Source organism: Monodelphis domestica, chromosome 8 (assembly GCF_027887165.1).
Source record: "Monodelphis domestica isolate mMonDom1 chromosome 8, mMonDom1.pri, whole genome shotgun sequence".
Taxonomy (NCBI): domain Eukaryota; kingdom Metazoa; phylum Chordata; class Mammalia; order Didelphimorphia; family Didelphidae; genus Monodelphis; species Monodelphis domestica.
Window position 1 is genome coordinate 70,314,553 of NC_077234.1, and position 287,699 is coordinate 70,602,251.

The following is a 287,699-nucleotide window of genomic DNA, read 5'->3' on the forward strand; positions in this document are numbered from 1 at the left end:
GCAATAAGTAATTTTCCTTGATTGTAAGCTTAAAATTTCTCACAGGGTAATGAGAAAATTAAGCCACCTGTGACAAAAATCATTTATCTTGTATGCTGTCTGTAATCACAATACAAAAATATAGAATGTTAATCAAGTGATTTGTTAAAAGTTAATGTATCACTTTTCCAATTATCTCTCTTTGAACACGCACTGTGTGCCAAGAAAATGGGTATAAAAATAAACACTGGCCTGGGAATGGGAGAACAACTATCAGATACAAAGCAATCTCATGGCTGTTATGATTAAGCTATCTTCCACTTGTCATTTTTGTTGACTGATCATTGACTGACCTGTCAGGAAACCCTGGAGTCACGAGCAAGGGTTGACTTTGCCCATGGCAATATGTGGCATACAGCTCTGTGTCAAGGCCTATTGTTGCACTGAACCCCTTTTTCCCTTGTTCAAAGAGTGATTTTGACTATTTCATAGTTCTGTGTGTTCGACCTGGTTCTGATTTCCCAAATTAGGAGGCACACCAGATAATGTAAAAGCAAGAGGTACTGCTTTATTGCAAGCTCCAGCTTGAGTCCCACTACCTCCAAGGCAGATGGAACCCTGAAGGAAGAGGAGAGGAGGATTTATATAGGGTAGGTTTGAGTTGCAAAACAGGATGACAGGATATCTTGAGTTGCAAAACAGGATGTCAGAATATCTTATCGGAATACTGGGTAGGGTTAGGTCATGGATCAAGAGTCTTGGGGGGGGATAAGTCCTTCAGTTGTTCAGGCCTTACATGTGTTTTTTTCCAATCAACACATTGTAAATTTCAAAGAAGAGGATCCTTTATAGAGGCTGGCCTTGAACCTGAAGAATTAATGCCACTCTGTGAAGGGTCAGGAGATGTGGACCTTGACAACTTTCCATGACATTGCTATGAACTGTCCCTGTGGACAGGTCCAAGGTATATAGGAATTATTTGTCCAACAGTCCCAAAAAGTGCATACCTTCTTAGAAAGGAGACATCTACTCAATCTGATGGGTATTGGATGGAGTTTTTTTTGCATTTGTTCATGGGCACCTATGAGTCCTTTGTATTTTGTGTGTTTTCTTTGATGATTAAATGAAGGCTTTTCATCTCTTATATAAACATTGTGCTCATGCTGTATCCATCCAGGAGCAGGAGAGTCTTTTACCTACTTCTGGAGAAATCCAGATGTTGTTGGGTGCAGAAGTGAACTCCTGGGGTTCGTGAAGGGTACCTTTTTCAAAGAATGCAAGACTTCTAAACTTAGCTTAAAAATAAAGCGAGAAATTTATTAATTTATAAGGTAATATTGAATCTAGCCAGGAGGGCAGCATAGGTGGAAGTCTGCCTCCTAGGTGGAACAACATGGATGGAAAGCTGTCCCCCCAGAGGCCATCAATTCTGGGGATTTTATACTCTTTACAACAGTAAATACTTGACTCTGGAGCAAAGGGTTGGGGGGGAGGTTTGCCCGAAGGCATGGGATTCTCCAGATCTGAAGGACAGAAGGATGATGTATGTCTCTTTGTCCATCTCAAATCCAAGGGACAATCAAAGGAGGGTAAATCCTCCAGGTCAGATGTTTTGGGTTGGGAGTCCTGAGGACCTAAGGGAGCAAAGGAATTTCTCTGATAATAGTTTGCCCAAGTTTCTGGGGGTACAATGCCCATGCCATCTCCCCCTCTTTTCAAATATCTAAGGGGGAAAAGGGTGATGGTCTTAGTCTTCTGTAGCTTCTTCAGAGCTGAGAATGTTGTAGAGCTGTCCCTGCCTATTGTCAGGAGAGAGGTACTGGCTGTAGGCAATGTTCAGGGGTTCAGGCTGGGACGGTCACAGGAGTCGTAATGGCCTCTTGGTGACTCCAATGAGAGCTTTCACCCTAGAAGCAACTAGAGAAGTAGTGTTACAAATGCAACGTCCACATATCCCATAGGGGAGTAGTCAAAACTGGGGTGGATGTGAATCTCCTTGAAGCCTCAGAGGCACTAAGACCAAGGGTTAAAGGGGCATTGTGAAGAAACATACTGATATCATAGAAACTTGCCCTCCAGACAATACCCTATATAGGGTCCCTTGTCCCAAGAACTAAAATTACCATGTCCTTATTTATGTACTGCCATATGTTATCTCAAGTCTTCAGGTTTCACTGACCTGACCTAGGTCACTGACCAACCAATGTTAAAAAGGAAACATCTGGGACTAAGATTGATGTGTCTTCACTTTTGGTGCCTGGTTCTCAAGAGGACCCCCCACTCCTAACCCCACTATATAAACCAGACCGATGCAATGCTCGGGGTCTTCTGCTTCTTGTGGAGGCCCAAGCTATAGCTTGAATAAAGTACCTCTCGTGTATCCATGTGGGTCTCTTCCTTGGAATCTGAACCAGAACTGGACCAAGCAATTGTATTCCTAGAAACTCAGGCACCACTACCAGTAAAATTTATACATTTTGGAGCTTCAAGACAGGAAACAATGAGATTAGAAAAAGCCTTTGTGCCTAGGAATACTAATGGAATCACCTATAGACTAGGCCTAAATTAAAGGATAAATGAGCCCTCATTGCCAATGAATAAATACTCAGGAAAATGAAATGTGTGCCCAAAACTAATTTAGTTAAGGCCAGAACTGTCAAATCAGGAGAATTGTTTTAACAAAAAAATTTATCTACAGACTTTACATTAACAGACTCAGTTGCAACATTTTTTTTCATACTAAGTTAAAAGAAATAAAAAGTCTAAGTTGTTTAAGTGCACGGTTATGGTTGTTAAGTAGTTCAAGGTGATTCAAAATCCCTAGCATCTCAACCTCCCCAAAGGGGTGTGTGTGAGGTGTGTGAGAGGTTTTAAAATTAAAAGCTTTTTTAATCTTGAGAATTTTTGGAGTTCATTTCAATATTGAAACTCAAATTTGATTTTTAAAATTATTTTGAATGATTTGTTAGTTAGAATTTTACTTACTAGAATTTGTTAGTTAGAATTTTACTTAGTACTAGACAGTATTTTATTTAATTTTTTAATTATATAAATTTAATTATATAATATTATATATAATATAATATAATAAATTTAATTATATAAAATATAAAATTATTTAATTTCGGTCACGAGTCAGGAGGAAAGGCCATTTTCAGATTTACAAAGTCCTGAATAACTTGTGATGTGGATTTTGTTGCCTTTATACTTCTGTAGTTTGTAGGGATGCTCTTTAGATGATTATTTTGGCCGAGTAGGTAATCTTTCTGATTAAGCTTGTAGCTTACATAATTTTATAATTGGCACAGAAAAGACATTAATAGAATTATTAATATGGGATGGCAGATTTAAGATTAGCAGCATGGATAATCTTTGTAGTGAGTAAGTATACTGGGAGTTGATCAAGTCCCGTTAAAGGATGTGTTTATGGATTTCGCTTGTTTTTGTACAAAAGGAGGAGTCTGCAGGAGGACAGAAGTGTGCCGGAGAGGAGGCTGAAGGCATCCTATCAGGACCCACCAGATTTGAAAGACCTTAAAGTCTTTGGGGAAATGGGAAAGTGTTTTGATGGTTAGATTTGCCAAAGGCAGACTGTCTGCCTTTCTGGCGCAATTGTCAATGTGCTGGAGGCATTGGGGAATGCCCCCAAATGCCAATTGCCTGAAACTGTACCCCTAGGCTTTCCCATCGTTAGTGATGGAGTCCAACCCTATATAGCGTTACCCATTTGTTCATATATTTGGTCATTGTCGTTCAGTCCTGACCAAAAGGGGAGGGGGGTCTGGTGAAGTGGGACCTTCCCTCAGGGGGAAAACTCTCCAGTGACAAGGTCAAAACGGGGGGCTTCTACCTCCCAACTAAACAAACTGGGGACTTCGAGATTTCCACGTTGACGATAGTTCTCTCAGTAACTCTTACTAAAAGAAATACTTAACAAAAATAAGCAGAATCACAAAATAAATTCATATGTAGCATCCCCTCAGGGCTTACTCACCCAATTTACAACCCTCCTGGCTTGGTGAGGACTAGTACTAATCCCAGAGTTCACGAGAAGAGCAGTCTACCCTCCTAGACATTAGCTAATGAATGAATCCCTGCTTGTCGCATTCCCCTTAACAGTCTGCCAGTAGGCTGTTCTTTAGCAAAGATGCTGTCTCAAGTAGCAGAGCAAAAACAGCAGCAGATCAAAGCATTTTCGCCAACCCCAAGGCAAGGTACACACTCAGCCAGAGTCCAGGAGGATGGAAGAGTGGCGCAACCTTAAAATGCAATGCTCCTAGTTGCTCAGATGGTCAGCTGGATTTACTCTTCCTAGCGTGTGGTGTCAGGATGGTGTGTCGGGCAGGTTTGAGCAAGCTGTGGCGGCAGTGTTGGTCCCTCAGCCCCCAGATTGTTACTTAGCTGCTGGGCTCTTCTCAGAGTTATAGCATCTCTGCTGGAGATCAGGTTGATCCACTGATCTTTTGGGATTTCCCTTCAAAGGAACTTCTCTCCCTAATATGACAAACATTCTTAATAAACAAATATTTGATAAAAATCTCCAGTAACTATCAGTAGAATGTAAGTTGCTTGAGAGAAAGGGCTTTTTTATTTCCCCCTTTTGATCCTGCCAGTCTTTATAGACTTAATAAATGTATGTTGTTTTTTGAAAGTCATACCCCCAGGCAAGATGGGTTTAGAAGAGAAACACCCCAATGCTAATATTTTCCATTACATAACACAACAAAGCACACACAATAAAAAAAAAAATTTAAGAGGAGAGGAGAAAAAAAAAATTTAAGCATATAAAATCTTAATAGCATACACCTTTAAGCTATATTTCTATGCCTAATTGCCATCTTTGATTTGGTCCTTGGAAATTGGCTTTGGCCCAAGTCCAAGGATGTTGACATCAACAAGTACCAGCTTCTCTTCTTCCTGACTAAGCATCTTCATAGAAGCATTCTTGGCTAAAATAAAAACCTGGATTTCCTATATCTTGGAATATGGAGGTAATCTCTGCCGATTAAGAAATAAATCGTCAACGTCACTTGGCACCACTTCTATTCAGTTTTTAAGGATACAATCATAAATTTCCCTGGCCTGGAAATTTATTGGACCTCCATTGGATCTTAAAAAGTCTCTTTCTTCTATATGATGACGACATGGTCCTATCAGTCTTTTGCTCACATGGGTCTGTAAATCAGGGGTTCTTAGACCTCTTTTGTGTCATGGATCCCTTTGGGAATTTGGTAAAGCCTATGGACTCTGAATAATGTGTTTTAAATTTCTTTTCCTCAATTACATGTAAAATTTTTCAAAAAAGATTTGTTTTGAAAAATTTTGAGTTCCAAATTTTCTCCTTCCTCTTCACCCTGGGAAGGCAATAAATCTGATAAAGTTTATATATGTGAAGCCAGGCAAAACATAATTCTCTATTAGTTTGTTGCAAAAGACACCCCTCCCAAAAAAAAAGAAAGTTAAAAAGTATGCTTTGATCTGTATTCAGACTCCATGAGTTCTTTCATTGGAGATGGATAACATTCTTCATTCTAAGTCCTTCAGAATCATCTTGGGCTATGTATTGCTCAGAATAGCTAATTCATTCACGGTGGATCATTATATGATATTGCTATTACCGTGTACAATATTCTGTTGGTTGTACTCACTCCACTTCGCATCAGTTCATATGTCTTCTTGTTTTTGTAAATGCATCTTGTTTGTCATTCCTGATAGCACAATCGTATTCCATCACCATCATAGATCACAATTTGTTCAGACTTTCCCCAATTGATGGATATCCCCTCAATTTCCAATTCTTTGCCACTACAAAAAGAGCAGCTATAAATGTTTTCGTACAAATAGGTCCTTTCCCCTTTTCTTGGATCTCTTTGAGATGCAGGTCTACAGGTGGTATTGCTGGATGAAAGGGTATATATATATGCACAGTTTTATAGCCTTTTGGGAGTAGTTCCAAATTTTTGACCAGATGTAATAAAATTTTTAGGGGAAATATGACTTCTCTTGAGAGCCACTTGCCATAATTTTTCTGGGCCCACTTATAGAACTGTAAAGTATTTAGTTTAGAAATACCAGGCTATCAGAGCAAATAGACATTCCAGTGATCATAGATATATTTGTGTCAGAAAATATCTTACTTTTTCTGTCATTGTTCTAGAATTAATGCTACTTAATATTATTTCCTATGAAGTTTCCAGGGGCAGCTAGATGGTGCAGTGGATAGAGTACCAGGCCTATGGTCAGGAAGACTTATCTTCTTGAGTTCAAATCTGGCCTTAGACATTTACTAGCTGTGTGACCCTGGGCAAATCACTTAACCCCATTTGCCTCAGTTTCCTCATCTATAAAATGAGCTGGAGAAGGAAATGGCCAACCATTCTAGTATCTTTGCCAAGGAAACTCCAAATAAGTTCACAACTGAAAAAAATGACTAAACAACAAAACAAAGCTTCTCAAGTGGATGGTCTACTTTAATTTTCCCCCAGTTCAGAAAAGTATTTACAATAGTCTGCTTCTAAATCAGGTTAGGCTGCACTTACTCAGAAGCTGTTTCTGAATTTTGAAATGGAGAACTTTCCACTTTACCTTCTAATTGTTATCTGTGCCTGTAAGGCTCTTGAAAGTAATTTTAACTACCATCTATTTGCTCTGACAATAAATTTGCTCTGACATAAATTAACTAAAACTACCTAAACACTATAATTAAATCAACACGGACATACTTGGGCTATTTCCTTTTAGGATAACTAAATTATTGTGTTATTATATTCAAATTTGCTACATTTTAGGACACCTTTGGTTCATTAAAAATACATTTTTATTGATATTTTCTGATTCTTATATCACCATAGTGTGAATCTTAAAACTGCTCAGACTTTATTTCAGAAGATTTGATTAAGCTATTCTCCATTTTTAACAATGGAGGTACTTGGTCAGGAATGTATTGAGAACTTTAAAATTACTCCACCCTGCTCAGACAGTGCCTTAGGGGAAGATAAAGTTGCAAATTCCTGATTGAACAATGAAAAGTCCCCAACTCATAGTGAAGCAAAAACCCTAAGCTAGGTGGTCTATTTTTAGATCTAATACTAAAGGGTGCTAAGTACCTATAAAGGTTAAATTAATCACTAAAAGGTCAAGCAACTTACAAAGGGCAAGCTTAGCAAGGAGATGTGAAATACTCAGAAGATATAATCTAATCAGAGAAGGTGATAACAAAAGAAGATGTGAACTAAGAATGGACAGTCCTGGGGGAAAGTGTCTACTGTGATTGGTAGATGTGAAAATTTAGGGGAGGTGACATAAGAGAAAATTCTCTTTAAAAGGAGGTCAGGAGTTCAGAGGAGGCTCTCTGAACTTAGTTGGAGTTTGGAGTTAGTTTGGAGGAGCTGGGTCTCTGAACTGAGTTCAGGAGTTGAGGATTTCAGTGAAGGACTGGAGTTTTCCTTTAGGACGATCTTGTGGTGAGTGATAAAAGACTGACTAGTCTCTCTTAAGGCTCAGGCCTAGGCCCTTCCTACTATTTTCTCTTTCTCTCTCTCTCCCTTCCCTTAAATTCCTTCATTTGTATTCATTAAAATCTCCATAAAACCCAGCTGACTTGGGTATTTTCATATTTGGGAGTTTTTCCCATGGCGACCACTTACTTTTGATTTAAATCAAGACACTAAAAATTATCTTTACAGTTTGGCTGAAACCTTTACAGTTTTGGCAATTCAGTCTTGGAAACCCACATTTTCATGGTTACAGTATACAGACCAAGTATTGGTATCATAGTATCAAAGGATGTGTACAATTTTATAGTCCTTTAAGCATAGTTCCAAATTGCCCTCCAGAATAGTTGAATCAATTCACATCTCCACCAAGAATGCATTAGTGTCCCAATTTTGCCACATCCTCCAACATTTATCACTTTCCTTTACTATCATATTGGCCAATCTGATAGGTATGAGGGGGTGCCTTAGAGTTGTTTTAATTTGCATTTCTCTAATCAAGAGTGATTTAGAACTTTTTTCATATTGTTGTGTAAAGGAGAGGATTTACAAGCCAAGCCAAGCATGCAACACAAAGTAAAGGACCTCAGCTATCAATCAAAAAAGAACATTCCAAACAGAATGTTCCCAGGAAAGATAGTTGGAGTCAAGTCAGGCTGAATGGGAAGAAGCTCTGAACAGGACCCCTGTTAGCTTCTGTCCTAGGCTGTGGGACTGGTGTGGCTTTGGAGGTGAGGGAGAAAATTTGTGAACTAATTTTTGGCTGGTGGCTGAGTATGATGAAGAAGATATTGGTGTCTCTGAGACTTGAGTTTGTAGGAAGAAGAACAAGATTAAACAGCTGTCCTCCCATCTCCCTGACAAATTTTTGTGTCACAGTTGTGACAGGACTGGCATTTCCCAAAATCCTCCTAACCCTCATTATAGACGAAGGATAACCCCATCCCTCTCACCTCCATCTTTCATCCTTGTCCCATCTTTCCCAATAAACCCCCTTACTTGAGAAAAGAAGAGTAAAGAGTATTTCTCTGAAATCTCATTGTTCCCCTGAGTTACTTAGAAGGTGACTGACTAAAACCGGGAGAGGGGAAAGGTAGGCAGGAGGGAGAGGGTAGAAAATGGGTGGCATTTGAGGGAGTTAGAATAGGCAAAATATTGATCCATTAGCCATCTAGTAGTGATCAATAGAAACCACCTAGTATCTCTCTGTTACAAATAGACAATACCAATATAATTCTGTTACAATTGGCACCCCAGATGGTTAGATGCCAAAGGGTATGACTGGACTTGGTTTAGAGGGAATTCAGAGGGATTTGGGGAAAGGATAGGAAGTTGTGGGCAAGGGACACGAACATAAGCCAGAAAACTGACAGACTCCAGCGAGGGCTTTGGGAGCCACTCCTCCAGTACCAAAATGCCCTGACCACTGCCTCCTGAGGCTGCTCTGCTTTCAGGAGGTGGGTTGCCTTGCCATGTCAGGAGAAGACATTTTATTGCCAAATGCCATCCCAATGGAGAATCTGACATGACTTAGCAAAATAAAATTCTCCATTTTGAAAAAAAAAGGGAAGAATTGTAAAGGAGAGGATTTACAAGACACGGCAAGCATGCAACACAAAGTAAAGGACCTCAGCTGTCAATCAAAAAAGAACATTCCAAATAGAATGTTCCCAGGAAAGACAGTTGGATTCAATCCAGGCTGAATGGGGGAGAAGCTCTCAACAGGACCCCTGTTAGCTTCTGCCCTAGGCTGAGGGACTGGTATGGCTGTGGAGCTGAGGGTGGTGAAGAAGATATTGGTGTCTTTGAGACTTGAGTTTGAAGGAAGAAGAAAGAAGATTAAACAGTTGTCCTCCCATCTTTCTGACAGACTTTTGTGTCACAGTTGTGACAGGACTGACATTTTCCCAAATCCTCCTAACGCTCCTTATAGACTAGGGATAACCCCATCCCTCTCATCTCATCTTTCATCCTCATCCTGTCTTTCCCAATAAACTCCTTTACTTGAGAAAGAGAGAAAGAGTATTTTCTCTAAACCTCATACATAGTCCACTCTGGGAAGGAGGGGTGGGGGTGAAGCTAAAAGCTTCAGAAGTGGGAGGTGAAGGGAGGTATTGAGGGAGGAAGAGGGTAGGAAAAATATTAATCAATTAGTCATCTAGGGAATTGATAGACACCCTCAAGTATTCCCCAGTATCTATCTCTCTATTACAACTAGGCATCTTGAGGTTTCCCCTAGTATTTTTCTAGTCACTCCAAAGTATCTAGTTATTACAACAGGCAAGCACCAGTATCTATTTATTACACTACCCAGATGCCTGCCCGGCCAACAGCCCATCATGACATTTTTTGGGGGCCAGCACATGTCCACTTGAGTGTGCAGCTTGGTGGGCCAGAGATATTCACTTTCAAATGTTCTATGTAGATCTTTTGGGCTTCCTTCCCAGGTTCCCTTTGCCACTCACATTTTATAAAACTGTTTGATGAAAGAAAACACAACCTCAGCTCTGACATATGATTGCTTGAGGAATCCATTAGTAAATTAAGTAACTCTCTACCTCTCTCCCACCTTTCCCTCTCTTTACTACTACTACTTTGACTTAATAAAGTTATAATGCTACTAGAAGCCTCAATTTTAATTACTACAAAATGATTAATAGCTTTGATTTATTTATCTGAAAATTGCTTGTTCATATCCTTTGACCATTTTTTAATTGATGAATGGATTATGTTCTTATAAACTTGACATAGTTATCTATAAATTTAAGAAACTGGACCTTTATCAGAGAAATTTGCTATAAAATTCCACCCTCCCTGTTCACCATTTCCCTTTTAATCTTAGTTACATTGGTTTTGTTTGTATAAAAGTCTTTTAATATTAATCAAAATTATTAATCTTAGATCTCATAATGCTGTCTCTTATTTGGTCATAAATTCTTCCCTTCTCCATAGATCTGCCAGGTAAACTATTCTGTTCCCCTAATTTACTTAATAGCATCACTCTTTATATTTAGATCATATATACCCATTTTGACCTTATCTTAGTATAGGGCCATTATGGTGAACTTATGACACATGTGCCAAAAAGGGCATGCAGAGCCTTCTCTATGGGCACATGAGCCATTGCCCATCAGAGTTCATCACTAGAAAGGCAGAAGGACTCAGTGGAGTTGCTCACTTCCCTCTCTTTCTCCACTGTACTGAGGACATTTTTTCACATCATCTGTCCCCTCTGCCTGGCAGCTCAATGGGAGTACTTCCTTCCCCTCTAGGGCAGATATGTGACACACATATCTGGTGGGGTGGGGCACAGCACATGGCCTTTAAAAGGTTCACCATCACTGGTAGAAGGTGTGAGATATTATTCTACACTTAGTTTCTGCCACAATATTTTCCAATTTTTCTCAGCAGTTTTAGTTTGTAAATTTGTTCCCCAAAATCTGGGGTTTATCAGACACAAGGTTCTAATTTTTATGCTAAGATTTTTAATATCAAAGATTGAATTAATTTTTAATATTAAAGATTGATGATCCATTTAGAATGTGTTGTGGAATATGGTATAAGATGTAAGCTCAATTTCTGCCAAACTGCCTTCCAGTTTTCATCAAATAAGTTGTTTTTTTTTTTTGGCCCTAGGTTATTTGTTCTCCACTTTATCAATTTCTGGATTATTATGTTCTGTAGTTTCTGAATGTCCCTTGTCTTCTCTCTAGATCTTAGAGACTAGGTTGCATCTATCCATTCATCTTTCACTGCTCTTTATTCAAAAAGAGCAAAATTCTTCACAGACATACATGAACTAAACATTTCTTTCCTAGGCTTTCTAGTTCTGGACCCTGGAGTGAGTCCACTTTCTGTCCCATATTGTATCTCTTAAATATCTGAGACCTTACCAGGTGTTCCCTGAATTTTGCCTTCTCTATTTCTTGGCAAATGTTCCTCACAGGGTATCATTTTCAGACATTGTCATCCTCATCTCTTTATAAGTTTGTTAATGTTCCTTTTAAAGTGTGGCACTCAGAACTGAACAAAAGAGCCAAGATGTTAGGACCAGCAGAGAAGACAGAATCATTGCCTTCCTTGATCTCTACCTCAATTAATGCAGCTCAAGGTTACATAAGTGTTTTTAGCATTCACATCACATTATTGGCTCATGTTATACTTGTAGTCTTTTTCACTTTAACAAGGTTAATAAATCCTGTCTATCCTGAATGTAAGCAGTTGATTTTTTTGACCCTTTGGTTTTCACATATCCACTAAATTATTTCTGAATTAAGAGTCTTTTTTCAACTTGTCAAATGGTCAATTATGTCCACTCATTTATGGCTAAGGAAGTAGCCACTTCTGGACCAGGCTGAACATTAATACAACAGATGGCATTTATTTCAAGTGATTTAACAGTACAGATCATTTTCCTTATGTTAACAGATGAGCAAACAGGTGAGATGGCTTTCTCAAGCTCACCCATAGACATCAGAACTAGAACATATAACTTTCAAGTCCAAGCTGAAAATGACTATAGCACTATGGTCTCAAGAATCCTAGAAGCTAAGATCTGGATTTAATTTTAGTTCCCAAACCCATTTTAAGCAATACTTTATTATAGTGGCTTCATTGTAGGATGCTTTGGGGAAAGCACTGATCCAGTTTCCCTTCATGTCTGATTTCATCTTGAGTGTTATGTGAGCTAGTGATTTCTTTCCCTTAACTAAATGCTTCTATTCATTAGATGGCATGCCATGTCTATCTTATCAAACTGAAAAAGGCTTACATATATCCAGATACCTAAAACAAAAAGAAAGGTAAATCTTCTAAACAGCTATGTGGAGTGTAAGACAAGGATTAACAAATTAATACAAGCTGGAGGACACAAGCTGCTGCTGGTCTACTTGATTCTGAGGCTACCTTCAGTACTATTCAACATCCAAGTGGAAAGAATGCTTGGAACAGAGAACTAGAGCTACATCTGAATGGTAGCACCAAGTTCAAGTTCCCATTGTTCACATCCTGAAAAGTCTTCAAACCAACTCCCATTCATGTTCTTCCATCTCTTGTAGGCATTGTCCTGTCCACAGGAGAATGCTTATCAGGATCATCCTTCTTGAGTTCCATAGGGATCCAACACTTTCAGTTAACTTGTGGATGGGTGGGAGCTTGGTGTAAAGATTTGGTTTCAGGGTCACTAAGCAAACTGGTAAAAACCAGTTACCAGACTGCTTTGGCCTAGGATAATAATCCAAGACACACACCTCTCATGGAGTAGTTGACATTGTCTTGGAGAGGCAAGTATGTAGAGAAGCTGAGCAGTTGGAAGACAGGACTGTGTTTTGGCTCTATCACTACTGGTGTGGACTTGAGCAAATAAAAAACCCTGAGGTTTCCCATGCATAGGATGAGAAACATACTTGTACTTAGTGGTGTTTGAAAAGATAGGATAATGAAAGTGAGAAACTGCAAATTACACAAAACTAGACAAAGCAAGCCATAATTTAATTATGGATAGCCAAGTGAATCTGTTTTTCTTCAGGTAATGTTTTTTTCGCCCTGGGGGGCCAAGGTTAAGGGCAATGGGGGAGGGGGAAAGAAGGGAAAACATGAAAAGACCAAATAAATATCAAGGAGGCCTATAAAGTAGCCCACAAGAGGGCAGGAAGGCAGCAGCAAATCCAGCCAACCAACACATTTTATTATTCTAGTTGATGCCTGCACAGGTGTTACAGTCCACATCCAATACTCAGTCAAGGACACCCACCCTTAGGTCTTTAGAATACCTAAGGTCCAGGCACCTAGGTCCCTCTTTCTGCCCCTCCCTCCCTCCTACCAGTAACCACCCCCACCCCCACCCCCAGTCAGCTTCAAGCCAGGCTTTGTGCTCATCCAACCCCAGTGCTGGTGTATGTGCTGTGAATTCCCTGACCCCCCCACCCCCCATCTCCAAACAGGAACCTCCCCACAGTTCAGTGAGTGCCTGCGATGGGGAGAGAGCTGGGACAGAGCAGCCTAGTTGGGAGATCAAGACAACAGGGAAATGAGAGCACGGAGGGGAGCAGGCTAAGAGAGGAAATAGGTAAAGTGCCTTAACTAAACAACTCAGCAGGACACTGGGGCAGAGCAGCACAGGTCCCTGAGGCTGGAAAGGAAGGGTTAGGATCCCACTGGGGTGAGGGAGAATAAAGAATGGGAAGGAGGGAGGCAAGTGATAGTCTGCAGGAAAGGCTTCCCTAGTCCTGCACATATCCACCAACCCCAATTTAAAGTTATTTACAAACTTAAAACCAACTTTAGGCCCAGCTGCAGGCAGGATGGAGGGTGGAATGACCACCAGCTTCACTGCTCCACTTCCTGCCTAATGCAGTAGGGCCAGGAGGAAAAACAGTTGTATCCTCAGCTAGCCAGCCAACGTGTGCCTGCCTCCTCCACTCCCAGCTGGCTCAGGGTTCCACAGTAGCCCCAGCCTTTTGGTCTGGCAGTGCAGGAAGAGGAGCACCAGGAGGTTCTGGGGGTGTGCTTGGCCCCAATCCCAGCTCCACCTCCAGCTGCTCCAACTCCCTTTGATCCAGTAACTCAAAGTCCTCAGAGGTCAGTGTTTCCTCCTCCTCCTCAGGGGCAAGGGCAGGCAGGGGAAAGTCCTGGGAAATAGGCGGGAGGACTGAGGAGGAGGAGACTTTGCTGCTTTCAGCATGGCAAAGTGGGGTTGACAGGGTACTGGGCACAGTGTTAAGGGAATCACTCTCTAGCTCAGGGCTAAGTGACTCCACTGGTCCCCCAAGGGGAGCCCTGATCCCAGCCCTGGGAGATCCTGCCCCATTGAAGTGCGTGTTCACAAAGTGCAGTGGGGAAGTGAGTTGAAGCAAGGTCCCCTTGGCCACCACCTCCTCTTCCTCCTCAGAGTCCAGTGCCTGTTTTGAAAGGGCATGTTCATGGTCCAGCAGCTCCTCGGGAGGGGCTAATTCTGCTTCTTCCCCTTCTCCAAGATCCCTGCTTAATGCTTCCTCTGGCTCACTTGGCAAGCTCTGCTGGTCCAAATCTGCAGGAATGGGAAGCAGGGTCAGCCCTGTGTTTTTGATTATCAGAGCTTGGGGAGTGGGGGGTGGGGAGGTGGAGGGGGCACACTCAGAGACTAAGTTCTCCAGGAGTTTGGGGATCCTAAAGAAGTCTTATATGGGCAATCCAGAATGGGGCCTGAGAACTCAGACAAGATACTCTGATGTAGCACAGGCGGCCTGGAATGGTCAGGGGTCCATGCTAGGGAGAGATAAAGATTTCCCCATACCCTCAGAGACATCTGTCAGTTGTGGAGTAGTGGCACGGGATACGGAAAAGCCACCACTCTCCAAAATAGAGGCCTCTTCATCTGACAGTTCTGAGTCGGTAATAGCCAAGGCAAGTGCTGTTTTCTTCACATCTACCTGTAGTAGGAGAATGAAGAATAGTAACTGACATTTGTGAAGTTCTTTAGCTTTAAAAAGTCTGATATACATTTGCTCATCTGAATGTAAGCAAAGAAGAAGCCATTCAGTCCTTCAGAAATCCCTGTCCAGCTGTCTCTCTCCTAGCTCTAATATGGAAATATTTTCAAACCATAGCTCCTACAGCACAAGAATTCCACAGGAGAGACCACAACTCCCTCAGAAAGACTTCCCCCACATGACAGAGGAGAGACTCTAAATGAACACTCTAATGCAAATATTATCAACATAGCAATGGGTTCAAATCAAGAAAACATGTAATGCCCAGTGGATTTACGCGTCGGCTATGGGGGGTGGGGGGGAGGAAAAGAAAATGATCTATGTCTTTAACGAATAATGCTTGGAAATGATCAAATAAAATATAAAAAAAAAAAAAGAAAAGAAAGACTTCCCCCAGCCTTCTATCCCTTTCCCCAAGATCTTACCACTGGGGAGAAGCCAGCCAACTCAGCCTCACTTTCGCTCTCAGTTTCTGCCATTGGCTCATCACCACCTGGGGGCATGCTCCTCATTTGCCGCTCTGGGAGAGAAGATAGAATAGGCTAGAGAAGACTGACAAAATTGACAGTGGCAGGGGCAATCATGGTCCCCAGAGGTAGAATGCTCTAACCCAAGTCTCCCATCCAGATTCCCAGGTATCTCCCAAGGCTTGGGGATCTCCCTTACTCCTCTTGTCATGTTTGTGATGTAGGGCCTCAGCCTCGGCTTTCATGCTGTAATCCAGCTGCATGAGCAGGGGCTCCAGACGTGTGTACATCCTCTGGATGAGCTCGTGGTAAACCACCAGGGGCCACAGCAGGATGCTCAGCACTAGGAGTCAGAAAGTCTACTCAGTTCTCCCTGTCCACCCTCCTAACCCTTAGGCCCCTCAGTCAGTTGGTCTCCTGACAGAGGCCAATCCTGTTCCCTATTTATTCTAAATGTTCCCCGTTCCAGAAACTAACATTACAGCCCCTTCAGAGCCCTCCATAAACAAACAATTGGAAAGAAGGGGCAGGGGAAGGGAAGTATTTCTATGGCCCCCTACTATGGCCAGTACTATTCTAAGCTGTTTACAAATATTATGTCATTTGATCCTCACAACAGCCCTTGGAAGTAGGTGCTGTTATTACCTCTATTATACAGTTGAAGGAACTAAACCAAATAGAGGTTGAGTGACTTCTCCAGGGTTACAAAGCTGGTAAGTGTCTGAAGTCAAATTTAAACCCAGATTCTCCTGACCACCAGGGCCAGGATTCTAACCATTGAGTCTCTTAGCTGCTAGGGAGGGAATGATTTCATTGGCTAGGTACAGAGAAGGAAGACCAAAAAGTGGGGGCTCAGGAAAGGGAAATTAGTTCGTCTACTTACAGACAATGTAGGAAATCATAATCCCTGGAACATAATGTCCCAGCATGGCCAGCACTGCACAACCAGAGCAGACACGAGCACAGAACTGCAGAGAGGAGCATGGGTATGAGAAGAGTAGGGTTTCCACACAAAGATTCTCAGTTGGCTAAGAGAGATATACTTTTCTTTCTGTCTCATTTAATAATTCTGTATCAGTGAAATCAATGTACCCAATATTATAAACCTAAGATAATTTGTTATTAGCATACATGAACTAGAGTAATCTTTACAGTTACAACTATTTTGCCCTAATTGTAAACAGCTTGAGGATACAGGTGAGCAACCTCTAGAGAAGATATCCATGGAAGTTTGTTATAAAGGGTATTCACACCTCCCACGAAGGTCTGACAATGGATAAATATGGTTTCAAGAGGTAGTCAAGAGCTCTATGCAGAGCCTACAAATAGCAGACAGACCTTATTCCTCTCTCTTGGTACAGAGTAGGGCATGGGAAAGTGGCTTAGGAGGTTTACCTGGGCTGGGTTCTGCCTCTTGTACTGCAGCAACTCTTGAAGATGAATCTGGAAGGTGAGCCAGCTCTCAGCCAGGTATCGGCACAATTCAGGTACACTCAGCAGGTGAGGCCGGGCACCTGGCCCTGCACTCTCACTGGGAAGACATGACATGATGCCTGGAAGTCTCAGGCACCAGCTGCCTAGGCACTCTAGCCCTGACTTCCTTTTAAGACAAAAGTTCTTAACCTAGGGTCTGTAAACTTTAAAAAAAAGATATTTTGATAACCATATTTAAGGTTTCCATTACAATTTATTTTGTGTGCTTAAAAACAATATTCTGTGAAGAGTTCCATAGCTTTCCCCATTTTGGGTCCACAGAGTAAAAAAAAGGCTGAACACTCTTGTTTCTAAGGATTCCAATGAAGTCTTCTTTCTAAAATAATGAAGAAGTCCACTTCCTTTATGTGAATGTCCTGTTATTTTGGCACAAAGCCCATAGCATCCAATTCTTTACACTTAAGTCTGTGACTTTCTGCTAAATACCACTGTTAACTCTATAGGGGCATCCACCAAGTCCAGGAAACTTCAACATATCTTTCCTACATCTTGAACAACACCCCAACCTCCCAAGCCTTTGAACCATAAAGAGAAGTTTAGTATTTCTCTGGGCTGGATACAAACGTGGTAATTTGTACTTACCTGTCAGAGTGTGTCTCTTCTGGGGATGAAGCTATAAAGAGAGGAGGGGCAGGGATCAGTGAGCAGGGAGATGGAGACTGTCCCTCTACCCCTTCCATCATGATTTCGGGTGGCAAGTTAGGTCAGGGCTAAAGATACTGGAGGCAGGGAAAGCAGGTTTTCAGATATCTGTGTGCACATTCCCTCTCGTCCATTATCGCTCACCTGAAAAGTCAGCCAAAAAGTGGGGCTGCCAGAGATCTAGCAGCAGGTAGCCCAAAAGCGAGACGCTGAGTAGAAAGAATGGTCGAAGAGATGAGGAGGACAGCAACCTTGGGGAAAAGACAGCCAACTCACCTCGAGGTAAGGGGAGGGGCAAACAGCTGCACTCCCGGTCTTCTACACACTGGGTTGTCCGGTTCCCTCCCCTTCTTTCTTACTGTATTACCCCAAACCCGCCGCCACAGCCTCGACCCCCAGTCAAGCATCAAGGCCCGCCCCGGCCCCGCCCCTCCCGCGCGCCGGCCCCGCCCCTTCCCGGCCCTCCGCTCCTGGCGGCAGTGGCGGCTGCGGCCGTTACCAGAAGAGGCCGTTGATCGCGGCGGCAGAGACGAGGCTGTGTAGCGGTCTTTCCCACACCAGCAGCCGCTGCGCCGCCGCCAGCACCGCCTCCCAGCCCCGGAGCCGCAGCCATAGCGCCGTGGCCAGGCGTCCCACCGCTTCGGCCGCCGCCTTCTCCTCCGCCTCGGCCGTCGCCTCGCCCATAGCTAGGCTAAGCCCTAACCCCACGCCCAGCCCCAGGCCCGGGCCCAGGCCCCCGCCGCCGACGCCGCCGCCGCTCGCCATGGCCCAGCAGCCGCTGCCGCCCGGAGCGAGCCCGAGCTGCGCGGCCGCCGCCGGGGGCGCGTCAGACGGAAGGGGGCGCACGCCGCAGAGACCGCCCTGGGGGCCGAGGGCACCACGTGATGGGGGCGGCCGTCGAGCGCGAGTTCCACACGTGACGGGGGACTAACCGCCCCGGGGGCGGGGCAGGGCTCGGGGCGCGTGCGCAGTCAGTCGACCCTACTCCCAGAAACTGACGCTGTCTGGAAATCCCGGAAAGGATCGAGTGTTTGTGACTCGGGCACTATCGGCTTGCGGGAGATAGTCCCGGCATTGCCTTTGTGGAGGGGTACTAGTGTTGTGGAAAGGAGCGCTTGAGCACTGCCAGGACTACAGGTTACCTCCCGGGTGACCCAACCTAGCGTCAGGAGCCAGGACTTATGGGAAGTTACTTCCCTAGAGCCCTTGGAATTGTTCGTTCCCCGGGGTGCTCAGGGGACAGGAATTGGTTCTAGTGGGGTTTGCATCTTGCATGCTCAGCCCCGCCCCGTCACCTACACGTACTAAGGACCCGCCCCCGGGGGTGAAAACAAACAACAGCTAGTGACCCACTTAGACACCGGGTGTGGGAGTTTAGGCGGATGTAGGCTACGCCCTGGTCTTTGCCCTCCCGTGTTGTCACACCACCGGAGTGACGCTTGCGTCGCCTTAGGTCAATCAACTATTAGGAGAAACTGGAACACCTTGTGATGACATAGCTGAATTGCGAAAACAATTTTACTACTGCAACCTAATCTTCCTAAGCACAAACATGCTGTTTTTTGTTTTTGTTCACGCCCAAACTTTTCATGCCTTGGTTACACACCAGCAAGCCTATATTAAATGCATACGACTAATTTACCAAGCATTTATTAAGTGCGTACTGTGTAACAAGCCATGCGACAAGCACTGGGATTAAAAAAAAAAGCACTTCTTGCCCTCTAGGAGCTTACAGTCTAAGGGGAGACAGTGCGTACATAAATAGAAACCAGCTACATACATACTAGTTAGAAGGTAGCCCTAGCAGGGGGACCTGGGGAAGGAAGGACCTGGGGAAGCCTGAGCTAAGAATGGATGGCAGTCGGCCAGCCAGGGATTCTAAGAAGCTGAGGTGAGAGGAAGAGACCATTCCCCATTTTTCTCCTGGGACACTAAACCAGATAGATCCTACAAACTCTTAGTAGCTCCGGGTCAGGGAACCCAGCCTGGGTCGACTTTCACGTCTCGGTTACGGTCCAGAGTAGCGCGGGAGCTGAACCTCTTCATGCAACAAGAGGCTTTCCAGTGGCGTGCTAACTCCTCCCCTTCCCCAGCCCCCCCTCCCTCCCCGCGAGATAGCTGAAGCCCCCAGAGCACCTCTTCTTGGCTCCGCCTCACCCCAGGAAGAAGGCCGAGGATTGGAGGAGACCAAGCTGAGGCCCCGCCCACCTCGGACGGAAGCGGAAGCACGGGCCGCGGAAGCTGCGCGAGGGCCGGCACCGCCCCACTGTTGGTGCTGGAATCTGACCGGTCATTGAGGAGGGCATCCGGGTCCACTTTTCTCCTATCTCCCTCTTCCCCAGGTGGCTGCGGGATGGACCTGTCGGGGCTCCTGCTGGACGAAGAGGGCGCCTTCTCTCTTGCGGGCTTCCAGGAATTCACGGTGGGTCCGGCGGATCCTGCTGTCTGGGCCGGGACCCAGGCCGCCCCTGACCCATCTCCTCGGCTGCTGCGTGCTTTGTCCCTGCGCTCAAAGCCCCGATGAAGCTGCGCACTCCCGTGGCAAGCTACTGCCGCCACCAGGGGCCTCATCAGGGCCGAGTTGGGTGTACGCGAGGCCGAGACATTGTAGGCCTCTCTCGGGGTTTATTAGCTGGGTCTCGGAACCTCTTCTCGCAGTTGGGGATATCTGAGGCAGCCTGGTGCCAGTGGAAGAGGGAGCCCTGGAGCTGGACTTGACTCCTACCTGCGTGATCTTGGACCAGCCCCCCTAACCTCCCAGCGCTTCAGTTAACTTCTCAAAAGTACTAGGAGAGGGCTGGACTGGGATTTGAATTTCTCTTTTAACTCCAAGCCTCTGAATTTTATCTCCTCTATATCAGAGCCCAGGAGGCCTGAGCTGATGGGGGCAGATTGTCTGTCTCTAAGGGAGAGGCAGCATGGCAAGTAGAGAATGGATTTTATTGAGGATGAGCTGGGTTCGGATCCTGCCACAGAGAACTTGCTAGCTGTGTAAGCCTGAGCAAGTCACTAACTCTCTAAATCTCATTTTCTTCATTTGTCATAATGTGGATAGGAATGCTTCCAAACCTAGGATTGTGAAATTCAAATGAAGTAATGTTTTTTTACTTTGAGCACTTTAAAATACTGCAAAAACATCATATGTCATTAGTGTTAAGAGTCAAGAGTACTTAATCTTTTGTTTCTGACCAGCATGATGTTTCTTTCCCCCCATTTTGCCTGTTTCAGTTTCTTCCTGGACACCAGAAACTAAGTGAGCGAGTCAGGAAGAGACTTTACTATGGCTGGGATCCTGACTATGGCCTAGAAGAGCTATCTAGCCCTGTGGCAGGTCAGACAGTGTGTGTGTGAGCCAATGAGAGGCAACAGGATAGAAGGAAATTAGTAAATGCACATTAACCTATGTCTATAACATTGTTTTGTCTATGTGTGATACAAGTTTTGGATCTGTCTGTGTGAGTGATATATTCAGAGGGATCTGTAATGAAAATTAGATTGTCAGGAGTTGGTTTTCAGCAAAATGACCCCATTCTTTCCCCTTTTCACCCCTCCCCCATTTAGGAGGTGATTTTTCAATGTTTTGACAGCTTTGTATAAAAACTGGTTTTCCTCAGTATTCTTAATACTCTGCTTACCTGTGTGCACGTTTTCTTCTGAGAATATAATCAGTATGGAAAATCCTAATGTTTAGGACATAGGAATTGATTAATTTTTAAAGCCAAACACATAAAAACCATTGTCATTTGTTATGAAGTATATGTGAGACAGACTTGTCAACACAAAAGTTTCTTTATCATAAGGTTTAAATTTTCAAAATATGACTGACTTAGGAGAATGAAAGTGAAGGGGAGTTTGGGAGAGAAGAATGCTTTCTAACTCTGGACCCCATTCTCTCTAGACATTGCTGTGGAGTTGCTCCAGAAGGCAGCCCCCAGTCCTATTCGACGGCTCCAGAAGAAATATGTATCTCATGTGTCCCGGTGAGCCCAGAATTAAGGGTACTGTGTGTTTTGTGGGGTTGGGGCTGACAGGACTAAGACAGACTCATAAAGAGGACATTAGATAGGTCTTAAGTGAAGAATTGGAGGCTGGAATGGATGAAGTGAATAGAAGGAAAGAGGACTATAGATATTGTCCTTGGCACTAATGTTTTTTTCTTTCCCAACCCCTAGGGAAGCATGTATTTCTCCATGTGCCATGATGTTGGCCTTAGTCTATATTGAACGGCTCCGACACAGAAACCCTGACTATTTACAACATGTGTCATCTTCTGACCTATTCCTTATCTCTATGGTGAGAATCCCTCTTCTCTTCAGCCCCTTCCAATACCATGCCTTTCTGGGGCCCTTATCTTAGGACTCCTTGTGCCCCCCCCCCTTTTTTTATCTCTATAGATAAAGGTATCATATAGGGTACTTTAGTGATAGTATCTCTGTTGCCCTTGCAGATGGTGGCCAGCAAGTACCTGTATGATGAAGGGGAAGAGGAGGAGGTCTTCAATGATGAGTGGGGGGCTGCAGGAGGTGTGGCGGTGCCTACCCTTAATGCTCTGGAGAGAGGCTTCCTGAATGCCATGGTGAGAATTTTGTTTCTTTTCTTGGCTTATTTCTACTTGTACCATGATAAATATTGATAGCTCAGCTCCTCAAACCTGACTACTTACATTTTCGGCTACACAAGTCATCTTATAGTAGAAACTTTCTCAGGTTCACTGCCTAATCTCTCTTTACCCTCCTTTCTTTATTTTTGTTTACTATGTCTCATGCTCTTACCTTTTTCATATAAGAATTAGCTTGATCCTCATTCCTCTTAAATAATGGTCAAAGCTTTTGATGACTAGGAGTATTATATTCATTTAAGAAAGTTCTGTTCTATATCCTGTTTACTCCATCTGGCTCAATTCATCATTCCTTTCTATTTTTAATTTGTAGGACTGGAGCCTCTATACTGACCCTCGGGAGATCTTTGAGGTTCTGAGTTGGCTGGAGGGCTGGTAAGTCCTGGAGTACTAGAGAGAGGAAGGACTGATATGAGGAGAGGGAGGAAGTAGAGGTACAGGGGATTAAAAGCCAGTGAGGGGTGGCTGAGTTGTGCTCAGGAGGCACATGGGGCTTGAAGATAAAATGTCATGTTTCTAGTGCCTTCTGGTTCTTATAACCTTTCTTCCTTTTTTAAGTGTGAGAGAAGGAAGGGCTTTCATGGCAGATTTATTTTAATTGTTCTTATTACTGAAAATATTGGCCTTAGTTTTTTAAATTGTTTTTAAGTAGCTGTAGGGCCTATAGATTTGATAGGCCCCATGAGAACTACTTTAGAATGTTGCCTTTGCTACAGTGGGAGATGTTGGTTGGGGCAATAAATTCTATCTTGCTTAGACTTTTCATGACACATTTCATCTTCTACCAGTGTGGCTGAGCAGCAGGGTCGTCGCCGTGGCTGGTATACCTACACAGACTTATGTGTGCTGTTGGAGCAACGGACCTGGCAGTTGGCTTTGGGCTCATTGTGTCAGCGTTTGGCCAAGGTGAATATAGTCGCAGGAATGGAAGTTGAGTTGAAGATAAATAGAGGAGTGAAGGAGATTCAAGTAGGGAGTGGCTCTAGGGTGGAATTAAGTAATTTTGGAGTATAGTGAATACAGTGAGAACTAGAAGAACTATAGCAATAACATGGGAGGACTTTGGGGGTGAGGCAGAGATTGGGTTGGAGGGATATATTGGCTTAGGAGAGGGTAGTAATCTTTATCTCTGACAAAACAGGGCTGGGGAGGGTATAAAAGGGAGAGTATTTGGGCTTTGACATTTATTTTTTCCTCCCCAACAGCTGGCCTGCCTGCTAGCCTTGGCTTATGTAAGCAGTGTGACTGTGGCTGTGGCCTCTGTGACCATCCTGCACCAGACATTGGGGCTGCGTGGCACTCCCCCACCTGGACCCCCTGATCTTGGTTGTTTTGCCCCCAAATGCCCACTGGAACCTTGTTCTCTCTCTTCAGCTTCTGGTCCACAACTCCTAAACTCATCTGCTAACACCTCCCAAAATCTAGTGGGGGAAATAGGGCTGCATTCATTGTGGGGAAGCCTTTTGGCTACACTGACTCCTCCACCACTTTTACCAGGCACCCCACCTTCTCAACCCTGCCCCCTTTGTCGGCAGCTCCAGATAGACTCCCCAGCGCACCATGCCTGCCAGAATACCAACTATTCAACCACAACAAGGCCTCTTAATCCCTGGTATCCTCCACCTGGTCAAGTCCCACCCTGGTCCTGGAGCCCCATGGCCCCAGTCCTTCCCCAGCCACAACAGTGCTCCTTGTTTGGTGCTATGGAGCTGGCCCGCCTCAAATCTTTTATCTTTCCGGGATAGATAGAGATTCTGGAAATGTATCAAGGGGAATTAGGTTGCCCTGGGGGACTTAACAGGACAAAGCTTTATCCATTGGGAAAGAAGAATTTAAAAATGTGTGATTTAGACTGTCTCTTTCTTTCTGGATCTTTGTTCGATTTTCTCTAAGGGGAAAGGTAATTGGGGTTGTTGTGGCAGCTGGGTGAAGAGTATGTTGTCTGTCTTTGTGGCCTTTGCCTCTGACTCCATGGCTGGTTGCCACAATTGGTTTCGTGATGTCACTTGGGAAGGCTTCATCCTGGTGACCTGTGTGATGTCACATATAGAAGGCCAAGGGGGAGGACTGTCCCACCTTGGGCTTTGCTAGAGTTGATAATGAGTTTTTGCTCTTGTTTCTTAAGATGAGGGGGGAAGTATGAGAGTAGGGGGACAAATTGAAGCTGGTCTACATGAAGTCCCTAGGACTTGAGTGCTACGGGATGATAGGGCCAGAGAGATCGGAGGCTGCTCTGGAATGACAACAGGAAAGGACACTGAGAAAGAGCCTGCCTTTTAGAATAAAAATATAGGGGGTTCTTAGCCTTTGTCCTCTATTTTCCAGCCATCATTCCTCCGTGCCCCCTGCCTATATACTCCACCTTTTGTTGGTACCTCTTCCCCATGTCTTTCCTCAGGTCTCCAGCCCCTTGGTTTGTACTTGGTTGGTTTTTTCCCCATGCTTTTATAGAAGAATTTGAGGTTTCAATAAACAGTTTTAAGTTGCATGGCCTGGACTCTGTTTCCTGCACCAGCCCCTGACCACATCCAAGGCTTCCAGAACTTGTAATTAACATGTCTCAGTTCCTTCATTCCTCAAACCCTTTTCTCTTTGCCTCTCTCCTGAGCCTCCAATCATTTTCATAGATTTTGGTCTCAGTTTAAAGATTACTCCATGCTCCTTTGTCCCAGTGACCCTTGTTCTTTATTCACTATTCCCAGCCCCACCATCTCTGCCTTCTCTTATGCAGTGAGTCCTGGAATGCCCTTTGACTGTCATCTAGTTTTGGGTTTGTCACTTGTTCTAAGTGTTTTAAGAGCTTGACCTATTTTTTCAATATTAGCTCTGAGAAGTAGTTGGAGATTTGTTTTAACCTAGTATGATCTCAAGGTTGAAGCCTACAAGGGAGCATAATTACTGGCTATTTAGGAAAGCTGGAACAAGTGGGTACTTTTGGCCTCTGATTTTTGTGTGTATGTGGTATGGTGTATCATCTACATTTTCCTGCTTCCTCAATGGTCTGGGTTTTCAGGGAGGAGAATGCCATGACATTAGGATCAGGGGGTAGGGAGGGACTTGGGGACTCAGCAGAACAAGGCCTCCCAGTTAATAGGTGATGGAGTTTGCCACAGAACCGGGCAAAGGTGAATGCATTCCACTGTCCTGCAGATCTCTCATCTCTCCGTTTTGCTTCACTGCCACTCTGGCCCCTCTCTAAACTAGGCAGTTGACACTACTGAATTCTAACTTCTTACACTGGACGAAGAGCAGCAAGGATAGGCCTGAATCGTGGCAGCATGAACAAGCAGACTCACCAGCCTGACCCACTCCCCTGTTTGGATTCCCAGGCCTCTGTGGCTCTGCGGCCGGCTCCCCAAAGCCCCTCACCCCAGTCCTTGGATTTTCTGTGTGCTGCTCCTTCCTGGGGTCTCAGCTGGCTCTTGGCTGTACAGGTAGAAGGAAGGATAGTCAGAGATTTGTATGTCTAAAGAGTCGTCTGGGAGGTGGATAACAGAATTTCTTGGAGGGAACAGTATTTGAGAGCCCTTTTCCTCTTCCCCCCTTCTGCAGCACATTCTGGTCCTGGCCTCTTTGCTCTGTGTCTCCCACCTGCTACTGCTTCGTAGTCTTTCCCCGGGAGGACTTTCCTATGCCCCTGCCCAGCTTTTAGCATCCAGTCTCTTCTCATGTGGTTTGTCTACTGCCATGCAAACTTGGATGGGCAGCAGGTGAGGGGGCACCAGAGGAGAAATTGAAAAGATCTGATTGTATGGATGCAGTGCCTTTAGGGAGGGAGTCCCCTTCCCCCTCTCTGCCCAGGTAAGTCAAGCAAGCATGCTCTCTCCTTTTCTGCCTGCTGGTATCTACAGGCTGCCTCTGGTCCAGGCCCCATCCTTTGAGTTTCTCATTCCTGCTCTGGTATTGACCAGCCAAAAACCATCCCACACTACCTGGGCACCTGGAAACAGTGAGCATTGGGCAAGGGCAAGGGGAGGTGTTACTCAGGAACTGCAAAAGTGGGAAAATTATATATTCATGTTTGTCATGTGGGCATTGGGTTGAGGCTACAGAGGATGGACAATCTGGCTCCGGTACTATTAGTTGGTACTTTCAGTCAGCAGTAGTTGGTTTTCATCTATTCAAATTTCCAAGTCCTTATGTTCTTCCTCCACCCCTACCCCTCTATTCTTACCCAGATTCCCAAACACCAGGGCCATGTGTGGGAACAGCTTGCTTTACCCTGGGAAGCTGGGATGAATCTCTGAGAGAGGTGGGTGTTCTCCCCTAGACAGGTAGGGGTGAAAGTGGCATATGTGAGGTCAGGGGAGGGACAGAGATGGGTTTTTTTCTTGTTCTTTTTACTAAGGTTCCTGGCACTGAAATTGTCTTTGGAGGAAAGGGCTAGGGGAGGGAAGTACTAAGGTCTTTGGGACCTACCCCTTGGGCTACCTCCCCAAGATTCAAAGTGCAGCTTGTCTTCTCTCTCCCCAACCTTATTTCTTTTCACCCCTATTCAGGTGTCAGGTGCTGTGCTGATGTCTGGGCTACTTCAGGGGACACTAGGGTTGTTGGGCGGGCCTGGTCGATTGTTCCTCCACTGTGGGCCCCTGGTCCTTGCTCCCAGCCTGGCTGTGGTAGGGCTTTCTGCTCACAAGGAAGTTGCCCTGTTCTGTTCTGCAAACTGGGGCCTGGCATTGCTGTACGTGAGTCTCAGCGGAAGTGTGGACAAACCTGAGCTGCCTTGCTTCAGTAGAGATCTGGAGGAGGGCAAAACAAGGAATTTTGAGTCCAAAACTTTTTGCTCAAGCTTTCCATTTTAACCCCCACCACCAATGGCATTTATTGTTACTGCATTATTACTTCTTTCCCCTATACCCCACTCCCCCATTCCTCTTCAAGATTTCTCAGCTTCCCTGTAGGGCCCCCATGATAGTATCCTCTCTCACTTTTCCTACCCTGCCTCCAACCTCCCCACCCTCCCCCGTACCCAATTCTCATAGTACACAACCTCAAATTACCCCTCTTCCCCTGCTATGCCATGTGCTTTTCTGTCCTGTCTTCCATGATGCTAAAGAATCTCTCTGCTTTTAGGCCTATCCTACTTATGGTTGTATGTTCTCAGCATCTGGGATCCTGTCTGCTGCCCTTGTGCCCACTTCGAACTCCTGTCCCCCCAACTCACACCCTCGTCCCTGTCTTCCGCCTCTTCTCGGTATGTGGAGGCCAGCAATGATCATAATGCTTTCCAGGAGTGTCCTCTGCCATCCTATGTCAGTTTCACCTAGCTGGGGTTGGGGATTCCATCCTGTCTCAGTCTTGTCTCATACAGGTACTGCTTCCTGTGGTCTGTGTTTGGATCCTCTCTGCTTTACTGGGCCTTAGTTTCACTCCGCAGGAGCTGTCTGCCCCTAACATCCCCCCATGGCTGTGGCTGCCTCACCCAGGTAGGACCCCCAGGTCACATTTTTCTCCTCTGTTCTGTTCCCTATCCAAGCACCTAGGCAGACATAAATGTTTTCAGAGTCAGCATCAATTAGCATTTATTAAGCATCAGACACGGTGCCATGGACTGGGGATAGAAAGAATAAATGACTCAAGATAGGTCTTATCTTCAAGGAGCTCACCCTCTAAGGAGGGAGGTTAGCTAACGAGGAGGTATGATAAAGGCCTATTTGGGATGGGAATTGATCTGAGGAGGGATGAGCTTCCAAGCTGATTTCATCTTGCAGAATAATGAATTTCTAGAGATGATGAAGTTCAGAAAAGTGGTAGTTATTCTTTGAAGTCATTGTTTAATAGATTTTATTTCTGGCTTAAGGCCTGTGTGTCCCCCAAGCTTATGGTGCCATTGTTTAAGACTGTACTGGTGGGAGAAATGATTTTATCACATGGAGAAAAGAGAGTTCTGGAAACTGGAGTCCTTGCTTATTTTGGAACAAGTGGATTTCCTAGCCTGTAGGCAGGGAGAAATTGGGAGCAGGTTGGGTATTTCAGATTTGTTATCTGTTAACATCTGAGATGCCAAATGACTCCCAACTCTTTCCAGGTGGATGGGGTTGGCCCAAGTTGACCCTCCGAGGCCTGGCTGCAGGCACTACCATGGCTTTAGCATCTTCTACCAGCTCCTTGTGTTGTTATGCATTGTGTGGCCGTCTGCTTCAGTTGACTCCTCCTCCCTCCTATGCCTGCAGTCGAGGCATGGGCTTTGAGGGTCTTGGTAGCCTGCTGGCTGGACTGTTGGGGAGCCCTTTGGGGACTGCCTCTAGCTTCCCCAATGTGGCCACCACCAGCCTCACCCAGGTATTGACATTGGAGCCAGAAGACGAAGGGAGGTTTCCTGAGGAGGGCAGGGGATATAGGGTAGTGGATATAATAGTCTTGCCTGTGCAACTTACCCTCTATCCTCATGCTTAGGCTGGGTCTCAGAGAGTGGCAAGGCTTGCCAGCCTCCTGTGTATAGGGTTGGGTCTCTCTCCACGGCTGACACAGGCCCTCACCACCATTCCACTGCCAGTTCATGGTGAGTACAAGTCCTTGCTGTGAGTTTTCTTGTGTACTTGGTCTCTTTTAAAACTATTTTTCCTCAAAGGTTCCTAGTTGAATCCTGACATAGTGATGGGATTTAATTTTCATCATTCTACTTTTTCTGGGATTTTTCCTTGCTATAGGGACTCAAGTTTTCCCTGCAGGTGGCACATAGTGTGTCAGGATACAGAACCTTGTGTACCACTTTCCCAACATCTTTGGCCAAATCCATTGCTTTTTCTCCCCCCAGTTCTCTTGCTGTTGAGCCTCTCTGAAGCATTTCTTACTGAAATCTTGCTTAATATTCTCTTCCTTTGGTTTCTATGACATTGCACTTATAGTTCTTCTACTACCTCACTGTTCCTCATTGATCTCTTGTTGACTTTTCTTCCTTCTTTCACCTCTTACACATGGTTGCTCCCCAGTGATTTGTTTTTGGTCCTTCCTTCTTTGTACTCTTCCCCTTGGTGATCTCAGTTTCATAGCTTTAATTATTACCTTTCTGTGGTTGACTTCTAAGTCTTTCATCTCCAGCCCTGACCTCTAGCCCATATTTTCAACAGCCTGCTGAATATATCCTTCTGGATATCTAACAACCAGCATTTATTACAGCTCTAGCATTTACTGGACTCTTTGCTAGGCCCTGGGGATATGATGAAAATAAAAACATCTTTGTCCTCAGAGAACTTATATTCTATCAAAGGAGACAATATATGCACATTAAAAAATATATACAAATTATAAATAAAATGAAAAGTTGCTTTTTTTTTCTTCAGGGGAGGCATTAGCAGCTAGGAAAGGCCTTTTGGAGTAGGTTGCCCTTGAGTTGGGTTTTAGAGGAAAGGAGAAATTCTAAGACTTGGAGATGAAAAGGGAATCCAAAGGCATGGAGATGGAATTTTGTGAGACACATTAAGAAAACCTCCATAGTTCAAACATAGCATATCTCAAATTGAACTCATAATTTTCTCTCAAAACTTAGACTTCTCTTTAACGCTACCTGTATTTCACTATTCTCTAAGGCTCAAAAATGGCTCAAAACTTGGAGTCATCTTTGACTCTTCTTTAGTTGATTTTGCTTTTTCATAACCTCTCACATCCGTCCTCTGGGTCCCATTGAAATCATCCTGGTTCAGGTCCTGATTGCCTCTTGGGGAGGTGATTGTAAAAATTCACTAACTGGTTTTTCTGCCTTTGTTCCCCTCCCCTACCCCCAATCATTCTGGTCCTAGTGATATTTTGGCCTTCAAATGTCTCTTTTCCTAGCAGGATAGTCCTCCACAATCTGGCTTCAGCTTTTCCTCCTTAGCTTCCTTCCCTTTTGTGCCACTTTGCTCCAGATATCTCATTCCAGATAGAAAGACTTAGGAGATCTCATGCTTCTATAGTGTAGCATTGTAGAAAGAGTGATAGACTCAAGTCAGAATCTCATTCCTGGCACTGCCATTTAACTGTGTGATTCTCCCAGGCAAAGCATTTTGCTGTCCAGAAATTTTTAGTTTCAGTTAAATTTCCTCCTTAGGTTGTTTCTTTACTGTCTACTTCAGAGGCTTGTTGTGAGGAAAGGGCTTCGTGAACCTGAAATGCTAGTTAAATGTATTTGATGCTGATAATATTTTTCTCAAAGAATTGTCCCCTATTCCTGGAACTGAACTTTCCTTCATCTCCAACTGTTGAGATTATTCTCCTCCTGAAGGGCTGATACCCTCAAGTCTTAGGTGATCAATTTCTTCATGAAGCCTTCCTTGACAACCAAGCTGGAAACGAAGTTTCTCCCAGCTTTCTCATCACTCTTTGTTTAGATCATTCCTTTCCAATTTTTACATTTTGTATTTTATTATGGTTATTTGTATATGTTTTTATGCCCCAATGTTATATTGTAACCTCAATGAAGAAAGAATGTATTTTAATTTCATCTTTGTTTCCCTAGTCCTTGGTACAATGTTGGAATAATTCCCCATCTAGGTGCTGTGCTGGGGGTGAATCAGGCAGTCATTTTATCTATGGGTTTTTCCTACTTCTACTCTACGGATATTGACTCAGGACGCAATGTTTTCATTGTTGGTTTTGCTATCTTCATGGCACTGCTGCTACCCCGATGGCTTCAGGATGCTCCCATTCTCAACACAGGTGAGGATGCTAGGAAGGGGAAGAGGAGGAGCTGTCAAATAGAGATGGCTGGAGGGCTCCTAAGTGTAGCCAGTCTCTAGATGTCTCCTCTAGGCTTCAGTCCATGCCAAACCAAGTCTTTCGTAGGAGAGGAACTTGGGGGAATTTGGAGCCAAGAGAATCCAGTGGCCTGGAGTTTGTTTGCCTTTTGGGGTCCTGGGAGCCCAGAAGCAGAAAATGTTGAGGAGAGATCCAAGTGCTGGATGGTAGGAAGTAATGGGATTGGTGAATGGAAGAAAAGGAAGGGGAGGATGAATGCTTGCAAGCTCCAGAAAGTTGGATTGTTTAGTAATAACTGATCTTTGGCAAATTGACTTCAATTCAACTCCCTCATCTGTAAAATGAGGGGACTAGACTATATAACCCCTATTTATACAGCACTTTACCTTTTACAAAACACTTGCTTCCTAGCCATCTTATGAAGGGAGGCGATGTGAATATTATTCCCCACTTGACAGATGAAGAAGCAGGTACAGAGGTACTCAAGGTTATACAAAGAATAGAATGGAATCAGCCCTTTGTCCCATTTACCATGTAATCATGCCCTTCCCTGAGACATTGTGGTCTCCAAGGTCCCTCCTGCCTCTGACAGTTGGTGATTCCAAGCCTCAGAGCAGGCTGGGCACTATGGAGTTAACGTTTGTTACTCTCCACTCCGTTCCATAGGTTTAAGTCCTGTGGATGTGCTGCTTTGCTCTTTTTTGGCGGAGCCTGTGCTTCTGGCGGGCCTCTTGAGCTTCCTCCTGGAGAACACCATCCCGGGTGAGCTGAATGCTGGGGATTGTGGGACAGTGGAGGTGGGAGGGTTTTCTTGTGGAGAGAAGTGACTGACCGACTTTTTTTTCTTGAATGACTTTTCAGGAACTCGATTAGAGCGAGGTCTACTGTCTCAAACCTCTCCGAAGCCCATAAAGAATGCTTTGGAATATGAGCTGCCTGCCCCCTTTCAAAAGCTATTCTCCTTTCTCCCCCAAAGCCTACAATGCCTCTGTCCCCGGCCCGAGGACACAGGGGATGAAGAGCAAGGGCGTTTGGAGCCCAGAGAGACCACAGACTTGTTGCCCAGCCCTGGGGATCTAAGCCTCAGTCCTATTATGACCAGGGCTGATTGATGACCCCTTCTCAACTGGCCCTTTTAATTCCTCTTTAGGAAGGGGGAACCATTCCCAGTCTTCTCTTTGCTGTATCTCCCAAACTTCCCAGGAGCGAACTAGAACGTGTTGAGGGAAGGGAGTTTCATTATCCCCTCTACCCCACATAAATTTCACCTAAACCTCGAGAGCCGGTTTGGAGACTCATCAATTTGGCCAAAGGCAGACCCTCTCCGCCTCTTTTCTGATCTCCAGCATTTCAGTACCAGGTTGGGGGCGGGGTTACAATGAGAGGGCCCACTCCCACATGGGAGGGGCTCCTCAGGCACCGCCTCCCATTTCCGCGGGTGCTCGAGGCCTTAGACCTGGGTGCGCGCGCAAGGCTGGGAGGGCCGGCGGCTATGACGTCACGGTAGGAAAGGAAGGGCCGGAGTGGGATTAGAGGAAAGCTGTAGTGCTTGGACTGGGGGCTCGTGATGCGGGGTTAAGAGTTGCATGTGGCTGGGGTTGTAGAGGCGTCGAGACAAAACTTTTGTCCCGGGCAAGAGTGAAAGGGAACATGATCCTGGAGGTGCCGGGTCGGGGCAGGGCTGGGCTACGCGAGGCCTCTAAGGGGCGGAGCTAGAGCGCTTGCGCAAATCTCATTGGGAGTGGTGGTGGGTGGGGCTGGAGTTGGAGCTGGAGGAGCGGGAGCGAGGTGGGAGCGCCCCCATGAGGTCCTGCTTTCTAGCCCTCCGCTCCTTTGACAGATGAGGAAACGGGATGTGTGCGGAGGGGTGGGGGGGAGTGGAGTTGGAAGCGAATTGCCCGAGGTCCCTCAGGAAGAAAGTGGCCTTGAAGGCCTCGGGGGTATCTCCACTCTGGAGACCCCGCTGCAGCCGGGCTGCCCTCTGATTGTGGCCCAAGGGCCTCGTTCACGTGGGCTCCGGGGATATTGCGGGCTGAGCCCACCTGCCCCGGCGCCGGCTGCTCCAGCTGAAGTGCGGCCACCAGCAAGTCCACCTAGCATCTTAGAAGATCCGAGTCAGGGGATTATTGATGGAAGATCCTGCTTGAGCTCCTAGGAGGTCTTTTAGGGCTATTTGAGCTGTTCCCTCTCTCCTCCGGGGTGCCTCTTTCCAGCCGTGGAGCTGGTTAGTCCTGTAAGCTTTGGTTCTCCTCTGGCAGATGAAATTGGGTCCCAGGGAGAATAACTTGCCCAGTTATACAGCTACCACGTGCCAATGAGGCTTACAAACAAAATCTTCACTTTCCCCCCACCATACCTGGCTCCATTTAAGTAGGACTTCGTTCCTTCACCATGGACTTGAGGCTTCAGCAATGTTGAGTCCTTTAGATCTGGTCACTGTTCTGGCTGGAGAAAACAGAAATAAGAATAGAAATTGCTTCCCTCCTTTCATGGGTACAGGCTTGTGTAAAAAGACATGTTTATAGAAAGCACATAGCTTTTGCAAATAAGCACAATAAATATGGTGCTAGGGGTGATTTCACTTTGCCCATGATTGTTCTACCAATTGAGGAATGATAGTAATAATTAACATTCACATAGTGCTTTAAGATTCAGACTAATTTTGAGTTCTGGAAACATTTGTGGTATACTAGTTGGATGTAGTTTTGCATTTGATGTCGAGTGTGGCTGTCAAGAAAAGGGATAGAGTGGTTTGAGTTCTTTAGGATATCAAGAATGAACAATTCATTTCATTTTCACACACTTAAGCCAGGCTCTGTGCTAAGTGCTAGGGATACAAAATAAAAAAATGAAAGGGGTTCCTGTCCCCAAGATTCTCATGTTCTACTGAGGGGAGCTAGGGAGTAAATTTTCCTTGAGGTGAGTGATTCAGTACCTCTAACCAGTATTGTACATCTAGTTATATCTCTAATGAAATGGAACTCTGAGCTTTCTTAATATTAAATCTGTTTAATATAAGTGATAACTAAATGGAGAATAGATTCCTTGCCTATTTTTAAATTGGAGAAGTTTGAACAAGATATTAGCATGGATAGAAATACTTGCTTATTGCTCTTCCCAGTACAAGGTTGGGTGAATGGATATTCTCTTACAGATGGAAGAACTGGAGCATGGTCTGCTGATCCAGCCATGGGCATGGCTACAGCTTTCAGGAGAATCACTCTTGGCCAAGGTCTATATCACTACACAGAAGGGGTATGCCCTTCTTCTCTCTGACCTCCAATATGTGTGGCATGAGCAAGTTGACACAAATGTGGTCAGCCAACGGGCCAAGGTAAAATGTGAGTGGAAGGAATTGGAGAATATAGTTCATTCTACCCAGCAAAGCCCCAGGGGTATATCCACTGGATTGCTAAGGAGAACTGATGTGTTAATGGAATATAGAAAGAACCCTGCACTTGAAACCAAGACATTTCAGATTTGGTCCCTGCCCTGCTGTTAACTAGCTAAGTCACTTTGGACAAATTATTTAACCTCTCTGTTTTCTCATCTATAAAATGGAAGAATTGGATTACCCGAGTGCTAAGGTCTCTTCTGACACTGAAATTCTATGGTTCAGATTTTTTTTTTTGGTCATAATTTAGCATTGAAATTTTTCTGCCTGGCATTAAAGGCTCTGTACAACCTGATGCTACCCTGCCTTTGCAAGTCATATCTCATACTTCTTACCTTCCTATGTGCTACATACCTGCCACATTGGGCTTTAGGATTCAAGTTTCAATCCTAACTGTGATTGTGGGCAAGTCATACTCTCTGGGCTTCAATTTCCTCATCTTTCAAATGTGGATTTGAGTTATACTGTCTATAACAGCATTGGTGAAGTATTGGCACACATTCTGCCCTGACATGGGGGAGCTGCTCCATTCCCCCTCTTCCCAGCCCTTGAGGACATTTTTTTGCATGCCCCACCCCTCTATCCAGCTTCTCAAAGCAAGCACTTCCTTCCCTCTCTAGAGTAAAGTGGAGGACTCACCGACAGATTGAAGTTGCCCTCTGGGCACGGGAACTTGAAAACCTTCACAACTGGTCAATAAGATCCCTTCCAACTCTGAATCATGTTATGATTCTGTGACCTCCCTGAACTTTTCTACCTCCTTGGGTTTGCTAACAATGTTCTTGCCAGAAATGTCCATTCTTCCTCTTTTTCTGTGTCAATTGCCTACCCATCCATTAAAGCCCAGATGAGATGCTATCTCCATGAAGTTTTCCCTGTTCTCCCCAATCAGTGATGATATTTTTAGTTAAAAAATATTAAGTTACTACGAAATTCAGGGCACTGTGCTACAATAGCACAGAAGAATAGAAAGAAGAAACAAAGCCATTCTTTTTTTTTTTAACTTTTATCTTCTGTCTGAGAATCAATACTAAGTGTTAGTTCAAGAGATGGGGACTAGGCAATTTGAGTTAAGTGACTTACCAAGGTCATGCAACTAGGGAGTATTTGAGGCCAGAATTGACCTCCCATCTTCAGGCCTTGCTTTTGGTTCACTGATCTGCCTAGCTGACCCCTAACCACTTATTCTTAATGACCTTACATTCCTATAGAAGATAGAATATGTATATTTAACTGTTCTTACTTTGTTTCTCCCATCCTTCAATAGAATTTGAGGAAGTAGAATAATCTAACTACTGGGGAGATGAGGGACAGTTTTCTGGTGTGGTCCGACTTCTGCTATGTCTTAAAGGATGATAAAGATTCTGAAAAGAAGGAAGAACATTCTGCCTTTTGAGGTTACCTTGTATATTGTCAACTAGAAAAAACGCAGAACTATTAAATAGTCAAAATCACTCTTTAATCAAGGGAAAAGGGGTTAGCGCTACTAATGCGACAACAGAGCTGTTTCCCATGACTGCACAGTCAAGACTCCCTGGTCACCAACCCCTGGGAGTGCCACCGACTCAGGATGGACTCCGAGGAACAAAAGAACTTGGGGAGCCTATATACCACTCTAGATGGCCTAGGGGCTTTAGGGTGAGAGGGATAGTTGATTGACTTTACAATGGTGAGAAAGGAAAATGAGGAGTTCCAGACAGGAATAACAGTGAGGGGCTGGTGCCCTACAATAGACACAAAAGGGAAAGACTCAGCCCAGGGCTGGGTCACCTTGGTAATGGACCTTAGCCTAGGGGGAGAAACCATTGGGACAAAAGGGATGCTTAATATTGGATGGGATTATCTGTTCTCACCCAAACTACCAGGAAGTTCACTGTCTGTTGAAGAGGGACCTTCCCTTGGGGAAACCTCTCCTGTGACAAGGTCAAAACCTGGGGTTTCTATACTCAAACTAAATAAACAAACTAAATAAATATTTCCATGTTGACAACATGGAGGTGAGATATGGTACACAGAGATCCAGAAATCGTTTTAATAGTCCAATTTGGCTGAAACATGAAGTGTATGAAGGATTTAAATGTAAAATAAAGTCCAAACTTAAATTTGGAACCTATCTAGGATTATGAAGGGTTTTAAAAGTCAGGCTGAGTAGTTTAGTTTGTATTTTATTGCACAGGCCATAATACAAAGGCACTGAAGATTTTGGAGTAGGGGAGTGAGGGTTGAAACTATGCCTTAGGAATATTTATTATTTAAAATGGGGGTTAAATGACATGCTCAGGGTCACACAGCTAGGAAGTATCTGAGGTCAAATTTGAACCCAAGATCTCCCATCTCTAGGCTTGGCTTTCCATCCACTGATAGCACTAGCTGCTCCCTGAGAATGGGGTCTTAAATTCCAGGGATATGACTCTAAGAATATAATTTCAAGTATCTGTGACAGGAAGATTTGGGTGATGTTTTGGGCAAAGAGCTTTTTCCAGCACTTCTCAGATTATGTCATGCCTTTGCATGGTGCTTTACTGCTTGCTAAGTATTTTCACATATTACCTTATTGGATGTTTTTAACACTCGTGGATGGTAGGAAGGAGCCAGTAAAAATGACCACCTACCACTGCTATAAGGCCAGTCACATAAGAATTGAAAGAGTAACCATCTTATTATGTTTGGAGCATTGTCTTGGGCCACTCTGCTCTTGAAGAACAGTCCACAATTTCTACATCTCTTCTGCTCTTTTTATAGGAACTGAACAAACGACTGAGTGCAACTCCTTCTGCCTTCCTCTCTCACTTAAAAGACCTCATGTGTACCTTGTTGGAAGGTTCGACTGATACCAAAGGAGCCACTTTCTCTTGTGAGCATATGCCAGATGGACTGACACTGCATGTTCGGAGTGATCTCTCCGGTCTACCCTTTCATTGGAACTTCCAATGTGCCTTGGCTAGCCCTTCCATGGTGAGTGCAAAATAGGAACTAGGTCTTCTTTAATTTATGGAATTCTCTTATTGGAGGAAAGGACTTTTTATAGTGAAAAAACACCAGAAATATTGTTCCTTCACCTCTCTAAAACTTTTTTTCCTTAGAAGGCTATGTGAGAGGCAGACTCAATTCCTTTTTTTTTTTTGAGATAACTACATTTTATTTTTTTCTGATCCAAATTTTTAGATTAATTTAAAAAATTTTAATAACAAATTTCCACATGAATTTTCTGAAGTTATATAATCCAAATTGTCTCCTTCTCTCCCTTTCCACACCAGCTGGCAAGCAATTCAACCTGGTTTATATGTGTATTATCACACAAAACATGTTTTCATATTATATCATGTTTTTAAGTGACTAATCTTTTTAATTTTTATTTAGTCAATTTAGAACATTATTCCTTGGTTACAAGCATCTGATTGTATCCCTCCCGCCCCTACCCCCACCCTTCCAGTAGCCCATGCTCAATTTCATTGGGTATTACTTGTGTCCTTGATCAGAACCTATTTCCATGCTGTTGGTGTTTGCATTAGGATGTTCATTTAGAGTCTACATCCCCAACCATATCCCCTCAAACCCATGTAATTAAGCATTTGTTTTTCTTCTGTGTTTCTACTCTCACAGTTTTTCCTCTGAATGTGGATAGTGTTTTTTCTCATAGTTCTCTCCAAGTTGTTCAGGAACACTGCATTGCCTGTAAGTAACTAATCTTAAAAAACCAAAACCCTAAAACAAATACTCAAATAAACAAGTGGTAAATCATATTCTTCCACCTGCATTCTTACTCCAATTGTTCTTTCTCTGGAGGTGGATAGCATTCTTTTTTTTAAGTCCCTTAGAATTGTTCTGGACCATTGCATTGCTGTCAGTAGCAAAGTATCACATTTGATTGTTCCACAATATTGCTGTTACTGTGTATGATGTTTTCCTGGTTCTACTTATTTCACTTTGCATCAGTTCATGTGGGTTTTTCCAGCTCTTTCTGAACTCATCCTGTTCATCATTCATTATAGCACAATAATATTCCATCACCACCATATACCACAATTTGTTCAGCTATTTCCCAATTAAGAGACAGCCCTTTAGTTTCCAATTCTTTGCCACCACAAAGAGAGTAGCTATAAATATTTTTGTACAAACATGTCCTTATTTTTTTTTTAATCTCTTTGGGATATTGACCTAATAGTGGTATTACTGGATCAAAAGGTACGCAATGCATTCTTTTATAGACTTCTGGGAATACTTCTAAATTGCTCTCCGGAATGGTTGGATCAGTTCACAACTTCACCAGCAATGCATTATTGTCCCAATATTGCCACATCCCCTTCAACATTTATCATTTTCCTTTACTGTCATATTGGCCAGTCTGGCTCACACATAGGTGTGAGGTGGAACCTCAGAATTGTGTTGATTTGCATTTCTCTAATTGAGAGGGCTTTAGAACATTTTTTCTTATGATTATTGATAGCTTTGATTTCTGCATCTGAAAACTGCCTATTCATATTCTTTGACCATTTATCAATTGCAAATGACTTGGATTCTTATAAATTTGACTTAGTTCTTTATATATGTGAGAGAAATAAGACCTTTGTCAGAGAAATTTGTTAAAAATTTTTTTCCTAGTTTGTTGTTTCCCTTCTAATCTTAGTTACATTGGTTTTATTTGTGCAAACCCTTTTTAATTTAATATAATCAAAATCATTCATTTTAAGGGACAGCTGGGTAGCTCAGTGGATTGAGAGCCAGGCCTAGAGACAGGAGTTCTTGGGTTCAAATGTGACCTCAGACACTTCCTAGCTTTGTGACCCTAGACAAATAACTTAACTCCCATTGCCTAGCTCTTACCACTCTATCTGCCTTGGAACCAATACATGGTATTGATTCTAAGGCAGAAGGGAAGGGTTTTTAAAAAAATATTAATCTTTTTACGTCTTGTAATGTTCTCTATCTCTTGTTTGGTGATAAATTCTTCCCTTCTCCATAGATCTTAAAGGTAAATTATTCTGTGTTCCCCTAATTTACTTATAATATCACTCTTTATGTTTAAATCATATCTCCATTTTTACTTTATCTTGTATAGGATGTGAGATAATGATCTAAATCTAATTTTTGCCATACTGTTTTCCAGTTTTCCCAGCAGTTTTTGTCAAATAGTGAGTTCTTATCTAAAGTATCTTATCTAAAAATCTGGGATCTTTGGATCAAACACTAGATTGCAAAGGTCATTTACCCCTAATCTATTCTATTGATCTACCATTCTATTTCTTACCAGACTGCTTTGATGACCACTGCTTTATAGTATATTTTGAAATCTGGTACTGCTAGGCCATCATCCTTCACATTTTTTTCATTAGTTCCCTTGATATTTTGATCTTTTGTTCTTCCATATGAGTTTTATTATTTTTTCCTAGTTCGATAAAATAGTTTTTTGGTAGTTTGATTGGGTATGGCACTGATTAAATTAAAATTAATTTAGATAGGATTGTTATTTTTATTATATTAACTTGGCCTACCCATGAATAATTAATCTTTTTCCAGTTTTTTAGATCTAATTTTATTTGTATGAAGGGTTTTGTAATTGTATTCATAAAAATATGGAATGCTTCGTGAATTTGTGTGCCATTCTTGTGCAGCAACCATGTTAATCTTCTCTGTATTGTTCAAATTTTAGTATTTGTGCTGCCAAAGTAAGGACTCCTTTTTTTCTTTTGATGTAACAGTGTCACTTTATTGTAGAAGATAATTAAGTTGCAAATTATTATACATTTGCCCACAAAGATTCAATTTTATGAAAGATTACCTGTACAAATATACAAAAAGTACAAGTTTAAGTGCATGCAGTGATTTTTTTCATGTATATTTTTTTATTATCTTCTGTTTTAAAATTGTTACTAAATATTGGTTCTGTGCAGAAGTGCAATAAGGGCTAGGCAACTGAGGCTAAGTGACTTGCACAGAGTTGAACAGCTCTTAGGAACAACACATCTTACATAAAATTCAACTTTACACCAAGACACCAAATATGAGAACTTTATTTTTGAACTGTGTGGCTATTGCTAAGCTTGACACTCTTGGGACAAAATAGATTTTCTCATTCAGAGCCCCAAAATATAGGCGGACTCTAAAAATATAACGGAAATACTTCCAAACACTTATTTTAGTAATTTGCTTTGTGCAGATATGTTTCCACTACATTCATAAAATTTGCTTTAGAAAGAGACATTTGGTCAACTGTCTAGCTATCTGTAACTTCCCTCTTTTGTTGACTTGGATTTTTAAATTTAAAAATTTTTCCAGATTATATATCGATAAAGTTTCTAATATTTATTTTCTGATGTTTTACAATCCATGCTCTCTCTCTCCCTTTCATCTCTCTCTTCTCCCCAAGAAGGCAGGTAATGTGTTATAGGTTGTACATATGTCATCACATAATACATATTTTCCTGTTCTTCATGTTGTGAAATGACATATTGCTTACACTAGAGAAAAATTAATGGAGGAAATAAAGTGAAAAAATGGTGCGTTTCAATATGCATTTAGATTCCCAACTTCTTTGGAGAGGATTTGTGAAAAGTTTTTGAGGCTGGTTCTGTGATTCTGGATTTTTATGTGTAATGATCACGTCAGTTTTGAATAGAGAATCTCTGGACACATGGGCTGCTCTGAATTCCATTTAATGCACAAACATGATCAAAGGAATCAGTTCTTCTTTTTCATCATGAGTTGTAGGAGGTTCATGATTGTAGTTTTGTCAGGGGGTAGTCTATGAGAGACTTGATTCTTGACCAGAACATAGGGAACTCGGATTGAGGCAGATCGCTAGCATTTCTATAGCACTTCAAGTTTGCAAAGCACATTACATAGGCCCGCTCGTTTGATCCTCCTCATCTAGTCCCATAGCCAGTAGGGTCACATTAGCTAGGAAATTTCTGAGGCCAGATGTCAAGCTGTTGTACCACCTGCTCATATCTCAGTGAGGTTGTGACCTCACTGAAGCCCTTCCACTGGGGCAGAGGATGATCATCCTAAGTAATGGTTTCACAAATTTTCCATAAAGCTGCTGTCCAGCATGCTGGAAACTTTCTTTTAGGTCTTTTTATATCCTGAAGATACCATTTGAGGCAGTTGGGTGAGAAATCTGGGTCAGGAAGAACCTAGTTCAAATCTAGCCTCAGATATCTACTGTGTGACTCTGGAATGTCATTTCAATCCCTGTCTTCCTCAGTTTCCTCAACTTGTAAAATGGAAATAATAACAGGATCTCTCTCACAGGGTTGTCATGTGGATCAAATAGAAGAATAACATATGCAAAGTACTCAGTACAGAGCCTGACTCATAGGAAGTGTTTGATAAAGACTTTGTCTCTCCCTTTCATCAGAGATCTTGAGCTGTCCATTTTTTATCACTTGTTTAGGTCACATCAGTGGCTTCCTACTTTTTTCAGACTTGCATCTCCTCAGTGCTATCCCTTCTGTTTTTTCTTGAGAATAGGTAATTGTTAGAAATAGACTATGTACTATACATATGTATTATATGCAGCATCATGTAGAAATTATACGTGTGTAAACATATACACACATACATGCACACACATATGTTATACGTATGTCCACAAAGCTTTTGACTTCTCAGATTTTTGTGGCCTAAGATTATCGGTGTGTAGCAATGTTTAGAGAATGTTTATGTTGAAAAGATCCCCTTTGCCTTGGAAAGAGCTCTTTGAGATCACTAAAAGCTTTGATGATTTTCTTTGACCTGCTCCCACCATCTTTTTCCTTTTGAACTCTGAACCCCTAAACATACACTGATATAATTCAGTGGCAAATAGCTAGGTGGTACAGTGGATAGAGTGCCAGGCTTGAAGTTGGGATGATGACTCTTCTTGAGCTCACATCTAACCTCAGACACTTATTAGCTATGTGACCCTGGACAAGTTACTTAACCTTGCTTGCCTCAGTTTCTCATCTGTAAAATGAGCTGGAAAAGGAAATTGCAAACCATTCCAGTGTCTCTGCCAAGAAAATCCCACAAGAGGTCACAAAGAGTTGGACAGAACTAAAACAACTGAATAATAAAAAATTAATTGCCTGGGGGGCAGCTAGGTGGCTCAGTGGATAGAGAACCCTGCTGGGAGATGGGAGGTTCTGGGTTTAAATCTGACCTCAGACACTTCCTAGCTGTGTGACCCTGGGCAAGTCATATTTACAGTATTGATTCTAAGACAGAAGGTAAGGGTTCAAAAAAACCCCAAAATGAATTGGACTGGCTGACTATGCATCTGCCATCATCTATGCCATCATCTGGGTGATAGGCATTTTTAGGACATTGAGTTTTTCCTACATGGATTATTAGTCCATTTCTTTTGAATAATCAGCATGGATTTCATTGAGGAGACCTTGTAACACAGTTAGCCCCATGTCATCAGCCAACAGGATTACACGGAGGATCTCTATGTCACCATTGCTCTTCCATTTGGACTTGGTATTGGCCATCCATCATGACAAGGCAGATGCACACAGCTAATCCTATTGAGTCTTTTGAGGAGTCTGGCCTAATCTTAAAATAAGCAAAGGAAGACCTTTGCTTGAGGAGAGTCTTTAAGACCCCAAGTACCATCAGACGACAGCTGGGGGATCCCGTATTCTGCCCCCCTTTCAGGGGCTGCGGGGACTTGTAGAGTCTGATGCAGAAGGTTGGTGGGGAGTTGGCCTGTTCTTACATTCTCATTGGGAATACTCCCAGCACCCATATCCTCATCAGAGTTTATATAGGCAAAAAAGGTCTTTGGATGAACAGTTCTTGATGGTCTCTTGATCATATTTCTTTTATCTGTGATTATTTCTGACTTATCTTTAAAACGTATTGAATAAACAATTAAGTTATAATCAGGAAAATATTTTGACTTGTGCCCTTGATTTCGTATTTTTAAAAACATTGCTCTTTATGACATCTTTCTATAAAAACTGACATAAATATTTATAAATAATCATCCATTATATATATCTACTTCACTCAGCATTTTTTAAATTTAGTTTTTTCCAAAACCCTTTCCTTCTGTCTTAGAATCAATACTGTAAATTGGTTCCAAGGCAGAAGAGTGGTAAAAGCTAGGCAATGGGAGATTTCTGAGGCCACATTTGAACCCAGAACCTCTAGCCTCTGGGCCTGGCTCTCTATCTGCAGTCACCTAGCTGCTCTTATTCAGCAGTCATAAAGCTCCAAGTTTCTGTCGTTCCCCCCAGGGACCACCAGGGGGCACTGTTTGCTCAGGAATTCCCCCACCAGAGGGAAGCCAGTTTCTGTTGCTGGAAGTTGCTAGGTGCAGCGGCAGCTCTTTCATGGAGCTGGTGGTCTGAGAAGAGTGAGGTGGCAGAGGCAGCTAACTCCCTGTAGTGCTGGAGTTATCTTTAAATGCAAGCAGGGGGATTCTTGTGTAAGGAAATCTTCATTATTTAAAAACATTCCCCTCCCCCGTATTTCAATATGTACCAATCCATTGCATTTAATGGTGCTGGGCCAGCTTTCTAGGGAATCCAGGAGTTGCTGATCTATGTTACTGTATAGAAAAATCCTGCTATCATAAGCCAGTTCTGGTAGTTGGGCTTTGAGGTATGAGATTAGAAACGATATTTAGGAATGAATAGGAAAAGAGTAGAGCCACGAGAACATCCTACCCAACTGCAGACGTAGTTCTTGAAGAATAAATTGCGAATATTATCTCCAGAGAATGAACTGAAAAATGGAAACAGGAAAGACTTAACAAATATACATATCTGTCTCCAGAATGATGCCTTCTATGATGTGGGGGAGGCTGAGACACTTTTAAATAAGTTCTTCTTAAAAAAATGAAAGGGAAGGTCAGCTGGGTAGCTCAGTGCATTGAGAACCAGGCCTAGAGACAGGAGGTCCTAGGTTCAAATCTGGCCTCAGACACATCTCAGCTGTGTGACCCTGGGCAAGTCACTTGACCCCCATTGCCTAGCCCTTACCACTCTTCTGCCTTGGAGCCAATACACAGTATTGACTCTAAGACAGAAGGTAAGGGTTTTATTAAAAAAAAAAAAGTGAAAAGGATATATTAAGTAAAGTTCCTTTATATCAAGGATGGGGGAATTTTGGTGAACCCCAAGATGAGTCTGTCCAAGGGATTTCTTGAACTTGAGGAAAGCCGAAAGTGTTGTCTTTTTCTTTCCATTTGTTGAATTTTTATCTCCTTATCTTTTTATTTATTTATATATTTTTTGCAAGGTTTTAAATTTAATAAGCATTTTACAAATACACAAAGTCAACAATGTATGTTGCATATATTTATAATTGCATTAAGGCTTTTGAGGCACTCTATCTCATTTGATGAGAGACAGTAGTGCACACATATACTGATAGGTATACTACACCTATCTTACAAAGAAAATCATATATACATGAATATTTATTTTTCTCAGCTTTCCTTCATTTTGTTTTCACTACTGAATTCTTCTCTCCCTCCCTCCCTCCCTTCCTCCTTTAAGAAAGCAAGAACAAAACCTGTTACAAATATATAGTCTTTTAAAACAAAGTCTAACATTAGCCATGCTCTCAGATCTACCCCCCCCCCCACCTCCCACCCCCAAACCCTGCTTCATTTTGTACTGAGTTCATCAGTTCTTCATGTAGAAGTGGAGTATATTTCATGCTAGCTCTTTGGAGTTGTCACTGTTGATCAATTGTCTTTTCATTTATTCTAGCATTTTTCAAAACAATTCAAATGGCTACTTCCTAAAAGAACCTTTTACTGAGTGTCCTAGATGCTAGAGGGACTCCCTATCTTTTTTTTAAATATATACTTTTGTGTGCGTTCTTTCTAACTGGTAGGTAAGCTCCTTGAGGGCAGGGATCTTTTGATTTTTGTCTATCCCCTATCCTTATCTTTTTTTTTTTTAATTAAAAACCCTTACCTTCCATCTTGGAATCAATACTGTGTATTGGCTTCAAGGCAGAAGAGTGGTAAGGGCTAGGCAATGGGGGTCAAGTGACTTGCCCAGGGTCACACAGCTAGGAAGTGTCTTAGGCCAGATTTGAACCTAGGACCTCCCGTCTCTAGGGCTAGCTCTCAATCCACTGAGCTACCCAGCTGCCCCCTATCCTTATCTTTTTAAAGGAAAACTAAAGTATCACCTTCTCCATAATCCTTATTGATTACCTTGCTAGTAAACCTCTTTCAAATCTCATAATAACATTTCTTTTAAACCCTTACCTTATGTCTTAGAATTGTTACAAGTATTCCAAAGCAGATGAGTGATAAGGGCTAGGTGATTCAGTGTCGTATAGCTAGAAGTATCTGAGGCTTATAATAACATTTTATAACTTTCTAATGAGTGTACTAGGTAGTATGGTGTAGTATAGTTAGTATTTATGTGCCCCCTATCCCGTGTTTGCCAGTGTGACATACATTCATGAGAATGTGACTGTGTCTTAGTCAAATTGGGCATCTTTTCTGTCAGCTAGCATAGCACTCCATACATAATATGCACTTGGGAAGTTTTTGCTGAATAAATTAAGATGGTGGAACTGAGGGTCCCTGACAAGGATGTGACAGCTGCTACTGATGGTGTTCTGGTCTGCTTCTGGATACCATGAGGTCATATTTTCACCACTTAATAATAATAATTAACAACAACAACAATAATACTAGCCTATATTTATATAATGGTTTAAAGTTTACAAATAATTTTTCTGATCAGGACCTTTTGAAATAAAGTAAGTATAAGTATTATTATCCCTTATTTTCATTAGTTGAAAATGGGACTTAGGAGAATCCAAAGAGCTGGAAAGGTCTGGAGCTGGGATTTGAACTTGAGTCTGGCTCTTGGCTTCAGCTATAGTTTTTTTACCAAGTACCAAGTCTATGTACGATTTTTTTTTAGGGTAAATTAGAGAATAAACAAATTTTCATTTTTGAAGGTCAGAAAAAAGGTCTAAAAAGAAGCCTTTGCATGCAATTATTAGAAATCTTATTGTAACCAGCACAATTTCTGGCAGGTCAGGTCCTGGAGTGTCAATGAAAAGAATTAGAGAATGGAAAAATATAGCAATCTTATCTAACCTGAAAAATTCTTCTAATTACTAAGCACATCCCTCCTCTTTGCTGTCCTTTCTCCTTCTATAAGCATTCACTTTTTCATCTTTCTAGTATCTGCCCTTAGCACTACAGTATAGTTTACCATCCCAGAATTGCCTCAAAAACATATAGAGTTCTCAGTGGTTGTATCTCAAAATTTACCTTTTCTTTTTCTTCTTGGCCTTTTCATTGATTTTATAAGTTGTATGTCCTTTAGTAATAGCTGCCATGTATATAGCTAAGCCTGTATATACATTCCTACTGGGTCCTAACATATGAGCTATTATTACTTCATTTTATGGGAAAGGAAACAGAAGTATTAAATGACTTATTTGTGGTCACACTATGAATAAAGAACATTCAGAGGTGAGATTTGAACTCAGACCTTATAGACTCAGGAATCAGGCATTCTTTTCACTATTTTATGCCCCCAGCTAGATTTTGTCTTTTTCCAAATCTTTTCTCATTATGTGGTTATTCCTCATCATTTTGTTTGGACGCCTCATTTTTCGTTCTCTTAATTCTGTGCTTTTGGAGAGTATGAGGTGTTTAGGGAAGACTAGTACATCTGGTGTGAAAGCTTGCCAAGCCATTTCAGGGATTCTTTTCTCCTTTAATTTCTATCTGCTACTTTGCTCCCAGCTGTAGCTTCAAGAATCTGTAGCAGTGATGGAGAAACTTTTAGAGACCTTGTGCTGTGCCCCCCCCCCCCCCTTTTTACCCCAGACTGGGGTGGGGGGGGAAGCTCTCCCACTGAGCTTCTGGGCAGAGGGGTAGGTGAAGTGAGGACATTTGTGGAGAGGGAGGGAGGAGGGGCCAAGCCTTCTGCTCCCCTCCCAGCTCTGCCACATGTGAAACCTTCCCACTGGGTTGCTGGGCAGAGGGGCAGGTGAAGTAAAAAAATGTCCTCAGCACTATGGAGAGGGGAAAGGGAGCAGCTACCTTGAGCCCCTCTGCCTTTCTAGTAATGAACTCTGGTGGGTGACAGCTCACATGCCCACAGAGAGGGCTCTGTGTGCCCTTTTTGGCATGCATGCCATAGGTTCACCATCAAGGATCTATAGCATGAACATTGGCCACATACCAGGAAACTGACTCAGTGAGCAGCAAAACTAGGTTGAGGGTAACCAGTAGGCCTCAAACCCATCTATGAGTTAGGGAGGTGTCTGCCCCAGGCTTGTGAGGATATCCTCCGGAGGAAAGGATGGATGAGAATAATTTGTTCCACTTGCATTGGAACTGGCAGAAGCAGGCACTATATTCACTTATAGCTTGATTAGACTTTGAAGATGCCAAGGTCATCCACTGCATCCTGAGCCATTGCCAGCCATCCAGACTTTTGTCTTGCCCCTGAATTTGGATGACCCTGGCAGAGAGTGAGGCTGACAACTTGGTGCAATTCTTCCTTAAATCCAATTCATGCTCAAGTCAAAAGACATCAGGTGATGTCATTTTAGTCCTCTGAGCAGAAAGGGAACCAACCAACCAACTAACCATTTTATGCTTTTGCATTAAGGTTTTTAAGCTACCATCTTGTTGTTTTAAAAGTCCTATTTCTATGTGAATGATATGCAAGAATCAAAGAATCTTAAGATTAACAGCCATTTAGTTCAATTACCTGAAAAAAATAATACCTTATACAACGTATCTGACAAGTCCTCATCTAGCCTTTGTTTGAAGACCTTATTGAGGAAGAATCTACCTCCTGAGGCAACCCAAATTTTATATGACTGTAATTATTAGGAAGTTTTTCTTGATATCAACCTAGATTTGTCACTTTGCAAATTCTTCCTGTTGCTTATAACTTTTCCCTTGGGGCCAACAGAGTACATCTAACCTCTCTTTCATTTGAAAATCCTTAAGATACTTTATTAGCAGCTAGGTTGCACAATGCATAGAATGCCAGTCCTGGAGTCAGAAGACTCCTTTTCCTGTGTTCAGATCTGGCCTCAGACACTTAATAGCTTTGTGACCCTGGGCAAGTCATTCACGCTGTTGGTCTCAGTTCCTCATCTATAAAATAATCTGGAGAAGGAAATGGCAAACCATTCTAGTATCTTTGCCAAGAAAGCCCCATAAGGGGTCACAAAGAATTGGACACAACTGAGAATGATTGAACCATAACAAAGATTCTTCAAAATAGTTATCATGTTCCCCCTTAGTCTTCTCTAGGCTAAATAGTCCCAGTTCTTTGACTAATCCTCATTTGATGTGGACTTGAGGATATTCTCCATTCTATCTTCCTGTGGACATCCTCCAGCTTTTCAATATTCTTCCTAAAACTTTGTTGCCCAGAACTAAACACAATACTCCAAACATGGCCTTATTAGAGCATAGCATGGTAAAATTTTCACCTTTTGTTCTTGAAAGTATTCCTATCTTAGTTCAGAGAAAGTCACATTAATGTTTTTGACTGAAATACTGAACTCTAGTAATGTAATTTTTCTTCTACTAAGAACCTCATGTCTTTTTTGGGCAAAATACTATCAAAACACATTTCCATATCCTACTTATGAAGTTGGTATTTTTGAATTTGAATGTAAGGTTTTACATTTTTCCGATTAAATTTCTTCTTAAATTCAGCCTAATGTTTTATCTTTTTGGATTCTGATTATGCCATTGCTGTGTTGCTTCCTCCCTCCCCTGACTAGAGTAAGGTGGGGGGTGGATTGTAGCACTCATTCTCTGGTGGGGGGTGTGGCACTTGGTCTCTAAAAGGTTTGCCATCACTGCTCTGTACCCTCTTATCCTGTAGAGCTCTCGTTAAAATTTTCCCATAAATCTATAAAGGGTCTATCCACTGGGTTAAAGGCCTGTCTGAGGCTTTTAAAAAAATCTTGTCTGTGTGCTACTTGTGTTGCTATTTGTTTTGCCTATTTTCAGATCGAACATGCCCTCATTAATATTTTTACTTCTTACATAAGCAAGTGATTTTTTTTTTTTGGTAATGTACCATATTTTGTTTTAGCCTGCTATGTATCATCTTATTGCCTTTGGAGTTGTTTATAATTTTATTTCTAATTTAATTATTGTGTTCCATAACTTGCAACCAATTAGGCGGAAATTGGTTTTAAAAAGATAGGTTTTTGCAGTAGTGAACAATTTGAGATTATTAAAAGTACTACACTAATTGGTTTTTCTGACTCAGTGTTTCTATATAGCTGTGAAAATGATTTTCCTAAAGTGCAGGCATGACCATTTGATTCCTTTATTAACTAAACTTCAGTAAATCTCTTTTCCCTCTCAGATCAAATATAAGCTTCTCTTTTCAGCTAAAAAAAATTATCCTGAACTTAATAAGGGAGCATTTTTACATACAAAATAGAGCAAGTAATGAGTATTATACATGAAAATACAGATTTCTGTTACACAAAGTTGTCCAATGCAGTTTGCTGCCCACAAAACTTCCCAGTGGGGCCCAAACTAGATTAAGATATAATTGGGAAATATTTTGACAGAATAAATAAAAATGCAATATGACAGATAATATTTATAATTTCCTTCTCTAGCTCATTTTACAGATAAGGAAACTGAGGAAGACGAGTAAGTGCCCAAGGTTGCATAGCTGATAAGTATTTGAGGCTAGATTTGAACACAGATGAGTCTTCCTGACTCTAGGCCTGGCTTTCTATCCACTATGCCACCTGTCTACCCCATAGAATACTATTGCTCCTTGAGAAACAGGAAGGAGATGATTTTAGAGAAACCTGGGGAGATTTGTGTGAACTAATGGAGAGTAAAGTTAATACAACTAGGTATTATGTGATAACAACCATAAAAACAAACAACTTTGAAAGCATGAAGAACCTCAGTCAACTCAGAGTCCAGACACAGTTCCAGAGGTTGCCTCATATAACATGCTATTCACCTCCTGACAGAAAGATGATGTGCTAAGGACACCAACTGAGACATACATTTTGGAGACATGGCCAATGAAGGAATTAGTGTTACTTTTACAAAACCTGCATATTATAGTGGTTTGTTTCATTTTGTTTTTCTTTTTTAGTGGTGTGTGGGGGAGAGAAATAGTGCATTTTTGTTCGTTATAAAATGATAAAAGTATGTCTCTGTATCTTGTGTTCATCATTTCTGTAAGGAGGTGAGTAAATTTTTTCTCATGGGTCCTCTGGAGACATAGTTGACTGTTACATTGATAAGAGTTCTTAAGTCTTTTTTTTTTATCTAGACATCTAGTTTATTTCATTCTTAAATCTTATAAAGGTGTTTTTGTTTTTACAATGTTGCTGTCGTATAATTATTTCTTGTTTTATTCACTTCACTGTGAGTTAGTTCATACTGCTCAGGTTTATCGGAAAGATCCTCTCTTTCAGTTCCCACTTTAGGATCAGGAAGTTTGTTTTCCTTATGATTCTTTCCCTTCCCAGTATTATCCTTCTTCTTATGCCTCCCCAACCCCCTTCACTGCTTGTTTCCTCCTGTTAAGTTTGATGTATTTTTACACCAACTTTATATGTATGTTCAACCTTCCTTTATCAGTTTAAATGAAAATGAGGTTCATCTAATATCTATTTCTCCAACTCTTCTGCTGTTTTTCATCCTCTTCTCATGTGCTTAAAAGAAACCAAACTCTTGCCTTCCATCTTAGATACTAAGGTATTGGTTCTGAAGCAGAATAGTGGTAAGAACTAGGCAATGTGTGGGGGGGGAGTGGGGAATGCCTTGCCCAGGGTCACACAGCTAGGAAGTGTCTGAAGACAAAAATACAGTGTTTCACTCCATTCTTCCTCCTTTCTAGGAGACAGGAATAGGGAAAGGAATAACCATTTATATAGAATCTACTATGTGTCATGCACTGTACTAAGTGCTTTTTGTAAATACTATCTCATTTGATCCTTATAACAATCTTGGGAGGTAGGTGCAGTTATTATTCCCATTTTAAAATTGAGAAAACTAAGGAAGATAGAGATTTAAATGACTTTTTCAGGATCTCACAACTAGTAAGTATATGAGGCTCAGTTCTTCCTGACCCTAGCTCTCTATCCACTGCACCACCTATCTCTCTCTAACAGTATTCTTAAAAAGACCTAAAGGAAAACTTCCAGCATGCTGGGCAGCAGCTTTATGGAAAATTTGTGAAACAAGAATAACTTAGGATGATCATACTCTGCCCCAGTGGAAGGGCTTCAATGAGGTCACAACTTCACTGAAATATGACAGGTGGTGCAAAGGCTTGATATCTGGCCTAAGACATTTACTAGCTGATGTGACCTTACTGACTATGAAACCTCTCTCACAAGCATCCCTGCTCAGCCGCAGTCTGATGTTGGATTTGAACACAGATCTTCCAAACTGTAGATCTAGCACTTTGTCATCTAGCTGTACCACACCAGGTACTAGTGTATTGCCATCTTTTTTTTTTCCATTTGAATTAATTTATTTATTCAATTTAGAACATTATTCCTTGGTTCCAATAATCACATTATTTCCCTCCCTCCCCTCCACCCACTCTTCCTGCAACCAATGTGCAATTTCATTGGGTATTACTTGTGTCCTTGATCAGAACCTATTTCCATGTTGTTGTTTACACTAGGATGTTCATTTAGAGTCTACATCCCCAACCATATGCCTTTGACCTATGTATTCAAGCAGTTGTTTTTCTTCGGTGTTTTTACTCCCACTGTGTTTCCTCTGGATGTGGATAGTGGTTTTCCTCATAGGTTCCTCCAAGTTGTTCAGGATCTCTGCATTGCCACTAATGGAGAAGTCCATTACATTTGATTGTACCACAGTATATCAATCTTTGTGTACAGTGTTTTCCTGGTTCTGCTCCTCTCACTCTGCATCAATTCCTGGAGGTTGTTCCAGTCCCCATAGAATTCCTCCACTTTATTATTCCTTTGAGCACAGTAGTATTCCATCACCAACATATACCATAATTTGTTCAGCCATTCCCCAGTCAAAGGACATCCCCTCATTTTCCAATTTTTTGCCACCACAGAGAACTCAGCTATAAATATTTTTGTACAAGTCTTTTCCCTTATTATCTCTTTGGGGCATGAACCCAGCAGTGCTATGGCTGGATCAAAGGGCAGACAGTCTTTTATCGCCCTTTGGGCATAGTTCCAAATTGCCCTCCAGAATAGTTGGATCAATTCACAACTCTACCAGCAATGAATTAATGTCCCGACTTTGCCACATCCCCTCCAGCATTCATTATTTTCCTTTGCTGTCATATTAGCCAATCTTCTAGGTGTGAGGTGATACCTCAGAGTTGTTTTGATTTGCATTTCTCTGAACATAAGAGATTTAGAACACTTTTTCATGTGCTTATTAATAGTTTTTATTTCTTTAATTGAAAATTGCCTATTCATGTCCCTTGCCCATTTATCAATTGGAGAATGGCTTGATTTTTTGTACAATTGGTTTAGCTCTTTATAAATTTGAGTAATTAGACCTTTGTCAGAGGTTTTTGTAATGAAGAATGTTTCCCAATTTGTTGCTTCCCTTCTAATTTTGGATGCATTAGTTTTGTTTGTACACAACCTTTTTAATTTGATGTAATCAAAATTGTTGATTTTACATTTTGTGATTTTTTTCTAGCTCTTGCTTGGTTTTAAAGTCTTTCCCTTCCCAAAGATCTGACAAGTATACTATTCTGTGTTCCTCTAATTTGCTTATAGTTTCCTTCTTTATATTCAGGTCATTCACCCATTCTGAGTTTATCTTGGTGTAGGGTGTGAGATGTTGATCCAAACCTAATCTCTCCCACACTGTCTTCCAATTTTCCCAACAGTTTTTATCAAATAGTGGGTTTTGGTCCCCAAAACTGGGCTCTTTGGGCTTATCATAGACTATCTTGCTGAGGTAATTTATCCTAAGTCTATTCCACTGATCCTCCTTTCTGTCTCTTAACCAGTACCAAATTGTTTTGATGACCACTGCTTTATAGTATAGTTTGAGATCTTGGACTGCAAGTCCTCTTCCTTTCCTTTTTTTTTTTCAGATTTCCCTGGATATCCTTGATATTTTGTTCTTCCAAATGAACTTTGTTATGTTTTTTCCTAATTCAGTAAAAAAGTTTTTTGGTAGTTCAATGGGTATGGCACTAAATAAGTAAATTAATTTGGGCAGGATTGTCATTTTTATTATGTTAGCTCGTCCTACCCATGAGCAATCAATGTTTTTCCAATTGTTTAGATCTAGTTTTAATTGTGTGGAGAGTGTTTTGTAGTTGTGTTCATATAGTTCCTGTGTTTGTCTCAACAGATAGATTCCTAAGTATTTTATATTGCTTAGGGTGGTTTTAAATGAAATTTCTCTTTCTAATTCTTGCTGCTGAAATGGGTTGGAGATGTATAGAAATGCTGATGATTTATGCGGGTTTCTTTTGTATCCTGCAACTTTGCTAAAGTTGTTGATTATTTCGACTAGCTTTTTGGTTGATTCTCTAGGATTCTTTAAGTAGACCATCATATCATCCGCAAAGAGTGATAACTTAGTCTTCTCATTGCCAATTTTAATGCCTTCAATTTCTTTTTCTTCTCTAATTGCTGCTGCTAGTGTTTCTAGTACAATGTTAAATAATAGAGGTGATAATGGGCATCCTTGTTTCACTCCTGATCTTATTGGGAAGGCTTCTAGTTTATCCCCATTCCAGATGATGTTTGCTGATGGTTTTAGATATATAGTGTTTATTATTTTTAGGAAAGGCCCTTCTGTTCCTATGCTTTCTAGTGTTTTCAATAGGAATGGTGTTGTATTTTATCAAAGGCTTTTTCTGTATCTATTGAGATAATCATGTGATTTTTGTCGGTTTGCTTGTTGATATGGTCAATTATGTGGATGGCTTTCCTAATATCGAACCATCTTTACATTCCTGGTATAAATCCTAAGTGATCATAATGAATAATCCTTGTGATCACTTGCTGGAGTCTTTTTGCTAGTATCCTATTTAAGATTTTTGCATCTATGTTCATTAAGGAGATTGGTCTGTAGTTTTCTTATTCTGTTTTTGACCTTCCTGGCTTTGGTATCAGTCCCATATTTGTGTCATAAAAGGAATTTGGTAGAACTCCTTTGTTTACTCTGTCAAATAGTTTGTATAATAATGGGATTAGTTATTCTTTGAATGTTTGATAGAATTCATTTGTGAATCCATCTGGTCCTGGGGATTTTTCCTTAGGGAGTTCTTTGATGGCTTGTTCAAATTTTTTTTTCTGATATGGGGTTATTTAGGCAATCTATTTCTTCCTCTGTTTGTCTAGGCATTTTATATTTTTGTAAGTATGCATCCATATCACCTAGATTGCTATATTTGTTGCCATATAATTGGGAATAATAGTTTTTAATGATTGCCTTAATTTCCTCTTCATTAGAGGTGAGGTCTCCCTTTTCATCTTGAATACTGTCAATTTGGTTTTCTTCTTTCCTTTTTTTAATTAGACTGACCAATGCTTTGTCTATTTTATTTGTTTTTTCAAATTACTAGCTTCTAGTCTTATTTATTAAATCAATAGTTCTTTGACTTTCAAATTTTATTGATTTCTCCTTTGATTTTTAGGATCTCTAATTTAGTCCTCACCTGAGGATTTTTAATTTATTCACTTTCTAGTTTTTTAATTTGCATGCCCAATTCATTGACCTTTGTCCTCCCTAATTTGTTAATATATGAACTCAAGGATATAAATTTCCTTCTGAGTACTGCTTTGGCTGCATCCCATAGGTTTTGAAAGGATGTCTCATCATTGTCATTTTCTTCAATGAAATTATTAGTTATTTCTATGATTTGTTCTTTAACTAACCGGTTTTGGAGAATCGTTTCATTTAATTTCCAATTAATTTTTGATTTACCTCTCCATGTACCCTTGCTAATTGTTATTTTCATTGCATTGTGATCTGAGAAAGTTGCATTTATTATTTCTGCTCTTTTGAAGTTGTTTGCAATGTTTTTATGCCCTAAAACATGGTCAATTTTTATGAATGTACCATGTGCTGCTGGAAAAAAGGTGTATTCCTTTTTGTCCCTATTTATTTTTCTCCACATATCTACTAACTTTAATTTTTCTAAGATTTCATTCAGTTCTCTTACCTCTTTCTTATTTATTTTTTGGTTTGATTCATCTAGTTTGGATAGAGGAAGGTTCAAGTCTCCCACTAGTATAGTTTTTCTATCTATTTCATCCTTAAGCTCCACTAGTTTCTCCTTTAGAAATTTGCATGCTATGCCATTTGGTGCATACATGTTGAGTACAGATATTTCCTTATTGTCTATACTGCCTTTTATCAGGATATAATTACCTTCCCTATCTCTTCTCTTTTAACTAGATTTATTTTTACTTTGGCTTTGTCAGATATGATTGAGACTCTTGTCTTCTTTTTATCAGTTGATGCCCAATAGATTTGGCTCCATCCTCTTACTTTCACCCTATGCGTATCTACCTTCCTCATGTGTGTTTCTTGTAGACAGCATATAGTAGGGTTTTGGATTCTAATCCACTCTGGTATTCACTTGCGTTTTATGGGTGAGTTCATTCCATTCACATTCAGAGTTATGATTACCAGCTGTGTATTTCCCAGCATTTTGATTTCTACTCCTAGTCCTACCTTTTCTTCTTTCACTATTTCCTTCTACCCCAATGTTTGTTTTTAATTAGTCCCCCTAGTTCCCACCCTTATTTTACTTCCCTTTCTATCCCCCTCCCTTCTCATCCCCCTCTTATTTTCTTTGCAATCTTTAAAAAAAACTACCCCCCCCTTGTACTGCTTCCCTCCTCACCAGTCCGTTTGTTACCCTTCTACTCCCCTATAGGGCGCAAATCTAATCTCTGCCCCAATGGATTGGATTGTTTTTCCCTCTTTGGGTCAATTTCAATGCACATAAGAGTTGAGTATTTCCTATTTCCAACCTCTTTACCCTGCCATCTTCCATGTTCTCCCATCTCCCGCCATGAGCTTCTTTATGACATAAATTTACCCCCTTTTGTTTCTTTTTCCATTTCTTTTAGTATTAACCTCTTTTTTTTAGCTCTAGTTGTATATATATATATATACACACACACATACATGGACACGTCATCTGCATGGATCCACAGCGAATACCAAGACAGGTATTCTATGGTGAACTGTCACCTGGACTCAGGAAACAAGGTCGACCAAAGAAAAGATTTAAGGATCAGCTAGTCAAACTTGAAGTGGGCTGGCATTACACCAAAGCAACTAGAACTTGCTGCTTCTGTCAGAAGCAGCTGGTGAACCCACATTAACCATGCCACCACCACTTTTGAAGATGAACGACGTCAACATCTTGCCGCTGTGCGTGAACACCAATACCAGGCCACAACCGCACCTCCCGTAACAACTGGCGTCCCATGCCCCATGTGCCACAAACTTTGCATCTCAGCCTTTGGACTTCAAAGCCATATGAGGGTACACCGTAGATGAAAACGCACAAAGACAATTGTCATTCTCAGTCACCGAGAGACTACTACTACATGTGTATGTATTTATGCATACATATATCTATATGCCTGTTTATGTCTTGTCATTTCATCCTATACAGTTTGTCACTGTTCCCTCTAAGTATAATTTTTCTAGCTGCCCAGGTGATAATAGCAATTTTTAAGAGTTACCAATGACCTCTTTTCTTATAGGGATACATATGATTTTAACTTATTGAGTCTCTTAAAAAAAGTTTTTTTTGTATGTGTTGTTTTTCTTTTTTCCCTCTTTTTTAATTACCTTTTGATGATTCTCTTGAGTTCTTGCTTGGACATCAAATTTTCTATTCAGGTCTGGTCTTTTCTTTACAAATTCTTGGAATTCTTCTATTTTGTTGAATGGTCATACTTTCCCCTGTAAGAATATAGTCATTTTTGCTGGGTAGTTGATTCTTGGTTGTAGACACAGTTCCCTTGCTTTCTGGAATATCATATTCCATGCCTTTCGGCTATTCAGTGTAGATGCAGCCAGATCCTGTGTTATCCTCACTGTGATTCCATGATATCTGAATGACTTCTTCTTGGCAGCTTGTAATATCTTTTCTTTGGTCTGATAGTTCTTGAATTTGGCTATAACATTCCTGGGTGTTGTCAGTTGGGGATTAAGTACAGGAGGTGATCTGTGGATTCTTTCAATCTCCACTTTTCCCTCTTGTTCTAGAATATTGGGGCAGTTTTCTTGGATGATTTCCTGTAGTATTATGTCCAGGCTTTTTCTTTTGTCATGGTCTTCTGGTAGACTAATGATTCTTAAATTATCTCTCCTCAAACAATTTTCTAAATCCTCTGTTTTGTGAATGAGATGTTTCATATTTTCCTCAATTTTTTCATTCTTTTGGTTTTGTTTTATAGTTTCCTGCTGCCTTGTGAGGTCACTTAATTCTAGTTGTTGTATTCTGGTTCTTAAAGACTGAATTTCATTCCTGGCTTTTTGGTCATCCTTCTCCTTCTGGTCTGATTTTCTTTGGAGGTCATCTTTCATTCTCTTTACCTCATCTCTTATCTCCTTTGCCTCATCTTTCATCTTCTTTGCCTCATCTTTCATCTCCTTTGCCTCATTTTCAAGCTGGTTGATTTTGGCTTTCAGGACACTATTTTCTCGTTTTAGTTCAAGTGCCTCTGTTTCCAGATGACTTATCTTAGTTTTAAATTTCTTTTCCCAGTTGCTTTCAGCCTCTCTTAATTGTGTTTTGAATTGCATTTTGAGTTCCTCCAAAGCCTGTATCCAATTCACTGGGATTTCTGATTTATTTTTTGATTATCCGTCCTCCTCTGTTTCATTTGCTCTCTGTTTGTTGCCTGTGTAGAAGCTGTCTATTGTAATTTCTTTCTTCTTTTTCTTTTGTTTGCTCATATTTACCCCTTCTTTGTTTCCCGTATTTGTCTGTGCTCTTATTCCTCTCATTTTTTTTGGTTTTGGGGTTTTCTGTCAGTCTCCCCTCTTGGAGCTTTTTCAGGACAGTGTAGTCTGTGGGGGATGGGTATTGGAGTTCGAGCTTCCCTGTCCTCTGGAGGCTTTTGATTGGATTAAAGCCCAGCAGTTCCTGAGGGAGGGGTGTTGAAGCTCTGGCTTCCCTGATCTCTGAAGACTTTTGATGGGATTAAGTTCAGCTGGGTTGGGCTGTGTGTATCCTCTGAGGCCAAAACCTCCTGGAGGGCTGGAGCAATATGGAGGTTCTCAGCAGCTGTGACCAGTCTGCCAGCTCTGCGCTTCCTCTCCAGCTCCTTCCTCACCACCTGTGTTCAATGATCTGGGCCTGGCACAGCCTTGCCCGCAAGGTACACCCTCCAGACCAGCACCTTTGCCTGCCCGGAGGTTCCTGCTGCCGCTGGAGGCTTAGCACTCTAGGTAGGGGGGGAGGGGTCCTGAGACTTTCCTTCTGCCTTCCCCTTAAACCCAAGTGTTCTCGGATTCTGGCTTTTGGGGGGACATACCTTTTGAATTGAGTCCATCAGGAGGGTTCCTTGGCTCTGTCTTGTTGTTAGGTTTGATTTTCAGTCCCCTAGGAGCATTCAGTTTGTGATCGGTAAGGAAGGGTATTCAGAGGTCTGAACTTCTGCTGCTTTTAGGCCGCCATCCTTACTCCTCCTTCCCTTGTCTTTCTGACTGACCTCTTATGTAGTTCTGAAGTGAAAGAAATCACTGTTTGGCCAGGGGGGATGGGGAATGGACTTCTAATGAAACTGAGGATTTCCAAACATTCCAGATAAAAATATTGAGGAATAGAATCATTAAAATACAAACTCAGTAGACTTCTGATCAAGACAGCTGCTTGAATGAAGGCAGACTGTCTAGCTTCCACATACTAACTTCAGCAAAATGCTGAAATTTGCACCAGATTGAATAATGATCAAGAAATCTAATGTGAAACACCATTAAGGGATTTCTTCCTTTTTAGACTTGTAGAAGAGAAGAGATCACTCAGAAAGACAAGGACAGTGGGGAAGAACTTGCCAATAACACAAACAGTTATCCAATTCAATTCAGCTCAGCTCAGCAGATATTTACTATTATAGACAAAATAATTAGAAAGGGAATTTGAGTGGACTAGAAGGAGGAAGGAACACTTAGGGACCCAATAGTTCCTTGATTTTATTTTCTGGACATCCTCTATACTTTGCTGTATTTCACTTCCTACATCTTCCTAAACTCTCTTTGTCAGAGGCCAAAGTCAAAGAAGCAGACCACTGAAAGAGGCATACCTCTAGGGAAAGGGCAAGTCTTTGTGAGGAAGCTTCATCTACTCTGCCTGAGTCTTCACATTTCTCCACGTCTCTAAACATGATGGGACATGTGTGACCACACCCCACGTATCTTTGGGTATCTATGTCAACTTGGGCCAAGAAATGCCATGATGAATAACAGAAAATGACTTAATTCACTACTTTAATAATCCAGGGTTTCATCAGTATGGTGGTTTTCGCCACCAAGACAAATTATAACCACTCTATGTGTATGACTTAGATGACTTATGAGAGTTGCTGTTGTTTTAAAAAAAATTACCTACAGTCAGCTTGGTGAGGAACCTCTTCCAAGTGATATGAAATACTTGGTATAGAACTAGTACCATACTTGAAGACTTTCCAGTTTGGTGTGGCTTATTAGAACATCCACTGCAGAGGTATCACCTTAGGTAGCCTATGGTTGTTTCTATGTCAAGATGAGACATTCAAATAGGATGTTAGTGGAGATAGAGAAAACATTGCCTTCTTTCTCCTTCTTCCTTCTTTCTTACATCTAGCCAAGAAATCAAAGAGTAATTCAAATGTTATCCAGGTACAAAGATTGTGAAGAACTAGAACTTTCTCTATTCTGATATAATAATGCCTCTCCATCTCTGTATATTAGATATAGGGGGCCCAGAGTTAATGATTCTGAAAGTCATCCTGTTCAGTGTTTGAATTCTTTCTTTCTGGCTTCTTAAAACTTTTTTTTTTTAATATGAAAAGATTTGGGCTATGATGTCTCTGGGAGCTTTCATTTTGGGATTTCTTTCATGAGGTGACTGGTGGATTATTTCTATTTCTGTTTTGTCTTTTGGTTCCAGGAGATCTGGGTAGTTTTCTTTTATGATTTCTTGAAATCTGATGTCTGGGCTCTTTTTTTCTTTTTGGTCATAGATTTTAGCTAGTCCAATGATTTTTTTTTTAAACCCTTGCCTTCCTTCTTAGAATCAATACTGTGTATTGGTTTCAAGGCAGAAGAGTGTAAGGGCTAGGCAATGGAGGTTAAGTGACTTGCCCAGGGTCACACAGCTGGGAAGTGTCTGAGACCAGATTTGAACTTAGGACCTCCCATCTCTAAGGCCTGGCTCTCAATCCACTGAGCGCCTGGGTAGCCTGATTGTTGGTTTAAAAAAATGTATTTTATTTATTTAGTTTTCTTATGAGTTCTAAGCTGTCCCCTTCTTTCCTTCCCAATGTAGCAGTTAAAACTAGTTCCTTTGCTAGAAGTATTATATTTTTTATTAAGAATTAAAGAAAATACAAAATAAGAAAGCATGTGTCTAGGCCCAGAGAACCCATTCACAATCATTCACTCTACATCCTGCCTGGTAGAGCTGCGTGAGCCCAGACGCGGAAGCCAAGAGAGAGAGCCTTTGGAAGAGGAAGCAGGAAGAGCCCCAGTAGGCCATACAGCCAGTTTAAATAGAAATTTTGATCTCGCACTCAGGGAGATTCAGGGAGATTAGAGGGCATCTTGGGAACTAGAGCAAGGACTTCTGGGGATTGAAGTCCAGGGTTCAAATCTCCATTTTTACACCAACCCTGCACTAGAGAAGGCCAATATTTGCCACAGATAAATATTTGAGACCATACAATACATCCATATATCAGTTCTTTCTCTGGAGATGGATAGAATCTTTCTTCAAAAGTCCTTTGAAGTTTATTGAATATCATTGTAACTTGGAATAGCTTAATAATTCACTGTTACTCTCTGAATAGTATTGTTTTCAATGTATATAATGTTCTCTTGGTTCTGTCTGTTTTGCTCTTCATGATTTCATGCAAATTTTCGCATGATTTTCTAAAATCAACCTGCTTATCATTTTTTATAGCTTAGTTTTTTCATCATAATTATATATCACAACTTATTCAGCCATTCCTCAATTGATGGGCATCCCTTAAATCTTCAATTCTTTGTCACCACAAAGAGAGCTCCTATAGATATTTTAGAATATATATAGGTTCTTTTCTTTTTTTTTCCCTGATCACATTGGGAAATAAACCTAATAGTGGTTTGCTGGGTAAGAAGGGCAAAATTCCAGATTGTTCTCAAAAATAGTTGTTTCAGTTCATAGCTCCACCAATAGTATATTAGTGTTCCAATTTTTCTATATCTCCTCTAACATGTTATTTTCACCCATAATCATTTTAGCCAACCTGATGGTATGAAATAGTTTCCTAGAGTTGTTTTAATTTGCATTTCTTTATTCAATAATGATTTAGAGCATTTTTCATACAATTATAAATAGCTTTAATTTTGTTATCCGAGATAAAACTCTCCACCTCTCACCGCCCCCCGCCCCCCCCCCCCCCCCCGCACCATTGGCCAGTTTTCTGGATTTTCCTCCTAATCTTGGCTAATTGGTTTAATTTGTAGAAAACCTTATACATTTAAATCTTACAATACTTTCTATATCTTATTTATTCATAAATTCTTCTCCTTTCTCTAAATTTGATAGGTAACATGTTCCACGTTCTCCTAATTTACTTATGATATCTCCCTTTTTGTCTAGGACATGTATCCATTTGGACCTTATCTTGATTAAGGATGTAAGATACTTGTGTATGGCTAGTTTCTACCAGATTGCTTTGCAGTTTTTCCAACAATTTTTACCTAATACTGAATCCCAAAAGGTTACTATAATAATTTACTACTGTGTATTATATATTCACCTTATTCCACTGATCACCATTTTATTTCTTGGCCAGTGCCAGATAGTTTTGATAAGTACTACCATATAATTATACAGTTTTAGATCTGGTACTGCTAAACTTATTTATTTTCCTTTAAAAAAATAATTTCTTTGATATTATTAACCTTTTGTTCTTCCAAATGAATTTTGTCATGATTTTCCCCCAGTGTAATATAATCATTTTTGATAATTTAATTAGAATGACACTAAGTAGGTTAGATAGAATTATCATTTTTATTATATTGGCTCAGCCAACCCATGAACAATGAATATTATTTTTCCAGTTATTTAAATTTGTCTTTCTTTGTATAAAAAGTGTTTTTACATTTATCTTCACATAGCTCCTGGATTTGTCTTGGCAGGTATACTCCCAGGTATTTTATATTACCTTTGGTTATTTTAAATGGGGTATTTCTTATTATCTTTTTGCAGAACTTTATTGCTGATATATATAGATATGCTGATAATTATGGGTTTATATTATATCTTGTTACTTTGCTAAAATTATTAATTATCTCAACTAGCTAATGATGTTACCAGTTGAGGAGTGGTCAGACTGTTGGGAAAATTGGAAAATGGTATGGCAGAGACTGGGAATAGACCAATTTTTTCACACCATATACCAAGATACACCAAAATAAGGTTAACATCGGTGTGTGACCTAAATATAAAGGGTGTTATCATAGGCCAATTAGGGGAGCATGAAATAGTTTACCTGTTAGATTTTTAGACAAAGGAAGAACTTAGGACAGAACACTTAGTGATTATATTAAATTTGAAAGGTTTTGTACAAAGAAAATGCAAAATTAGAAAGTAAGTTGATTACGGGGAGGGGGGTGGTTTACCTCTGATAAAGGTCCACTTTCTCAAATATGTAGAGAACTAAATCAAATTTATAAAAACAAAAGTAATTTCCCAGTTGATAAAACATCAAAGGATATGAGCAAGAAGTTTTTAGATGAAGTACTCAAAACCATATATAGCCATATGAAAAAATGCTCTAAATCACTCTTGATTGGAGAAATACAAATTAAAACAACTCTGAAGCACCTCTTTAGACCTTTTAGATTGACTAATAGTATAGAAAAGGAAAATGATAAATGTGGGAGGAGATGTGGGAAAATTGGGACACTAATACACTGTTGGTAGAGTTGCAATCTGATCTGTAGGATTTAAATTAATGTCCAATACTTCAAGTATTATAATTTATAAAGTTTATTATCTAACAAAATAGAACCATGTGACTAAGTTTTTCTACCTGCTCAAAAAAGCCCTCTCTACCAAAGCTGTGACAGGAAGACAAGAGAGCAAGAGACAGAACTCCCCAGAATTTATATCCTCTCTATATCAGCACATAATGACAGGAAGAGAATGGGGTGGTGGGAATCATTTTTCTTTTAGGGTAACAGATTTTAATTACATAATTCCCCGTGGGATCCTTTGGGAGACTAGTCTCCCCAATGGATCATGTAAATATAATATTGCAATAATTTGGGGAAAAAGGGAAAGAGAACAATGATTGCTAGATGCATTGACAAAAAGCCAATTGGGGGTGATCCCCTTTGGCATAAAAGCATACATTCAAAACAAATGCATTCAACCCCCCCAGAGTTCAATTTCACTACATCCCAACATTCATTCTGGATCTTTTGGTGCAATGTGAGGTTTCACAGGCATCTCCATGGCACCTTCTCTAAGCAGTTCACTTTCTGGATTCTGGGAGGTAGCAAGTTTCTTATCTTAAACAAGAAAAAATTTCATAAAACTAGAATTTTATGACAATTATACAGTCCCCCTGAGGAGTGTGTTGACAAACACATGGATAAACTCAGGATACATTAATTTTCACTAAGAGAACAGCTCTTTTAAAAACAGTAGTATAGAAGCTAATTCAAGAAAACTTTTTGGGTCTAAAATGTCACCAAGAATCTAGATCATTCTGGTGGAGGGATAGAATAAGCTGAAGAGTTACGAATAGAAAAAACCATCCAGAAGCCACTAGGCGACTACCTGGGTAATGCTCCCTTCTTGAGAGTCATCCAGAGGTGCCATGCTCCCTAGGAAAACCTTCCCACCTCCCAGATGAGACTGTAACCCATCACGGGGTAACCAAACCCCTTGGGAAACCTCCCTCCTCTGGCATGAAACTGTAACAGCCATAAAAGGCATGTCTTTATATATCCTATTCATTGCAATGTGGAGGTGAGGACCACAGTAGTCAAAATCCCTTCTGATATCTCATCATAACATTTTTATAAATGCAGAGGTGGGGAATATAATAGTGCTATAGCACTTCACTTCAGTGACTAAATGGACCCTTACCTCTTGTTACAAACAACTTCAAGGTACTTTTACAATGGTATTTTCTCCAGTCCAGTCATATGGGGAAGTACAAATAAAGACAATGTAACAGCACATATAGCTAATTGTCAGAACACAGTAACTTAAAGTGACATAGTGTAACAGAACATAACAAACAAAATAAAATCTTAAAACAAGGAATCAGCAAATACAACATATGTGGCAGGATACAGGCATTGAATTCAAGAGTCCTTTTTTCCAATTCCAATACAGAGACTTCCATAAAACAATGAAGTCTGAAAAGGTTTAAAAAATTCACCTCCAGACTCTTTAAAGGTCCTTTCCCTCCCCAGTATCATAATCCATCTAGATTCCTTTGGTCACATCTCTGGGATCTCCCATAATAGGGGAGAATTCTACAATGAGCATAGTGTGGAGGAATCCCATATTGGATGTGTTGTAGAAATTGGGCATGCCAGAATGGCAAGGGGGTGAAGGGAGATGAATTTCTCCCTTGAATCTCAGGATTATTCAAGCTAATCTCAAGGACCAGTGCACCCAGGAACAGTAGTAAGAGAAGATAACCCCAAACTTTAAGTTGTTCAAGTTTGTAATGCTTTCCTGGAATGGGAGCTTTTTGAGATAGGCAGAAAACTGAACCATGTTTGCAATTCTACTTCCTGTCTGTAGTTTGGAAGAGCAACCTTCCCCCCCCTTCCCCTGGCTTCTGGGGTAAAAACGCCAGGGAGCAGCTTGCTTCCCCTGCCACATGGACAGGGAATTAAGAGGGTAGAAGCATCTCCTCAGGTAAAAGCCCTTTAGGAGGCTAATTATTGCCCAAGAGAAACACACCCAGGCTTCTAAGGCAAGCACTTAAGTGTTGGAAATTGTAAGGATGATATTAGAAAATAAGTATTGTCTTATTAATTTAGGGATAAAAAGTAGAGTTTTGGTTTGAGAAAAGAACTGGAGTTTGAAACAGTGCTGAGAGAGCGTGTTAATTTCAGATGTGACAGTTATAACTGTTTTCTATGTCAGTTACTCTCCTTGGCAGTTGGGCGTTGGTCTCTGGCAGTTAGCAGTCACATACTGAGGATTAAATAATTAATGGTTAATTCAAACATGTGGGTTAGATACTTAGATTTGATATTTACAAATGACTCCATAGAAAGAGAATGTAACTGAGAAGCTGGACAGGGAGAAGCTGGCTGGACATTCATGGATACATCCATGCAGTCCTTCCAGAGAAATCATGTACTTCAGGTAACCACAAGTAGCTAAGGAACTCCTGGACCTTACCAAATTTCAAGGACCAAGGAGAAGAATTTTAGAACTAAGTTCCCAGAACCTTCTTGGACCTAACAGCTCAGACTTAATGGAGGGATTTTCAGGATACCAAGTTCCTAAACTAAATGTGATGAAAGTAAGGAGGATCAAGCCAAGATGCTGACTTCCATTAGTACTGTGAGTCATGTGGATTGTGCAAGCCTGGGTAAAAGAGATTCCTGTGGAATCCCCCTTTTGGGGGAGAATGAACATGGGAACTTAATGCCAAGGGAGTGCTACAAATCTTGAAAACTAGTATGGGGTGCTCAGGGAGGGGTAGTATCTCTGGTATGGAGGGCTTGTTGTGCCCTCCTAGGGCAGCTCTCCAGCCTCTGACCTTCACCTGACACCCAGCTCTCATTTGTGGCTCCCAGTAGCTGCTAGTATGTGGCAGCGGCCTCGGCTTCGACAGGCCGGCTAAACCTTGTGAGGGTAGCCATCGGGTCGTTGACCCCTGGTGAACCAGGGCTTTGCTCACCCAGCATGTGAAGACTGCTTCGGCGGAACAGGCAGAAGAAACCAACAAGAAGGTTCAACGGCTGAGATGGCGACACAGCAAAGCACTGTGGAGTGCTCAGGGCGTGTTGGAGCACAGAAGACAACACGGCCACCCAATGCAGCTGAGGAAGTCTCCAGGTGTAACAACTTTTCGTACCATTGGACCCAGGCTTCCAACGCCGAGAGAGTGGGACTGTCTCTGTGCACCGACTTTTCCACTTAAATCTCCTTCACGCACAAGTGTCTTTGTGTACACTCATCTATACACCATAGATGAAAATGCACAAAGACAATCGTCATCCTCGGTTACCGAGAGACTACTACTACTACTACTCGGAGACTCTCTCTTAGAGCTGGAGTAGGTAACATCTTTGCCTCTCTCTCTGTCTGGGGGAAAGATCTGAAGGAGCTTAGTGTTTTCTTTTCCCAACTTGGGAAACACTATTGAATATCTATTGTGGTTTTTAGAGATTATTTAACTCTGAGAAGACCAAAGAAAAACCTGGTCTTTGGTTGGGACTCTGACAGACTCAGAGTCCTAACTGGATTCTTGTTGAGACTCAACCAGCTAGCCTTTGCTATTTTATAATTTGAAGGTGAAGTTAAGAAGTATAAGGATAATAATGGTAGTTTTTATTTAAATAGTATAAATTTAGGTTAGTCGGATCAGGGAGGAGTAGTGTAGCTTGTGAAACACAGGAGAAGTGCTTCTTTGTGGAACCTGGGAGTTTATGTGGGTGAATTTAGAATTAGAAATCCTTTATTTATCCTTTCATTTGGTTGTGAATAAATCATTTGTAATTTTTTAAAGAATGGTGTATTTGATATCCTTTCACCCCTTATCATCTGGGGAAAATTAGTCATATATATATGTGTATGTGTATATATATATATATATTTTTTTTTATATAGTATACCTTATCAGAGATATTTGATGCAAATAATTTTTCCCATTTGACCACTTTCTTTTTTATCCTAGGTGAGTTAATTTTGTCTCTGCAGAAGCTTTGCCATTAACAAAAGAGTTCCTAGACATATTTTAGTCTAGATAGGTTCTTTTCCCTTATCTGATTTCTTTGCAATACAAACCCAGTAGTGGTATTACTGTGTCTTAAAAGGGTATGCATAGTTTTGTGGCCTTTGAGCCTTGTTCCATATGGCTCTCCAGAATGATTGTATCATTTCACCATTCTACCAATAGTGTATTAGTCTCCCAATTTTCTCATATGCCCTCCAACATTTTCCTTTTTGGTCATGTTAGCCAAGGTGTGAGATGGTATCTCAGAGTTTTGTTTTGTTTTGTTTTTGTTTTATTCATTTTTTCTCCAAAATTGATAAAATCAAACAAGCATTTTCATATATAAAGAAAAAGAAGATGAAACACAAATGAAATCACAAGTCTGTATTTAGCTTGTTTTTCTTCAATCTACATCACCCCACCCTCCCTACCTCAGAAGATCTCATTAGGGAGATCAACATGTACATACAAATTAAGTCTTTCATGTTTCACCTTTCTGTTCACTTTGTAAGAGGTAACATTCATAGTTTATGTTCAGAATTAATTCTGTGGTTGAGTATATTGCTCTCCTGGTTCTACTCATTTCACTGTTTATTATCTTGTGTAGTTCTTTCCAGTTTTTAAAAAAATCAGTCTGCTTGCCATTTCTTATTGTGCAGTAGTCTTACATTACAATCATATGCCACAATTTGTTTAGCCTTCCCCAACTGATGGGCATCCACTCATTTAACAATTTTTTGCCACCATAAAGAGAGCTGCTATAAATATTTTGGAACATATGGATTCTTTTCCTCTTTCCCTAATCTCCTTGGGAAACAGACCCAGAAATGGTATTTCTCAGGCCAAAGCTATATACACAGGTATGATTCCAAATTGCTTTCCAAAATGTTTGGATCAGTTTACAGATCCACTAACAATGCATAAGTCCCCATTTTTCCACATCCCTTCTAACATTTGACATTTTGTCTTTTTGTTATTGTACCTAATCTTATTTAAGTTGATATCTCAGAGTTACTTTGGTTTGCATTTCTCTAATTAGTAATGATTTAGAGCATTTTTTCATATGCCTATATATGGCTTTGTTTCTTCATCTGAAAATTGTTCATATTTTTTGCCTATTTAACAATTAGGGTATGACTCTTATTCTTATAAATTTGACAAAGTTCTCTGTAGTGTAAAAGAGGAGGAAAATGGAGAGAGAAAATGAAGGGGGATTTCTCTCCTCGCTTACTGATGGAGAGGGGTGAACCAGGTACCGTCTCAACTGGAAGAATATGACTCCAGTGAGATGTTCAAAGGGAGAAATGGGGGCAGAGGATAGATTTGAAGTAGGTTGATTCAGTTAGGGTGGCAATATGTCTCCCTCAGTGGAGTTGAGGACCCCTGAGGCTGAGTCAGCCTCAGAAAGGCAAGATGACTTTTTTTCAATCCCACTTCCCCAAAGACACTCTAGCTGTCAGCCTTTTCTGGATATTGTAATGGCAAAACCTGTAAAGGAAAGATGTTAGTGTTCCTTTGCCAGTAGTACTGAGCCAAGGGGTTCAAAATCAAACCCCTTCTCTGTGGAGAGTTATGACAGAACCAGGTCTGGTTTGTCACAGACAAGGACAGGATTTTAGCTTTGAAATCCTGTCTTTAGTCTAATTCTTATCCTTTTATTATATTATAAAGATAGGCTGTCTTATACTAATACTACCCAGATCTGTCTTATACTAATATAATTTATTTGATGTCAAGGAGAAGGTATTGGCGGAGGAATGAGGGAAAAGGGTAAGTCGGAGAAGGATGGCCCTAGGGTCTACCCCTCTTGCAATTGGATTTCAAAATCTGAAAGCCAGAGGCTTCTGGGCCTTGGTCTCCTTTCCAACCAACTGCTTCTTATCTCTACTCTTAATAAATTAACTAAATTATAGAGTTTAGTCTAAGGGACAGGTAAAGCATAGAGACCCAAGGGAAAAGATCAGGTTGGCTCAAGCAAGAGAGTCCAATAAAATCCCTCTTGAGAATCAGGTAGCTGTTGACAAATCACAGAAGAGTTATCGAGGATCTCTGGATGGAGACAGGTCCCCAACAGGTAGAGAGCATTCTCCTGAGCCTCAGGACATGCTCCTTCCCTTCTCCTTCCCAAGCTGGAAGTCCCAGGCAGTTGCTTCAGAGTTTTACTCAGTTTTCAGAACTGCCAGGATTCTCTTGCCCCTCCTCCACTGCTCCTCAGGCTGATCTCAGTCTGACTTCTCACTCCAACAGCAGGGTCTCTCTTCCTTACATTACATTAGTACAGAAACCTTTCAACTTAAAGTACTCAAAATCATTCATTTTACATTCACAATGCTCTCCATTTCTTGTTGACGTATAAATTCCTTTCCTATCCAAAAATCTGATAGGTACTATGTTCCCTGTTCTTCTAATTTATGTATGCTATCTCCCTTTATGTCTAGATCATGTATCCCTTTTGATCTTCTCTTAGTGAATGGTGTAAATAGTATTCTATATCTAGTTTCTACCAAAGTAGCTTCCAGTTGTCTTTGCAATTTTTACCAAATAGACATTTCTTATCCCCAAGACCTGAACATATGATTTTGTCAAATACAATATTACTATAATCTTTTACTACTTGTTTGTCTGTTCTGTTCCATTGATCTACCTTTCTGTTTCTTAACCAGTACTAGATAGTTTTGATAATTACTGCTTTATAATACAATTTAAACAGCTCCAGAAGGGTGGTGGGAAAAAACATGAAACATGTAACCATGGAAAAATATTCTAAATTAATTAATTAAATAAAAATGAAAAATATAATACAATTTAAAATCTGGTACTGTTAGAACTCCTTCCTTTATGCTTTTTAAATGAATTCTTCTTGATATTCTTGATCTTTTACTCTTCCAAATGAATTTTCTTATTATTTTCTAACTCAATACAATAATTTTTTGTTAATTTAATTGGATTGACATTGAATAAGTAGATTAGGTCACTTTAGTTATAATGCCCATCTGGGACATTAATGCATTGCTGGTGGAGCTGTGAATTGATCTAACCATTCTGGAGGACAATTTGGAACTATGCCCAAAGGGTGCTAAAAGACTGTCTGCCCTTTGATCCAGCCATAGCACTGCAGGTTTGTACCCCAAAGAGATAATAAGGAAAAAGACTTGTCCAAGAATATTCATAGCTGCACTCTTTGTGGTGGTAAAAATTTGGAAAATGAGGGGATGCCCTCCAGTTGGGGAATGGCTGAACACATTGTGGTATATGTTGGTGATGGAATACTATTGTGCTCAAAGGAATAATGAACTGGAGGAATTCCTTGTGAACTGGAAGGACCCCAGGAATTGATGCAGAGTGAGAGGAACAGATCCAGGAGAACATTATACACAGAGACTGATACACTGGTACAATTGAATGTAATGGACTTCTCTGTTAGTAGCAATGCCGTGATCCTGAACAATTCAGAGGGATTAACGAGAAAGAACACTATCCACATTCAGAGGAAAAACTTTGGGAGCAGAAACACAAGAAAAACAACTGCTTGGTTACATGGGTCGAGGGGGATATGATTGGGGATGTAGATTCCAAGTGATTATCCTAGTGCAAACATCAACATGAAAATAGATTTTGATCAAGGACACATGTAAAATCCAGTGGAATTGCACGCCAGCTATGGGAAAGGGTGAGAGGAGGGGAGGGAAAGAATATGATCTTGTAACCAAGGAATAATGTTCTAAATTGACTAATTAAATAAAATTAAAATTAAAAAAAAATAAAACATTTAAAAATGGCTTTGCCCATCCATGAACAATTAATATTTCTCCAATTATTTACATCTGACTATATTTGTGTAAAAAGTATTTTATAATTATGTTCATGTAGTTCTTGGATTTATTTTGGCAGTTATCTTCCCAGGTATTTTATTCTACTTATGGTTATTTTAAATGAAATATCTTTTTCTAACTCTTCTTACAGGACTTTGTCAGTGATATATAAAAATGCTGATGATTTATGTGGGTTTATTTTATATCCTGCCACTTTGCTAAAGTTATTTATAGCTCCAATGAACTTTTAAATTGAATTTCTAGGATTTCCCATACATATCATCATGTTGTCTGCAAATAGAGATATTTTTTGCTCATTTGGCTTCCTTCAATTTCTTTTTCTTTTCTTATTGCTAACACATTTCTAATACTATATTAAATAATATTAATGATAACTGGCATCTTTGTATCATAAAACCAATTCCTATATTAATTTATTAATTCAATGGTTTTCTTATATTCAATTTTATTGGACTCAACTTTAATTTTTAGGATTGCTAATTTGGGGTTTAGTTGGGGATTTGTAATTTGTTCTTTTTCTAGTTTTTAAAAATGCATTCCCAATTCATTGATCTTTTCTTTCTCTTTCATTAATATAAGTATTTAGACATATAAACTTAACTCTACTGTTTGTGCTGTATCCCACAGGTTTTTGGTATGTTGACTCATTTTTTTCTTTAATGAAATTATTTACTGATTCAATAATATGTTTTTTAACTAATTCATTTTAAAAGATTAAGTTATTTGATCTCCAATTAGTTCTTACTTTTTGTTTCCATGGCCCCTTATTATATACAATTTTTATTGCATTAAGGTCTGAGAAAGATGCATTTAATATTTTTGATTTTTGACATTTAACTAATATTTTTGTGTCCTCATATATGGTCAGTTTTTGTAAAGGTGCCATGCACTGCTGGGAGAAAAGTCTTCTCCTCTTTTCCCATTCATTTATCTCCAGATGTTTATATCATATTTAACTTATCTAAGATTCTGTTCATCTCCTTGTCTTCTTATTTTTTGGTTAGATTTATCTAGTTGTGAGAAGGGGAGATTAAAATTTCTCACTATTATTGTTTTGTTATCAATTTCTATCTGTAATTCATTTAGTTTTTCCTTTAAAAGTTTGGATGCTACAACATTAGGTGCATATAGATTTAATATTGATAATGATTCATTGTCTATGGTAGCTTTTAACACAATAGTTTTCCCGTTTATCTCTTTTGATTTTATGTCTTTTAGCTTTGTCAGAGATCATGATTGCTACCCCTGCTTTCTTTTAATCAGCTGAGATGTGATATATTCTGCTCTAGTTCTTTATTTTTACTCTTTTTGTGTGTCTCATTTTAAAATTTATTTCTTGTAAATGATATGGTTTTTTTTTTATCTAGTCTGCTATCCATTTTCATTTTATAGGTGAATTCATCCCATTCACATTCAATGGCATAATTACTAGTTGGGGTTTTCCCTCCATTCTATTTTTGTCCTTCATTCCTTTCTTTTTGCTGTATCCCTCCTCAGATATCCAATTTCCTCTGTCTACTACCTCTCCAATTTGTACCCCTTTTTAGAAATCTTCCCTTATCCCATAATGAAATGCTATGAAATTTAGCAGTGATGCTCCTGTGTATTTTTACCTTTGAGTTGCTTTGAGTTGGTCTTCAGGGGATTCTTTCAATTTCTATTTCCCATCCTGATTCTAGCATTTCTGGGTAGTTTTCCTTGATATTTTTTTGGTGCATGGTTTTGAAACTTTTTTTTTTGTCATGACGTTCCAGAAGTTCAACTATTACTATATTGTGTTTCTTTTATCTGTTTTCCAGGTCAGTTCTTTTTGTGATATTTCATATTCTTTTCTATTATTTCATTCTTTTTATTTTATTATTTATTATCTTAGGAAATTGTTAGCTTCCCCTTGTCCAGTTCTCATTCTTAATAAATAAATAATAAATAAAAATAAAATAAATAAATTTTATGAATTTCTAGATCTCTTTGGGTGATCTTTCTTTCATAGTTTTCTTGATTTTCTTTCATTGCTCTTATTTTTTTCCCCTAATTTTTCTTCAACCTCTCTCATTTGATTTTTGAAGTCTCTTTTAAACCCTTCCAAAATCTCTTTTTTAGCTTGTGGCTAGTTATTATTTTCTTTGCTATTATTGATGTAGGTGATTTTATTTCATTTTTCCTGAATTGAATTGAGATCTTTTCTGTTCCTATGGTAGCTATCAATAGTTGAGTTCTTTCTCTTTTGGCTGTTTTTTTTTTAATTATAAAATTTTAGCAGCCATGCCAGTAGACTTAATTATTGGCTTTTTGCTTGAGTGTCTTAGGATGGTGGAGTATGTTACCTCAGACTTTAGGATTTTTTTGTTTTGTTTTTTCTTGGGACCTATTTAGTTATTACAGTTTTTGTAGTACAGGGTCTAATGTAATCTTTTGACTCAAGTCCAAATCCATGACTGACCTCGGGTGTTCCAATAAGATTCCATGGGCAGTTCTGCCCCTGCATTTGTAAGCTGACAGCCCACCTCCCTGTGGCAGCATCCAAGGACTCCATTCTCCTGAGAGTGACCATAGCTGACAGGACCCCAGTCCGTCAGTAGCCATATTCACTGGTTCATGTTTCTTCCTCATTCCTTCTCTCCCACTGTTGTAGCCAGGACAGAGTAGGTGTCTAGTCTGATTTACATGGACCCCCAAAGTCTCTCTTTTGTTAGCAGTGAGACTTAAGGTCCTGCCCACTGGGCCTGGCTTCTTTTAGCCCCCACAGTAGGCCAGCAGGGTCTCTAGACCTGAGGCTACATCTGACAGAGCTGCTCCCAGGACCTGCCGCTTGCCGATTCTAGTGGGATTCTCATGAATGCAAGCTCTCATGCTCAGCAGACAAAGAGAGGTTGCTGGTCCTTGTCCTGGTGCTTGTCCTTGTTGCTTGGTCAGTCCATGGTAGGACTGAGGCCAGCAAATCAGAAACCTTCCTCCCTCATTGTCCCTGGCTGTTCAACTTCACTCCTGATTCTTGCCACTTTTAGCTTTGATTCTGTGGAGTGTTTTTGTATGTTTTGGGGGATATTCTTCCCATTGTGCATCTCTCAATGAGTCTCAGAGTTTGAACGGACATTTCTCTAATCAATAGTGATTTGGAGCATTTTTTCACATGACTTCAGATAGTTTTAATTTTTTTCTCTGAGAACTGTCTGTTCATATTCTTTAACTATTTTTCAATAGGGGAATACTTTTGTATTTTTATAAATTTGACTCTATATGTTTGAAAAATGAAGCCTTTGTCAGAGACATTTGCTATAAAATTTCCCCCCAAATTTGATGTTTCCCTTCAAATCTTAGTTGCATTGATTTTGTTTGTTCAAAACCTTTTTAGTTTAATGTACTCAAAACTATCCATTTTATTTTTTAATGTTCTCTATGTCTTGTTGGGTTATGAATTCTTTCCTTATTCATGTCTGACAGTTAAACTTTCCATGTTCCCCTGATTTGTTTGTGGTCTCACCCTTAAATTCTTTTTTTTTTTAAACCTTACCTTTTGTCTTAGTATAAATATTGCATTGGTTCTAGGACAGAAGAGTACTAAGGGATAGACAATGGGGATTAAGTGACTTGTCCAGGGTCATATAGCTAAGAAGTGTCTGAAGCCAAATTTGAACTCAGGACCTTCCAGCTCTGAACCTGTCTTTATATAATTGAGCCAGCTAATCACCCCCTCACTCTTTTTTTCTATATCAAGTATCCATTTTCACTTTGTTTTGGTGTATGGAGTGAGATATTCATCTATGTCTAGTTTCTGCTGTACTATTTTCTAGTTTTGCCAACAGTTTTTGTGAGATAGTGAGTTCTTTCCCCAAGAGCTTGGATTGTTGGGTTTATCAAACACTAAGTTACTATGGACATTAGCTACCAGGTGTTGATTACCTAATCTATTCCATTGTTCCACTATATTTTTTAGCCAATTCCAGGTTGTTTTGATTATTACAACTTTATAGTATAATTTGATATCTGGTATGGCTAGAACTCCTTAGTATTTTTTTCATTGATCCCCTTGATATTCTTGGCCTTTTTTTCTTATAGATGAATTTTTTGGTTATTTTTATCTAGCTCTGTGCAATAATTTTTGGGTTTTTTGGTTGGTATGGCATGGAATAGGTAAATTAATTTGGATAGGATTATTATTTTCATTATATTGACTCAGTCTGTCCATGAGCAATTGATGTTTTTACAATTGATTTGTGTGAATAGTATTTTGTAATTGTCTTCATATAGTTGATTGGTATGTTTTAGTAAGAATATTCCCAGATATTTTATATTTTTTAGAGGTATTTGAATGGAATTTCCTTTTAGATCTCTTGCTGTTGGACTAAATTGGTGGTAAATAGACATGCTGATGATTTCTGGGGGATTATTTTATATCCTGAAAATTTGCTAAAGTTGTTAATTATTTATATTAGTTTTTTTGGTTGATTCTCTAGAATTTTCTAGGTATATATCATCATATTATATGCAAAGAGTGATAACTTTGTTTCCTCATTCTGTTCTCATAGTTTTCATTCCTCTTTCGAAGTACTCATGAACAATGGGTTGAGTTTCCATGTTCTTCCCATAGTCCATAGGGTCCTTCATCTCAACTATTGGATCAGTTAGCTCTTTTTTTTTTTTTAAATGGCATTTATTCATAGATGCCTGAACTCATTTGCCCGGTCTGGGGATAATTTTCTTTTTTGTTGTTAATGTTTCTCCTATTGATTTATCTGCTTAAATTCAGAGTCTTTGAGGTTGTTGTTTTTTTCTTCCTGAGAGCTTTGGTAATTTCAGGATTGGTTTTTTTTTCTTTCACTTTCTAACTGTCCCCTCTGATGATGGTGCTGTATTCAGCACATTTTGGCCTTCTCACACATTGGATAATTCATGCTTCACCAGTCTAGATCCTTGTCCAAGGAGACTTTTAGGGGACAGGACTTTCAAGTGGCAGCTAAGCTTTTTCTCTAAGGCTTAATGGATTGCTGCATTGTACCCCATTACCAATACACTCAGTATCCTGCCCCTTCCCTGTGTCCCTCAGTTTTCTGGCCCACCACTAGCAATTCAGAACTTTTGATCACTAGTGCAATGGGGGCTGTGATCCCCCAGCAGGCTTTTGCTCTGAAGGGCTATTGCAGTGTCTGTCAAAGGCCCAAGCAAACTTCTGCAGCCTAGAGCTCCATAATACTGGAAAAAAGAAGTAAGGGAGTCTGAGTGTGGGGTTGTGATTTGTTGTAAGCCTATGTTGGATTCTTGAGTTTTGTTAGATTTAAAATGGTGAAGCCCATAAACTGTAGTGAATTAAAATGGTGGAAGATATAAATTGTGTTAGATATAAGAGAGGGTGAGTAAATTTTGACCACAGAAAATATGTTTCACTACAGTGTCTTGGTTTTTAAATCAAATATAAGGTGGTCGCCAGGGAAATATTCCCAATTATTCAAATACCCAAGTCAACTGGGTTTTATAGAGATTTTTAATTAATAATATAATGAGGAATTAGAGAAAGAGAGAAAGAGTAGGAAAGGAATAATTATGAAGGGCCTCAAGCCAATATGGCCTAGACCTGAGTCTTAAGAGAGAGAGTCAGTCAGTCAGTCTTTTAACACTCACCACAAGGTCTGCCTAAACAAGGATTCTAGTGACACCAGGCCAGCTCCATCTCAGCTGACTTTACCAGAGAGAGCTCCAGCGAGACCTCCTTAGAGATTGTCCTCCAAGAGCTTCCCTTCTCCAGAGCCTCTCTCAAGAGATTCTTCCCAAGCGATCCTCATCAGAGATCCTCCAAAAGGATTTCTCCAAAAGGATATCTCCAAAAGGATATCTGCTTTTTCTTATATAGGGGTTTTTCTCCCATGTCACCTCCCCTAAGTCCCTACATCTACCAATCACTGTAGACGCTTTCCAAAGGATTGCCCATCTAAATTCCTGCTAAGTCGACCAATCTCCTCAGTAAGTCTGAATCAGAAAAAATGCTGCTATGTCAACCAAATCTCCTCAGTAAGTCTGAACTAGAGAAAACACAGCTGAGTCAACTAATCTCATCAAGAGAAAACTTGCCGGACCCTTTTAGGTACCTAGCATCCCATTGTATCAATTCTAAAAACAGGCCTGGCTCAAAGAACTTCTTGCCCCACCATAAGCATGGATCCAAGTACTTTCTTTGTTTAGCAAGGAGTTTTTTTCCCCTAAAGCAATCTTAAGTACTGTTGGAGTAGAGGTCCTCCCATTTCTGATCCTGGCGAGTTCTCACATCAAAATGGGGAATGTTTCTCAGTAGAGAATTTGAGGATTCCTCAATGTGGAGTAAAATTTTTAACATTCATAAGTCTGTGAAATTTTAAGGTTTATAGTTTACCAGTGCAATTTCACTGCTGTAGTGTGGGAGAGGGGGACAGTGAATGATCTCAGGGTCAGCGAGTGTCAGTTCAATTAGGAAAAAAACTCTTGGATTCTGAGTTTTCTAGACTATGAAGACAACTGAAGTATTTTGAGAGCTCTTGGGGCATCAGAGAAAATGTCTAGTCCTCCTGTCATTCTTGTGACTTGGAAATACTTACAAATTTGAATGACTTCCTTATAAGGTTGATGTTTAAAAAGACATAGTAAAATAAGGAAAATTTGTCAAAGACCAGAGCTTAGTGGTTGAGGTTTATAGAGTATGGGTTTTTGATCCTAACTTAAATTTGTCCATAAAACAGATTGGACAGCACAGTTTTAAGGCATCCCAGTCTCTGATTCCTTTCATCTTAACTTTCCCCATAAGCCTTCATTTTCTGATCTTGGATTTTCCCCATCTCCTATCCCTTTCCCTCAGGGGACTAGCTGGGAAAAGCCAGGCAAGATAATAGAGTATTGATTGACTAATGGGAAATTCCTACTGGAGAAAGAAAAAATTATATTTGGCAATAGGACATTTTCATATTAAACTCTAAAGATTAGAGAAACAGCTTAGCAATATTTTGACATCTCTAGGCCTGAGAAATTCCCCCCCTCCTCTCCATGGTAAAGAGCTTTTGATCCCTTGATGGCAAGCTGGTTATTTTAACATAGGATTTAACTATTGGCCACCATTCTCTAGGCTTTGAAGCCTTTATGTGAACAGAGTGAAAAAACTAGGATATTGACCTTAATATCAAAGGACCTTGGAGGTGCTGTCCTAGTTAACACTATCCATTTTAGCTAGGATGACTTAATTTTGGTTCCTCTAATTCAGTTCTTTCACTCTTGCATCTGAGTCTTTGTTTAATCTGTTGCAAATTCTTGATTCATTTTCTCTCTTCCTCTTTATTATATGAAATCCTTCTCTTTAAGTCACAACTAATTGCCATCAGTTCTAGGAAACTTTTCCTTAGTATTTCTATCTCTTTTATGGGGGTAAAAACAGAAAACAGAAAAACTCCTAACCTTACCCCAGTAACTTTTATAATGTAATTGTATTACATTGTTTTCTCTCATTTGTCTCTCATATAAGATGGTAAACTTCTATGTATTCCTAAACTATCTGAGGCTGAACATGGCACTCCCTAGCTCAGAAAGCCCACTTGATTTCTCATTGCTTCTAGGATAAAATGTGAAGTTCTCTCTTTAACATCTTTGCAACCCATCTGCATACTTCCTTTCTAGATTCATTCCATGATACCCTCTTTATACACACTCTCAGTTTCCTCCTCAATGACTTCCTCACTATAACTTGCTTAGTGTTTCATCTCCTCTCTCCATCACTACCTCAGTTGTTCCAGTCTTGGCATGGACTCTTCATTTACTTCTACTGAAGACCCTTCCTTTTGGCTTTTGGCTAGTGCCCCCTCCCCTGAATGATAACAGAGATGTGTCCTTGTATATCCCCAACCTTGGACACATACTGGCCATAATCTTTAGTAGGTCATTTAACCCCTTAGCTGTGGGCAATTCCTGAAGATTTTAAATTGCAGAGGTGGTGCTGACTTCCATTGGTAGCTAGAGTTTCTCCTGGGAGTTCCCTATACTAATGAAATTTGTCCTTTATATACGTTTTTTGTTTTCCCCTAGAATGTAAGCTCCTTGAAAGAAGATACTTCATTTTCATTTCCACATCTCAAGAACTTCCACTCCCTGGCACAGAGCAGGCCTTTTAAATAAGTGCTGAATGTGGGTTCGAATCAAGAACACATGTGATACCCAGTGGAATCATGCGTCGGCCATGGGAGAGGTGGTGATGGGGGGGGGGAGGAAAAGAAAATGATCTTTGTTTCCAATGAATAATGTTTGGAAATGACCAAATGAAACAATGTTTTTAAAAAAATAAGTGCTGAATGAATGAATAAGTGGAGGGCATGTCTACTCTTTTGGCCAGTTGCCTAAGTGATTATTACAGTATCAGAGGATATTTTGTAAACAGTTTTTAATGATAGACTCCTCCTTTTTCAAAGGTTTCCCAGCATCTCATACGTCCCTTGATGGGCATGAGTCTGGCACTACAGCATCAGGTGAAAGAGTTGGCCTCTTTGCTTCGAATGAAGGATGCAGAAATCCAAGACTACCAGGAGAATGGAGCCACACTGAGTCGAGGTTAGAGGGGATTAGTTGGGGTGGGTATGCAGTTTTGGGAGGGAGAGAAAGTTGTAATAAAGAAAGGGAAAGAAACATTTGGAGTTAAGAAGGGGCACTAGCCTGACCACAAAGGGTTGTCTTTACAGAGGAAAGGGAACTGGGTAATGAATAGGAATTGGAAATTTGGTACTGGACCAGAAAGATCTTTTTTTGGCTCTGAGCACTTGGCCGAGGTCCAAGTGGCTGGCAGGGGCAAGAGCTGAATCCAGCCATCCTTAAATAGTGACATGAAAAGGCTTTGGAAAGTGGCCAATGACCATACAACTCCAGTCTAGGATATTACAAAATTTGGATGTTAGGAAGTTTACAGTCTCTTAAGTCTCTCCCCCTAGGAGAAAAAGTGGTACTACAACAGATACTTTCTTAGATGTCATTCAGAGAAATGAATGACCAATTCTTTTTTCCAGGACATGCCTTTCCTCTTTTCCTATGGCCACCACATTCATGTAGATTCATATTCTCACTTTCCAAGATTATTTCATTAGTTTTCTAAAAGTGTTTCTACTTCAACTCTTATCTTTCCAATTAATCTACTCCAGTTGATACTACTGCCAGAGGTTTTTGTTATGATTTGTTCTGCTAAAACATCTTCAGTTATTACCAATTATCTAGGAAGCAGAGTCCAAAGTTCTTTGTGTAACATTCGGGACCTTGCACAATGTTACCACCTTTCCAGACATACTTCATAGTCTTCCTCCTTGCATGTCAAACCATTCTTTGCCTGTACATTTTCTGTACTTTTCTTAGTTTCCCTTCACTTTGCCCCAAAATGTTATTAAGTGATACTGTGTGTCAGGCATTATATGCTAGGTTCTGAGAAATAGAAATACAACAAATGAAACAATCTGTACTTACTGTAAGCTTGCATTCTAATGAGGGAGACAAGAAGTCCATATAGTCCATATAAACTGTATACAACATAAATATAAAGTTAATATACATGCATATATTTACATAGACCTATGTAAAATAATTTGAGAGAGGTGGTTGAGGGGAATGAGTAAAATCATTCAAACAGAAGATGGTATTTGAGATGTCTTAGAGAGAAGAGAAGGATTGTCAGGGTTGAGGTAAGGAAGGAGTACATTCCAAGCCTGGGAATTGACTAATACAAAGTTATGGAAGTAGGCAATGGAGTATCATGAATGAGAAACACTCCATAGAGATTATCATAATTGAAACCATGGGAGCTGATGAAATCATCAAATTAAAGTAGTAAAGTAAAGTAGAGGAAGAAGGGAAGAAGACCCAGATACAACCTTGGTGTGGAACTTCTGGCTAGTGGGTATTCTATGGATGAAGATCCAGGAAAAGAGACAGAAAGGAGAACCAAGAGATAACAGTATCACAAAAAACCTGTAGAGAATAGTATATTGAGATGAGTGATTAACAGTGTTAAAAGCTATAGAGACCATGAAGAAAAAATGTTTGAAGAAATGACTATTAGATTTGCCAATTAAGAGATCATTAGTGACTGGAGAGAGCAATTTTGGTTGAATGGTGAGGTCAGAAGCCAAACTTCAAGAAGTTTAGGAGTAAGAGGAAAGGAGTGGAGACCCCTATTATAGATGGCTTTCTCAAGGACTTTAACCACAAAGAATGGAGAGACTTAGGAAGATTAGCTATGGGGATGGATGGACAAAGTGAAGGTTCTTTGAAGATGAAGGAGGCAAGGGCATGGGCAAATAGAGAGGTAACTAGTAAATGGAGGGGCTGAAGACTAGGAAGAGAGTGGGGATGATAAATGGGGCAGTCTTCTGGAGAAGGCAGTGTGGAATGGGATCACTTCTGCTTGTAGAGAGTTTTGCCTCTGCAAGGAGGAGGAGAAAGGCCCACATCTTCATATGAAATGGGTGAAGGAGGAGAGAGTAGCAGAAAGCATTGGACTGGTGTAAGATGTGGAACAGGAGAGAAGACAAATGAATTGACAAATGAATTACATTTTTTTCAGTGAAATTATAAGACAAGGTTTTTGTGAGAAGTTTGGAAAGGAAGAGCTGGGGGAGTTTCAACGAGGGATGGAAAACTAGTGAGTTGATTAGGCAGGTACCAGAGGACTGATTTCCTACCTAAAGTGAGGGCCCAGTTGAGATTATGGAACATAAATTCATAGTGCAGCCATCAGCATGTTTTTGTGATGTTCTCTAGTCTTGTTGAGCATCATAGTAGGAACGCAGAGGCTGGTAGAAATAATCTGAGGGACCAAAGGCACCAGGCACTTGAAAGAAGAATGCTGCATAGTGTTGGCCTGGCTTCCCAAGGGGTCAGGATGGGGAAGGAAACGATGGCAGCCAGTGTAGAGGTGAGGGCCTGGGAAAAAACTAGGGTTAGGGTGTTGATACTGAGGTGAGTTCACTCACTTCATCTACTGTACTACCTTGCTGCTACAGAACTACAGTTGAAATGACTGCTTACATGTTGGATCAAGATTGGAAAGGGAGGAAAATAAAATCAGAGTAAGAGTACCTAAGAAAGTATTAAGGAGTACAGGGAGTAGAAATCTTAAGAAATAAATATATTTTATTTCCCCCATTGCATGTAAGAACAATTTTTAGCATTCATTAAAAAAAATGTTTGAGTTTCAAATTCTCTCCCTCCTTCCAATTCTCCTTCTCTTCTTCATTCTGTTTTTCCCCCACCCCCATCCTGAATCAGTAAGCAAAAGAGTGGAAATCTTGAAGAACAAGTATAAGGTGGGTGATGCTTATGGGAGAACTGGAATGATAGGTGATTTTACTGTCAGAGCTTCTTAAGAGCTCTCTCTCTTGCCTAAACTCTATATTTTTCTAATACTTTCTAGAATAGGGCTCTACATAAGCCAGATATTTTATTTGAAAATTTGTTATGTATTTTTAACGTTCTTTAAAAAAATTTTATTTGGTTACAAATTTTCTTCCTCTCTTCCTCACTCATTGAGAAGGCAAGCTATTTGGTATATTTATATGTGTGAAATCATGCAAACATATTTCCATATTATCCATGCTGCAAAAAATACAGGAAAAAAAGTTGAAATATACTTCATTTTGCACTCAGAGTTCCTCACTTCTCTCTCTGAAGATGGATATATTTTTCATCATGAGTCCTTCAGAACTGTCTTGGATCATTGTCTTGATCAGAGTAGCTGCTATGTCTTAACAGTTGATCATGATTATAATGGTATTGCTGTATACCAAAAACTAAGTATTTTTAAAAGATTAGTTTTAGTGAGCTCCTAACAGATTAGATTATTGATTGAATGAATGAACAAATAATCCTAGACAGTCCTGAATCAGCTCTTTGCTCTACAGTTTTGGATCGTTAAACTCATTTCTTTTTTCCTTTTTCCTTTCTGGTTATAGATCGATTGAAGACAGAGCTATTTGATGAGAATGTTTTCCTGGAGCAGTTTGTAACAGAGGTGGGAGTTTTGTTCTTTCCTTATTCTCCAACTAGCTTCCCTTTCCTATCTCTTCCTGTGTCACTGATAAGCGGCTATGGTTTTCTTGATACTTTTATGCTTAAAAGCCTGTAAGAGTCAAAGAACCTTTTTTTGGGAAAGTTGCTCACAAAGAAGCTGGTTTGGCTTGGCAATTATAGTTGTTAAGAAATGACATGTCTTTAGTTTTTTAATATCAAAAGTAACAAGAAGGGGTGGCTAGATGGCTCAGTGGATTGAAAGCCAGGCCTGGAGGTGTGAGTTCCGGGGTTCAAATCTGGCCTTAGATACTGTGTGATCTGGACAAGTTGTTTAACCCCAACTACCTAGTCCTTGTCACTCTTTTGTGTTGAAACTGATACTTAGAAATGTTTTTTTTTTTTAAACCCTTACCTTCCATCTTGGAGTCAATACTGTGTATTGGCTCCAAGGCAGAAGAGTGGTAAGGGCTAGGCAATGGGGGTCAAGTGACTTGCCCAGGGTCACACAGCTGGGAAGTGTCTGAGGTCAGATCTTAGAAATGGTTTTGAAACAGAAAGTAAGGGTTTAAGAAAAGTAGTAAGCAAACTAATGTTTGAATTCCAAAAAAATCATTTATCAGGGGTTCAGAAAATTATAGCAACACTAAAAAAAATGACAGCCACTTGGCAATGAAAAGCCATTTACCTCTCATACAATGATTTAAAACTTTAGCTTTAGCATTGTGATACGGATACTGTTTGTCTGGTATTATAAGGTGGATGTTCTTGTGCTTAAGCTGACAGCCACTAGGAATGTCCTCAGCTGGGATTTCTATGTGGTGGCCACAATGTTCTAATCTACCCACCTTTGGATGAGTCAAGGTTCAAAGCCAGGTGATTCACAGGTCAGCAACCTCTCATTGAATGGTTTTACTGGGCCAGTGTGGAACTAAGTGTTTATGATCTTCATAGGAATGCTGGCAACATCCATCTGGTCCTTTCAGACTTTGTACTTTACCTCTTTGCTGGCACAGTTTGTGTCATGCATGTGGGAAATTTTTATTAGGCCAGTGCCAGTGTCGCCTAATAATTCAGCTGTGTGAATTCCAAACTTTTTTCATCTAAGAAGAATTTATTAAATGCTTTCAATATGCAGGGCATTATGCTGGGTACTGGGAAAATAAGGACAAAACAACAGCCCCTGCCCTCAAGGAGCTTCATTCTTTTTTTTTTTTAAACCCTTACCTTCTGTCTTGGAGTCAATTCTGTGTATTGCTCCAAGGCAGAAGAGTGGTAAGGGCTAGGCAATGGGGGTCAAGTGACTTGCCCAGGGTCACACAGCTGGGAAGTGTCTGAGGCCACATTTGAACCCAGGACCTCCCATCTCTAGGCCTGACTCTCAATCCACAGAGCCACCCAGCTGCCCCCTAGGAGCTTCATTCTTCTGTGGATGATACACTGTATAGGCACATGATAATTTGAGGAGGAAGTCAAGTTCTATAACAGCTTTTACCCTGGACTCACTGGACTATTCAAACTAAGGAGGCAGATACCAAGTAGGAGGTGGAACTCAGGTGAACTCTTAGAATATTCCAGGTAACAGGCAAGAAGAACCTATTCAGGTCCAGGGCTAGCCTTGAGCTAACAAAGGGGGACAATGCCCAGGTGAGGTTCCCCACTTCCTAGACTGAATATTAATGCGTTACAAGCATAATACAGCATTATATGTTGGGAAAGTATTAGGTGTTCCAGGCCAGGTTAGTCATCTTTTCCCTGTTACAAGGAGATGTCTGTGGCTGGGTCTGGACAGCCTATAAGCCCCAGACAGTGTACTAGTAGGTAAGGTTTGCAGAATGTTTCTCATCAGGCATTCAGGGAACTCTGTGTGGTTTTCTCTAGACCTCTAGGAAGCTCTGTTCTCCTATAACTAGTCTTTGGCTCATTCAATATGACAGGGAGAGGGTAGAGCCTGAGGTGACTATTGTGACCTGAAGGCAATTTCTGGATTGGGACATTGAGGAAGCAATTTAGTCTAGCACCAGCCGTCTACATCCCTTCAACTCCTATTAATGCACGAGGGAGTGGGGGGAGGAAGCCTTTATTTTCATTCAATAAATATCATGTTTTAGTCAGCAGACTGACTAAACACTGGGAACAAGGGAGTTTATATAGGAGAGAATAGATAATATGAGCCTCTCAGGGGTTTTTGCTCAGATCTCCATGTATAGACCTACCTTTTGCTGAGAAAGAAAAACTATGAAATGGGAAATAATAATAAGGATAATTTTTAAAAATCTTTTTAACTGGGAATGACATTTTTAAAAAATTTATTTATTTATTTAGAATATTTTTCTATGGTTACATGATTCATGATTTTTCCCATCCCTTTTCCCTCCCCCCTCCTGGAGCTGACAAGCAAATCATGATTACATGTATCATTGTTCAAAACCTATTTCTGTATTATTCATATTTGCAATAGAATGATCTTTTAAAGCCCCAAACCCCAATCATATCCCTAACAAACCACATGATCAATCATATGTTAAAAAAATATTTTCTGCTATTGTCAACACATACTGATTTCTTTCTTCTTTTTTTTAAAACCCTAATCTTCTGTCTTAGAATTAATACTGTATATTGGTTCCAAGGCAGAAGAGTGGTAAGAGCAAGGTAATGGGGGTCAAGTGACTTCCCCAGGGTCAACAACTGGGAAGTGTCTGACCTCAGATTTGAACTGACGACTTCCTGTCTCTGGACCTGGCTCTCAATCCACTGAGGCACCTCGTGTGTGTATTTCTTATCTTACCAGCTCAATTATAAACTCCTCATGTTCATGTGCTGTGCTTATACTTTATATCACATAATTCCCAGTGTGGCACAAGGAACATGGCAGGTAATTTTAAATACCTCCTGATACACTTGGAATCTTCCATTCTGCTAGAGTACTCTCTCTTCCTTCCAATTTCTCTTTTTTTTTTGGAGTCATTATAAATTGACTAAGTGATAGCCACAGGTTTCCTGCTCCTACTGTCTAGAACAGAGCTTCATCCTCATTGGAGGATGCCATATGGTCACAGACATAGTGTTGGACTTGGAGTTAGGAGATCCGGATGTGAATCAGGGCTCTAGCATGTAGAAGTCCTCTTATAGGCAGAGTTCTTGCATTGGAAATGGAAAGTCTCCGTAGAAATGTGCCTAGAGAGAAGAAGGGATCATTCAAACCAAACTTGCCTTGCTTTGGCCCCAGGGCCAAGTACTTTCCAAGTTATTTTGGCCACAAGTGTTAAGGTGTGAAGGAGGGATATGGTAACAAGCAGTGGAGGTCTGCTTGGTTTCTTATCTGGTACATCCTCTCTGTGTTTCTGCCTAGGTATGACTTGTCATGAGCTATCTTCCCACCTAAGTCCCAGTTGAATGGCGCAGGAAATATTCTGGTGTTTAAATTGGCAGCTTGGGGCACAGAGAGTTTTTTTGAAGGGGTAACTGCGTGGCCTGTGGGGAGAGAGTGACATTGAGCCTTTGAACTGTGTTTGGAACCTTTGAAGTCTCTTCTTCTAGACTCTCGATGTCTCTCCTATGAGATTTGAAGCATGATGTGTATCGCTATCCTGTTGGGTAAAGGGCATATAGGCATAGAGAGAAAAAGTCCATGTAGAATCCATGGAGAAGGGGATATTACCCTTTTAAGGTCTTTATACAACATAGGTATTTCAAATTCAAAGTCTTTTAGAATTCAGAGGGGCCATATATCATTTAGTCTAGCCTTTCTCATTTTATAAATAGGAAGCTTAGACCCAGAGAGGTTATTTGATTGTGTGACAGTATCCCACAGTTCCTCAGTGTCATCTAAACTTAACACCCCTATTTCCTAACTCATAATATAGTGCTCTCTGCATTATGCCACCTTGCTTTACCTGATTATTGATCATTATTGGAGGATCTATGGAAGGGATAGAATCAAGGCCAGGGTAGAATCTCTATGGCCTCTCAGAATACCCTGCTGTACCAAATGTGGCATATATAGCTACTTGAACTGGAAGGTTTTTCTGAGCAATTATGGTCCTATCATGACCACCAAATATTCTTCTTGCAGTTCCTACAAACAGGACACAGTGAGGTCAGGGGGTCACTCAGGGCTGAGCTGGGAGGATGTACCATTAAAATAAGCAACATTGAATAGGAAGATAAACAAACTGTGGCCAGAGAGCTCTAAATGAAGGATGGGGGGAGGGGGGGGCAAGGCTGACGTCAGAGGGCCAGGGGTCAGTAACTGGGGTCTGTGTTTCCTGAAAGAAAGAGTTGGGCAGGAGGCCAGAGAGATGATGTTCAAGGGGCAATAGAGTAGGTAGGCTTTGGATAAAAGTGGAGGCTAAGACAAGGGAAAAAACTTGAAGGTTGAATAGGGCTAAATTGGGAACATAATACATCTTAGATTTTAAACCATTTTATCATTTACAAATGACAAATCTTTCTCCTTCCTTGTTTGGGCTTCACTTTGTCATGGCCCTTTCCACTCTTTCCTGGCATCCTTTATTCTCATTCTTGGGGGCCCCAGGGAAATCAGCATATAAGGGACCTGATCAGAGGGAGGCTGGCAGCCCAGATTCAGGAGGAAAACAAAAGAGGAAGGAGTTGGAGAGAGTGGCAGTTGGCATCATTCCATGCCGGGCACTTTGTAGGACCAGGGAGTAATAGATAGCTCTGAGATTGGGAATAGGATTAAAAAGTTAGGAATGATTAGTGTCTGCCTAAGGGAACTGGGCTAGAAGAATACAGAATAACTAGGCCTCCAGAGCTCACCCTCAGTCCATTCCACTTGCGGCAGTTCCCGCCCCTTGGCCCTCTCTATCCAGTCGTCCTCATCTGGTTGCCATCAGGCTGTGTGGCTGCTGGCGGGCTCTTTATTTATTTATCCCAGCATAATGGGGTAAGGAGGGAGCTGGCCCAGGCTTGGCATTCCGGGGCCGTGCCACAGAGCCACAGGCGGTTTGCATGGGTGTGTGAGTCACTAGGGCCGCATGCTGCTCAAACCAGACGTGGCCAGGCTCAAAATAGAGCTCCGCCCTCTGCAGCTGGCTGCCCCTGGCCAGGGACCAGCCCTCAGCACTGGCACTTGGGCAGCTTCGTGAAGAAGGTTCCTCCAGGGTGGGGGTCCTGGCAGAAGTACTAATGTTAAAAGCCTCGCCTTCCATATCCCTGCGCCAGGGGTTTTCAGTGTCCTTGTCAGTTCCTCGTTACAACTGATTCACCTTCTCATGTAATACCCCAGTCTAGAATGTGTTGGCTCTGAGTGAAATTCACAGGATTTATTTGCTAAAAAAGAAACTCGGCTTCCTTTATTGCCTCCTTGTACTTTGCCTTCTGGTAGCATTACTCTAGGGCCCGTTTCACAAAGCCTGGCAGATGATGTTTATTATGTATTACATATTTTTTGTTTCCTCTTCGTCTTCCTGAGTAATCACTGCTATCTTGCTTTGGTGTTGGGTGTAGAATTAGCCCTACTTTTTTGGAATTGTTTAGGGTTAGCCTCTTCAAGGTAAGAATCAGGTGTTAAAAAGATCAGGTAATGCCTTTCCTTTCATTTTTTGAGTAGCTGACAAAGAACAGTTTATTGAGTGCTGGCAATACTGAGGGTGCTATAGGAGGGGTGGGTATATTAAGCCAGACGGCTGGTACCTGGGAGCCTTTGATTTTTGTTTTTCCTTATGGCTATATGGGCACTGCTGTCCCCTTAAGCTTGGCCATTGGGATGTCTTTAGTTTTCAGTTGAGGTGCTTTTATAAACAGATTTATAATTTCTTACAATTTCTTTTCTACTGATGCATAGGTATTTCCTGACAAACACATTAATCCCTTTACAAAATACATTCCTTGAAAACAGTTTATCTGTCATTAACAGAAAGAAGCAGGGACATGCCTTTAAGCTTTTGGAATATGGTACTAGCATTGACCATTGTGTTTGACTAAGATTGGGTTGCTTCTATTTGTTGACTTAATTTACATTGTTACAATTGTATATATTGTTTTTCAGGTTCATTCTTCGCTACATCACTTTGTACAATTAAGTCTTCTCATGTTTCTCTGAATTTGTTATACCTTACAGCACTCTAATATTTCATTGCATGAACATTGTATGATTTTGTTCATTGATTCCCCTGTAGTTGGGCACACGTTTTATTTCTAGCCTTTTATTATCATGTCATTTTTCCATAAAATAAAAAAAAGTACTCATGAAAGCACTGGCTAATATTTCAAGGTTTTCTTTGAGATTAGTCAGGGAGTTTGTATTAGTCCACTCAAGTCAGTTACTACTCAGGCATCTATAGCTGACCTCCAGCAAGAGTTGTATTTTCCATGGGAAACATTAAGTATGGTCTAGTGAATAAAATAATGGAAATTGTAATATGAACTGGGAGTCACAACTATTTTACATTCCTAAAAGACTCTGTGTCATCTTTGGTAAAATTCCTGACCTTTTTAGTACTCTCAGGCTCTCCTTTGTAAGATGGGTGAGTAAATGAGCCTCCTGGCATTCTTCAGTTTCCCACTCTTATTATCAGTGACAATTTCTTTTTCCTTGGAATAAAGACATATCAATCTGTAAAAGCAACAGATGATCTAACTTTTTATATCCTCCTAGCCTCTCATCCTGGGCCCTCTTCTCTTTCTACACCATCCCAGGGATTTCATTAACTTCTGTGGATTCAGTTATCATTTCTATGCAAATGACTCCATAGTCTACTTCCCTGATCTTCTTTTTTTTCTTTCCTGATCTTCCGGTCACCTGTCTTCATCTGGACAGCCCATACATATCTTGATATCTTGAATTTAATACATTCAAAAGAAAATTCATTCGGTGCCTCTCCTGAGTCTGTCTCCTCCTCCCAGATTTCCCTCTTTTCTATTGAGGTTCACAACCCTCAGAGTCATTTTCAGCTCTTCCTTCTGTTTTTTTCCCTTTCCTCTCCATAATACCTCATATTCCAACCAAATTGCCGAGCCTTGTTAGTTCTGTTCCTAAAACAGCTGGGCCTCTTGTTCCCTTTCTTTTTAGTTAGAAGGCCACTGCCTACATTTAGGCCTTCTCTTGAGGGAATTATTGCGCTGGCTTCCTAATTGCTTTCTCTGCATCTGCTTTTTCCTCTCTACAAGCCAAACCTTCACACAGCTACTAAAACAACTTTCTGAAAACTTAATGATCTGCAGCAACACTTTATCTTCTCCAGGATAATGTCAGATTTCCTCAGCCAAACTGACTTTTTGCTCTCCCTAACTGATAGTGTTCTTCCCTCCTAGTTATCTTGTATTAGGCTGCCTTACATTTATTTTATGTTTATAACATATATATTTTATTCGTCATATACTTGCACAACCTTCCTTGATAGAAGGTAAGTTCCTTGATAGTGATGATGGTTTCCTTTTTTCTTTGTATCTTTTGTATCTGTGTGTGTAATAAAGATGTAAATACCTTGCTATGTGCTAAGCATTTTTTTACAAACACATAGTAGGTTGGTTCAAATCCTGGCTCTGAAACTTCTTATCAGTGTAACCATATGAACAGAAGTCATTAATCTCACAGATATTATATTTCCTGTAACACCTACCAACAGAATTATGAGTATTAACTGAGATGGTGTATGTAGAATCCTCCTGATTCCATTCCTCAATCTCCAGAAATTTCCCACTTCTTAACCAAAAGCTTTCTTATTCTGGTGATGCTTTTACCCTGAAGTTCTTTATTCTGATCAGTTTCTGACATAAACTATTATTTTGTGAGGTGCCCAGGACATGCTCCTTTCCATCTTGATTCTTCTTAATCTCTGGAATTTTCTATCTGTTCTCCAGTCTCTTTCTTCCTCCCTGAGTACCCTTCTCATTCTTTTTTTTCCGTTCCTTGCATTTTCCAAGTTGACTTCTTCCTTTTAGAATATCAGCATCTTGAGGATAGGGACTTGAATTTGTATCCACAGTACCTGGCACATAGTAAGTACTTAAATATACTTTTATCTGTCTGTCTTCATAAATCTAAACGTGCTTTATGAATGTTATCTATTATTACTTTGTTGGTCTATATACAGACATTTTTGTTCACAAAGATTAAATTGGTTGATGGGAGAACCATTGCCAGTAATACCAGGTTATTTTTATTGAGTACCTTTGATAAGTAGTAAATACAGTGGGGTTATACAGTCATCCCTTGACATTTGAGTGTTTGACATTTGTGGTTTTGGTTATTTGAGGGCTGGTCATCAATAGTTAAATGGGAATTATTGGCCATTTGCAACATTCTATGGAAAAATACAGACAACTTGTGTATGTGAAAAAAATTTAAAAAATTTAGTAAGTCATACAAGCATAAATACCATATCTTATTAATCTTTTATAATTTACTACTATAAGTATACATTCATAAATTTATTATAAACAGTTAAAGTTTGATGAAAGTTTCAGTGTGCTAAAGAACTAGGAGCTATATACACTCTCTTTGGGAACACCACCTCTTTGTCCCTCTAACATTCAGACTCAGTCGAATGATTTCCTTCTTCAGCAGTCACTGTATCTTATGCTTTTCATAGGAGAAAGAAATACTTGAATGGTTGTGAAGACTCTACATGGTATGTGAGATACTACTCTTTCTAGCATAGAAACTGCAGCTTTTTTTAATTGATTCAATGTGTTATTTTACTTGTTTTGTGTGTTGTATATGATTAGAATTATTAAAAATAAAGTTTTGGCATGACGCCTAGAGTTATTTGTGGTTTTTTGTGGTTTTGTGCCCCTAACCCTTGTGAATGTAGAGGGACAACTGTATTTTTAAAAATTAAATATGCTTCTTGTTCTCAGGAAGTTTTTAGTCTGGCAAGAAAAACAAGCCAAATGAACACTGATACCATACATTTATGTATGTCAAATGAGTCAATAATTGTAAAGTGCTTAGCACAGTGCCTAGCACATAGTAAGCACTCTATAAATAAATATTAGCAATCATTATTATATAACACATTTACAAGTAACCCTATATACCTTGAGAAAAACTAGGAGATTGCTTGTGATGGACTCAAGGTTTATTCTAGGTTATTTGGGGGATGGCATCCTTATGCTGGAGAGGTACAGATTCTGTTGATCTCCTGGGTGGTCTCACAGCCTTTTTTTTTAAAAGGGGAAGGTACTCTAGTGTGGCTGCTCATTGGAAAGTAATGATTGTATAAAAAGCAAAATGTATCAGTATGATTTTTTTTAAAAGAAAGGCTTTCTAGAAGAGATAAGTCATGAGCTGAGATTCAAATAAAGCTATGCTTTTTCAAAAATGATAGGAGAGATGAAACTGAATATTTGAATAATATAGAGGGATATGTCTTCTTGGATATAGCCAATTGAAGTCATCTCTCTTAGTTGTTGTTTTGAAGCCTACACTGAACAAGTACTATAGAGTACCTTTCCAGTGTCTCTTACCTCTCAGATTCTCTTATAAATAATGTGGGTGTATGTGGAGTAGAGAAGACTTAAAAAAATTTTTTTAAACCCATACTTTTTTCTGCCTTGGAATCAATTGATTGACGGGGGAACCATTGCCAGTAATACCAGATTATTTTTATTGAGTACCTTTGATAAGTAGTAAATACAGTGGGGTTATACAGTCATCCCTTGACATTTGAGTGTTAAGAGCTAGGCAATGGGGGGTAAGAGACTTGCCCAGGGTCACACAACTAGGAATTGTCTGAGGCCACATTTGAACCTACGACCTCCCATCTCTAGGCCTGGCTCTCAATCCACTGAGCCACCCAAATGCCCCCTAAAGAGGACATTTTATTGTATTTTATTAATTTGGAAATTTATATTTAATTAATTAATTTAAAATATTTTTCCATGGTTACAAGATTTATGTTCTTTCCCTCCCCTCCTTCAGCCCCCTTCCGTAGCTGATGCACAATTCCACTGGGTTTTACATGTCATTGATTAAGACCTATTTCCATATTATTGATAATTGCACTAGGGTGATCATCAACCTATGTGATCAAGCAGTTGTTTTTCTTCTGTGTTTCTATTCCCACAGTTAAAGAGGACATTTAAAAAGGGAGTTCCTTATACTACTTGGCTTGAAGGAGAAACTAGTCCTCTTAGCATTCAGGCCCTAATAGTTGACCAAGATGGAAGAAGGACCAAGCTGATTGCTTAGTAGCATTTTCAGTTTCACAGTGAATAAAAGGTGTTGGCAGAACTGAAGCCTTCATCTTCTAATTAATTACTTCATAATCTTTGGATTTATCAGTAATTCTAATAAAGATAAGGACTTAGCTGAAGGCATCATATGGTCTCCAAATGCAGGGGCATCCTGATTATCATGGGTAAATATTTGTTGAATACACAGAGCTGTTAACTAGATTTAGTAGTATTCTATTTCTATCCAAAACAAAAATCACTATTAGAAGCCCTCCAACAAATCTTGGGGATAGGCATAGTTTGTCAAGAAATTTCAGTAGTGGAGAGGAAGAGTAAAGGTTTTTAGCTGAGAGACCTTGTATGTGGCTATCTGAAGGAATCTCAATAACTGCTTTGATTCTTCTCCCTCATTATCAGTTGTTGGAGGGAAGCAACATAAGTATTTATCTTTGTCTTCATCTTAGGTTTTTTCCCGTCATATTGGTCCAAAATCTTGGAAGCATGTGAGTTTCTCAAATTTTCTGCTCATTACTCTAGTGTTCTGGTAATGCTTTAGAAATTCAGGGCTAGTTCCTATTGTGCCTGCCCTTGTTGGAGCTGTCCAGGTTTGACCAATAGCTATTGACAGATTGAGAGCCTCTGATCCATGGAGCTGCTCCTGAGGTCTCTGGCTTCAATCAAGTGGCCCTTGTTATGGCCCCATATAGAGTTCAGAATGTCATTTTTCAGCTAGTCCACATGTATAAATATATGTTTCTCTAGATATAAAAATTGAGGGAGTCTGAGTTTCTTTTTTTTTCTATACCCCTTTTCATGGGGCAGGCTAATGAGGTGCATGTCATTAAAGGGCTGATGTTTTGTGGAATGGGAGCCTTTTAAACTGGATGTGCCTGGCTTAGTCATGGCAAATATTTACCAAAAAAAAAAAAAAATAGGGACATACCATATAAAATTAGAGTTCTGAAAATAGTACTGAGAGAGGGAGAACCAAAAAAACCCAGGACAGAAAATACAGCCTAGTCTGTTCAGGAGAGAAGGAAAAAGAGATAAAACGAGAGAAACCTCGGCAGTAAAAACAGCATCTTGGTAAACAGACTATAAAAAAAAATTGTGACCTGCTTTCTGGCAGCCCTGGCGGCTGTTGAGCAGGCGAAGGTGGCAGAGCCGGCGTCTGTGTGGACATGCGGTGCCCCGGGCGCACGGCTCCCCCGGCTGCGTAGGGCGTTAAATTTAGCCACATAATGATGGGCCTGAAGAGCAGCCTCTTGTTGACCACATAGTAATTACTGCCTCGCTTTATGAATTTTATTTTGCTTATTCTGTTTCCTTCTCCTTTGGCACAGAGGCATCCTGGGGAGGGGGCAGTCCCACTCCCATAACCCTCCCTCATATGCAAACCACAGTCTTTGAGGGGGCTTGGGGCCTTGGACCATGAGGAGGAGAGTTGGGTTTTCTGGTTGATCAGGGAAAGGAAAAAGGCTTACTGGTGCCCAAGAGCCTCCGTTTGTCATTGGGAAAGGCTCATGTGGGACTTGCAGCACCTCCTACTCAGAGCTCCTGGAGAAAGTGACTGTCCTCAAGACTTTTGGTCTGGGATAGTTCTTTCATTTGGCATATGACTCTGAGAAGCTGGGCCTTCTCAACTTGTATCCAAAGAGCTAGCTTCTAGATGTTGTTTGCTATTCATGCTTTAGTCTTAAGTAACTCAGTTCTTTAAAGTTCTCAGATTGATCATCATCTTTCTACCACGGAGATATTTATTATACTATATAGAACATCCACAATTATAATAGCCAGCATTTTTATAGCATTTTAGAGTTTACAAAGCACAGTATGAATGTTATCTTATGAGTGTAGTATTGATCTCATTTTTTAACTAATGAGCCCTAGTACAAATGATCATATGATAATGGAAATAACTTGTTGAAATGTTAAGTCCTGCTCTGGATCACTGAAACCTTTCTGGACTGGGCCCTACACTATTGCTTGGTTTGGGGAACATGATAATATCCCAGTTGTCTCCCTTCGCCTTGAGATGCATTATTATTTTGAGAACTGGCTATATCCCCTATCGTGAGGAAAGAGTAGGAAACCCTCAGCCCAGGCCAAAGCCATCTGGTTGGTGTGGGAAATGAGAGAGTTAAAGGGAGTATTGGAAAAATTGTGTGGATTAAGCAGTTGGGTCACCAGGGGCGAAGTTCTCAAATGGTGACCTAGGCTGTTACCTGTGCCCCCACTGTGGCTCTTGAACCAAGGAAACAGTGGAAAAGGAAAAGCAAACAGGAGCTGTAGTTGGGGCATTTGGTCTGTCCCTCCTTTACCAAGACTGTCTTGTTTGTGTCTGGGGGGTGGGATGACTCCCAAGGCCAAGTGGGAACGTGTTGGGGAGAGGCCTCTTGCTGCCCTTATTTTCCCAAAACAAAGGAAGCTCCTTGCATTGCTGGAAGTCGCGTGCTTGAATGCTGAGTTTGTTATTGCCTGATAACCCGGCCACCAGCCCCTGCCCTTCTCTTCACCCCATACAGCCTCTGGTGCAGTGTGAGCGGCTTCCGGCCCCTCATCTCAGGCAGTAGATTCACTTTCCACCCAGGTCTGGAAAAGGAGCTTTTGGTGGTCTTAAAATCTATTGTGCTTGAGCAACATGTTCCCAGGTAGATTCAGGGAGCAGACCTCAATCCTGCACAGGAGTGATAGGCAAGGGAGTTATTGAGGAAACTGGGGAATCCCGGGGAGGGGTGGGGGGAGTAGTTAATCAGCTTTTTTTGGTGTGGGGTTGGCATTCAGGTCTGAGGTTATAGTAGATGGCCTCTAGGCATTTCTAATTTTAAGATACAGTTACTCTAAGTTAGAGCCCTGAGACAGGCCAAGAAGAAGGCTTCCTGTCACTGGAAAAAAATCTAGGCTTAGAGTCACGGGACCTGGGTTTCGTTGTTGGCTCTGCTATTACCACACTGTGGGAACTTGTGTAAGACACCTAACTTTTGTGGACCTAGATTTCCCAGTCTGCAAAGTGAAGGAGCTGGACTCAGTGACCTCCGTGGATATGTCCCTTCTAGCTTTAGATCCATGAGTCTATGTCTGACTGCATTTTAAAAAAATAAATTTTTATTGATATCTTTTATTTTTCCATCACGGTCATTTCATACTATATCCTGGAACTGCTTTCTTGATATGGTATTGCTTACAAACCCTGAGCTTGAGATTTAGGGTGTTTAGGAATATGCTTTAGAGAATGGTAGTGAGGAAAAGAAAGATCTTTCTTATTTAATCTGTCCTTTGCTTTGTGAAACCCATCCTGTGCTTTAGTGAGAAGTCACCATCTTGATCTTGATCTGCAATCATTATGTGAATAGAAGAAAACCATAGTCATAGATCAATGTAAGATCAATTTGGGATTCAGAGAACAGATAGGAGAGATGGCTCAGGTCAGAAATGTGGATTCTGCTTTACAGAGTTCTATAGAGGGATTCAAGCAGAGACATCAAGGGAACAAGAATCTGCAAAAGAGCTGGTGGAAAACTGGGTGTGGGAGGCTTACTATATAGAGTTAAAAAGGATTCTTGTTTCCCTGCTAGGGATTGCTGCATAAAAGAGTAAAGCCAAACACTACCTGGTAAAGAAACCAAGAATTTAGATGGCTTGGTGTCTTCATGGGACTGAAATTAAGAATTTTCTAGATTCTGCCCTGAGGGTAGAGACTGACAAAAAGAAATGGGCAGTCCCAGTTTTACATTTGACTGAAGCATTCTCTCTTTTTGGAATTACTAGAGATATGTTCTCATGAAGAGGAATCAGTGTGATTGGAACCTTTGACCGAAGCTATATGTTAGGTAGCCTGAGAAGTCTTGGACTGGTCTATTTGAGAATATGTTTCAAGATGGTAGCAAAGAGTAGTGCAACAGACTAGACTCTATTAGAAAAGACTAAAGGAAAGGGTTAGAATTGGAGAGATTGAAATAGTTCAAGTAATAATAATTGCCATTTAGAGAATGTTTTATGGTTACAGAACACTTCACATACATTATCTCATTGGAATGAATGAAAGAATTGGAGACTGTTCTCTACTTTTTTGGTGAAAGTTGTGAAGAAATTTCATGCATTCTTTATCATCGTTGGGACTGCTTAAGGAACAGAAAATCATAGAAAATCTTGGTGAAATGAGAATAGATCAGAGTGCTGCTTTCTTATCTTTTTGCAGCTCCTCCAGATTCAACTACCAAACAGTTGAGTTGTAGGAGCCAGAGTCCAATTAAGATGCTAATGTTCTTTGGCCCTATGGGGCCTTCCAGCCATATCTTAACTTATCCTTCAGGTCTTGTTTCCTGATTAAATGAAATACCATTCCCTTAGTCAGTGGAAACCTGACCTATAGGTATGGCCAATCAGAAGGTCAGCTTCAGAGTCATTTCTTTGGGTGAGCTTGGGTGGAAGAGGAGCATGTCCCTGTCCCTGTCACCAGCAGGGAGCAGTAAACTCTGGCTCTACAGAACCCAGACACTCTTTGTCCGACTGTGTTTTCCCAGTGTCTCCTGGGGAGTGATTCAGGGCCAAGGTGACCGTGGGTTTGGAGCCCAGATGAAAGGATGCTGGGGACCACAAGACAAGGTCCCTTGTGTGGCAGCTGGCTGGAGAGATGAGTGAGTGAGTGTGTGGAGGTCAGTGACGCAATTCCTGCCCTGTTAAGGGTAGGAGGAGGAGAAGGTTCGCGGTGTGTCTCCTTATAAAGAAGCCCTCACCACATGAAGTAATTGGTGAAGGTGATCCCACCGTGAGTCACCCAGGAAGGGACGCCGTGTGCCGGAGCCCAGGAGGGAGGGATTGTGGATTTCCCTCTTGCTCCTTCTATGTTTTATGCATAATGTGGGTCGTCTTAGTCACCCAAGTTTCCTTGTCTAAGGCCCATCCCCTGCCCCACAGTCTCTGGTATTTTTTGTTTGTTTTGTTTTGTTTCTCATCTATCATTTTGTTTTTGATTTTCAGCCTTTTATCTCAGGTTTACACTCTTGCTTTCGGAAGACCCAAACCACACTTGCTGTGTTTGTCATTTGAGGAGGTAGCCTTGTGGCTCTTACCCCAACTTGGTTTTTCCTAGACTTTTGGTTTGTTTTCCCCTTCCCAGGTGGGCAGCATAGACTGGTACTGGAATTCCAAGGAGCCCTATGGGGCCCCTGAGCCTGGGGTGTCCATCAGTTGAAGGCAGTTCTAGTCTGGCCTTTATTGAGGTCTGGGGCTGCCTAAAGCTCTGGGGAGTGTCCCTGTAATCAGCCAGCCACCAACCCCATACTGCCTTGTAATAAGGCTGCTCTATATTTGTGCTGTTTATATTCTCCTCTGTAATAATGCCATAGCCCTCATTTCATTCTCCCTTTTGGGGAGATTTTTCTGGGTAATAGAAAAATTTGAAATGGTAAGCCTGTGAAGTCCAAGGAGAGTTTGCTCCAGATTGTGTGTGTGTGTGTGTGTGTGTGTGTGTGTGTGTGTGTGTGTGTGTGAGTGACACAGAGACAGACAGACAAAGAAATGGAGATAGGCATTATGGTATGCAGGATTATGTGTGAGGAGGGGGTCACAGATGGGTGTGTGCTGTGTGGTTGTAGTAGATGTGGAATGAATTTCTGCAGGGGCAGGAACAAGTAGGGAATGTGGTTGGAGTGGCTACGTGTGGGAGATGTAGGAAGGTGGATGGTTCAGTGATGGAAAGCCCCTTTGAGGCAAATTTCCAATGGATGACTTTAATGTTGAAAGTTGAATATTTGCTCCTGGAATAGAAGACTCTTTAAAGCTTAAATTAATTTCTTCATTCAGAGTCCCAGTTAATCTTATTCCCAGCTTCTTCTGGAATGATTGCCACAATGCGACACAATTTCATTGACAAGTTGTTTCCTTTGCTTCCTCAGATCAGCAGAGGAGAAAGTAAGAGAAAGGGGCAGCTTAATGGATGTGTTTCCACCCCCTCACCTGAAAGAACTGGATGGGGCTTGGAAATGGACTGTCCCTTCTCCTGGTGTCCGAGCTGGGCTGTCGAGCTCACTGACCTGACCTGGGATGTTGTGGGAGCTGTTGTTGCTGGAACTGGAGCTTAGTACCTTCCCTCCCCCTACTTCTCCCCCTCCCCCAACTGATTCTATAAATACTTTATTATATGGCACCAGTAAAACTTCAAGTATTTCTTTTTATTAGTGCTACATAATATGGTAATTGTGTGACAGTGTAGGGCTCCTGTGAACAGCCTCCACCCTTTTCCTAGGTGTGGCTTCTCACCACCAAAGCTTGGGCTGGGCCCACAGGCCCCTCTGTTCCTCTTCAGAGATGCTGCTAAGGCGGAGGAGGGGGCTGGGTTGCCTCCTGGGGCAGGGCCTGGGGGGTCAGGGCCCTGGAGGGGAGCCCCCTGTGTTCAGTCAGATACTTTCCTAGACTCTTCTGGGGAGCTGTCTTCTGCTTCCTGGAACAGCAGCCAGGATCTTGTCAGATTATTACTAATCACCACCTGGGGACACATAAGCTGCCCTTTCCTTTGAGTGTGGCCCTCATGTGGCAGAGGAATTGGTTTGGAACTTAGACCCAGACAGCGATTCGAGGATTCCTTAGGTCTGCCCTGGCATGAGGAAGTACCTAGTTTGTTGTCCTTGTCTACTTTTCTTGATAAAAAAACATCTTTCTTTCTAATTTTTTTCCAAGACTCACATTCTATAACAATAACAGGCCCTATTTGTATCTGTCTTCTTTCTCATCCTAGAAGAGCCTCCTGGTTAAAACCGTGTCTTTGGCTCCTCCATTAACTCCAACTTCTACGAAGTGTAAGGCTGGCATTTGAGCCTCTTCTGGTCTTAATTTTCTAAGCTAATTTCAGTGTGGAGGGGAGGAAAACAGATCACATGAGGTGCTAGGGCAGCATAAGTAGAGAGTTAAGGCAGGAGATTGCAGGAAGAAGAGCAGCTCCTTTTTCCTGGCAGGAGGAGGGGTTACTAGGAGGCTAAGTGGCTTTGGAGGAGAGGATCAGTCCACTGAGAACCCTTAGGGCACAGTCCTCTGGCACTTACTTCAGTTGGCCTTCTCTCACCTCTCATCAGCTCCTAGGGATTTTTAATCATCATCTCCATGAAGATGACTCCCAGATCTGAGTTATCCAGCCCTAGTTATAACCCGCAGCTCTAGTCCTCATTTCAGATCAGATATTTGACAGACACCTCATACTCACCATGTCCAAAACAGAATTCATTATCTTTCTTTTAAAATCCATTCACTCCCCTTCTGAGCTTCTAATTTCTGCTGAGGACACTACTGTCTTTCCAGACTCCCAAGTTTGTGACCTAGGCATTATCTCCACCCCACAATATCCATTTAGTCATGAAATCTTATAGTTGCTACCCCCATCACAACACTTAGATCCATTCTTTTTTCTCCACTTCAGTGACTTCTCTCTCCTGGATTATTGCATTAGTTTCCTAGTAGGCCCACAAATATCACCCTTCCCTGATGCATCCATCACATAGCTGCCAAAGTGATTTTCCCATTTCAGGTATGACTCTGCCTTTCTCTTACTTATTAAACTCTAATGGCTCCCTATTGCCTCTAGAATCAAATGCAGACCTTGTTTCTTCATAGCCCCATCCCCAGTTCACTCTCAGTCTTATTATATATTACTCCCCCTCCCACACCATAATCTTGGATTCAGTCAAGCTGTTCTTCCTTGCATGTCAGCTAAATTAGTCTTTTTTATTGTTCCTCAAGTATCATACTCTGTTGCTCATCTCTCTGCATTTGCGCAGGCTCTTTCCCATGGCATGGAATATGGACTTCCTTGTCTTTATCTCTTAGAAGCTCTTGTTTCTCATTCAAAACTCTCCTCTGGTACCACTTCATAGATGAAGCCTTTCCTGATTTTCCCAACTGCTACTTCCTCACCATCTAAATGACCTTATAGTTACTTTTTATATATGTATGTGTATGTATGTATATGTATTTGTGTGTGTATGCATGTATGTATATACATATAGAGGTAGCTAGGTGGTAAAGTGGATAAAGTACTGGATCTGTTGTTAGGAAAACTTGAGTTCAAAGCCAACCTCATCTTATAGCTTTGGGTGAGTCACTGCACCTCTACCTTTCCTCTACTGTAAAATGGAGAAACAAATAATACTTAACTCCCAGAATTGATGAGATACTATTTTAAAGCATTTTACAAACCTTAAAGTGCTATATAAAAGCTAGCTATTATTAGTTGTTGTTATATTGTCTCCCCTAAAAGAATGTAAGCTCCTTGAGGGAGTTCCAGTGATCAGCATGGGTGAATGCTTGTTGATTGATTGATTTTATACTTTTCCTTTGGAAGTATATTTTGTCTTCCCCTTACTACATCCATAGCTGTTTCTGGTTCTTAGTTACAAGAGTGATTGGTCTCTTGCTGTTTACTTATTGATATGCTGAAGATCTTGCACTGAATCATACTAGTTTCAGTAGCTGCTCTCAGAACCAAGTGTGATTTACTTTTTAGACCTTGAATACCAATAGGGAAGAGAACTGGGGACCACTGTCTAAATAACGCTTGACAGAAAACTACCCACCCCCAAGGACTTGGTAACAAAGTGATGTAGCCCTTTTGTAGCTGCCCTTATACCCAGCAGTCTAGTTTCTGCATGTGTGCCAGCTCCAAACTGGACCCTGCTGTCCACTCTTCAGTCCTTCTATGGATGCTTGGGCATCTCATCTTCCCACCCGCTGGACTCAGCCAAGGTTAATATTAGACCTAGCTGGGCTGATGTTCCTGAAAGCCACAGGGTGTTGTTAATATTTATGTGGCCACAGAGGCTCATCAATATTCATGAGACCTCTGCATCCTTCCTTCAGGCCCCTAGCCTGGAGACAACAGTTATGACTAAAACTTCTGGGGCTGATATAATGACTACATGTTAACCTGGATACAGTGAAATAGGGCTTTTGGATACTATGAAATGGTGAGGATGTCTCTTCTACATGAGTATGTTGAAGTTAATCACCAAAGACTTCTTAGAAAAAATAAGATTTTAAACTAAATTCATATTAGAGGAGAGGGAAACTAACCATATCAGTATTAGCTTAAGTAGATAATTCAAGGCAGGAGATGGAGGGTCTTACAAGAAGAATAACAGATAAATTTTCCTGACTGAGGGTGGGGTGGGAGGTGGCTAGGACAAAGGACAGAATTCCTAGGTGGCTTTTGGTGAGAGGATCAATCTAAGAAAATAAGGTGGCATCACTTTCAATTTCCTTTATATCTCTAATGGTGAAAGCTCTAACTGAGAGCTCTCCCAGATCTTCCAACTTTCCTTTGTTTGGTAGAAGCCCTTTCCTATGACCTCTCTCTTTGTTCCCCCTTTGGGAATTTATCTTGTTCCTTAAAGGATCAGTACATAGAACAGTGATTTTTGCATGAATCAAAGGCTTGATTTTTAAGGAAGGCACAATTGTGACTTGGTCTATAGTTTGGGTTTTTTTTTTCTTTTTAATGAAACATGAATAGGGGAGGGGGGAGTAAGGCATATAGGAACTTGGAACTGAAAATAAAATTGAATTTTAAAAAACTTAATATGAAAGCATTTTTGAAATATTCCTAGTTTGCTCAATACCACAGTTGCCTTAGCATTTTAGTCCCCATGTCTTAAGAAAATGTGAATATATGTCCCTTGAAACATAACCTTTTTAGGTACTCCCAGCTGGAAACCTTCTTTTTTTCTCCCCAGAGCTTATTATTCTGACTTTCTTCCCTTCTTTTTTAGAGGGACAGGGGATATGCAGGAACTTCCTTCACTGAGAGCATCTGAGAATAGACTAAGAACTGGAAGTTTGACTAGTGCAACCTCCTCTTTTTATAGACAAGGAAGTGGAGGCCTAGTCAGGGTGGTTTGTCCGGGCTCACACAGGTAGCAAGTGGCAGAATTCATTGCCAATCCAGTATACATTCCATGGTACCGTGAAATTCTCAGTCTGAGAGAATTGCTTTCAAGTTTGTATGACTTCCTTAGACCATGTAGCTAGCTAGTCTGTATGGACTTCCTGGCTTTTGTATCCTCCACTTTTTGTTTCTTCTTTTTCTCCTCTCATTTGCAGTATTCTTGTCTATGTATCTGATAGACCCTATTAGATTTTGTACTGCTTGAGGGCTATTACCTTGTTACTTTATTAGCACAGTTGTATAGTAGATGGTTCAATGAATGTAAAATCTTGGTTTTTTTCAGAAGACAGCAATGGGTATGGAATAGAAGATAGCAATAATGGGAAGAAACTGAAGGAAATGGTATTATTTAACTCAACAACAAATAAACATTTATTAAACCCTGTGTATAAGGTACTTGATGGAAGAAAGTCCAGAAGGGTATAAATTTGAAGAGCATTACAATAAATCTTCATGTATAAATAATTAAACTAAATAGCCATCAGTTTTCCATTTTAAGGCAATGCCTCAAGAAATGAAAGGAATAGCTTGGTAAATCATGGGGCAGAGCCAAGATGGTGGCATATTGGCCAGGACCCATCTGAACTCTCCCAACATTCTTCTCTAAACAACTTTAAAATACTGCCTCAAATCAAATTTTGAAACTCTAGAACTAACACAAGGTCAGAGAGAGACATTTTTTCCTGCCTAAAACAATTTAGGAGGTCTAAAGGAGAGGTCTGCAAACCAGAGAGGGCACAGGCCTAATACATGGCAATAACATTAGCAGTGAATCTTAAAGGTGTAGCAGTGCTTGGAGCTCCCAACCCAGAGATGGTAAGGGTTCAGCCAGCTGGTAAGAAAGAGATTACAGGGGACTTTTTGCTGGCACTGGCTGCAGCTGGTGCTGATTGGAAACTTACCAATAAGCTATTTTGGGTCAAAGTTCCAGGGCAGAGAAGAGTGTTTGTGAGAAGTCACAAGGGAGCAGGAGCCCTGGTCACAGTTTTGGGGCCAAGAAGACTGTTAGCACTTGGAGCTGCTAGAGAGCAGGGGATCTGTCTGGTCATAGTTCCAGGACCAAGAGGAGCACTAGTACTTGTGGCTACAGGGTAACAGGGATTTTTCCTAGTTTCCAGAGTGCAGACCAGGAGAGCAGTGACCATACCTCCCCTTGAACAGCAATACCCTGGAAGTACCAAAAACTACAGACCCCAGAACTAGCTCTGAAAATAAGAGCATAAAAAAGCTGCTTGGCACAGTGCCTCACTGCCTGTAGTTGAGTAGAGTTCAACTTTAATACAAAGTCAAGAAATAGGTTGGGGAAAATAAAGACAAGACAAGAAAAGAATTTGACCATAAAAAGCTACTATAGTGGCAGGGAAAACTAAGACATAAACTTAGAAGAAGATAAAAATATGAAAACAGGTATAAGAAGAACATCCAAAAAAATGCAAATTGGACCCAAAGTCATAAAGAATTCCTGGAAGAGTTAAAGGGATGAATGGTAGAGGAAAATTTGGAAAAAAGAAATGAGAGTGATGTAAGAAAATGATGAAAAGAGAATGAACACATTGGTAAAAGAGGTAATCAAAAATATTGAAGAAAATAACACTTTCAAAACAAAATTGGCCTAATGTTAAAAGAGGCATAGAAATTCCTCAAAGAAAACAAATTCTTTGAAAGCAAAATAGCCCAGATGGAAGAGGAAGTATAAAAAATTACTGAAGAAAAGAAATTCTGAAAAATCAAAATTGTCCAAATGATATAAAAGTTCACTGAAGAAAATAATTCCTTAAAAATTAGAATTGGGCAAGTGGAAGCTAATGACTCCATGAGATTTCAAGAACAATGAAACAGTCAAAAGAATAAAAAAAAGGCATCATAGACAATGAATAAAAATTTTTATAATTTCTCTGATTTTTTAGATTTTACAGTTTCTGTGTTAAAGGCCTCATTTCTCAAATATATAAGGAACTAGTCAAATTTATAAAAATTGAGCTGTTCTCCAATTGATAAAGGGTCAAAGGATATGAACAGGCAGTTTTCAGAAGAAAAAAATCAGAAGCTATCTATAGTCAAATTAAAAAATCTCTAAATTCCTATTGATTAGAGAAAGGTGAATTAAAACAATTTTGAGGCACCACTTTATACCTCTCAGAAATTACAAGTTCTAGAGGGGATGAAGGAAAATAGATACATTAATGAACTATTGATGAAGCAGTGAACTGATCTAATGGTTCTGTAACCTGGAACTGTTCCCAAAGGGCTATAAAATTATCCATATCCTTTGATTTAGTAATATCACTATTAGGCCTATACCCCAGAGAGATCAAAGAAAAAGGGGAAAGGTCCAAAATATTTGTAGCAACTTTTTGTTGTGTCAAAGAATTGGAAATTGAGGGGAAGTTCATCAATTAGGGAATGACTGAACAAGTTGTTGTATATGATTATGATAGAGTACTGTTGCACTATAAGAAATGATGAGAGGAATGGTTTCAGAAAAAAAATCACAGCAATATGACCTGTTGTGAAAAGAACTGGGAGATCATTGTACACAATAATAGTTGTAATGATGATACCCATCAAAGAGTTGGCTACTCTGATCAGTAGTGATCCAAGACAATTCCAAAGGACCCATGAAAACATTCAGATGTGGGGAGATAAGCCCACATATACTTACATTGGGCTTACATATACACAGCATAAATACAAAGTGAATGAATACAGTACCTTTAGGGTAGTTTGAGCGGCAGGGCACTAGCACTGGCTATTGTGAAACGTTTCATGGAGAAGGTAGTACTTGAGATGATTTTTAAAGGAAGAGAAGGGGATTCTTTAAGGTTGAAGAAGTGCATTTCAGGCATTCAGGAAGGATCATGCAAAGGCATGAGTATGGAGGTGGAGTGTTGGGTAGGAGTCCCAGAGAAAAGGACAGCTATGTTGGATCTTAGAGTGGGAGTATAATGTGTGCCATGGTTGGAAAGGCAGCTTGGAGCCTTGGAGTGAAAGACTATAAGGACTAAACAGAGGTCTTTATATTTTGTGTTAGAGAGAATGGGGAGCCCCTGAAGTTTATGGATGGCTAACAGCACTCACTTTGTACTGGGCACTGTGCCAAATGCTTTACAATTATTGTCTGATCTGATCTTCACAACAACCCTGGGAAATAAGTGCTGTCATTAACCCCATTTCACAGTTGAGGAAACTGGACCAGAGGTGAACTGACTTGAGTGTCTGAGGCTGGATTTGAACTCATCCCTTCTCAACCCCAGGCTCAGAGCTCTGTCCACTGTGCCCCCATGGGCCCTGAGATCACCAAATGACTCTGAGGAGTCACTTTGGCAGGAGGAGGATGGCCTAAAATAAAAGATGGAAAGATTTGAGGTTGAAAGACCAGTGAAGAGGTTGTTGAAAGGTGATGAGGGCCTGAACTAAGGCAGTGACTCTGAGTAGAGAGAAGGGGAAGATAGAAAGATATAGCAAGATTTGGTGTCTAATTGGATATGTAGAGGGAGGAGTAGAAGGTAATATCAAGGCTAGGAACCTAGGAGATTGGAAGAACAGTAGTATTTGTTTCAAGAGAAATAGTAAAGTTTAGAAAAGAGGTGGGTTTAGGAAGAGAAGAAAGAGTTCTGTTTTGGACATGCTGAGTTTGAAATGTCTTTAGGGCACCTAATTGGAAATGTCCATGTAGTCACTCAGCAAGCATTTATTAAGCACCTACTGGATGTCAGGCACTTTGGAGGCAAGTTCAAAGAAGGAAACAAACCCTGTTCACATGGGGGACACAAGTGCATATAAAAAGGTTGATAGACTAAATACAAATACAGACAAAGTGGTGAAATGGAAGGTGGTTTGGGAGAGAGAGCACTAGCAGTTGATGGATCAGGAAAGGCTTCCTTTAGAAAATTGTGCATGAGCTACAGAGAAAGGATCCTATAAGGCAGAGATGTAATGCATTCCAGGCAATCAGTGCAAAGGCATGGAGATAGGAGATGGAGTGTTATGAGTGAGAAGTAGAGAAGGCATGTCTGTCTGAGGCACAAGTGTTTTAAGGGAGTAATGTCCAGTAATTCTGGAAAGATACTTTGGGCACAGGTTGCATAGGACTTTACATGCTAACCAGTGGCATTTTTATTTGATTCTAGGGATAATATGAAGGAGGGAAGTCACGTGGTCAGATTTGTATTTAATGAAAATTACTTTAGCCACAGTCTGTAAGATGGAATTGGAATGGTGGGATCCTTAAGGCAGGGAGAGGCTAAGGCTGGCTGCAGTAACTGAGGTGAGGCGATGAGAGCCATAACTAAAGTGGTAGCTGGCCAAATGTCAAGGAGTAAACTGTGAGTTGTGTGAAAGATACTATGAAGGGAAAAATGGCAAGATTTGGATACTGAATGAGAAAGAATAATTGGAATAGATAATGAGATTGTGCCAAGGTTAGGAATCTGGGAGACTGTAAGGAATGGTGGCTTTGATAGAAGTAGAGAAGATTTTTATTTTTGGTTGTAGTCACTGTTATTGTGTGTTTTGTTTTATGGAAAGATTTCTGAGTTCAATTTTGGATATATTGTGTTTAAGATTTCTCTGGGACATTCTGCCTGAGTGACTTATAGGCAATTAGTGATGTAGGACAGATGCTCAGGGAGAATCCCAGGTATGGATACATAGATCTGGGAATCTCTACTTACAGATGATAGCTAACCCTATGGACAATGCTTCTGAACCATTAAAGCTGTCAGTTCCAGGCATGAGAACAGTCACATTCCCAGCTTCCTGTTAAGGGGCTCCACATCACAAATGTGCAGGTGCTGTACGTATTTGATCTGATTTGTGATTCCCAAAGTTGGATCCAGGGATAAGTTTAGTGATGAAAATCCATCAATTTTTCTTTAGATGAACCATCTTTTTAGTCTTTGCCTCTAATTCTTCTGTTCTAGTTGTCCTCTCTAAATCTTTCATCTATTACAAAACATGCTATGGTCTTGTCCTACTGTCTAAATGAGTACTGGTTGTTTATTAAGATAGGTGAGAAATTTTCAGATAATACTAATAGAGCAGGGTAATGCTATTCATGTAACTGACTGCCAGTGATGGACTCGCTGTCAGAGCTTCTCACTCCCAAAGTGAGGAGTAGAATTTAAGGCATCCTTTCTTCCTTTGTAGCATGATCATAGAGTGGTGTGAGACTTATTTCTATATCCTAAGTAGGTAGTTTGGCTTTTATTTCCAGTGCGTCAGGCCATCTGTGTATAAAAACAGAATTTCTACTTAACATCAAGAAAAATACATTCATTCAATTCAGAAATACTTTTAAAAGTTTGCAGATTACTTTAAGTAAACTTTTTTTTGGATATTTCAGAGATGCATTTTATTCCCCTTAAGTCAAGAATCTAGAAATCAAAAAAGCAAAATCTGTTGACTGGTTTTGGTTGAGGAACAGAGGGTTTCTGGGATACCCAGCTCATACAGTGCAGTGGGATTTTCCCAGTGTGTCCTTTAGTATAGAAACCACCTTCCCCCTTTTTTAGCTTCATCCCTTTGAGGACAGGTAATAAACAAACGGGAGTATTATAAGGAAGAGAGGGTTAGAGCAACTTTACAGGGGTATGAGACTAGCAGGATAGGGAATTCAAGGTATCAGCCACCAAGGAAAAGCAGCCTCTCTCCCTGTTAGTCTCATGCCCCTGCAAAGTTGCTCCAACTCTCTTTCCTTATAACAGGAGGCGAACCTCAGATTTGCTATTTCCTACCATTATGACCTTTGGAAAACCTGTTAACCTTGTTAGATTTCCATGTCCTCATCTGTTGAATAAGGGAGTGGATCGATATAAATCTGTTTTCAACTTGGTTTTCTGTCCCTGTGGGACAGTCAGTCCTAGGACAGGACAGCAGGTGGTGCTAGAACATTACTAACCCCACAATGACGCCTTAGGTGCTGGGCTAGGAGAAAGGCTGTCCCACCACATCCCCATTGTGTGTCCCCAGCTTCTCAGAAGCAGTGTCCTGCTTGGGACCTGCCTTCGGTCATCTCTTAATGCCTTAGTGCCCTGTGGCTCCACTGGCTAGCCACATATTCCTGCCTTTTGGGGGTTCACCCCTCTTGCACTTCCTTAGGCTTCATTATGACATGGACCTGATATGTACAGATGCCCAGTCCTTGTCCAGTCTTCTCTTTGAAGATGGGATTAAAGAGTTTTTGTTTTTCTCTGGGCCAAAACAGAGAGATTAATCTGGATTTTAAGTGGGAAGTTGGAAGAGCTAGGGAAGACAATTCCAAGGTCCTTTAGTGGCTGAGGAGCAAAGGAGGCTTTTCAGTGGTGGTGGTTTAGAAAGTACTTTCCTTAAATTAACCCTGGCTCTGCTCTTTATTACCTGAGTAGTTTTAGGTAAGTCACTTAAATGCTCAGTGCCTCAGTTTACTTATATATAAAATGAGGGAGTTGGCATGATGACCTTTAAGTCTTCCGATCCTCTGATTCTCATGAAGTAGTTTGCCTGATATCTCCATTTTACAGGTGAATAAAGTGAGGTTCATTCAAGTTAAATGACTCACCCGTCACACAGCTGATAAGTGACAGAGCCCAGGACATAAAATAAAAGCACACTCCTGACTCTCAGCAAGTGCTCCTTCCACTCCAACATACCACTTCTAGAGCAACCTCACCGGAGGATGATGGGGAGGACACGGGGATGTGATCCAAAGGTCTCCCCTGCCTGTATGGCTGGGAGTGTCAGGAGACCTTCTCACACCTCCGTCTGCCCCCCCCCCCCTCACCTTGTCTCCTAGCATTGTCCCTACCCCCCCTTACCTCCCCACCCCCTCAGTAAACCCGACGGGCTGTCTCCAGGCCTCATTCCTCTGGCTGGTTCCCTGGCCTCCCCCTGTCCCTGGGGCAGGTTTACAGGGCTGGGCGGGGCTGTCCGGCTAAATCCCCTGCGGCCCCTTCAGTTCCTGGTTCTATATATATCCCTGTCCTTCTCTGCACGGGGTTTGATATGGGCTTTATGGGCATTTCCATCCGCTTTACAGACATAGCCATCACAGAGGCGTGTTTCACCCGAGAAACCTCAGAGGAGCCGGGCCTGTAGCGGCCCCGTCTGGACTCTTGAATCAAGGCTCTCTTCTCTCCTTGCCCTTCATGGCTCCCTCCCCCACTGAGCAGCAGAGCCCTGGGGAGCCCTCAGCCTGACTGGCTGAGGATGTTGGACCCCCAGGGGTGAGGGGAGCAGTTTTCAGAGCTCTTTACACTTTCAGATCAATTTGAAGAAATGTTCCCTCTTCTCTTCCCATTCTATCTTTGCACCCCATTGGGACATTTGGGCTCTTGTGGAAAAAAATATGTGACCCTTTGGATACCAGAAGGTTTTGCCCAAAGCGAATGAAAAGAAAACAGAGAAGTTAAGGAAGACTTGAACTGAGGTTGCAGGAATAAATCGGAGCTATGGGTGTAGGTCATCAGTGAGGAAGGGAGCACTACCATATCGCTCAGAGCAAGGAAGAAAGGCCACTGTAGGTCTAGGAGGTCAAAAACTTTGAGATAAATCGGAAGAGGGAAAGTTTGGTTGGAATATAAGAGAAGTCTTTATAGCCTTGCTGGATTACAAAAGTGGAGCAAGTCCATTTTCCTTTTTAGGCTTCGGTTTCCTCATTTGTAAATGAAAGGCTCAGCTAGAGGATCTTCTCATTTCTAAACCCTGTGAGCCTCGGATAAGCCTTTTTAGATCTTTGCTGCCTCTTATCTGGTTTCTTGCGTTTCTCCTGTGAGTTCTCATGATCCTTTCCAGATTCAAAGTGACCTGACAGACCCTTCGAACTTGGGAATTTTCAAGCTGCAGGATGCTTGGTGATACCCAGTGATGAGGCTGGCATTCGTGTCCCTGAATCCTTTTACTACTCTTGGGTTTGGGACCAATTTGCACCCCAGTGCTGTTTTAAGCCTTTGTCCTGTGCTGTGTCCTGGGCAGGTCCTGGAGCCATCAAACTATCTGTGACTGGGCTGCCTGGAGTGGCCTCGCTAGGTGTTTTCTTTCCCTTGTGATGTTTACTGTTCTTTCGTGGGATTGCAGGTTTCCGTGATGGCGGAAGGCTTATAAAATGAGGGAGGTGGGGGCTATGGCAAGAGACGGGAGTTGGGACAGGCCAGGCCAACAGCACAGACACAGCTTTTATAATGGTGCTCAGGACTGGGAGGCTCGTAAAGGCGACGCAGGCAGATAGGGGGATAAATCATGCAAGCAGTGGGCAGGGTGGTGAAGCCGAGGTTAGGAATTAACTTTGTGTTGGATGAGTCCCAGGTTGTGTGGTGGGAAGAGAGGCCTCTCCTCTCCTTTGCTCTCAGTTCTGCTCCTTGACTCTCCTCCCTGCTTGGCTGTATCCACTGCAGGCTAGGACATGTTTGCCCTGGCTCTTCCTGCCCCTCCCCCAAGTTGTCTGGACTAAATCAACACAGGAGAGAGGACCCCAAAGCCAGGGGAGGAGATCATGAGATGGCTGTCAGTATCAAACTGTACTATCTTAATTTGGTTTAGAAATAGGACTTTATACTCTCTTTTTCCCTATAGTCATTTACTTCAGGACCATTTTGCATGGCCTTCGACACTATGTCTCCTCAGCAGGGAAATCTAGGAAAAAGGATCCTGCAGCCATGAAGACTGTGGTAAATCTGCGAGACTTTCTTTTACAGGCTTTTATTGACTTTATGTATCTTCTCAGTCTAATTGACCAGTCAAGGCCCTGAAAAATAACACATGTCTGTCTGGCTTCTTTGGAAGACTGAGATTTCCAAGTGACTTCTCACCTAAGAGGATGATGGCTTCACCTGGCTACCGTGGTGTTTTTGTGGGGGCATATGTGGAAACGAAAGGGAATTAAAGGAGAGGCCATGGGTGAATGATGGAAATAGAAATGGGCATACTGAATCTATGGAGAGCAAGTCAAGGATCGCTTTTCTCTCAGGCAGTAGAGACTACAGTGAGGTTGATATTTGTTAGCTTCTTCAGGGCAAAGAACATGTTGACTTTGTTTACTTTCCCTTTCTACACAATAACATGTATGGCCTTCCACATAGCACATGCTTGGGTTTCTGGTAGACATGATCAGCCCCTCTCCTCCTGTTCGGCCCCTCCAGTTGCCTCTAATCTTCACAGCTTTCAAGTAGATGGCGAAGCCCAAACAAAAGTCATCGACTGTTCTTCCTTGCTGGCTTTAATAGCATTGCTACTTTTCTTTCTAATTAGGTCCTAATTGAAAACTGGTTGCATTAGATTTTTCTTCTTCTGCTCTGCTTTTTAGTTCCAGTGGCGGAAAACGATTAAGCTGAGGTTTGGTTTTTTTTTTTTTAATATGGCAGAATTCTTTTGGAAAGCTGTCCCCTGCCTGTTGGAGCCCAGCTCACAAACACCAGCCTTCTCCTGGAAGACGGGGCCTTTTCAAGTGGTTTGCCCAGAACACGTCGGAGGCCCCCAATGCCTGTGACAGTTTCTGTTAATTATAGAGGCTCTTTCCCCCTCTCACATTAGTCAAAGGAGTTTTGTGTGTTTTAACAGCATTTTCCCTTGGCCTGAATAAGTCTCTGTTCAGACATTTCCCAGGGCTAGTGAGTCGGCAGCACTCCCTAGTACCCGGTAGCAGTGTTTCCTTGTTTGCTTCTCTGGGGGCTTCCAAGATTAAGTTGGAGAGATGCTTCCTAGTAGTACATTCAGGACTCAGTTGTTTCTTGTACATAACAGGTTCTTGCACATTCAAAAACTTCTGTAATCGAACACAAGAGAGTATTTGTATATAGATACCATCTAGGTCCACTTATCTTTTTGGAGGAACTTCCACTCTGTCGAAAACTCTAGTATAAGAGTTCTCGTTAGCTACTCTGTGAGGGAATTTTTCATCTTTGGCTTCCGTATTCCACTTTAAAAGTTGCCCTACTATAATTACTCTTCCTTGTTGACTTTTAGGGGTGCTTGTCTATAATTTCTCATCTTTATTGTTAAGGCTTTTTTGCCATCTGCCAGTCCTTTTATGAAAAACATAGGCCTACATTGGATCCTGCTTAGGATAGGACATTCTGAAGAGGCACTGACCCTGAAGTGGGCTGTATCTGGGGACTTCCCTGGAAAATCAATTCTGATCATTTTGGCTTGGGAGAGCAGGACGTCACTGAAAAAAAGAATCACTGCCTGGAAATCTTACCTTTTATTGCAACAGGCAATCTGAATTCAGCCGTCAGCAGGATGTTTCAGACCAGATTTCAGGCTAGGATTCAGAAGCCCAAGGAATTCAGCCTCACACTGTTATTAACGGGCACAGTGACCTTGTACAAATCGTTTCCTATCTAGGGTGATCATCTTGTTGTGGAGAGGATTTTCAGAGACGAGCTTAGCTTTTTTAGAGTTCCTCATGTGGGATCATGTTTTGCAAGAAATTGGAATTTCAAGTTGTTTGTTCTTGGATCTTCCCCCCCCCCCCCCCCCATGCATAGAAACTTTTCTGTTTGAAAATTTTATTTTCTTTGGTCCCTGGTGAGACATTGTAATAGTTAAGTTTCTCATGTGAAGTCCTTGTAAAGACTCATGGAATGCCCTTGGTTCTGTTTAGTTGTTACTGTGGACAGTAGCAGTTTTGTAATGAGACCATCAGAAACTTTAATTCAGCAAACTTTATTAAACATAGACTGTGCAAAGCACGGTTGGTGAAGAGTAAGATACAGAGTTTAGATAAGACATATATAGTCACCGACCTCATGACGTTTATAGTCTAGTATGGGGATAAAACAACACAGTTTAATATAATGCCCAATAAATGCATTAGAAAGTCCAAAACAAAGTGGAAGGTCTGAGGGAGATCAGTGGAGGTTTTACGCATTTTAATTGGGCTTTAAATAAGTACTTAACAGACAGAGAGGGAGGAGGTCATTCCTGGCCTGGGGTACAACATAAGCAAAATATCAATAAAAAATGGAATTATACAGGACATTTTGGGGGATAGAGTAAGTTTGGCTGGAATACAGAGTGTTTGGAGTGGCATAATAGTGCAATGAAGCTAGGCAGGTAGGATGACACTTAATTTGGAAGGCTTTGAATGATAGGCAGAGGGGTTTGAATTTTACTTGGTAAATTGTAGGGGTTCACTAAAGATTTTTTGACTGTAGACCAGTCAAACCAGATTTAGGAATAAGAAAAATTAGTCTGAAAATAGTAAGAATTGGAGGAGGAATCTTGGAAATAGGAAGCCCTGTTAGGATATTACTAATATAGACCAGGATGGTAGTAGTGAAAGCCTCAGAATTAGGGTGAGGGTGAGTAGGGTGAGTAGAAATATCAGGCAGTGTATATAGATTTAAGTGGTGGTAGGAGGAGAATTCAGCAAGACTGGGTAATCATTGCATATGAGTGATTGAGGAGAAAGGTGTATGAAAGGGGTCATATATTCTTTTTTCTTTGGGAGAAGAGATATGGGAGTACATGATGTTTTTCCCCTAAATTATGTGATAGACCTTGTGGGTAAGCAATTAGACTTGTTCAGGTTGGTCTCTGTGACAGCACTAGAAATAACGTATGGGAGTTTCAGAGAGATGAATTTTTGTCTTTATGTGAAGAAACAATTAGTAATGACTATTCAGAACCAGAACAGTCTACTTGGAGGTAGTAGGCTCTTCCCTACTAAAAGTTTACAATGGAGAGTGGATATACAGGATTTGAAGATCCTTGCCAACTCATTGAAAAGTGCTATTGATCTTTTCCATTAAAGAATTCTTGTTTTTGTCCAGCTAATTCTTTCAGAAATATGAAGCCTAGCTTTGTAGAGCATCAAGTCAGTGAATTGTTTTAGCCATTATGACCATTCTGGGGAAAGCCAAAAAAACTTTCTAATGTCATCTTCCTTTTTATAGAAACTTGGGGCACCCTAGTAAAACTCGTGAGTCCTCATTTTTAGTTTGTTATGTTTGGTGTAGGACCTAAAGGACCATCCAGGAAAAGGTATAATTCACCCAACTTAGGTCATAGAAAGTAGAACTGAAACCCACAAAGGGGAAGTCATTCTGTCATGGTAACATAAAGAAACACTGATGGGAAAAGAAAAAACATTTTTCACTTGAGAAAAGTGAAAGTTTTAGTGCTTATAACTCCATCTTGCCTGAAATGGCAAAAAAACCTAGTTAGCTTAAGTAGACACCTAAGAAAGAGAAAAGATTATGGAAGTTAATGAAGTTCAGGTATAAAACAAGTTCTGTAAGTAAATAAAGCTAGGAAAGTAGGTATATTTTCTTCTCCTTCCCTATTTATTTTTGGTTCATTGTTCAATATTTCTTGGGGGTACCCAATGCAAAATCTCTTATTCCTGCCATGTGATCATGCGGACAGTAGAGTTGGCAATTCTTCCTAAATTGATGACAGGGTCATGTTGTAGATTGCGTATTTTTAATGATCTATTTAACCAAGTAAATGGTTATATTGTTATATTAAGGTAAAACATCAAATAAATCAGTTATGAGTCAAAAATTCTGGTTACATATCTTTGGTTAACAGTGAAGTTGTCTAGAAAGGGTCTTCCCTTGCTCCAAATCTTTCTTTTTGCCATTGGTGATGTTGTTTGTTGCACTATGATCATGAAGTGTGTAGTATTAAAATTGTGGCTTATGAGAAGTCACTGCTACTTGGTTCTTCTGATTTCTTCAATGACTTAGGGCACATTTGTTTTCTTGCTCAGACTTCCAGCTTTTATAAAATTGGACAGCTGATCTGGACAGTATCTTTGTATGTTAAATATAATATTAAATGCTTTATATGTTAACTGCTTAAATGAGAGAGGATCTGAAAAACAACCCATCTATGGCAAAGTTAAAAAAAGGAATTCAGCTACCTCTGTAGGTTTTATAGACATGGGAAGATATATCCTGCATTATTTTTAATGATTGAATTTGGAGGAGTGCCAGAAAGTAATGGTATCAGGAATTAGAGACCAAATGGAGCTGTCCAGTCTTTGCCATAGAGCCACAGCCAGCTTGAGCTTTTGTCACAGATTGCTTGTCCCTTAACCTGTCAGAGGACCATGCTCAAGGAATATTGTAGGCAATTCTTCCCACCTACTTTAGCATCTGGACATCATAGACACTCCAGATCTAACTGCCTGGGCCTGTAAAGGATTATTTAGTTGTTTTGCACAAGGAAAGTTTTCCGTGTGTGCCATTGAGTAGTTCTGGAGAGAACTGAGAAATCTAGGTAGAGCTGAAGCTCTGCATCCTGGTCTGTCACCTAACTCTTTGGAAAACTATAGCCTTTTGGTGAGTTTTGGGGTGGGGGGGAAAGCTTGCTTTAGGAACTGTACAGTTAGGAGAAACAAGACTAAACCATCTCTAGTTGAGAGGGAAGATTCCAGCTGCTTTCTTCAGATTGCTTACTAGGTCTTCCACTTGAGTAGCTCACGGCCTGACCAAGGGCCAGAGTTCAAAAGGATAAGTTTCCTAGTGCTCTTGTTTTCATTCATTTTCAATCTTTTGCCATCCAGCTGGCTCCTTTTCCTTCCATCTTTTTCTTTCTAGCACTTAACTTCTTAATTCTCTCTCTCTCTCTCTCTCTCTCTCTCTCTCTCTCTCTCTCTCTCTCTCTCTCTCTCTCTCTCTCTCTCTCTCTCTCTCTTGCCTCCCTCCCTCCCTCCGTCCCCATCTCTCCATCTCTCTGCTCTCTTTCTACTTGAAGAATATATACTCTCTTCACTTTCATGGAAGTGCCTCCTTAGGAAGCCAGAGGAGCTCCCACCTTCCAGAAGAGTCCCTGCATTTAGGAGACTGTTAAAAAAGTCTCCTCCCCCCTCCTCCAAACTGCGGCCTCTTCCCATCCTGCCGTCCGGCTGGCTGAGCGCGTGGGGCAGCTGTGGTCAGTCCCATTTATAAAGCTGGTAAATATGGGACCGGTTTCTGTCCCCTCCAAAGGTCAATATTTGTGCAGAGTTTAATTTTAACTTAACAAGCAGTTGTTTTCTGCAGCTGCCCTGGTGTGTTGTGTTGTGTGTGCTTTGCTTCCCCCTTCTCTCTGACTAACTGTATGTTTGTATATATGTGTGTGTGTGTGTATGTATTTTCTTTTCTCTCTGTTCTAAACAAGTTTTTATTTAATATCAGTATATATGCATAATTTCCCTCCATGTCCTTACCCCTCTTTTCCCAGAGAGCCATCTCATATAACAAACAGTATTTTTTAAACAAAAAAAAAAAGAAAAGAAAAGAAAAAGAGAAGGAAAAAATCTAGCATAACTGATCAACACAATGAAAAAGTCTTAAGACAATGTGCTGCAATGTATCACACTCATGGGTTTCCCACCTTTGCAAAGAGATGGGGTGAGAGGGGCTTCCCATAGCTCTTCTTTTCAGTCATGGTAGTTCTTTACAACTTTGCAATTTTTTTTGATGTTTTGTCTGTGTGATGTTCTTTCTGTTTGCATTGTTGTAGTTGTATATATTATTTTCTTGGCTCTGCTTACTTCACTCTGTATCCATTTATGTAGATCATTCCATGCTTCACTAAATTCATCATCTTCATAATTTCTTATAACTCAGTAATATTCCATTATATCCACATACCGTAATTTGTTTAGCTATTCCCAGTTAATAGACATTTACTTTGTATACAATTTTTTTGTTATCATAAAAGGTAAGGTGTTGATATAAAGATTTTTGGTGGATATAGGGACTTTCCTCTTATCCATGGACTCCTTGATGTACAAGCTTAGTAATGGAACCTCTGGACATAAGAGTATGGATATTTTAGCTATTTTATTTGTATAATTCCAACTATTTTCCAAAATGGTTGTACTAGTTTATAGTTTTACCAGTAGTGCACTAGTGTGCTTCTCTTCCACAATTCTTCCAACATTGGCTCTTTCCATCTTGTGTCATTTTTGCCAGTTTTTGGGATGTGATGTGACACCTCATGATTATTTTAAATTGTATTTCTTTGATTATTAGTGATTTGGAATATTCTTTCATATGGCTGTTGATAGTTTGTAATTTTCTTTTGTGAATTGTTTGTTCATATTCTTTGACCACTTAGAAACTGGAGGAATGGGATTTTGGTTTATATATATGTGGAGAGAGAGACAGAGAGACAGAGAGACAGAGAGAGAGAGAGAGAGAAAACATGTTAATTGTTTATATATTTTGTATTCTAAATTCTTATCGAATAAATTTTTATACAATATGTATGTATTTTCAAACTGCAGTACTGGCCCTAGTAGTTCATAAGACTCACACTCCTCTGGCCTGCCCAAACTCTAGTTTATGGATGACATTCAGGGGTAAAAAGACCCTAGCAGCTTCTGGCAAGCTGGCAGGACCTTTACTTAGGACATCCAACTCTTTCTTTGTTTTGTTTCTTTCAACTCTCATACCTAGACCATGTTCACTCTCTCATAAGAAGTTTTCCAGGAAGTCATAATGTTCAACATTAATTATTCTCCTCTTTTGAAACTTGTTGCTTTTACCACTTCTCCCCCTTTTTTCCAATTCTTTTAGGTTCTAAGCTGGAAGCCAATGTTGTGTTTCCTGCATTGAGTTCATCTAGATCAGGAGTTCTTAACCTTTTTTGTGTGTGTTATGGACTCCTTTGGCAGTCTGGTGAAGTCTAAGTTCACCTACCCTTTGAATTTATGGACTGCTGATTAACCCCTTATTTAAACCAATGCCCTAAAGACATTGGATTAGAGGACTTGATTTCAAATCTTGAATCTGCTCTTTACTGTATTTGGACCTTGGGCAATTTCATTTTCCCTATCTGTTCCTGTTTCCATATCTGAAAAATGAGATTGAATTATATGCACTCAATAAAGTGCTTTCTTTCTCTAAATTATATGAGATCTATGAAATGGGGTGATGTAGAAAGTATCATACTAAAAGTTACAAGACTTGGATTTTCATTTTGACTCTACAGTTAGACTCTGTGACTGTGAGCAAGTCAGTTACTTATCTTTTGGGCCCAGTTTCCTCATTTGTAAAATAACCAGATGATTTCTTTTCTTTTCTTCTTTAGAAAACAAAACAAAACAACAACCCTTACCATCTGTCTCAGATTCAAAACCAAGTATTAATTCCAATGCAGAAGAGTTGTAAGGGCCAGGTAATTGGAGTTAAGTGACATGTTGAGGGTCACACAGCTAGGAAGTGTCAGAGGTCACATTTGAACCCAGGACTTCTCATCTCCAGGCCCGACTCTCTATCCATTGAGTCATCTAGCTGCCTCCTAGATAATTTCTATTATCTTCCAGCTCAAAAATTGTATCTTTTTGTGAAAAAGCACAGGACTGGGTATCAATACCCCCGAGTTACATCCCACACCCAGCTTTACCAGAGACCTTTTGCCATGATTGGGTTCCTTCCTTATGTGGGCCTTAATTTCTCATTGTTTCAATTAAGGCTCATGACTACCTATCTCTAATCTTATAAATTTGAATGAGATCTTTTTTCTTCTCTCCTTTTAAAAATCCTATTAACCAGTGGTTTATCTATTTTGTTATTTTTTTTTTTATAAAAACAACTCCTAGTTTTATTTATTAATTCAATGATTTCTTGCATTCAGCTGTTGATCTAGCCTTTGCTTTTTAGGCTTTCCAGTTTGGTGAGATCCTTTTTGAAAGAACTTTGAGCTACTGTCAGAGAAAGTATCAGATGAATACCTTGAAGTTAGTTTATTCTCACCTTCCTCTTTTGAGAGCATTTAAAATGTATAGTTAGTAGGCTGGAAGGTTGGCTCTCAAGAACTCCAGGCCAACTCCTTTACGAAAGCTATGTTTTGAGGATCCATCATCTCTCCTCATTTGGGCCTGAAATTCATGGTGGAAGTACTCTGACTTGAGCACTGGGTAAGGGGTCAAGGAAGGAGCTACTCCTTGATCAGCCAAAAAAGAGTTTGTACTCTCCTGGCCTTCTTTGCAAGAAACCATTGTGACTAAGGTGAAGGATTGGTGGTGCTGTTCTTCCTTCTTCCACTTCTCCTTGCCCCCTGCCTCACAATCCCCATTTACCTATCCCTTCCCTCTCCTTTTCCCTCTTTCCTTCCAGGCATAGCTGGATCCTAGTGAGAGCACGCTGCCTGTATTGTGAGTTGCTGCAGTCCAGAGACAGAGAGCCCTTGACAGCAGCAAGCGCTTCTTGTGACATCATCTCTGTGGCTTTGGGGGGAAGGCTGTGGCTCTGGGTTCTCAAGGGAGGGGGCTGTTTTTCTCTACTTGATCATTCACGTTGGTGCCCGTCTGACTTATAAACTTTAATGGCCAGTTTTAAAGGTTACTGCCATGGGGCACCTTTGTTGCCAGTTTTAGTTTTTTAATTTGGAAACTTTTTTTTTCTCCTTGTGGTCTTGGGAGGAAAGATTTGGGGCCATTTGGGGCCAGGAACTGGCATTTGTGGGTGAGGATGAGACAGCCCAGCAGCATTCTGGTTCTGGTCCCAACAATGAGAAACCCCAGCACATTACCTGACTACCCATAGGAACCCCCAAATCAGTATGATGGCAGGAGGGAAGGTCTGAGAGTGTGGAATAGACAGATAGGGAGAACAACCTGGAGGGGAAGAGTAGAAGAAAGGTTGGGACTCACTGAGGGTGTTGAAGGGGAATGGTAAGGAATAGTGTTAGGATAGTCTACCAACTTTGGAGGGAAGGAACCATTCACCTTCACTTGAAGTAGTTTATCCCCACTTCTCATTATCCATGCCTTATGCTTTGAAATAGGACTTAACTGAGGAGGGCTGAACTAAATCAGAAGGTGAAGAGAGCTTCATTCAGGAACCAGAGATAGAACTGATAGACCAAGATAGGGGGAGAGGAGGCTATTAGCAATTGCACTTTGAGCTAAGTTCATGCATAACTGATAGATGAACTTCATGGGGCCAAAAGTGACTAGAGTTGTGGTAACTCTAGTGGCCCAAATCAACCCCAACTTATGGAGTTCTATATAAGAACCCAACCCTTTACTTTCAGTGAGGCACAAGATATACCCTTTCTCACTTACAGAAACTCCATAAATCTCTCCCTTAGAGCCAGCTGTATTTCCAGAGAAGTCATTGAGACCCCAAATTCCTTGGTGCCCCAAAAATTCCTTTTAGCAAACTATCTGAAAACTCTGTGGGTTTGAAATGAATGTGGCATATTTTGGAAAAGGAACCCTCTAACAGGTAAAGAGTCTTTATGGAGTCCTCGTGGTTAAATATTACGTGCATGTTTTTCATGGCATGGAAAAAGGATGGAGTGGGAAAATAAGTAGGCAGATGAGTAGACACACTCATGAGCAGACATATTGACATGTGGATACACAGACATTTGTAAGAGATAGATACACTGATCAACCCACTGAATGCCATCCTTTGGAACCACAGTGCCCTTTTTCTCCTTAAATTAGCTGGCTAAATAAGTTACAGAGTTATGTAGAGGATTGCTTCTTAGAGCACCCCAGGGATTTGGGGAAGCATTTGGTACCATAAAGGAGCAGCCCAAATACCATAAATAGAGGGACCAAGGACAGACTCTATTAAGTGATTCTGTCTCCTTCTGCAGAATATTTGGTCTTAGGTTCAAATCTTACCCCCAGCTATTTTTCTTGGGCTATTCAGAGCTGGACTTACTTCTTGTTCCCTGAGCTACAGGGCGGAGGAGGAGGTGTGGGGGTTGGCACGGGGCTGGGCCACAATTAGTGACCTGGAAGCCAGGCTGGGCACCCAGAAGCTATAAATAGCAGGCATGAAACTTTCACTGAGCTCTGTCACAACCCAGCCAGACTAGCCGCGTTTCAAGTGGTCTGGGTGGGATTTTTTTCCCCTGTTAACCATTTGTACATCTGGTTTCTTCCACTTTGGTGGGGAGAAGAAGGAGGGAGGGCCAAGAAGGGAAGCAGAATGCTTTCATACAGGGAGTAACTTCTTGGACACTCTCCTTGCATGAATACTCAGGGACCCCTGGGGGCCCGAGTCCCTGCAGGATCTGAGGGGTAAAGAGTAGGCTTTTTGGCTTCATTAGAGGAAGATCAGGCCTTAAGAGAAAGCATGCAATTTGTGAATTAGAAATATCCTATAGGGTTTTAGATCTTAGTTCCTTGGTTCATGGGTGGGTGTTCTTGAGAAGGGGAAAAATTACATGGTGCTACTAAGAGTCTTTGAGAGGAGTTTGGGGATTCCCATATTGCTATTCTCAAATATGGCAAAACCAATATGTTTACCTTTTTTTTGCTTTCCTCTTGAAACTCACTAATTCTTGCTTTTATAACTTTGCTTGTACATTCTGTTCTAGTGGAATACCCTTGCTACTCATCTCTGATGCATTGTATGCTATATTATTCAGTTAAACTCAACAAAATATTCATTAAAGCCTATTGGTGAATGACCTTCCTGCACAAGCTGTGGATTCAAAGATGGCAGTCTTTGCCCTCAAGGAACTTAGAGCTTGGGGCAGGGATGAGAAATACATTCGAATGTTGTGATCTAAATTACAGTATAATTAAATACATAGAAGAGGAAAGCAATATTATGAGAAATTTGAAGAGGAAGGATGATATCACTTTTAGCTGGGAGTAATCATAAAAGGTTTCATAAAAGAGGTATTGCAAGTACTTAGTCTTCAGAGGAGGGATATAGTGTGGTACCTTGGAAAAGAAGCATTTGTCTGGGAATCAGAAAGGTCAGAGTTTAATGCAAACTTTCTACTTACTGGCTGTATGACCAGGGCCAAATCATTAAACTCCCCAGTCACCCTTTCTTTTTATGCAAAGTGAAAGGGACAAGACAATCTCTTAAATTCCTTTTCAGTTCCGAGGTTTGATTAGCCCTATGATTTCAAGGATTTTCATATGAGGGGAGGATAGGAAAGTGTTTTTCAGGCATGGGGTACAATATATTAAAATATTCTAAGGTGGAAGAGAACATGCTGAAACTAGAAAATCATTTTTAAAATTTCAGTTTGGCAAAAGTATAGACTTCATGAAGAGATCATAAACCTCAGATCATAAACTTCCTAGCTGTGTGACTCTGGGCAAGTTACTTAATCTCATTTGCCTATCCCTTACCCTCTTCTGCTTTGGAACTGGTACTTGGTATCGATTCTAAGACAGAAGGTTAAGGATTTAAAAAGAGAGATCAGAGTTATAGATTTAAGAGTTGAAAGGGACCTTCAAAGCCATCTAGTTAAAACTCTCTCATTTTTAAAATTGAATTTTATTATTTTAAAATGAATGTCCTTTTTTCTCCTGACCATTCCCCCCCCCCTCCCCCTTCGACCAGTGAAACAAAGTAAATCCTTCCAACAAATATGCAAAGTCAAGGAAAACAAAAGCCTATGCTGGCCATGTTCAAGAAGGTTTGTCTCTTTCTGAATATTTAGTCAGTCACTGTTTTTGTTAGGAGGCAGGTAAGAGACATCACTTGGCTTCTGGAATTGTGGTTGATCAGAGTTCTTAAGTCTTTCACAATTGGTTATTTTTATAATACTGTTGTTATAGCATAAATTGTTCTCCAAGTTCTACTTACTTTACTCTGTATCAATTCATGCAAGTCTCCCCAGGTTTCTCTCACACTTTCCTCTTGTCTTTGTTTTTTTTTTTGTAGTACAATGGTATTTCATTATATTCAGCCATTTACCAGTTGATGGTCACCCCATAGTATCTAGTTTTTTGCCACTATAAAAAGAGCTGCTATAAACATTTTTGTACAATAGAAACTTTTCTCTTTTTTTTTTTTATCTCTTTGGAGTATAGGCCTAATAGTGGCAGATCCATCTTTTTACAACTAAGGAAACTGAGGCTCTGAGAGGCTTGCTTATATCTTGCTTATACCTTATTATACTGCTAGTAAAAGTAAGAGTCAGAATTTGAAACTAGATATCTCTGATTCTGAACTTAGCACTCTGTCTACTATGCCATGCTATGGTGGATAGAGCAGTATGAAATAATATTACAATATAGGTTATAGTAAGGCTATGGGAAACTTGGATTCCAGTCCCAGGAGTTTGTACTTTATTCACTTGAGGATGAGGAGTCACTAAAAGCTCCGAGTAGAGGATCAATGTGACCAGATTGTGTATTTGAAAGATTCCTTTGACAAGTTTAAAGACAGATTAGAGAAGGAAAGAAACTGGAGTTAGGTATGCCATTTAAGGAGTTATAATGCAGTTGTGGGGAACCTAAGTTCAGATCTGGTCTCATACACGTTCTTGCTATGTGACCCTAATCAAATCACTTAACCCCATTTGCCTAGCCTTTGCTCTTCTGTCTTAGAATTGTTACTAAGATAGAAAGTAAGGGTTTTTAGAAAAAAAAGATTTGTGCTTCAGGTGAGAAGGTTATAAAGACATATTGTAATGGGAAAGGGAGAGAAGGTTCTGAGTAGTAATTTACAGGTAGAATGGATAAGATTTGGATAGGGTCCTTAGGGAAAGGCAGAACTCAAAGATGATGCTTGGGCTTTAAGCTTAGGAGAAAAGTGATGCAATTAGTGGAAATAGGAAAGTTAAAAGGAGGGGAGATTTGAAGTAACATTTGGAAAGTAGTTGGAAATTCAAGACTTGGAACTCAAGGATGGGTCAAGGCAAGATAATGCAGATTTGGGAGTCATCTGCTTAGGGGTTATAACAAGCCAAGGGAGACAATGTAGACATAAGAGGAAAGGGCTGGATGTGAAGTCTTGGAGAAGGGGACATCCCCACATTTAAGAAGCAGCAGGAGGAATCAGGAAAAAAGACCAAGAAAATGCCATAAAAAATAAGAGAACATATAGGAAAGTGAAGCATAAACGAGGAGGGGATGTAATGAATAATACCAATGCTGCAGAAAGAGCAAGAAAGATGAGAAGGAATCTGAGAAGATTATTTTTGTGTCATCTAGTTATTTCATGTTTGTGTATTTTATCTCATACTAGACTTATATTTGACAAACATAGAGCCCTGATCCTTGATCAGACCCCTGAATGCCATAAACATTAAAATCTAATATGTGCAAGGCACTCTGATAGACGGGAGCATGTAAAGAGAAAACAAAAAGGTTTTTGAGGCACTCGCATTCCTTGTCCTTCACTTCTGTAGTTTATTACATTTATTTGCCAAAATATTTTCAACAATTTCCCAATTAATGGGCACTCTCTTAGTTTTTAGAAGAAGCATAAGGATTGAGAAAAGACCCTCAGATATAACCATAAAAAGATTATTAGAAATTTTAGAGAGAATAGCTTCAATTTAGTGATGAATTCAGAAGTCCAGTTACAAAGGGATGAGAAACAAGAGAAGAGTAGAAACAGCTTTTTCTAGGAGTTTTGATTATGAAAATGAGAAGAGCTGTCATTCACTTGGGCCTATTTGTAGGCAGTACAAAAGAAACCAATAAGTGGGGAAAGACTGAATATTGGAGGGGGGGATGATCCTGGGACAATTTGATGGAGGAAGTATGAAGGAACAGGATGAGGGGATGTGCATTGGCTTTTGTGAGAAGAGACCCTTCTTTGTCAAACACTAGACAAGTAAGAGACAATGGGGTGTAATATCAAAGTGTTTTGAGATGTGGGGAGGGAGGAAAAAGGGAGCTTGCATAAATGGCCTGTCTTCTCAATAAAATGTGTGGCAAGATCTTCAGCTAAGAAAGATGTGGAGTAGGGAGGCTTAAGGAAAGAAAGGACATTTTTAAAGAGTCTGTGTGGGAAGTAGCAAAGAGAGACAATTAGGGAGGAGTAAAAGATTGCCTTGCTGTAGCAGGCAAGGTTCTGGTACTAAAAATCATCCTTTTGGGAGGAGACCTAGAGTCAGAACACTTGTTGATTATGGAAAAGATTGGTCTCTTATTACTTGTCTCAGATGGTTCAGTAAAGCAATGTGGCAGAGGTAGTGTCTGCACATGTAGAAGCAGGTTCTCTGGAAAAGAGGCTTCCACATTGTGTCCTTGAGAACAGGATTGGGGTCTAGTCTCACATTTGGAGTCTCTCCTGTGTCCATTGATAGAGAAATGCAGCTTCTAGAACAGGAGTTTTAGTGTCAGAAGAAGCTCCTTCCTGTCGTGGGGCTTTACAGTGATTGAAATCTCTGTGGTAGTCCAGGGCAGAGTAGATGAGCCTTCTACTCATGACAGTGGTCTTCTGCCCAAAAAAACTCGTAAGCCGAGCCCATGAGAGGGGTCACACATACTCAAAGATTATAATTGACAAGCCCAAAGCTGTTGGGATTAGTGGAAAACTCAGAAACAATCGAATGGAATCTGGTTACAGGACAGGGGGCAAACAAGGCATTCTGGGATGCACCATAAATGGCAGAAGGACCTTTTTTCATATGGGAGTCAACCCTAAAATAATGGGGGTGCTACTCTTTAGAGTGTGGTTTGGTTCCCTCAGTCCCACCTCTGGCCCCAACTGTCATATTACAGCATAGCCCAAGCTTTATCCAGTGAGATGAGCAGATTTCTCTCCCCTTGACTCCTGCTGTCCATCTCTTCCTGGTTGAGAAGTGGTCATGGTGCCACACTGTTCATAAGACATAGCAGCAGTCTTATAGGACCAGTAGGAACTTAGCACATGTTTGGTGAATGATGAGAATAGCTTATATCTTTTTGTTATTTTTTAAAATAGTTTTTTTTTTGTTATAAACTTGCCAGTCGTCAACTCATATGAATGTGTCCAAAGAGGGACAGAAAAAAGAGGAGTGAACATGCAACCATAAATGTGCCATATTTAGTTTGGTTTTGAAGTTACATCTAATTTTACATTAATATTGTGAGTGGTTTTTTTTGTGAGTGTTTTCTTCTAATCTATTCTCTTCTCTCTTTCCTGCCTTCTCTTGTTTTTTTCTCACCATCACTATATCACTCCCACTCCCTTGGGAGAGTAAACCTTTTACTGTGTTGTTGGGTTAAAAGGCATGCCCAATTTAGTGACTTTCTGGGTATAGTTCCATGGACTGCTTCACAGATTTGTACTGTATCAGTGTACCTATCCTCCCATAGGTTCCCCAACAATTGTCGGTTCCTTTTTTTTTTGTCATCATTACTGATCTAATGGGTTTGAAATGGAACCTTAGAGTTGCTTTGATTTGTATCTCTCTTATTGGTCATTTAGAGCATATTTTTCATGTTTATTGATACCAATTGCTTGTGCTTTCATATACATTATTTCATTTATTAATAAATGAAGTAAGGGTTCTGAGTGTCAGATGACACTCCCCTCCAGAAAGCATTAAGCCCATTGTATCCTTGTACCTCTGTCGCTTAACCATTGATAAATAAGCTATAGGGTTAGGGTTACCCTAGCAAGGTTTTTTTGTTTTTTTTTAAACTGGGTGCTGGAATTCCAGGGCTGCTGCTTTGCTGATTTTGTTGTCCTTGTTTTTCTTTTGCTTTTCTCATCCAGGTTCTCTTAGGTTGTAGGTCCATTCTGTTCTTTGACATTCCATTGTACATTGAATATCACCATAGTTGTATTTTAAGTGGAAAAGGGGCTCTTAGCCCTTTTCATTATTATCTTATCTTTGTCAATTCAATTGTAGCTGATTCCAATTATACATTTTGATTAAAGAGTATTCCTTTAATACCTAATTGTGGTATAGATAAGAAATAGGAATCATCTATTTGTAGACAAGACATACAGAACAAGATATAGGGTCTTCCCCTTCATTTCAAGAGGTACTATTGATGGAAATTGATCGTCATCCTTGTTCTTTCTTTGAACTTCTATGTATATATATATATATATAGATATAAATATCTGTCGAGTTTTGCTTTATTCCAACAGTTTCTTCAGAGAGGCCTTCCCATTGGACTTTGATCTTTCTTCCCTTTGTTTTATCCTTTCTTCCTACTTTTAGCCCCTTGAACTAGGCTAAACAATTCCTCCCCTCTTGCATGTTTACACTCTCCCAGTCTTAACAGAAAGTTTTGTCTAGCCTCAGACGTCACTTAACTTAACTGTCCAGCTCAAGCGCTAATCTTCCGTCCCTTCCTTGTGGCTATGATCATCCCTTTCCTCTGATCAGTTTTGTTTTTCTTCTTGAAATTCCCTTCAATTTATCTTTATAGTGTTGGTGCCAAAATGCTTAATACTAACCACAAGGTTCAGGTATGATCTCCTTAGAGAGAAAGATACCCATTTTTTGGTATCCCAAGGCATAATGCCTCCCAGATCTGGGATTTTGAACAACTTAGTCATCCTGTCTTTACCTTTCATTCTGCTCTAGCATTGTCAGCAAGTTCACTTATTACACTTTTCCCCCCTGCTTATTCTGTGATTTTTTGACTTTGTCACAGTTCTTTCCTCTCTGGCCTTTACCTTGCCCCCTAGGGCCTCCATTTCAATTCCATAAGTTTACATTGCCTTCTTATTCCTAGGCACTGTGTTAGTTTTGTTGATACAGAGTAATTTCTCTCACTGAGCTCACATTCTTTATTTTATTTTATTTTTTAACTCTTACCTTCTGTCGTAGAATTCACATTAAATATCAGTTCCAAAGCAGAAGAGTGGTAAGGGATAGGAAATGGGGGTTAAGTGACTTGCCCAGGGTCACACAGCTAGGACGTGTCTGAGGCTGGAGTTGAACCCAGGATCTCCTCTCTCTAGGCCTGGTTCTTTATCCATTGAGTCACCTAGCTGTCCTAGGGAGCTCACATTCTATTGGCTAAGGGCAGAAAAGGAAAAGCCTTCCTAGCACTAACAGATGTTTGATAGAGCAAGGAGTTTAGCCCACTTTGATGCTCCTAACGTTGAGTTACTGCACAATCCTGAAGAGCCTTTTCAGTAATCAAATAAAAATCAATTTGTAGTTTGTATTTTAATATGTTTCTTTTTGTTGAAAACTGATAATCTTTGTTTGGTATAAATGACAACTCTAATGCTTCAAGTATTATTGATTATTTTATGAATATGGGTATTCCTTTTACTGCTACAGATCACATTTCTCTAGAACTCTTAAAAGTTTCTGTGGCTGAAAAATTAATCCTCCTCTATTTGACCTGGTGATAAACCATTCTGAACATAGTCATTTTCTCAAATCAGACATCATTTGACTCATTAAAAAAATTTTTATTGGTTTTTATATCACCAAAATTTCCTTCATTGTCTTTCACTGTCTTAGGGAGCCATCCCCCATGACAAATATTTTATAAAAAAATAAGAAAAATGAGGAAAAAAATCAACAAAATTAATCAACATATCCCAGAAGTCTGAAAATATGTCCAAAGTGTCATATCCATAAATCTCCCACCTTGGAAAGGAGTAGGATAGAGATATTTTACATATTTATTCTTTGTAATTTTGAATGTTCACTTTAAAAAATATTTTATTTTCCTCAATTAAATGTAAAAATAATTTTCAACACTCATTTTATTTTATTTATTATTATTTTTTAAAACCCTTACTTTCCATCTTGGAATCAATATTATATATTGGTTCCAAGGCAGAAGAGTGGTAAGGGCTAGGCAATGGGGGTTAAGTGACTTGCCCAGGGTCACACAGCTGGGAAGTGTCTGAGGTCAGATTTGAATCTAGGACCTCCCATCTCTAGACCTGGCTCTCAATCCACTGAGCTACCCAGCTGCCCCCTTAACACTCATTTTAAAAAGTGTTTGATTGCCAAATTCTCTACCTCCTTCTCACCCCCCCCTTCTTCATTCCCTCCCACTCCTTCCCCTGCCCTGAGATGGTAAACAATCTGATATAGATTTTACAGCACATCCACTTTTGATATTTTTTGTAGTTCTTTCCATTTACAGTGTTGCCATTATGTGTACTGTTTTCTTGGCTCTGTTTATTTCACTCTGCATCAATTCCTGTCATGACTATATTAATTTATTTTGTAATTTCTTATAGCACAGTAATATTCCATTATATTTAGTTACTACCTAATCAAAGGAAATTTTTGTATCCAATTATTTGCTATCTCAAAAAGTGTTGCTATAAATATGTTGGTGTATATGGGGACCTGGCCCATTTTTCTTTTGTTTTGTTTTTTAATTCTTACCCTCTTATCAATTCTAAGACAGAACAGTGGCAAGGGCTAGGCATTTGGGGTTAAGTGACTTGCTCAGAGTCACACAGCTAGGAAGTATCTAAGGTCGAATTTGAGCTCAGGTCCTCCTGACTTCAGGCCCTACCAGCCCCGACCAGGCACATTAAAATGTTTTGTTTTTTAATTTAAAGATATTTTGTTTTCCTAATTACACATAATAATAATTTTCAGCATATGTTTTCCAAAATTATAAGGTCTAAACCACCTCCTTTCCCTCCCCCTACTTGAAGATGGAAAGCAATTTTATGAGCTATACATGTATTATTATGCAAAACACACTTCCATATTGGTCATTGTTGTAAGAGCACACTCATAGAAAACCTATTGTGTACAGTGTTCTCCTGGTTCTGCTCATTTTACTCTGTATCAGGTCATGTAGCTCTTTCCAGCTTTTTGCTGAAATCAGACTGCATATCATTTCTAGTACTTCCCACATTCTAAGCCTGTCTAGCTTTGTGTATGCTTGATGTGCTTCATTTCCATTGGCAAAGCCTTTGAGAACCTAGGATAGCTTTTCCATTACAATGAAGCTTGGGAAGAGTACTCTCCAACCATAATAGCCGATTCCCAGCCTTGCTAGGTAAGTTATTTACTTAGTTTAAATGAATTTTTCAGTTTCCTTCCTCATTCCCTGCTCTTCAACCTCCTCCCCTCCTCCCTAGAGCATTGTGTAGTTCCATGGCTATTGTGGTTGGCTTCTGATACCTGTGGCCTATCTTTTGCCTCTTTCCTAGCTGATATTTGGGCTTCTCTTTCATTTCTCCTTATGACTTTGGGTTGTTTCATCTGCTGAATTATGCATATCTTTTTGAGATTTCAGTTGCTTTTACATCACTTCTAGGAGAGGCTAACCTGAGGAATGTGTCCAGGATTCCATTCATTTCCGAGTTACCACAACTGGGTTTCCTCTCAGCATCATTTTCTCCTGGGAACATTTCCAAGGCTATCCTTACTCTCTAGGATACTTTTCATGGTTGAAGAGGAGACAATTTATTCCATTTATTTTCCTGCTGACTTTTCTTGCGTAGCATCTGATTGCTATCTTGCCCGTTGCAGTATTTTTTGTTTACTTCTCTTAAACTTAGAAAACTATATTCTTTTTGAGATTCCCATAGATATGACTGCCATATTACTCTTTTTTCTTCCTTTTAAAAATAACTTCTGATTCTTCAGACTGTAGTCAGGGGGCAATTTCCCTCAGGGCTTATTTCACCTTTCTTGGACCTTATTCCCTAGAGAACTCCTATATATGTTCCATATATAAGTCTGATCTTTACTTGGTTCTGATGACTTGTTTTAGTGTCTAAAATTGATGGATTCATTGCTTGTTGAATTTTTTTTTATTTTGGGCAACATTTTATAGTGGAAAGAGTACTGGACTTGTAGTCAGTAAAGACCTCAGTACAAATACTGCTCCTGACAATAGTTGGGTGACCATAGAGAAGTCATTTAACTCCTTTGGAGTATATAGCTTTATCTAAAAAAATGGGCATAATAATTGAAATCTTTGCCTTATAAGATTTGTTTTGAGGTTCAAATGAGATGATGGATTTTGCAAACATTCAAATGCTTTATAAAAAGCAAGTTAACTTTTATCATTCCTTTCCAGCAACAGAGTCTTTAGCTTTCTACTGAATGTAGAATTTGTCCCTCAGCTGTAGAAGCTGGGCCTCTCACAATTCAGCTTTGACTATGTCTTTGTTGTCATTATACTCCTTGGGACCCTATTTCAGTTCCCAAACCAAAGAGATTTAGATTTATTCTGTTGGTAATACTATTAAAGGACCATTTTTAATTATAATTTCAGATAATTATTTTTTCCTTTTAAAATTGATTTTTTTTGCTACTTTAGGTTTTACATCATGTACATTTCCCCCTTTTCTCAAAGAGCTATCACTAACAAATAATTTTTTAAAGGAGAAAAAAATTCAGCAAAACCAATCAGTGCATTGAAAAATCTGACATCATACACAGTGTTCTATACCTGTAAACCCTTAAATCTGCAAAGCAGCAGGAGAATTGTCATTTTTAAAAACTCTTCTGTCTTAGAATGAATGCTAAGTATTGGTTCAAAGGTAGAATAGCAGTAAGGACCAGGCAATTGGGGTCAAGTGATCGACCCAGGATCACATAGCTAAGAAGTGTCTGAGTGCAGATTTGAACCTAGGATCTTCCCTCTCCAGGACTGGCTCTCTATCCTCTGAGATGCCCCAAGAAATGTCATCTTATTTCATATAGAATGACCATTTTGTGCAGGGCATTGTATTTTATCACTTATGTCTTTTAAAAAAAACAACCTACTACCTTTTGTCTTAGTATTGTTTCTAAGACAGAATAACAGTAAGGGCTAGGCAATTAGGGTTAAGTGACTTATTCAGGGTTATACAGCTAGGAAATATTTGAGGCCAGATTTGAATCTCAGTACTCAAACTCTAGACCTGGCACTCTATCCACTGTGTTACCTAGCTGTTCCAAACTTATTGTCTTTTAGTACCAATGGCAGGCATCTATTGTCATCCCATGTATCCAGCTTCTTGAAGGGAGTTTAAGAAGATAATCATGAATGACTGGCATTTGTTGTGAACTTGTAGTAAAAGCCTTGGATCTTGACTACCAGCCTAGAACTCTACATATTGTCCCACTGATACCTGTCATCTTTAATGGGAGTGCTCTACCTGGCCCCCACTCCACACATTTTATCCAAAGTTAGGTGGTTTATTTACTAGTAGTAAATAAGAGAGGAGGAAGGCTAACTGCTTGATAGACTCCTTCCATTTCTAGAGTTCCCTCAAGTCATCTTTCTTGAAAGGGACACATTCAGCCTCTATTTGTTGGCTCAGCTTTCATTAGTCCTCTGTTCAGATGCTTTTCTGCTAGTGCTATAGATTTTTGGGGGGTTTGCTGTTCTCTGAATTGGGTATGAGAGAAATAAAATTCCTCTCCCGCCCTTTTTCTCTGCTTTGATGGGTAGAGGGCTAAGACCTTGACAAAAGTGTTTTATTGTCAACAGGTGTTCAGGATCCCCTGTAACCAGAGCCTGGACTTGGTTCTTTACACATCCCCTCACCTGAAGATGAACCCTGGGGCGGTTACTCTGCTGCCCAGGGTCAGCCTGGAGTCAGGACTATCTACTTCTTCCTCCAGACTGAACAGGTTCCCTGTGAACCTAAGGATAGTGGTTAGTCAAACCAACAAGGCAATGACTTCCAACAGGGAGAATATTTCAATAGCAAATTCTACATTAATGACTAGTACATGGGTTCCTTCATGAAACCTGGAGCAAAAAAGGCATGTGATGTTCACTATCCAAAGATGATTTAAACATTTGAATTAGCACAGATCAAGTAGGTCACATCAACGAAGGAAAAGCATTTAATTAAGAAACCTAAGAACTAATGAATAATTTCTGACTCTCAAACAAGCGCTTATCCATAAGGAAAAGAGAGAAGCACAACTCCCTTAAGAATATTTTTTCCTCCAAGAAGTTCTGCTCTTTGGCTTCTTAATTGGTAATCAAATTTCCCTTTGTGCCTCTTTTATATCCTAGTTACAATCATCTACTTGTCGTAGGTCTAGATTAGACCAGAACTAAAGCACATATCCTAGACCCTACACTTTATTCTTTCAGTTTTTTCCTTGAAGCTCCTTAGTCCTCTAGTTAGGCCTGCTCAACTTTGACTAACTTCCCGGGGCTCTGGAATGTAGGGCAGCCATTGGCATGAATCCAGCCCAAACACTCTGCCCAGTGGGCTGGGCAGAACCTGATAAGAATGAACACTTTGAAAATATACAATCTGGCTCAGGCAGCAGGTAACTCCTGCCTAGCCACTGCAACCTTCTAGTTCTTTGACCTCCTTATCCCCTGACTACCTAGCTCATCTCATCTTCTTACTAATTTTAAATTTATTTCTTACCATATTCTCTGACTTTACAAAAACTTCTTTGCCCATTTCTTGGGATGGTGGGATCAAATGGGGTGTTAAGGTCTCTATTTGCAGCTGCGTTGCTCTTGCTCAGAGCATCAGTGTGGAAATGTATCCGTGTGGCAGGCTTTCTAGACTGGTCTCTGCAGCAGCTACAGATTTTAGTCACAACCTCAAGGAAGTTTTTCATTTTTTGGATTGTTTATTTGACTTTTTTGTGAAGAGGAAAGGTTGAATTATAAAAGGAACATTCCAGAAACCCTAACCTCCTAACACCCCTCCCCCCCAATACATTTTAGCCTCTCTGCCTTCTAATAATCTAATTAGAAGACAAGCCAGACAAACCTCAGGATGGGCAAAGTGGAGTTTGAGAAGTAGGTATCCCATGTAGCATCAAGGCTATTCATTGCTTCTCCCCATTTGCTTTTTAACCTGATTCAAGGCAATTTCATAACTGAGCTTTGAACAAGTTTGACTTTCTTTCCTGGCCAGTTGAGCTTCTCTTCTTTTCCTAACTTCTCTAGACTTAAGCATATAATGGTTTTGATAAAATTGTGATATCTGCATTGATGGTTCATCTTATGTCATTTTGTTATTGTGCCTAATATTTAACATTTGTAGCTATCTTTCAGATTTGACTTTATTAGGCAGATGAATATAGAGTAGTCCCTACTTGCTCAGAAAGTTTAACATCATCATCATCACCATTGTTGTCATTATCATCACACTTACTATTGCACATATTCTCATAGCTTCAGGAATTAAGAGCTGTGGAATTTGCAGAATTCAGATTAGCCAGAGCCTAAGACTTTAAGAAGTTTACAATTGAGTAGGAAAATAATATTCACAGGTACACAAAAATATGCTATAAATGCTTGGGTTGGTTATTTATAAAGTGAATGAAATTAATGAACCAAAAATCATTGGCCTCTTTCTCAAACATACTTGGTGACCTTGCTGTTCATACAGCATCATGACCATAGAGTCTTGTCCAGCTCTTTAACTAATGCGTCCTATTAATTATCAAAGAGACAAGGCAAGAGAGTATGAATGGACTACTCCTCCTATGAGTAGGATTCATTCAAGATATTAATTCAACTGATAATGAATTCAATTCAAACATTTTTTAAGCTTCTACTATTTGCAAAGCTCTGAGTATATAGTAACAAAAGTGAAAATTCTCTTCACATAGAATATAATACATAAAAGAGACTATATACAAGCTATGAATACTGTATTAATAATATGTACACACAGAAGGAGAATAATTTATGGTCATATTCGGTGGTATGGGTTAGTAATTACCTACAGAAAAATCTGGCTTAAGCAAGGAACATTTCTTGGATTGTGAATCACACTCTAAAAGATGGGAGGTACCTCGATTACTGCAAGTCTCTTTTTTCTCTAATCTATCCTTCACAAAGCTGTCAAATTGATTTTCTCAAATTACAAATCTGATCATGTCATTCCCAAAGTCAGCTTACCCCTTCAATGGCTTCCTGTTAATTCTAGTTTCAAACATAAGCTACTATATTTGGGATTTAAAGATTTCACAATTAAAATACAAAATATCCAAACTAATGGAAGACCGAATAAATATCTTAAATAATCAAATCTCAGACAAATAAATGGGATGAAATGTAATTGAACTACCAAAGAAAAAAATCCTAATTATGACAGACTTTAAGGAGAATTTTAGAATTACAGAATAATTATTACAAATTCTATACAAATTATTCTCAAAAATGAAAGCAACTACTTTTAGAAGACAAATGTACTATACTTTTATAAGACAAATGTAGTACCAATATCTAAACCAGGAAAGGATAAAATGAAGAAATATTGACCAATACAATTAATTAATATTGGTTCAAAATTTTTAAAAAATCTATCAGGCTATAATAATTAGTTAAGAAATCATTTATTATGATCAAGTTGGACTTATACTAGAGATGCAAGGATGGTTCAACATTAGGAAAGCAATCAACATAAGTACATTAAAAATAAAACATTTAAAGTCACATACTTATCTCAGTAGATGCAAAAAAGTCTTTTGACTTTAGATCACTCATGTGATCTAAAAACCTTATAAATGCGAGGTTTATAGGGACCTTTTTAATATAAAAAATATCTGAAAGCAAACATCATATGCAGTGGGGATGCATTAGAAGCTTTTCCCATAAATCAAGGAAGAAAGCAAAGATGCCCATTCTTTCCACTTTTATTTGGTATAGTTCTAGAAATGCTAGCAATAAATAACAGTAAGACCAGGAGAAAAAATTTAAAGGCATGAAGCTAAAGAAGAGATAGAAGTATCTCTCTATGCTGATGACATGATGATTTATTTAGAAAATCCTGGGATATCATCAAAGATACTAATTGTGACAATAGGTTTAGCAAAATTAGAGGCTACAAAATAAAAAAAAAACTTTTAAAATAACTGCAAAATGCATAAAATATTAAGAAATCAATCTATCAAAGCAATGAAATCCTTATATAGATTGAACTACATAGCACTATTTTATTTATTTATTTTTAAATTTTATTTAATTAGTAAATTTAGAACATTATTCCTTGGTTACAAGAATCATATTTTTTCCTCCCCTTCCCCTACCTCTTCCCATAGCAGATACGCAATTCCACTGGGTATTACATGTGTCCTTGATCAGAACCTACTTCCATGTTTTTGATGTTTGCACTAGGATGAGCATTTAGAGCAGCAGTTTGCAACCTCTCAATTTGTAGCAATTAGAATACATAATGCATATCAGGTATTTACATTCCGAATCATAACTGTAGCAAAATTACAGTTTTGAAGTAGCCACCAAAATAATTTTTTGGTTTGGGATCACTGCAACATGAGGAACTGTATTGCAGGGTCACAGCATTAGAAAGGTTGAGAACCACTGATTTAGAGTCTACATCCCCTATACTATCCCCTTTGACCCATGTAATCAAGCAGTGGTTTTTATTCTGTGTTTCTACTCCCACAGTTTTTCCTCTGAATGTGGATAGTGTTCTTTCTCGTAAATCCCTCTGAGATGTTCAGGATCACTGCATTACCACTAATGGAGAAGTCCATTACATTTGATTGTACCACAGTGTATCAGTCTCGGTGTATAATGTTCTCTTGGTCACTCTGCATCAATTCCTGGAAGTCATTCCAGTTCACATGGAATTCTTCTAGTTCATCATTCCTTTGAGCACAATAGTATTCCATCACTAATAGATACCACAATTTGTTCAGCAATTCCCCAATTGGAGGGTATCCCCTCATTTTCTAATTTTTGGCCATCACAAAGAGTGGCACTATGAATATTCTTGTATAGGTCTTTTTCCTTATTATCTCATTGGATTATAAACCCAGCAGTTTGTCTGCCGACAGTCTTTTGGCTCCCTTTGGGCATAGTTCCAAATTGCCCTCCAGAATGATTGGATCAATTCACAACTCCACCAGCAATGCATTAATATCCCAACTTTGCCACATCCCCTCCAGCATTCATTACTTTCCTTTGCTGTCATGTTAGCCAATCTACTAGGTGTGAGGATACCTCAGAGTTATTTTGATTTGTATCTCTCTGATTATAAGAGATTTAGAGCACTTTTTCATGTGCAAAATTGCCTATTCATGTCCCTTGCCCATTTATCAATTGGAGAATGGCTTGATTTTGATTTAGCTCTTTATAAATTTGAGTAATTAGACTTTTGTCAGAGGTTTTTGTTATGAAGATTTCCCCTCAATTTGTTGCTTCCCTTCTGATTTTGGTTGCATTAGTTTTGTTTGTACAAAAAAATTTTTATTTAATGTAATCAAAATTATTTATTTTACATTTTCTGATTTTTTCAAACTCTTGCTTGGTCTTAAAATCTTTCCTTTCCCAAAGATCTGACAAGTATACTATTCTGTGTTCACGTAATTTACTTATAGTTTTCTTCTTTATATTCAAGTCATTTACCCATTCTGGGTTTATCTTGGTGTAGAGATGTTGATCCAAACCCAATCTCTCCCATACTGTCTTCTAATTTTCCCAGCTGTTTTTTTTTTTTATCAAATAGTGGATTTTTGTACCAAAAGCTGGGATCTTTGGGCTTATCATAGACTGTCTTTCTGAGGTCATTTACCCTAAGTCTATTCCACTGATCCTCTTTTCTGTCTCTTAGCCGGTATTATATTGTTTTGATGACCACTGCTTTATAGTATAGTTTGAGATCTGGTACTGTAAGGCCACCTTCCTTCACTTTTTTTTTTCATTATTTTCCTGGATATCTTTTATCTTTTGTTCTTCCAAATGAACTTTGCTACGTTTTTTTCTAATTCAGTAAAAAAAAAGTTTTTTGGTAGTTCGATGGATATGGCACTAAATAAGTAAATTATTTTGGGTAGGATTGCCATTTTTATTATTTTAGCTTGACCTACCCATGAGCAATCAATGTTTTTCCAATTGTTTAGTTCTAGTTTTAATTGTGTTGAGTTGTGTTCATATAGTTCCTGTGTTTGTTTCGGGAGATAGATTCCTATCCTATTCCTATTTTATATTGTCTAAGGTGATTTTGAATGGGATTTCTCTTTCTAATTCCTGCTGCTGAGATGTGTTGGAGATATATAGAAATGCTGATGACTTATGCGGGTTTATTTTGTATCCTGCTACTTTGCTAAAGTTGTTGATTATTTCCACAAGCTTTGTTTAAGTAGAGCATCATATCATCTTCAAAGAGTGATAGTTTGGTCTCCTCATTGCCAATTTTAATACCTTCAATTTATTTTTCTTCTCTAATTGCTACTGCTAGTGTTTCTAGTACAATGTTAAATAATAGAGGTGATAATGGGCATCCTTGTTTCACTCCTGATCTTATTGGGAAGTTTATCCCCATTCCAGATGATGTTTGCTGATGGTTTTAGATAGATACAGTTCATTATTTTTAGGAAAGACCCTTCTATTCCTATGCTTTCTAGTTTTCTCAATAGGAATGAGTGTTGTATTTTGTGAAAGGCTTTTTTCTGCATCTATTGAAATAATCATGTGATTTTTGTTGGTTTGCTTGTTGATATAGTCAATTATGTGGATGGTTTTCCTAATATTGAACCAGCCCTACATCCCTGGTATAAATCCCACCTGATCATAATGAATAACCCTTGTGATCACTTGCTGGAGTCTTTTTGCTAGTATTCTTTTAAGATTTTTGCATCTATGTTCATTAAGGAGATTGGTCTGTAGTTTTCTTTCTCTGTTTTTGACCTTCCTGGCTTTGGAATCAGTCCCATATTTGTGTCATAAAAGGAATTTTTGTAAATATTCATATCACCTAGATTGCCATATTTGTTGCCATATAATTGGGCATAATAGTTTTTAATGATTGCCTTAATTTCCTTTGCTTTAGAGATTAGGTCTCCCTTTTCATCTTTGATACTGTTAATTTGGTTTTCTTCTTTGCTTTTTCAAATTAGATTGACCAGTACTTTGTCTATTTTATTTGTTTTTTTTCAAATTACCAGCTTCTAGTCTTATTTATTAAATTAATAGTTCTTTGACTTTCAATTTTACTAATTTCTCCTTTGATTTTTAGGATCTCTAATTTAGTTTTCATCTGAGGATTTTTAATTTGTTCACTTTCTAGTTTTTTAATTTGTATGCCTAATTCATTGACCTCTGCCCTCCCTAATTTATTAATATATGAACTCCATATTTACAACTCAAGGATATAAATTTCCCATAAGTACTGCTTTGGCTACATCCCATAGATTTTGAAAGGATGTCTCATCTTTGTCATTTTCTTCATTGAAATTATTAATTGTTCTTTAACCAATTTGGGGGAATCATATTTAATTTCCAATTAATATTTGATTTGCCTCTCCATGTACCCTTACTAATTATTATTTTCATTGCATTGTGATCTGAAAAGGTTGCATTTACTATTTCTGCTCTTTTGCACTTGTTTGCAATGTTTTTATGCCCTAGTGTAGGGTCAATCTTTGTGAATGTACCATGTCCTGCTGAAAAGAAGGTGTATTCCTTTTTGTAGCTATTTATTTTTCTCCATATATCTACTAACTCTCATTTTTCTAAGATATCATTCACTTCTCTTACCTTGTTCTTATTTATTTTTTGGTTTGATTTATTTAGTTCAGATAGAGGAAGGTTCAGGTCTCCCACAAGCATAGTTTTTCTATCTATTTCATCCTTGGGCTCCACTTAGTTTCTCCTTTAGAAATTTGGATGCTGAAATAATCAACAACTTTAGCAAAGTTGCAGGATACAAAATAAACCCACATAAGTCATCAGCATTTCTATATAATTCCAACACAGCTCAGCAGCAAGAACTAGAAAGAGAAATCCCATTCAAAATTACCCAAGACAAAATAAAATACTTAGGAATCTATCTCCCGAGACAAACACAGGATCTATATGAACACAACTACAAAACACTTTCCACACAACTAAAACTAGACTTGAACAATTGGAAGAACATTAACTGCTCATGGGTAGGACGAGCCAATATAATAAAAATGACCATCCTACCCAAACTCATCTATCTATTTAGTGCCATACCCATGGAACTTCCAAAAATTTTTTTTACTGATTTAGAAAAAAACATAACAAAGTTCATTTGGAAGAACAAAAGATCAAGGATATCCAGGGAATTAATGAAAAAAAACACAAAGGAAGGGGGTCTTGCAGTCCCAGATCTCAGACTATATTATAAAGCAGCGGTCATCAAAACAATTTGGTACTGGCTAAGAGACAGAAAGGAGGATCAGTGGAATAGACTGGGGGCAAGCAACCTCAGCAAGACAGTATATGACAAACCCAAAGATCCCAGCTTTTGGGACAAAAATCCACTATTTCATAAAAACTGTTGGGAAAATTGGAGGACAGTGTGGGAAAGATTAGGCTTAGATCAACACCTCACACCCTACACCAAGATAAATTCAAAATGGATGAATGACTTGAACATAAAGAAGGAAACTATAAGAAAATTAGGCGAACACAGAATAGTATACATGTCAGACCTTTGGGAAGGGAAATACTTCAAAACCAAGCAAGAATTAGAAAGAGTTACAAAATGCAAAATAAATAATCTGGATTACATCAAATTAAAAAGTTTTTGTACAAACAAAACCAATGTAACCAAAATCAGAAGGGTAGCAACAAATTGGGAAACAATCTTCATAAAAACCTCCGACAAGGGTTTAATTACTAAAATTTATAAAGAACTAAATCAATTGTACAAAAAATCAAGCCATTCTCCAATTGACAAATGGGCAAGGGACATGAACAGGCAATTCTCAGCCAAAGAAATCAAAACTATTAATAAGCACATGAAAAAGTGCTCTACATCTCTTATAATCAGAGAGATGCAAATCAAAACAACTCTGAGGTATCATCTCACACCTAGCAGATTGGCTAACATGACAGCTATGCAAAGTAATGAATGCTGGAGGGGATGTGGCAAAGTGGGGACATTGATTCATTGCTGGTGGAGTTGTGAATTGATCCAACCATTCTGGAGGGCAATTTGGAACTATGTCCAAAGGGCGATAAAAGACTGTCTGCCCTTTGATCCAGCCATAGCACTGCTGGGCTTGTACCCCAAAGAGATAATGGACAAAAAGACTTGTACAAAAATATTCATAGCTGCGCTCTTTGTGGTGGCCAAAAATTGGAAAATGAGGGGATGCCCTTCAATTGGGGAATGGCTGAACAAATTGTGGTATATGTTGGTGATGGAATACTATTGTGCTAAAAGGAATAATAAAGTGGAGAAGTTCCATGGAGACTGGAACAACCTCCAGGAAGTAATGCAGAGCGAGAGGAGCAGAACCAGGAAAACACTGTACACAGAGACTGATACATTGTGGTACAATCGAAGGTGATGGACTTCTCCATTAGTATCAATGCAATCCCTGAACAATCTGCAGGGAACTAAAAAAAAAATACTACCCACAAGCAGAGGATAAACTGTGGGAGTAAAAACACCGCTGAAAAGCAACTGCTTGACTACAGGGTTGGAGGAGATAAGACTGAGGAGAGACTCTAAATGAACACTATAATGCAAACTCAAACAACAGGGAAATGGGTTCGAGTCAAGAACACATGTGACAACCAGTGGAATCATGCGTCGGCTATGGGAGAGGGAAAGGCGGGGGGGGGGCGGGGAGGGGAGGGGAGGAAAAGAAAACAATCTTTGTTTCCAGTGAATAATGTATGAAAACGACCAAATAAAATAATATTTAAAAAAAAAAAAAGAAATTTGGATGCTATGACATTTGGTACATACATGTTGAGTACTGATATTTCTTCATTGTCTATATTGCCTTTTATCAGGATGTAATTACTTTCCCTTACTCTTTTAACTAGATCTAAGTTTTACTTTGGCTTTGTCAGATATCATGATTGCAACTCCTGCCTTCTTTTTCTCAGTTGATTCCCAATAGTTTTGGCTCCATCCGCTTACTTTTACCCTATGTGTGTCTACCTTCCTCATATGTGTTTCTTGTAGACAACATATGGTAGGATTTTGGTTTCTAATCCATTCTGCTCTTTGCTTTAGTTTTATGGGTGAGTTCATTCCATTCACATTCAGAGTTAGGATTACCAGCTGTGTATTTCCCAACATTTTGATTTCCACTCCTAGTCCTGCCCTTTCTTCTTTCACTGTTTCCTTCTACACCAGTGTTTTGTTTTTTAATCAGTCCCCCTAATTCCCACCCTTATTTTACTTCCCTTTCTACCCCCCTCCCTTCTTATTCCCCTCTTATTTTCTTTACAGTCTTTTTAAACTACCCTCCCATCATCTTCCTCCCTTGTATTGCTTCCCTCCCCACCAATCCATTTGTTACCCTTCTACTTCTCTATAGGGCACAAATCAATTCTCTGCCCCAATGGATTTGATTGTTCTTCCCTCTTTGAGTCAATTTCAATGCAAGTAAGAATTGAATATTTCCTATCTCCAACCTCTTTACTCTTCTAGTGTATTGGTGTTCTCCCCTCCTCCCGCCATGTATTTCTTTATGACATAATTTTACCCCCATTTTGTTTCTTTCCCATTTCTCCTGGTATTAAGCTCTTTTTTTACCTCTAGTTTTATATATATATATATACACACACACACACACACACACACACACACACACACATATTTATGTCTTGGCATTTCATCCTATACAGTTTGTCACTGTTCCCTCGAAATATAATTCTTCTAGCTACCCAGGTGATAATAAGAATTTTTAAGAGTTACCAGTATCCTCTTTTCTTGTAGGGATACATATCATTTTAACTTATTGGGTCCCTTAAAAAAAAGTTCTTTGTTTGTTTGTTTGTTTCCCCCCCTTTCTTAATTACCTTTTGATGATTCTTTTGAGTTCTTTGTTTGGGCATCAAATTTTCTGTTCAGGTCTGGTCTTTTCTTTACGAATGCTTAGCAGTCTTCTATTTTGTTGAATGGCCAAACTTTCCCCTGTAAGAATATAGTCAGTTTTGCTGGGTAGTTGATTCTTGGTTGTAGATCTAGTTTCCTTGCTTTTCGGAATATCATATTCCATGCCTTTTGGTCATTCCATGTAGATGCAGCCAGATCCTGTGTTATCCTCACTGTGGTTCCATGGTATCTGAATGACTTCTTCTTGGCAGCTTGTAATATTTTTTCTTTGGTCTGATAGTTCTTGAATTTGGCTATAACATTCCTGGGTGTTGTCAGTTAGGGATTAAGTACAGGAGGTGACCTGTGGATTCTTTCAATCTCTAGTTTTCCCTCTTTCTCTAGAATTTCTGGGCAGTTTTCTTGGATAATTTCCTGTAGTATGATGTTCAGACTTTTTCTTTTGTCATGATCTTCTGGTAGACCAATGATTCTTAAATTGTCTCTCCTGGATTTGTTTTCTAAATCTTCTGTTTTGTGGATACTGTGTTTCGTATTTTCCTCAATTTTTTCATTCTTTTGATTGTGTTTTATAGTTTCATGCTGCCTTGTGTAGTCATTTGCTCCTAGTTGTTGTATTCTAGTTTTTAAAAACTGAATTTCATCCCTAGCTTTTTTGATCATCCTCCTTCTGGTCTGATCTTCTTTGGAGGTCATCTTTCATCTCCTTTGCCTCATTTTCAAGCTGATTAATTTTGGTTTTCAAGACATTATTTTCTTATTTTAGTTCAAGTGCCTCTGTTTTCCAGATGATTTATCTTGTTTTTTAAGTTCTTTTCCCATTTGTCTTCAGCCTCTCTTAATTGTTTTTTGAATTGTATTTTGAGTTCTTCTAAAGCCTCTGCTCAATTCCCTGGAGTTTCTGTGTTTGTGCTTGGTGTTCCTTGATCTTCCTCTGTTTCATTTGCTCTTTGTTCATTGCCTGGATAGAAGCTGTCAATTATAATTCCTTTTTCTTTTTCTGTTGTTTGCTCATATTTACCCCTTCTTTTCCCCCTGTAGTTGCCTGTAGTCTTGCTCCTCTCATTATGTGCTGGATCTGTGAGTTTGGGCCATTCTGTCCTGAAGGGGCTTCTTCTCTGCTTTGCTGATTGGCCAGGGTGAGTCCTGCTGCCAGATCTTCCCCAGCTGTCTTCCCACCTTGTTATTAAGGTGTTCTGTAGTAATTGCAGCCTTCACCCTGGAGTTTAGTCAGCAGGTTCTCAGTGGAGTCAGTGGGGAAAGGATGTTGGAGCTTAAGCTTCCCTGTCCTCTGAAGGCTTCTTATCTGCCCTATTGATAAGATTAAGCCAGGGCCAAGTTGATCTTGCCAAGCTGGATGTGCCCTGGGGTCAAAACCTTGGGAAGGGGGTGGCAATATGGAGTATTTGTGATTGGGCTACCTTCTCTGAGCTTCTTCTCCAGGTGCCTCTCCACAGCCTGTGTTCAGAGTCCTGAGCCAGGCACAGCTATGCCTCCCTCTGGACTATTGCCCTTGTTGGCCCAGAGATTCCAGCCACCACTGGAGGCTCAGTTCAGTAGGTGGGTGAGGGGTCCTGGGACCTTCCTTTTTCCTTCCCCTTAAACCCGAGTGTTCTAGAATTCAGGCTTTTTTTGGGGGGGGTATACCTTTTTAGTTGAGTCCAGCAGGAGGGTTCCTTAGCTCTGTCCTATTGTTAGATTTGGTTTTCCGTCCCCTAGAAGCATTTTGTTTTTAAATGGTAAGGAAGGGTTTTCAGAGGTCTGAACTTTTGCCGCCTCTACACACCATCTTGACTCCGCCTTTCTACACAGCACTCTTTAAAGAAATGAAGAGTTACTTAAATAGCTGGAGGAGTATTCAGTGTCTATGAACAGTGGGCCATACTAATGTAATAATAATATCAAAGTTACTTTATAGTTTTAATGTATTATCAATTAAATTATCTTAGGGATACTTTATAAAACTTGATAAAATAACATCCAAAGTTATTAGGAAAAATAAAAAGCTAGAATATCAAGAAAAATAATAAAGGAGATAGAGATGGAGGATTAGTACTTCCAGACCTCAAACTATATTATAAAACAGCAGTCATTAAAGCCATCTGGTGTTGGTTAAAAAATAGAGAGGTGGATCAATCAAACAGTTCAGACAAGAGAGAATCAGAAACAATATGACTTCATAATTCAGTGTTTGGTAAATTAGAAAACATAAATTACTTAGGAAAGAATTCTCTATTTGATAAAAAACCACTGGGAAAATTGGAGAGCAATCTGGTAGAAATTAGGCTTAGATCAATACTTTAGATTTGTTTTTGAAGAACAAGGGGGTGATGGTGAATGCCAAATCCTTGAGATTACTTGCAGTACTCTGAAGTAAGAGGTTCTAGATTTCACCACCATTAGAAGTCAGCTTCTACTGATTGTGATTTCATTATACTAATCAAGGAAAAGTCCCTACCCAAGTGGGCAGATTCACATGACATCACTTACTTAGATATACACAGTTAATGTGTGTTTATGCTCCTTCTAATTTATGCCCTGAATTAAGGAGTTCCATGTAGATAAACTCAAAGAACAATTCTCAGAGAAAACTGATTTTCTATTTCAATGCAAGAAGATTAATTCATGTAGAGCGAAAGAATCTGAAACACTCATACTGCTCATCTCCCTGATTCTTTTACCATTTCTTTAAGCCTCACATCATCTAACAAGTACTTTCAGTTAGTAAAGATAGAAGTAAAGTAGAAAGAGTTGTGGAAAGACAGGCATAGTAATGCATTGTTGGTAGAGCTGTGAATCAGTACAACCATTGAGGAAAGCAAGTTGGAATTTGCAACTAAAAAGGCTAAAATGCTCTCAGAGGCTACATTTTTGACCCAGAGATTCTGCTACTAGACATTTACCCAAAGGAGGTCATTGATAAGAAGAAAGCCCCTACATATATCAAAATATTCATAGTAGCACTTTTTGCAGCAGCAAAAAACTAGAAACAAAGTAGATGCCCATCAATGGCTCAACAAATTGTGGTACATGAATATGATGGCTTATTTATTATTTTGCCACAAGAAATGAATATGATAAAATAAAGAGAAGCATGGAAAGATTGATATGAAAGGATGTAGAGCAAAGTAAACAGAACCAAGAAAATATACACAATGATTGCAACAATATTAGCAGAAAGAACAATAGTCATAAAATAAAAAATTAAATTAATGTCTCAGAATTGCAAAGAGCAAGTATGGCTCAAAAGAAGATATGAAAAACATTTCCTTTAAGCAGAAGTAGGTTTTTGTGGGGTGGAATATTGTATATATTGTCATTTTTTCCCTAAGGATTGATTAATTTCACTATTCAAAAAAAATAATCCTTACCTTCCATTGGTTCCAAGGCAGAAGAGCAATAAAAGCTAGGCAAATGTGACTTTCCCAGGGTCACACATCTAGGAAATGTCTGAGGTTGTATTTAAATTCAGAACCTCTCATCTCTAAGGCCTGGCTCTCAATCCACTCAGCCACCTAACTGCCCCAGGCAAATTCTTTGAAAAATTCTTTGAAAAAAACATTTTATTATAAAAAATGGTTCACTGGAAAGGAGGAAGAGAGAGGTACTATAGAGAAATATAGATGATTTTAAAAATAAAATTTTTTCTTTTAAAAATATTTATTCATTTGTTTAAGTATTTTTCCATGGTTACATGATTCTTTTTTTCTCCCTCCCCTTTTCCCTCCCACCTCCTGAAGCTGACAAGCAATTCCACTGGGTTATACATATATTATCACTCAATACCTATTTCCATATTATTTATTTTTGTAATAGTTTTTGTAATTTTGGTTTTGTAATCTTTCAAAACCAAAACTCCAAATCATATACCCATATAAACAAGTAATAAATCATATGTTTTTCTTCTTTGTTTCTGCTCTCACAGTTCTTTCTCTAGATGTAGATAACATTCTTTCTCATAAGTCCCTTGAGATTTTCCTGGATCACTGCATTACTTTTAGTAGCAAAGTCCAATACATTTGATCATCAAAACCAAAAAATATTAATAAAAATTTGTTTTAAAAAACTATCTTCAAGATTGTCAACTGACTAAACTGTCTTATACTTAGAATTATACTTCATTTTTCTTTTTAATTTTCTCGCTCAGGTTGGGCAAGTAGAGACTACTATAGAACCCAATATACCTGTTCTTAGGGAGCAGTTTTATAGATGAAATCTAAAGGCTGAGGAAAGGCTTAAATAAATCTAATGCTTAGCCATGCAGTCTCCCACAGAAGCTCTTGAGTTCAGTTCATATCATTTTTGGCTCTCTAACCAGCTGCTCCAACTCTCTAAGGCGACACTTCCCAGAGGGAAACGTTTCTCCTTCCAAACACCTGCTACCTATTCTAAGATCTTGCCATTGATGCTTCAAGTTTGAGTCAGCGATGTTTTGGGCCACTGGGACAGTGGTGCTTGAGTCAGAAGTTGGTTTTCCTCATCTCTCCTAATCTAATATGTTGTCTGGAGTCTGTGGAAATGCATTCACTTCTCCCAAGGTCCAATCTCCTTATCTTTACTTGGGCCTTGTTTACTTCTGAGATGGGTCTCAGTAACTGTGCAAGTACAGCTTTAAAGTTGGATTGAGTGGTCAGTTGTGGCACCAGACAAAGGTGAAATGTCTCACCCCGTCTGTGGCTTGAGATATTCAGGAGGTATTCAGAATTTGTTTAGCTATTTCTACTGCTTCCCAGTCTTGGAAAAGAATATTTCTTGGCCCAAGGGGCATACAGCAGAATATATTTTGCTACACTCTAGCGAAGCACAATATCCCTAGACCCCATCAGATTGGTCCTAGCAGAAGACTGGGTTTGAGATGAAGTCAGGCACTGCTATAATGTAATTCAGGCTGCTACAAACAACTACTCCAGTAGAAGTCTAAAGCATGGAACTTGGAAGGCATAGAAAGTTCAGAACTGCCAGACTTGGTTTATTTCTTCATTGTGGGGACCACAGGGAAGACCTAAAACTCTCTTCAGCACCACTGGGGTTACTTGAGGAAGGAAGGTGGTAGAAGAGGTAGCACCTTAACCCCTCCCCTCCCACGGGTCCCCCTCCCCCCACACACACTTTGCCACCAGATTTCAATGAATTTGAGTAGAAAAAGACTTACAGAAATGACTTTGAGGGTGGGCTTAGGTTAAACAGGGTTGACTTGTTCTTTCAGCTCATGACTATCAGTAAGCATTAGGTTGATGCGGTGCTGGAGGAAAAAGTTCTCACCCCAACTTCTCTCTTGTATTTTATATCTTGTAAGGAAATTGCCTGTGTTCTGCTTTTATCTGACAGACCCCTTAGTACGAGCATAAAGGAGGACTTAGCCCCTATCCCACATGACTGTGAGGAATTAGACAGTGCCCTTACATCCCCCTCATCTACTTAGTGGCTGAGCTGAGGATGAGACTCAGAAGTCCTAAAATTGTTTCTGCTTACTTAACCTCACTACCCAAAGGCTGCATGGTGAGAAATGCTTCTTACAGATCCCTGGGAAATCTATTTCATTAGTTCCATATATGCTCAGGTTTTGTTTTTTTTTGGTGTCAGGCCTGCTTGCTTTCTTCCCTCTCTCTTTCTCTGCCTTCCTTCCCTTTTCTTTATATCTCTTTTCTTTTGTTTCCACTCAGGTTTATCCATTTTTAAAAATCCTTATCTTCTGTCATAGAAATGATGTTAAATATTGGTTCCAAGGAAGAAGAGTGGCAAGGGGTAGACAATGGAGGTTAAGTGAGTTGCCCAGGATCACACAGGTAGGAAGTGTCTGAGGCTGTATTGAACCTAGGACCTGCTGCTTCCAAGTCTGGCTCTGAATCCACTTAGCTATGTAGCCACCCCAGTTTTCTTTATTATTAGTTATTTCCTCTGGGTCCTAGCTTTAACATTTTGTTATATGAATGGGCAGAAATGAAAGATGTCATTCTATGATTGGGCATGAGGTATGGGGTGCTGGGGATGTTCTTTTTCCTAATGACATCAGGTGGCAAATATGATAACTCCACTTGAGCCTCTCCACATTCAATCAATCATCTGTAAATGACAGCTTGGTCCATGGCAGAGTCTGGACTTCTTTCCAGAGTTAGGAATATGTACAGTAGAATCTCTTTCTTTCTGTCTTCATGCACCCACTAGCCACATCTGTTGCTGGGAGAATTGCAAGGTGTTTTCACCCTTTAAAATAGAATAGGATTTCTCAGGGCGGGGAAGGTTAGGGTGTTGCACCTGGTGGTAGAGAAACTGCCATAGACTGTGTTCCCAGCTGTCGGGCGTGTAATATGGAGCGAAAGAGAATCCTCTCATGGTGGAGATGCTCTGAGCACCTCCTCAGCTCGCTTCAATCACCCCTGCAAGCCACAGGGTCAGCTGACTGTGCCTCCCTCCTCCATACAACTGGAAAACAAGTCCAGCTTGCAGCTGGTGGCACTGCCTTTGCCTGATACTTTCTTTGTCATTGAAGTTTTCCTTCAGATTGGCCTTCCACTTGGAAATGGCATGCAGAGTGTTAGTTCATAGTGAGAGATTTCAGACTTCTCACCTCCTCAGGAAGTAGCAGGAACTTAACAAAGAATTGGGGTAGGGTAGGGTAACTTCCTGTTCTTGGGGAAAGTACTCAGGAGACCTGAAGAGTCTCCCCCACCTCCCCACTTGCTTTGCCATCACTCACACAGAAACCTACTTTTCTCCATTCCCTTTCATCTTGCTTTAGTCCTTCCCCAGTCTAAAAAGCTAGGATTTGTGCTAGGATAGGGTGGGGCAGAGACTTTGGTCCTCCCTGGGGGTGTGCACACATGGGTAGGGGAAAGTGGGGGGAGTTGTCAGACATTTGGAGGGTTCACAGCTCTGATTTGTTACCTTGAGAAATTTTACTTTCTCTGGTAAAGCTTCCCTTTACTGGCAGCTACTACAAAGGGTTCTTATACAAGTAAGGACAGCTTTCCCCACCCCCACTACCTTTGCTGTTATTTTTCTTTTGGGTAGAGCCTAGGGGTCTCTCTGTTATGACTGAGGAACTCCACTTGGTTGAAGAGGAATTGACTTGTCTAGAACTTCTTCCTGTCCCTTTGGTGTGAGGTACTTCAGTCATTAATTTTTCTGATTTTCTGTATCCCCTAGGAGGGTACCAAGGGATAAGGTGCCAGGCTTATCCTCTCTAGCATGTATTTCTGCTTTTATTTTAAGGATCACTCAGTGGCATCAGGAAGGAAAACTTAGCTTCCATTCTAGATTACCATGAGAAAGGTACAGGATGCTTCTTCCCATCTCAAACTTGGGCTCCTTGTAGGCTTGAGAAGAAAGGAGAGATCAGGGGCTTAGAAAAGAAGTCAATTCCAACTATGCCTAAGGGAGGATGTAGCTCTGCTGAGTAGTAGCATGGTACAATGGGGAAAATACCTATTGGACTAGGAAGCAAGATCTGAGTCCCAGTCCTGACCCTGTCACGAATACCCTAATGAGCTGTGTAAATCCCTTAACCTTTCAAGGCCTCAATTTCATTTTTGTTAAATGGAAAAGGAATAGAAACTATATGAGCTTCTTAATTCCTTTTCAAAAATGTCATGATTCTAATTCTAATCCTGTGGCTACCCAAGCCTTTAGTTTGAATGAGAGATCCTTTTCTTTTGCTCATTTCTCCCTAATTCTACCTCAGTGATCTTTGACTTCAAAACCTGGGTGATTAGGCTTCAGTTGATTCATATGTCAGAGTAAAACCTGTAGGGCTTGGGCTTTCTCTCATAATTTCTTAAGCTATGCATTTATTATTTCTATTACATTTTCTTTACAGTTCCTGTGAAAGAATTATAGAAGATGACAGAACATTCCTATTTTGTAGGAAATTAGCCTAAAACCCAGAGATTCAGTGACTTGGCTAAAGTCTCTTTACAAAGTGGATCTTCTCAGTCTGTTTAGATCCTAAATCATGAGACTAGGTCTAATATCAGTTCAGTCTTTGCAGTAAGGAAAGCCCAGAGCTCAGAGATGCTCAGGAACTAGAAATATAATGTGATGATTCCAAATCACCATCAAGTAACATGGTGATGGCAAGCAACATCAGAGCCAATTAAGCCAAGACAGTCCTTGTAGGCTCTGAAACTGTGTTAGACAGATCCAAACAACTGAAGCCAGATCAAACACAGAGGCACTGTCTGTCTGTCTTGTCTATTGTGTGTAATTTGTCAAGGGCGGGCTATCCTGTATACATTGAGCATGACACACAGATCATTGAGGTCTCTAATCATTGAAAGAAATGGACAGCAAAAATTCAGGAAGTAATTCCTAGGAAGGCTGAATGGATTGGAACCCCTAGGGTAAGATCTCATATCTGTGAGACTCATCAAGTGTCCTGTTGAGGAAGTTGCTCTTGAAGAGAAGAAAGGAAGAGGAGGACAGGTTGAGACTCAGAAAAATCCTCTGAGGACATGAAAATAATCTACCTCCTCCTTTTTCTCTCTTCCCATAAGTTCTAACCATGAGAACCAGAATTTAGAATTCAGTTCAGTGAGATAGAATCAATAAGTGCCTCCTATTATGAGCCAGGCATTGTGCAGAGAGGCTGGAAAGTGCTGAAGAGAAACACAAAGACACAAAGGAGGGACAGCTAAGTGGTCAGGTGGATAGAGTGTCAGAATTGGACTGGGGAGGCCCTGGGTTCAAATTTGGCCTCAGATACCTTCTAGGTACGTGACCCTGGGCAAGTCACTTAATCCTAATTCTTTAGCCTTTGCCACTCTTAGATAGAAGGCAAGTGTCTAAAGAGGAAAAAAAGACACAAATGAAACAAACATTCATTAAGCACCTACTATCTCTCTCTCTCTCTCTCTCTCTCTCTCTCTCTCTCTCTCTCTCTATATATATATATATATATATATATATATATATATATATATATATATATATCCCAATGCTAAGATCCAGGGAAACAGAGACAAAAAATGAAACAATCTTTGTCCTGAGGAAGCTTGTCACCAGAAGGCTGTTTACTAAGAAGATGTCCTGACATTGTGAGGACCATCTGCTACAGATTAAAGCATGTAGTAGCCACTGGGCCCTTGAAACTGCTCCACAGTCTCTCTTATTTATTGACACTGTCTCATTCTTCATAGCAACTTACAGGCCTTCCTTCTTTCCCTTTGCCCTTGATTATATACCCCAACAATTGGAGTTGATGAGCTTTCTGGGAAGAATATGACTGTGTATTCAGAGAAGTGAATGGACCAGGCTTTCAGGTGGGGGATGTACTAATATGTGGTGATGGTTAGAAGTAAATAGTTAGGGGGAAGCTGGGTAGCTCAGTGAATTGAGAGCCAGGCCTGGAGACAGGTAGTCCTAGGTTCAAATATGGCCTCAGACACTTCCTGGCTCAGTAACCCAGGGCAAATCATGTAACCCCCATTGACTAGCCCATATCATTCTTCTGCCTTGGAACCAATACACAGTATTGATTCTAAGTCAGAAGATAAAGGTTTTTAAAAAAGTAGGTAGTTACCTTCACAGACTACTGTCAACGCGAAATATGGTTTCAAGACTATGAATTGCCAAAACTGTAAAGATAATTTTTAGTGTCTTGATTTAAATAAAAAATAAGTGGTCGCCATGGGAAAAATTCCCAAATATGAAAATACCCAAGTCAGCTAGGTTTTTATGGAGATTTTAATTTATACAAATAAAGGAATTAAGGGAAGAGAGACAGAGTAAGAGGAAATAGTAGGAAGAGGCTAGGGCCTAGGCCTTTCGCTTTAAGAGAGAAAACTAAGTCAGTCTTTTTATCCACTCACCACAAGATTTTGTACCGAGCATAACTCCAGTTCTTCACTGAAATCCTCAACTCCTGAACTGAGTTCAGAGAGCAAGCTCTGACTCCTGACCTCCAATTCAGCTTCCAAAGCTGAACTCCCCAATTACACCTCGAACTCCTTCCTTTTAAAGAAAATTTTCTCTTGTGTCACCTCCCCTAAATTTTCACATCTACCAATCACAGTAGACACTTTTCCTAGGACTGCCCATTCTTAGTTCACAGCATTCTTTAATAAACACCTTCTCTGGGTGGACTAAAATGTCACACCTCTTTTGTTAAGCTTGCCTTTTGTAAGTTGCTTGACCTTTTAGTGATTAATTTAACCTTTATAAGTACTTAGCACCCTTTTGTATTAGATCTAAAAATAGACCTAGCTTAAGATTCTAGCTTTACTATAAGGTATGAATTAAGTACCTTCATTGTTCAATCAGGAGTTTACAACTTTATCTTCCCCTAAAGTATGCCTAAGTATGGGTGGAGTAATGTTAGAGTTCCCAATACATTCCTGACTAAATACCTTCATTGTTTAAAATGGGGAATAGCCTTAACCAAATGTTCCAAAGTAGAGTCTGAGAATTTTTAAGATTCCCACTACCCAGTGTTGTTTCTGTAACATCTGCCTCTTTTGAGACTCTTTTCTCAGACCTTAGCTAGACCCTGTTTTAACATCCTGTCTTCCCCCTTTCCTCCTAGACTGTTAGTAGAGGAGATAATTGGGCCATTGGATATATTGGATATTGATGTGTTCGTGCTAGTGCAGGGTTAAGCCTGTGCTAATATTCCTCAGACTGATTAGCACTGGGATAAAGCCAAACATGTAAGAGGATTTGTCCCAGTCTCCCTTTTCCTGTGAAAGATATTATTCTTTGGATTTATCTATGAATCAAAGAATTTGGGGTCCTTTCTTTGAGGGAATACTTTTGAACATTCCCAAATAGTCTTGTAAGAGGGAAAGGACACTTTTTTTTTAGATTTGAGTTTTATTTAAATTTAAATTTTATTTTTATTGTCATGCAAAACACACTTCTATATTGGTCATTGTTGTAGGAGCACACTCATGCATAACCAAAACCCCAAAATAAAATTATAAATACAGTGATGTGAAAGATGACTTCAACAGTTCTTCCTCTGGAAGTGGATAAGCATTTCCCTTCACAAGTCTTTCAGGATTGTCCCAGATCATTGAATTGCTGACAGTAGCCAAGTTTTCACAGATAACCATTGTCAATATTGCTGTTATTGGGTACAATGTTCTCCCAGTTCTGCTTATTTCACTCTGCATCAGTTCCTGCAGATATTTCCAGTTGTTTCTGAAATCGTCTTGCTTATCATTTCATATAACACAATAGTATTCCATCACCACCATGTACCACATTTTGTTTAGCTTGTTCCTAAATGATGGACATCCCGTCAATTTCCAATTCTTTGCCACTACAAAAAGAGCTGCTATAAATATTTTTATATAAGTAGGTCCTTCCCCCCTTTTTATTATCTCTTTGGAATACAGACCTAGTAGTGGCATTACCAGATCAATGGGTGTGCACTGTTTTATAGTCCTTTGGGCATAGTTCCAAAGTGCCCTCCAGAATGGTTGGATCAGTTCACAACTCCAACAATGCATTAGTGTTCTGATTTTGCCACGTCCCCTCCAACGTTTACCACTTTCCTTTACTGCCATTTTGGCCAATCTGATAAGTGTGAAGTGATACCTCAGAGTTGTTCTAATTTGCATTTCTTTAATCAAGAGGGATTTAGAACAGTTTTTTCTTTTCTTTTTTTTTTGACTTTTTAAACATTATTTTATTTGGTTATTTACAAACAGTATTCATTGGAAACAATGATCATTATCTTTTCCTCCCCCCATCCCCCTCCCACCACTTCTCCCATAGCCAGCCCACAATTCCACTGGGTTTCACATGTGTTCTTGGTTCGAACCCATTTCCATGTTGTTGGCATTTGCACTAGAGTGTTCATTTAGAGTCTCTCCTCAGTCATTTCCTCTCAGCCCCTGTAGTCAAGCAGTTGCTTTTCATCAGTGTTTTTACTCCCACAGTTTATCCTCTGCTTGTGGATAGTGTTTTTTAGATCCCTGCAGATTGTTCAGAGACATTGCATTGTCCCTAGTGGAGGTGTCCATTACCTTCGATTGTACCACAGTGTATCAGTCTCTGTGTACGATGTTTTCCTGGTTCTGTTCCTTTTGCTCTGCATCACTTCCTGGAGGTTGTTCCAGTCTGCATGGAATTCCTCCACTTTATTATTCTTTTTAGCACAATAGTATTCCATCACCAACATATACCACAATTTGTTCAGCCATTCCCCAATTGAAGGGCATCCCCTCATTTTCCAATTTTTGGCCACCACAAAGAACACAGCTATGAATATTCTTGTACAAGTCTTTTTCCTTATTATCTCTTTGGGGTACAAACCCAGCAGTACTATGTCTGGATCAAAGGGCAGATAGTCTTTTATCGCCCTTTGGGCATAGTTCCAAATTGCCCTCCAGAATGGTTGGATCAGTTCACAACTCCACCAGCAATGAATTAATGTCCCTACTTTGCCGCATCCCCTCCAGCATTCATTACTTTCCATAGCTGTCATGTTAGCCAACCTGCTAGGTGTGAGGTAATACCTCAGAGAAGAACAGTTTTTTCATATGATCATTGATGCTTTGATTTCTTCAACTGAAAATTGCTTGTTCATATCCTTTGACCATTTGTCAATTGGGGAATGACTTGTATTCTTATAAAAATTTGACTTAGTTCTCTATAAATTTGAGAATTGATACCATTATCAGAGAAATTTGTTATGAAATTTTCCCCCCAGTTTGTTGTTTCCTGACTAATCTTGGTTGTACTAGTTTTGTTTGTACAAAAGCTTTTTAATTTAATATAATCACAATTATTCATTTTATATCTTATAATACTCTCCATCTCTTGTTTGGTCATAAATTCTTCCCTTCTCCAAATATTTGTCAAGTAAACTATTCTGTGTTCTGTGTTATGGTATCACTCTTTATATCTAAATCACATATTCATTTTTACTTTCTTGATATAGGGTATGAGATATTTCTTTAGTGAGATTTTTCATTAGTTCCCTTGATATTCTTGACCTTTTTTTCTTCTAGATAAATCTTGTTATTATTTTTTCTAGGTCTATGAAATAATTATTTAGTAGTTTGATTGGCATGGCACTGGATTAATAAATTAATTTAGGGAGAATAGTCATTTTTATTATGTTAGCTCAGACTACCCATGAACAATTAATATTTTTTCAATTGTTTAGACCTGATTTTATTTGCGTGAGAAGTGTTTTTTAATTGTATTCATATAATTCCTGTGTTTGCCTTGGCAAGTAGATTCCCAGATATTTTATATTGTTTAGAATGATTTTAAATGGAATTTCTCTTTCTAACTCTTGCTGCTGGACTTTGTTGTTAATATGTAGAAATACTGATGATTTATGTGGATTTATTTTGTATTCCGTAACTTTATTAAAGTTATTAATTATTTCAACTAGTTTTTATTTGATTCTCTAGGATTCTAAGTACACCATAATATCTGCAAAGAATGATAGTTTAGTTTCCTCATTTTGCCTACTTTAATTCCTTCAATTTATTTTACTTTCCTTATTGTTAAAGATAACATTTATAATACAATATTAAATAATAGTGGTGATAATGGGCATCCCTGCTTCACTCTTGATCTTTTTGGGAAAGTTTCTAACTTATCTCTATTGCAGATGCTACTTGCTGAAGGTTTTAGGTAGATACTGCTTATCATTTTAAGGAATGGTCCTTTTATTCCTATGCTTTCTAGTGTTTTTAATAGGAATGGGTGTTATATTTTGTCGAAGGTTTTTTCTGTATCTATTGAGATAATCATGTGATTTCTGTTAGTTTGGTTATTGATATGGTCAATTATGCTGATAGTTTTCCTAATATTAAACTAGCTCTGCATTCTTGATATAACTCCCACTTGTTCACAGTGAATGCTCCTTATAATATAATGCTGAAGTCTCCTTACTAGTATCTTATTTAAAATTTTTGCATCTATATTCATTAATGAAATTGATCTATAATTATCTTTCTATTTTTGCTCCTTCTGGCTTAGGTAACTATCATATTTGTTTCATAAAAAGAATTTGTTAGGATTCCTTCTCTGCCTATTCTCCCAAACAGTTTATGTAATATTGGAGTTGTGTTCTTTAAATGTTTGGTAGAACTCACTTGTGAATCTGTTAGTACCTGGGGATTTTTTTCTTAGGGAGTTCATTGATGGCTTCTTCAATTTCTCTTTCTGAGATGGGATTATTTAAGCATTCTATTTCCTCTTTTGTTAATCTGGGCAATTTGTATTTTTGTAAATAGTCATCCATTTCACTTAGATTATCAGATTTGTTGGCATATAATTAGGCAAAATAGCTCCTAATGATTGCTTTAATTTCCTCTTCATTGCTGGTGAGTTTATCCTTTTTATTTTTGTTACTAATTATTTTATTTTTTTCTTTCCTTTTTTAAATCAAATTAGCCAATGCTCTATTTTATTTGTGTTTTTTTAATGAAGCCAACTCCTAGTCTTATTTATTAATTCAATGGTTCTCTTGCTTTCAATTTTATTAATTTCTCCTTTAATTTTTAGGATTTCCCATTTAGTATTTAAATGAGGATTTTTAATTTGTTCTTTTTCTAGGTTTTTTTTAATTGCATGCCCAATTAATTGATCTGTATTTATTAATGTAAACATTTAGAGATATACATTTTCCCCATAGTACTGCTTTGGCTGTATCCTACAAAATTTGATATGTTGTCTCCTTGTTGTCATTCTCATTAATAAAATAATTATTTCTGTAGTTTTTTTCTTTGACCTACTCCCTTTTTAGCAATAGGTTATTTAGTTTCCAATTAATTTTTTATTTGTTTTTCCATAGAGCTTTATTGATTATAACTTTTATTATGTTATGATTTGAAAAGGATGCATTTATTATTTCTATTTTTCTGCATTTGGTTGTGAACTTATTATGCCCTAAATCATGGTCAGTTTTTGTGTAGGAGACATGTACTGCTGAGAAGAATGCATATTCCTTTATATTCTCATTCAGTTATCTCTAGAGATCTATTAGTTCTAACTTTTCCAAGATTTCATTCACTTCATTTACTTCTTTCTTATTTGGTTTGATTTATCCAGATCTGAAAGGGGGAAGTTGAGGTCCCCCATTAGTAGAGCTTTACTCTCCTGAAGTTTATTTAATTTCTCTTTAAAAAATTTAGAGGACCATTTGATGCATATATGTTTAGTGTTGGTATTACTTCATTGTTTATAATATCTTTTAGCAAGGTATAATTTCCTTCCTTATCTCTTTTCATCAGATCTATTTTTGTTTTAACTTTGTCTGAGATCATGATTGCTTCTCCTGCTTTTCTTCACATGATGCACACTAAATTCTGCTCCAGCCTCACCTTTACTCTGTGTGTCACCCTGCCTCAAATGTGTTTCTTGTCACAGAAGAAAAACAACTGCTTGATCACATGGTTTGATGGGGATATGATTGTGGATGTTGTGACAAGGAAATCACTTTAAAAGACTGATATATATTAATTTAAGGTCGCCAAGGAATTCAGCTATGTAATTCCTTAATGAAAACTCAAGTCAGCAGTCAACCTTTTATGGAGTTTAATTACAAACAGGAGGAAGAAAGGTATGAGAGAGAGAGAGAGAAAGAGAGAGAGAGAGAGAGAGAGAGAGAGAGAGAGAGAGAGAGAGAGAGAGAGAGAGAGAGAGAGAGAGAGAGAGAGAGAGAGAGAGAGAGAGAGAGAGAGAGAGAAGGGAATAGGGCTTAAATACCCCCTCTGTTTAGGCTGGGCCAAAAGGCCCAAGCCCTTAGATAGCTGAGGCAAAGAAAAGAGATCAGTCCCTATCACTCACGTGACCAAAATGGAGAAACAGTCTCGGGGGCCTCCACCTCCAGCTTCCTTCAGAGCAAGCTTCTCAGAGCACAACCTCTCAGAGCAAAACCTCTCCAACCTCTCAGAGCAAAAACTCTCCAATCCCCTCAGTTCTCAGACCCCTCTATCTTTAAGGAAACCATCCAAGTTCCCTCCCCTCAGTTCTCACATCTACCAATCACTGTCCATGTCTTCCCTGTGCCAATGGTATCTCTAGCTTAACCCAGGACCGCCCAGAGGTCTGTGGCTTTGCACATGTCTGTCGAAGGTCATATTCTCAAATAATTAAATCTTGATCCTTTGCTGCAGCCCTTCCTAAATCCTGTTATCCTGAGCAGGGTGGAGATTGGAAGTTCCAAGACCTGGTTCTGTCATTCCAAGTATCTCTATTGTATCAATTCTAAAATCAATCATGACTCAAAGAACTTCCTGTTCTATGCTTAAGCATAGGTCAAAGCCCTTTCCATTGTTCAGCAAAAGGTTTCTGTCCTAAAGTAATCTTAAGTAGGGAGGAGAAGGATCCTCCCATGCCAAGGGGGGGTTCACATTCCAATAGACTATCAGTAGGAAATTTTTCAAGTATGAAATTTCCCAATGGTGAAATTTTCAACATTTATAAGTCTAAGAAATTTTAAGGTTTACAATGTAGACTCTAAACGATCACTCTAGTACAAATATTAATAATATGGAAATACGTCTTGATCAATAGCACATGTAAAACCCAGTGGAATTACTCATTGACTACAGGAGTAGGGTAGGAGGAGGGGAGGGAAAGAACGTGAATCATGTAACCATGGAAAAATATTCTAAATCAATTAAATAAATATACTTTAAAAATGTATTTCTTGTATAAACAACATATGGTAGGATTCTGGTTTTTAATCTACTCTGTTATCTGCTTCCATTTTATGAGTGAATTCATCTCATTCACATTCACAGTTATGATTACAAACTGTATTTTCCCCTCCATCTTATTTTTCCCTTTTGATCCTGCTCTTTTTCACTTTGTCCCTCCTCACTAGTGTTATTACCCCCTACTTCTCCCTCCCTCCTATTACCAGCCCACCCCAACTCCTGCCCTTGCCTTGTTCCCCTCCTACTTTTCTATAAGGTAAGAAAGGATTTCACACCACCTTTAGTATGGCTGTTATTACTTCTCAGCCATTTACGAAGAGGGTAAAGTTTAAGCATCACCAGCCTTATACTCTCTTCCACTGTAATAGTTTTTCATGCCTCTTTAAATGAGATAATTTACCCAACCCATCTTTCCCTTCCCTTTTCTCTCAGTGAAATCTTTTTCACCCCTTGATTTTTTTTAGCATATCATATCATCTTAATGAGCCTACTTCCACCCTCTGTCTATGTATACTCCTTCTAACTATTCTACTACTGATAAAATTTTTAAGAATTACCATATCCTCTTTCCATGTAGGAATATATACAGTTTGACCTTATTGGGTCCCTTAAATTTTCCCTTTTGTATTTACCTAAAAGGCTTCTCTTGGGTCTTGCATTTGGACATCAGATTTTCTGTTTGGGTCTGATCTTTTCATTAGGAGTGTTTGGAAATCTTCTATTTTATTGAATGATCATTTTTTCTTCTTAGAGTATACTCAGTTTTTCTGAAAAGGTGATTCTGGGTTGTAAAACCTAGATCTTTCACCTTCTGGAATATCATATTCCATGCCGTCTAGTCTTTTAGTGTGGAAGCTGCTAAGTCCTATGTAATCCTGACTATAGCTCCGTGATATTTGAATTATTTCTTTTTGACTGTTTGCAGTATTTTTACCTTGGCTTGGGGGCTCTTCAATTTAGCTATTATTTTCCTGGGAGTTGTCATATGAGGATTTCTTTCTGGAGGTGATCTGTGGATTCTTTCAATTCCTATCTTGTTCAAGAATATCAGGGCAGTTTTCTTTCATAATTTCTTATATTATGATGTCTAGGCTTTTTTTCTTATTTTGATCATGGCTTTCAGGTAGTTCAATAATTCTTAAATTCTCCTGGATCAATTTTCCAGGTCAGTTATTTTCTCAATGCAACATTTAATGTTTTCTTCTTTTTTTTTGGTTGTTTTTTTTAATTTTGTTTTATTGTTTCTTAATGTCTCATGAAGTCATTAGCTTCTAATTGCCCAATTCTAATTTTTAAGGAATGATTTTCCTTTCATGACCTTTTGAGCCCCCTTTTTCATTTGGCCCATTTCTTCTTGCATTGCTTTCATTTCTCTTTTCCATTTTTTCCTCTACCTTTTTAAATTGGTTTTTGAAATCTTTTTTGAGCTCTTCCAGAATCTGAATCCAATTCATATTTTTCTTTGAAATTCTGTGTATGTTTGCTTTGCTTTCACTGTCTCCTTCTGTGTATGTGCCTTCTGTTTTTATTACAGCGTGTTTTGGGAGACACTCTCAAGCACGTAGCAATTATGGAACAAAGCATAGATAATTCAGATTGGATGACAATGTGAAGGTGACGCCTTTTGGGCGTGTAGATTTCAACCCAGGCTTTCTCAGAGGAATGGGATTCCAAGCCAAATGTTAATGAGTTTGTCTTAGGCAGCAGCCACATGGCTAAGTCAAGAGACCACCACAAATATCAGTGGTATGACCTTGTGTCTGAATCATTTATATTTCATAGATGTGAATATGCTTGGAATGCTACACTTTGTGTCTCCATAAAAATTGTCTTGTCTATGGTTATGTGGGGTTTTTGTCTGTTTATTTATTTTCCCTGCCTTTTTCTTGACTTTCACTTATATTTTAAAGATAGGTTCTGTTCTCAGGGAAGATATGGTACTCTCTTAAACTTCAGTTCTTCCTTGATGCTATCTATCCTTAGCCTTATTTCTGGGTTTCTGCAAGTTTCTTCAAAGTAATATGATGGCCTATGGGCTGGGAGCTCTGAGAACCACCTCCCATTGCTGATTCAATCACCCTCAGCTTTTGGGCTCAAATTCTAGCCTTAGGCTATGGCCAGGGGCTTTTGGTCTCATTTCAGACTTGATTAGGTCTGGCATACCGAGGAATGCCTTGCCCTGGGGCTCCACCTTCAGCTTTGGTAAGGGTTAGCTAGATCTGAGCTTCCACAGGCCAGCACCCTGGGGACTGTTTTTGCTGGGGATCCAGGGGCTTAGCTCTGGGTTTACATTGTCCCAGAGTACTGCACAGACTTCCTCAAATTGGGATTTAGGTACTCACTACAAGCTCGAGCTGGGGCTCCTGGCCTTGCTCTGGGCTTACACAGAGCAGACCCCTAGTACAGACTGCCTTGGGCTGGTACTCTGGACCTTACTGCAGGTTTACTTGGAACTTTACAGGGTGTGCACTGAGTTTTGCTGCTATTGGCTTAGGTAGGGTCTCAGGGTCTGGATGTTGGCTTGGGTCCAACTTCAGAAACTGGAACAGTATGGGGTAGGGAGGGCTTGCTATTAGTTTGCTTCGTACTCTTTGTTGTAACTTCCTACTGACTATGCTTCCCTCTCGCCCCTATTGACCAATGGGCTCTCTGCCTACCTTTCAAGTTTTTCTTTGCATAAAAATTGCTTCACTCCATCTCTTTGTTGGTTCTTTCACTATAATATATGTTTTGTGGCATTATTTTAAGATTGATTGGAGAGGATTCCCATGATGATTTCGAGCTTTCCCTGCTTCAATTCTGCCATCTTGGCTCTGCCTCCCCATGAAAACAGAGATTTGAATTTTAAATAAAAATGGTCCCTGTCCTTATAGAGCACACAGTTTTAAAGAAAGTTCTCACATATTCAGAATCAGAAAAACTTACTCTGTCTGCCTTGTGAGAAGGATGGAGGCAATAGTGTCAAACCTCCTATACCTCAGGTAGTACTATTTACCTATTTGAGAAGACACTTTTGATACTTTGTCTTGGGTACCTGGACCTACTTTCTTGTATTTCTGTATGTGTTGGGGCAGTATCTGATTTCCCTTAAAATTTACAAATTAGTAATTGCATTGATAATTTATGTGATTGGCATGAGCCTAGGGTAGCATTGATGAGGGCTTGGCATGTGTGCAGAGCCAGCACTTGGGGAGCTGCTCCATCCCCCCTCTTCCTAGTGTTTGAGGACATTTTTTGCATGTCCTCTGTCCTCTGTCCAGCCGCCCAAAGCAAGCACTTCTTCCTTCCACTCTCTGGGGTAATGCAAGGGCTCACAGGCAGCTCGTAGTTGAAATTTGGGCACACAATCTCTAAACTGTTCACCAGCACTGGCCTAGGGTATCTCTAGGATACTTTTGATTGGGGCTCCTGTTAAGCCTATGGATCGTCCCTTTAATAAAGCCTTTAGTACAAAGGGCATTTACTTTGTGTCCTAGAAGGGAAGAAGTTCTTTCTCTCAAAGAAAATCCCCACTTTCATGTTTGTCAGGGTGGATTCCCCACATCTTAGGATTTGGAATTGGAAAATATCTTAGAGTAACAGCAATATTGTACAAGGATTGTCTGTGAAAACTTTGCCACTCTAAGTAATGCAATGATGTGGGACAATCCTGAAAAACTTATGATGGGGAATGCTATCTATCTGCAGAGAAAGAATTGTTGGAGTCATCTTTCACACCAGTGTATTTGTGGTTTTATTTTGGGATTCTAGTTATGTATATGTGTGCTCTTACAACAATGACCAATATGGAAGTGTATTTTGCATAACAATAAGAATAAAATTAAAAAGAAAAAGGAAAAAATCTTAAAGATCAATCAACCTTAGTGTCCAACCCTCTCATTTTTGGCTTGAGTAAACTGAGGCCCAGAGACAGGAAGTAATTTGCCCAAGGTTATAAAGATAATAATAAAGAACTGATTCTACATTTTAGTTCAGTTCATGGAGTCTAAATCCAGTGCTATCCCATGATACCTCTCAGCCATTTTCTTCATTTTCCCTACTTCCTATTTGAAAGTATGGTTTGAGGAAACCACAGAAAACCATAGAAAACATCAGTTGTTTTCTCTTCCCTCAGAGTAATTAGAGGCAGGTGCCATAGTGGAAATTGTCTTCATCCTCAAGCAGGAAACTCCTTAACTCTTTTAGGAAGGAATTGAGGAAGGTTTGCACCCTGAGCTCAGCTCTTATTGAATTTTCTAACCAACCCTATAGGAGAAAAAAGTGGAGAAGGGCATCCCTTGTCCTTGAGGAGGCCACAGGACGGGAGTTCTTCCTTGGATATTGGCTGTGGAATGTTGTGACTGTCTGTATTGGGTCCTTGGGGGTTGTGCCAGGACTAGAGCAGGAGGAGAGATTGCTGGGGAGGAGGGAGAAGCTGCTCAAGGCTGAGACTGAGTTGGGTTTTTCAGCTGGAGAACTCCATTTGTATCTTCTTTTTTTCTTTCTTTGTCTCTCTTGCTTGAAATATTCCTCTCCCCATGATTTTTGTAAATAATATAATAGAGTTCATAACACCATTCTCTGTGCCATATATTATCCAGCATCCTGAAGGCAACCTTTCTTAGGACTCTAAGGAAGCTCCAGGGAGAGTAAATTCTTTGGAAATTTACTAATTGGATTGGAATTAGTAATTAAAAGTGGTTCTGCTAAAGGCAGAAGTCTTTTCAGTGGAACCCCTGGAAATCTTCACTAGCAGGAAAGGAGTCTAGAAACCAGTAGAGACTGGGAAAGACTGTTGAACAGTAATAGAGTTGGGATCCTTGGATAGGGAAGTGGACTTGAATAGAGGACTAGAAGGGGAGGTAAGAGATACTATAAGATATAAGTATCTGATTTTCCTTTAGGCTATTTTACAATAAAGCTAGGTCCAGGGTCCTGGAAGGATTAGAAATGGTGAAACATATTTACTATTGAGCACTCCTAGTGTTCACACTTAAATGGGGATTAAAGGATATGAGGGATCCTAGGTGAATTGAGGAGGTAAGGACTCCTTAGAAAATGCTGAAGGAAATGAATAGGAGAATCTTGGAGAAAAGAGGGGTTGGCACTCTATAACCATATTAACATTAACTGGGAAGTAGGCTGCACTTGGCAGCCGACTGTATTTGTGGGAAGAAGTAGTGTATAAAAATGAGGAGTGGAGTATTCATGAGATGCTGAAGGTAATGCTGTCTGGCTGAGGTAAGGTGCTTTCTCTCCTTTCTTCCCCTCCCCACTTTGGGCAGTGACCCGAATTGTGACTGGTACACTTTGCTCCTTGCTCAGTCATTCTCGAGGCAGGGGGCACTGCTGTTTGCTTTTCTCTGAATCCTGACTCCAGCATTCTCCCTTTGATCCATACCGATTACCTCAGCCAAACTCCACTATTGTCCTGCCTAGAAAGTTAATGTCTCTTTCCTAGGCTAAAACTTCTGCTCTCCCTCTTGCCTAGCTTGTTCTTTAGATGATGTCCGAGGAGTCAGTGATGCTAGGTAGAGGGTCATATAGAAGTTAGGAGTGATGCTTAGAGTCTCCTCCTGGTTACCAGATCTATGTTTTTGTCCCCTGAAGGAGTGCCAGATTGACCGGGCAGCTTGTCTTTTTGGTGGGATTTCTCATTCAGCTAGTCAGTGGTATAGCCAAATGACCGTGGGCATATGCTTCCAGAACAGCATTCGTGTATGTGATGTAGGGTGGTTGGTGGAGGAATATAGGGAATTGGTTAACTTATCAGCTGTCTTTAAGGTATGAATATACTGAGCTCCTGAAATACACCTCTAACATTGTCTCCTCAGGGCCCTCTGGGAATAATCAGAACAAGTAGAAAGAGGGAGAATCCAAAGGGAAAAACCTAAGGCAACAATTGCAGAGCTAAACTAGTAGCCTTAGCAAAGGGGAGGAGGAAGGGCTAGTATGTAGGTTATGGGTTTGGACTCTGGCCCAGGGCAACCCTGGCTTCAGTGGCCTTTCATCTCTGACGTTTGGTTTCGAGGCCAAACACAGGGGCTGGGTAAAGATCATCCTGGGAACCTTTGAGACGGGATTATTGAGGCCCCCAGCAGCTTTATGGATTTGCTTTGCTCTAAGAGGAGGGCAGAGGGAGAGTTGGCTCAAGGGGCTCAACTATTCTTACTAGGTAGGCCTTATCTGTCCTATTTGTTTACTCAGGACAGCCCATGCTAGGGAAACTGTGTGAGAATGACTGAGGCAGAGGTTATACATACTGAAAATTATGGAGAACTATGGAGATAGGAGGAGAGGCCAGCCCTCTGTCTCTTAGATAACAGTACCTTTTTGCTGCAAAAGAGTACCCCTTTGTAGGGAGGTAGAAGGGAGGGGGGCAGAGGCCTTGGCCTAGGGAAGAGGGTGAATTAGGTCTAAAATAGGCATAGCCTAGGAATTCCCCTTCCCCATTTCAGTGCATTTCCCAGGACCCCTAGAGGCAGGTGGCCAAGGGGAAAGGCTCTTAGTGTGAGTCTAGGTCAAAAGCAGGGCTTGGACTCCAGGCTTGTTTCCTAATCTCTAACTCAACCATTTAAAACCACCTCTGCAGTGAAAAGTCCAAACCTGATAGAATCATACTTGGTGGGAGGGACAATTGGCCAGAGTTTGTGTGGGTGGGTGGGGTTGGGGTTGGGGAATGGAGGTGAGAGAGATGCTGTATTTCCTGGTGATATCTCATATGTGGTTCCTCAACTGCCTCTACTCCAGAAGGAAGTTGGATAAATTCCAAGAGATAGAGCGAAGTTTTTGATTCAGGGAGGGTCACTTTGCCTTACTTTGCCCCATTTCCTTTCTATGCCCAGGCTTGGTTCCCAGGATCAATTATCCTTAGCACAGAGAATTTACTCACAATGCTTACTGGTTGGCCAGATCCAGGATCTCTGTCCTGGGTCCCATGTGAGGTGGTAGTTAGTGTGGCTGCCCCAGAGGGCTTTGGCAATTTGGCCAGGAGCCACACTATGTGTGCACAGCTGCAAATGCAATAGCTTAGGGCCTTGCCAAGGATTTGGAGCTACTTGTAATATTGGTAGGTGGGGTTGTATTCCAGAGATAGCTAGGCATTAACAAGAGAGCTATTAGGGACCCTGATTTAATAGGGGAGAATTTTACCAGTCCAGGAAGAAGAGAGGACTTTGTATATGCTTTTTCATCACCTCTATCTCTACTACTAGTCTGTTTTATATAAGAATAATCATTCGCTTACATTTGGATAGTACTTCACAGGTTACTGTTAAAGTTCTTTCTTCACACTTTACCTATAAGATAGGTAATGTAGAGTTTGAGACGTTCAGAAAAGGTGTTGCTTGCATATAGTTACACAACTAGTAACTTGTAGAGCTGGAACTTAAATACAATTCTTTTGTCTCTGGCCAAATGCTGTTTTTCTTTATGTCACAGGCCTCCTTCCCCCATTTCTATCATATCCCTCCCCATATCTATCCCCACAATCCACATTGCTCCTTTCTCCACTGTCCCTACATTGGTTCCTCACTATCTGGCACGGGCTCCTCTCCTTTAGCTTTTACCTTGTCTCTCCATCATGGAGCTTGGTTATGAACTTGAATAAAGTGATCATCTGATTAGTGACAAATTGCAGAATTTGGTCTCCTAAACCAGCCTCTCAGAGATAATCAATTGCCCCAGGCTAGAGGCCCACAGGCTGTGACTGGGGAATATGAAAGTGGACACTCCGAGGAACCTGCCAAAGGAAAAGTTCCAAGTTGGATTCTTTTATCTGGTTGGATCGCAGTAGCATTGGAGCCCCAGATCCCGCACTAGATTAGCATCTTACCTTTCTTCTAGAGAGATGGGTATGTCTCTCCTAGGGTTTGATGGCAGTCCCACAGGTGGAATAGGGGGATTCCGAGTGTCTTCTTTCTGAGGACTCATGCATGTCAATGACAAAAGTTTCATCTCTCCCTTAGAATCTGCTGGAGGCATGCAATGTTAAGGATGGAAAACCTTTTGCAATGAAGCTACAAAATCTCTATGTGACCATCACTAAACAAGAATTCCAGGCAGGACAAAAACGACATGGTTCTGGTGAGCAGTTCTGGGGGATCTGTTCTTATTCTAGGTCTCTAGGGTTGGGGAGGGCACCTGATGAAGCTAATCCAATCCTCCTGGGACATTCTAGGGGATGCCAGAGCCCTTGGCTATGAGGTAGCAAGAAGGCTTTGTTCCTTTTCTTTCTCTACCTGCCTAGCCAGCATCTTTATATACACTAGACTCTGTCTGAATTTTTCAAGGGTCCTTGAGAAGACTGGACATCCCTAGTGAGACTGGGGTCATGGGACTTTTCAAAGCTTGAGAGAACTTAAATTTGTCACCGTTTAGTTGATGCTGAGTCTTGATGCCAAAGGTTCTAACCAACTTTGAAATATTTGAAGGGTCTTTTGTCTGGCATGAGTGAAGACTAGCTTCTGTAGCTTCCCAGTGGCTAGCTCAGTAGATGTGACTCCTGGCAACTGCTATGAGGGTTGTTTGGGATTCAGAGCCAATCGCTCTGACCAGGCCATGATGATGAACCTATTACTGCCCAGTTGGTGGGAGGAAGACTTCTTGACCTTTTGTCCTGTTCAATCTCTCAAATTACAGGAGACTCCCAGGCCTCTGATGGGACTTCTTCCCATGACACTGATGTTAGACTACTGAACCAGCAAGAACAGCAATCTTTCTCTGCTCCAACTCTGTCTGTGACTGAGACATTGAATATGGTAAAAATCAATGGAAGCCTGGAGTTTTCTTGAGAGAAACCCTCAGGATTCAGGAAATTAGTACCTAGAATCCCCCTAGTTCTTGCCCCAATGATGTTTGTACCGTGTTGACTTTCTCTTTTAAATGCTTAGGGATTCCTGCTGTGAGTCTGAAGACTGGATTTCTGGATGGAGAGGGCCATGCAGCTCCAATATCCTGTATTCTTTTCTGACCTGATAACCTAACCAATGATTCTCTTACCCTTCTATTACATCCTTCTATCTCAGCCCAGATCTTATAAAGATCATTTCCCATGAGAAGAGAAGGGAATCTATTTTTTTTTTCCTGTACCTGTATACAGAGAGCATCATACAACATTTTCAGTGTAAAAGAGTTAGTTACTTACTTTAAGATGAGAAAGGAAAAATAAGAAGACCCTGAAAAATAAATGTCATATCTGTGACTCTCTTAGAATGGAAACCTGGGAGGTAGAGAGGAGGGTCTAGATTGTTTCCCCTCTAATTTGAGTTCCATTCTCCTCTAGGATACTTCAGGTCCAATTCAGAGACCTCATCTGTCCAAAGCAAAGAGAAAGAAACCAAAGGGACTCTTCAGCTGAACTGAGTTCATCTGCTAAGGATAACTCTGGAAAGGAAATTCTGTCAACATTATCTTGAAGAGATCTTCTGAGGTGAAAACTCAGACCTTGGACAAAGTCAGACAAGACTGGAGCTATGGATTGGGGTCCCACTGTAAGGTTTGTGTTAGTAGGCCATGGAATGGACACTTTGGCAAAGAGACCTTTTTAGTGAAAATTGATTGAGTATATTGATGATCATTCTAGGTTTCCTGACCTGAGGAAGAGTCTGAACCTAGGGAAATATTGAACCTATTCTCTGTAAAGTCCCTTTTGCCCCCAGGATTCTCCTTTAAACTTTGTATATCTACATTTGTGGTGGATTTACTAGAAACACAACAACAAAAATAAAAACTTCCAAAACTCTTGTGCCATTTTATGGTAGTATTAACCTACTTCTGTATTTACATCAAACTCAATGGCAAGTCCCTACTTCTTCTAGGGGGCCTGTGGTCATTCACTTGGTCTGAGTATATTAAAAACCAAACCAAACCAAACCCTGAAGTTCCCAGATTTTGATCCGTTCATTCATAAATCAAGCAGTACCTCTTTTCTCTTCTCTCCTCTCCACCTTCTTTCTTCCATATACATGCAAGAGATTCCCATTCCATCTTTCATACCTTGAGCCTTCAGCTCAGAGACCTTCAGTTTCTCTTACAGTTTTTCTTCTGTGACCTAAACAAAACCTTCACTTTCATCTGGAGTCATTTCTAGAACTGACCCAAGACATGGCAGATTATAATTATCTTTTCCTCTTACTTTTGCTCATCTTCCTAGCTTGTTTTCAAGGCAAAGATCATAACAAGTTAGGCTGTAGACAGCCCTAACAGGATCCTCCTGTGCCAAACAATGCCCGAAGAGGCTCCAGGGCCGCAGGGATGATTTGGAGCTTAGGCCCCTTCCTTCGTGTCCTCCCTCCCTCCCTGCCTCCCTGCCTCCCTCCCTTCCTTTCTTCCTCCCTTCCTCACTATTCCCCAGGTAAAGTGCCTACTGTGGGACCTAGAGAAAGCAGATGATGGGGAACAGCCCAGTGGCCAGAAGGGTTGCTTGAGATGACCACAGTAACTGGCATCTCCACCAAAAGGGAGTGTGAAGTGACCCAGCTCCTATGGAAAGAACCAGGAGAACAAGTGGGCTTGGCTGGAGCCCCATGAAGGTTCTCCTGGGAACAAAAGCCTAACTATTGGGCATTGGTCTAGGGATGGGAGCCTGAGAGAAGGTGCTGGGGATGGGTGGGTGCTGTGTGACCTTATCGGGCTCCTCCTTGTCTTGGAGCCCCCAGCTGTCCCTCTGCTGGAGGTCCCAAAAAGGGTTTCCCAAAGGAAGACCCAGACTCTTCCCCCTGATGCTGCCATGCTCAGGCCTTGGTCTGCTCCCTGCTCGCACCCGTCTGGGCCTGTGTAAGAACTGTTTGTTCTCACATGTTTTCTGCAGGATTTAGGGAGCTCAGTTGTGAGGAGCATCAGGCCCTGGGCCACATGGGGAAGGGGAAGAATTCCTAGCCAGGTAGGGAGGCCGACCACAGTTGTCTCCAAGGACCCTGCTGGGCCTCTTGGGGAGGCCCTGCCTCCTATTCTCCACTTGGAATGTAATGTCACTGGGCCAGGGGCCCCGGACCCCTGGGCATCCCTAACTGGAGACCTGGGCTCAGCCCAGCCCAGCCTTTCTCCGTTCCTGCCCCTGGATCAGCCCCTCCCCCAGGGCCCCAGCCTGGCCCAGCCTCCACCCCAGCTCTCCAGGCACATAAAAGGGTCGAATTCTCGTGGCTGCTCCATAAATTTTATTCCGTAAATATTAGTTTTCCCTGTGTTTAATAAAGCAGCGGCCCACCTCCCCGCCCACCCGCCCTTTCCCCGGGGCCGGGGCTGAGGCTGGGGCCAGTGGTGGGAGAAGGGACTCTTTCAATTGCTTTGGAGTATTTTTAGAAAAAAAAATAATACAAGGTGGTTTACATGAGCAAGCCAGCAAACCAGGAGCAGGACTGGAGACCTCGAGGAAGTGACTGCCGGCCTGACCTAAAAGTAGGGAAATAGCGCCACCTGCACTGCAGGGTCAGCCGGCGGCTGCCTCCGGCTCCCCTCCCCCAGGGCTAGCGCGGCGGCCTCAGACAGGGAGAATTCCTTCAGGAAAGTGGCTGGGCATCCCCTTCTTTCCGCTGCTTCCAGGAGGGCTTCCCCCTCCGTGCCCAGGGAGGGGCGGACAGCCCATCCTGCTTTAGCCAGCCCAGCCTGGGTGCTCCCTGCTCTCCAGTCCTCAGGATCTCCCCTCAGAGCTTCCCCCAAGGAAGAGGCAGGCCACACAAGAATGGGTGCCCCGTCCTTCGGGGACTCTCCTGCCGGCAAACCCTTGGGGGCTTCCCTTTCTCAGCCATTTCACGGCTGTCCTTCCCCAAATCCCTTCCTCCTTGGCCTTGGTGTGCCTTCAGACTCGGTGTGGGCACACTGATCCCCTTGCGTAGCTGCCCATCTGCCTCAGTTTCTCCAGCCGCCTCTACATTAGTAATATCGATTCCCTAGAGAGCAAGCCAACCCCTCTCCGATCAGAAGCCTCCTGGGATGCCCGAGGCCCACTCCAGCCGGGCTGTGTCCGATCTGGGTTTATAGGGACGTTGTCTCTGCCCCATTACCTCGACAGCACCCAGCCAAGTCTCCTGCTCATACCGGACAATGAATAAGTGCTCGTTAAATCAGAGAGCGAAGCGGCATCTTGTCTTGTGCTTGGAACTCCACTCCTCCGTGCCGCTGCCGCCTAGACTCCAGGGACACAGAGACTCCACACATTCCCAGGAGCTTTCGTGGATGGACAGCCTTCCGATCTAGGGTCCCTGCTAAGATGGAGGCTTTCACACGCTGCCAGCTCTGCCTAGGATTGGGCTCTCCGTCCACTGTATGGATGGGGAAAGCTGAAGGTTCAGTGGGAGCAAGACCCAAGGGCACGTGGCCCTCAAGGAGGCAGGGATCCCAGGCCTTGGTACCATCCTCAGCCACAAGCCTCTTCGGGGGTCCTTGCCTCTGCCGTGCTGAGCCTGGCGTTTGGCCAAAGAGGAGAATCCAAGAAAGAAAGGGGATGAGACGGTGGTCTCTGACGGGTTCTTCCCAGTGTTGAAGCAGCCACTCTAGGACGCTGTTGACTGAGACCTCTAGGATGGGTGAGGAGGCTTAGGAGACCCCAGCTCTGGGATGAAGCATCAGAAGTAAAGAAGGCTCGTGCTTCCCAGAAGAGCTGGAGACGTGCCTTTGCCAATGATACTTTCTCCCTCGTGAAGTCACCCTTCTCTCCAAGCCATGAGGTTCTCCCTTCTAGTGGGCCGGTCCAGGCCGCCTGCTCCATATTTCTGTATTCCTTGGATCTGTGGCTGGCCCGGACGTACCAGAGAGCCCCACTCTGAGCCTTTAGGTCAGCTAACACGGAAGAACCTGCAAGAATTTTGGTGTCTACAGTAGAGAGTACACGAAGCCATGGGCTACTCTTGGAAGACTGTACTCAAATTATTTGTCCTCTCAGGTCAGCAGGTAGAGGAGCACCCTTTATACTCTTCCTCTCCTCACTTGGGGGCCAAAGGCAGCCGTAGGGTCCGAAATGGGGAGCAGGGCTTAGGGGCTGCTGGGGCCTCCCTACTGAAATCTGGGTGTTGTATTTACTTTTTCATATTGGCAGCTGGAAGGGGAAGCCCATCCCAGCTCGGCATTGTTGTCTAACATGGTTAATCAGATCCTATAATCCTGCTGTGGAAATATTGGGCCTCACTCAAAACAATAGAGACCAAGAATATTGTGGTTAAATTTCAACCAGTTGCCTCCCTGGCCTGTTTGCCTAACCCCTACCTCCCTCTCCCAGGCCAGAGTCCTCCTGGCTTTATGGACCCCTGATAGGATCGACAGCCGGTCAGAAATGAGTGAATGGAGAGGGGAAAAAAATGAAAAGCCCATTTGTAACAGAGCACTGACAAGAAAGCTAGAACTGTTACGGACTCAAGGGTTGGAAAACATCTAGCTGGAACTAGAGTAGAGGAATGTAGGTATAACATTGGCAGGACAGAACCCATTGTAACACCACTTCCAGTTGTTTGGTTTGGGGGTTTTGGTCATGTAAAGACCATGGCAAATAAGCAAAAAAGGCTAGAGGTTTTCATTAAAACAGGATTCTGGAAGAACAGCACTGTCAATGGTCACTTAACTCGATTAAAGCTGATTCCAGAGTAGGAGGAAAGAGTGCTGATTTCACTTCTACTACTGAAAATTTTTCAGGAGAAAGGGTGGGACTCAGTCAGTCCCCAAACCAGGCTAGTGATGATTTTCCTATTTCATTGCAATATAATACAACAACAATAATCTGCATAAACATAAGGGTGAAATTATTGTGGCAACCCAAGATGGTTAGGGCATGCACTCGGAAATGTTTGTCTAGTAGTGGTGATGAAGTGGCACTTGCCTGTCCACATTATCCTGATTAGTGTCACAAGGATGGCAAGATCATTTGCATGATTAGTCTATCAAGACAAAAGGTATAGACCGCTTGAGAAAGAGCAATGGAAAAAGGAGTAGATGTTCTTGCCTTTCTACCATAGAATTGAAGATGTGCTTTTAGGATTAAGAAATAAAAAAAGACTTTTGGAATCAAGATTTTCTCTGTCCAGATAGAGTTATAAGAAAACAAGTTCTTTAAACATAGAGTTACATGTAAGCTTGAGCTGCAAATGGATATACTGTAAGAAGGAAAAGAACTGACTGATCTTTGCAATGTCTATTTCAGGCTTTGAGCCAGGAGGAAAAGGCAAAGAAAGTACCTGTGCAGGGCTCTTTTAAGGGACAGAAAATATGTTGTCTGGTGGGACTGACTCTAAGCATTGCCATCACATAAGCAAGAAGCATTGAACATTGAGAGTTGCCATGATACTTTTAGAAATGGCAACCAGGTGACCAATGCAGTGAGAAACCAATACAAGAAAAAAAAAGTTCCCAGCCACAACAGTGTCTGCAGACTAGAACAATGAAAATAAGCCTCCATTTTTAGAATATGAAAGAGTATTAAACTGCCAAATGCAATCAGCATGTACCCATTTTCTACATTATTTACCCAAGACTACTACTTACCTCCAGCATCATTTGCACTATTGGATAATTGTCCAGAGCAATTTTTTGAACACGTCTGATGATAATTAGATCTCTGGTGTCTCCCTTTAAGGAGAAAATTGCTTGTAGAGGGAGCAAATGAGAACCAAAGATATACGAGTGCTTCTGGGTTTGTCATAAACAGTGAGATATTCGTGGAAAGGAGGAAGGTGTATTCTTCAATTAAAATGACTGAAAGATGATATAAATTTGAATTCTGAAATAAGGATCCTGGAAAAGAAGAAAGTTGATTCGCTGGAACCCATTTCCACAGACTTAAAGAGTTGTTGGAAATTCCTCAGTGGGAAAAAAAGGCTCAAATAAAAGGAGCTCAGGAAACACTAAAGTATCCAGGAAGAATTATGACTAAAGTTGGCTAAACCTAGTAGAACTATACATAAATTTGAAACGCAAATAGGACAGTCTTAAGTGGCGGATGACAGGTTTAGTCAATAAAGAGTAATCACAGTAAAATGGCTGAATTTAATTCAACCAACTTTTATTAAATATCGACTATGTTTAGGCACCGGGGTTACAAAGACAAAAAAATTCCAGCCATCTAGAAGCTTATATTCTACTAAGGAGAATACAACATGTATAAGGAAAATTGAGGTGGGAGAAAGTGAACTATCGGGGAAACTGTGAAATGGGGAGCACCTGAGTTGTAGTTTATAAAAATCAGCACTTCTTTTTCCCCGTTGTTTAATTACTAGCCTCCTAGTTTGCCTGTAAGATTGAATCCGATTCCCTAAGCATCTAATATTCCCAGAAAAGAGCCCAGGGAAGATGGGGCCCATTAAATTTTGTTACAATTCACGTGCAGAAATATGCACATTTGCAAACTTGTAGATGGCCAAATGAGTCCTACAAATTTATAGAACCATTTAGAGCTATCTGGAATATTAGGACTTTTCACTCTGACTTGAGATAAACAATAAACTCTACTCAAATGGGAACTGGTTGTGCCTTTCTAAATCATCAGGGCAAAGGTCTTGAAGCTAGATAATTCACAAGTGCTTTCTCATGGGTTCATTGTTACTGTTTTCTGTTTATGGCATGTTAACTGTAACTTCAAATGTGCATTTAGTTACATATACATATATGTATGTGCATATACATACAAATATATAGATTTACACATTTACACATACACATATACATTTAGTCCTCACCAAAATGATTTTGGAAATGATTTTGAGATATTCAAGATCAAATGAAATGTTAAGACATTATGAAAGTTGACTATTCTATTAATTTCCCATACCTTTTATTTTTTCAATTACACATAGCAACAAATTCTTAACAATTGTTTTCTGATTTTTTTGCTATACAAATTCTCTCACTCCTCTCTAGACATTAAACAATCTGATACAGGTTATTCCAGTGTTTTCATGCAATACATATTTCCATATTCCTTATGTCATGAAAGAAGACATTGCACATGTAAGCAAAAACTCATGAAGAAAATAAGGCAAGAAATGGTGTGGTTCAATCTGCTTTCATACTGACAATTTCTTCTTTGGCTGTGGAGAGCACTTTTCATCATCAATTCCTTGGAGCTGTCCTGGATCCTTGCATTGCTAATAACAGTCTAGTCCTTCACAGTTGATAATCGTACAATATTTCTGTTAATGTATATAATGCTCTCCTGGTGCTTTTTACTTCACTTTGCATCAGTTCATGTGAATCTTTCCAAGGTTTTAAAAAATCATCCTGTTTCTTATGGTACAATAGCATTCCATTACAACCACATACCACTGTTTGTTCTGTTATTCCCCATTGATGAACATCCCTTCAGTTTCCAATTTTTTCCCACCACAGAAACAACTGCTATAAATATTTTTGTACAAATACATCCTCTTCCTTTATTTTTTATCTTTTTGGGATACAGACCTAGTAGTGGTATTGCTGGGTCAAGTTTTATGGCTCTTTGGACATGGTTCCAGATTGCCCTCCAGAATGGTTGGATCAGTTCACAGTTCCATCAACAGTGTATTAGTGTCCCAATTTTCCCCCACCTCCTCCAGTGTTTATCATTTTCCATTTTTTATTATATAGCCAATCAGATAAGTGGGAGGTGGCATGTTAGAATTGTTTTAATCTGCATTTCTCTAATAGTAATTTGGAGCATTTTTCACATGACTATAGATGCGTTTGATATCTTTATCTATAAACTGCCTGTTCTTGTCCTTTGACCATTTATCAATTGGGGAGAATGATTTGTGTTATTATAAATTTGTCTCAGTTCTCTATATATTTAAGAAGTGAGGCCTTGGTCAGAGATACTTGCTATAAAAAAATTTCTCCAGTTATTTGTTTCCCTTCTAATCTTGATTGCATTGGTTTAGTTTGTACAAAACCTTTTAAATTTAATGTAATCAAAATTATCCATTTCACTTCTTATAATGTTCTCCATGTCTTGTTTCATCATAAATTCTTCTCTTATTCATAGGCATGACAGGTAAACTATTCTGTATTCCCCTAATTTGTTTATGGAATTATTTTTTTATTTCTAAATTGTGTATCCATTTTGATTGTATCTTGGTATATGGTGTGAATGTTAGTCTATGCCTAGTTTCCGCCATATTGTCTTCCAGTTTCCCTAAGCATTTTTTGTCAAATAGTGATTTTTTCTCAAAAGCTTGGATCTTTGGGTTTACCAAAGACAAGGTTACTGTGGTCATTTTCTACTGCATATCAGTTACCTAATCTATTCTATCAATCCACTATTCCATTTCTTAGCCAATACCAGATTGTTTTGATGATTATTGCTTTAGAGTACGGTTTGAGATGTAGTATGGGTTAGCCTCTGTCCTTCAGATTTTTTCCCATTAGTTCCCTTGATATTCTTGACCTTTTGTTTTTCCAGATGAATTTTATTATTTTTTCTAACTCTATGAAATAATTTTTGGATAGTTTTATTGGCATGGCATGGAATAGATAAATTAATTTAGGCAGAATAGTCATTTTTATTATATTGGCTCAATCTACCTAAGAGCAATTAATATTTTTCTAGTTGTTTAGATCTGACTCTATTTGTGACTACTACACTTTCTATACATATATATGTTGTATATATGCATATATATCTGTGTATTTATAGATTTATATATATCAATTAAAATTGTAAGTCACCTTTCTTAGTGTCTGGCTTGAAAATCTCAAAAAGGTTCTCCAGTTTTGTCCAGGACCAATCTGTCCATTTGCAGATAGGTATTTCTGCATACAGAACACACTAGATAACAATCGGATTAAGAACAGATAGCCTAATGATTTTATTCATTTAGAGAAAGAGATTGACTTGAGCAAGGGTTCAGCATCATAACATACTTTCTAAAGGAGGCTAGCAAATAAAGATATCAGTGGATTTGGTTGGAACCAGAAGGCCTAAGCTCGAATCCCCATTTTGCCACTTATTAGCTCTGTGACCTTAGTTCACTTAATCTCTTTGAGCCTCAGCTTCCTCATCTATAAAATGAGAATAGTGATATCTGCATTGCCTCTCTGAGACCCATGTAAAGTACTTTGTAAACCATTAAAGCACTATGCAAACCTTGGCTCTTATTAGTATAGAGTCACTCACCAGACTGACCTAAATGATCTTTGTGACTCTGCTATTGCTTCATTTTCCTGCAGAAGTGTCTGCCCTGCACATGGAAGTTTTGCTTCTACCTCCATCCCATTAATCACATGTTCCTACTCCCACAAAACCCCATCTTTTTTGCTAGTTAGTGCCCATCATACCCTTCAGATCTCTTCACAAAACTCAGCCCTTAGAAACCTCACTGTTGTCCATTCACTTTTTAAATCCATGTCACCTCAGATCAAATGTGTATACATATATCTGAATGTGTATACAAACTATACATAGGTTATTATAGATATGGTATAGATATAGGATATTATAGATATAGATATAGAAACTCACTCTACTGATGCAAATTAGCAACTTATGGTCTAAGATTCTTACCCACGGTTCTACAGTTACATATGTCAGAGGAAGGATGTGAACAGAGAAAGGTCTTATTTATTCATTCATTCATTCATTCATTTAGAGTTCAAATCACATCTTTTATTTTAATTTTTTTTAGCATTTGGAAAATTTTATTTGATTAGTTAATTTAGAATATTTTTCCATAGTTACAGGATTCATGTTCTTTCCCTCCCCTCTCCCACCCTACTCCCATAGCCAACATGCAATTTCACTGGGTTCTACGTGTGTCATTGATCAAGACCTATTTCCATACTATTGATGTTGGCACTAAGGTGATCATTTAGAGTCTACATCCCTAATCATATCCCCATTGACCCATGTGATCAAACAGTTGTTTTTCTTCTGTGTTTCTACTCCCACAGTTCTTTCTCTGGATGTGGATAGCTTTTTTCTCATAAGTCCCTCAGAATTGTCCTGGATCATTGCATTGCTGCTAGTAGAGAAGTCCATTACATTCGATTGTACCACAGTATATCAGTCTCTGTGAACAATGTTCTCCTGGTTCTGCTCCTTTTGCTCTGCATCAATTCCTGGAGGTCATTCCAGTTCACATGGAATCCCTCCAGTTCATCATTCCTTTGGGCACAATATTATTCTATCACCAACAGATACCACAATTTGTTCATCCATTCCCCAGTCAGAGGGCATCCCCTCCTAGAAAGATCTTTTTAACACCAAGCCCACCCTCCATCCACCATGCAATGCTGTCTTTCATATAAAAGAATGAATACATACAAAGAACAAATGCTGTACCATCTTGCACTTTTTTACGTTTTATCATTGTTCCTTGGACAGTTCATGTTTGGTTCTTGAAACTCAACTGTGAATTCCTCAAAGAGCTTCCCAGCCTGGGATCCTCAGTTTCCAGAGAAAATCAGATCAATTTCAGATCTGTTCCAAGAGAAAACTGTCTTAGGACCCAGACTTTTATCTAATATATCTGTCTCTAGACTTTGTCTATTCTGAAGTTCAGTATCGTGCCACCTTAAGATGTCTATCATATTATGGTCTTTTCTTTTCCTTTTACCCTAAGCCACATAATAAATAGTTTTGGTACTTTTTAATGGGATTTATTCACGTGAGGAAAATAATTTCTAATGTATAAGGGAAAGATAATTGGAAATAGGTAAAAAGAAATCTATTATAACCTTATGACTCCCAACCTAGTGAATCTGCAGAGTTATCTAGTTACTTGTTACTTTCCCAAACTGGACTGGGGTTAATACCCCATTCCTTTTAGGAGAAGCCACTTGCGTCACCTTCCTTCATCCCAAACTCCTGTGAAGAAAGCCCTAATTCTCAGGATTCTTAATGAACCTTTGATTCTACCTAAGCCTTTTGTCGGGACTTAAATTTTGGTGCCAGTCCCTTAGCTAATTAGCAGTCACCTATTCCACTGAGCCTTGATGTGGGCTTATGGACCTCTACCTTCTGGCCACTGTCTGCTTCTCAAATTATTGGGAAGAAAGCATCAACAGGTTTTCTTTTTCATCGACTCAAAACACTTCCCCAAAGTTCATGACCTCTCTCTTCTTTCCAGCTGGAAGTATGTCTGCTCCCTCCTTTGTGAGGCTCCTATGGCATTTCTAGTGCCTATTGTGGTAGTGGGCAGACAGTGGTTTGCACAAGTAGTGGCTTGAGAAATGCTTAAATATTAACACCTTTTGTTCACTGTGCCTCGATGTGCTATGTCTACCTACTGATGGATTGAGTCAATGAATGGCAAGCAACTGGCATCCCGACAGTATATTCTGTCTCTGGTGTCCAAACGTTGTGTCTTGAATGGAAATCCAGCCCACTGCATTCCTGAGGCCAAGCTGGTCCTGACTCAGTATCTCTAGGATCAGGCCAGTAAAGGCTTTGGAGTGGCTTTGGAGACATTTCTGAGAGCATTCACCTCAGAGATTGCCTTCCACTTACTCTATATAGACCTGATACACCCCTACATGAGTAGTATGTTGTATTAGTATGTTGATGTCAATATTTGAATTGTGATCTATTTAAATGTGAATTCTTTGAGATTAGGTGCTTTTTTTTTTTGCCTTTCTTAACCCTAGGGTTGAGCGCATAGAAAACATTTAAGAAATCTTTTTTGACTAATTTAGATTAAATGATATTGGGCAAATCATTTAATGTCTTTTGGCTTCAGTTTCCTCATCTGCAAAAATGAGGGATTTGGAGGAGATAACCACTAGGATTCCTCTTGGAATGATTTCATTATCAAAAGTATCATTGTGCACATTGTCCCTTATCTCTCCTCCCCAAGGTGGCTGAACTCCTTGAGAAAGCTGTTCCCTCTACTCTAGTGCCTCCACTGCCTTTCCTCTTAAACTCTTTGCAGTCCAGCTTCTAACCTCATTAGTCAACCAAAACTGCTTTCTCCATAGAATCTGTTCATTGCCAAATCTAATTAATGACCTTTTCTCAATCCTCCTCCTTCTAAACTTTTCTGCAGCTTTTGGCTTGATACTCTCTTCTCTTTAAGATTTCCCGGATGCCGCTCTCTCCTGGTTCTCCTCCTGCTTGACTGATTGCTCTTTCTCTGTTCCCTTTCCTGGACCTTCATCTATATCACACCCATGAATTATAGGGGTGCCCAAAGTTCTATCCTGGGCCCTCTTCTCCCTCTGTCTTATTTAACTTGGCAATCTCTTCAGTTTCCATGGTTTCAATGATCATCAGAATGACTCTGAGGTCTAGTTTGTACAAATCTATTTGCTTATTGTCCCCCCATTAGATTGTGAGCCCCTCTTAGTATCTCTAGCATTTAGCTCAGTGTTGAATACATAGTAGTTGCTTAACAAATGCTTATTGACTGACTTCTCCAGATCTCTGCTGACCCCAACTGCCTACTGGATGTGTTATAGGAAATTAGCAGGAGCAAGAGATCCTGCAAGGCAGAAGAGAAAGGTTCCAGAACTCTGGAGAAGTGGCAGGGCAGTTTCTTCTTCTGGGAGAGACAGTTGAGCAGCCAGGAGTTGAATTTCTGTCTAGTTCTTCTGAGTTGAACCTAGAGAGCTAGATATTCTCTCTCCTGTGGCTTTCCTTGTGATCAGCCTGTTCCTGTGAATCCTGTTGACGCTGAGAGTGATTTCCAATAGAGCTGGTCAAGACTCCAGAAGACAACTGTCAGTGAGACCACCTTTCCTTTGAACCCTGTTCCTGCTACCTTCAATTCCTTCCCACTTTTATATATTAACTAAGGGGGTTTAATTTAACTAGTTGTAGGAAATAGATTTATAGGTAGAAGTATTAGGAAGTGTAGGTTAACAACTTGATTTTGGTTTTCAATAGATCATCCTAATTCCCTTCCCTTATCTTAAAATCAACTATTATTTTAGTTGTTTATATTTATATATATATTATTTCAGAATAGTTATTTCAGATGTCCCAAACTTGAAGTCCTGTAAATATCTTAAATTGAATGTATCCAAAGTCAAACTCGCTATCCTCTCCCCTTTTCCAGACTTCCCTTTTACTCCTGAGAGTATCTCATGTTCCCCATCACCCAGACTTGCAATCTGGATGTCATTCTTGACTTCTTAGTCTCACTGCCAACATACAATCAATTGTCAAAGCCTACTGATTTTACCTTCACAATTTCTCTTATATATGCCCCCTTCTCTCCTCTGGTACTGCCACGACCCTGATATATCCTCTAATCTTTCACATCTGTACTATTATAATGGTTTATTGGTTGGCATTTCTGCCTCTATCTCTTCCTGTCCTGATCCCTCCTGGACTCAGCTGTTGAAATGATTTTCCTAAAGTGTAGGTCTGACCATATCATTCCACCCCATCCATATACCCACCCCACAAGTCCAATGACTCCCTATCATCACCTCCAGGATCAAATAAAAAATCATCTGTTTGACATTCAAAGCCAATGATTTCCTACCCTCTACCCATTTTACTTTTCCAGTCTCCATACACCTTACTCTCCTCCATGTACTCTGGCCTCCTTGCTATTCTTCAAACATGGTACTCCATCTCCCAATTCCTAGAGTTTTCCCTGGTTGTCCCTGTGCTCGGAATGCTTTCTCTTCTCATCTTGACTTAATGGCTTCCCAAGTTTCCTTCAAGTTCCAGCTAAGGTTTTACCTGCAAGAAGGCTTTTTCTAGTCTTCAATTTTTTTTGCAACTATTCCTAACTTATCCCAAATGTATTTGTATACAATTATTTGTGTGTTGTCTCCCCTATCGGACTGTGAGTTCCTAGGGAATGAGGATTGATTTTTTGCATTTCTTTATATTTATAGCCTTTAGCACAGGACCCTGGCACATTGTAGTTGGTTGCATAGGCTACACATTTTTTTCCACTTTCAGAATCCAAACTGCCTCTTCTGGCTTTCACTTTGGGAAGTTAGAATAACAGAGAACTGGGCTGGATGTTGCTCTTGTTTTATCTTCCATAGACTAAAAAGAATAAAGGAATGGGAAATCCTGGGTTCAAGTGTGACCTCAGACATTTTCTAGCTATGTGACCTTGTGCAAGTCACTTAACCCCCATTGCCTAGCTCTTATATTTCTTCTGCCTTAGAACTAATATGTAGCATTGATTCCAAGACAGAGAAGGTAAGGGTTCAAAAAAACCAAAACAACAGTAGGATGGGGATGGAAAAACAAAAAGCCCCCAAAGCCCCAAACCCTATGTTGGTTGACTTCAACCCTCATTTGAGACTCTAGCCCCTGCTACTCTTTCGTGGGCCAAGTGGTAGGAGTTGTTCCAGGGCTGCTTGTGACTACTGGCAGAGATACAAATGCCCCCATCCCCAATTTCATTACCATTGCCATTGGCAGAGACTTAACTGCATGGAGTGAAATCAGAAAAAAACCAAACCACCCAAGGCCAGGATCCTCAGGTGATTAAACTCATCTGTTAAATTGACCACTGAATCTGTCCTAGAATGTCCTAGAAGAATGTTCCCTTTGCTAGTGGCTCTGGGCGCATGGCCTAGTTCTTAAAAGTCTCTTAGGACCAGGGACTAAGGGGAGCTACCACGAATACCCCGAATAGGCCTGTTTTTGTTCATGAACCTTTGAGGCCACTCTGATCCCACTGAACAGTGATGGAGCCAAATAGTAAACCACAAGCCTGACCTCATTTTTGCCATCCTCTGGACCTGGAAGAACATACTAGTTCAGGACCACTGCTGGCAAATATGGCCATTTGCTTTCTCCCCTCTCGGCTTCCACCGGCCAGAGCTACATCGGTCTTGACCTAAGCTTATCACTCAGCACTCTGAGTCTTCTTCCAGCATAGCTGCTTCTGGTTCCCTACTGGAAGTGCGAATATCTCAACCAACTTCTAAGCTAGATAGAAGCAAAGTATTTAGCCGGGAGAGCAGCTGTCCCCAGGGTACCGTGAAGTTTATAGAAAGAAGCACCAGAGAGTATATGGTAAGACTGGCACCCAAGATAGGGAAAAGAATCTTCCCACTAATAGGAACTCGTCTGTAAGGGATCTGGATCCAGTTAGAGTGCTACAGTTTGATGGGGGAAATCAGAAAGTTCAGAGGAAAGGGCAAGGCTCATCTGGAAGGAAATTGAAAGGTGTTGTTTTAAAATGGGAAAAAAATGTTTTTGAGAGGATTTAACAATTGCCTGAAGACTGATGTCTTGCTCATTCATCTCCTGGCCAAGAGGGAATGACTTAAAAGGCAGAATGAGGCTTCCCTTTTTGTACATAACCAGCATGGGAATTTGTTTTGCTGATACAGATTTGTTATGAAGGTTTTCTCCCCCCTCCCCCCACTCCCAGCCCTTATTCTATTGGGGGAGGGGGAGGAAAGCAGTGGAAGAGAGAGATGATAAACACTCTGAAAGCAAACATATCTTTGAAAGACCAAGACTGCCAAGATGGCCATCATCACTAAGGACTAAGCAGCAAGGATGCTAAAATTGTCTGTCCGGTCCAACTTCCAAAGAGCTGAGTTAATCCTGGAAGAGATGACCAAAGGGGGAGGGTGGCTTTCTCTTTATGGATCTGTCATAAAAGCAGACCGTCCATCCCTGTTCCCCCTCCAGTCTGGGCTGGGGGAGTGCCGGCTTGATCAATCAGTGAACCAGGAAGCATCGATTAGGCACCTTTTATGTTCCAGACCAAATGCAAGGCCTCGAGATACAAAGACTCAGGGAAAAAACAAACCGGCTGGCGAGGTGTAAAGATGCCATTCCTCTGTGGGGGAGGGGGGGCTGGGTATAGTGCAAAGCCACTTCATATAGGAATGATAAGAAAGGAATGACGACTTGGGTACACTATGGAAAGGAGACATTGGACCGCTTCCAGGGAATTTGAGGGAAGGACTAGATCGAGCTGCTTTTGATAGGAAATACAGCCGAGTTTTGGAGGGCTGATATCCGGAGGGGCAACCCCAGAAGGGGCTGACTCGGCCATGCCACCTTGGATGCAAAGAACAGCGAGCTTTCCATGGAAAAAGGCGCAACGAGCTCTCAGAGGTTCTAGGAGGCTCTTGTCTTGGAGTAGTAGGGAAGGGTTTTCTCCCCCATTCCTTGTTCTGGTTAAGCAGCTTTATGTTTGTCCTGGAGCCCCAGGTTACACACAAACGTGCAAAGACAGACACACAAACACACACGGACACAGAGATGCACATACAACACAGACATGCACGGACACAGACAGACAGACAGACAGACAGACACCCTCCCTGCCTCCCTGGCCCTTTCTTCTTCCGTTGCCCGGATCTCCTACGAGTTCTGGGCGTCCTGTTTAACGTGTAGCTCCCAGAAGTGCGCAGTGCCGGGTTCCCTCCAGGGCTCACTATTGCTCAGCCTGCCGAGAGGATTATCTTACAGTTCTTACACGCGATTTGCCCGAAGCAGCGCTCGGTGTCATTTTTACCTCCTCGTTCCTATTCATTTTGTGGTCCACTATGTGCTAAGGCTCTTATTATCCCTTTCACTGATAACCAGTCATTGTGCCACCTCTATTCGTTTCCCTAATTGCACCATCCTGGCTGCACCGCCTCGTACCTTGTACTGGAACTGCATTCTACTTGTTCTGACCACATTTCCAACTTCAAAAGAACTATTAAAATCCTATTGTTCTCCTAGAGGCGGCCAACCCTCATCCCCCCCCCCCCCTCACCCCAGCTGGCGGGACGGACGGGGGACTGACATCTGGGGTGTACACGACAGGGAGCCCGAAATCCGGGGTCACATCCGAGAGGGCTGAGGGGCGAAGCAGTTTGTACGGAGAACAGAAACGCCAGGCTGAGCCTCGTGTAGGACTTGAGGTCCGAGGTGCAGCGCTGGGGTGTCGATGACCTCCCCGAGCCTAACGTTTGTCTCCCCGCAGGGAACACCGTGGGCGGCTATGCGGTCCAGCCACTGTCCCCTGCCCCTCCCGTCCGGCCGCGCCGAGGGCTGCGGTCACCATGGGGTGAGACCTCCTGCCCCAGAGATTTGCGCTTTGGCAGGGTCCCGCCCTAACATACCCCCACCCCCAGCCCCAGCCCCCTGCAGCTTGGCTGAGCCCAGAGGCGAGGCCAGGGCGGGGCGGGGCGGGTCCTGGCGGGCGGGGAGGGCGAGCCCAGGAGGTGCAGGGGGCACAGAGGGCAGCGGGCGGGCGGCCGGGGATCGGGGCAAGGGCTAGTGCCTGGGGCCGCCCGCCCGAGGGGGAGGAGGCTGCGGCTGCCCCTGTCGCAGGTTCGCTGGGGAGCGGGAGGGAGGCTGGGACATGGATAGGGTGCGGTCTGCGCGGGGCCCGAGCCCGGATCTCTTCCATTTCCCCTCTCACTCGGCCCCGGGCCGCGCCGCAGACGGCAGCAGCTCCCGCTCTGCCCGAGTCGCCTGACCGCCGAGCCGGGGTGCAAACCGCGGGGCCCGGCCAGCCCGCCGGTCCGACCAGCCCAGCCCAGCCCAGCCCCACCGGCCCGCAGTCCCGCCGCCCCCCGCCGCCGCCGCGTTGCCAAAACAAACGGGCCGGCCTATTTATTGGCGGCCGGCGGGCTGGGCAGCTCAGAGCCGAGGCGCCGAGGGGGACAGAGTGCCGCCACCAGCCCGGGCCTTGGGCCCCCGTCCCCCACCTCCCTGCAGAGCTCCGTCCCGCCCCCGCCGATGGCGCTCCCGCCCGGAGTCCCTCAGCGCCACCCCAACGCCTGAGCGCCCCGCAGCGCCCCCGCCCGCCCGCCCGGCGCCCTCGGCCGCTCCCCCGGGGCTCCCGGCCATGTCTCCGGCCCGGCTCCGGCCCCGACTCCGGCTCTCGCTGCTACTGCTGCTACTGCTGGCGCCGGCGGCATGGGGCTGCGGGCCGGGCCGGGTGGTGGGAAGCCGCCGCCGGCCGCCGCGAAAGCTGGTGCCCCTAGCCTACAAGCAGTTCAGCCCCAACGTGCCCGAGAAGACTCTGGGCGCCAGCGGGCGCTACGAAGGCAAAATCGCGCGGAGCTCGGAGCGCTTTAAGGAGCTCACCCCGAACTACAATCCAGACATCATCTTCAAGGACGAGGAGAACACGGGCGCCGACCGTCTCATGACCCAGGTGAGTGCGACCTGCCCGCTACTGACACCGCCAGCGCCCGGTGGCCCTGCCGACCCGACCTGGCTGGCACCTTCTTCCAGGCTGCCCGGCCCGCCCCCTTGGCACCTGCCCACACTGGTCCGCCCTGCCCCCTTTGGCCTTAGTCGGGCCAGCTCGTGGCTCCTGACCTCCCTCCCAGCCTCTCTGAGGAACCCCGGGGTTAGCCTGGTGCAGGTGCAGCCCGCCCGGAGTTCCTGGGCCAGGGGTCAAGGTGGAATAGGCTAGACGGAATAGCCCAGGGGTGGGGGTACGATGGGAAAGTGGCCAAAGGAACTTGAGCCCGGGGACACCTCGGAGATCTCACTGTCTCGGGGATCTTCGGGACTTCTCCCAGCTTAGTTCTCCCTTCTGCCCGGGGCTGAGCACTTAACTTCTGAACCCAGCTCTCTCTGGCCCCCGGAGTGACGCGGCTAGGAGCGCGGGGAGAGGGCTTTCTCTACTACGACCTAGCAGTCTTCTGCACCCGCCGCTCCTGGAGTTGAGTCCAAGCCAAATCGGAGACGTGTCTGGGGCTTGAGCGCAGGGACTTGGGGAGACCGAGCGGCAGAAGATGAGTTGCGCGAGTCCTGGATCAGGAAGGGGAGGGAACCCTGTGGGAGCTGTCCTGGGAATCCAGAGGCTGAGCGTGCTGCGGGGGCTTACACTAGATGTGGAGATTCACTGTTTCTGACACAGACTCAAAGCAGAACTGGGCGAAATCTTGGGGCTCGACTAGGGGAATTGAGCAGGAGGGACGGAGCTCTAGAAGTGAGCATGGATGGGAAAGGACAAGGATGCTTGGGGCAGTTAGAAGAGGACTGACACCAGTGACCCGAACCTCCGGAGTCCTCTGGCTGCACAGCGTAGATTCCGAGCAGGACGAGAGTGAGTCCCCGAGCGGGCTGGCGCAAACTTGCCATAAGTCAGGGTGATAAATGGAGAGAACTCCCGTTCACTTCTTCCAGGTTCAGCATTCAGCCAGGAGTTCTCAGACTGCTGTCTCTGTGACTCCTTAGAGGACCATCGTTTCTCCCAACCCCGACCACCCCCACCCCCTCCAGTCTTCCCCCAGTTCTCCCCCTGCATCTGCGCTTTAGCTAAGGATTGTGAGAGACTCACTGGGAATCGTAGAGCCGGGCAGGCCCTAGTTTGTGAGGCCGAAGGTTGGCTGCTGGAAGGCCCGGCTCTGTGGAATGCAGATAAGGATCCCGGCGGCGGGCTCGACAATCATTGACAGCGCCCAGCCGCGGCCCTGGCCCAGGGAGAGAAGGAAGGCGGCCTGTCGGGCCCGAGGAGGTAGCAGAAATAGGTTGGGGAAGAGAGGTCAGAAATGCGGAGGCTTATCCCGGGAGGGGAGAGAAAAGGGGAAATGACACTTTTAAAGGGGAGTAAGCTCCTGAGACGGGGAAGCTGAAGCTGCTCGGAGTCTGCTTGCAAACCCGCATCTAGTTTCTTGCAGAAGCGGCTGCTCTCTCTGCCTTCCTCATCCCACCTCACCCAGTTCTCTTCAGCTCCGTCCCTGCCCCCACCCCGCAAAAGTTTTGCCGCTGTTGACTCCCGAACCGAAGAGTCCAAGGGTCTGTGAGGCTCGGCTTAGCTCTGTTCATTGCCCCCGCCCCATTAAAGGGAAGAATAAGCTCAGCTCTATAACCAAAGATGTTGTGGCCCCCTTCCTGGGTCAGGGAGTCAAGGATATGTTCTCTAATCGTCTATCTTCCTCCTTCCTCCTCACGCCCCTCAGTTATCCCTTTTGCCTTCAGGTCCTGTGTAAGCATCAATATTCTTCGTTTCCATGTTCCCAAGCCCCCGGAATTCCAGATTCCAGGTAGTCAGTAGCGGCAACAACTCATCCCTACAACCACTCCCCTCCAGTCCAGCCTGCCTCCCGGGTTCCAGGGGTTTGGGGAGTGGGGCCAGCTACTGGGTCCCTTCTCTGCGATGCATGGAGGAATCCATTTCTCCTCTCCCCTCTCTATCGACCGGTAGCGCTGGTGACCCCCGCCCCTCACCAAGGTGCTGAAGGCGCGCAGATCTGGATGATGATTCCGTTTAGACTATCAAACTTAATGCTCACTGCGGTCCTGTTCTCCCTCCTTCCCCACCCCACAGCCCCAACAGCCTTAGGCCTCCAAGGCAGTCGTGCTTTTGCCTCCGGACTCAGTGTTTTCCCACTCCGCCCTCTCCAGAGCCGGGCTCAACTTCCCGGGTCCCTGTGTGGGTCCCTGCCCTCAGAACTGCAGGTGGGGATGGGAAAGGATCCAAAATGAGAGATGGTCATATCTCTGTTTGGCCTGAAGGACAGCCCCTGCTGTTCGCGCCATTCCCGGAGCCTAAGAGTTAAGGCAGGAGATCTGGGACACGATCCTGGTGCCAAGATGTTGGGCTGGGTGTATGGATCCTTTGCCCAACCAGAGTGCCCTCTCTACACCTGCCAGGGCCTCGGCAATCCCACCCCTTGCGGGACTTCCAGCCCTGAGGCTGCGGTGACACCTGCTGGGCATAGCGGTCCCTGCACCCCTCTCCTGTCCCGTTCCGCCTAATCCTAGAGACTTAAACCCCCGCTACGTTTGGGCCCCACGGGGTTGGGTGGGGGGAAGGACACGATGCTCCAGAAGCCAAGGTCCGAGGAGGTATAAGAGAGGACAAAGAGACGGAAACATAAATGCAATGCATTGGCTGGCGGGGAGCTTTGGGCACCGAAGCTGCAGCAGAGGAAAATAGGAGCTTCCACTGGAGATAGAGTTAATCCTCCTTGGTTGAGGAATTTAAGGAAGGTCCCCGGGGTTCCTGCTCCGAAGAGCGCTGGGAGACAGGGTTTGGATCTGGGAGCCAGAAGGGGTGCTGCTGATCTTAGGGTTTGTCAGAGAAAGGGTAGCAACCAAGGCCGCCCAGGAGGTCGAATTCTAAGGTTCAGGATTCAGCCTGGTGGAGCATCTGCGTCAGGGATCCAAATGGGTTCTATCATTTGATCTGCTTTCGCAAGAGGGGAGAAAGTTGGGGAGCTCGGGGCTCGTCCTGGTCCGCCGAGTCTGCCTACAGCCCGGAAACACGTGTTCCCCTTTCCCCAGTCTTCCTCCGACTGTCAGTTTAGCTCTCCACCCCCAGAGCCCTGATCTTTGCTTTTTGACGCCCTCTCCACGGCCATCTCGGGTTTACTTTTCACCGAGCCATTAATCTTCCGGCATTGAGCCGCGGGCGCCAGTGGCCAAAGCCGAGGGCTCTAGGGCTCACGTAAGGTTAGACAGGAGAGGACTCCACACTAGGGGGACAGAGCCAAATGAGTACGTTGGCCGCCTCTTCCCCGGAACGCCGGCATCTGGGTTGTCTGGGCCGAGCCTCCAGTCCGTTCTGCCCTACCCCCTACCCCACCGCGCCCCCCAATAAGCGCCAGCGCTTTTGCTGGTCCCGGACCCAAGCTTTATTCAGCTCCTGATCCTCCCGCTTTCCCTCTTCCTCCCCCCTGCAGCGCTGCAAGGACCGTCTGAATTCCTTGGCCATCTCGGTAATGAACCAATGGCCAGGCGTGAAGCTGCGGGTGACGGAAGGTTGGGACGAGGACGGCCACCACTCCGAGGAGTCGCTGCACTACGAGGGTCGCGCCGTGGACATTACCACGTCTGACCGCGACCGGAACAAGTATGGGCTCCTGGCAAGGCTGGCAGTGGAGGCCGGCTTCGACTGGGTCTACTATGAGTCCAAGGCGCATGTACACTGCTCGGTCAAGTCCGGTGAGCCTTCAGGGGACTGGGCTCGGGAGGGGCGGGGCCGAGGACAGAGCAGGGGCCGGTCGGAATGAACCGAGGTATTGAAGAGGGGGTGGGCGGAGGAGAAACGAGGCACGCTGGCCCTCGACAGGACGTCGATACCTCCCTCTTCCTCTGCTTGTGACCACTTGTCCGTCCCTTGCTTGGTAGCCTGATAGCCAGCACTGTAGAGTGCTGGCCTCAGTGCTCCTGGCCGGAGCCACCCTTCTGGATGGGCCCAACACCCCCTCAAGTCGCCGTGAGGAGAGCAAGATCAAAACGAGATGGACGGATGGAGGGAGCCAGGGGCTGGCAGAAACACTCGGGGGCTGGAGAGTGGTGGAGGTGTTGAAACGGGGGTGCAGATTGGGACAATGTTTGCCTGAGGCACCTTGTTTTGGGGAGCTGAGACTCGTGCTGTGTAGAACCGGACCCTAAATCCTTTGGAGCTTCAGAGCTGAGTGGGGATTTCTGTATGCCACCATGCAGGTCAGGGCCCCCCTCCGCCTGTGTAGCTCTCTCGACGCAAGGGGGCGCAGGCGACCCCCAGCCCTGACGCTGGGCGATTTGGGGCCAAGCAAAGAATGAGAGCCAGATGGGCAGCATGGAGTTAATAAAATGGATTTTCCGGAAATGGCTGCCTTGTCGATCAGAATTGGTTAGAATTGGGGTCTTGTAGCACCAATCCCCTACCCGGATTTTGTGACAGCGTGTCCTTTTGGAGAGTCCGCAAATTTTATCACCTACACTCCTGGTCACTTCCTTCCTTCCTTCCTTCCTTCCTTCCTTCCTTCGGACTGACCCCTCACCCGGCCCTGCACAGGAACACTCTATATACTCTGAGCCCACGAACAGGCCACTCCAGGACCCTCACACATGAGCACAGCACATGGTTCTTTGCCAATAACTCTACATTCCAAATCTTGCCAGAAGCCATTGACCTCCACAATCACCTCACACTGATTAGGGTGATGCCATACACTGAGCTTCCCAAGCCACCTCCACCTCAACCGGTATTGCGCATAGTCAGCCTTCAGTCCACTCATTCTCTCCTTCCCGTTAATGCTGCCCATCCTGATCACACAAACGATATCACCCAGTTCTGTTACCCCTGGCCTGCCACTGATTCTGCTCACTGCCCTGGACTCTTCCATGAATTCCACCTGCCACTGCCCCATCACCACTGACCCTGCATGTGGGCTGGACCCCAGTGACCTTAGCCATGGGCACTGACCCTAACATGGCTATGATGTACAAACTTGGAGTCTGGGTTCCCTCTCACACCTAAGAACTGGACCTCTACTCACTCCCCTCCACAGACACACCAAGCACACTGGGGGCAGGACAAGAGCAGGAAAAACCCCAAAGGAAGGCAGTTTTTGTCTTCTGGGGGAGAGAGCAGCATTTGAATCAGGGGTGAGAGAGAAAGAATAGAAACGATACTCTATGCATAGTGGGCATCTAGAGGATCCCAGTCTTCCTTTCCTTCTTTCCCATGAGTCACCAGGCTCCTCTTTCTCCCTCCAGCTTTGCAGAGATACTTACTCTCCATCTCTTTGTAACAGAAAGTGCCCTTGAGCTTAAGGAACACCTTCCTCTTCCATCCCGCTCCAGTTGCCAAGATGAGGATGGGCTTTTCTGGGGCTTCCCTGAATGAATGGAGATGGGATGAGGGAATGAAGGGAGACACAGGGTTGGGTGTAGGATTGGCGCTGAGGAGGAGTCAGGTCTGCATGTGGGATGGAAGAAATGGAACCAGGCTAAGGGTTGAAGTGGGGATCAAAGTGGGGGCTCTAGGAACTAGGTCCCTTCTATCTGAGGGGGTTTCAGTGGTGAGGCTAAGAATCTGAAATCTCTGACAATAACCAAGTATCCCTACCCTGTCCATTCTCCCCACAGAGCACTCAGCTGCAGCCAAGACTGGCGGCTGTTTCCCAGCAGGAGCCAGGGTTCGCCTGGAAAATGGGGCTCGAGTGGCCCTTTCTGCCTTGCAACCAGGGGACCGGGTGCTGGCCATGGGGGAGGATGGGAGTCCAACCTTCAGTGATGTGATCATCTTCCTGGATCGAGAACCAGCCATTCAGAGGGTTTTCTATGTCATAGAGACCCTGGACCCACCCCGGCGCCTGACACTCACCCCAGCACACCTGCTGTTCACTGCAAATAACCACACAGAGCCTGCCACTGGCTTTCGAGCTACCTTTGCCAGTCAGGTGCAGCCTGGCCAGTATGTGCTGGTGGCAGGAGTTCCAGGGCTGCAGCCTGCCAGGGTAGCAGCTGTTTCCACCCAAACGGCCCCAGGGGCCTATGCCCCTCTCACCAAGCACGGGACACTGGTGGTGGAGGATGTGGTGGCCTCCTGCTTCGCAACTGTGGCTGAGCAGCGCCTGGCTCAACTGGCTTTCTGGCCCCTTCGGCTCTACCATAGTCTGTCATGGGGCAGCAGGACCCCAGGAGAGGGTGTCCATTGGTACCCTCAGCTGCTGTACCGCCTGGGGCGCCTCCTGCTGGATGAAGACAGTTTCCATCCCTTGGGAATGGCAGGGATGGGCAGCTGAACCGTGCCCCTTCCCCATTCATCCCCAACCCACCATGCTGGGCATGAAGCCTCTCCCACCTCAAATCCCTCTATTCCCCGAGCCGGGAGGACTCCAATCCTGGTAGATGGGGAAGGAACATGGGGAGGAGAGGACGGGGGAGACCTGCTTGGTCACCAGGGAGCCACCTACAGCCAAATCACTCAAAGTTCTCTGCCAAGTTGGCACGAAGACAGTGGATGTGAGCCGTTAGGTGTCCGATTTCTAGCCACAGAACAAAAAGAGCCACCACGAACCCTCTAGAGACCTCGAAAGTTGGCTCATTGCTCTCATCGCTCCCAGCCAATAAGCAACGCCCCCCCCCCCCCCCCGCCCCTTCCCTGACTCTAAGAGGCCTCCTGTTTCCGGTCCCAGGTCTGAGTTCGCCCTTGGGGTAAGGTGCACCTTCCTTGATGCTGCTAGATTTCTCAAAGGCAGAGTGAAGGAGAAGTTCCTGGGGAAAGGAAAAACTCCGAAAGTCTTCCCTCGGCCACAGGGACTTGAAACTTCTCATGTACACACTCCCAGAGAGGCCCCAAAGACTTTGATTATTGGTGGATAGAGTTCTTGGGAGCGAGCGGAACCCTGTGATCTAGCCAATAGGATGGGGGCCTCCGATCCACTCCCCTTGAGGGAACGAGGGGACCCAAAGAAGAAGAGGAATTCTCGGGAGCCCCAGAGAGTGTATATGTTGGGGTGTGGATCCGTCTTTCAACCCAGCCGGGACCCTTCAGGACTGCGTGGAGGGGGAAGAAGGTTCCCCACAGTATGAGATGGGGCTGGGGAGCACTGGCTTCCGGACTAAGCACAATTCCCTCCCCATCTATATCTCCCCCCACACCCCCCTCCTCCAGTCGTGTCCCCCCCTTCTTATTTATTGGCGCGGAGGGGGAGGTCCGTGGGGGCGGTTTGGAAGCATTTTTGTCTTCTCTTTCTTTTGTAATAAACGTTATTTAAGGTGGTCACAACTGCGGGGCAGGGTCGTTGTAATGAGAGCAATAAATGATTCACCGGCAAGGTGGACAGCTCCTTTGCCCCTAAATCCGCATTCTTCTATATAGAGCGACAGAGGTTTATTTCCGGTGTTTTCCTCATAAGGGGAGGGCAACGTTACCATTCCCAGTTTACAACGCCTTCCCCAAAGCAGCGATCCTGTTATCCTTCGAGGCTCCACCTGGTGTTTAATGAAGTTAGCAATGGCAAAGGAGAAGAGCTACCAGGAGATCTGAGAGTCAGGCAATATTCTCTACTTAATTCATTCCCCCTCTACAACCCGGCCTTCTATGGAACTCTTTCTCCTTCTTAGGGGAGTCCTATTTGGGGCTCGACATTCTTGCTCTAGACTATGGATGGTACTGCAATAAAAGCCCGTTAGAGGACCCCAAATGCTTTCCTGGCAAGGGATCTCTGATCCAGGGAGTAGAAGCAGTATATTTTGTAGGAGTTGTTGAAACTAAGACTCAGAGGAGTAGACCCATGTCCTTTTCTGCACCCTGTCTTAGCGATTCCACGTATCCCAGACAGGAGATGGGCCCAGAGTCCCACCGCCACAACAGAGATACATTACTTCTTCAAGAAGACAATTTCTAGTTCAAGTTTATGGCCCTGTTCTCTCTCCCTTCTCCCCTCCCACCCAATCCTGTTGGGTACCTGCCAAATGAGGATGTTAAATTGGTTGCTCTGGTCTTTTCCAGCGGACATTCTGGAAGTCTATTTAGTCTACATCTAATTGGCTTTGATTTTTGCTTCAGAGTTCTCTGACCATTCCTCTCCCCCGCTACCACCACAAGCGACATTCAGTGGCCTCTTAACTAGTAGTTGTAGATGATCGATGGCAAATACAAAGCTATCTGGACTGCAGGCTGTAGAGAAACTCAGATGACACTCAGAAGAGAAAATCTTGGGAAACAACACTGAGGGATGAGTGACTGGCAGAAGAAAGAAGAGGGAAAGCAGCTTAAATTTAAAAAAATTTCCATGTTTACAGGATTCATTTTTTTCCTTCCCCTCTTCCAGAGCTGACAAGCAATTCCACTGGGTTGTACAAATGTTATCACTTGATACCTATTTCCACATTATTCACTTTGACCATAGAGTCAAAACCCTAAATCATATATTCATATGAACAAGTGATAAGTCACATGTTTTTCTTTTGCATTTCTACTCCCACAATTCTTTTTCTCAAGGTAGATAGCATTCTTTCTCCTAAATCCCTCAGGAATATCCTGGATTATTGTATTGCTACTAGTAGTAAAGTCCATTATACTGGATAGATCCACAATGTTTCACTTTTTGTGTATAACATTTTATTGGTTCTGCTCATTTCACTCTGCATCAGTTCTTGGAGATTCTTCCAATTCCTATAGAAATCCTCCAGTTCATTATTCCTTTGAGCACAATAGTATTCCATCACCATCAGACACCACAATTTGTTTAGCTATTCCCCAATTGAGGGACACTCCTTCATTTTCCTTTTTTTTTGCCACTATAAAGAGCACAGAAGAGCTTACATTCTAATGAAGGTAGATAACATATAAAGAAGGGGTCCAGATGGGCTAGGTAGGTGGCTCAATGGATTGAGAGCTAGGCCTAGAGATGGGATGGTCCAGGGTTCAAATTTGATCTCAGACCCTTCCTAGTCATGTGACCCTAGGCAAGTCACCTAACCCCTATTGCCTAGCCTTTACCACTCTTCTGCCTTGGAACCAATACATAGTACTGGTTCTAAGATGGAAGGTAAGTGTTTGTTTGTTTTTTAAGGGATGGGTGGAGAAGGGATTACTTTGAGAACAAATGTTCACCTTCTGGTCCTAACTAGAGAGGTATTTTAGTGGGAGAACAAAGGCTGATGTTTTAGTGCTTTCAGGTGTACAAAGTGATTTATGTATCAGGATATCATCTAGTTTAATCCTCATATTGCCTCCCCCACCCCCTATGCACTGTGGGTTCTTATCCTCTTGGGCTCTCTCTGTGAAGTGCCAGAGAAGATAGGAAGCACCCTGAGATTTGCAGCTTGACCCCTCTCCTCCCACCTGGGCCCCAAAGAGTCTATGCTGGCAATGAAAAGCAATCCAAATGAGAGTTGAGAGGTTCCAAGGAGTGATGGCAAGAGAGAGAAGCTTTTATTTTCTCTAAATCCGAGATATGGGGGCAGTTTGCCCTGACCCTTAATTAATGAAGCAGAAAGGTAAGAAGGCAGGTTGGTAGCCAGGCAGGCAGGCCAGAAGAAAGGAAGGAAGGAGGAGGGAAAGAAGAAAGAAAGGAACAAGGGCTGGAAGAAAAGAAGGAAGGAAGAAAAAAATCAATGAATAAAAAGGCATTCAACCCTTTTGACATCCTAAGCACAGAGCTAAACAGCTCTTTTGTGGCTTTGCTGGATATGCAGGCAAACAAAGGTTGGGGACATTTGCACTGGGAGTGGAAGTCCAGATAGGTCTGGAGAGTAGGGATACAATGGAGGTGGGATTTTAGGTCAAACTTGAGTCAACATTGTAGCACGAAAGTCAAAAAGTTAACTGGGTCTAGTCTTAATGAAGAGACTCGAGTTCAGAGTGAAGGAGATGAGCAGACAGTTTTTGAAGTATCAGGTTCATTTTGGGGCGCCATATTTTTATGTATATTTTAGGCAGAAGAGGACAATCAATATAGTGAGTGAACTGGACACATTGAGGATAGGTTGAAGAAACTGGAAATTAGCATATAAACAAGGAATGAAACTGGCCCTAAGGGAAGAATAATGAAATAATAGAATAATACAGCATTACAGTAGGAAGGAGTGTTAGCTTAGGAGGCAAAAGACCTAGGTAAGTTACAGCCTCTCTGGGCCTCAGTTTCTCCTTTGGAAAATGAGGGGATTGGATTAAACAGTCTCTAAGATTCCTGCCAGGTTTAATTCTATGATCAATGAGATAGAGGGTAGTTTTAGGGAGGTGTACTTCCTAATATAAGAAAAACCTTCTAACAATTGACTCTCTTCCAAAGTGGAATGGCTTCAAATCTCTCTAGATAGCAGAAAAGTGACTAAATTGTCTGCCTTTTCACCCAGCCATCCCACTGCTGGAATATATCCTCTGGGAAGTCAAAGACAGAAATAAGCGAAAACATTTACAGCATCATTCTTCATGGTTCACTGATATGGAAAGAAAATGAGTGCCCCTGGATTGGGGAACTGCTGAAAACACTGGCATATGAATGCTATGCAATATTAATTTTTGGAAATAAGTGACAAATAGGAGGTTTTCAGGGAAACATGGAAAATTGGCATGAAACTGATCTCCAATGAAATAAGAACAGACAGAAAGTGGAATAATTCCTTTTTACTGGATATTCAATCAGAGACTGTGTGACAAGTTTCATTCATGTTCAGATTCATCAAAGATTAGATGGCTTCTTAAGTCCTTTCTAGTTCTAGGGATCTGAGAAACTACACTTTCTTTCCAGTGGGAATAAATGAGGCAGAAATCTGGGACTTGGTTGCTTCCGTGGGGCCTCTGTTCCAGAGTTCTGTGCTAGGAGCAGTCTATGGACAGTGAACAGTGATTTGTTTAATTGTTTCAGTCATATCTGACTCTTTGGGACCCTATTTTAGATTTTCTTGGCAGAGGTACTGGAGTGGTTTGCCATTTCCTTCTCCAGACTGTTTTACATATAGGGAAACTGAGTCAGAAAAGAGGATTAAGTAACTTGCCCAGAGTCACATAGCTAGTAAGTGTCTGAGCCCAGTTTTGACCTCAGTTCTTTGTGATTCCAAGCCCAGCATTCTATCTTGTATTATCTAGCTACACAGAGGACAATGAATAGTCATTTAAGATGATTTCTAAGACCCAGGTTAGCTCCAAATCCTTTAAAATCTCTGACTGTAGACGACTTGAAGCATGCCTCCCCCCTCTGAAGAGCCAGACTGGAGGTGTGGAATCAGGCAGACTTTGGTCGTTGTGGCCAATGTGTTGATTTATTTTGCTCAACTCTTCTTGGTTACAAGGAGGGGGTTTTAGCTGCTGAGTCATGAGGAAACAACAGCACCATAAAAGTACCAACAAAACATTTAAAACATAATTTTATTTTATTTTAAAATTAATAAACAGTTCTCTCCTTTTCACGTTTCCAGTTGGGAAAGAAGAAAAAAACAAAAGAAAATGCATAGTCAAGCAAGACAAATTCCCACAATGGCCATAAAGCATTAAAAAATATTTAATAAAAGAGTAAAACCCAGGAGGGAACAGGACCAGGTGAAGGAGTGGAAGAGGAGGGAGGAATGAACCAAGACAAGGGGAAAGGAGGGGCAGCTAGGTAGCACAGTGTGTAGAGCCTCAGACCTGGAGTCAGAAGGTCCTGGGTTCAAATCTGTTCTTCTTAGTTAGGTGACCCTGGGCTAGTCACTTAACCCCAATTGCCTAGCCCTTACTGCTTCTGCCTTAAAACTGATACTTAGTTCTAAGTCAGAAGGGAAAGGTTTTAAAGGGGCAGGGAGCTGGTAGGTGGCAAGGGAACACAGGAACTTGTCCCTAAACACTCCCAGACATCAAGAGTACTGTAGGACGTGATGTAGTAAACAGAGAGCCGTCACGTCACCCCTGTCCCTCCACAGCAGATCCCCCTTAGAGCACAGGACCCAAAGGAGGACCCAGCTAGAGAGCAAACACCTATGAGATAGTTCAAAAGCCAGAGACCCAAGTGCAGACGCAGCAGAGTTCGAGATAAGCAGGTTATCACCCTCAGCCTTTTGCCCTCTGCCAACCCTGTGGGCATATGCCACTTTACCCCATTTCCCCCCACCCTAGCCTGGTTCTCAAAGCCTCTTTGTTCACTTTTTGCTACTACTGAGACTCTGCCAGCTCAGATCTGATAAGGCTGCAGTAGGCAGATAGGAACTCTACCAGATCTCCAGTCTCCCTCTAATCTCACACCCTGGCAGCTGGGTGTAATCATTCCCACACCTCAGCACCCAAGAAAGTGAACAGTTTCCAGGAATCACCCCCACACCTAGTACGAGAGAGGAAGTGTTGGAATTCCCTTCACCCAGAATGGTCTCACTCCAGGATTTCTCTTGGCATGAGCAGAGAGGAGCCCTCTAGTTCTCTGGGCCACCCAGGGGTCATACAACTTGTGCCCCTGAAGGGACAGGATGTCTGTCTCCTTTATTTTGACCCATGACTGAGTCTATGCCTAGGCATACAGACTTATTAGTTACGGCATCATGGGACTCAGAGCTTTGAGTGGCCTTTGAGATCATTTTATCTAATCCCCTCATTTTACCACCGAGAAAATTGAAGTCCTCAAAGGAGAAATGATTTGTCCAAGGCGATACAGTTAGCGCATAGCAGAACTGCTATTTGAACCCTATCTAATTCAAATCCAGTGTGCCTTTTCGACAAACCCATAGTTATTACCATTCTGCAGCAGCACTCTATTTTAAAGTTTGTTTTTTTTTAATCAGGTTTTCCTCACTGCAAGTCCAATGCTTAACAACTGAGCCACCACTCAGCCTCAAGAAGCTCAGTGCAACCCCTTCATTTTATCAATAAGGAAACAGAGAGGTTGTGACTCACTCAAGTTCACAAAAGGAGCTGCAATGTGAAGTCAGACTTTTGGACTCCAGATGGAGTGTGATCACCACGGTACTAGGTTTCCTTTATTTATGCAGTTTAAAGAAACAAGGCGTGCTCTTGTTACTGAACTACAGCCCTGACAATAACTCCTTACCTGGCCCTAAAGAGCCTTGCAATCCACAGACTGGCAAGCACTTTCATTTTATGCAGCTTCTTAAACTCCTCATACTTCACGTCTTTGCTGATGATATCTCCGCATCTTGCTGCAGTGTAAGCCTCTTGGCTTACCTCTTGGGAGGTTTACTGTGTTAGAAATGATGACTATGCTATAGATCTGGTCATTTCCAAAAGTGAATTCGGTATAAAAGAATTACTACATAGAAACTAGAGGAAATATCTCTAAGTGGGGCAAGCTGGTATGGTCTATTAAAGACACAGTCAGGGAGCAGTTGGGTCGCTCAGTGGATTGAGAGTCAGACCCAGAGACAGGAGGTCCTGGTTTCAAATCTGGCCTCAGACACATCCTAGCTGTGTGATCCTGGGCAAGTCACTTAACTCTCATTGCCCAGCCCTTAACACTCTTCTGCCTTAGAACCAATACCCAGTATTGATTCTAAGACGGAAGGTAAGGGTTAAAAAAAAAAGAGGCATGCAATGAAAGAACATTTAAAATAATATACTGGTTTCTCTCTCAGAAGAAATCATATCTGACTAATTTATTAGATTTCTTTCAAGAAGAATTAATTCAAATATGAAAGACCAACAGTCAATTCCAGATGGATAATTGGTCAAAGACTATAAATAGATCTGGAAAGGAAAATCACAAATTACTAACAACTATATGTCAGATTGTTCCTAATTGCTAATAATAAGAAAAATGCAAATCAAAACAACTCATTTAACCTCATCCCTAGCAAACTGGCAAAGATGATAAAAGATGGAAATAGTCATTGCTGGAAGGGTTGTAGAAACAAGAGAACACTAACACACTGTTGGTGGAGCTGGAAATCGGTCTAGCAATCATTTTATAATTATGCTAAAAATGTGGTGAAAATATCCCCCACCCTTTTATCCAGAGTTTTCACTACTAGGCATATACAACAAGGAGGTCAAAGAAAAACAATTACACCAAGATAGTCAAAGAAACATTTTTTGGGGGTAGCTGGAAAGAATGGGAAACAAACTGATATTCATCAACTGGAGAATGGTTAAGCAAGCCAAGTGGTACATGATTGTTAAAGAATATTATTGCACCTTATCCAGGAGTAAGGATGGGATCCAATCATCTCAATCCACTTAAAACAACTACCTTAACCAAGTTGAAACAATTAATTGAGGTGTGTATATATATAATATACATATTATATATATAATAGTACTATTATATATATAATATACTATATAATATATAATATATATATAATATACTATAGTATAATAATACTATAATAGTGTAGATACCAAAAAAAAAGTCATTGTAGAAAGAATGAAGAGCATTGGATGAAGTAAAGTGATCCTTCGAGGAGGTAGATTGGGATTGGTCGAGGAGAACTTGGTCACAACTAGATGGGGAGGGGATGGAAACTCTTTTATAAAGTAGCAAGCCAATTCAGAACCTGGGAATTCTGAAATCTGGCAGCTCATTAAAAATGGCAATTCCTTCCAAGCCCAGTCAGTGACTAAGCTAGGTTGGTTCTTCAGAGGATACAAAATCTCTGCTGGATAGGTTGGTCCCTTGTTGGACTGAGCCAAATAAGTGGCTCAGATGCTAGGAATAATGGCTGCTGGTATGAGCTGGGAAGGTCACTCAGCCTCTGGGACTATTCACCAGTAATAACATCACTTCTAGATCCATTGGTCCTCAGTACTCCCTGGGTTTGCTTTTGGATAGGCAGTTTCAGTCTCTATCAACTCCAGGCTCCAACTCAGCTTGGTATTACCAGACTCTTTCCAGCTAAACAGGGTTTCGGTGCTCTTTTTGGCTGGAATGCCATTGAACTCTTCCAACAAAGACAGGAACCCTTAGCCTAGGGTGGGTAGGAACCTCTTCCTTTTATTTTTTGGCCTTGTTTCCCTGGGAGAGGTAAAAGAGCTCTAGCTTCACCTATCTGAGACATTTTTACTGGTTCAGATCAGTTCACTCAGTGAGAGACCTCACCATTCCTTATGTGCATCAGTTATATTTTTCATATTCCCATTGGGGTCTTATGTGAATCAATGCCTGGGGACAAAGGTAAAGAAGTAGTCTGCTTTTCATTCATCTTTGCTAGTTTTTAAAGATACAATTGAGCTACTCAAACTTCAGCATGGGATATTCCAAGAGGATTAGCACCTATGGTATGAGGGCTTGCCCAACCCTTTTCAGGGCTGCTCATCCACCTTTAGTGTACACTTGTCATCCAACTCTCACCTGTGGCTCCAAGAAGCTGTAGCATTCAAAGCACACACACCCCAGTAAATACCCCAGTAAAACCATACCAGATGAGCTAAACTCGATCGAGGCTAACCAACAGGTCTCAAACTGTCTATCCAAGCATGTGAAGACTTCCTTTTTCAAAATGGGCAGATGAGAACTATTTTTTCCAACAGCCTTCTGAAAGCAGCCACGGAATGCTTAGAGCTTGGTCAGACATCCAAAATGCTAAGGTCCTCTACTACATCCCAAGCCATCACCAGCTGTCCTAACTTTTGTCTTACCCTTGGACTTCGATGACTGGAAAAGGGAGTGAGACTGATGAGTGTACAACTGTGCCTTACATAAATTCAATTCACTAATAATTCTAGACATTATCCTTTTTTAATTGAAAATTTTTATTTAATTAATTAATTTAGAATATTTTTCCATGGTTACATGATTCATCTTCTTTCCCTCCCCTCCCCTCCCCATCCCTGTAGCTGACACACAATTCCACTGGGTTTTACATGTATCATTGGTCAAAATCTATTTCCATATTATTGATATTTGCACTGGTAAACATTACCCTTTAATGTCTTTAGTCTTTGAAAATGAAGGACCACCACCAACTTTCCTGGTGTGAAATGATACATTGATATTTCAGTGCTTTCTTTTGATTCTTCCCATCTTTAGCTTTGCTAAAACTTAAAGGACTGCATCCTTACAAGTATACAAAAAAAAATCAAACAGTGGCTGTATGCAAAAATATATGTTTTTTTACATACCCCCTTCACCAAGAAAGGAAAAGCATGCTTCATCATTTGCCTTCTAGTCATTGCATTGATCAAAGTTGTGATATTCTGAAGTCTTTCAAAGCTATTTCTTTCACATTATTGTAGTCATGGTAAATTGTTCTCCTGGTTCTGTTTATGATGCTTTGTGTCACTTCATAGAAGTCTTCACAGGTTTCTCTGAATCCATCGTCTGTCATTTCTTATGGAACAATATCATTCACTACATTTGTTGTGAGTATTCTCTGGTGCTCTTTCCCGGGACCAGGTTGGCTACATTGCCTTAAGGTTTTTGGGTAACCTGAAGGGTTAGAGTGGGGGTCTCTTTCTCTATCACAATCAGCTTGAGCCCCTGCTATTGTGTTGTTCCTATTTTTGGAGGTCCAATGACTGGCACTCAAGTTTCATTTAACCACCACTGTAGTTTTTGCAAAGGGATATCTACCTAAAAGATACATTAAGAATAAACATGCAAGTATTTACCCCAATTCCTCTGGGATATACCACCTCAATATCTGGGAGGATTAGCTCAAAATGTAGCTCAGTTTCTATAAAACACTGGTTTCACCAAGTACATTTTCAAAGGAAGCATTGCTGTTAGATGTGGCCTCATCTCAGCTACATCTAGGCTGGGTTCACAAGGTTACTCTTTGCTCCTCTGGGCATTAATGTTGGTCTGGCTACAGTATCTGGTCTACAACCCACGTTCTAGAATGTTGAGTGCTGGAGTGCTCTCATGATGACTTTCTATCTTCATTCAGTTGTGAGAATCCAATCTTTTTCACCAAGTACAAATGAAAAGATTAGGAAAAGAGCCTTGTTTCTTGGGGACATATGACCTCAGCTCAGGAAAAAGACCTTCCTTGATCCACAAATTTTCACTGGATGCCATAAGATTCACTGGATGCCATGCTCCCCTGCAGGAGTGAAGCAGATTGAGGGATGGCTGAAGCTGACTCAAGTCATTTCGAAGATACCAACAGCTGTCAATTGAAAAGGCTCCTAATCAAGCATGTGGTTAGCTAACCAGAATCAGTGATAAGTTGTTCATGAATGCTCCCAAATCTCTTCAAGTCACTTTCCTTATATATCATTAGAATTCCCCCTGAAGCAAACTTCCCAGGTTCCCCAAATGGAGACATATCAACCAATCAAGCTAATATGGCTTGTACATGTGCTGCTAGACATCCACCAAACATTTAAATGCCATAATTTGTTCAGTCATTTCCCAACTGAACTGGTGGACGTGGTGAGTTTGTTTCTAATTCTTTGAGACAACAAAAAATACTACCATAAATATTTTTGTACATCCCCATCCTTTCCTTCTACCTTTGGCCTCGCTTGGATTATTGCCTAGTAGTGGCATTGCTGGTTCAAAGGGTATGTACTATTTAATGACTTTTGGCCCTAGTTAGGAGTCGTTATCCAGAATGGTTTGAACAATAACTCATAATCCTACTGGATGCCAGTTCTCCTACCACCCTTTCAACAATTGTCATTTTCCTTTTCTGTCACCTTTGCCAATCTAATGGGTGTGGGGTGAAATCTCAGTTGTTGTTCTGTTGTTCTTCAGTTGTCCAACTCTTTGTGATCCTATTTGGAAAAGATTTATCAGCTTTAATCAGAATATTGTGTTAGTGATTTGGAAAAATTTTCAAATAATCGCTGCCCTTTTAGATTTCTCCCCATGAGAACTGCCTGTTCAGATTCTTTGACTATTTTTCAATGGGAAGGAATCTCTATTTCATTCAGTGTAGATAAGCGTGGGGTTGAAAAGCTTTACAAGGAATTAAGAGAAAATGAATTGGAATGAAAATGTTTCAGAAGACATAGAGCTATTGAATTACATACAATGGTTAAAGATGTTCTCTTCATTAGATCCAGCCTCCAGAGTCTTAAATATGATTTTCACCCTGACACCTGGAATTTTCCTTAGTTTAAGATAAGATTGGTTTCCCCCTCTAGGTGAAATATATTTGCTCTTTTTCCCAGCCTCTCAGCCCAACACACTGAGTTTATGTCAAATGATGGTATCATTTTAAAGCTCCAGAAGGATGGGGAAGAACAAATTTCAACTTGTCAGATGTCTCCTGACACTCAAGAGTGCATTTGGGGTTGGGTTTCTTTTTCTGGTGGGTGGGGGTGGAGTGTCCCTAATGACTATTTGTTGTTGCTGTTGTTCAGTCATGTCTAACCCTATCCAACTCTATTATCCTGTTGACTTTGTCTATGGGGTTCTCTTGGCATAGATACTGCAGTGGCTTGCCATTTCTTTCTCCACTGTGTCCCTATTTTATAGATGAGAAACAGGCAAAGAGGAGTTAAGTGATTTGTCCAGGGTCACATGGCTAGTAAGTGTCTGGGGTCAAATTTAAACTCAGATCCTCCTGACTCTAACTGCTGGGCCACTTAGCTGTAATGTGTGTGTGTGTGTGTGTGTGTGTGTGTGTGTGTGTGTGTGTGTATACACACATATATCATATATATGCACATACATTTCTTTTTCCTTCCACCTCCCCCTACAACTGCAATCACAAAATATTCACAGTCAAGCAAAACAAATAATCCATTCAGGTTTTAACTCAGAGTTTAAGAGTGAAGTCAAAGGATAGTTAGATGACTCAATGAATAGAGAGCCAAGCCTAGAGATGGGATGTTCTGGGTTCAAATTTGACCTCGGACCTTTCCTTGCTGTGTGATTCTAGGCAAGTCACTTGAGTCCCATTGCCTAGCCCTTATCACTGTTTTGCCTAAGAACCAGTACTAAATATTGGTTCTACGATGGAAGGTAAGGGTTTAAAAAAAAGAGTGAAATCAAATTTCCAATTTAGGACACCAAATGAGGGTTCCTCATCCATAAAGTGAGGTAATTGGATTATCTGATCTATAAAAGCTATCTTTACTATGATCCCATGATGCCAAATTTAGAATGAATTGCACCTTTTTATGGGATTAGGGAACCTCCCATTTCCCTACAGAGTCTGCTTTCAGCCATGGAGAAAACATTGGACTTTGAGGAAGGAAAACTGGGTCGAATTCCCATCTGCTAATAACATACTGTGTTACCTGAAATTAGTCAAGGATCTCAGTTTCTTCTATTGCAAAATGATGGAACAAGAGTTATTTTAGAACTCCCTACTCTGTCACCTAAATCAACTGTTTCAAGTAAACTGAATTGGTACTTAGTAGGGCTTACTGACAATCTACTCTCTTCAACTGCTTTGAGTACATACCTGAAATGTCTCCGAACTAACTCCATATCTGGGTTATACATAGCTATTAAAGTTGATGTAGACCAGGTCATTCTCCCATCCTTCCATCCAATAGTTAATCGAATAATCTGAAAGGAGAATGATACATTGCTCAGTCCAAAAGGAAGAAGAACAAATTCATGTAACTCTTAAGGGGAGTGGTGTGTGTGTGTGTGTGTGTGTGTGTGTGTGTGTGTGTGTGAGAGAGAGAGAGAGAGAGAGAGAGAGAGAGAGAGAAAGAGAGAGAACCTTTAACCCTTAGACAAATCCAAGGCTAAAACTACTTTGCCAGCCTTCAAGATCTCTACAAGTTCCTTCATTTTAGATGACCATAGTCATTAAGGTCCCATGGAGTATTGTGATTCAGAAATCATTTATTAAGCACCTTTAGTAATAATTATATTATTTAATTATTCATTTAATTATTATAACACAATACATATAAAATAGATAGAAATATATAATATAAACTATACTATATAAAATCTTATATAATATTTGGTATTTAATTAATAATGTTAATAAGTATATTATTAAGCATCTAATATATATGTAGATATGTATATATATGCATAAATATATATATCACAGTGCTAAGGAATAGAGATACAGAGATAAAAAAGAAGTAGTCCCTGCCCCCAAGGAGTCTCTATTATATTATAATTTCCCTCATTTTTCAAGTAAAACTCAATATAGATCCATCTGGATTTCTGGGTCAGCTAGGTGGCTCAGTACAGGTCCTGGGTTCAATCTGGCTCCAGATGCTTCCTAGCTGTGTGTCCCTGGACAAGTCATTTAATCCCCATTGCCTAGCCATCTTTTACTTTGGAACTGATTCTAAGGCAGAAGGTTAGGGATTAAAAAAAAAATTAGGACCCTCTGAGAAGCCCAGTGACTCCTAGAAGGGAGCTTGGTTTAGTGGAACAAACATCGGACTAGAATTTGGGAAACCTGGGACCCAGACATAACATAACTCTCACTAATTTACTGTGCAAACCTGAGTCAGTCATTCCATTTCTGGGGTCTCTGATTTTTTGCTTTTGTTTTTGTTGTCACTGCACAATAAAGGGATCTCTCTAGTATCCCTTCCAATTCTGACACTTTTATTTCCTATACTTCTCTTTTAACATTTTTTTTTCTTTTTGCAGGACGATACCATTTACCAAAGGAAGAGGGAAGAGTTTTTAGGGTCTTGGTATCTATGTCATATCTAGATTTGAAGTCTGTGTTTCTTGGTGGCCAAATTTTTTTTCAAAGTTTTAGTTATAGTCTATTGCCCACAGTCATGGATACTATCCTTATGGTATCTAGCTTTAGCAGGAGCCAGGTCCTCTGATCAAAATATTTTGTCTAAAGAATATTGGTTTAGCATAGTCATCCCAGAATGTCAGTGTCCTCCACAAAGCTCCTCCCCTTTCCGATAGGAGAGTTTTTCACACATTGGCATGCTCAATTTTTCCCTGATCTCTGTTCAGAAAATTTCGCTCTAGAACTGACATGATCCTTTTGTTCCTTTTTCTCTTTAAATATTTTTTAAAGTTAATTAATTATTTTGTTACATTATAATAGCCAGGTAACTCTGTCCTTTCCTTCTTTTCTTTCATCAAAGGAGGCAAGAAGTTATATGTATATATATAGACTATGTCTTACTTATTTCTATTTGTCAGTTATTTATCTGGAGGTGGATATACACAAGTCATTTTCAAACAATATTTCTGGTGCTGTACATAATGTTCTCGTGGCCCTTTACCTTTCTATTTTTAAAAAATCCTTCTCTTATGTCTTAGAATCAATATTAAGTATTGGTTTCAAGGCAGAAGAATGGTAAGGGCTAGGCAATTGGGGTTAATTGGCTTGCCCAGGGCCACACAGCTAATAAGTGTCTAAGGGCAAATTTGAACCCAGGACCTCTCATCTCAAGATCTGTTTCTCTAGCATTTGAACCACCTAACTGCATGGCCCCTTAACTTTTAAGGGGCCAGTTTTAAAGTTTTTCTTAAGAAGTAGTTATGAAATAGCTTCTTGGCATTCAAATCAGACACACACACACACACACACACACACACACACACACACACACACAAGATCTTCCATCTTTCCTTGGGGCAATTACTCTTCTTTTGAAAACATATAGAGATACATTTTGAACAGCAGAAACTTCTCAACCAACACATAAAGTATATTGCCAACAAAACAATTAACCTATTGTTAACAGAAAGGAGGGATGTGTCCTTACTTTGACGTTGTAGCATTCATCCTGACCATTATATTTTGAGACAGTTTGATTGCTCCTCAGCACTGATTCTATTTATACTGTTGCAGTCAGTGTTCTTTTGACCCAGTTTTCTTCATTCTGATCACTTCTTTCAAGTCTTCCTGAATTTCTCTGAATTCCTCATACTCATTATTCCCCATGTTACAGTAATATTCTGTTCCATCCACTTTCCAAATTTGATTATCTATGCCCTAATCACTCACTGGCCACTTTTTTTTTGTTTCTCAAATAATGCTTCTATGAACATTTGGGGGGATATTTATGGATCTTTTTCTTGTTGTCAATTATCTCTTTGGAATATAGTTCCCCTAATGGACTCTCTGGATCAGAGGAGATGAACAATTTAGTGAATCTTCTTGCATAATTCCAAATTGTTTTCTGAACCAATTCCACCTACAGTGAATTAGCATGCCCGTCTTCCAGTAGCCTCTGCAACGATTAATTTTCTTTTTTTTTTTATGGTGAACTTGACAACTATTACAAATATCAACATCACCCTATATGAGGAACAGAAAAAGGAAAAAAGAAAAATAGGATTGTACATTTAATTACAAATTTCTATTATATATAACCTGATTTTTATTTTATTTTAAAATTTTATTGATATATTTTTTAAATGACATCATTGTTCCCCTAGTATCCCTCCCCCTCCTCCTCCCAGATATACATCTCATTTAACAAATAGTATTTATAAGACAAAAAGAAAATAAAGAGGAAAAGAGTGTAACTGATTAATAAATCTAAAAATTCTGAAAATATGTGTAATGTATAACACTTGTGGACCTCTTACCTCTGCAAAGGAGTTGGGTAGGAATATCTTTCTCATATCTCTTAAAAAAAATCCTTACCTTCCATCTTACAATCAATGCTAGGTATTGGTTCTAAGGCAGAAGAGTGGTAAAGGTTAAGCAATGGGGTCTTGCTTAGTGACTTGCCCAGGGTCACACAGCTAGGAAGGGTCTGAATCCAGAGTCCAGAGTCCAGTCCATCTCTGGACTTAACTCTCAAACTACTGAATCACTTAGCTGCCCCCTTATATCTCTTCATTTAAGCCACACTTGTTCTTTATAATTTAGTAACATTCATGTTTGATTTGTGTGTATGATTGTTCTTTGTGTTTATATCATTGTATTTATTATTTGGGGGGTTTGGAGGGCTCTGCCTTCTTCATTATGCATCAACTCATATTTCCATGGTTATCAGTATGTATCAATCATATTCCTCATTTCTTACAGGCAGTAACAATATCATTTCCATGTACTATAATTTATGTAGACATACGCACTATTGATGGGCATCTACTTTGTTTCCAATTCTTTGCTGTCCCAAAAAATTCTGTTCCAAATCTTTAGGCTTATATTGGGATTTTCTGTTTATCAATGACTTCCTTGGGGTTCTAAGCCTAATATTGAAGTCTTTGGGTCAAAGGATATGGTCAGTTTAGTTACTTTATTTGCATAGATCCAGATTACAACTTGATGTTTAATGGTATGTATTAAATTGAACATGATGGCACCCACATGATTCCCTTTATAACACCCCCAAACAAGGATCCCCCCACTGCTAGAAGATCTTCAATGGGTGGAAGGTCTAGAGGACTCTCCCCCATTAGATTCAAAGATCTCTAGAAACTGTTGAAATTGCAATAATGGCCACTCGGTATTGTTATTGCCTCTTCTCTGCTAGAAGTTCTTTAAGTGTGACCTCCTCTACAGCGCCAACTCTCCTGAGTTCATCATCTCAACCAACATGGTCAATTCCCTGCTAACTCCTATACCCAAAGGTCAGTCAGAAGACTAGCCTTCTGTGGTCAGTGTCTACACAGTAAGATTTTGCCATCACTGGTCTACTTTTTTGGCTTCAGGTTGCTCTGTGATACAGCCAGGACAAGAAATCCATTGAGTCTAGCCAAAATGTAAAAACTGAACTGTCTTTTCTGCATTCCCAGTGTGTTACAGAACCTTCATTAAACATGTCTAATGAGACATGACCAAATTAATGTCCAAGAGCCCTGAACAGTGGTACTTTTTCACATCAAGTCCTACTGGGTGTCTATGATTGTGGAACACTGCACATGTCAAACTTTTTCTTTTTGTGGGTTAATTCTGCTCATCTATTTCCCCCTCTTTTTCTGCCTTATTATAAGGAATATCTCTCTCTGAGAGGAGAAAGGTTATATTGGGAAATATAGCTGAAGTGAAAACAAAAGATCAATACAACTTTTTTAAAATATGCTGGTCTTTGCAAGTCTTCTTCCTTCATGGTTCAAGCTATGTTAGTAGCTATTGACCAAGTCAGGGTCCCTGCTTTTCTTTGGGGTGTTAAGGTTACTCCAGTTATTTCATTCATTCACTCACTTATTCATTCATTTGACAAACATTTATTGAGTGACTGTTCTATGCTAGGCAATGAAGGAGATGTAAAATTTAGAAAAGACTTTGTTCATAAAGTTTATAATCCAGTGGGGGGAAGGACACAGGCAAGGATAACTTTTTTTTTTAATTATATTTTATTTGATCATTTCCAAGCATTATTCATTAAAGACATAGATCATTTTCTTTTCCTCCCCCCACCCCCCATAGCCAACGCGTAAATCCACTGGGCATTACATGTTTTCTTGATTTGAACCCATTGCTATGTTGATAGTATTTGCATTAGAGTGTTCATTTAGAGTCTCTCCTCTGTCATGTCCCCATAACCTCTGTATTCAGGCAGTTGCTTTTCCTCGGTGTTTCCACTCCCATAGTTTATCCTTTGCTTATGAATAGTGTTTTTTTCTCCTAGATCCCTGCAAATTGTTCAGGGACATTACACCACCACCAATGGAGAAGTCCATTACATTCGATTATACCACAGTGTATTAGTCTCTGTGTACAATGTTCTCCTGGTTCTGCTCCTCTCGCTCTGCAGCACTTCCTGGAGGTTGTTCCAGTCTCCATGGAATTCCTCCACTTTATTATTCCTTTTAGCACAATAGTATTCCATCACCAACATATGCCACAATTTGTTCAGCCATTCCCCAATTGATGGGCATCCCCTCGTTTTCCAGTTTTTGGCCACCACAAAGAGCGCAGCTATGAATATTTTTGTACAAGTCTTTTTGTCCATTATCTCTTTGGGGTACAGACCCAGCAGTGCTATGGCTGGGTCAAAGGGTAGATATTCTTTTGTCGCCCTTTGGGCATAGTTCCAAATTGCCCTCCAGAATGGTTGGATCAGTTCACAACTCCACCAGCAATGAATTAATGTCCCCACTTTGCCACATCCCCTCCAGCATTCATTACTTTCCTTTGCTGTTATGTTAGCCAATCTGCTAGGTGTGAGGTGATACCTCATAGTTGTTTTTATTTGCATCTCTCTGATTATAAGAGATGTAGAACACTTCTTCATGTGCTTATTAATAGTTTTGATTTCTTTATCTGAGAACTGCCTATCCATGTCACAAGGATAACTTTATCAATATTCTACAGTAAGTATAAGGCAGAATGGTGTAATGGATGAAGCACTAATCTTAGAGTCAGGAAACCTGGGTTCAAATTTCCCTTTAGGCACTATCTAGCTGTGGGACTTGGGCAATTCCCTTAAATCTCTATGCTTCAGTTTCTTCATCTGTACAATGAGGGAGTTGGACTCCCTGACCTCTAAGGCCCTTTTCATTTCCAAATCTATGATTTTAGGTTTCTGTGATGTACATTAGAGAACATATTAGTACAGAAGAAAATGCTGTGTGAGACCCAAAAGGAAGGTCATTCTCCAAAGGGCAAAGAAAGTGGAATTTATGTTGGCCTTTAATAGTTAGGTTAAAATTCATCAGGTGAGGATGGGAAGGATGCACAGTCCATGCAGAGGGCTTAGCAGGGAGAAAGCTTGGGGACATTACATTAGAAAGACAGAAACAGTCTAGTCAAGCCAGAGTGTAGAGTACATGGAGGAAGGCCACAGGAGGTAAGGCTGGAAACAGGGAGATGCCAGATCATGGAGGACTTCGAATGCCAGGTGGAAATAGTTTGGGATTTACTCAGGAGAAACCCAAATCTAAAAGAACACACAGGACCAAATGAATCTATGGTTTATTCCATTGCCCTTTGGTCACCCTTCAATAGGAAGGATCTTTCTTTTCACTCCTTCTATGAGGAGGCCATCCCCCAATCTGACTCTCCTTTCAGACTTGCTGATATCTTGAAAACTGGTTTTCTAACACAATGATCCCAACCTACTGTCATTAGCAGAGACAGATCTCCTTATCTTCATTCTCTGTTCTCAAATCTGCCTTGAACATGAATATAATCTTCTCATAGTTTAAGAACTCTATGGGATTTATGGTGTTCCCCCCACCCCAAGCTATTTCTATTTTCCTTTGAAGTCAATCTACTTGAACCTAATTGTCCTTTGGGTCATTTTGTCCTGGACTTCTAGTGACACTCCCATTTTTCATGGCTTGTACTAGGCAGTCTCAAGTCCACCACTATTGCTAGTTCTGGGATTACTGAATAGTTAATATAGTCCGTCCCCAGTGGACTAAAGGTGGGGTGAGTGGATCAAACTTTAATCAGCAAAGAACAATTATAAGAGCTTACATTTCTATAGTACTTTTTCTCCTTAAAAATTTATTTTTAATAACCTGTGGTTGATCATACTTTGATTTCACAAGTTTCCCCCAACTTCTCTCCCCCTGTTCCTTCTGGAGAGCCATCTCATATAACAAATAGCATTTTTAGAGATAAGAAAAGGGGGGATCAGCAAGACTAATAAATATACAACAACAATAACAACTAGCACTTTGCAAGTATTATGTCATTTCACCCCTCACAATTCTTTTTTTTTCCCATTTTTATTGTCATGCAAAATACACTTCCATATTGGTCATTGTTGTAGGAGCACACTTATACAAAACAAAAATCCCCAAATAAAACCATAAATACACTGACATGAAAGATGACTTCAACAGTTCTTTCTCTGGAGGTAGATAAAACTCCGTCGTAAGTCCTTCAGGATTGTCCCAGATCAGTGCATTGCTGAGAGTAGCCAAGTTTTCACAGATAACCATTGTACAATATTGCTGCTATTAGGTACAATGTCAGTTCCTGCAGATGTTTCCAGCTTTTTCTGAAATCATCTTGCTTATAATTTCTTATAGCACAACAGTATTCCATTACTAATATGTACCACAATTTGCTTGGCCATTCCCCAAGTGAAGGACACCCCTCACTGTCCAATTCTTTGCCACAAAAAAAGCTGCTATAAATATTTTATAACAAATTGCTCCTTTCCCCTTTTAAATGATCTCTTTGGGATATAGACCAGTAGTGATATTATTGGATCAAAGGGTACGCACAGCTTTATAGCTCTTTCTCCCTAACAATTCATTTTTTCTTTCTTTTTCTTTTTTTTCTTTTTTTAACATTTCTCCCTAACAATTCTGAGACATAGATGCTATGATCATCTGGAAACTGAGGTAGACAGAGACTAAGCAACTTGTCCAGGTCACAGAGCTAGTATCCTAGGCAGTTTCTGCCTGACTTCTACTAGACTCCAAGATCAGTACTGTCTGTACTGTGCCATCTAGGTGATATGGAGTCAAGATGGTGGCTTAGAAGCAGCAGAAATTCATACCTCTGAAAACCCTTCCTTACCAATCACAAACTGAATGCTCCTAGGGGGTCTGCAAATCAAACCCAACAACAGGACAGAGCCAAGGAACCCTCTTGCTGGACTCAATCCAAAAGATACACCCCCAAAAGCCAGAATACGAGAACACTCGGGTTTAAGGGGAAGGCAGAAGGAATACCCCCTCCCAGAGCACTAAGCCTCCAGCTGCAGCAGGAACCTCTGGGCAGGCAAAGGCGCTGGTCTGGAGGGAGTACCTTGGGGGCAGAGCTGTGTCAGGCTCAGAGTGTTGAACACAGGTGACGGGGAAAGAGCTGGAGAGGGATCAAAGAGCAGGTAGCCTGGCCACAGTGGCTGAGACCCTCCATATTGCTCCAGCCTTCCAGGAGGTTTTGGCCTCAGGGCACATCCAGCCCAACCAAGCTGAACTTAATATCATCAAAAGTCAGAGGTCAGGGAAGCCCAAACTCCAATACCCCTCCCCCACAGACTGCAGGGAGAGATCTTCTGTCAAAGTTCTAAGAAGGGAGACTGACAGAAACCCCCAAAACAAAAATAAATGAGAGGAGCAAGAGCACAGACAAATATGGGGAGCAAAGAAGGGATAAATATGAGCAAACAACAGAAAAAGAAGAAAGAAATTACAACAGACAGCTTCTGTACAGGCAATGAGCAAAGAGCAAACTGAACAGAGGGGGAGGAATCAGCAAACGATAAATCAGAAATCCCAGAAAATTGGATTTAGGCTTTGGAAGAACTCAAAATGCAATTCAAAACACATTTAAGAGAGGCTGAAGACAATTGGGAAAATAACTTAAAAACTAAGATGTCATCTGGAAACAGAAAATGGTGTCTTGAAAGCCAAAATCAGCTTGAAAATGAGGCAGAGATGAAAGATAAGGCAAAGAAGATGAAAGATGAGGCAAAGGGGATGAGAGATGAGGCAAAGAGGATGAAAGATGACCTACAAAGAAAATCAGACCAGCAGGAGAAGGATGATCAAAAAGCCAGGGGTGAAATCCAGTCTTTAAGAACCAGAATATAACTAGATTTAAGTGACCTCACAAGACAGCAGGACACTATAAAACAAAACCAAAAGAATGAAAAAATTGAGGAAAATGTGAAACATCTCATTCACAAAACAGACAATTTAGAAAATCATTTGAGGAGAGACAATTTAAGAATCATCGATCTACCAGAAGACCATGACAAAAGAAAACACCTGGACATAATACTACAGGAAATTATCTAAGAAAACTGCCCCGATATTCTAGAACAAGAGGGAAAAGTGGAGATTGAAAGAATCCACAGATCACCTCCTGTATTTAATTCCCAACTGACAATACCCAGGAAGGTTATAGCCAAATTCAAGAACTATCAGACCAAAGAAAAAATATTACAAGCTGCCAAGAAGAAGTCATTCAGATACCACAGAACCACAGTGAGGATAACACAGGATCTGGCTGCATCTATACCGAATGACAGAAAGGCATGGAATATGATATTCCAGAAAGCAAGCGAACTAGGTCTACAACCAAGAATCAATTACCCAGCAAAACTGATTATATTCTTACAGGGGAAAGTATGACCATTCAACAAACAAAATAGAAGAATTCCAAGAATTTGTAAAGAAAAGACCAGACCTGAACAGAAAATCTGATGTCCAAGCACAGAACTCAAGAGAATCCTCAAAAGGTAATTTAAAAAGAGGGAAAAAAGAAAAACAAAACAAAACAAAAAAACAAAAAAAACCTTTTTTTAAGAGACTCAATAAGTTAAAATCATATGTATCCCTATAAGAAAGGAGGTCATTGGTAACTCTTAAAAACTGTTATCACCTGGGCAGCTAGAAGAATTACACTTAGAGGGAACAGTGACAAACTGTATAGGATGAAATAATAAGACATAAATAGGTATATAGATATATGTATGCATAAATACATACACATGTGTATATGCAAGTAGAGCTAAAAAAAAGAGGTTACTACTAAAAGAAATGGGAAAAGAAACAAAAGGGTGTAAATTTATATGTCACAAAGAAGCTCATGGCGGGAGTGGGGAAGAACATCAATACACTGGAATGGTAAAGAGGTTGGAGACAGGGAATACTCAACTCTTATGTGCATTGAAATTGATCCAAAGACGGAAGAACAACCCAATCCATTGGGGCAGAGAATATATTTATGCCCTATAGGGGAGTAGAAGGGGAACAAACGTATTGGTGGGGAGGGAAGCAGTGTACTGTGCCATCTAGCTGACATCAAAAACACATGCAATAGCGGCAGCCAGGTAGCTCAGTGATTAGAGCTTCAGACCTGGAGAGGGAAGAAACTAGGTTCAAATCTGGCCTCAGATACCTTTTTTTTCCCTCAGACACTTTCTAGTTGAGTAAACAATATACACAATGACTACAACAATGTAAATGGAAAAATCACTCACATGCAAAAAATGAAAAATGAACTTTCCAAATTATAGAGTAAACATGGCTTGAAGGATGCAATGCAGAGATGGGAGGTCCACAGGTGTGGTGCATTATATACACATACATACATATATATATATATATATATAAAACCCTTATCTACTGTCTTAGAATTGATACTAAGTATAAGAAGTACCAATTCTAAAGCAGAAGAGTGGCATGGACTAGGCAACTGGGCTTAAGTGTCTTGCCTGGGGTCACACAGCTAATAAGTGTCTGAGGCTAGAATTTATTTTCAAGGTGTTGGAAAAACCTGAACAAAATTTTATTATCATAGTATCAGAAAAATCTTATTTTCAAGGTGTCTGACAAGGGGGAGGGTATTTCTGATTGTATAAAAAGATCATAAGTGACATTACTACTTTTTTTTTAAAGCAATACAGAAAATATCAATTATTACTGACCACTATGCTTATTTTGTTATCTCTATAAATTTTTCATGAGAATAATCTACATGTTTATCAAGGGCATCTTTCTTTGATAAAGGAATGAAAAGCTTTTGAAAATGGTATTTGGAGGCAGCTGGGTGGCTCAGTGGATTGAGAGTTATGCCCGGAGATGGGAGATCTTGAGTTCAAATCTGGCCTCAGACACTTCCCAGCTGTGTGACCCTGGGCAAATCACTTGACCCCCATTGCCTAGCCCTTACCACTCTTCTACCTTAGAACCAATACACAGTACTGATTCTAAGATGGAAGGTAAGGGTTTAATAAAAAAATGGTATTCAACAAGAGACCATGTTGTACATAAGATCCATAATACACAAAATCTCCCAAAGCTTGTTGTTTTTGAGCAATAGTGGGTAGACACTAACCATGTGATTTCTCTAGAATAAGCAACTCTGATATATGGAAACTCTCCCTACCAATGTAAGCTGGCACCTTCCTCCGAAATCTAGAGTCTTAGAAAGTTGTCAAAAGCCCTGAAAGACTGGGTGATTTGCCCAGAGAGTCAGCAAGCCAGGATGTATCCCAGGTAGGCTTTGAACCCAGGGCTTCCTGAATCCAGAGGCCAGCTCTCTGTCCACTATACCATTATTAATTTTTTTAAAGAAAGAAATCTCATTATAGCAAAATTCTGGCTTTCCTTCAATGGTGTTAACCATGAACTTGTTAATAATAGCTGGCAATCATTTAGCCCCTTAAGGTCTGATTGGAGTTTTATGTATGTTATCTCATGATCCTAATATTAATCCCAAAGAAAATTTGAAGGTATTATCATTCCTCTTTTACAAACTAGGAAACTAGAGGTGAGATTTAAAGCCAGGACTCTTCTGACTCTAAATCTGACACGTTTCACTACATCACTACTGCCCTCTAGAGCAAGAACCTACAAGATTCCTTGAAAGTTACAACAGAGGTAACTTAGTTCTAGGAATCTCTGATTATAAATTTATAATCAGAGGAGACTTTACTTCCCTGGGAGCCACTTAATAGAATACCAGAAAGCAAGGGGGATGTGGCAGAGGCAACCATATCTTAACACACTAATTGAGGGCAAAGATGTGTCGATAGACCATCATCCCTTTATGAAATGTTAAAGACTTCTCCGATTGACCCAGAAGATCAAAATTACAGATCCCCAAAAGGGAAATGGAGTAACATCATTAATTTTTAAAGCATTTGTTAAGTAGCTACTATGTGCCAAATGGGGTCATGAAGAATTGGACATGAATGAAAAACAAGTGAACAACAACAAATGTGCCAGGCACTTTACAATCATTATTTCATTTGGTCCTCACATAGTGCTTGAAGCTCTTAGAAGCATTGTTTTATTTTTATCCTTATGTTTTTATATAAAGAATTTATATATGCATGTGACAAATTTGTGTTATTTTTTAAACATTTATAAAAGGTAATATATTTAATTTTTAATTATCATTATTTTTTCCTCATTTTGCAGGTGAGGAAATAGAACAGAGAGAGAATAAATGACTTGCCCAGGGTCACATAGCTAGTGTCTGAGGCTGGATCTGAACTCAGGTCTTCTTGACTCCAGGCTAGTGCTCTAACCACTATTCCATCAAGCTGTCACATGATGGGAATAAATGACTGTGACATATTAGCAAGAAATTCACACAATGATAAGCCGTTATGTATCAAGAGTGAGAGATATGAAGGAAGGAAGATCAGAAGAAGGGAGAGGATTGAGAACTCAAAAAATTTTTTAAAGAATATTAAAATTGTTTTTTTCATGTAATAGAGGGGAAAATATTTTTTAAAGCATGAGGAATAGTCAGATAGCCTGAACACTGTGTTGGTACATATATGCTATTGAGTCCTGGCAGAATCATGTTAGCATTTTGAATCTGTATCTCTGTGAATAATTTACCAGAAGACAAGAACATTCTGTCCCCTGTTTCTCTGACTTTTGATTTGATTGGGGGAGAACAATGGGAAAGAGGAAAGAGGGTGAGGCAGCTAAGTAGCACAGTGGATAAAGTACCAGCTCTGGAGTCAGGAGGATCTGGGTTCAAATTTGACCTTAGATAATTACCAACTGTGTGACCCTGGGAAAATCACTTAAACCCTAATTGCTTAACCTTCACCACTCTTCTGCCTTAGAATCAATACAGAAGGTAAGGGCTTAAAAAAAAAGAAGGAAAAAGTTAAATAAAGGATACCGCCACCATCACTTAATGATGTGATTCAAATCTATAAAATAATGAATAGGCATGAATAAGATATCATCAAGTTTGAAAATCCCAGAAACATATATGGCTGAAAGAGTATTGAAATGGGAATCAGAGGTCACTTTGTTCCTTATTAACAGAGTTCACCAGAGTTTGTTACTAGAAAGCCAGAGGGATGCAGAACCAGTCCCGGAGAACATTTCTCACATCACTGGCCCCTCTACAAGGTTCCCCATCATTGATCTAGAGTAACTTGTTTAAACCCTTTGTGTCTCAGTTTGTTTATCAGTAAAATGGAGATAATATAATGCTTTCTTCATTGGATAGTTGTGAAAATCAAATGAATTTGGGTATAGAAAATACACAAATTGTAGCTATAGAATCTTTCCAATGAAGGATCTTTTGGTCTTTCTTATTCTGTCATGATTTAGAGACCCTCTGTGAAATTTCAGCAAGGTAACTCTTAGATAAAATTTTAGACAAATTAAAAAAAAACAAATAACCTAGAGAAATGTACTTAGGAAGGCAGGTAATAAATTTGCCTCCTGATGTGGTACAGGCAGGAAATCTAACCTGCATTCAAAGAGAGCTTGGGAAAAGTTATGGGCAATAGAGACGTAACTACTAAGAAAAGCTTCTGGATTTTAAAGTTGATATAAGGGAAGATACAACTGCCCAACAGATAAGAAAGCCTAAGAGTTCACAGAGAAACAGTACCCCCACCTTAACTCTTAGCCTGCTTCCAACCTGGCTGCACCCCAGTTATTCTCCAGGGGAGCAAACTTGTAGAGAAGGGACCCACCAGCCTCCCCACAACCAACGTTGACCAATTGCCACTAGAGAGAACCTAGATGGGTCCAAGAGTCTGGGAAACATTAATGACTTGCATATGTCCAATCCTGCTGCCATCTTGGCCCTTTTAGTTATTGTCCAAGGGAGCAGCCTTGGTGATGGGACCTGGTAACTGTCTCTGCAAGTGCTGCAACTTTAATTTCTTTTGTAGTCATAGTTAAGAAAAAGAAGTTCTCCTCACTAAACACCTTCAGTAATTCAGCATCAGAAACAGATATGGTTTTATCAACAAACATGACATTAAAGAAGATACATTATCCACCTGCCTTGCTGCTGAACTCTAAGGACCATCGAATCTTTTGTTAGGCTCCACAACTGAAACCATCTATACATGCGCCCCCCCCCCCCCCCGTTAGAATGTGAGCCAGTTATATTTGAGAATAAGGATTGCCTTGTTTTTCTATTTGTATCCCTAGGATTTAGCATGGTATCTTGCACATATTAGTTGCCTAGTAAACATTTTTCATTCATTCATATCTTTGGGGAGAGAAGGAAATCAGAATGTTAAAGTGAGATAATAGGTGGAGTTTGCAATTTATTCATTGTGGCTCAGAGACAAAATACCAGAATTGATATCTGGGGACCCAAATTCTGATTTGATCTCTGCTATTTACTGCTTATAAAATCCTGGGCAAATAATTTAATCTTTCTTAACTTTAGTTTCCTTGATGTAAAATGAATGGATTGTAGTTAATCAGTTGTTCTCAAATTTTTTGGATTGGAGACCTGTTTACTCTTCAAAATTACTGAGACCATCTTTTCACTTAAAAATCCTTTACCTAAGGGGCAGCTAGGTGACTCAGAATACTGAGAGCCAGGATTAGAGACAGGAGGTCCTAGGTCCAAATCTGGCCTCAGACAGTTTCTAGCAATGTGACCCTGGGCAAGTCACTTAACCCTCATTGTCTAGACCTTATCTCTCTTTTGCCTTGGAACCAATACACAGTATTGGTTCTAAGATGGAAGGTCAGGATTTTTTAAAAATCCTTAACTTTTTTACTTGCTGTCATGTTAGCAAATCTGCTGGGTGTGAGGTGGTACCTCAGAGTTGTTTTGATTTGCATTTCTCTGATTATTAAGAGATTTAGAACACTTTTTCATGTGCTTATTAATAGTTTTGATTTCTTTGTCTGAAAATTGCCTATTAGTGTCCCTTGCCCATTTATCAATTGGGGAATGGCTTGATTTTTTGTATAATTGGTTTACCTCTTTATAAATCTGAGTAGTTAGACATTTGTCAGAGTTTTTTGTTATGAAGATTTTTTTCCCCAATTTGTTGCTTTCCTTCTAATTTTGGTTGTATTGGTTTTGTTTGTACAAAGCCTTTTTAATTTAATGTAATCAAAATTATTTATTTTGCATTTTGTAATTTTTTCTAACTCTTGCTTGGTTTTAAAATCTTTCCCTTCTCAAAGGTCTGACATGTATACTATTCTGTGTTCACCTAATTTGCTTATAGTTTCCTTCTTTATATTCAGGTCATTCACCCATTCTGAATTTATCTTGGTGTAGGGTGTGAAATGTTGATCCAAACCTAATCTCTCCCATATTGTCTTCCAATTTTCCCAGCAATTTTTGTCAAATAGTGGATTTTTGTCCCAAAAGCTATGATCTTTGAGTTTATCATAGACTGTCTTTCTGAGGTCATTTACCCCAAGTCTATTCCACTGATCCTCCTTTCTGTCTCTTAGCCAGTACCATATTGTTTTGATGACCACCACTTTACACTATAATTTGAGATCTGGTACTGCTAGGCCACCTTCCTTCACACTTTTTTTTTTCATTATTTCCCTGGATATCTTTGATCTTTTGTTCTTCCAAATGAATTTTATTATGTTTTTTTTCTAATTCAGTAAAAAAGTTTCTTGGTAGTTCAATGGGAACGGCACTAAATAAGTAAATAAGTTTGGGTAAGATTGTCATTTTTATTATGTTAGCTCATCCTACCTATGAGCAATTAATGTTTTTCCAATTGTTCAGATCTAGTTTTAATTGTGTGGAGAGTGTTTTATAGTTGTGTTCATATAGTTCCTGTGTTTGTCTCAGCAGATAGATTCCTAAGTATTTTATATTGTCTCAGGTGACTTTAAATGGAATTTCTCTTTCTAATTCTTGCTGCTGAGATGTGTTGGAAATATATAGAAATGCTGATGTCTTATGTGGCTTGATTTTGTATCCTGCAACTTTGCTAAAGTTGTTGATTATTTCCACTAGCTTTTTGGTTGATACTCTAGAATTCTTTAAGTAGACTATCATATCATCTGCAAAGAGTGATAGCTTGGTCTCCTCATTGCCTATTTGAATACTTTCAACTTCTTTTTCTTCTCTAAATGCTTCTGCTAGTGTTTCTAGTACAATGTTAAATAATAGAGATGATAATGGGCATCCTTGTTTCACTCCTGATCTTATTGGGAAGGCTTCTAATTTATCCCCATTGCAGATGATGTTTGCTGATGGTTTTAGATATATACTGTTTGTTAGTTTTAGGAAATACCCTCCTATTCCTTCTATTCCTAGAAATAGAATAATAGAATATATGAATGAGTGCTGTATTTTGTCAAAGGCTTTTTCTGCAGCTATTGAGATAACCACGTGATTTTTGGTTTGCTTGTTGATATGGTCAATTATGTGGATGATTTTCCTAATATTGAACCATCCTTGCATTCCTGGTATAAATCCCACCTGATCATAATAAATAATCCTTGTGATCACTTGCTGGAGTCTTTTTGCTAGCATTCTATTTAAGATTTTTGCATCCATGTTCATTAAGGAGATTGGTCTATAGTTTTCTTTCTCTGGTTTTTACTTGCCTGGTTTTGGAATCAGTACCATATTTATGTCATAAAAGGAATTTGGTAGAACTCCTTTTCTGCTTATGTCAAATAGTTTGTATAGTATTGGGATTAGTTGTTCTTTGAATGTTTGATAGAATTTGTTTTTTAATCCATCAGGCCCTGTGGATTTTTTCTTAGGGAGTCTTTAATGGCTTGTTCAATTTCTTTTTTTGATATGGGGTTATTTAAGTATTCTATTTCTTCTTATGTTAATTTGACAATTTATATTTTTGTAAATATTCATCCATATCACCTACATTCCCATATTTGTTGCCATATAATTGGGCAAAATAGTTTTTAGTGATTGCTTTAATTTCTTCTTCATTAGAGGTAAAGTCTCCCTTTTCATCTTTGATACTGTTAATTTGGTTTTCTTCTTTCCTTTTTTTTCTTTTTTTTTTAAATATATTTTATTTGATCATTTCCAAGCATTATTCGTTAAAGACATAGATCATTTTCTTTTCCTCCCCCCCACCCCCCATAGCCGACGCGTAAGTCCACTGGGCATTAGATGTTTTCTTGATTTGAACCCATTGCTTTGTTGATAGTATTTGCATTAGAGTGTTCATTTAAAGTCTATCCTCTGTCATGTCCCCTCAACCTCTGTATTCAGGCAGTTGCTTTTTCTCGGTGTTTCCACTCCCATAGTTTATCCTTTGCTTATGAATGGTGTTTTTTTTTCTCCTGGATCCCTGAAAGTTGTTCAGGGACATTACACCGCCCCTAATGGAGAAGTCCATTACGTTCGATTATACCACAGTGTATTAGTCTCTGTGTACAATGTTCTCCTGGTTCTGCTCCTCTCGCTCTGCATCACTTCCTGGAGGTTGTTCCAGTCTCCATGGAACTTCTCCACTTTATTATTCCTTTGAGCACAATAGTATTCCATCACCAACATATACCACAGTTTGTTCAGCCATTCCCCAATTGATGGGCATCCCCTCGTTTTCCAGTTTTGGGCCACCACAAAGAGCGCAGCTATGAATATTTTTGTACAAGTCTTTGTGTCCATTATCTCTTTGGGGTACAGACCCAGCAGTGCTATGGCTGGGTCAAAGGGTAGATATTCTTTTGTCGCCCTTTGGGCATAGTTCCAAATTGCCCTCCAGAATGGTTGGATCAGTTCACAGCTCCACCAGCAATGAATTAATGTCCCTACTTTGCCACATCCCCTCCAGCATTCATTACTTTCCTTTGCTGTTATGTTAGCCAATCTGCTAGGTGTGAGGTGATACCTCAGAGTTGTTTTGATTTGCATCTCTCTGATTATAAGAGATGTAGAACACTTCTTCATGTGCTTGTTAATAGTTTTGATTTCTTTATCTGAGAACTGCCTATCCATTTCCCTTGCCCATTTATCAATTGGAGAATGGCTTGATTTTTTGTACAATTGATTTAGCTCATTATAAATATGAGTAATTAAACCTTTGTCAGAGGTTTCTATGAAGATTTTTTCCCAATTTGTTGTTTTCCTTCTGATTTTAGTTATATTGGTTTTGTTTGTACAAAAGCTTTTTAGTTTGATGTAGTCAAAATTATTTATTTTACATTTTGTGATTCTTTCTATATCTTGCTTGGTTTTAAAGCCTTTCCCCTCCCAAAGGTCTGACATGTATACTATTCTGTGTTTACCCAATTTACTTATGGTTTCCTTCTTTATGTTTAAGTCACTCACCCATTTTGAATTTATCTTGGTGTAGGGTGTGAGGTGTTGATCTATTCCTAGTCTCTCCCACACTGTCTTCCAATTTTCCCAGCAGTTTTTATCGAATAGTGGATTTTTGTCCCAAAAGCTGGGATCTTTGGGTTTATCGTATACTGTCTTGCTGAGGTCGTTTTCCCCCAGTCTATTCCACTGATCTTCCTTTCTGTTTCTTAGCCAGTACCAAATTGTTTTGATGACTGCTGCTTTGTAATATAGTTTGAGGTCTGGGACTGCAAGGCCCCCATCATATGTGGTTTTTTTCATTATTTCCCTGGATGTCCTTGATCTTTTGTTCTTCCAAATGAACTTTGTTATGGTTTTTTCTAAATCAGTGAAGAAGTATTTTGGTAGTTCAATGGGTATGGCACTAAATAGATAAATAAGTTTGGGTAGGATGGTCATTTTTATTATATTGGCTCGTCCTATCCATGAGCAGTTAATGTTTTTCCAATTGTTCAAGTCTAGTTTTAGTTGTGTGGCGAGTGTTTTGTAGTTGTGTTCATATAGTTCCTGTGTTTGTCTTGGGAGATAGATTCCTAGGTATTTTATTTTGTCTAAGGTGATTTTGAATGGGATTTCTCTTTCTAGTTCTTGCTGCTGAGCTGTGTTGGAGATATATAGAAAAGCTGATGATTTATGTGGGTTTATTTTGTATCCTGCAACTTTGCTAAAGTTGTTGATTATTTCAATTAGCTTTTTGGTTGAATCTCTAGGATTCTTTAAGTAGACCATCATGTCATCCGCAAAGAGTGATAACTTGGTCTCCTCCTTGCCTATTCTGATGCCTTCAATTTCTTTATCTTCTCTAATTGCTACTGCTAGTGTTTCTAGTACAATGTCAAATAGTAGAGGTGATAATGGGCATCCTTGTTTCACTCCTGATCTTATTGGGAATGCATCTAGTTTATCCCCATTGCAGATGATATTAGCTGTTGGTTTTAGATATATACTGTTTATTATTTTTAGGAATGACCCTTCTATTCCTATGCTTTCTAGTGTTTTTAATAGGAATGGGTGTTGTATTTTATCAAAGGCTTTTTCTGCATCTATTGAGATAATCATGTGGTTCTTGCTAGTTTGCTTGTTGATGTGGTCAATTATGTGGATGGTTTTCCTAATGTTGAACCAGCCCTGCATCCCTGGTATGAATCCTACTTGATCATGGTGAATGATCCTTCTGATCACTTGCTGGAGTCTTTTTGCTAGTATCCTATTTAAAATTTTTGCATCTATATTCATTAGGGAGATTGGTCTATAGTTTTCTTTCTCTGTTTTTGACCTGCCTGGTTTTGGAATCAGTACCATGTTTGTGTCGTAAAAGGAGTTTGGTAGAACTCCCTCTTTGCTTATTATGTCAAATAGTTTGTATAGTATTGGGGTTAATTGTTCTCTGAATGTTTGATAGAATTCACAGGTGAATCCATCAGGCCCTGGGGATTTTTTCTTAGGAAGTTCTTTGATGGCTTGATGGATTTCAATTTCTGATATGGGATTATTTAAGAATTCTATTTCCTCTTCTGTTAGTCTAGGCAGTTTGTATTTTTGTATATATTCATCCATTTCTCCTAAATTGGTGTATTTATTGCCATATAATTGGGCAAAGTAATTTCTAATGATTGCCTTAATTTCCTCCTCATTGGAGGTGCTGTCCCCCTTTTCATCTTTAATGCTGTGAATTTGCTTTTCTTCCTTCCTTTTTTTAATTAGATTGACCAGTACTTTGTCTATTTTGTTTGTTTTTTCAAAGTACCAGCTTCTTGTCTTATTTATTAAATCAATAGTTCTATCACTTTCGATTTTATTAATTTCTCCCTTAATTTTTAGGATTTCTAATTTGGTTTTCTGCTGGGGGTTTTTAATTTGATCGCTTTCGAGTTTTTTCAATTGCATTTCCAATTGATTGATCTCTGCTCTCCCTTGTTTGTTAATATGAGCTTTCAGGGATATGAATTTGCCTCTGATTACCGCTTTGGCTGCATCCCAAAAGGTTTGAAAGGATGTTTCGCCATTGTCATTTTCCTTGATGAAATTATTAATTGTTTCTATGATTTCTTCTTTAGCTAAACGGTTTTGGAGTATCATATTGTTTAATTTCCAATTGGTTTTAGATTTGGTTTTCCATGTACCATTACTAATCATTATTTTTATTACCTTGTGATCTGAGAAGGCTGCATTCATTATTTCTACTTTTTTGCATTTGTGTGCTATGTTTCTGTGACCTAATGTATGGTCAATTTTTGTGAATGTGCCATGTGGTGCTGAGAAGAAGGTGTATTCCTTTTTATCCCTATTTATTTTTCTCCATATGTCTATTAATTCTAATTTTTCTAAGATTTCATTCACTTCTTTTACCTCTTTCTTATTTATTTTTTGATTTGATTTATCTAAATTTGATAATGGTTGGTTCAAGTCTCCCACTAATATGGTTTTACTGTCTATTTCTTCCTTCAATTCTCCTAGTTTCTCCATTAGAAATTTGGGTGCTATATTATTTGGTGCATACATGTTGATTAATGATATTTCCTCATTGTCTAGAGTCCCTTTTAACAAAATATAATTACCTTCCCTATCCCTTTTGATCAGGTCTATTTTTGCATTGGCTTTATCAGATATCATGATTACCACTCCTGCCTTCTTTCTATCAGTTGAGGCCCAGAAGGTCTTACTCCATCCTTTAATTCTGACCTTGTGGGTGTCAACCCGCCTCATGTGTGTTTCTTGAAGACAACATATGGTAGGGTTTTGGATTCTAATCCATTCAGCTATTCGTCTACGTTTTATGGGTGAGTTCATCCCATTCACGTTCAAAGTTATGATTGTCATTTGTGGACTCCCTGGCATTTTGATTGCCTTCCCTAATTCTAACCTTTTCTTCTTCGGCTCTACCTTTTAGTCCAGTGATTTACTTTGAATCAGTCCCCCTTGTCCCCTCCCTTGATGTTTCCCTTTTTATTCCCTCCCTTTTTGTTCCCTCCCCCTCCCCCCTCTCTTTCCCTCCCTTTTTGTTCTCCCTCTCCCCCTCCCCCCCTTGGTTTTCCCTTCTCCTTACCCTTGTTGGGTAAGATAGAATTCAAGATCCCAATGGATCTGGATGTTTTTCCCTCTCAGAGTTGATTTCCCTGAGATTGAGGTTTAAGTAAACCCCCCCCCTCTCTTCCTCTCCTTCTTATAGGAGTTTTCTTCCCCTCCCCTTCCCCTGTGAATCTTTGTGTGAGAACCATTATTCTATTTGGTCTTTCTTTACCCCCTATTTATACATTACATTTTCCCCACATATTAGTATACATAGGTTGATATAAATGTAGTCCTTATAGAAGAGAGTTTGAGTAAAAGAAGATAACATTTTTCCCCTTTCCTTAATATTTACCTTTTCAGGTATTCCTTGCTCTTTGATTTTCGGTATCAAACTTTCCACAGAGCTCTGGTCTTTTCTTTGCAAAAAGTTGGAAGTCTTCTATTTTGTTGAATGCCCATACTTTCCCTTGGAAGTATATAGTCAGTTTTGCTGGGTAGCTGATTCTTGGTTGGAGACCCAGCTCTCTTGCCTTTCTGAAGATCATGTTCCATGCCTTACGATCATTCAGCGTAGAACTTGCAAGGTCTTGTGTGACCCTGATTGGCATTCCTTTATATCTAAATTGTCTTTTTCTTGCTTCCTGTAGGATTTTTTCTTTTGTTTGATAGCTTTGGAATTTGGCAATTACATTCCTGGGAGTTGTCTTTTGGGGGTTTAGTGTAGAAGGTGTTCTGTGAGCTCTGTCAGTGGATGTATTGCCCCCTTGTTCTAGAATCTCTGGGCAATTTTCTTTGATTATATCTTGTATCACCATGTCCAGTTTGGTGTTTATTTCTGGCTTTTCTGGGAGTCCAATTATTCTTAAATTTTCTCTTCTCCCCCTGTTTTCCAGATCTATCACCTTGTCGGTGAGATATTTTATGTTCTCTTCTAATTTCTTGGTGTTTTGGCTTTGCTTTATTAGTTCTTGCTTTAAAGCCTGGTTTTCTTTTACCGTTTGGTCAAACTGGTTTTGTAGATGCGTGAATTTCTTTTGCATCATTTCCCACTTTTCCTCCCAGAGGGCTTCCATCTTTTTGGTCCTTTCTGATTCAAATTCTTCATGGGTTTGTGGAGAGTTTCTATTTCCTTTGGAAGATTTTGGAGAATTTTCTTGTATATCTTCTTCTATCTGCTCTGTATTTTGTATTTTGGCTCCATAGAATGTGTCCAGAGTCGCCCCTTTCTTCTTATTTTTCTTGGTATTTTGGGGCTTCTGTGCTTCTGTGGAGTTTGTCATCTCTGAACGTGGAGGATTGGCTTTTCTTGTCTTTGTCTGGTGATCAGAGGCTTTAGTCCTGGGCAGATGTTGGTTCTATGAGCGTTCCCTGGGTTAAACTGAATATGCCTCACTGGAACTGGAATGGAAGGGTCGGACCACGAGGCCACACTCTCCCCCTGGCTCGATTTCCGGAAGTTGCCTTCAGAATCCCTGGCCGTGAGGCTGTTTCGTCGGCCTGCGGGGGGATGGGCTGCCGCTTCCCCAAGCTCCGAGAGCACAGACTTTCACTGAGACTTGGATAGCAGGATCCAGCCCGTGAGGCTGTCTTGCCCGCCCTGAGGGTTGCTGTTGTTTTGACCAGCTCTCTGCAGCGGAGGCCCCAGGCAGTAACTTTCACCCGGACTGGGACTTGGGTAGAAGACCCTGAGGGTTGTTGTTCCTCAGACCCTGCTCTCTGAGCCCGGCGCGGCTGCCGCTTCCGGGAGCCTTGGACTCTGCGCTCCTACCCCTGAGGTCCGAGGGATCTCGGGTTCTGGCTTTTAAGGGGAGCCGTACCTTTTGAACCGGGTCCAGGTCCAGGAGGAGGGTTCCCAGGGTCTGTGCTGTTGATCGTTTTGAATTTCGGCGCCTTAGGAGCTTCTAGTTTGAGATCGGTCGGGAAGGGTTTTCCGGAGATCTGAACTTCAGCTTTCTCTAAGCCGCCATCTTAACCGGAAGTCCTCTTCTTTCCTTTTTTAAATTAGATTGACCAGTACTTTGTCTATTTTATTTGTTTTTTCAAAATATCAGATTCTAGTCTTATTTATTAATTCAATAGTTTTTTCACTTTTGATTTTTATTAATTTCTCCTTTAATTTTTAGGATCTCTAATTTAGTTTTCATCTGTGGATTTTTAATTTGTTCACTTTAAAGTTTTTTGATGTGCATGTCCAATTCATTGACCTCTGCCTTCCCTAATTTGTTAATATATGAACTCAAGGTTCATATAAGTTTCATATAAGTTCAAATAAGTTTCCCCTTGAGTACTACTTTGGCTGCATCCCATAGATGTTGAAAAGATGTCTCATCATTGTCATTTTATTCAATGAAATTATTAATTGTTTCTATGATTTGTTCTTTAACTGATTTTGGAGAATCATATTATTTAATTTCCAATTAAATTTTGATTTGGCTCTCCATGTACCCTTACTAATTATTATTTTTATTGCATTATGATCTGAATTTGGTTACATTTATCATTTCTGCTCTTTTGCACTTGTTTGCCATGTTTGCCATGCCCAAGTACATGGTCAATCTTTGTAAATGTACCATGTGCTGCTGAAAATGTGTATTTTGTCCCTATTTATTTTTTCTCCATATATCTATTAACTCTAATTTTTCTAAGATTTTATTCACATTTCTTACCTCTTTTGTATTCATTTTTTGTTTTGATTTATCTAAATTTGATAGAGGAAAGTTCAAGTCTCCCAATAGTATAGTTTTACTTTCTATTTCCTCCTTCCACTCCACTAGTTTCTCCTTTAGAAATTTGGATACTATACCATTTGGTGCATGCATGTTGAGGACTAATATTGTCTATACTGCCTTTTATCAGCTCGTAATTGCCTTCCCTATCTTTTTTAATTAGATCTATTTTTACTTTGGCTTTGTCAGATATCATGATTGCAACTCCTGCCTTCTTTTTCTCAGTTGAAGCCCAATAGATTTTGCTCCAACCTTTAAATCTAACCCTGTGAGTGTCTACTTTCCTCATGTGTGTTTCTTGTAGACAACATATGGTAGGATTTTGGTTTCTAATTCACTTTGCTATTTGCTTCCATTTCATGGGTGAGTTCATCCCATTCTTGTTCAAAGTTATGATTGCCACTTGTGTATTCCCCAACATTTTGATATCTTCTCCTAGTTCTGCCCTTTCTTTTTTTACTATATCCTTTTAAACCAGTGGTTTACTTTTAAACTTCTTTTACTATATCCTTTTAAACCAGTGGTTTACTTTTAATCAATCCCTCTAATCTCCACCCTTATTATGCTTCCCTTTCTGCTCCCTCCATTTTTGTTCCCTTATTATTATTTTTTAGAGTCTATTAAGTTCCCTCCCCTCCTCTCTTTCCCTCCATTTTTTTACTCCCTGCCTCACTCCTCCCTTGGTTTTCCCTTCTCAATTTCCCTGTAGGGTAAGATAGAATTCAATACCCCAATGGATCTAGATGCTCTTCCCTCTCAGAACTCATTTCATTGAGAGTAAGGTTTCAATATTACCTATTAGCACTCTCTTCCTCTCCTTCTTATAATAGTATTCCTCCCCTCCCCTTCCCCTGTGCCTCTTTGTGTGATATAGATTATCCTATTTATCTTATTCCTTCAAGTTTCTTTTGGTGTCATCTTCTATTCCCCCCTCCATTTTTCTTTTCTTTTCTTTTCTTTTCTTTTCTTTTCTTTTTTGGCATATCATCTTAAACCACTTATTACTCCAACATACCTGTGAATGATTCTTCTAATTACTATAATAGTGAATATAATTTTTGAAAGTTACAAATAACATTTTTCCATATATTAATATAAACAATTTGATCTTATTGAAGCCCTTAAAGAAGAAAATTTAAATAAAAACATTTTTTCTCTTTCCCCTTTCTTTCTTATTTACCTTTTCATGTTTCTCTTGATTTTCCTGTTTGGATATCAAACTTTCCACTTAGTTCTGGTCTTTTCTTTACAAATACTTGGAAATCTTCTATTTTGTTGAATGCCCATACTTTCCCCTGGATGTATATAGTCAGTTTTGATGGGTAGGTGATCCTTGGTTGAAGACCCAATTCTCTTGCCTTTCTGAATATCATATTCTAAGACTTGCAGCCCTTTAGTGTGGAAGCTGTCAGATCTTGTGTAATCCTGATTGGTGATCCTTGATATCTGAATTGTCTTTTTTTGGCTTCTCGTAAAAATTTTCTCCTTAACTTGGAACCTCTTGAATTTGGCAACTACATTCCTGGGGGGGGGTGTTTTTTTGAGCATTTAGTGTAAAGGGTGCTCTATGAACTCTTTCAATGTCTATTTTGCCCCCTTGTTCAAGAACATGAGGGCAGTTTTGTTGAATAATTTCTTGTATTATGATATCAAGATTTCTGCTAATTTCTGGGTTTTCAGGTAGACCAGTGATTCTCAAATTGTCTCTTCAAGACTGGTTTTCCTGATCTATCATCTTGTCAGTGAGATATTTTGTGTTTTCTTCTATTTGTCAGTCTTTTGACTTTACTTTATTAATTCTTGCTGTTTTGCAAGATCATTGGCTTCCAACTGCCTAATTCTGGTCTTTGGGGACTGGTTTTCTGATATAATCTTTTGATTTTCCTTTTCGGTTTGGTCTCTCCTGCTGTTCATGGCTTCCAGCTGTTTCTCCAATTGGGAGTTCCTGTCTAAACTGTTATTTTCTTTTTGAACTATTTCCCACTTTTCTTGCCAAAATCCTTCTATCTTTTTGATAAACTCTGATTTAAATTCTTCAAGAGCTTGTGGCCAATTTCATTTTTTTTGAAGGTTTAGGTGCATTTATTTGTATGTCCTCTTCTGCTATTTCCTCTGTAGTCTGGTTTTTTTCCTCCATAAAAATTATCTAAGGTCAATGCCTTCTTGTTTTTCTTGGTGTTGGGAAGTTGTTTTTCCTTGGCGTTATTTGCCATCACTATGATGGTTTTTCCTTCCCTTTCCAGTCAGAAGTCTGAGTGAGGAGGGCAGGCTCTTTGTATATGGAGTTAAGGAGTGTGGTTTTTTCCTGAGGGCACCTATCAAGTCTCTGCAGTTTCTACTGTTTACTGCCCTTCTCTGAACTATCTCTGGGTTGGGTGCCCAAGGTCGGCATTGTTCAGCCTGCTGGGGTTTCAGGTCTAGCTGCTCTCAGGGGTAGGTCTTTGGTGATCTTAGTCAGCTGCCAAGGACTTAGAGGTGCTCCTCACTTGCTCTAGTGGTGCCCCTCACTCACTCACTGATTCTAGTGCACTGGCTCTGACTCTGTAGGTGGGGTGGGGGAGGGTTGATCAGCTCACATTTTAGTGGAAGCTATTTCACCACCTTATAGTGTGGAAATGCCCAAATCCCACATACCTTAAATTTTGTGCCCTACTGTAGAGTCCCTTCTTTCATATTAATTTTGATTTTTGGCCTTTTGGGGGTAGTCTATATATGGGTAAGCAGTGAGGAGAGGAAAAGTCCTAGGTCTACACTGCCACTACGTTTACCTGGAAGTTCTTTGAAAGCCATACGATTCTTAATAGTTCTCAATTCTTCTTTTGGGAATTATGTTCATATTTTTTCATTATTTTTCTATTAGGGAATGACTAAATAAATTATAGTAAAAGAATGGAATGGAAAGGACTTGTAAGAAATTGTGAATATGATGAATGCAGAGAAGCTTCAAAAAGATATGTGAAACAAGAAGAAGCAGAATATTAGTCTGCACACACACACACACACCCAATGAAAACAACAATGTCAATGGAAACAACAAAATGGAAACTGAGTCCTGTGGAATTATAATGATCAAGTCCCCTTCCCCCCAAAAATGAGGAGTCAGTCCCCTTTTCCTTCTTTGTATTTGGGGGGAACCTAAAGACGTGAAGCATGGATTATGCCACACTCTTTTGATATTTGTTAGTTTGGCCAAGCTGCTTTTTTTCTCCTCTTTTTTATTTGTTGTTATAAGAGGAGAGAGGGAGGAAATACTGAGAAATAAATGATTTTTTAAAGACCGCAATAATTTAAGTATATGTTTAAAGAAGTACAAAGGAAATAAAAGAAAAAAACAATGGTTATTGAGCAGAATTGAGAAGAGGTGACAAGCCAATATAAATCCTGAGTTCGGCGATGTCCAACGGGCTATTGAATTTAGTTGTATTTAGAAGAGGAAGTAAGGGGCCTCAGACTATGAAGTCTGCTTGGAGCTGTCCAAGGTTTCATCCAAAATCATGTTAAGCAAGAGAGGGAAGAAGTTGAAATTGAATGGGGAAAGTGAGAAGGGAAAGATATTCTATAGGAGATAAGCTAAAGAATGGGTAGGAGAAAGAATCTGGGAGATTTAGAGAAGGAATAATGTTAATTTGGCTGAGGGCTTCTGACAATCTTGGGGATGCTGGATCAGATAAGAGATTATTGATGCAATAAACAGCCTTGGTTTGGTTTTGTATTCTCCCAAACACCCTTACCTTGCAGTTCCTCAAATTACTAATGACCTATTCCTTCATCTCACTTCAGCTACACACAAAGATGGCCATTTTCTGATTTGTCATCCCCCATAAATGTTCCATTTCTCTGTTTGTGGATTCTTAAATTCCTTTATTTAATCAAAATCTATTGTCATTCCACCTATCCTTCTTCCTTGCAACCCTAAGTTCTCTTCTTCATCTTCACCATGATCTCCAATCCCTCAACTCCTTAGTTAATTCTCAAGCCATTACTGTCTGCATTGGCTACACTTTCTTCCATTCCCCAACTTGGCCCCTTGAGGAACCAGTTCAAATATACAGTCTACTTTACTTGAATCTCTCCTACCCTTATTTGCATCACTGATCTTGACCCACCAAGATGATCCCCAACATCTTCTGATAACCTTTTCTCTTATTTTGTATGAAAAAACTGTACCCATTCACCAAGAATTCCCTCTTCTCCCTTCCTCCTTGTTTTACAGCACCCAGATGCCTTCTGCCACTATCTCAATCTTTACAACTGTCTCTCATAAGGAGGTAGCTTATCTCTTTGCCAAGGCAAAACCTCTACCTTCACTTCCTATCTTGACCAGATTACCTTCTCTATCATCAACACTCTCTCACTTATCTTCAATATCTTCTTATCTATTGGCTGCTTCTCTACTACCCACTACTAACATGCCCATGCCTCTCTTACTCTCCAAAATTTCATTTGATCCCTATATCCCCACAAAAAATAATCCCATGCCTTTCTTCTTTTTTGTAGCTAAACTCTTTGAGAAGGCAGTCTATAATAGGTGCCTACATTTCCTTTCCTTTCACAATTTTAACACTTCAGACTGGCTTCTGACTTCATCATTTCTTTCCTTCTTTCTTTTTAAACCCTTACCTTCCACCTTAAAATCGATATCTTGTACTGGTTCCAAGGCAGAAGAGTGGTAAGAGCTAGGCAAAGGGGGTTAAGTGACTTGCCCAGGGTCACATAGTTGGGAAGTGTCTGAGATCAGATTTGAACCCAGGACTTCTCTTCTCTGGGTCTGGCACTCAATCTTCTCAGCCACTTATCTGATCCCCTAATGATTTCCTAATTACCAAGTATAATGGCCCTTTCTCAATATTTATCCTTATTGACCTCTCTACAGTCTTTGTAATCACTCTCTTCCCCTCAATACTCTTTATAAGTTTTCTTGACACTACCCTCTCCTATTTCTTCTGCTACCTGTTTGATTCCTCAGTCTTCTTTCCTGGATCCCTGGATCTTCATGTAGCTCATTTCTGGTAATCATGGGTATCCTTTAGGTTTTTCTCCTGAGAACTCTTCACCTTTCTCACCAGCTCCTATGGATTCAATGATCACATTTATGCTATAATTCTCAAATCAACTTATCCAGCCCTAACTTCTTGGTTGTTTTCTAGTATCTATCAGACATGTTAAACTGAATGCCACATAGACATCTTAAAAGGAGCAATCCAAAACTGAACTCATTATCCTAAGAAGATTCCCTTCTTCCCAAATTCCCCATTATTGTTCAGGGTACCACCATTCTCTCAGTCACCTAGGCTAGCAACCTCTGTATTATCCTTGACACATTACCTTCTCTCACGCCTCCATCCTATCTGTTGTGTAGATCTGCTAATTTTACATTCATAACACCTTTTATACATGTTCCCTTCACTTCTCTGACCCTGCAACCACCCTGGTATATGCCTTCATCATTTATGATTAGACTCTTGAATGTAATTTGTTGGTTGGTCTTTCTGTTACAAGTCTGTTCTTATTCCAGTCCATCCTTCATCTAGCTGCCAGTGATGTTCCTAAAGTGTACAACTAACCATGTCACACATACATCCCCACCATTCAATAAACTTTAGTAGCTCCATATCGCTTCTAAGATAAAATATAAAATCCCATTTGTCATTCAAAGTTGTCCATAACCTGCTCTCCCTTTTCAGTCTTCTTACATCTTACATCCCCCAGATATTCTCTTTGATTGGCTTCCTTGATGTTCCTCCCACAAGTTATCCCATCTTTTGACTCCTTTTTCACTGATTGTCTCCCATGCCTGTGATTCTCTCCTTTCTCATCTCCTTCTGGCTTCCCTGATTTCCTTCAAGTCACAGATAAAATTTCACCTTTTACAGGAAACTTTTCCAGATCCTTCTTAGTTGTAGTGACTTTCCTCTACTGATTATCTCCAATTTATCCTGTGTATAGCTTGTCTGTATGTAATCTCATCTATTTGACTGTAAGCTTCTAGAGAAAGGCTGCCCTTTGCTTTTCATTGTCATCCCTAGTGCCTAGCACAATGTCTAGTGCATAGTAGCCACTTGATGTTAATTGACTAATTACTGTTATAAGTAAATTAAACAACTAGATGGTAGTGGTGAAAGAGACCTTAGGGATTATTTGTTTGAATCATTGCATTGAGTCTGTAACATAAAGGACAAATGCTCAATCAATCTTCAAATGAAGATGTTTAGTAATGGAGGACACACTACTTTTAGAGGCCACTGAATATCTAATTGTTAACAAGTTTTTCCCAAATTGACCACAATCTACCTTGCTAAAATTTCCACCCATTCTCCTAAACTCAGACTTTTAAGGTCAAGCAGAATGAGTATAATCTCTCTACTATTTAAAAACCTTTCGAATACTTGCATTCCCCCACCTCCATACCCCTAAACCTCTTTCTCTAGGGTAAATACCTAGGAAAGGTCTCTATGGCAGCAATTTTCATACTTTGTGATCAATGACTTTTAAAAACACTCTTAAAAATTACTGAGAACAGAGTTTTTATTTGTGTGGGTCATATCTATCTTAACTTTTCAGTGTTCTAGGCAACTCTAATAAGACTATGATAAAACTCTAAGACTATGATAGAGAAGTTGTGAGCATGCATTGGGGAAATGAATTTTTTCAGCTGGGAATTCCTCAGACCAATGAAATTACAGGTTCAGTCCCTTTCCTATATTTTGTATTTACTTACCTATATAAATATTAAAATATATTCATGTTAATATTTAATTATAAATAAAATAACATTTAAATATATTTATGTTTAAACATATATAAATATAACTTTATTCATATCATATCAATTACATATAATGATTGAACATTGAACATTGAAATATGAAAAATATCCCAAAAGAAAGTAAGCTCCTTGAGGACACAGTTTAATTTTTGTCTGTGTGTTCCCAACCATGCACCATGCCTGGCACAAAATAGACACAATGTTTATTAAGTGAGTAAATGAATTAAGATCAAATTAAGTTCTCTAAACCTCAATTTTCTCATCTGTGAAAGGAGGATGTGAAATGATCCCTAAGGATTTAATATTTGTAAAAAAAAATTGTAAATATTTGCAAAAAAGAAGCGCTGTATAAATAAATATTGTTCTTGTTATTATTATCATCCACTCCCTGTTATGAATCCTATGATTCTTTAATCCTTCTGGAACAGAGCAGACACAAAATTACACAATCGCTTTCAGGCTCTAAGGAGCCAGTACCTTCAGACCAGCCTTGACCCTGGCGAGCCGCCGTCGTTGCTAGTGGCGACCAGAAGACGCTATTAAAGAGCGTGCTCCGTATCTATAGTGATTCCTGCCGCTCCAGCTCTAAGGAATCCACGGACCAACAGGAGAGGTAGGTATGAGACTCGGGCGCCGGCCCGAGCTCGGCCAGTCTCCTCCAGATCAAAAGCCTGCTCCGTGCTGGTGGAGAAGGAAGGGGGAAGGAGGAAGACGGGGATATGAGGAGATGAGGAAGGGTTGGGGCGTCTTAAGACCAACCCAAGGACCCCTCGTCTCCCCAGAATTGTCCTCTAGTCTTTCTCTTTCCTTGTACGCCCTCCTCCTGACCTGTTTTCCCTAGGAATATAAGAGAACGACAGCGCGGGTGGAATAGGAGATAGAGAGGCAGACAGATGGACAAATAGATATGCCGATATAGAGAGAGAATGATGTGCAGATGTATCCATATAGAGCAATATAAACATAGATATAGATAATTATAGAGATACAACTAAATAAATACAAACAGAGATAGAGATATGTAGATATAGATATTTAGAACAGATAGAACTAGAAATACACAAACAGATATTTAGATATAGATTGAAAATATAAAGACCTGTATATATATGTGTGTGTGTGTGTGTGTGTGTATTCCTTTTCTGCAAGATAAAATAAACCAATTGACTAGCTGATTTAAAAGATTTCATCCATCATTGGAGTTTTTTACATGGGATTTGTGTAATTTAAAATATATATAAATATTGAGAAGTATTTCAATCTAGTTTCCTATGGTGATTTGTAATATTATGTGTTTCAGTTTCTGCATTTAAAAACATTATCTGAGAGGTGGTCCATAGGTGTCACCTGACTGCCAAAGGGATCTATGACACAAAAATGTTAAGAACCTTCTGCTTTAAATCTTATGGTACTAGTCATCTTGAATCTTTCTAGCATTCTAGTGATATGTTCTTGTTTCCATTTTACAGATGAGGCAATTTCAACTCAGAGATGATAAAGTGACTTGTCTAAGGTTACAGTGGCTAGTAAGTGGCAGAAGAACAAGAATCCAGATCGTTACACTCGTAGACCAGTGATCTTTCCATTGTGCCAGCTTAGATGATAAAGAGAGGAAGGGACTTGAGTCAAGATGTCTTGGTTTTGGCCAGATCAGGTAGACTTTGGGCAGAATGCAAGGTCCTGGACTGGAATGCCCAATATAATCAATCTTTGGTTCCATTCCCTTCACCCTTTCCCTGAAACCATTTTCTTCTCCTGTCTTGACCCCTTCTGGCATTTCTAGGAACCCTGACAAAGGGATATAACTCGACCTCAGGAACACCAGGAAGAGATGATCAGGTGTTAAAGACAGAAATCTCCACGGGTCAGGGAAATGAACATATTAAGATTGGACAGTACAAGGGGCAGCTGGGTGGCTCAATGTATTGAGGGCCAGGCCTAGAGGTGGGAGGTCGTAGGTTCAAATGTGGCCTCAGACACTTCCCAGTTGTGTGACCCTGGGCAAGTCACTTAACCCCCATTGCCTAGCCCTTACCACTCAATTCTAAGGGAAAAGGTAAGGGTTTAAAAAAAAAGATTGGATAGTACAAACTCTTTGAGTGGGTGGGGAGAAACAAGGTGGGAGTGGGTTTGAATCAAGGGTCAGGACTTGTGGGTTTGTATTTGTCTCATTCTTTCTGAATATTTCCCTTTCATCCAAAAATAGTACACATCAATTGGTTTACCATGCTGACAATCCCAAACACCCAATACAACCTCACTGAATATCCTCCCTCCCTCTTTCCTATCCCATTATTTGGAAAAGCATTTGTATTCTGTTCAGTAATTAGCCTAAAACATGCCCAGTCATCTTCTTTATTCCTATTCCAGGTCTCAGAAGACCTTTGGAGAAAATCAAAGATATAAGAACATCATATGGATGCTCAATGCTTAGGAAAGTAAAAGAAAGGATACACGCAGATTTGATCATTGGATACCCAGCCCTGCTGAATATATAGTTTAAGAAACGAAAATTCTTTATTTTGTAAAGAAGATGACTGAGAGTGGATAGGTATTTTTAAAATCTTAAAGGGTAAGTTGGACTTATTCCCTAAATATTAGAACATTAGAATCTGTCAAAGCTCCAAAAAGGGATCTGGGGGCAAACAAAAGGGAATATAGTATACAGTAGTTAATAAATTTATAAAACTTGTTACCCTAAATGGAGGGCAGGCAGAAAACATAAGTGGATCCAAAAGGATTTGGGTACATTAATGAGTGTGAGTTCCATAAAAGGTTATTAAAAGGAATTAGGAACTTTAAACTTTTGAGGTAGATATTAGAGAAATCGGCCAATCATTCCTTCATATCACTATCAGAGACAGAATTCTGGGCTGGAATAATTAGAGATATGACTGTCTTTGGTAATTTATTAATGCACATTAAAAAGATTCTCCCGAATTCTCTTGTTTCCTGATCCAAGAAAATGAGAATAGAGGACATAGATTCTTAGAAAATTTGAAGTTCGATGATCCCAATGTTTCCCAAACTGTATCCTACATAGTCTTGGTATTTTTTATGGCTAGGGGTTCTGTGAGAAAACTTCAATGCAAATAACATTTTCTTCCCTAAATATTAAACATTAAATTATGTTTATATCAACATAATTGCTTTGTTTAGGAACTTTTCTGAATGAAAATCGCATCCCTTACTTCACTCTAAAAATTTTTCAGACCCTTGCCTTTATCCTAGTAGATTTTTGCATCCCTAGCACTGATGTGCTCTCTCAGTATGTTTTAAAACCTAAAGTCTTCTATGACCGAATGAGTTTGGGGAAGACTACTTTGGAAGTTTATTAATAAAAGAAACATTAACCATTGGTTACACAACTTTTGTCTTAGGTCTGGCAAAAGGTACAAAAAAGAAAATATGATGAAGGGAGAGAATTTGGAACTCAAAATATTAGAAAATCCAAATAAAGTATTGTTTTTAAAAAGTTGCTTTTACATGTAATTGGGGAAAATAAAATATTAGTGAAAAAAAGGAAAAGAAAATATGGACCCAGTGTCAAGTCCCCCATACTGCATGATATGGGGCAATACAAGACAAGAAACAGCTAGAAAACATTAAGTAAGATAAAACCTAAGTGAAGGACAAAGAACTCTGAGAAGTAGCCAGTGTAGGACACAGCTGAAGACAGTTTTTTCCCCAAATCCCTTCACTCACCCCTGAATCTTGCTGCTGTTTAACTCTCTCATCTTTTGTTTGTTTTATTCCATAGAAACAAAGTAGTTGCAGTCCTCTCTATTAGCTGACTGAGACTTAATATTCTCAAAATGTATTTAACCGTAAAATTCTATGGTTCTAAGATTCTTTGCCACAGTGATGCCATAGTGATGTCTTCTATCTTCTATTTTCTTATTAGTCAGATTGTTTTAGTTCCTTTTCTGTTTCTTCATCATTCCCTGTTTCATTTGATTATCCTTTTGTCTCTCCATTGGTTCCCCTCTAAATTCTCCATGCCCTTTCCCTTCCATCAAACCCAGTACTCTAATGACAGATTTCCAAAGAATTCAAAAACTAACTTGATTTCCCCACCTTCCACAAGAGATTTTTTCAGGTGCCCAATGCTCGCCCGGGTGAAGAGTTTGCCATTGAGCCCTGAGTCTTTGCAGAAACCCACTGAAAGCCTTGATGGTACTGTTGTCTCCAGCTCTACCTTCAGTGATACCCCCAGGGCCAGTGGTACCTGCAGCCCTTCCACTACTACTTGTGCCTGGACCCACACTAGCTTCTCTGCCCAGGTGAGGGAGGCTCACATCAGCATACTGAGCGAAGGAGCCAGAATCTTTGTGTATTCAATTACTGCTCACCTCTTCTGGGGGCTAGAGCTGGGGTATGTCCACTGCCATGGACAGCAGGTCCTATGCAGTGGGAGTATGGCTCAGGGTGCACATGTGGGTCATCATCTCTCCCACTGGATGGCACTGTTAGAACTGCAGTGAGGAAGATTCTCTCCTGGGGTAAAAATAAGTGCACAGTAGAGATGGAGGCAAGTTGCAGAGACAGTAGACCAACCGTGGGTGACGTTGTACAGGGAGAAGGGGGAAGTCGAGAGAGAGAGAGAGAGAGAGAGAGAGAGAGAGAGAGAGAGAGAGAGAGAGAGAGAGAGAGAGAGAGAGAGAGAGAGAGAGAGAGAGAGAGAGAGAAAGAGAGAGAGAGAGAGAGAGAGAGAGAGAAAGAGAGAGAGAGAGAGATGCTACCTGTCATCAGGTCAATTTTCTCCATATCAGCACCCTGAACCAAACTCCCATTTATTGCAGTGCTACTTATAGTCTGGTCATTGTGTCTGAGACCTTTGATGAGATATACCCTTCCTCACAATTGACTCCATTTTACATATTGGCAAGTTGGGTCTAAAATATTATAGTGATCATTAATGTTCCAAACTGTAAATAGGGATTTTATAGGTTCATTATAGTCCTCTCTCAATGTGCTATTATATGATAGCCACTGTACCTGTGATTTTATTGGTATAGAGAACCCCAGTATGATGAAATACCATTTACCAGTGTAGGTATCTTCTCTGCAGTTTATAATCTTAAAGAGCCAGAAAGTGACTTGTGTAGATGGGATTTGAACCTAGGTCTTCCAAGCTCCAGAACCCAACTCTCTATCCACTATATCAGGCTGTCACTACTAACGTTATACAATATTGCGGCAGCTATGTGGCTCAGTGGAGCCAGGCCTAGAGATGGGAAATTCTGGGTTCAAATCTGACCTCAGACACTTCCTAGTTGTGTGACCCTGGGCAAGTCACTTAACCCTAATTATATAGCCCTTACTACTCTTCTGCCTTGAATCAATATATAATATTGATTCTGAGAGGGAAGACAAGGGTTTTTTTAATGTTATATAGTGTTGTCATCCTCATAAGAAGAGTATAGCTAAAGATAAGAGTAGAAACAACATTATAGGAGGAAGGTCTGGGCTAGGTTTTCCTCTCTTCTAGGATGTTTACTCTACTTTGGAGAGCTTCTCTTGGAGTCTCTGTGGAGTTCTCCATAGACTCATAGAGGATATTGAGAAATTTGATACGCTGCTTGTTACAGATAGAGAAACTGAGGCAAGCCTGTATCATATAGCAAAGCCTGGGGTGATGCTAAGAGTGGAACACAGACATCTTGGTTTTCTCAGCTTACTCTCTCCCTTTCAGGAAGATAGGCCCTAAAAGTCATCCAAAAGAAAGAATTGGAGTGGAGATCTGATACTGTGTTACTTTACTGAGCAAATAGGAAAGAGAGGGGTTAAGGCAGTGATGGCAAACCTTTTAGAGATGGAGTGCCATGCCCACCCCCCAGAAACTACATGCCTTGTTCCTCCCCATCACTGAGTGCCTGGTGGGCCCTGCCCCCCTTACCCCAAAAAGCTAGAGGAAGATAGAGGAAGTGCTCCCTGCTGGGCAGAGAGATGGGTGGAGTGAGGAATGTCCTCAGCAAGCATAGAGAAGGGGAAGGGAGCACCTCCACCCTAGTCCTTCTGCCTTTCTAGTAATGAACTGAGGGTGGGGGCAGCATGTACCCACAGAGAGCACTCTGGGTGCTGACTGTGGCATCCCTGTCATAGATTTGCCATCACTGGATAAAGGGAAGCCCAGAGACCTAAGTGGAACTGGAGGGATACCTAGGGTAAACTACTGCAGAAAGAATTTCTGGGGAAGAGATTAAGAGAAAGGGAGAGAAAAGCGAAATGTATGAAGGGCATAGCATGAGTCAAATAATTTTATCTGCAAATGGGCAGACCTCAGGGGAAGAGACTCAGTTTGTTTTCAGGCAGTAATAGCTTGGAGAAGGACCCTGTGTTAAAGTAAAAAGGTGATAGGCTAGAGAGGAACTCAGCGGGGAGAGTGAAGATGCTGAATTGTCATTGATTCCAGTTGGAGGGAGGGGGAATGGATCTCTTTGACTTTTCCTTCTTGTTTCTACCACCGAGACAGCCAGAACAAAGTGTGGGAAACCTAGCATGTGCACAAAAGAAGCAGTACAAAGTAAAGAAGAAGACCTTTTGGGGTATCCAGGTGGTTGAAGCACTGGTTTGGAAGAATTGGGAGCTGGGCAAGGAGGCCATCAGGCATCTGACTTTGAAAAATATAAGTATGAAAATCCAGAAGCTGAAATACAGGTATACAATGGAAGTGACCATCCCAAGTCTTTGCCCTAAGAACTTGTCCTCCCAGGTCCCGCCACCTTACTGAGGCCTCTGTGTCACATACATTACATGGAGATCATTCTTAGGCCTTTGCCCCTGACAAAGTCATTCCTTCTTTTACTTTCTACTAAGAGAACCTTTCCTGAGATTAAGGACTCTTGGATGCTGTGCCCAAAGGCATCCTGATTATCCTTATAATTTGAGCATCTCCCTCTCCAGTATTCCATTTTCAGTCACAGTTCTGTGCTCCAAGATGCGAGCACTGAGGCAAAGCTGAGAAGTTACATGAAGTCTATGGATGGCTACCTGAGTTCACAAGGAGACCTTGTAGCCTAGAACGGGTATCAGGCCCCTATCTGGGCACTACATTTAGATGTCCCCTTTATCTTCCCCTGACCCTCCTCAGATCCCCAGGCCCTTCTAGTTCTCTAGATTCTCAACCCTTCAAAAACATTGCTGGTTCCTTGAGTTTTGCTTCTGAAGTTGGTCCTCTCTGACTCCATCTCACAGGCTTCCCACCACTAAGTTCTTCTTCACAGTGTACCCACAGTCCATCTTCTTGAGCCCTGGGATGTCCTTTACTCTTCCTGTATTCTTCCGGCCTTTGGAAGAGGTATGGGTCAGCCCATAGGGACACATGGGAAGTGGGAGGGACTCCACCTCAGCAGAACTGTGATTGACTTGCCAGAAAGACAACTCCATTAATTCCTCTTAAGGCAGAACCCTTTACATGAGAAGTACTGAAAATCAGGTTCTCAGCCTTGAGTCTGCTGAAGCTGGGGGAAGGGAGGGGGTAAGGTTTTCTTCAAGGTACATGGAACAAAGCTAATTGGGGATTGGACAGTAATCTCCAGTAGCATTCAGACTATCAGAATCACTAGATCCTACAGAGACTCAAAATTCCTCCAGAGAGATTTCTTTACTCACAGAAGGGTTCACATATTATTCTAAGCCAGGGATCATTCTAGTTCTAGTTTCCAGGTACTAGTAACCATACCTTCTTCTCCCCAGATCTGCTAGGAACTGTTTGTTCTTGGGCTATCCAGCTCTAGTTCTTGAGAGCTTCTGCTCTGAGTCTATGGAGTGGGAACCATGATTATGCTCTCCTTCCCCTTCCCCTTCTCTGTATCTCCTCACAGTTCCATCTACTTCATGTCCTTTCTTACCACAGAAGGAGTATGTAGATCATCTAAGTTTTGTGATGGCAGAAGGCGAGTTTTCAATAGAGCTCAGGGCCTGCCTACCTTCTCATCAGCTGACCTGCCTCTCAACACTACAGATGCCTCTGTGTGCTGTGTCTGATACCACAGAAACCTGGTTCAGTCTCTACAATGTGGGGTGAGTTCATTGTTACCATATCTGCCTATCCATTCCTAGGCTTCCAGTACTTACTGCTCTGAGCTCCATCAGCTTGGGGACAGGCTTAAGTAGAATCATGGCAAGGACCATTTGGTGGAGGAAACTTTTTGAGATTCCAGGAAATCCCAGGAAATTTCCAGGACTTTCACTGCTCCACAAAGCAAGCTCAGGGAGGGACAACAGGAACCATGGGGAAGCAAGAAGGAATTCTCATAGCTCTGATATTTTCCTCCAGGGACCTGCCTACATTCTTCACTTGGGAAGTCCCCAACCCATTCCATACCCTACCCAGCACCGGGTTGTTAGAGCCAGGATCAGTTTGTCAGATCAAGCTTGTGTTCCAGCCTCATGTTGCCCTCATCTATGATGTCCAGGGCATCTGTTGGTATGGAGAAGCTGGGGATCAGAAAACTACCATCCAAATCCAGGCCGTTGGTAAGACTTCCCTTTTTTGTTCCTCTCATTGCCTAGGCTGTTAGGGAGAGAGCTCATCATAGACAGAGAACCTTAGAGCTAGAAGGGACATTTGGCCCAATACTTTCATTTGACAAATGAAGATCCCAAGGCTTAAATATGGAGTGATTTCCCCAAGGTCATTCAGCCAGTAAATGGCAGAACCAGATCTTGACCCTGAGCTTCCTTCTTTTCTAGTGTGTTGCTGTTAATGGAGACAACTTCCATGGGACCAAGCCTGAACTCAATGCTTTGAATCCCGTTCCCAACATCTTCCCTTCCCACTCCCATCCACCCTCAGCTTCCATCCCCATCCATAAAACACCAAATCTTCTCATATTTCTTCTCTCCCACTCTTGGCTTTCTCTAAATCTACCTCTTCAAGACTATTGCCTTATAGTCCTTCATACTCACATTAAAGACAGATTTATAGCCTTGAAATATTTGCCCTTCAGGTTTCACATGCAGGAAGCAGGTTGGTTATTTAGGCTCTCTCTTTGTCAGGGCTCAGGTTGCTAACTTGGGTGTACTTCCAGAGTTCTAACACAGTTTCTCTTTCCTTTATTCCCAGCTAAATGTCCCCAAATAATGGTATATGTAAACAGAAAGGAGGATGAAGAGATTGACCCAGTATCCCTCCAGAAAGTGGTTGATTTTGGTCCTGCCCCAGTGGGCTACTCCATGAAGAAGTGTATCCAGCTGTTTAATCCATCTCTGGTATAGTCCAGGGATTGGGGAAGAAGGATCTCTATTAACCAACTCTTCATGTCCCTGGGGTCTTTCTGATCCAATAGGGGCCAGACTCTTCATGAAAACCTTTGTTCTGCTCTGAATGCTTCTTCCAAATTATAAGATGATTTGTATTGTATTCTCTGAAACCCTTAAAAAGATCTATAGGTGCCAGTTATTATTATAATTACTATTATGCCCTCCCCTCCTTTCCCCCATCTACCCAAATCCCAGAGTGTCTTGTTTATTAGCTCCAAGCCCACTCGTCCCTGAAATGAACCACAGATTGGCTCTTTCATCTCATGGAATTTTGGAGTGAATGGCTGGATGGAATGGAACAACCACTGGAGCTCCTGAATGCAAGTCCCTTCATCCCTAGTCTGGTTCTGATCTATTCTTTTTCTTACCCTGGCTTCTATAGGTGAATGCTCCATTCCGAATTGAGACTCACCGGATCTTGTATGCGGATGACCGAGTGTTCTCCTCCCCAACCACAAAAGGAGTTGTGAAAGCTGGGGATGAGTTGTGGCTGCCTCTCTTATTTCGTCCCCAAACTGTAGGCTTAAAGAGCATTGACTACTTTACAATTTTTCCACCTGGGAACACCTCTGAAGTCACCCTCAAAATAACTGGTTCATGCACAGGTACTAACTAACTATGCCTTCATTCCCTGCTTCCCACTTCCCCTAAAGGGGCTTGGAAGGGATCCTTTGGTTGGGAGAATAGGATTCTGGTTCATCTTTCAGTTCCACTCACGATGTGCCTCATGTCCATAATTTCCAAGTGGTTGTCTTATGCCCCCTGGTGGCCTACTGTAAGAATTATAGCTCCAATTTTCAGTTGCAGCTGAAGTTGGTGTGGGTGCAGAGAATGACCCTGGAAGGCATGCACGCACACTAGGCTAATGTTGTGATACTAGAGAATGTGAGACTAAGGAGGCCTTCAGCACTTCCTGAAAACTATCTGGCTCTCCTTTAGCTTCAAGTGAGACCATTCACTACCCTCTGAACAGCCTGACACTGGGCTTTCCTATTTTTATTTTTATTTTAAAGGCAGTGGGGGTTAAGTGACTTGCCCAGAGTCACACAACTGGAAAGTGTCTGAGGCCAGATTTGAACCTAGAACCTCCCATCTCTAGGCCTGGCTCTCAATACACTAAGCTACCCAACTGCCCCTGGCTTTCCTATTTTTAGAACAGAAAATAGGGAAGAAGACTTCATATCCTCTTTTGGTTCTCTGCTGTTTTCTTACATCCTTGACTTTCAGTAGGCTCTTCCTGATATCAAGCCTTCATCTCTCCATCTGTTGTCATTAGGACCCATTTCCTTTCTTCTATATCATTATGATTTCTTGGTCCAGAAATTAATCTCATAAAAAAGGAGAATCCCTTGGGCTGGTTTCCTACTAAAGCCTTCTTTTATTTCCCTCCACTCTCTCCAAGTCTATAGCTTGAGACCCTATCTACTGAGAAAATTAAAATCAAGATTAGTAGTAGTGAGCTTCCCCACACTGGCAGACCCTGAATGCAGTGATCTTCCTCATTTTTCTAACTATACAGGCCCTGCTTTGTCCCTGAGTAGTTACTGTGTTGATTTCAACTGGATCAACTTGGGCGAGTGTGCCATGAAATCCCTAATGATCCGAAATGACTCTGATTGCCCTGGTTTCTTCATGTTTGAGATTGATAACCAAGCGAGTGTCTTCTCTGTGGAACCTCAAAGTGGGGTCTTGGCCAGTAAGGAGCACAAAATGCTGACCATCACCTTCCAGCCCACACACACCATCATATGCTACAGAAGGGTGGCATGTCTGATCCATCACCAGGTAGGATGATGGGAATAAGTTGGACCTGAAGGCTAGGGAAGGAGGGGAATTGAGTAGCAAAAGCAACAGAGAACAGGGAGATTTGGGGACAGATGAGAGAGCAGGTGGAGAGAACAGAGCTCCCGAAGGAAGTAGGATTCCTTTTTCCAGCTTTGCCCTTGATTTTCTGAGAGCAACAGGATAACCTGTTGCCCTCTTCCACAGGCTTATGGACTTAATGCCTCCATCAAGGATGAGCAAGAGGCAATATGAACCTATTGGGTACCATTAACACCAACTCTTTCCCTGAATTTCTCTGCTATCTTTAATGTTTGGGTGCTTATGGAACCATCGTTGCCTCTACCCACTGCTCCTTCCCCAGCAGGATGGACCCAATCAACCTCAATTATAATTCTACACCTTTCCTCACTATCCATATGACTTTGGGGAATTTGCTTCCCCTTCCTAGGCCTCAGATTTCTCATCTGCAAAATGAGGACACTGATGATCCAATGACCTCTGAGCTCTATTCCAATTGTAAATAGATGATTCTGTGATCTTATGACATGAAAGGTGGAGGGCTCTTAATTTTAAGTCCCTACTCCCAGCATTGGTCCTTAGAATTAGGGACATTTGCCCTAGGCCTTGGGATTTAGGGCAGCTTGCTCTGCTTGAGGGAGTAGGTCTCTGAGACATGACTTGGGAAGAAGGAGGTACTTTGTTAAAAAGGACCAGAGTCTCATAAATTCAAGTCAATAGATGCATCTGTCCCTTTATCTTTCCACATATCCTCTTATCATGGATGTTCAATAACTAGATTTTACCTTCATAAAATTATGGGAGTTGGAAGGGGGATGGTCAAGTCCCACAGTTGATTCCCACAGTTCCTTATGGTTCTCATGTCTTCTAAGAGACATTGGGTATTCCTGGAACATCCTTTAATGTTCCAAAAAATGTAGGTAGAGACAGCCTGAAAGAATTTTAGCTTCTCCCTAAAGGAGCCTAGGGCACCTGACTTAAAAGCTGGGAAACAATTCTAGCATCTGTTCTTCTACTATTCCTTTATTCCCACTCTCAGCCCCATCTCTGATCCCTACCTTTAGTCACTATTTCCTCTTCCCCATGGCCTTCGAGTTATTCTCTTCTTTATCCCTAACCTTCTCCTAAGCCTCCTTTCAAACTTCATACCCATTGTGACTCCCTCCTACTCTTCATTGCCACACCTGGGGGTATTGCAGGAACCACTGTTCTTGGACATCATTGGAACCTGCCACTCTGACACTAACAAGCCAGCCATCTTGAGACCCCGGCATCTTAAGTGGTATCGTACCCACATGGCACGAGGGATGATACTGTTTGCACCAGATATATTGGGCACCATGCTAAGGGAAAAGAAGTTCAGTCGGGATGAAGATGGAGCACTCATGCTGCGCCAGGAGGTACTGACTCAAGGCTCCATATCTTATTGCCAACACAGACCTCCACTGGTACCCCACAGTCCAGCTAGGTAGTCAGTCTTCTGTTCCAGATTATGTCTCTAACTTGTTTTATGTCTCTGGGTCTCTGTACTATCATTAGAAATCAAAGGCATCATTCCCAGGCCAGTTTCTAAGAATCTCTTACAGGTCATGAGGAGTTGGAGTTAAAACCAGCCAAAAGCAGGGTGGGGAATCCCAAATCAGGGCTAATAATCATACTGGTAGGAAACAGCTCATTGAGTCTAGGCCCTTCCCTACCAGCTTTAAGGATGGCCTGAGTCTTCCTCTCTTTCTTTATATAGGCCTCTGGAAATTTACCACCTGCAAAATATCCATCGATTCCACCCCTGACGGAATATTTCCTTGATGGAACCAGTGACACTGTTATCTTCCCTCCAACAGTCACCATAGAGCCCCTTATAGTGAACTTTGGCAAGTGCTCTAGTGATGTGGCACCGGATCCTGTACCACTCTGCTTGACCAATCACACCAGAGGCACAATTACCGTCACCTGGACTCATAAAGCCACTGGTCCCTTCCGGGTGGAGCCTGACACCATTGACATCCCCCCACTCAAGAATACAGCCGCTCGCCTATGTTTCCAGCCTCAATTCCCCAACAAAATCTATGTCACCGAACTGGAGGCCTTTGCCTTCTACAGGGTGAGATGTGTTCTCACAATGCATCATGTGTATATGTATGTGTATACATCTGCCATATTTGAGTGTGTGTGTGTGTGTGTGTGTGTGTGTGTGTGTGTGTGCTCAAGAGAGACAGAGACAGACACTGGGTTCCTTCTTTGTATGCCAGGATGGGTGTGGAGAGTCAGAGGGCCAGCTATCATGACCCACTTCTCTCTCTTTTCTTCTTAAACCCTTACTTTCTGTCTTGGAATCACTGGAACTTGGAAACCCTGGAATGGCCATCTTAAGACCCTGGCACCTTAAGTGGTATTGTACTGACGTGGTGCTATTTGTACCATATATGTATTGGTTCCAAGGCAGAAGAGTTGTAAGGATGAGGCAATGGGAGTTAAGTGACTTTCCTTGGGTGACACAGACAGGAAATATCATTTGAACCCAGGACTTTCCCCATCTCTAGGTCTGACTCTCAGTCCACTGAGTCACTTAGCTGTCCCCATGATCCATCTGTCTTTAGAGATCATGGAGTTCTTTCTCTTTGTGCCTCTTAAAGTTTCTGTGTTCCCTATTGCCGGCGACCTCCACTGGTGATGCTTTCTTGGTGTTTCTGTGTGTTTTGATTTGGATGGGCCCATGTTGTAAGGACTCACTCATCCCTTGACAAGTTGTATCACAATCATGATGGTCTAAGAGAGAGCAGATGACAGGAACTCAGAGGGGTGACTGTTTCCTTAGAAGATCACCTTAGAGTCTGATCCTCAGTTTTGCAGGCTTAGAAACTTGCTTTTATCCACTCATCTCATGTGGTGATGAAGTTCTAGGTAAATGAGTCATGATATCCAAATTCATAAGAAATGAATTTAACAGTTCAAGAATTTATCCCTAGACCTAGGAAGAAAAAACTTGTAGAAATGAAGTTTATTCTCCTTCGAACAAGACCATCTGTTTCATTTATTCAACAAATATTTGGAGTCAGTTACTTTCAAATGGATGTGATCACACTGATTTGAATGTTTTTTCTTTAGTGATATAGATCAAAAGGCCATTCTTGTCTGATCACCCAGAGAATTTGGGTTCAGCCCTGTCTCGAGCCAGTCAGGTGGTTCAAGTTTGGGATTGGAATTAAATGGACCCCTGTGGACCATCATGAACCAAAAAAGGAGTTTACTTAACATTAACAGTAGCATAGAAGGGCTATTCAGCAAGGATACAACATTGATTCAATTGGATACAGTTCCCCCTGTTTTTGCCCTTGTCATGCTGGTACACCCCCAACAGCAACATAGTAATCTATTCCTCATACCTAAAGGGCTTTTTTACTTAAGTGACCAGGAATCTATGTCAACAGTTTGAGCCTTTGTCCCTCAGGCAAATTAAGTCTCAAGCGTGGTTTTATAACCTTTTAGAGAAAAATAGCCTAGGATACATGGAAGAGGCCATGAAGATCAGATATTGTTCCAGCCACAAAATACCCCTCGATCCTAAAAGTCTTCTAGAATGGTGGTCTTCAAACTCCTTTGTTTGGGCTCCTCCATTAATTAAAAAAAGTTTTGAACATGGGCTTCTAAAATGTTTATAGTTACTTGTAAATACATACATTTACTACCGGGATAATAATTACATACATCATAAAACTTATATAAAATAAAAAGCACTTAAAGGATGATATGAAGAGGAAATCCTCCAGTCAATAGGAAGCCACTAGAATTTACTGAGTAGGAGACTAGTGCTATAGTCAGATCTGCCATTAAGGAAAATCATTTTGGAACAAGAACAATTAGGAGGTTAACCTTAACATCAATCCTACATAACACATCTTTCATGCAGTCTCCTCCTGCCTTAGCCTTTTTAGGTGTGGGTGAGGAGGGACCAAGGGAATGATCTCCTGTGTCATCCCAAAGCTATAAGCCTTCAAAAGTAAGCATATGTTTTCCTGGAAGTGACCACGATATCTTATCAAAAGCTCTATGGGATGTAACCCCCCTCCATCCCAATGGCATCTCTTCCATTCTTTGAAGTTTCTCCTCAGTTATATGTTGTAGCCTTCTCAGCTCTGCCTCTGGCTGATGCTCCTTTTAAGTCTCGAGACAAGATTGGGTTCCATGTCTCCCAGTATTAATGGACCAGGAGAATATTATTATTAAAATAAAACATTTTATTAATTAAGTTATTTTAAAATTATTAAATATTAATATCATTTAAATAATGTTATTTTTAAATTTCAAATAATTAAGTAATTAAAAGATTCACCTTTTGGGCTCATATGTGGACCTTCATGGGGAAACTCAGGACCATTAAAGGAGTTTTGCAATTTCCTAAAGGTAATCCAGGTTGGGGTTTTTTTTCCTTGTTTAATTCTGAGCCTAACTGGTTGTACATCCATACCGTGTTTTAGTTATAAGTCCCAACACAAGCTTTATAGATTGTCCACCAATTTTGACTCTTTGTGACCCCATTTAGGATTTTCTTGGCAAAGGTACCAGAGTGGTTTGCCATTTCCTTCTCCAGTTTATTTGACAGATGAGGAAACTGAGGCAAACAGGATTAAGGGATTTATCCAGCATCCCAACAGCTAGTGTTTGAGTTTGGATTTGAACTCAGGTCTTCCTGACTTCATGTCCAGAGTTCTATCCACTGTACCATTTAGCTGCCCCATGTAATCATAAACTGGGTACCTGACACTCTTCATCTACTTTGTCTTTTCTGTGTACATGGTTAGGCCAAACATTTTTAAAGTTGGTTCAATTCCTGGAGCCTATGCAGTGTTCCAGAGCTTGATGAAACTGGTACAATGTCATTTTCTCTTAAAATGGATTTTTATTGTCTTTTTTAAATCATAATTTCCTTCAATATTTCTCCCTCTTACTTTTCTGGAGAGTCATCCCAAATGACAAACAGTATTTTTTTAAAAAACCCCTACCTTCTGACTTAGAATCACTACTAAGTATTGATTCCAAGACAAAAAAAAAAGTAGGAAGGGCTAGGCAATTGGAGTTCAGTGACTTGCCCAGGTTCACATAGCTAGGAAGTATCTGAGAAAATATTTGAGCCCAGGACTTCCCATTTTTAGGACTAGTGTGCTATCTGCTGGACTACCCAGCTGCCCTTCTTGTCTATTTTTGAGCCATGCTTGTTTTTTTATAATTTTATGACATTCATATTTGATTTGTGTGTGTGTGTGTATTTATTTCTTTTAGAACATGTAGTCATTGTGTACAGAGTTCTCTTGGTTGAGCTTAGATACGAAATATGTTTTAAATTTTATGTCTTTTTTATCACCTAGATTTCCCATTTTCTTTCCCTTCTTTCCAGAATGCAATTCCTAATAATGAAGAATTTCTAAAGAAAAAATAAAATGTAGAAGAAAAAAATTTCAATATATCAAAACATTTTTTGACTAAATATAATGTTCTGCACTTCTGCAAAGGAGTAGGGAGAGGAAGGGGATAACCAATATGTGTTCATCTGGAAGATTTCAACATCCATAGGGATTCCTTCTATATGTTACACCATAGGATACAGATGTTTCCATGGAGGGCTATTTCTCCAGCCTCTCCTCCCTCACTCCTTTGTCTCTGGAGATTTAATCAAATATACCTTGTTATAACAATTAGCTCATACAGTGGCTCCTCAGGTTCCCCAGTCCCCGCTGCTGCTGCTCTGAGGAGTTTAAAGCAAATGAAAAGTTAAGAGTACAATCACATTTGCTCAGAGCCCCCAGTTAAGAAAATTCTTACCACTTAGGGAGAAGTTTGACTCAGAGACTAACCACTGGTTCTTTTTATGATTGACATAAAATTCATCCTACCAGAAACATTTGAGTAAAAACCAAGCAAAGTGTGATGTCGATAGATAGATACCATGAGAAGAAATTGGGGGAAGAGCAGGTTTTATCTTAGAACATTACAATTGGTGGTTTTATTTTTTCAAATCTTTATTTTAATGCCGTAGTATTAATTCTAAGACAGAAGAGCAGCAAGGGCTTGGCAATTGAGTAAGTGACTTCCCCAAGGTTACACAGCTAGATAGTATCTGAGGTTAAATTTGAACTCAGGTCCTCCCATCTTCAGGACTGATGCTCTGATCCACTGTGGTGCTACCTGGCGGACTATCCCTCAGTCCTTGAAGAGGTCATTACAACCAGTGGTTTTGGCCCAATTTTCTGCTCTTACTCGCCTAATGGACCTCTATTTCTCATTTCTCTATCATAAATTATATAGGTGGTACAGGGACTAGAGCTGGACTCTTGAAGACCCAAATTCAAATCTATTCTCAGACACCAACTGAGTGACTGGGCAAGTCATTTAACCTTTTTGTCTCATTTTCCTCATCTGTATAGCCCTTAATTCCTAGATTGTTGTGGAGTTCAAATAAGTGACTATATCAAGCACTTTGCAAACCTGATAGCACTAAATAAATGCTAATTATTAATGTATATTTTTTCCTGTTGCCCTTGTACTGTGGATTCTTTCCAGCTTAGCTTAGTCAGTCCTGGGGAAATCTAGGGAGGTTGACCCCTTTGCTGTTGCTCCTCAGTTACTGAGATCTTTCTGATGAACTATGTACATCAGTTTGGCCAGATCTTCCCTTGTTGCTCTGAATTCTTCATACTCAACCATTTCTTCTTATACAGTGCAGTCATATGTATTTATAGTTGTGTTGTTGGTTTTCCCCAGCCTTTCTGTATATGTACTGCTGCAGCCTTTCTGATGAACATTCATTTTATTTTCATTTCTTTACTACCATAGAGTGTTGCTATGGATATTTTGATATATGGGATTGTATTTGTTTTCTTTTAGTCTCTTGGGGCATATGATCAAATAAGGTAATGTAAAATAATTTGCAAACTTTAATACACTGTAGGGGTAGCTAGGAGGCTCAGTGGATTGAGAGCTAGGCCTGGAGTTGGGAGGACCCAAGTTCAAATTTGGCCTCAGACACATCCTAGCTGCATGACCCTGGGCAAGTCATTTAATTCCATTTGCCTACCCCTGGCCCTTCTGTCTTAGAGTTGTTACTAGGACAGAAGGTAAAGGTTCTTTTTTTTTAAACCACTATATAAATGTGAGAATGATGATGATGTCCAATAATTGGGTCACTGGATCAAAGTCTTTGGACAGTTTAGTCACTTTTCTTGCATGGTTTTGAATCTAGGTTCAGAATGATTGGACCAATCCACAGCTTCAGCAACAGCGCACTCTTATGCCTATCTTCCCAAAGTCCCTCTACCATAGACTGTGCCCCATTTCTGGTCATCTTTGCCAGTTTTCAGGGTATGGAGTGAAATCCCAAAGTTCCTTCAGTTTGTACTTTCTTCCAGCTAGTGATCTGGAGCATGTTTGCAAACAGCCATTTATAGTTTGCCATTCTCCTGTGGAAATTCCTTGTTTATGGCCATTTCCCACTTCACTTTGCTGATGAGTTGAATCTATAATAGCAAGGCCACTTTGACAGAGAGGAAAGTCCTCCTTCACATGTTCACCTTGGAGAAGTCTCCTTGTGTGATCAGTTAGGACTGGGGGAGGAGGAGAGCAGAGTGGAGAACTCTGGGAGGGCCAGCGAAATCCTTGCTGAGTTTGGCTAGAAGAGCTCATCTTGGAGGCTGGCCTTTGTCTTGCAGGTCCTAAGGAGCTTCAACAACATAGAAGAAGACTGCACTGTGTTTCCATCTTGGTGTCTTAAACTGAGAGCCATGGGGCATACCTACAAGGAGGAGAACGAATACAGTTTCCCCCGTTATACCTTAGATGTCCCCAAGGTGAGTGGCAAGCCACAGAAAGGAGGTCATGATCTTCAATTTTAGGCTGAATTAAAAAGGTAAAGTGGCAGCTGGACTGGACATAAAACCCCTTTATGCCTCTCACAGGGACCCCCTACAGTTCAGCTTACCAGCCACCTTCAGAGCCTTTGCTCTAACTTCTAGAGGATTCCTTCTTGTAAGAAATCCTCAGGCTAATGCTGTGTTTGAGAAGCATCAAAAAGACCATCGAGTGGGCCTGAACTGTAGAGTATGTAAGAGGTAGTAAAGTGTAAGAAACCTGGAAAGATAGGAAGAGATCAGATTGTAAAAGGGTTTAAAAGAGAGGGAAGCAGCTGGGTGTCTTAGTGAACTGAAAACCAGTCCTAGAAACAGGAGATCCTGGGTCCAAATCTGGCCTCAGATACTTCTAGCTGTGTGACCCTGGGCAAGTCACTTAAATCCCATTGCTTAACCAACACATAGTTTTGAATCTAAGATGGAGGAAAGGTTTTTTTTTTTTTTTTAAGGCAAAGAGAGGATTGATTTTTTATTTGGTGTAAAATTTTAAAGGGAGTAGGGAGCCTTAGAAGTTTGTTGAGGTTGTGATCACCATGTTTTAGACTTACATTTTAGAAAGATTACTTTGGTGGTTGAGTGGTAGATGCCACTGGAGTGAGAAGAGACCCACCTGTAGGTTATTTTAATATTGTAAATGTGAAGTGATGAAGACCTACACCCAAAGGTTCTTTGCTCTTTGGCTTATATAGTACTCAGTTTTTAAATTCATTTGGGTAATGTGCTCATTATTATTACCTAATCCTAAAGGCATTTTTGGTCAATTATTTCTGAATCCATTCAGTAATAATTCATTCTATAATTCAATTCATACTGAGTCTGTAGAAGTCTTATTGATGCTAAGAAGTATATTGATTCTAAGATGGAAGGTAAGAGTTTTAAAAAAGATTAAGGTTCTTGATAATTAGTTGACATTGGACAAGTTAATGTCTCTGCCTCAGTTTCCACATCTGTAAAATGGGTCTAATAACAGCCCCTGCCTCCCAGGGTCATTGTGAGAATCAAGTGAGAAACATACAAAAAAGCATGAACTTGAGCTCCTCCACTTATTAGCAATGAGGAGGATTGACTTCTCTGTTTCTGCATCTGTAAAATAAGGATAATAGCAGGTCCAGTATGTACCTTGTTGGGCTGTTGTGGGGAAAGCTTTTGTCAGATGTTTCAGTCATCTCTGACTTGGTCTTTTTTAAACCCTTCCCTTCCCTCTTACAATCAGTACTATGTATTGGTTCCAAGGCAGAAGAGTGGTAAGGACTAGGCAATGGGGGTTAAGTGACTTGCCCAGGGTCACAAAGCTGGGAAGTGTCTGAGGTCATATTTGAACCTAGGACCTCCTGTCTCTAGGCCTGGCTCTCAATCCACTGAGCTACCCAGCTGCCCCCTGTCTGGGTTTTTCTTGGAAGAGTACCAGAGTGGTTTGCCATTTCCTTCTTCAGCTCATTTTATAGAGGAAGAAAAAGGCAAATAAGATGAAGTGATTTGCCCAAGGTCACACAACTAAAATCCTGGCATATTTTGCCATTTCCTTCTCCAGCTCATTTTACAGAGGAGGAAACTGAGGCAAACAGTATTAAGTGACTTGCCCAGGGTCACATAGCTGGTCAATATCTAAGGCTGGATTTGAGCTGTAGAAGATGAGTTTAGGTAGTGTTTGAGGGCAGCTATCTCTCCACTGAGTCACCTTAGCTGCCTTCAAGCATGACTTAAACCTTAGCAATTATCAAGTTGGTTGTTGTCACGAAGACTCCCTCAAGCAAGTTCCACACTGCATCTATAAAGGGAGTACTTACCCCAACAGAATTCCAGACCCTCAGAGAACTGAAGTATATATATAATGGGAAATATTCCTACAGAGACACTGATGATCAGACATTTACAGCAGAAGCAGGCAAGCTTCTAAGGTGTGCCCATCACTGGCCAGCAGGTACCTTAGGTCTCCCCAGGGATGATCCTTGCCCAGTCCCTTCCCCAGTGGGGGGCAGGCTGTGGTATGACAGGGTCTCAGAACTTCCCTCATAGAGTCTTCTTTCCTTCTCTTTCTCTCTTCTCTCCTCAGCTTTTCCCAGCAGTCTCTTCCAAGTGCACAAGCTACCGGACCTTGCTCCTCTTCAACAGTGGATCCTTGATGTTATCCTTTGAATTCCTGCCAAGCAGCAGCCCAGAAATCACTGTCCGACCCACCTCAGGCTACCTCCTCCCTGGGGCTTACCAGATCTTCCTCCTTTCCATCATCCCCAAGGGGTTCACCTGGAAACAGCTCGAGTTAGCCCTTCAGTTCAACTTTTGTCCCAAGTATATTAAGGTAGGGGCTCAGAATGGAGCCTACAGCCTGGATTTCTGTCCACCTACACCTCTCATCTGCCTTGGAACCAATACCAATATTGATTCCAAGATGGAAGATGAGGCTTTAAAAAAAAGAACCTTTTATTCAGTTAACAAAATTTATTTATTCATTCAGGGAAGGGGAGAGGAAGAGGGAATGGCAATATTCAATAGTCAAATAAAACAAACTCCCATACCGAACACTGGACAAAAATGTACCCCAACACTTTTTTTAAACACTTACTGAATATCGTAGAATTGATAACTAAGGTGAAAAAGGTTGTAAGGGCTAGGCAATTGGGGTTAAGTGACTCATCCAGTCACAAAGCTGGGAAGTATCTGAGGCCATATTTGAACCCCCTTCTTCCTGATTCCAAGTCTGGTGCTCTATTTACTGCCCCTCTTAACACTTTTCAAGGGTCTGCAACTTGCAGGTCTTAACCCTCGGTTGCTAATTAACAAGTGGGATAACAGGAGAATCTTTGTCCAGAAAGTAACCAAGAGAGAAAAGACACCTCGCTTCCACCCCACGCCTCCCCGATATAGGAACAAGTTCATTCAAGGCTGCCACAGTGCCATTTCTCCTGGATCTCTAGGAAGTCATACTGATGAGCCGAGAAGAGCCACTCGATATACAGATGGAATCGGGCAAAGTCCTCTATTTCAAGCCTACTTATATAGGAGGATCCTCCACCATGCCCTATAAAATCCGAAACACCACTCGCCTGACCCTGACCTTTGAATGGAAGTATACCTTCCACAGCAGCAAGGTGGTATCTGTCCAGCCTTCCAAAGGGACCATCCTACCCAATGAGACCATGGTATGTCCTGCCCTGTCCAGCATCTCTGTCTCTTCATTTTGACCTTCTGTCTTGGGTATTGGTTCTTTCTTTGTTCAGAGGTATTTTATCTTCCCAATTACATGTAATAATTATTTTCAACATAATTTTCCAAAATTATAAATCCAAACCTCCTTCCCTCGATGCTCTCTCCATACTCGGAGATGATAAGCAATTTGTTCTGGGCCACACTTGTGTATTGATTCTAAGGCAGTAGAGTGGTAAGGGCGAGGCAATGGGGGCTCAGTGACTTGCCCAGGGTTGCACAGCTGGGAAGCGTCAGAGACCAGGCACCTCTTCACTTTTTGAGAGACCTGAGAGGCTGCTTCAGTCTGGAAGGCCTCTACAACACCTTTTTCCACTTTAGAATATGGTTGAAGAAATGTAGATAAGGGAGATGGTATATGTGGTAGGAAGGGATAATAACTCAAACCATGGAATCAGAATCGAGAGGGATAATTTCAGATCCCAAGGATGGGGTCACTGAAGAAAGGAAGAGGGTCTCTATGGAGGCAGGACCAGCCAGACTTCCCTGATCTGCTCTTTCTGTTGACCAAGGGCATGACAGGAGCCTCCAGCCAGGGGATTCTGAGTCCCCAGAGTCAATAATAACAACACCAACAAACATTCCTCAAGTCATCTTCTGTGGGGCTTACCCTGTGCTAAGTTGTATTGATACATAAAGATCTATAACTGACATTTTCCCTGCTTTCCTGGGACTTACAAATTAGTTAAGGGAGACAGGACAGATCTATATTTTTTTAAAAAGTATCTACTAATGGGTAAATCACTTATATGAAGTACCTTAGACAGTAAGAGCTGTATTTTAGAGTTCATAGGTTAGAAAGATCACTAGGGGTTAGAAGAGAAGATTCCATCAAAACATGTACATGTGCCTATCTTTGCAATTTCAGATTCATACATGGACCTTCACCCCTAATGCTACTATGAACTACCTGATTCGGGCTGTTTTGTGGGTGTGGGATTCAGGAGCCCCTTGTGGTCCTCCTTTTCCCAGCCCTCCTCCTTCCAGTGTTACTTCTACCACTCTTCCTTCTTGCATGGCAATTCCTTCCAGCATTCCTTCTTCCACTGTTGCTTCTTCTAGCCTTCCTTCCAAAGTTCCTCTTTCCCTGGCTGCTCCACCTCGCCTTCCTCCTTCCAATGTTCCTCCTCCCGTCCCTTCTAATTCCCGCCTTCCTCTTTCCAATGATACTTCTTCCAACATTCCACCTTCCATTCTTCTTCCTTCGGGTCTTCCTCCTTCCGAAACAAGTCACTACGTACTGAAACTCATTGGGGAAGGCATCAAGGCCTCCATTACTGTGAGTATCCCTCCCTTAGCCTACCACCTCTCTCTCCTAGCTCTGAGGTCCTCTGGGGAAGGAGTGTGAGGAGGGAGGCACTTTCCTTCAGGTCAATAACTCCCCAGCCTAGGGCCCAGTAAGAGGTATAGAATAAAGGTTACGCAAGGTGAAGTGGGAAGAGCCCATGCCAATGGAGATTTGGGGTTAAGTCCTCACTATGATACTTCCTAATAGTGTGGCTCTGAGCAAATCACTTTACCTTAGTTTCCTCATCTGTAAAATGAGGCTGATGCTGATGATAAGAATAATAGCACTTCAAAATGTTCAGTGGGCTTTATAATTTTTATTTCATTTGATCCTCACAATGACCCTGGGAATTAGTGCTATTATTATATATTTTATAGATGATGAAATGAGGCAAACAGAGGTTATATGACTTGCCCAAGGTCACGTAGCCAGTAGGTTGGAGGCTAGATTTGAATTCAGGTCTTCTTGCCTTGAGGTCCAGCTCACACTGTGCCATCTAGCTGTCTCCTATCTGTAATGATACATTTAATGCTTTGTGACCTGTAAGACAGTAGATAGGGGTGAACTGTTATTTATCAGCCCTGAGGTCATAGTGAGATTTTAATCGGGAAGGCTGGTTACTCACACATCATCAGTGCCTGGTGTGATACCTCTTTCCCCCACCCCAGACTTGCTTTCTGAGATGATCAAGACCCTGTAGCTGCCTGGGCAGGGCCACCATGCTCTAGCTCTGGGAAGGGTTTCCTCTTACAGGGTGATGATTAAGGTGGGAGAGAACTTTGTTCTTTGGTTGGGAAGGTTCTTCTTTCCCATGGAAACCTCATCAGGGCTCACTAAAGGAATTCTCTGCATGGGGGGGTTTGTGCCCTAGGCAAAAGAAAAGGAACTGGACTTTGGGAATGTGCTTGTGGACAGTGAGCAGAGGAAGGAGATGATCCTGCTGAATGATGGGAACTGCACCCTTCACTACCGCCTCTTTGTGGAGCAGACACTGAGTGGGCCCTGTGATCCTGATGTGATGAAGACCGACCCAATAAGTATGGAGACCCAAGGATAAGGCTACTCCATTGGGCTGGGGGGCAATACATGGAGGCTGAGTTGGGAGAACAATAGTACTTGTCTACAGAGCACACACATACCCCTCTCCTGAATAAGCCCATTCCCTCTTCCACATAGGTCAAAGTTGAGGGGCTGTTCTCACCATTTTACAGAAAAGGAGACAGAGGGTTCATTTTGAGTTCCTATCCTCTGATTAGCTGATCCTCTTCAAAAGTACTACTCTGATGCCTTGTCAGGGCATAGAGGTACCCTAGGGATCTAGAAGCATTCAAATTGCCTGGTCCTACTGTGCTGGAAAGATTTCAGGGAGACTTTTGACAACAGATAGATCTGGGGCAACAAGATGACTCAGTGGATAGAGTGCCGGGTCTGGTGTTGGGAAGCCCTGGGCTCAAATCTAGTTTCAGATATTTTCAGCTGTGTGACCCTGGACAAGTCACTTAATCCCAACTACCTAGTCCTTTCTGCTCTTCTGCCTTGAAACTAATTCTTGTGTTGATTCTAAGACAGAAGGTAAGGGTTTTAAAATTTAAAAATAGATGTACCTGGGGGGCATCTGGGTAGCTCAGTGGATTGAGAGCTAGGCCCAGAGGTGGGAGGTCCTGGGTTCAAATCTGGCCTCAGGCACTTCCTAGCTGTGTGACCCTGGGCAAGTCACTTAACCCCCTTTGCCTAGCCCTTACCACTCTTCTGCCTTAAAACCAATACCCAGTATTGATTCCAAGATGGAAAGTGAGGGTTTAAAAAAAATAGATGTACCTGTTTCTGGAGGAACAGCTCCCCTATGACTAGAGAGCCTCACCAGCAGTAGTGAGACACAACCAAGAAAGATACAAAATAGCCCTTGGTCCTGAATTTCTCCTTTCTCTTGTGTAGTGTCAGGAATAAAAAGGGATAAGAATCAGCATTTCCCCACCATCTTTAAACATTTTTCAATCAGTACTCTAAATCTGAGGTCCTTTTCTAATAACAAGTACATTGTTGGAGGAATTGAATCACTCATATTAACATTCTCACCTTAAATGATACCGGATAATAGAAGGAATTTGCAGCTATATGGAAGGATGTTATGGATTCTTCTTCAAGGAGTAAATAAAGGACAGGCACAGTTGATTTTATTGTGCTTCCAAAGGGAATAAGGAATGTAATTTCATAGGACATCCTGGCTATCTTACCTTGTTGTGTCTGGAGTGAGTAAAAGCTTGTATACCAAAATCCAATGCAAAGATGGAGAAGGTAGAAAAATCAAAACTTGGCAAGAGCGTCCAAAATAAATCAGTATGTTAATACTCAGTGACTTCAATTGAAGATTGAGCCTCAAGAAAGGACCCTAATACATTGGACACATGGCTCAGATTCAAAAAAGGAAAGAGGCCCAAAGCTTGTAAACTACACAGAAACCTTGAGCTCATAGATCATGGATGATTTCTTCAAGATGAGAGAATCAGGGGCCATTGGACATGGATGGGTGGTAATCTGCTGTATTGGTGGAAGTATCCACATAGACAAAACCAGAGATCCATTGATGTATTCTCCCCAAATTTTCTATCCTGGTCCCTAGATGTATGGGGTGGGGGGTAGCATAGAGCAAAGAACTGTGGGCATTGCTGAATATGGGGTGGGGAAAAGGAACCGCAGCTCACACCCTGGTCAGTGAACTGCCTAGTACATCTTTATTTTCCATCCTGCGCAGTTCTGAAACTGGAAAAAATGGAGGGAATGCTGTGTGCCCGGTCCCAGGAAACCATCTGCCTTACTGCCTGCCCTACTCGGCGGCTGCAATATACTTGGACCATCAAATGCTGCCTCCTCACCCGCAAAGGTACTGGATATTGAGGGGGCATGGAGGTGTGGGGACAGAGAGTAAGGGATGGAGGAGGAAAGGAGAATAGAGAAGGGAGAGAGGGGGAGAGAGAGAGAGAGAGAGAGAGAGAGAGAGAGAGAGAGAGAGAGAGAGAGAGAGAGAGAGAGAGAGAGAGAAAGCAAGTTCATGTCTGTAAGTTGCAATCCAAGGGGCAGAGAGTCCAGATGAGGTGTGAGTGCCAAGGCTGATTGAATCTTGTAGGATTTACCAGGAAAAGAAAAGAATATAAAACAAAATTCCCAAACTGGAAGAGACTTCAAAAATCATCTAATCCAACCTTTTCATTTGCTAGAAAAAGAAACTTAAGACCTGCAGAAAGGGGGGGGGGGGGATGTCGGTAGTCATGTAGGTAGTGAGGGTAAGAGCTAGGATCCGAATCCCAGGCTTCTGACCTTCAATTTCGTGCTCTTTTCAGGCAGAGAGACCTTTCTGCCCCCAGGTGCATCCCCTCACCTCCTTCTCTTCCCCTTCCTTAGATGGTGAATGTAGTAAAAGGGAAGTCATATGCAAGGCAACAATGAAGGGTGTATACCCAACCCTCTCAATTTTGGATGCCTGTGGAATGGGCAGTGCCGGGGGCATCACTCGACAGCATCTGTGGCGACTTTTCTCCTTAGAAACTCTCAACAGCTATCTGGAGCGGGACCCCACTTCCTGGGAGCTCACCTATAGGGTGCCCACCAGACACAGGTAAGGGGAAGACCACCCAAGTGGAAGTGGAGGGGGGCAGGGTTCCCTTAGAGAGGAAGTAGAGGTGATGGGAGTGGAACAAGGATTACTGTGGGGCTTCCAGAGAATGTTCCTCGTCTCCTCCTCCCTGGTCCTTGGTAATTGGTTGCATGCTTCTTTTGGGGCTATTTTAATTCTCAGTCAAGGATTGAGAGTGAGTGCTGGGGAATCTTTCCTTATTGACACTCCCTTCTGCCCCCCACCAGGACAGAGGGAAGCCCAGAGTCCAGTTTGGTTTCTAGGCCTGTCCCCACAGATGAGTTAGCCTCGCCCAGTGGGTCTTGGGTGCATGATCCCTGCTAGCTTCCCTGGTTCTCTTTTTATGATGACCTGGTTTCTTTCCCCACCACAGCACAAGCAGGATTCCCTCTGTTTACACACCTTTGTTGCTTGATTTCAATTTTGGGGCTGCACCCATTGGAACTGAGCCGTCAGTGGTATTCCTTTTGCTGAAGAACAGTGGCGTGGTGCCCTTGAACTGGTATGGCCAACAGCAGGGAGACCAGGGTTAGGGAAACAGAAATAGAGTGAAGGTCTGGCAGGGTGGTGAAATTGGAGCAAAGATAGTAAGAGGGGCTGGCTTAGAAGATCACTAAATCCTAGGTGACACTGAGATGAACCATTTTTTTACCAAACCCTTATACCCTCAGTCTTAGAATTAATACTGTGTATTGGTTCCCAGAGAGAATGGTAAGGGCTAGGCAATGGGGTTAAATGACTTACCCAAGGTCACACAGCTAGGAGGTGTCTGAGGCCAGATTTGAACCCAGGTCTTCCTGTCTCCAAGCCTGGATCTCTGTCCACTGAGCCACCTAGCTACGCCCATACATCTTCTTCCTCTGTGACTCTTGTCCATGCTCTCTCCTAATCCCCTACAGTTAGTCCACTTCCTTGTATGGGAGCTTCCAAGGTCTCTTGACATTGTGTGAATATTAGGGGGGGGGACCTGTAGCTTGTCCACCTTCCTTTTTTTTTTTTAAACCTTTACCTTCTGTCTTAAAATTGATACTAAGTTGTATTCCAGGACAGAAGAGTGATAAGGGCTAGGCAATTGAGGTTGTGACTTGCTCAGGGTCACACAGCTGGTGTCTGAGGTCAGATTGAACCCAGGACCTCCCATCTCTAGACCTAGCCCTCTCTCCACTGAAACACCAAGCTGTCTACCCCCGCACCCTTTCCAAGTGACTTGTGTCTGATTGTATCTATTGTGACCTTTCTGCACAGTTCTTCACTCTGACAGTGCCGAAGTCTATCCCTGATGGCCAGCCACTTTTCCTTTGTCAACCTGAATTCTTCCAAAACTGTCATGGTCCATGTGTCAGGGCCATTGATGTTTCCCCCCAAACTGAGTCTATTTCTGAGTGAAACTTGGGATCATTGGAATCTCTGAGAAGTTTCTCCGATTCAGCGTGGCCTGCTCTCTTCCCGTTTGGTTCTGTGTTCAATGCATTGTTCTTCCACAGGGTCCGTCTAAATTGTGTGTACTGGTAGATCAGATGTATGGGTTTTAAAGAACTTCCCATCACAAGATGAGGGGCAATAAGTAGCCTTCATTCACTCGCGTGGATGGACCAACTCCATTGAATGATTCTGGACCTCCTTTCGGGAGCTCCGAGAGGTCTTAGGGCTTGACACGGGCAGTAGAAAGTGATTCAGAAACAGGAGTATCTGGATGCCTTCTCCTGTCAGGGAAGCCCTCTTTCATTTAGGCTGGACTGGAGCAATCCCCTGGGCTAGCATACAGCTGCCACCTTTATGCCTGGCTTGTGATACGCATGATCAGAGGCTCATCAAACAAAATGATCTCGGTTCTTGGAACTTTCACGGAGTCACGTATGTTTTATTGGATGGATGAGAGGGAGACACTTCGATAGGGGAGAGCTTTTAGGGTAGCATCGTGCTCTAGGAAATCCAATTTTTTAAAAAAATATAGATTCACAAGCAATGTACACAAAAGAATTGCACAGCATGTGCACTTTTTGGTCAATCTGGTGACTATAAAGATGTGGTCTGGGGTGGCTAGGTGGCTCTGTGGATAGAGCCAGTCTGGAGATGAGAGGACCTGGGTTCAAATCTGACCTCAGACACTTTTTGGCTGTGTGATCCTGGGCAAGTAATTTAATCCTAGCTGCTTAGCCTTCGACTGATACTTGCACTGATTTTAAGGCAGAAAAAGAAAAGACAGTTTTAAAAAATGTGATCTGTTGGAGAAAGTTGGTCGCAAAATCCTTGTCTTTTCCCAAACGTTCTTTCATCAAAGATGTTCTTCATGCAAATGTAAATTAATCTAATTAAGATCTTATGTGTGTGTGTGTGTGTGTGTGTGTGTGTGTGTGTGTTTTCAGATATAGCCTTCAGCAGACTCTTAACCCCGAGGACAGGGACATTTTTACTTGAACTTTGTATTTTCTCCACATTTTGTGGTACTTTGAGCTTAGTGGACATGTGGTAAAGGAATTGGATTTGATCTTTTTCACTTTGTGTCTGTTTATTGTCTTCACAAGTTCCATCCTCAACAATGTCCTTAAGAGGGAGCGAAGTGGCTCAGTTGATAGATTTCCAGGCCTAGAGTTGGAACGACCTGGGTTCAGGTCACCTCAGACACTTCCTAGCTGGTGACCCTGGGCAAGTCATTGGGCAAGACGCCCATTGCCTAGCCCTTACCACTCCCTCTGCCTTGGAACCAATACACAGGATTGAGTCTAAGACAGAAAGTAAGGGTTTAGAAAAATGATTTTTATAACATCATATAAGAGAATAGTCTATTCCTAAGGGGGCAGGTTAGAGGGTGTGTGGGGGAAGAGTGGTGGCACACATCTAATGGGAAAAGAGGAAGTTTTGTTCATCCCTGGCCAGAATTCTAGCCAGGGTCTCCTGTGGATTGGTACATTGTCTCTACTATACAACTTGACTCTCTACTCCCATCTCCTTCGGACAGGTCATTCCTCTTTCCCAGTGACCAGCAAATAGATCTGGAATTCTGGGCAGAAAGGACAGAGTTTGACTTTACTGAGTTACATCAGATGCGGGTCCAGGACAACGATATCTTCTCCATTATCCCCAAGTCAGGAAATTTGCAACCTGGGCAGGAGCAGACAGTAGAATTCATATACAGGTAATACCAGACCAGGGAGGAAAGGAGCTCCCATTGGTCCTTCTTTCATCTCCTGAAGCAAGACTCTTAAATATCTAGTCTTTTAAAAAAATTTCTTGTCTTCTATCTTAGAATTAATAGTAAGTATCAAGTCTAAGGTAGAAGAGTGGTAAAGACTAGGCAATGGGGTTAAGTGACTTGCCCGGGGTCACACAGCTAGGAAATATCTGAGGTCAGATTTGAAGCCAGGTCCTCCTGACTCCAGGTGTGGTGCTCCATCTACTGTGCTACCCTAGTTGCCACTGTGGATGTCCATTCCTGAACCAAGATTTCCCTATGTAGCCACCATTCCATTTTGCTTTTGATAAATTTAAAAAAAATTTTGAAAAAGAAAGACAGAACCCTGCATCGTCAAGAAAGAAATGTCTACATTGGTTGTGTACGAATGCGCACTCAAGCATATATTTGGGTAGGTCTCAATCTGCACCCTTTGTCCCTTACTTCTCTGTAAGGAGCCCGACATTGAACTTGCAAGCTTTGATTTGGTTTAATCTCCCCGCTGACCTCGGGAGTTGGTGCTGGCTCAGCCCTGAGTTAGACATCACTAAATCTCTCCAGGGCTCGGCTCCCAACCAAGCCTGTTTGCTCTCCTGCTTCCCATCGGTGATGGGAAATTGACACCTGTCCCTCTTCCATAGACACATCTTCGCTGGTACCGATAAACTGCCTGTGCTGCTCAAAGTGTCCAATGGCCGGGAGATTCTGGTAAACCACTTGAGGAACCTGGGCAGGGTGGGGAAAGTAATCCTTTTTTTTATCCTTATTTTCTGTCTTAGAATCAATATTAAGTATCAATTCCAAAGCAGAAGAATAAGGTCTAGGCAATGGGGTTCAGGTGAATTGCCCAGAGTCACACAGCTAGAAGCATTTGAGGTCAAATTTGAACCCAGGACCTCCTATCTTCAGGCCTAACTATCCACTGAGTCACCTTGATGTCCCTTTAGTACCAATTCTATCAGAAAAAAAAGACTAAGCAACTGGGCTTAGATGACTTGCCTAGGGTCACACAACTAAGAACTTTCTGAGGCTAGATTTGAACCTGATTCCTCCCAATTACAGGCCAGAGGCACTATCCACTGAAATGCCTACATGTCCCTCAAACCATTCCTTTTTTAAAAAAATCTTTACCTTCTATCTTAGAATCGACACTAAATATTAATTCCAAAGCAGCTGAATGGCAAGGGCTAGGCAATTGAAGTAAATGACTTGTCCAGAGTCACACAGCTAGGAATTGTTTGAGACCAGATTTGAACCACCTATTCTCCAGGCATAGAGCTCTCTCTATTGTGCTACTGAGCTTCCCCTGGGAAAAATTATTTTAAGGGACATCTGAGAGGTGGCCCTGGGAGAAAACCAAATGGGATCCAACATTGGTCCAGAACTCTTTTTGGAAAACCTAGGACTGAGGGATCCTAGCCTACCTAAATGATTCTCTCTCTCTCTCTCTCTCTCTCTCTCTCTCTCTCTCTCTCTCTCTCTCTCTCTCTCTCTCTCTCTCTCTCTCTCTCTCTCTCTCTCTCTCTCTCTCTCTCTCTCTCTCTCTCCAGCTGAACTTCGTAGGAGTGACAGTGAAGGCAGGAGAGAAGTATGTCCACTTCACATCTGTCAAACACCGGTTTACCCCAGTGACCATTGGCACTTCCCTTCCCCCACGTCAGGTCAGTAATTGTGATCATCATCATCATCATCATCTTTCTTTTAAACCCTTACCTTCTGTTTTAGGATTTAATACTGTGTATTGGTTCCAAAGCAAAAGAATGGTAAGGCTAGGCAATAGAGATTAGGTGACTTGCCCTGGGTCACACAATTAGAAAGTGTCCAAAGCAAGATATGAACCCAGGACCTCCCCCCATTCTCCAGGCCTGGCATTCTATTTACTAAGCCACTTTTGTGTTCCCATCGTCATTAAATTAAACCTATGCCTGGATGGCAGTAGGCTGAGCATGACCAACATGGCACAATCATTAGTCTAAAATGCCTAACTTTGTAGAGCAAAGGACTGACAAATCAGAGCCAAAGAATCCTGGTTATCTTCAGGATAGTGGATTGGGAACAGTGTAAAAGGGAGAGAAAAGCGACAATACCTATTACATGGCATTTGCACTGCAGAACACTGGAGCTGGAATCCCAGGATCTGGGTTTGAATCCAGAAATCCTATTCCCAGCTAGTGACTTTGGCTAGGTTAGTTGACCTCTCTAAGCCTCAGTTTCCTCATCTGTAGAATGGGAAGATTGACTCAAGTCTCCTGAATAGCCTTAGCTGTGGTTCTTTCTAGCTCTAAATTCTGTGACCCTGTACCAAAGCCTTCTGAGTGGATAGCTCCTCCAAGGATCCAGACTGAAAGACCTTCACCTTGCTGCTATTCACACACAGATCTAGAGTGAATCTTCTTAATCTTGAATTTAGAGAGAATGGAAATCTAGAGAAAATTTAGAATCAGAGAGATTTCTGGGTGAGTTGCTGAAAAAAGAAATCTGGAGAGGTCATGACCTTTCATCTATCTATCTATCTATCTATCTATTTATTTTACCATAGAGAAAACCATGCCTCTTTTTGTTTTGTTTAAGTTTTACTAATGTGTCAGAGGCTCTTTTGCAGCACAGCCTTTCTCCAGTATACACTTCCCACCCACCCAGAAGAACCTTCTCTTGTAACAAAGAAAAACAGTTTAGCTAAACAGATTGCTCTAGCAACTTTGTGGGACTTTACAGGCAACATTCTGCAACTGTGACTTTCGTACCATATGGAAGAACAGAGTATAGAGGAGCCCTTGTCTCCAGAGGCCAGGGAAGCAGTCGTGCTGTCAGGAAGCAGCCAGGGGGCAGCTGGGTGGCTCAGTGGATTGAGAGTCAGGCCTGGAGATGGGAGGTCCTAGGCTCAAATCTGGCCTCAGATACTTCCTAACTGTGTGACCCTGGACAAGTCACTTAACTCCCATTGCCTAGCCCTTACGACTCTTCTGCCTTGGAATCAATACAGTATTGACTCTAAGATGGAAGGTAAGGGTTATTTTTAAAAATTAAAAAAAAAGGAGGCAGGCAGAACAGATGGACTGGTTATCTTTAGGGATGTCTTCTTCCATCCTGAGAGCCTCAAATTCCACATTTGATTTCTGCTCACTCACCAACTCAGCTGTGGCCTCGGGAGCCACAGTCCAGAGAAGGGAAGGGAGTTTGTCCGTGATTCATAGTCGTGACATCCAGTGAGGGAATCCTTTTCCAAAGGATGAAGGACTTCCCCAGATCAGCCAGTCCTCTGTGACCCTGAGTAGTGCATCTGAGTTTAAGTATAGCAGAAAATGAAGCACTGAACTCTGAGGGTCAAGAAATTTGGGTTCTGTATAGGCAGCTCAGAGGCACAGTGGATCCAGTGATCAGCCTGGACAATTACTAGCTGTATGGCTTAAGGCAAGTCACTTCTCTCTGGGCCTTAGTTTCTTCATCTGTTAAATGGGAGTGAAAATAGCCCTCCTTCACAGGGTCATTGTCAGGATCAATTGAGATAATTGTAAAGCACTTAGCACAGTGCCTGGTAAATGGTAGGGACTATAGAAATGACAGAAAATGATAGCCATTATTATTATTATTATTATTATTATTATTATTGTTATTATTATTATTATTATTATTTGTTCTGGCTCTGTTTTTCCCTATTATACAACTAGGCTGCTTTGCAACCTTGGGCAAGTCCACCTTTTTGGCCCTCAGATTCTTCATCCATAAAACGAGGGAGTTCACTTTTCCAGTGCTCACTCTCTCTGGTCTTCCAGTCTCATATTCTGGACTCAGACTTCATGACCTTTTCCCCATCCCTTCTGCCTTCTGGAAAATATTCTCCCCCGGAAGGATTGACTTTATCAGGATGGACTAAGGAGTTTAGGATTCTTCCATTTGGGCAGATGAAGTCAGAAAAGCAAGATGATAAAAGGCTTGGAAATGGCATGTTCACAAATCCCACTTTATGAAAACCCTTCAAGGCCACCCTGACAGAGAAAGAAATGACTATCTTACCCGATGGGGGATAATCTTAGAAAATGCATCAGCTAGAAAACAAAGGCTGAAAAATATAATTAGCTTTTTAAAAAGAGATTTCACATATAATTGTAGTAATAGATGCCTAGCAAAGTCATCCTATGGGGAAAAAGGCATGGTTTCAGGTTCGTCCTTAACCTTTGAGTTTGCTCTCATGCAGAACACCCATGGCCTCCCAGAACAGTACTACATAGACCACAGGTATCCATTCCTTCCATAATGACTTTCCCAGGCATGGTCTTGATATATTGCATGTTGGCATATGAAATTAAGTGGGAATTTGGGGGAGTTTTGTGGGAGCTGTATATGACACATGAAGGCCAGCAGATGACCCAGAAAAAGTTTAGAAACTATATAGCTTAGGACAAATACGTACCCCAAATTTTATAAGGGTACCATAAGTGCCCACAAAAGAGAAAGAAAAAACTCAGATGTCCTCCCTACAACAGAGGGAGGGCAAAACATTTTATGTGGATTTTCCAGGTTACAGGTGCACTGCACCTCTTAATCCCTGCAATGTGGAAAGGATACTTGTATTAGGTTAAATGGATTATGAAGCTGACCCACTTCAATAAGTCTTATGTTCTTATGCTCTCGCAGATTTTTGAACTCTATAATGGGGGTTCAGTGCCTGTGTTATATGATATCCAGTTGGATGTTCTATGGAATGTCCAGAATAAAAATTTCCAGCACCCCATCTTCCAGTGTCTCAATCCCCATGGAGATATCCAGCCTGGCAAGACTACGCAAGTCTTCTGGATCTTCTCACCAATAGAGGCCAAGACCTATGCTGTGAGCTGATACCCACTGAACCCTTGACCCAGACTCAGTTCCAGTTTCAGTTCTTCACCCTAACTTTATTTTTCTGGGGGGAGGGGATATCAGTTCCCTGGAGAAGATGTTTTAGGGATGGAATCCTATCATGAGATGACACAGCACCCTCAGGCTGATTTGCTGGTTGCCCCATCTTTCTTGTACATTCCACAGGTGGATGTCCCCATCCACATTCTGGGTTGGAATTCAGCCATCATCAGGTTTGAAGGTGTGGGATATGATCGCTTCATCATGGGAAATACAGCCCCATTCCACAGTATTACCACCACCGATCAAACTCCAGCAGTCACAAGATTGATCGTGCCTGGCCAGGTGAGGGGGGGAGGGAAGTAGAAGAAGGCTAAAGGAATGGGTGTGATGGATGGGGAGATTGGGGTGAAGTAGGGCAGACAAGGAGGAAGAGGAGAGCCAGGAAGATAGCTGATATAAGGGAATAGGCCAGGGAAACTCTATAGGAGGAGAACAGTATGAACCTCTCCCCTAAATACCAATCTGGAATTTTCAACAACCTATCAGAGACTTCCACCTGGATAGCCCACTAATATCTCAAACTCAAAGGGTCCAAAATGGAATTTATCATCTTTCCTCCCAAATCTGCTCTTTATCTTAAATTTATCATACACGTTGAACATGTTCTCCTAGACCCTCAGGCTTGAAAGCCCAGAAATCTGTGACTTTTCTTAGCTGCTCCCTACACCTTGTCAGTTCCCAAGTCATTTTAATTCTGCTCCTACTTATCTCCCCTATCTGTTCTTCTTTTTATACTTCCATGGTCATTCTTCTAGGTTAGACCCTCGCCATATTTTTGACTATATTGTAATAGATTCTCATTTGTCCTTTCTGCCTCTTTTTCTCCCCTCTTCCCTCTCCTTTGTACTACTGCCAAAGTAATCTTACTAATGGACAAATGGGATCCCTTCACTTCCTTCTTCAAATACCTTGAGTGGTACCATGATTGCCTAACGAATAAAGCCCAAGCCCCTTCATAACCCAGCTCCAATTTATCCTTTCAGCCTTATTTCATAGTCTGCTCCTTCTCACACTGTATACTTCAGCCAAACTCAGCTTATTCATTATGGTTCCCCAACATCATTCTGCCCCTTCCCACTTCCCTTCACTTGCCCCCCTCAAAATCCAAATTGAATGTCACCTCCTCTTTGAAACCTTCTCCAATTCCCCCAGTGATCTGTCTCTGTGTCTCTGTCTGTCTCTCTCTCCCTCCTCCAAAATCTCCTATACACATAATCTTTTAAGGTTACTGATTGTGAGTCAGAGTGCTGGCTTGGGAATCCTTATACTGCTCCCTAATAACTTCATGTGTGACCCAGAGCAATGGCTGCCAGCATTTCAAGGCTGTTAGCCTGTTACAGGCACTTTTCTAGAGAGCCTTAAAGTTTATGTGGCACTTTAAATACACTCAATTCACTTGAGCATCAGAACCCTAGGAGACAGCCACTACTAGTAATAGTATCACCATTGTACAAATCAGAAAACCAAGTCTTAGACATGATCACACGCATATCTCCCTTGACCTCAGCTCCAATATTCTTTTCACTGCAACACATTCTCTATCAAACCTTTAGGGTCTCCCTCCGTTATGTTATGATAAAGTGAGGAGGTGGCCTGTGGAATCTCTCTTGAGCTCTAAATTCTATAATCCAGAATATTTATTTGTATGTGTATCTGTTGGGCACATCTCAATCCCTTCCTGGACTGCAACTGCTGGAGATCAGGGAGTGGGACTTTTCTCAGTTCCTTAATTCACTAAACATATAGCATCACACCTTGCACACAGTAGGCATTAGATTACAAAAGGACAGGGAGAGGAGCAATTGGGTAGTGCAATGGATAGAGTGCAGGTCTGGAGTTGGGAGGACCTGGATTCAAATCTGACCTTCAACACTTCCTAACTTTGGGACTCTGGTCAAGTCACTTAATTCCAATTGCCTAGCCCTTGTTACTTTTCTGCCTTAGAAATGAGAAAGAGACAGAGAGACAGAGAGAGAGAGAGAGAGACAGAGAGAGAGACACAGAGAGAGAGAGACAGAGACAGAGAGACAGAGACAGAGAGAGAGAGACAGAGAGAGACAGAGAGACAGAGAGACAGAGAGACAGAGAGACAGAGACAGAGGCAGAGACAGACAGAGACAGGCAGAGAGACAGAGAGATGGGGAAGGAGGGAGATGGGGAGGCTGGAAGAGGAATGACAAAAACAAACACCAAAAACCCCAAGGTTACATTGCCACCTAGTGTCTATTCTCTGACATAGCTGAATGAAAATTCATGGGTCTCTTCTCACACTTGGCTTCTAATTCTACCATCTACTTGGGCCATTCAGAAATAGGTTGGGAATTGAAGAATTAACCAGGAAAGAGAAGTTCTAGAGTAGTTATCAATTTGCTTTTGTCTCGAAGACACCCAATACTCCCATGGTTTGTTACAAACAATCATAATTGAAAAAGAACGCTAAATTTCATCAGTAAAAATGGAAATGTAATTTTTTTTCCTATCCAAGCTTCCAGATCCCATAATGTCTATCTATGGACTCCAGGTTAAGAATCTCTAATAATGGGAAAGCTGAGTGGATCAATGGATTGAGAGCCAGCCCAGAGATGAGAGGTCCTGGGTTCAAATCTGGCCCCAGACACTTCCTAGCTGTGACCCTGGGCAAGTCACTTAACCCCCATTGCCTAGCCCTTACCACTCTTCTGCCTTGGACCCAATACACAGTATTGATTCTAAGATGAAAGGTAAGGATTTAAAAAGAAAAGAATTTTAAATAATGGTCCACGGTTCCAGGATCCAGACTCAGATATGCTAGTCTCTCTTCAAGCTGAGATGGATGCTGATATGGGATATCTAGAGGGGAAAAAACCACTCCCCCATTACTTGCCTGTCCCAGTGTCAACTCCTTTGTTCATAGGAAAGTTTCTCCAGTTTTCTGACTGTAATCTCTTCTGCTGAAGTGGGAGTTCTTAGTCTTCAACAATGATGGCTCCTCTCCTCTGTGTAATAACTAACCTTTCAGAAGCATGAAGGTTAGACTCTTCCAGTATTCTTCGCTCTGGGCTGATTCAATCTCTCTCTCTTCCTTCCCACGGTCATAATTCCAATCCTGATCTGTGCCCCTTCAACAGGTTGCATTCTTGTCCCAGTCTCGAATTTCCCTGGGCAATATCCCTGTGTGCTCCAGGTCCAGCCGCCTCATATTCCTCAACAATGCATCAGAGAAAGACCCCATCATCTTCTCCTGGGACCTAGAAGCATCGAGTATAATAGAGAATGTGGTAAGGACCCTGCCAGGCACACCAAGCTGGGCCTTTGCCTACTCCACTGGCCTCACTCCTCATCTGTGCCACAGCTCCCTCAGTCCCAGTCTACCCCCAAACACTTCGTTCTACACAAACCCCACTAGCCCTTCTCCCTGGACAAACCCCATAGACACGTCTCCATCCTGGTCTCCCCTGCTACCATCCATACTAGATACTGAAGGTGTCACCCATGATGGGAATGGCGGCTCCTGGGGAGAACATCCCTTGTGTGGTGACCATGGATGCTTCGCAGCATGCCTGTTTCTATAGCTTGGACTTGGTCTGCAAGGTAAGAAGCCCACACAGAGCAGGATGTCCACTCTTATCCAGATACCAGCTGGAAAAAGGAACAGGGGGTGATTCCTGGGGAAAAGCAAAGGTAGAAAGTAGAACTGCTTTGAGGATGGTCCCCGCTATGCCTGGCCTTTCCCCGGACCTGATGTTAATTACATCCTATGACCTCAAGGTTCTTTTTGCCTAAGAAGATGAAGACAGGCCAGGAAAAGGAGGTGAGTAGGAATGAGAGATTCACTGCCCTTTCTTGGGCCCTTAGGTTTACCTACAAAAAGCCCTGAGCCAGTATGAAATAGAGCTGCAGGCATGGGAGAAGGAAAAGGCCCGGCAGGAGGTGGAGTTCACCATCACAGAAAATAATCTGGAGGTAAGGCTCCAGAAGACTCAGGAGGAGGCTCTGCCTGGTGGCTGAGAAGGCACCAGAGAGACAGACGCTAAAGAGATGGGCAGAAGGCCCCACCCACAGATAAAAAGCATGTTGGGGCACTGATTCCTCCACCTCATCCCCCAAGCTCCCCTGTAATGGAAACTCTGGACTGCTTCCTCCTTTATAGCAAGCGTTTCCCCTTCTAGCTCTTTGTTGCCTTTCTGGGATGGCACAAGGCTGCCCTGGAGATCAATGGGAAGCAGATTTCCCCGGCAGAAAAGGGACAGCCAGCATGGCTTGCCTCTGCCTTGAAGGAGGTGGGATATGCTTGGGGGTTTGGGAGAAAAGGCAAGTTCCCCTAAAGGGGAGGCCAGAGAGGGCCATGAATGGTCTAAGTGCTGAGAAGGTGAGTATTCAGTCCTTGGTGGGGAGGAGAGTCGGGACTCTCTCATCACCCTTTCCCAGAAGTTCCATTCCCTTCTATAGGGACTACTTCAATTCCAGAGCTCTGGTACATTCTGTGCAATATGTGATCCTGGAAGGAAGTATAAGGTAATTAGACCTTCCCTCCCTGGTCACCACTTCAGGCTCCCCTGGGATATTCTCAGAGAAGCCTTGCTTGGCTTTCACACAGATACGACACTAAATTTCTAGGGATGGGGTAGGAGGAATGGCAGGAAGGGTAGAGGAACTGTGGAGGACTGGGAAGCACTGTGGGCTAGCTGGTATTCAAGAAGGGAGCTCTCTCTTGGGAACAGGACCCCAAAATGCAGACCTCTGGGACCAGGGCCCTCTGGCTAAGGGAAGGAAAATGGGCACACTCTCAACTCTTGCCACTTGCACATCTCCCTCTCCCCAGACCTTGCCCCCCATACAGAAACAACAGCCCTATACCCCACCAGTCACCTGGAATCTGAGGAACCCCAAGACTGGGCAGATCTGGCTCTACCCTGAAGAACCTAAACCCTGCCTGCTCTACCTGGGCCTCAGTGCCCGAGCTCATAACATGGATGACTTCCTGAGGAACTTCTTCTCCCAATCCCCCCGCTTCTTCTTCTGCCCGTGAGTTCTCAGGGATTCTTGGGTCCCCTCCTTAACTTCCACCTCACAACCCATTGGGTCCAGGTTCTCCTTTCAGGGAAAGGTTGAAGAGGGAACAGTGTGGGATAAAGGGACTGGAGGTGGTTCTTAGTGATGGGACAGAATTATCTGAAAATCTCCTGGGGGCCGTGAGGGACCTCCAACATTCCCTGGTCCTTGTGTTGTCTTGTTGCTGCTCTGGCCTACTCACCTAGAGAGGGTGGAAAAGTGGCCAGGGCTTCTCCCTACACATTCTTGGTGGAAGGAAGTTCAGGGACACTGAGAAAAATAGGAGACCTACCAAAGTTTCCTCACCTGTCCACTGATAAATTGGGATCAGATGAACCCAGAGAGTCTTTTCTGGCTGGATCTTTGGCCCTGTGAGGTGCCAGAGGAAATAGAGGGAGAAGCCAGGGCCCTCTCCTCTCAAGGAGTTTACTGCTAAGCACTGAGGTGATAAGAGATGTCCAAGGATAACTATAAACCCAAACCTCACAACACGGAATCTCAAAGGCCTTGCACATAGTGGATGTTTCAGAAATACTCCTTGGAAAAGAGCATAAAAGTGGGGTCAAATAAAAAGTGTGAGAGTGGGGAGTGGATTGGAGGGAGAGGGACACTGAGAAGGTCACCCTGGAACTTGGCCTTGAAGGATAGTACTCTGAGCAAAGGGAATATTAGTTGGGCATAGTCACAAGGAAAGGAAAGGCTTGGATGGGAGGTACTTACAAGTTCATCCTGGCTTGAGTATGTAAAGAAAAGTGAAGTAACATCAGGTAGGAAGGCTAGAGTCACATTCTGGAGGACAGTAAAGGCCTTCCTAAGGAGTTTGAACTTTATTCATTGGGCATTTGGGAACCACTGCAGTTGGGTTTGGAGCATGATCTCATGTCTGTGCATAAGAAAAATCAATTTGGATGGATCGTTTGTAAGAGAGACTGGCAGAGACAGGGACAGAGAAGACTATTGTAGTCCAGGAAAGAGGTACTGAAGGCCTGAATTCAAATGTGACTAGTACCCTAAGAAGAAGAAGGAGGACATTTGTGAGAAAAATCTTTTGGAACTAGAATCTACAGCATTTTACTCCTGATCGGATATCTAAGTATCAGTATAGGGGAAATGGTATTGATTAAAAGAGAAAAGTCAAAAGAAAAAGCAGATTTGGGAAGAAAAATGTCCATTTTGTATATTCTGAATGTTAAGTGCTTGCCTAAAACCAAGGCAATAGGTAGGCAGAAACTTGGATATAGATCCTAGGAAAAAGTTTTGACAGATGTGACAGTTGGAAGTATGGAAGTAGAAGAGGTACCCAAAAGAAAGAGGAGAGACTGGAGCCTAAGAACAGAAATGTGGAGACCAAGAACATTAAGGAGGAAAAGCTAGGTGGTTCAGTGGATAGAAAGCTAGGAGGTCTTGGGTTCAAATTTAACCTCAGACACTTCCTAGCTATATGACCCTGGGCAAGTCATTTAACCCCCATTGCCTAGCCCTTACCACTCTTCTGCCTTGGCAATGAGGTTTAGAATTGATTCTTAGAAGACAAGAGTTTTTTTTTAAAAACACATTGAAATCCAGAGAAAGAACTATGAAAACAGAAATTAGAAAAAAAATATGTGATTGATTATATAATGTGATAAGGATATGATTGGGTTTTGGATGTTAAAGATGGTGCTAATACAGATATGAATAACACAGATATATAGGTTTTGAACAACACATGTATAAATAACCCAGTGGAACTGCTTGTTGGATGGGGGGGGGGACAGTGTGGGGGATCATGAATCATGTAACTATGGAAAAATATTCTAAATTTGAAAAAAAGAAAAAACACTAAGGAAACTGGGTCATCTAAAGGAGCAGTCAGAACCAGAAATGTATGTATGGTATCATGGAAGCTGAAAGGAGAGAAGGCATTAAAGACAAAGGATGGTTAACTATGATACAAAAAGATCAGAAGAGATGAGAACTGAAGAAAGTCATTGAATTAGCCAGTTATGATCATTGGTGACTTTCTGAGAGAGCAACAGGGACAGAAACCAGTTACAGTGTAAGGGATCAAACAAGAAAGAGGTGGTGAGGAAGCTGAAAGGGTCTATAAACTGCTCTTAATAAAAGTTTAGGTATGAAAAGAAGGAATATGGGCTAGCAGCTGTAGCAGAGCTGAAGAAGTCTTTTTTGTTTGTTTCTTTTTTTTAGGATGAGGAGAACTGACTATATTTAAGTGAAATGGAAGGAACCAGTGGAGAGAGGGAAATATTGACAATTCAAAAGAGGGAAGGATTGATTGATTTATGGAGCAAGGTCCTGGAAGAAGTAGAAGGGGATGGGATAAAAAACATAGATAGAATTGTCTTGTCAAGGAGTGCCTCCCATCCCACCATGGCAGGAGTCAAGGAAAAGATGAGTGGGAAAAGAGAAGTTTTGAACTTTGGAGGCCTTTATCTCAGCAAGTGAGAGGAGAGAAGAGAGGTCATTAGCTGAGAATCACAGGGCTAGAAGTGTGGTTAGTGGCTTGAGGAAAAGGGGGAAAAATCACAATCTCTGTTTTGGAGAATGTGATTAGAAATCAGTTGGAGTTTTACTCAAAGACTGACTCAAGATGAACAAAATTGAGATATTAAACTAAAAAGAGTCAGGTTTGCATCCTCTCCAATATAGGGAGAGACTAGACTTCTTGTTCAACTGAGGATGAGGTAGAGGGATGGGCTGGACCTAATTGGGGGCTCCATAGAAGTTCTCTCATTGGGTTCATAGCCTTTTGCCAAGCTTGGGAAAATGATGCAGTTGAGTTCCTCATGGATTATGGGCTTACCCTGTCCCCTCAGGAAACTACATAAACACAACAAATATTTGCAGGCCCCTCGAAGAAAAGAAAAGCGAGGGAGAATCCATTGTGGTGGAGGATGAACCTGATCAGAATACATTTTCTAATCAGGAGAAGCAGATTGTGAGAGACATTCTGACCATAATTATCAGGTACTAGATCTTTAACTCTTAGCAGCATTCAGCTCAGCCTTCCTGACCCATGAAGCTGCTAGAGTATCTGTTCACTCTCTATTACTCCTACTCTTCCTTTGAGCTCTCTACCCCTAATCAACTTCAAGGAGGATTTCCTCAGGTTACTTACCTTGTCACTCTCTAATCCCTTCCATAGTGGTGTCCAGAGCAACAACCCAGAGTGATGCCTTTGAGGGACCCAGTAATGAAGACAGTTGCTCTTCCTCCTACCTAGAGACCCCATCAATTAATTAAACCACCCACCAAAACTACTCTTCTCACCTTTATCCAGTGAACCCACAAAACTCATAGGAACCTTGTCCTTGTCCCTTGGACCCCAGACTCATTCTTCTTGGCAGGGGGCATCTCTGAATCCACATGATCTCTTCATCAGAATGAGTGGCAGATGTGGGGTGAGGCTAGGTTGCTCAGTGGATTGAGAGCCAGACCTAGAAATGGGAGGTCCTGGGTTCAAATCTGACCTCAGTCACTTCCTAGCTGAGTAAGTCACTAAACCCTCATTGCCTCGCCCTTGCTGCTCCTCTGCCAAAAACCAATATACCATATTGATTCTAAGATAGAAGGTAAGGATAAAATTAAAAAAAAAGAATGAATGTCAGGCAAATAGCTCTTAGTTATCTTGACTAGGAACAATGTAGATATGACCATCTGGCTGACTATTGCTTTCCTCCATTCCCTTTCTTAGAAGCAGCCATACATAGATCCTAGGCTCAGTGGGGTACATCAATGGGGGAAGGGGAAGGTTCAGCCAGACCCTTCCCCTAACTCTGGCCTTTCTATTAGGGGCTTGTTAGAAGATAGGAAATTCCATGAAGATGTGCAACGTGGCCTAGTGGAAGCTATTCCTTACTTCAGTCAGTTCTGGAGTGAAGATTCTGTTCGGATGCAAAACCAGAAAGATAGCTCCGGTCATGCATCTGTTTCTCCCTCCTATGAGGGAGAGGAGGAAGAAGCACATCAAGGTGAGGACAAGGAGGACGAGACAGGAGAAGAGGAATCCTGGGACAAGGGAAAGATATTTGAGTCCCTGGATGGGAGTCTGTCTCCAACCAACAGTATACAGAAAAGGGGTCTGGGTCCTGTGCTATCAGAAATGAACAGCATCCTGCAAGAAGAGAACAGCAGGATAGAAAAGGAGACCATCTCCCGGTAAGCCTGGGAGGATATGGGGTCGGGGGAGTAGAAGCAGCAAAGATGATGGTGCAGGATGGAGACCTTCTGGGCCCACAGGGAGGGGATTGGGGCACATCCTCTTCAAGGGACTCCAGGGATAAATCACTTGTCAGATCCTTTAAGATCTGTCCATCCCCTACAACCTCAATGGAGAAGAGACTTTGTTATTTTTGTTTGTTTTGTTCTGAAGGGGATATATAGGGTGGGAAATGAATTCTAGACCTTTAATTTCAACAGTGGAGGGAACTCCCAGTGTCCAAGTAGTCTCTGTCAATGCAGCTGGACAACTGGGTCCCTATCCATCACATCCCACTCCCTGTCTTAAAATGTCTTAGAAACTTGGTTTCTTATGATTAAGAGAGAGAAAAGGCCCCTCTGCCTTCTTCAGCTGTTCCCTGCTCAGCCCTGATGACCCTTTTTGTCCTTAGCTGAACTGTTAGCCCCTCTTCTGTCCAGTACCCCCTTCTCCATTTCCTGGACAGCAGTGATCTGAACTCGGGTCATTCTTAGGCTGCCCAGCTTTCTGAATCTTCGCCAGTCAATATTGGAAAACATAATCCAGAACATCATGATTGAGGCCAGTCGTGGGGAGGTAGTGCTGACTACAAAGCCCCGAGTAATTGCCCTCCCTCCGCAGCAGCCTCTGCTCTTGGCCAGGTGAGAGGATGTGGGCATTGGCACAGTTGTCTAGAATCAGGGAGCTAGAGCCCCTTACTCACCTGCTTCTGGTGCTTTATTTCTCCCAGTGGGTCAAGCCCAGAATTAAAGCCCCGTAGACTCTCCAGACAGAACCGAGGCTTTGGCCCCCTCCAAGTGCCTCTGCTTCAGATCAACTCCAGTGGTGCGAATCTGGTAAGCTAGGTTTCCTCATCGTCAGGGCCAATGGCCTGTCTTCACAGCCTTTCATCGTTGGCAGACCTGCAGAGGGAGCCCGGGGACCCTGTGCTCTCCAGAGAAAGGATTTCCGGACTTTGAGCCACTCCCCATGCCCAAGCTTCCACCGGACCTCAGGGGTCCTCCAGCTTTCTCAGTAAAATTCTACTGAATCAGCTGCCTTCTGTCTTGACTCTTGTCCCTTCTGATGCCTGGGCTCCTTCGGAATGGGGTTGAGTGTCAGTGGAAAGGGGCTGTTGCCTCCCCCCTACCTCCCCTTTCCCAAACTGCAATGTGCAATTTTGAGAGAGAAGTGTTAGTGCTGAGCAGGGAACAGTGGATAGCCTCAAGTCGGAGAGCTAGCAGGAGATGGAGAGTGTGAGCTGGGGAGCAGAAGTCTCTCCCACTTCTGATGGTTACGCCCTCTTTTGACCCCTGATCCTCGAAGTGCTACAGGCAGAGGGCGCTGCACCTCGGTCAGAAGCCAGGCTTCGGGCTGGGTTCTAAGTGTCCTGGGCCTTCGCACCCTTGAATGAAGCCTGGTTGGCTGGCTGCCCCCGCCCTTGGAAGGGTGTCTAGATGTTGCAACTGGTTCATGTAAACCCTGAACGTTCGGGCTTTGGGGCAGAGCCGTCCCAGCGACAGTTCGTGGCTGAGCAGGGTAGGAGAAGGCTCCCTTCGCCAGCCTTCTTAGCCTTGCCTCCACCTCCACCCCGCGTTGCACCTGTCCCTGGACCAGCCTGATGCGCTAGCACCAGGCTGGGGTGCACCAGAGCAAAGTCTGCCCCCAAGAGTCTTTGCCTTCTGTACTGGGGTACAGCCGACTCTTTTTCTTCCCGACAAGGGGAAACGGAGAAACTAACAGGGAATTGGGGAAGGTCCCTGTATTAAGCCACCTTTCTGTGGATCTCACTGTTAGACTGGGTGCGCTGCTGGACCAAGTTTAGCTAAACGTCCCACTCCCTGTCCTTGAGTTTGGGCCAGGGAACCCCCTCTCACAAAGATACCCTCCTCCCCCCCCCCCACCCCCGCCTCACTCAACCCCGGCTCAACTCTCTCAACAGGGTTGCTCCTCCCTCCCTTTCCCTTCAACCTCTCCCGGCCTTCCCTCCCCCTTTCCCCCGCCCTTAGCATGGCAGGTGGGTGGAAAAATGACATCTGGTGTTGTTCCAGTGCCGGCCAGGTCCCCGTGCCTTCCTCCCTCTTAGACCCCTCCCCTTAAACGAAGTCGTGCGGATAGCTCCCAACCCCCAGTTCCCTGGGGGTCCTGAAGGGTTGGTCTGGGCTGGGGGTGGGGGGCTTAAGACGATGGGGTCCCAGACCGGTGGACATGAAAGGGGGGAAACGGCTCCGCCTCCCCTAAATCAATATTTGCCCCGAGTAAACCCAGCGCCTGTCCGGACAGGTGTGCGTGTATGTGCGTGCGTGTGTGTGCATGCGTGTGTGTGTGTGTGTTGAGGGCGGGGGCTCTTAGAAGGCGGGTGGTGTGGGAGCCGGAGAGGGGGGTGGGGGCGGACAGGGTGCTATAAGAGCCTGCCCACCCTGGCCTCTGCACTTCTCACTCAGACTCCGGCCAGGGACCATGCCGAGCGGGCCGGTCTGGGGGAGGGGAACCGGGAAGGGCGGGGAGGGGGAAGAGGGGAGGGGCCGGGCTGGGCTGGCCAGGCCCTGGCGCACCTGTCGCCTCGCCTGCCAGCCGGTCCGCCGACGTGTCAGCCCCGAGAGCCACGCAGGTGAGAGGAGCCCAGTGCCTGGACCCCGGGTTGCTATCGGATCCTCGGTCCTTACCCCTTGCCCCCCAACCGACGCCCCGCCAGCAGCAGTGGCAGCAACAAGAGGAGGAAGAAAAGCCACAGGGGCAAGGCCCCTAAGCCGACACCAGGACCCGCTCCAGCTATCCCGTGCCGGTGTCCCGGACTCTCCGCTCCCGACCCGCGCCGAGCCCCTCGCACAAACCGGACCTGAGCGTTTTGTTCGTTCGGCTCGCGTGAGGCGGAGGCGACCAGTCTGCGCCCCCTGGACACCGGACACCGCACCGGGCCCTAGCCCGCAACCCAGCAACCTGGCACAGCTCAGCAAAGGGCAGTCAAGTGCCCCGAAGTACAGCGCCGCCCTGCCACTCGGCTACCAGCTGCACGATGTAGCCCCCGCCACATGGCTCCCCCTGACCCCCACCCCACGCCCAATTTCTGCCTTGGCGGTCGATTGTGCCCCGAGATCCGGCTCCTATCCGGCTGCACAGAGCCAGAACCCGCCCACCCCGCCCCGCCCGGCTCTTAGGGCCCAGTCCCTGGGACTGTGGCAGGCTGTGTGCAGCCCATGTGGCCAGGAACTCATCTGGTTGTGGGAGAGTGTAGTTAGCTACCCCACTGATTTAGTCAGCCACTCTGTGGCTCCCTGGCTGGCTTGGAAGGTCACTAATAATGTTGGGTAGGGGCTGGCAGAGAGGTAGGGTGGGGTGGTGGTGGGGATTGGGGGGAGGAAGGGGAAAGGCCGCGGTATGGGTCAGGGTGGGTAGGGACTCGAATTCCAAGAGGATCCAAGTCTCAGAGGGTCCTGGGCAATGCTACCAACCGTGTGAACGGCTTTAGTATCTCAGTGCTAAATTCTCCTTTGGCTCAGTCTTTTCCCTACACAGAGAGAGACAGAAACAAAAAGACAGGAAGGAGGAAGAGGGGATTTCTGACCCACAGGCTCCCTGCCATGCCAGGAAAGAATTACCTTTTCCCTACCTTGGACTATTCACACACATTAATTTGTCTATTATTTACCTAAATTAAAGAAAAAATAGAAATCTCCAATTCTGAGAGGAAGAGCTTTCCTCCCAAGGCCCAGGTGAAGAGCTCTTCAAATCAGACTCATGGGGGTTGGATCATTAAGATGTCAGGGGTCCAAACAAGCCCTGTGATTCTGTGATCCATCTCCCAGATCCAAACTACACAGTTCCAACAGTGAAACCAGAGGTCAGAGCTCATTTCACACGTCTAAAAACCCTTCACGTTCTGAACTCTGGAGATATTGGTGAGAACTTTGAGACAAAAACAGAACTGGAGATGAAAGATCAGGCTAAGCAGCCTCTCTTCAGACATTAGAGCCATCTGTACTTCCAATTCCAGTCCCACCTGCCTCTTACCTAAAATGCACTAAAAAGTCCTCTTCTATAAGAGGCTGAGGAAGGCACTTTACCCTTTCCCAAGTTCCCTATTCCTAGAAGTTTTTTCCTTGACAGCTGGGACTTAGGAACCCCATCCCAACACCCTTGGGGCAACCGTTGCAGGGAGTGGTGCTGAATTGTGCATAGTCAGGTCTACCCCAGGGATGAGAGAAAGGATTGAGGTCATTGGGAGGGAGGTGTAACCCCTACTTCACTGGCACTTTAGAAAGTGGCATCAAAAAGACCCCATTGGCAGGGGGATGAAGCCTACTTTTTAGGGAGAGTGAATAGAAGCTCTAGGAAATGACACAAATTCTGACTCTTAAAATGACCAGAGCAAGAGGAGATTGCCCAGAGGGAGATGGTGTACTGTTCTCTATCCACTTCCTTTCCTCTCTTCCCCTTCTTTGCATCACCTCCCACACACAGCCTCCACCTGGCTTAGCCTTTGGGAATTGGAAGAAAGGGGGTTGAAGGTGGTCAGATAAGAGAGAGACAGAGATAGAGACAGAGCTGTAAACAGAAAGACAGATGGGGACAATGAGAAATTAAAGACTTTAAAGGAATAAAGATAGCTCATTGCAAATTGCAGTAATGATCATGGAGAGAGTTCAATTCTCATCTCTTCTCCCCAGTCAGTACCAGAGACCAAAGCAGAGGGAGAAAGGAAGAGAAAGGGCATATATGTTATTCAGCCTGAGAAGTTGGGAGGAGATGCTGGATATTAGTTTCTCTTACCCTATCCCTAACAAGTCACCCTTTGTTCAATGCCTCCATCCTCTGCTGAGATGAAGATGATTTGCATAGGGTGATAGAATAAGATCTGGACACGAAGATCTTTCTGGTGTATGAGCTATACAAGAGATCCTTCCCCTCCCCCCCTCTACTTACCCACCACAGGGTGGCAGAACTTATAACTGTTGTGTTCCCAGTCTGGGACCTCTTTTCCAATATCTCATGCAGCCCCCTGATGCTGTACAAGTCAGGTAGAATCACAGAATGATGGAGGGAGCTCACATAAATTCAATCCCCTTATTTACAAATGAAGAAATAGATCCTAGAACTATTTTACTTGCTGAAGTTAACACAACTAAAGTGGCAGAATCGGAATTAGAACCCAGGTTTCCTGGCTCCTTTCTTCCACATGTTTTTTGATCACATGAACAGGTTTTTCTCTGCTCCAGACTTGGGAGATGGAGAAGGTCCTGGGACTTCTAAGATATTCTCCAAACATTTTCCATGATGAAAAAGAATCACCTTACCACCATCAAGTCCACTTTCCACGATCCATCATCTCCCCCATCAAATCTTTATGGCCCCCAGAATCTTCTGGGCAATAGTTAAAGAGGGAAGATCAGCTTGTGCAACCCAACCCCCCTCTGGGATGGAGTCTTGGAGGCGCCAGGGAGCCCTGCAGGTGCTAGTGGTGATGGTGATGTGTGTTGGGGGGGGGGGCAGCAGCTGGTGTTCGACACTAGCTCCCCCTTCTTCTTCCCACCATAGCTTGGGGCAGAGCCTGTTTTCCATCACCCCAAAGAGGAGGCTGTCAGCACTCTAGGTGGGAGGTGGGTATGGGAGCAGGAGATAAAAGAGACAGAGGTAGAAAGGTGGGGGAAGGGAGAAACCAAGCAAGAAAGAGGAACACCTTAGATGAGAAAGTCAGTGAGATAAACACAGAGAGAAAGAGTTTACCAGTGAGAGAAAGTGAGACATACAGAAACAACCTGAGAGAAAAGCAGTGAAATAGGGAGAGGGAGAGGGGGAGAAAGAGACTGACCAGACAGGGACAATAAGACAAAAAGAGACACAGAGAAATGAAGCAATCCAGACAGGCAGTGAGAAAGAAATTAGAGTAGGGTTCTTCAAACACAGATTGTGGGTTGCAACCCTGACTACAGGGTGTATTGGCAGTGGTAGGGCTGGCAGTAGTAGAGAAAGTGTTCATCCCCTCCAAGTTGGGATGGGATGTGAAGAAGATGGAAATCCT

General features: G+C 41.4%; 6 protein-coding genes, 1 long non-coding RNA gene and 2 other non-coding genes across 27 annotated transcripts; 6 read left to right on the forward strand and 3 right to left on the reverse strand.

Moving 5' to 3' along the window:
• Positions 1-13,137: 13,137 nt before the first annotated feature.
• Positions 13,138-18,397, reverse strand: RETREG2 (reticulophagy regulator family member 2). The gene is made up of 9 exons (XM_001364132.4): positions 18,044-18,397; positions 17,689-17,795; positions 17,485-17,515; positions 16,804-16,939; positions 16,292-16,376; positions 15,608-15,751; positions 15,367-15,461; positions 14,746-14,881; positions 13,138-14,499 (listed from the first exon to the last, which is right to left on the reverse strand). The coding sequence occupies exons 1-9, from the start codon at positions 18,307-18,309 to the stop codon at positions 13,904-13,906; spliced, it is 1,596 nt and encodes a 531-aa protein (XP_001364169.1). The 5' UTR covers positions 18,310-18,397; the 3' UTR covers positions 13,138-13,903.
• A 1,324-nt stretch (positions 18,398-19,721) lies between these two features.
• CNPPD1 (cyclin Pas1/PHO80 domain containing 1) lies at positions 19,722-24,650 on the forward strand. Its single transcript, XM_001362777.4, has 8 exons — positions 19,722-19,966; positions 20,773-20,875; positions 21,443-21,524; positions 21,717-21,837; positions 21,992-22,120; positions 22,476-22,537; positions 22,951-23,068; positions 23,368-24,650. Exons 1-8 carry the CDS (start codon positions 19,898-19,900, stop codon positions 23,905-23,907), a joined length of 1,224 nt encoding a protein of 407 aa, XP_001362814.1. The 5' UTR covers positions 19,722-19,897; the 3' UTR covers positions 23,908-24,650.
• A 790-nt stretch (positions 24,651-25,440) lies between these two features.
• SLC23A3 (solute carrier family 23 member 3) lies at positions 25,441-32,117 on the forward strand. Of its 6 annotated transcripts, XM_016425080.2 has the most exons (13): positions 25,441-25,596; positions 25,715-25,872; positions 26,014-26,111; positions 26,341-26,414; positions 26,662-26,843; positions 27,236-27,356; positions 27,459-27,588; positions 28,191-28,444; positions 28,559-28,664; positions 30,635-30,799; positions 30,926-31,044; positions 31,250-31,316; positions 31,505-31,592. In XM_016425080.2, exons 1-12 carry the CDS (start codon positions 25,441-25,443, stop codon positions 31,298-31,300), a joined length of 1,614 nt encoding a protein of 537 aa, XP_016280566.1. In that variant the 3' UTR covers positions 31,301-31,316; positions 31,505-31,592. The 6 variants fall into 6 exon arrangements, with proteins under 6 accessions (XP_016280566.1, XP_007501758.1, XP_007501759.1 ...); XM_007501696.3 differs by lacking the exons at positions 30,926-31,044; positions 31,250-31,316 and adding an exon at positions 31,700-32,117 and having other exon boundaries at positions 31,505-31,600; XM_007501697.3 differs by lacking the exons at positions 30,926-31,044; positions 31,250-31,316 and adding an exon at positions 31,700-32,117 and having other exon boundaries at positions 27,474-27,588; positions 31,505-31,600.
• A 94-nt stretch (positions 32,118-32,211) lies between these two features.
• NHEJ1 (non-homologous end joining factor 1) lies at positions 32,212-169,866 on the forward strand. 6 transcript variants are annotated; one of them, XM_007501701.3, is made up of 8 exons: positions 32,212-32,341; positions 33,993-34,172; positions 36,975-37,187; positions 79,576-79,714; positions 83,095-83,153; positions 168,081-168,198; positions 168,754-168,872; positions 169,397-169,866. In XM_007501701.3, exons 1-8 carry the CDS (start codon positions 32,237-32,239, stop codon positions 169,469-169,471), a joined length of 1,008 nt encoding a protein of 335 aa, XP_007501763.3. In that variant the 5' UTR covers positions 32,212-32,236; the 3' UTR covers positions 169,472-169,866. The 6 variants fall into 6 exon arrangements, with proteins under 6 accessions (XP_007501763.3, XP_007501764.3, XP_056663188.1 ...); XM_056807210.1 differs by lacking the exon at positions 32,212-32,341 and adding an exon at positions 32,370-32,500; XM_056807212.1 differs by lacking the exon at positions 32,212-32,341 and adding an exon at positions 32,627-32,645.
• LOC130456040 (U6 spliceosomal RNA) lies at positions 39,800-39,906 on the reverse strand. The gene has a single exon (XR_008914316.1). It is a non-coding gene; the product is annotated as a U6 spliceosomal RNA (small nuclear RNA).
• Positions 169,867-186,174: 16,308 nt separating the features above from the next.
• Positions 186,175-194,473, forward strand: IHH (Indian hedgehog signaling molecule). The gene is made up of 3 exons (XM_007501703.3): positions 186,175-187,094; positions 190,579-190,840; positions 192,755-194,473. Exons 1-3 carry the CDS (start codon positions 186,783-186,785, stop codon positions 193,411-193,413), a joined length of 1,233 nt encoding a protein of 410 aa, XP_007501765.1. The 5' UTR covers positions 186,175-186,782; the 3' UTR covers positions 193,414-194,473.
• Positions 194,474-200,030: 5,557 nt separating this feature from the next.
• LOC103106851 (uncharacterized) lies at positions 200,031-241,112 on the reverse strand. Of its 2 annotated transcripts, none has more exons than XR_008914174.1 (4): positions 241,016-241,112; positions 235,495-235,613; positions 206,399-206,505; positions 200,031-200,282 (listed from the first exon to the last, which is right to left on the reverse strand). It is a non-coding gene; the product is annotated as an uncharacterized LOC103106851 (long non-coding RNA). The 2 variants fall into 2 exon arrangements; XR_008914173.1 differs by lacking the exon at positions 235,495-235,613 and adding an exon at positions 208,653-209,188 and having other exon boundaries at positions 241,016-241,105.
• On the forward strand, positions 237,832-282,736 carry CFAP65 (cilia and flagella associated protein 65). 8 transcript variants are annotated; one of them, XM_016425082.2, is made up of 35 exons: positions 237,832-237,923; positions 238,780-238,964; positions 239,681-239,882; positions 241,398-241,593; positions 243,786-243,970; positions 244,508-244,610; positions 245,169-245,335; positions 245,592-245,791; positions 246,381-246,526; positions 246,960-247,182; positions 248,097-248,362; positions 249,580-249,780; positions 250,122-250,481; positions 256,081-256,218; positions 258,332-258,577; positions 259,194-259,418; positions 260,351-260,761; positions 261,642-261,807; positions 263,523-263,651; positions 264,170-264,383; positions 264,775-264,903; positions 267,361-267,537; positions 268,215-268,281; positions 269,124-269,234; positions 272,209-272,400; positions 272,596-272,754; positions 275,580-275,729; positions 275,926-276,042; positions 276,307-276,414; positions 276,901-276,966; positions 277,274-277,476; positions 280,351-280,470; positions 281,296-281,661; positions 282,196-282,342; positions 282,432-282,736. In XM_016425082.2, exons 4-35 carry the CDS (start codon positions 241,417-241,419, stop codon positions 282,544-282,546), a joined length of 5,784 nt encoding a protein of 1,927 aa, XP_016280568.2. In that variant the 5' UTR covers positions 237,832-237,923; positions 238,780-238,964; positions 239,681-239,882; positions 241,398-241,416; the 3' UTR covers positions 282,547-282,736. The 8 variants fall into 8 exon arrangements, with proteins under 8 accessions (XP_016280568.2, XP_056664049.1, XP_056664051.1 ...); XM_056808071.1 differs by having other exon boundaries at positions 237,838-237,923; positions 238,780-238,836; positions 282,585-282,736; XM_056808073.1 differs by having other exon boundaries at positions 237,838-237,923; positions 238,780-238,836; positions 264,311-264,383.
• A 1,753-nt stretch (positions 282,737-284,489) lies between these two features.
• Positions 284,490-284,552, forward strand: MIR375 (microRNA mir-375). The gene has a single exon (NR_032203.1). It is a non-coding gene; the product is annotated as a microRNA mir-375 (primary transcript).
• The last annotated feature ends 3,147 nt before the right edge of the window (positions 284,553-287,699 follow it).

What these genes read in the sequence shown, in the direction of transcription:
- RETREG2 (XM_001364132.4), bottom strand. Translation starts at nt 18,309, where the DNA reads ATGGCGAGCGGCGGCGGCGTCGGCGGCGGGGGCCTGGGCCCGGGCCTG. An exon ending in AGAGGCAGAACCCAGCCCAG is followed by an intron (nt 16,377 to 16,803) that starts GTAAACCTCCTA and finishes TCCTCTCTGCAG; the next exon opens with TTCTGTGCTCGTGTCTGCTC. An exon ending in TATGATTTCCTACATTGTCT is followed by an intron (nt 15,752 to 16,291) that starts GTAAGTAGACGA and finishes TCTGACTCCTAG; the next exon opens with TGCTGAGCATCCTGCTGTGG.
- CNPPD1 (XM_001362777.4), top strand. Translation starts at nt 19,898, where the DNA reads ATGGACCTGTCGGGGCTCCTGCTGGACGAAGAGGGCGCCTTCTCTCTT. An exon ending in TATGTATCTCATGTGTCCCG is followed by an intron (nt 21,525 to 21,716) that starts GTGAGCCCAGAA and finishes CCCAACCCCTAG; the next exon opens with GGAAGCATGTATTTCTCCAT. An exon ending in ACCTATTCCTTATCTCTATG is followed by an intron (nt 21,838 to 21,991) that starts GTGAGAATCCCT and finishes TTGCCCTTGCAG; the next exon opens with ATGGTGGCCAGCAAGTACCT.
- SLC23A3 (XM_007501696.3), top strand. Translation starts at nt 25,441, where the DNA reads ATGAACAAGCAGACTCACCAGCCTGACCCACTCCCCTGTTTGGATTCC. An exon ending in CAAACTTGGATGGGCAGCAG is followed by an intron (nt 25,873 to 26,013) that starts GTGAGGGGGCAC and finishes TGGTATCTACAG; the next exon opens with GCTGCCTCTGGTCCAGGCCC. An exon ending in TGCTCCCATTCTCAACACAG is followed by an intron (nt 30,800 to 31,504) that starts GTGAGGATGCTA and finishes TCCGTTCCATAG; the next exon opens with GTTTAAGTCCTGTGGATGTG.
- NHEJ1 (XM_007501701.3), top strand. Translation starts at nt 32,237, where the DNA reads ATGGGAGGGGCTCCTCAGGCACCGCCTCCCATTTCCGCGGGTGCTCGA. An exon ending in TGGTCAGCCAACGGGCCAAG is followed by an intron (nt 34,173 to 36,974) that starts GTAAAATGTGAG and finishes CTCTTTTTATAG; the next exon opens with GAACTGAACAAACGACTGAG. An exon ending in TGACTGAGACATTGAATATG is followed by an intron (nt 168,873 to 169,396) that starts GTAAAAATCAAT and finishes ATTCTCCTCTAG; the next exon opens with GATACTTCAGGTCCAATTCA.
- IHH (XM_007501703.3), top strand. Translation starts at nt 186,783, where the DNA reads ATGTCTCCGGCCCGGCTCCGGCCCCGACTCCGGCTCTCGCTGCTACTG. An exon ending in CCGACCGTCTCATGACCCAG is followed by an intron (nt 187,095 to 190,578) that starts GTGAGTGCGACC and finishes TCCCCCCTGCAG; the next exon opens with CGCTGCAAGGACCGTCTGAA. An exon ending in ACACTGCTCGGTCAAGTCCG is followed by an intron (nt 190,841 to 192,754) that starts GTGAGCCTTCAG and finishes TTCTCCCCACAG; the next exon opens with AGCACTCAGCTGCAGCCAAG.
- CFAP65 (XM_016425082.2), top strand. Translation starts at nt 241,417, where the DNA reads ATGCTCGCCCGGGTGAAGAGTTTGCCATTGAGCCCTGAGTCTTTGCAG. An exon ending in AGCTGTTTAATCCATCTCTG is followed by an intron (nt 246,527 to 246,959) that starts GTATAGTCCAGG and finishes TGGCTTCTATAG; the next exon opens with GTGAATGCTCCATTCCGAAT. An exon ending in CCAATGGCCGGGAGATTCTG is followed by an intron (nt 268,282 to 269,123) that starts GTAAACCACTTG and finishes CTCTCTCTCCAG; the next exon opens with CTGAACTTCGTAGGAGTGAC.